This window comes from Calonectris borealis, chromosome 2, assembly GCF_964195595.1.
Source record: "Calonectris borealis chromosome 2, bCalBor7.hap1.2, whole genome shotgun sequence".
NCBI lineage: Eukaryota > Metazoa > Chordata > Aves > Procellariiformes > Procellariidae > Calonectris > Calonectris borealis.
In genome coordinates this window covers 92269497-92530372 of record NC_134313.1, presented here as the reverse complement: position 1 = coordinate 92530372, position 260876 = coordinate 92269497, and the positions used below count along the sequence as shown (strand labels likewise).

At 42.1% G+C, this 260876-nt stretch overlaps 1 protein-coding gene across 1 annotated transcript; it reads right to left on the bottom strand.

The window, feature by feature from the left end:
- Positions 1-26947: 26947 nt before the first annotated feature.
- Positions 26948-146348, bottom strand: CDH20 (cadherin 20). The gene is made up of 12 exons (XM_075142517.1): positions 146312-146348; positions 64350-64717; positions 57310-57604; positions 55481-55600; positions 51645-51812; positions 49580-49767; positions 44711-44964; positions 41098-41234; positions 38461-38582; positions 36472-36589; positions 29789-30040; positions 26948-28310 (listed from the first exon to the last, which is right to left on the bottom strand). Exons 2-12 carry the CDS (start codon positions 64590-64592, stop codon positions 27811-27813), a joined length of 2397 nt encoding a protein of 798 aa, XP_074998618.1. The 5' UTR covers positions 64593-64717; positions 146312-146348; the 3' UTR covers positions 26948-27810.
- Positions 146349-260876: the final 114528 nt, after the last annotated feature.

The following is a 260876-nucleotide window of genomic DNA, read 5'->3' as shown; positions in this document are numbered from 1 at the left end:
AGAATACAAGTTGGTACAATTTTTCTTGGCAGAGAGCCAGAAGAAATTGTCACATTAAATTAGGAGGATCTATTTTAATTTTCTCCTTCTGACATCCTCCTATTGATTTGGTCCAAGTGCCTTTATTCAATAATTCTACTAAATGAATACCAAGCAGTCTAGTTGCTTAAATAAAATTATTTATCAATACAATTTTTAAAAAGTGTGTAATTAAAAAAAACCCAAACAACCCAACACAAAAGTGTATTTTAGCACGTAACCTGGCTGGGAATTAGTGGAAACACTCTGTTCTCAGGAGCAGCCAGACTGCAGCTTTTCAGCAATAGTACTGTCAGATATACATTGTCTTTCAGACAGGATCTAGCTCCTTGATTATTTAGTGTAATAGAAATCAAGTAAATAGATGTTATATGGCAGGAGGGGACTGTTACCCTATGACAACATTCTAGTCTGATGAGATTATCACTTAACCACAGAAATAATTGGAAATGAAGAGGTAATTTGTGAAGTTGTTTGGAGGCACCACCTCAAAAAAAATGTGTGATGTGAATATTTTCTGAGTGGGGTGACATCATATCTAAATCTTTTGTGATGAAGAAAAGGTTTATATGCTATCTCCTCATGAGGACTGATTACAATATCAGCAAAGCTTTAGTATGTCTATTTTATTGCACTATACACATTTGGAAAATGTAGGTCATGACTGTAATATCTTCTCTGGAGGAGAAACAAAACCGAAGTCTTGGTACTTTGTGCCGCTGAATTTGTGGGGAAAGTAAGAATGGGACGTTGGTTTTCCTCCCAACCTGGTCAATTCTATTTTGTGAAATAACGTTTCAACACCTCCAGCAGAACCAGTTGGCAATGGCACTTTTGTTCACTTCCTTGTCTTAACAGCTATGTTTCGTTATTTCTCTCTGCTCCTACAATTTCTAAAAACAGTGACAGCATTTCAGGGGTTGTTGTGTCTGTGTTTGCATGTGTATGTGAACGTAACTATTAATAATATTGTAGGGTTTTGCAGAATTAATGAGAAATTCATTCATGTGCTCACTGTGTATCACTTTTCCTGGCCGAGTTTCTCTACCGCTGTAGAGAAGAACTGGTGTGAATATGCATTGCTCACATGTGAATGTGTAATAATTAGTTAGGTCCCAAATTTGTGGAACCTCATCCAGTCCATGAACGACTATAATGGTTCAGTATTGATAATATCCAGAAAGTTGGTCATTAAATATTAATCAGTAGGCTGCCTAGTATGCAGGACTGTGTGTGAGGAAGGGAATATTTGGATGAAGACGTGGAACAATAAAGAGAAACTTTAGCAGAGTTCAAAGAAATGTGGTCTTTCTTGTGTAATTCGCACACTTTCTCACATATGCATTATTGTGCCCAACCAACATCAGAAGGAAACCTCTAGCTCAGCCTGCTAGACACCAGAAGACGCTATATGAAGAAGTTAACTACAAAGTTTAAGACTAATTAGCTCTTCTGTTACCTTAGTAGTGCTAATTCATTTAAATGGATTTGATGGAGTACAATTTGATCAAACAAGGATCAAGAGAGAGGCAGTCATTGACGGCGGCTGATGGGAGGAACAGACGTCAGGAGATTTGTTCCTTTCTTCCCCCATCCCGTTGGCTCTCTGAGAATTACTGTTTGCAATGATAGCAGGCTTCGGAAGAGGCTTGCTGCAGTAGCTAACTTATGATCCTGATTAATTTTCTATAACTCAGTAAACTGTAAATAAATGGATTAAAGAGCCATTTGATCTTCAAGAAGAGGTTTAAAGTGCCTTTGATGACTAAGTACCTGGGGGAATACAACGGATTATCATGGATAATTGATTAAAGAAGAGAGGACATGAAATTGGTGTATATGTGAATACATATAATCTACAGTTTGTGCATGTGAGTTCTGTGTGTCTGCGTGTATGTGTAAATGCAGACACATATGTGAAAGAGCAGAGTGGGTGTATAGAAGTATACATGTTACTATTAATTTACTTTGTCTTCTTTCTAGTTAGGAAATGAGAGGTGAGACATTACTCCGTTAAACCGTAATTGCATTTGGAGATACAGCATGCTACTAAACTTCAGGTGAAGTTCAGGCATCAGGCAAATTTCTATCAGACATGCTGTCCATTAGTAAAACTGTCTGAATGTAAAGGGCAGCACCATAACTATAAGCTTCTGTGAGCTGAAACATTCAATGATGATTAAGAAGGTAGACGGGTAGTGTAAACACTGAAATACACTAGAAGTCATCTCCCCATAAATAAGAGCACAAAAAAGAATGCTTGCTCTTGCCGTCTTCCCCAGTGTGTCTTAGCTTGGATACCAACACCTCTTTCTACTATGGGTATGTGCTCAAAAAGAGGACTCCGAGGAAAGCTTAAAAACATGTAGGACAAATAATAAGGGGATGAAAAGATGAAGGAGCTTCCCCCTCTGACTTTCTTAATGGAAGAACGTAAAGACTTGTCTCAGCTTTCAAAAGACTGAATTTTAAAGTCCCACGTGGCCAGAAATGAAAATAATGTAAGGTAACCCTGAGACTAGTTTTGTGACCTCTTCAGATTAAACAATTGGCTTTCCTGCTTTGTAAACTGGATTTCAGTCTGCAGTATAGTAAGTCAGCAGAGCTGTATAAACCTGCTAAAAATAAGAAGTGAAATGGAAACAAGTCAGTCTTGACCTTAGTCCTGTGAAGGACTACAGGAACCGAAGCAGATATATATATTGTTTGCTCTCAATTTCTTTCTTTCTCTTGGGTGAAATATGCTTAATTTTACAGATTCATTTTTATTTCCCTTCCTTTTAGTAAAGATTTTGTGGAATAGGGAAGGGCGAATATAGCTTGGGGAAGGGAAGAGGGAGGTGATGTTTGTACCTTGTGGCAGTTACTCTCTTGCACCCGTTGATGGTACTTTTAGTTTTGTCAGTTTTGTGGTTTAAATGATAACTTTACAGATAATACAAAAGCAAAATGATATAAACCAAATCATTCCTTGCTTTTGCTCCTCTCCCACATATATTCCCTGCCCAGCCGTCGTTGCTCTTTAAAATTAAGTGGAGAGAGAAGGATTTATTTTGCACCAGGGCTTTGGGAAATCTAGAAAGCAGCTGTTCACTTCCACTAGAGCAACAGAGACGGCACAGGCTGTCCTCTGGGAACTGACATCGAGTATAGTACTGCATTATAAATACCGTTTCCTAAATACAGACTAGGCTCCCCGTGGCTGATGAATAGACCCATGCTGTCTTAGTACAGGGAGTTAAAGAACAACATTTTCCTCACTTTCAGAGCAGGGGGAGGCATCTCACAGCATTTCTTTTACTCCACTGATTGTGTGTGTGCTTGGATAGACCTTTAACTATCATTTACGGACTGACCTTCACACTGGCTCTGGCATCATCATCTCCCACTGAGGTGAGCTGCGATTAGGGGTGCCGATCCTTCCCAGCAGAGTGAGAAGACAGCTGTGAGTTTGGACCCTTCCGCACCTCTGGGCTCAGGCACTGGTTTGACACGTAGTCCGTGATAAATGGCTTCACAGCATCTTTGCATCGCATTGCTGGTTTGTGAACTGGAGCCTAAAAGTCCTCATAGTACTGTGGGGATATAATAAGCCACACTAAATGACTGTCAGCTTCACTGAGTGCCTCTCTTTTCTTACTCATCTGAAATAACTTTCCAGTCTCACTTGGAGAGTTAAAACTCTTCTTGCATGGTAGGAAGGAATTAACTTTGTACAACCAATGCAAACAAAAAGAGACAGCAAGTAACTGGATAAGGTCCCACTAATAATAACTGCTGGAAATGCTCCTCATTAGCAAATGCTCATCTCTTTGGGTGCTTTCTTCCCCTTTTGTGTTCCCTTTTCTGCAGGAAGATACGACTCTTCCTGTATTTCATATTCTCATGCACCTGTTCGCCACGAGGTATTGTCTGAGGAGGTAAGAAAGTGAAGCAGAAGGCCCTTTACAGCTCCGTGCATCAGCTGTGAAAAGCCTCTTGTGACTTACAGTTGAACTGACATGTCCTCTCTTCCTTGGAGAAAGCAACCTAAGACAAGACTGTGCTGTTAGGAAACAAACAAGCTGCAGGGAGGGTTGATTTTTTTGGTGAGTCTTTACTACTCTAAGGGCTTCTTAATTAATCACCAGAATGCAAATGATTGTCAGCATTCAATATGCTCAGCTGCATGATCATTTTCTGAAAATTTGAAATTGCAGTAGCTGGTAATATCTTAGCCCTCATTAGAGCTAAATTGCAATTGAAACTTAAGAACCTCCTGTCAAGGTCACCTCCTCGCTGCAATGCCAGCCCAAGAGCCAGAGTTTGCCACACGCAGCAGCGATACAAGTAGTAATGCAAGAAATAAGAAACAATCCTGATTTTGCCCTCTCTGTGAGGAAAAAATGAAGCCAGAATAGGTAAATACAATTTTTCACAGGGAGGACCGGGGTTGAGTTATAACTTCAAGGAAGACATTGTTTTGGGAATGGAAGAAGACTTTTATGTTCTCTTGATACACCCCCTTGGTTAAAGCTTAAGTGAATTCTCGAAGTTTGTTCTTTCCATCTTATTTTTCAGGGAGTTGGCTGGTTGTCAGAAAGACAGCACCTACCAGCTGCTATTGAAGTCAATAAAAGCAACCATAATGTTTGCTTTTTATTAATTGCTTCTGTGCTCCCCTGTGAATCTGTCCCTTCGTTTTTGATTAGAAAAACAGATATTTAGAGCAGTGCTATTTGCACATACTGTAAGAACCAATCAACCAAATTAAACTTGTGTTTAAAAACTGATTCCCAACATTGAAGAAACTGTAGTGTAGATGAAACATTAGGAGGAACCAGCTGGAAACTGGGTGAGGTTTTTCTCATGAAGAATTTAAATAATTTTCAATAATTTGTCAAAATGTTCAGCAGATGACCTCGGTTTTTCATTGAAAAAGTGAATAGTTCATTTTTTCCTATCAAGACAGACCAGTATTCAAGGAAAGAATACACTTTATGTAATGACAACATTATTGTAATAATAATAATAATATTAATAATAATAATAATAATAATAATAATAAGGCAAGAAGTTTGAGTTGACGGAAAGGATGCTGGAACAGAATGAGTGGGATGGAAATGAGGCTGGAATGATAGTCAAGGCAAAACTGATGGGTAGCTCTGTGGAGGACCTGTGTCACCAAATAGCATTGCAAGCAGCAATTAAAATTAAAAAATGAAAATTAAAAAGAATCACAGAACTCTTCCCATTCGTCTTTCATTTGCAGATGTTGCCCCTTCTCGCTGTGTACAACCAGGCATCTTAAGCTTTCTGATTAGCAAAGAAGTTATTTTAGTTATTTATATTTTATATTTAGATTTAGTTATTTTAGATAGCTACCCTCTTTTCCTTTTGACTGCAGCCAGCTGAGCTGCTGTGACACAGAACTGACTGCATCAGTACACCCGGTAAGGTCACTTTAACTGTTACTGAACATGAATTTTTCAGGTTACTGTACTATCCATGTTCCCTGTCTGAGTGTGCTGTTTAATGCATCGTAGCCATTTCCCTTGGAAATAAAACCAGAAATGATGATTCAAGTCATGTTTAAAAAACGCTGATCTTGTGTTTGCGGCTTTGCTACTTCCCTTGAGTGCAGGTAGAGCAGAGCTCTTAACCGGCGCACGGTGGTACAGCCCGTAACACACAGCAGAAACGGTGCCTTGCCCCAAGGCAAATTCAGGACAAGGAAGCCCGAGTGCTGCCTTTCCTTTCTTGTGTGTGTCCTGTCTCTTTGGAGCAAAAGTATTTCTGGTGTAATGATGACACTAAATGAAAATAAACAGGGCTGATGGGCAACTTGCAACGAGTTTAGCTCAGCTAAGCATTCCGGTGTTATTTCTTATTAATTATTGAGAGCGGCTGTGTGCTGGAAGTGGTGGAGTACACGGAGGATAACATGAACTAGAGAACACACAGTGTAACTGAGTCACTATATTGCTTTTCCGCCAAATGCAGTTTACTGGGGAAGGGCGAGAAGGGGAACAGTTTTAGAGTCGTCATGCCTGTGGGTCAGGCATGTGTAGACACGGTGACTTTCTGGAGCATCCAGAGCACATGCTTAGGATGAATTCTTACATCAGAAAGCCTCTGCTTTCTTGCCCTTGCTAATACCTGGCTGTCAGGTGGCATGGAGAAGCACAGGCTCACGCCGGCTCCTTCTAGCCTGGTCCTCGTGGTGTTGGGAGTGATGGTGTCAGTCTGCTTAAGGAAAACCTTGTTCTGGATTCTATTTTGCCCAGTCCATTCCAGCACATAGCCCTGACTGCAAGAAATTCATTCAGGACTGAACCATGCTATCCTCTCAAGCTGAATGGGATTCAAGCTGATGACTTAAAAGGGGAAAAACATATAGGTTATTGGCAGTGTCATGTGCCTTCAAGCTCTCTACACACCCGTGAGAATGAGTCTTCTAAATTTTTCTCCTTGGAAAAGTAGTGGATGAAGTTAATAATTCTTCCATAGTAGAGTCAAAAGATCTTTTCACAGGACTGTTTCATCTGGACTAAAAATTGCCGTAGGACAAAATCACAGCAGATAGAACCATTATAATTAAAGTGATGCAGTCAGAGAGTGCATGATGTGAATCACACATACAGCAGCAAGTGAATGTGCTCTGAGTAAATTGCATTTGAAAGGAGGTTTAAAAGATGGGGAATGGGACCCAGTTTTCAAAACCAAGGTGTCATAGTGCCCTCTCAGATGCCCTCCATCTCCTACACTCTAGCTGCTTCTCCAGAAGGTTGTGGATTTGCAGTCTCATGTCACGTGTGTCCGCTCCACGTGGATGTCTCATGTACTTAAGAGCACCTAAAATGACACCTAAAATTCATGCCTATGTTCAGGCAGCTGAAACACCTCTAAATGACTATTCCAGAAAGTGCTTGGGTGGAGCTGTGGGGCCTGATCTATTTTTGCAATGTATTGCAAGTCTTGTTGACATTTGGTTGTTCTGCATCACTGTTGAGACTGAAAATGAAGTAAAAGCAGGCTTTATCACAGGGTATTGCTCATTTATTTCTGCCTCACTGAAGGGCAGAGGTAGAAGCAGTAACATCTCCTAACTGAGGTTTGGAAAGTGAGTGACTTTTATTGCCACATCAGGAGTGGGAGTTTTAAATCTCTGCTTGAACCACAGATTAGAACCTTTGACCAAGTCAAAGGGAAACATCATTTATTTTGCTAAATTAGCTTTCAAAAAGATCCCAAAAGTGAATGTTCCAGATCATATAAAACTGAACATAGTATTTTCAGTCATTAAAATCTTTTCCAGACAGTTAAAAGAAGGGCTGTATTAACCAGCTGTGTACTCATCAACGGCTACTTAGGACAGTGATTAACATTACCATAAACCCTTGATAGTTCTTGGACTTGAATTTGAATACTTGAGTTTGAAACATTTACGTGCCATATTTGTATGGTCTCATTCTCTCTTTTTCTCTTTCTCTCTTTTTCTTTTCCTAACAAGACAATAAATGCAATTCTTCAACAACTGTTCTGACTCTTTTCTTCCCAAACTGTTCAGGTTCCTGTCTGTGAATAATAATTGCTTTTTGAAGCAGTTTTGTGTGCAGTGGAGGGCAATGTGTTTGTGTTTAGACACTCCAAAGTTTTCAAATAATTAGACTGAGAGAAGGATCTTGTCTTTTTTTATGTCCATGAAGCACTGTTATTCTATTCTGTTCAGGGCCATACGTCATTCTAGCATCTGAGTTCCTTCTGGCACTGCAGTAAGCAGTGTGATTAGTGTTTTGCGGTCCCTCAATTCCTCTAGACCAAAAGCAGAGCCAGAGATTGCATTTCCTTTGTTTTTCCAGCCACGCTAGGGAGCAGTGAGCACACATTGTATTTGATATTTCTACCTGACCTTGGAAACACCAGAGTTATAAAACCTTCTTTACATTGGCTTTACAGTACTGTGTGTTTCCTTGGAGCTCAGACAATCCCAGTTTTGCAAATGATTTGGACATCCTCTGAGATTTTAATGCAATTTAGCTTTCCCTGGAACAAAATAATGATATCTTTGGGTGTTTTAAGGACTGCTACTTCCAGCTAGATGAGTTAATCTGATAATAACTATATGCCTAGGGTTTGTTGGTGATCCAAAATTTGCAGGTTTACGTACAGAACTATTTTTTGCTGAGGAAGCAATGTATAACAAGCTCTGAGAGCTGCCAGCTGGTGTCTGCAGCTTTCACTTGTGTAGCTAAAAAATAAATTCCTCCCTGTAAATTGTGAACAGCTCCATGGGAATCTTTTTAATATGTGTAAAGTTGGGTGTGCATAGCAATAGCGAATGCACTGATACCACCGTGCAAACACTTTGGAGCTGGAAAACAATGTTTTTCACACTGGTTTATTTGTTTCAACTATTTGATGTGCAGCATCAAAAATTATATCCAAGACTTCTTGAAAAGTCCCTGTACTGTGTTAAACTGCAGCAGTGGGATGATGAAGCCGTGTGAGAGCGAAGGAAATATGGCCCTGTGCATTACACTTTGCTGTGCTGTGTGTAAGGTAGGCCTTTGAGACTTGTCATGGGTTATTGACTATTTGGGGAGAACAAAGAGGTTCTGCAATGCTTGCTTGCACTAGTAAGTTGTCATACCGATGTTCTTATCAGGGCACGTTGCCAAGGCAGGAAGGCACTTCAGAGACTGCTAACTAAGAAGTTACCATGCTTGGGTAGCAAATTACCCAGTTTTACTGGTCCTCCTTGTGAAAAAGTTTCAGTGAAGCAGCTCTCGTGTTTTGCCTGCAGTTCGTCGGCCAGCCAGCTGCAGCACGGCGTACCTGCTGGTGGGACGCTAGCTGCCTCTCCTCTGTCAGTGCCCGCAGGACACTGCACGTCCTGGAGAAAGCTGTAGGTCGGAACTGCCGAGACCGGAACATGACACTTCCCAAAAATGCGTCATTGCGAATGTATCTTTGATATCAAACATTGAGATACATTTGCAATCTTTCTTTTCCAGTTAAGCTTTGGGCAATGACGACTCTTTAAAGCTTTTAGTTGCTAAGGTTGTACAAAAGCCCAGCCTTTCGATGGCTGCCATGTTGCCTCCTGGCACTTGTGGACTCTGTGCCTTCTTTATTTTGTTTACTTTATTGCTTCTGGTGTTTTCTCATAGAATTTTGTAGGCAAGCACTGTACTGGCTGAATAATTTTTATATATGTGGTGTATCTTCTATGATATCCTAGTTCTTCAAAAACATCCTGGTAAACTTCCAACAGTTTTTCTTCAGGTGTTCTTGCACTGTGAGCAGACTTAGATAGATGCTTTTCAATATTCTTAGTTTCTTATTCCACTTACCTGCAAGACGTGATTGCCTCCTGGCATGCTGATCAGTCTTTAAGCAGAAAAAGAAGAAAAGAGAAGACAGTGTAACATCCAGGCTTTTTACTCTTTCTGCCCATATATTACTCTCTGTTACTAAGTGAAGCAGAACTCTCTTAGTTTGTAGGCATAGCATTCCCTCTATACAAGAGCTCTTTTTCTCACCTGGATTGTGTTAATTTTTCACCATTCTCTAAACACAAACTATGAAAATTGTTCTTTTTCTTCCTCTCTACCTTGTGAATCCCAATTATAAATCGTGGGAGGGTCACGATCAAGATGTACATAATACAAGATGTTGCATTATAAAGGTTTTACTGACAGTCATTTGGGATGACCTACATAAGTCACTGGTCATGTTAATGCTTTAGAAAATTAGAAGGAATTAATTTGTAAATTAAATTAATGGAAAAAATGACCATGAATTTTAATAGAAGTGTAATATTAACAGTAATGGAACTCATTAAACTTTGAAATATGAGGCAGCCTCTTCATCCACTAGTCTCCACAGCTGTGATTATAACTGATGGGGATTCAAAGGTATTAAATTGGCTGCATGAAGGCTTTCGAACTGGCCCATGAATAGCATAAGAGTAAGGGGAAAGGAGAGAGAGAGTTGCAGGGGAATAGCAAAGAAAATCAAGAGTGAGGGCAAAAAATATTGAGCTTATACGATGCCTGTTCTCCAGTCCATGGTGAGTTACAATGTTCATCACCTGCACTGCCTGAGGGTTTGGTTTCCCCAGTAAGAAAGCTGGAAGAGTTTTTCTCGCCTCTTGCATCCTTGCAACCCCAGTGAGAAGTATTTTTCTGCTGTGAGCATGCATGCTTTTTTTCTCTCCTGCCCCATAAGGAGCAGCCTTTGTGCAACCTGATGCTCCCCTCTGACTACAAATGCTTCACACCACTGAGAGGGGATACAGAAGCAGCACCTTTTTCTGTTTGGCTTGCTTCAGACTGAGCCACAGCTCTGTACCTTGTACCTCTTGATTTCTCTTGGTTTCTTTCCTGCCAGGTGATGCTAAGGTGTCCTATGAATACCTGATTATAAGTTTTCAAAAATGTTTTCCTAGGTAAAAAGCATTCCTCTGTAGGCTGATGCTACCTGACACATGCAACTGAAATGTATGTGCGTGTGCGTCTGTCTGCCCATCTAGCTACTAATAATTATGTTTTTTTTTTTTTTAAATTAAAGCTCATCTATGCTTTGCTAATTTCTTCAACTTGATATCTGAAGTTAGTTTCTTTTCTGCTTGTGCTTTTCTTGTATGTCTGATTGGTGCTTAGTTCTGGTTCACTTAACATGCATTTATACACCTTACTTTTCAATTGAACTTTTACCCGTCACGGGCTGAGAGGCAAGTTTTATTGCCAGGCCTCAGTTAATTACCAGTGCCATTATTTTTTTATTTGCGGTGCCTGAGGGAGCAGGAGAAGAGCAGGTTAAGTCGTATTTGCAAAGAGATCATGACTCAATTAGTGCTTATGAGTAAAAAAGAAAAAAAGGAATAATTAAGGGTGTGGCAGTAACAGCATTATATGACTGCCTAAGCGCTAAGGAACCTGCTCAAAATAGAAACCCAATAAAAGAATGAAGGATTAGAAAGGATGTGTATAAAGCCTCAATGCAACAGGGAATTTGTGAGAGACTCTTTACACGGAGGAATTAGAGGAGCTTGTTAGAGCAGGGCTAAAAGTCTTGGCTCTGGTTTTGCAAAGTCAATGGACCCAAATGCCTTGGTTTTGGAGGGTTTGCTGCATGGCTAGTTTAATTTTGGTTGTGAAAGCAAAAATAAAAAGCACCAGATATTCAAGATCATCCCCGTCTACTGCAATCAGAAAGGCCCAAAACTGTTGATGTTTTGCTTATAAGATCTGCTGTCTCTCACTAGGAAAACTGTTTTTCCCTTTAGGTTCAGCTATGCTTCTGCTACCTCCAGCAATTTATAGTTATACTAATTGACATTATTGTTAACTATGTGCCTCAAAAAGTGCCGAAATGCAAACTCAAGGACTGGATGGATCGCTGCATGGGATTGGAAGGGCTGTCTGTAATTTTGTTCTTCACTGGATGTATTTATAACCTGGTGGTGGTTACAGTCTGGACTCTGATGTAAAGCTAGCTACGGGCAAAGAGGTGCAGCTTCCCTCGAAGTAGGAGAGCTACGGCAGCTGGAGCCAGCTGAAGGGCTAGCTTTTTGGGTTACAGGTCCTTTCCTGAAAACTAACTTGAGGAACATCACATACGTGCTGTTTGTGAGCTTGGTGAAATCTATCTGAATGAAGTGGCAGTTAAAGGATTTTTAAAGCAATTCCGGGGAAGAAATTGTTGTACCCTGTAACGGGGATATGCCATGAAAAGTTCTCTAGCTTTTAAAATGTAAGGTCCAGGCGTGTGCCCTTGAAAGCAGCGTGCTGATTTCAGTGAAAGCAGGCGCTCTCACCATCACCATGTCACCACATCTAGCCAGTGCCTGGAGCTGCAGACATGGAGCCACAAGCTCCATGCCCTGAAAAATTCTCCAAGGATCACCGGAAATGACAAAACATGTAAGACCACAGTGTACAAAAAAAAGAAATAACCCCCCAAAAACTGTAGACCTCCTTTTCCACTGAGGAGGCTGCTCTGGCTTGTCCTTGGCTTCCAGGCTGAGAGGAAACAGCCCCTTGGCTGTGGTCGGCTCCTCCTCACACTGCGTATTTGTCTTCCAGGTTTGTCAGCTTGCGCACTCACTGGGGCAATCTGTCTCCTTGTGCAATATACAGCTGCTTGCCTTTCCTAAAGGCTGCGGGCTGGGAAGATAAGACATCCTTCATGAAGGATGTGTCTCTTAAACCAACCACTCTTAAACCTGGGTGCCTTTGGCTCACTTTGTGGCACTGTTTTACCCTTCCTTCTTAGTTTTTTAAAAACATCTGTACGGCCCCTGTGATGTGAGTCTGAGTAATCGGACTGGCAGCAATACACAGTTGGATAGGCAAGCTGAGCTGCACATCTAGTGCAGAGAAATGTAATGCTGGCACCACTCCAGTCTGCGGCAATGACTGGATGGTGATTTCTTTTAAGCATGGATACATTGCAGTGACAGAGGTTGGTTTGGGATTTTTTTTTTCTCCTCTGTGTATGTGTGTACAGATCGTCACAAAAGGCAGATGATGGTGAATGTGATTTTTTTTCCCGAGTGACAGATCCATCCCATGATAAGACCCTAGAGGAGGAGGTTGATTCTGCAGTGGAGAATGGCCACTCTGCTGTTGCCATTTGAATATACAAGTGCCAAGATGTTTATACTCCACAATGCCATGTAGCATACATAGGGAGTATGCTTCTCCTACTGGGAGAAGTACAGTTTAGTATTGTGTTCTGCCCTAGCACTGCTATGAAGCAGGGGTTACTATTTTGAGAAGAATGAAATTTTTGTGCAGCCAAATTGCAGCTAATTAACATGTGAACTTTTTCTATGGGACAGGAGTATCCAGTAACCCATGGGGCCTCTGAAAGCTCGTGCAAGGGAAGGATTGTCAAATTTTTTTTTTCTTTTTGGGGTTTGTGTGTGTGTGTTTAAAATTGCATGTGTGTCTTTGCAAATGTTTGCAAATATTTTCTGGAGCTGGAAAACAGATTAGGAAGCACTTTCCTTCACAGAGCCTGCGACCCTTCGGCAGGTGAGCTCAGTGCAACCTTAACCAGCTGAGGGCTGCAGTGGCTGCACTTAGTGCAGACTTTTCATGTGGATCTGAACAGGCCTGAGGGTTTGATTACATTTGCTTTTCTTATAGAAACATTGGCACCGATCTCTTCCCTTGATGGATAAAACAGAAGTGGACTAACCATACACAGAATTAGCCATTGCTCAATGTAGGACTTGGAGCAGAGGGTAAATTATTTTCTAAAAGAACATCGTCCCAAGTCAGTGGGTGCTGAGTGTGATCTTTCCTCTGATACATATTTTAGTGGATGAGGATAAAGAGTTTTGCTTACTGTGTGTAGGAATAAAGCAGAGAGTTGTCTAGCAAGAGTGCTGAAAAGTGCATTTCCTCGTTGTCTGTTTCTTTAAATGAGCAGCAGGGTGCTCTTATGCCTCCTAGCTGGCCTTGGGTAGAGGTGAAGTATTAATACCAAAGAGCAAAGGAGGAATATCAGTGTCCCGGAGTCACGGTACGCATGATAGAGAGCCCTGTCAGAAACGTTTGCTAGTGGAAATCCAGGTAATGAGATGGGAGACGCTGCGTTTCCCACTGCTCCAGAAGAGCAGGAGCCTGTTGACCTTCAGGGGCAGGCTGCCAGGTTAGTTACGCTCCTTTGCCCTTGAGCTGCAGATTAAGAGCTGGAGATTAACGGCTTCGAGGGAGTGGGTAGCTCAGCTGGCTTTTGTTACTTGTATGAGGGGTTGTGCTAAGGGTTTGTTCATGACGAGAGAATTAGGGGGTAATAGGGCACTGAAAGATGTTTTAATATATGGTTAATTAGTTATCATGCAGGCTGATTGATTGCCTATCTATTAAATCTTCTGTTGATGGACTTATAAAATGTATTACTCATCTGTAAAATGGTTATAACAGCTATAAATCATTTAAGAAACCTTATAATTAATTTATGAACCTATTCTTTAGAGTAAAGCGGGAGTGATCTTCATCTTCATGCCCTGTATTTTTAAATTACACATGATGACAGAACCTCATGAGAGCATGTCTGTCAGTCTGGGCAATTGAATAGAAAGGATCCCATGTGTTTCATAGTGACTGCTTATTTTCCCCTCCAAGTTTTGGTCCTTGTCTTTGTGAAAGTTATCACACTGCCTTTAAAGATGCTCCGCAGGGTCTGTTGCCAAACCCCGTATGGCTATTGGAGCTGACTGGAACACAGCCATTTGCTCAGTCTGGGGGAAGCACTGCCTTTTGGGCCGTTACACCACCGTGAGAACCGAAACGTGTCTGCCAAATGCCCGGTGGCCCTTTCCCGTGGAAGCTGGTGGGGTTCTCGGTGGCTTACAAGGAATCACATAAGCCAACATTTTGGACAACATTGTTTTGGTTTGACCGAGTTGTGGGTAGCCTGGTTTAACCTGGTTGTCCTTCAGAGCATTTCTGGGGTTGTGCTCACTTATGCCTATTTGTGGTGCTGAGGGATGATTCCAGGGACCGTGGAAACCTGGGAGTGAAACACGTTCCCAAACCCTGTTTTTGCAGTAAGACCCTCTCTGTCTGAAAGGGCGAGGGTTGTGCCAGCTTTGGGCCATGCTGCCATTTCCCTGCTTTTGGAGAGACCCTGTGGAGGACTTGCAGACCCTTTTGCCTGACTTGGAAGCTGTGTGGCCAGGCTGACGGTATAATTCTGGCTATTTTTATGCCACAGTTTCTGGCACGATTTAGTTCTTTGTTCCTGCACCAGGACTTGCAATCTCTAAGAGATGTCACCCTCTGAAGGCGGCGGCTGCCGCTGCTGGGTGCCAGCGCGTCTCGGCAGGACCCACCCGGCAGCCGGCGCACCGGCAGGGACCTCCGCTGGGGGTGCGGAGGGCTCTGTGGCGGGAGTGCTGCTGGGGAAACTCGACGAGGACTTCTGTGTCTTTTTTCTTTTTTTTCCCCTCGTTCACCTACAAATGTGTCATCCAGCCCCACCGCTGCTGCTGGGAAGAGACTTCCAGGGCATTTTTTAAAATGAAATTCTCAAATGCTTCCCTCTCACCCCTTTAATTTTTATATTAACCTCTTGGAAATCGGAAATTGAAATCTGTTTCCTCTCTTACGTGTTCTTTTTCTTTTTTTTTTCTTTTCTCCCTTACATTGCTTGAGCATTTGATGGCTGCTTTTTAAAGGCAGCCTGTAAGTTCATGAAAACAAACAAGCCAAGAAACAAGCTGTTCTATATTGAGATGGGGAGGATGTTAATACATTTTGCAGAAAGGTTTTGCAGACGTCAAACACAGACGGGAAAACAAGGACACTGTCGGTAATATTAGCATGGACTGCATCCCATAAATACCTCTGTGCTGCTCTAGCACAGATGTGGGTTGCCAATAAGCAGCTGGTGCCAGACAATGAAGTCTATAGACTATGTTATTCCATGCAAGTGTCTGTGATGTGTGATGAAGATGTTTATATCTGCTGGAGTGCCTCATGTCTGATACATCTTTCAGGAGGTTACTCACATAGGTCTGTCCTATGTCCTGGAGAGCTCGCTCACTTGCAGAACAATTAAGAGTCCCAAATGAAATGTGTCTCATTATGGCATATACTACATTATGCTTCAGGACATGTTGTCATGAAGGCTGGATGTCAGAACGCTGGTCCAACAAACGATGCCAATTTCTGCCTGCGTGCTGCTAGTGCAGTGGGATGTGATGTCATGCAGCTGTCTGGAGGTGACGCTGGCTCAGCCTGGGCTTCCTGGCACCGTGCCCCTGAAACCCATTGCCCCCCGGGATGCATCAGCACCACAAAGCGGGCGATGAGCTTGTGCTTGTCATATTTCTCTTTCCATGTGCCCTTCCCTCCTGTCAAGGGATTAACTTTAGATATGAGATAGTAAGAAAATCAGTCCCTTCTTTTATAATAAAAACCCTGACTCCAGGAGTCCTGGTCAGTGTTGCTGGCTTTGGGGATTTCATCACAAAATCCAAGCAATTTGTGTGTTTTCATTAAAAAAACAGCCTCCTAAAAAAGCAGCTCAGCTTTTCAATTATTTAGAAAGGCAAGATTTTCATGACTGGGAGCTCTGGGACGTGAGCTCCAAAGTTGCCAGTGTTAGTGGCAAATTGTTAAAAACAAAATGCAATTTTTTCTTAAAAGAAAAACATATTACGATGAAGCAAAAAAAGTTTAATAACTTGGGAATAGCTGACTTGTGTTTTTTTGAATGCTTGTAACTGATATAATTGTTCCCCCCCAACAAAAGCAAGCACAGGGGTACAGCAGGATTAACTGTCCTCCATGTCTCCTAATTCCGGTATAATTTACCCTTCATCTGGATATTTGGTATTAATGACACTAAACATATAAATCAATGATTTTTTTGTTGTTGTTGTGCAACCTTTAGCTTTGTTATTGAACACTTACCAGGGAAGAGCTTCTGGAAATATTCAAATTAGCAAGCACAGGTATAACGATTGGGGGTCCTTTTCCTCTCGGCCCATGGCTTTGCATGACTGTGTAACCTCCTCACCTGCATCATGAAGTAGCTGCTGCAGCCATCACCTTCTGTTCATCCTCAGATCTTTGTTCAGGCATTTCTAACATGGTCCTTACTTCACTGTCTGCCCCTTTTCCTCCTCAGCCAAAAGGATATGAAGTGGGATCAATACTTTCCTATTATGTTGTCCTGTCCTCATGTTCTTAATGTGCTCTTTTCAGGGATAAACTGAACATCCTCACAGCCAAATACCTCCAGCTTCTCTCCTCTAGCTGATTCCTAGCCCTTTTAAGCAGTGCTTTCTGTCTGATGTGCCCCAAATCTCATGATCACCCAGCAGCTTCCCTCTTGCCTCCTGCTGCTCTTGGATCTGCACACTCCCCAGCCCTGAGATGCTACGTCCTCCCTTTTCACGTGAGCTGTGCTGCCCCTTCATACGAGTCCACTTGCACCCATTGCGTGGGTCCCACGGGCCTGCGGGAAACAACAGGGAGAGGCCGGTTACACCCGATGACAATCTGGGATACGTGCAGCCTCCACAGGGTCTGGGTTCACGATCAGCTGCATTTTGACCCCCTCTGACGTTGGCATTTCTAGATGGAGCCCACCCACTCCAGTGCAAGCCTCAGGAATTGATTACCCTTTGCCAGGGCTATCACGAATGCAAAGTAGTCATTATTCACCGTGAACTCTGTCTTGCCCGTCCCCTGCACAACATGACCCCCTTATCAGCCATGCTTGAAGCAGCTTAGCACTGAGAGAAATCCTGAGCACAGTTAAACCAAACAAATGAGCCCTGAAGGCACGAGCTTCCAGCCATGAAAGATTTTGGTTATAAACTCAGCTCATTCAAACACCTTAAAAATGTCACCAGGCTCCACAAACGCTGCTGCAGTGTGTCAACCCCGATTGTTGTTGCAGGGAAAACACAGCTTTTCTCGTTTTGAGTGATGCCGTTAGAGCCGAAGTAGGGTCAGGGTGGGCTTCGTTAGCTACGTGGAGCACCAGGGGAGTCAAAAGGGATGAGGGGAGGCAGGAGGCCAGCAGGTGCAATGCTGCAGTTAGCTCGCAAGAAGTTGCATTAGAGTCCGACCACACTGCGGCTCCTGATCCCTTGCCTCATTTTCAGCAAAGGGAGACACTCCAGCTTTTATAATGTATTGATTAACAGGGAAAATAAGGTGTGTGGCGATGCTGTCTGTAGGCTCTCTGCGAAACTTTCCAGCCAAAACTAGGTCAGGTTTAAAAGCCTAACATGTGCACTGAAGTGCAGAGGCAGTGAGAGAGATGACTTGTTCCCAGTAATGATGTTTTAAACAAAAGGAAAGAGCTGGCATTCTGTTTGTTTAATGGCTGCAAGCTGATCGGATATTTCACTACAGCTGTGTTTTGCTTTTAGACGCTATCACAGTATTTACTTGCCGAGGCAGGACAATGAGTTGCAGGCAGAGGCGGACAGGGAGGATGCTACAGCAAAAGTAGCTAAATAGCATAATTTTTCTTGTTATCTTCTGATACATTGCAGTAGCCATTATCCACACACAAAATGAGAGATGCTCCCCTGGCCTTACAGGCAGAGTAGCTAAGGTAGTGGAGACCATTATCTCTGTTTTGTGGACAGGGATCTGATACTAATAGAATAAATGACTTGCTACGCATCTAAAGAAAGTCTTTACCACAACTATGTACGAATCCAGTGCCATGTTCTTGCATCTTGTCTTCATTAAATGTCTTTTATTTAAAAGAGAGGTTGGCCAACTAGTTTTTGCTACATGTCAGTTTGAGCAGCAGAGCTGGTGGTAATTGGTGCTGAGAGCGGGTATATCCACTGGCAGTGGCAGGTCTCACTCGCCTCCTTTCTGGGCTGTACACCCTTGTGAAGCAGCATGTGCAGCCCTGCAGGTACCCAACCTGGCAAGTTGGGTTCCCCTGAGATTTTACTCTTCGCTAGTGTCTCTTGCACTAACGTCTCAGTGGAACCCCTCTTCATCCCCGTTGGAGATGTGCAGTCAGAAGTCAGGATGCCCTCAGCAGTCCCCTGGGCACCTCCGGCCCATGTGAACACTCCTGTGGGGCCAGCAGCCGATGGCCTGGGGAGAGAGAAACACTCTTCCAGGGGCCAACTCTTCCACTCCTGAGAAGGGTGTCTAAGATAATATGGTTTTCTTGCTGGGGAATCTGCCTCTGTCTCTGTCTATAGAAAGAGCTTAGACATTTAATTTTTAGATCTGTTCTACATTTTTCTGGAAAAATGAGATCTGCTCTATTATTGGTCTCAATTCCTGCTGGGCTGCACCAAGACACTCAGCTGATTTTCTTTAGCAATTGTATTAACATGTAAAACTCTCGAAGGGCTACTGATAACAGAGTCGCCATACACATCAAGGATGCTGTGCTGCTTCAGTAATTCATATTTGCTGTGTGCTTTGATGTTTTTGGAGAGAAGGTCTGACACAGAAGCAAAATATTGTGACTACAGCTGATAAAGGGAGACAAAGGGAACGGATTAGGATCTGGCTTGCTACAGCATTTTGCTCAAGTCTATTCCAGGTAGGCTTTAAGGGAGCCTGCATCACTACAATCTCTGAGTGCCTTCCAGTAGTGCATTAAGAGATGCTACCAACATCTGCTACTTGTGAGTCATCCTTATTTTCCTCATTTCCCAGAGCTAGAAGAGTATGTGCTTTTTGAAAAGAAATATGCAGCTTTATATCCTATCTAGCATGTGCCTGGGGCCCTAAAATGCTTAGCAGTCTGCTTAAGTAAATACTAAAACACTTCACATTGTTATGCTACTTTAGAGTGGGTAGCAAAGGTGGTTATCCCTGTGGTATGCTAGGTGGAAAGCCACAGCACAGAGAGACCTTGAAAATTCGTCATACTTGCATGTAGCATTAACATCAGTGTCAAAACCAGACCCCAGGTCTCATAGTGCCTTGGTGTTGCTTGTTAGGGATGACCTGGGAAAGCCCATTTGGCAATGTATAGCTTATACAGGGTTATAGCTGTTCATCAAAGTGTTGGTGGGAGATGCCTTGCTTTCTGTGAGCCCAGCTATGAAGATATGATACTGGGATCATTGGGGAAGGTTTCCAGCCTTCCCTTCTCCTTCACCAGACACGTTATTGGGGTGGCTGCTGCGCTGGTTTATACAGTCTAACTCTATCTGTGGGATGGAGCCGTTTTCCTTACTGACATTAGTTTCTCTTGCGCCAACCTGCAAATGAAGTCAGGGCTGGCAAGGTACTGAGCCTACCCCCCATCAGAAAATGCTGACAGAAAATGCTTGTTTTATTTGGTCTTGTTCTAAGCAAAGCCAACAGTTTACCACATCTTTGAATGTGCTGTTCATTTATCAAGCAAACCCATGAGATGGCTGAAATTTTTCAGGGAAGATGAAAGAGGCTCAGTATCTTATAAATAGGTCAGTTTGGAGCTCTTATGGTGAGTGATGTTTCTAAAATGCTAATATCATCTCTCATTTCTCAAAATTACACATAATATATGTTGTTGTTGTTGTTCACTACTCTAACAGTTTAGGAAAACACTTTACAATTAACTCTGGATGATAAGCTTTAATAAGAGCTTCCACACATTTTTATCTTACTCATCTGTTTTGAGTTGTAAATGCAACATTGACTCTTCATTTCTTTAGTGGTTGGACAGCTGGCTGAATAGTAGTTGAGAGTTTCAAATATACAGGAATCATGAAATGAAGTTTCCTTGGTTTAGTAGCAGAGACAATTTTCTGTTGTGGGACTATATTTCTCATTTAACCTATAGACGTGTTTATATTATCAGTAAAAAATAACTTTGTACCTGAGCTGTAGCTCAAAATACCATTGCCCACCTGCCACCTATGCCATCTCCTTGTAAGAGGAGATCTGCTTAGATCAACATACTGTTGGGACAGGTTATCATTTCTACAATGATTTCCTCTGAAACCTTTTTATTTTTTTTTTAACTTCTCTGTGCTTCCATTTATTTGTCTATAAAAAACTTATGACTATTCTGTACCAGATACGAGGGCCTTACCTAACTGAGGTTTGCAAAACACTTTGCAATCTCAGGACAAGAGCATACAGTCTAAAGGCAGAGTGTGCAAGTTTTTCCTTACTTCTAGTGGACATCTTAAATGCAAGACTGTGAACAGTAGGCACAAGATTGACGCTATTGAAAGTACATACTTCAACTAGTTAGTTTTCTTTTTGAGAACCTGGCTTCAAGCTGAAAGTAAACAAGAGTATTCTAAACCAAAAGGATGCCCCAAGGTTGGAAGAGGTCATATGCAGGCTGGAGCTCTGTTTCTGTTGCCATTAAAAAGTCACTTGATTGCTTTGTACCTCTTCTTTTTTTTTCTACCTTTCCCATCCATGTTACCTATGACCTTACAGAATAGTTGGTTGAGGTCTTTCAAAAAGAAGTGGCCATGCTGGGCAGGTTGTTTCCCTTACTGCTCCAAAAAGAATCCATGCAAAAAGAAAAACAAATAAGCCCAAACAACTCATCCTGTATTAGCACTACTGCTTGGGAGAAGAGCAGATTTTCTCCTCTGAGCTTGGAAACATTTTTCGTGTAAGTTCATGGTGATATATGTTATATCAACAGGTAGGGAACATGAAGGTTATGAAGCTGTAAAAATTCTCTTGTTCTGAACTACATCCCAGGCTACCCAGGGGCAAATACCTCCACACCTGAGGGAAAAAGGGGATTCTTGAGTTCCCTGACTTCTCCCTCATAACTGATTTGAATGAAGACCAGGTTAAGACAATCTGGGGTGCTTAGAGACCCACTGGGGACCAGCAGTGGCTCTGATGCTCTGCAGTGATCATGGCAGTGAACCCTCTTCCCATTGTAAAGGGGGAGCAAGAGGTGCAGGGAGGTTTCCCTGTACCCATAACAGTGGCAGCAAGGAGAGTGGGAGCAAAAGGGAGGGCAGGTTCCCTTGCCGTGAGCTATCTTCACTACTGGTTTCAAGAGGATCCCTCTTTCCCTTCCTCCGTCCTTCCTACCTGGGATGGGTGGCCCTTGTGCTGAAGGACTGGTGTCAGTGGAGCGCAAGAGCATTAAGCAGGGCTGTGAGGAACAGGGCACTGCACACTGCTCCAGGCCCTCTGCGTGCTCCAAAAAGCATCCAAATGAGATTTCCCAGGTTTTTCTTTTTCTAGACTTGGTGGAAGAGGCAAATCTCCTATTTTACACTCATCACGGTACTCTGATGCTGAGGAGGAACATGTTGTACTCTGACTTACGCATGTTTGCTTGGCAGGAAGAATGTCTGGAAATAATAAGCCTTTAACTAGGGGTTCAGCTTCCTGAGTCCCATGATGAGTCTGGGAACTTTCACCCTTCCCACTAAACAGGACTCCCGCGTTGTGACAGACGTTTTCATTATTATTATTTTTTGTTATATAGCATGGCAAGCACTTCTGCCTCTGGTGTTAAATGTTGTAGCTCATGCACCTTTCAGAAAAAATTATAGGATCAGTCTTCGTGGGACTGGCCTTATAGATATTAAGATGGTAGCTTGAAAACTCATATTCCCCAAGAGGCCCATTCCTTAATAGTGGGCTTAATAACAAATGAGGTCTGAAAATGGTATTCAGACAGTGCACTGTCTTCTACATCAGCTCTTAAAAAAATCACATGTTTTTTTAAAGTAATTGTAAAGTGGCTGTCTTCCACCTCCTCCACAATATTACTCTAATATCTCTTGGGAAATACAGTATCAGCATTGCACTGCTGCTTCTGCTCAGAGCCAGTGATGCAGGTGACCTGGTTTGCCACCTCTGGGGCCAACAGTAAAATATCTTGCATGTCTGTGGGGGCAGGACCTTTAGAAGGTTGATATAGGAAAGCAAAACTGAAAATTTGTCCCTAAAGCTTTGGTTTGGCAGTGAGACTCCCCAGCCCCTATTGCTTTCCTTGGATGGTAGCTCTGACTCCACCTCAGGTCATTGCTGTCCCTGCTAATTTTCCTCTGTCTGTTTAAAGAGGATGCACTGATACAGATTATTACTGCATTACAGTCCAAATGAGAGGCAAATCACTGACCTCTATGCATGAGAACGAATCCCTTAGGTGATACAGCTGTTTTGTAGCCGTGGCTATCTTGGAGCACTCTGATGGCATATGCATTGCCCTGAGAGAGACAGGGCACTACTGAGTGAAAGGCAGCTCCTCCTCTTCTGAGTGCCGCAGATCTCAGCAGGCACTAATTAGGATGTCTTGGACACTCCTTGATTACACCAGGTGCATGTGAAGAGAATACATTAAGGGCTATTTCTTGAGCAGGATGCAATGGGCTGTCTCATCCTGACAGACAGGAGGAGACCAGCAGCATATTTAGCTTAAAACAGTATGGATTTCCTCACATGCCGTCCTTGCTTGTTATTGAACCCACCTTCTCTCCTGGGGAGCAGCAGCCTCTCCTGGGTTTGGTCTAACTGATGGCTAAGCTAGCATAAACCAAAGTGATCACATCTGACAGCACCTTAGTAATAAGAAGCACAAAGGCAAAAGCAACTGAATCTGCTCAACTTTGAATTTGACCAAGTCAGGACTTTTCTGGACTCTGTCAGGCATCATTTGTGCCTCTTTTACGTGCCTCATTTCTCTTACTCATGACCAGGACAGGTAAGATGTGGTGCATAAGCAGGGCAGATCTCTGGGACTCATCTGTCCCTCCAGTTTGATGGTTCCTGGGAGCTGTGGTCAGGCAGCAGGCAATGAAGCAGGTTCTAGTTTGTGCTATATGACAGTTGCACCAAGCAAAACCCAGGCACAGGTTAGTAAATCATATTTCAAGGTGACCAAAATATAGCTTTTGGATCCCCCAAGGATCTGTGTCACTACTGGTTTTAATGAATGATCTAAAAGGGGATCGTAGGCCGCAAATGTGATGGTGGCATAAAATGATTAAAAGCAATAAAAGTTGGAGGAGAAATGACAAAATCGAGAGGGACCTAATAAAGCTGGATAAGTGGGCAATGCAGCAGCAAATGAAATGCAGCGTTGCAAGAAAATTTACACCAGAAAGAATGATGTTTACCTTTTTTATGCATTCTTGAGTTCTGCATTTTGCTCTGAAGAGATCTGGGCTCTTGACAGACAGCTTAAAGAGAGCTGCTACTGAGAGCTTAGATGTGACGACCAATGCAGTGTAAGAGATGGCAGGTCATGACCTTGTCTAGGTCATCTACCTAGACAAGACAGAGATGGGTGGTAGGAAGGGAAAAGGAAAACATCAGAGACTGTAGCGTTTGCCTATGGTCACTCATAAAACCAAACGTAGAGGACAGGGCTTGAGAATGTCATGCCTAGGGCCAGACTCTGAACCACGTGAATGAATCCCCAGAAGCCAGGCCATTAACTGAGAGAGAAGCACCTCCAGAGGGCCACAGCATCATACAGATGGCCAAGATGGGGGCAATGAATCACTTTGTCCAGCCCTGTTAGTTAGAGAGACAGCTTAGATGGGTTGCTTGGCCCATATGCTCAATTTTTAAGTGGCTGGAATTAGTAAAATGACTTGCACCCTCTGTTATTTTTTCCTCTGAACCATTTATTTTCAGCCACAGCTGAGACTAGGGGATTGTTCCTGGATGGTAAGTCCTTTTGTTTTTTCCTGAGAACTGGCAGCTGTGGAAAAAAAATGTCATCAGAGGAACCAAATGAAATGAATAGTGATAAAAGCTCTATGCGCTCAGACTGGCCTTGGAGCACAGGGGAACTGGGGACACTGGTGAAGGCGTATGGGATCTTGTCCTGGCCCTCCGACATTTCTGCCCTTACACCGGGGCAGTGGGTAGAGTGTGGGTCCCACGCAGGACTGGGGCTGTCACTTGGAGGTGTCTGCTGGTGTGGTGAAGCCCAGTCCCTCCACCATGGCAGGCTGAGCTCCCTGGCTGTAAACCGCTAGCAGGTTTTACGTAGTGCTGCAAATGTTCATGCACGCTGCCAGGCCTGGCCTTGAGGAGCCCCAGGGCAGGAGGCTGAGGACCTGTGTGATCAGCACGCTTGCTTTGCTGCCAGCCTGTGGCACCATACATTTCCTTTGGGCTTAGCGTCTTTTCTACTTTGGGCCAGGCCTGCTGAGCCCTGATGTCTCTGTAAATGGATCCTTTTTATATCTCATCTGTAAAAACAGTGTGTTCTTCAGTTTTGTTTGTAGGAGGGTGATAGATACAAGTGTTGGTTGTTTGCATAGAGATTTCACACACAGCAAAAACGCTGTCACCTGTTCTATAAAATGGAAAAAATAGAAGCCAGGCTGCCAAGTGCCTACTAAACACCAGCTGGTAAGTGTCACAGCATCAAGCTGTCCGACTATTGACTGGGCTCACAAGCTGGGCCAAACTTGGGGATAATCAGGTAGCCTAACAGTGACATGCAGCTTAGGAAGGTGGGTTCAGAGCCCGCTCTCCCTGCAGGCTTCCCTGAGGTGCGAGGGCAAGCACCTAACACAGTACCGTTGGTCCTTCCCCGCTGGGTGATACACAACCCTGGAAGCTGGTCCTAGCTGCTGCATAGCCTGTCTTGCAGAGGCCGCTGCTGGGGGCTTCTATCGAGTAAAACTAGACCTTGGAGCAGCTTGTCCTGGGAAAACCCTCAGTAAATGCAGTGGGTATCTTCAAATTGAAGGCAATACGATGCTGGACTGCATTTCTACCCACTCTGCCTAGAATGGGAGAACTAAACTGTTATGGTATCAGGACATGAAGAACGTTTTGTTACTGTAGACTGTGACTTAAAGGGAAAGACAGTAACAGTCTGAAAATACCAAACCGTAGCTCTACAGAGGGACAAAGTCATCTATGTGCATTGCAGGCTTGTATGGCAGCAAGGGATACTTGCCTTATACTTCCCAGGGAAGGCTTTCAACGCTGAATATATTGATGCAGTGGAAGATTGCCTAGAAAGGTTACCGAGCCTTAACAGTTGGGGGTTTTAAGAATAAACAGGCATTTGCTTAGAATATTTAAAACTGATAATTAATTCAGGCAGGGAAGCGGTGGAATAGATGTCCTCTCTATCTTCATTCCTGCCCTATGTTCTGTGATTCTTGTTGCATTAGGAGGTGAGGAAGCTCTCAGAAGTCTCAACACCAGTTTTGTGTGCTGTACACCACTTCCTTGATCATGGTGGTTGCAGTTCTTTGCCTAGTGTCATAAAATCAATACAATATGTGAGGGTAAGTGCTATGGGATGAGTAAAAGAATCATTATCACATAATTTTCAGTGCTCTTTCTGCAATGGTGTGCAGCAGGTTCAAGTGATAAGCAGAACCCATGGCATATTATGTTTGTGAAGGCACAGATTTTCATCGTGTCAGATGAGCAAGTGTTTGAGAAGTCACTAGAACTTTTTTTCCTTGCTGGCTGCCTAGCTCTCCAGGGGTGCATGATTTTTTACGAGTCTGTGGAAACAAGGCTCCTGTCTTAAATTGGTACAGCCTAAGGTTAGGCAAAGTAGAGACAGCAGTGTTTTGTGCACATCTGCAACAGAAACTGCGCACAGTATGCACACGGTAAAAGGGTGGTAACTGGGTGGTTATGTCTGCACATCTATTTTCTGGGCAATTTGAGATGGAGAGAGTCCAGAAAAGAAACCTGCAAATGTCATTGCAGACTGTTCTGCTTTCAGAAGCCTTTAGCCACCTTCCATGAAACTTGTGTAGTGTAATTTCCCTGGCCCTTCCCATTTACACATCCAGGCTCAAAACTTTGATTGCAGAGTAAGAATGACCATCAATTGATATTGCATATTATAGTCTGTCATGTCTCTGAAGGCATGAGATTCTGTCAGGGCTGTGTAACTGGTTTCCAAGCTTCTCAATGCCCCAGCCATAATGTTTCAAAAAAATCAGCCAAGACTTTCTTTTGACTTCAGCATGGTTGGAATAGAAAAGTAACTAGTCCGGTGGGCTGCGCTTGGGCTGATTCACTGCTAAGGACAATGTCCAAGTGAACATCGATAAAAGAAGCAGGCAATCTGCTCGAACCTGCAAACTGAAGGCTTGTCTCCTTGACACGATGCTGATGAACCATTTTTTCCTGAAGCTCAAGGCATGTAAAGCCACAGATAAGCACTGTGTAAAATGCAAGTTATCTGCACAGATAACTTCTGTGTGCAAAGTAGTCAATAAATTGCCATCAGACTTTCCCTTCTGTTTAACTTTTATTAAAAGAGGTGCTAAGGTACTGTACTGTATGCAGTACATCATATTTATTACCAAAATTAACAAATATACAAAACTTATACATGTAATTTTCTTACATCCATTTATTGGTCTATAATACTGCATTTGTTCAAGTAGGTTATCTACAGTATGTAAACATCCCTTGGATTGACCTCACACAGATTAGGAAAGCCCATCTAACCCATGTAGTTACCAAATATAGCTTTTTCTTTTTTTAAAATTTATTTGGCTTTCATTGGTAGAATCTAATCTTCACATTTGGCACATGGAAGAGACATCTACAGTGCAAAAGAGGCAGATTTTCTGGTTTTGTTCTGAGCAGTTTAGCGGAGTCATGGTTTTAAAGAGCCGAGAATAAATTTACACAAAATTGATAGATGGATTAGTGTTAACGCTCATAGATCAGCCATTAAACTAGAGCAGAAATTCAAAGCCTCTTCCCTAGCCCGCTTGGCCAGGTGGAAAAAAGAACTCAGCCTTGTTTCTAAAGGATTAAAAAAGGACTCTGTTAGCAACAGAGAGAGGAGGTTTAGTTTACAAAGAGCCCTCTGAGATTCCAGTTTCAATTTTCTGCTTTGTGGGAATTTTTTTTTCCCTCTTGTTAGCAAGCAATTTTTTTTCCTTTCTAATGGGGGAAAAATAACCGTTGGGGAACCACTTTTCTATGCTGGCAATTTCTCAGTCAGTCAGAGATTATGGTTGGAGTTTACAGATCTTTGAACCCAGATGTATATAGCTCAGTAAGCTGCCGTGTACCAGGGAGAGAGAGAGAAAGAGGGAGGGAGAGAGAAAGAGAGTAACGTCATTATATTCCAGTTGTGGAGCTTTCCAATTTTGCTGTAAAAAACAGGAAAAAACTTTCTTCCTTCTGCTTCTCACTGTTTCAAAAACGTGACTTAGTTTAACTGAGTAAAGCTGATCCAGAGAGACCTTCATTCACACCCTTCTTCCCATTCTCACCCAAGCACCGTATTGCTATTTTTTAGGAGGCCTCACACATGTCCATGGAAGCATCTGATGAGAATGGACCTAACCGGACGCTTGTTTCGCATGGAAACCCCTCTGCCATTCCTCGTCCGTTACCACAGAGCCCCGCTGCTGTCCGTGGCACCGTACATCTCGGCCAGCTTTTTGAAGCGCGGCCCCCAGTCCGTCAGGTAGTCGTAGCTCTGGTCTGAGTCTGTCGTCACCGACTGTAGGGAGCTGAGCGACTCCGCCACCGAGCCGTTCCCTTCAAACATGTACGTCTGGAGGGAGTCGAAGGGAGGCGCCCACAGGTCCATGTCAGCTTCGTACAGCTTGGCGAGCACGTAGTTGTGGACGTTGTTGTCCATGACGCACGCCTGAGGCACGTATCGGGAGAGGCTCTCTATTTCAGGGAGCATGTCCTGCCGGTTTTTCACCACCAGCTGGGCCTCCCGCGGGTTCCACATGGCAGCGATATCGAAGGCCTCCGTGTCCTCCTCCCCACCGCCCTCGTCGTCGTACCTGACGATGTTCTCGTGGATGTTCTCCTCCTCGTCGATGATGTACGGCTGCTTCCGCTGGCGCCGCATGGAGAGGATGAGGAGCACCAGCACTGCGGGAGGCAACCGAGACATAGGGCCGTCAGCGAGGGGGCAGATCTTGCAAGGGCTTCCGACTCTCTGCTGCCCTGTTTTCCCCTCAGTGAGCCCAGCCAGTCCCTTGGATTCAAAGACCTCTGGTGCTTGTGGGTGGAGGGGTGCAGAAATCCCCTCCCCTGGTCAAAATTAGTAGCTTGATGTCCTGCTAATCTGTCCCTTTTCTCACCGTAATTCTTAACTCTCGGTGACACTTAGGACATGTCTATCCAGCGGTGCTTGCCAATGCACTGTAGCAACACTTGAGCTACTTTTAAGCTAGCCAGATCTGGTATCAGTAACGGTTTATTTGCAGCGGCACACAGCTCCACAGAGATAATTTTCTCCTGCTGTGTAGCTGGGTTTTGCAGCCTGCTTTGGGGATGCCTCTTGGGCTGGGCGCTGCACATGAATAGATGGCTGGTGCCGAGGCACCCTGGTGATACGTCTGCCTGCACGGCAAAATGCAGAGCTAGCCCCTTGGTCTGCTCCAAAGCATTTTTGTCTTTCTCTGCAAGGCACTGCCTTGGGCTGGGTAGAACTACTGTCAGCTGCTCTGCGCTAATGAGGTGCAGGTGCTGCTTAGCATGGGGAGAAGTGGTCGTACAGGCACCAGAGGCCTTTACTATTGAAAATGTGCCGTCACCTGGTGATGGTATTTCCAGGGCTAGAACTCAGCAAAGGTTTTGGATGCTGAAATTTTGGACTGAGGTATCTAGGCTCCTTTGCAGGGCCAGAATTGAGGAACTTTTAAAGAATTTTTCCTGTACTCTACTCCACTGCTCCTCAAACTGGTTCCTCTGAAATTTCAGGGAATGTGTGTTTTGAACTAATATCTCATGACTCAAGAGAGTGAATGAGGGAACTGAAGTTCTTTTGATACCAACAGCTAACAGGGGACATAGAAGGCCTGGGCAAGGAAAGGATGAAATTTATTTGTGGAGACAGAACACATGTAAGATGCGCAGCCCCTTTATAGCAGCACAGGCACCATTTAAATGCAGTGTCTCAAGGAAAAAGAATGGAGGTGGGGATATCTCCTGCCAAAAGACAAGAGCTTACCGCTCCTGTTTCCTGTGAGAGCATATGACCAGAAACTTCTGAGGATGAGAAAGTAACTTGTCCCCAGCCACAGCTCTCAGTACTTCCTCCCGGCATACCCCTTCCAGGAAAGCAGGGCCATACCAGACACCCCTGCACTTTGGGGATCTGGCAGAAGTATTTGCAGGCCATATTTTTCTCCCATTCCTACACCCCAGGGTCTGAAGCCATATGCAGCTGACTACACCATCTGGTCTTTGATTTGGCCCTTTAAGTATGTGTGTGTCTACATATAATATATACATATACATAGATGTGTGTGGGTGTGTTTGTGTCCTTCACCTTCAGTGGATCAGCAACCCCCTGGCCAGAACCGAAGAGTTTGTCCCGTCCCAAGAAGAAGCCAAGGGTTTACCTAGCAGGACAAAGATGCAGGCGAGGATCGCAATGAGTGCCCCTCTGCTCAGGCTGACGGGGAGGACATAGGCCTCCGCGTTGCAGGACATCACCATGCCGTCATCATCGCAGCTGCACACGTGCACGGTCAGCGTACCCGTGCTGCTCAGCACGGGGCGGCCGTTGTCGCTAATCAGGATGGGGAGGTAAAAGACGTTCTGCTCATGTTGTCTGAAGCCAGAGCGCCTTGTCAAAATCCACGCTGTATTGTCTAGGGGTAGAAGATAAATGGAGAGAAGACCTTATATGCAGAGCAAATATATTCAGCAGAGAAGGAAGGTTAAAAGAAATCAGCCCTAGACCCACATCCTTTTGTCTTCTCTCTTTTTTTCTTTGGTTTCTATCAGTTTGTCATTAATCAGCATTTTGCCTCTGCCTCCCCTATTCCTGTATCTTCTCAGGCCATGGCTCCAAACCTGCAAGGCATACACACCTTATGAGTTGCCTTTACCCCTTATGAAATAAAGTGCCCCGAGCAAACTCGCAGCCTTCAGATTTAGCTAAAAGAGCTTTCAGAAGGCAAGACAGAAACAAACAGTTGAAGGCAACTTGTAGTCCCCATTTGTTCATGCTCAGCAGCTTTTCTAGACCTCGCTCTTAAACGCTGCCACCATTTTGGAGATGCTAGTGTATAACCCTTGTGGACATGTTAAGGTTCTTTTTTTTTTTTTTTTTGGATACATGGCATGGCCATCTGCTTCAGGCAACAAGGAAACAAAGGAAAAAACCAGCTTGCTATCCTAGAGCAGCAGCAACTTGAAAATTTGCAACTAAACATTTTTCAGTGAAATACATGCAATTTCATTGGCACTTTTGCCATTGGAAGAAGTGGGAATGCTTCATGTCATCATTGTCAGAATTATTCTGCTTTGATTTGGCTGTTCTGCTTCATTTAGTCTGAGCACCTGTTTTTTATAAGAACTTGAATCAAAATGAATCAAAATGATGCCGCTGAAACAAAATAGTAAGAGAGTGGCCTAACAGCCAGTTGCTGTTGGTAATTTCAAGGGAAATTCCTTCCTTTGGGGCTTTTTCCTCCATATTCAGCATGTTTTTTAAAATGTCGGAATTCCCAGTGACATTTGAATTCCTGTCTACCCCCTCCCTCAAATTCCTCAGACTGTGCACCAAGTTTCCTAATCAGAAAGAAATTGGATTCAGGAATTTATTCTTCTCAATTCTCATCTCAGGAATGCCAAGGCAAAATCTTTGGAGATCAGTGATGATTTTGTCAGTGCTGACTTTCAAGCTTTTTGGCCTTGGAGACTTCTAGAAAGTGCAAGACTGAATGTCTCCAGTGTGATCTGGGCCACCAGGGGGTCTAAAGGAACCTGCAGGAAAATTGGCCCTTCTTACAAACATGTCTGCAAATCTTGGGCCAGCTAAGATAAATGGGGAACACAGGTACTTTTTCTCTTTGGCAGACCTACAAGCCCTGACCCCATGCAGTGATGCTGTGGGATTTTTGGGAGCTGAGCTTGATGCAGTTTCTTTTACTACTTAGTTTTGGTTCCTGTTCCCTTGGTTCAAAAGAGGTCACATCTGCATCTCCAGGTTGTTACCAATGTACATTTGCTATGCTTGGAAAGGCAGGATGCCAATCAGCTGTTCCCAGGTGGATGGCACAATGGAGCTGCTGCCTGGAAATGGCAAGAAACTTTCTGATCACAAATAGACTGTGAAAAAAATCAAAATATCAACAAAGGATTGTTCCATTTCCTTATTAGTTCCCTGTGAATTCATTGCTAAAATTTAAATCTCCGGTGATTTTCTTCAGTGCAGAGACTCAGGCTGCATGCAGGTAAATCAGCTGTATTATCTGCTGTAGTCTGAACATCAGAAATGATTTGATGGCTTTTAGGAGTGAAATCAGGAATGTTATATAGAGCCAGCTATGGAGTATATCCAAACTCAAGCTAGACTTGCTAGACTTGCCTGCTAGACTTAAATGATACTCTGAGTTCCATACTTTGTGCTGCAAATCTTATGGCATCAGACAGTACTGTCGCACATAAGTATTGAGACGTCGGGCTACACAGTTCATGAGATTAGTTTGGATTTGTGACACGTTTTTAAAAAGAATCTCAGTTTTTTTTTATTTCTTGCACGTCAATGACATTTCAAGCTTTTACTCTGAAAGTGTAAAATTCTGAAGCGTGCATGCATGTCTGTATGTGAATATATAGTGAAATGGTAGTGTCTTGTTAAATCATGTGATCCTAAGAGCTGGAGCTTTGAGGAAAAACCACCAGGTGCAACATGAAATCCCCAAAGTTGCTTAAAACTGATTATGTGTCACTGTTTACTGATTTCACCACCCTTTGATATGCCATGCAGCTCTGAATCTGTGCAGCGGGTGTGGACAGACATGACGATTTTCAGGAATGTGTCCCAAAATCCAGCAGAGAGCAGCACCCTGCGACTACCACGGCTCCTGGGCAAGGGGTGTGCTGTGGATGGGAGCCCTCGCCTCCTGCGAACCTCCCCCTCCTCTCTCCTGTGGCACATGCAAGTGCTTTCTCTCCCTCGGGCTGTTTATGTGCCCTCTAGTATGTGCTCCCAGCTATTAATACCACGTCTTTTCAACACTGAGCCTGTTTTAGCCTGAGAAAAAGCAGCCCAAAGGGCAGAAAATGGCAAAGTGCCTGGATTTATACTGTGTCAATGGAAATGTGAGTCATCTTAACAGTGTAGTAATTTGGTTGCATTTCTCTTTCGTGAGTGAAAGACACACTCTCTTTAAACTGACTTATAAGTCACAAATTCTATTCATGTGACAGCAAACCTTCATTTTATGTAAAATTGCTCTTTGTGAGGGAAAAAGACTTCATTTTTCTGAGCTAGTCATACTTTGCCTGTAAAAGAAGTCACAGGCAGTGAACCTGACTGAACCTGTGCAAAATCAGCTAGTGAAAGATCTCAAGTGCTTTTAACCATAATTCCTTTTTCAGGCCAAAACCAAGTTTCTGTAAGCAGATATTGAAAGATATATATGTATATTTTTTTTTTTTTGCTGTGATGTGCTGACCGTATCATCCAGGTCTTAAATGTTCTTTGTGATAAAATTCTCTTGGTGACTCTTGGAATTACATTTTGGCTCTTTAGTTTTGTTTTGCTTTGTACTAGGCAGGCATCCAAATCATCCCTAAAGAGTCACTCTACCTGTTACTCTGCAACTGCAATATGTTGGTGCCAAAGCTTGTTGTGTGACTCATTAAAAGCCAATGCGATTTGACGTGCTACTGCAGTGCGAAGGACATGCTGGATTGTGATGCAGCATGGCAGAAACCGGAATGCACAATTTTCTTCCAAATTTGATATGTGCTAAGCCCCAGCCATCAAGAGAAGAGGGCTTGTGAGGACATGAAAGCTCCATTATATTAAAAAAAAAAAAAAAAGCAAGCATGATAAGAATGCACAATATTTTTGCATCGCAGCTTCCAACACAGCGTCTTTGGCTCGCAGAGGGCTGGATGGTAGCACGTAGCTACAGCGCTGAGCAGAGATGCTGAAGATTGCAGCATGGCGGGTCCCGCGCCTGTGTGATCAGCAGGAGGTGAAAGCTGTACTTCCCGCGGGCAGGCAGGGTGGTGTCTTCATGTGGTTGTGAGAAGAAGCCATGGAGAATCTCCTGCCTGCAGTTTTCTGCCCCACTGGAAGTGATGTACCTCCCTGGAGAGGTCAGGGGAATTAACCGCTGTGTAGGTCCAAACTGAGATCAGAGCTAACCACCGCTCTTCTCACAAGAAAGGCTTGGTTTCTTTCTGCATGCGTCTGTACAAGAACTGGGGATTATTAGCCCAGAACTTCTGTTAGTTTTTAAAAACTAATTGTAATAATTATAAATAGTTAGGAATAACATAAAGAAATATTTCACCAGGATTGGGAGAAAGAGCACAAGGAAGTGGGCATTACAGACACCACCGGCTTGAGGAAGCGGTCACATTTTTTCTTGGGGATTTTCAGCTCACTGCTTTTGTGCTCTGCCAAAGCGTGAGGTAGGCCACAGTTTTAGGGAAAGAAGAAATAGCTAAAAATTTTCCTAGGACAAACTTAAACGCAATGGGGAGGACTACTGCCAAGGCTTCCAATGACAGGCCCGGCGGTGGTATGACACTGATGCCTCCACCCATTAAAATGGCTACTCTCTTCATCAGTTCCTGGTACCCAAAGATGGAGGGCAGCAGTTAAGGGGCCACAGAAGATCAGCTCAGAGGTTCATCTGGAAATACAGTAAGCTTATTTTGTTGTTCATCCCATTCTTACAGCAAGCCTCTTTTGCCAACTTTTTCCCAGCGTAATCTCACCTGGATTTAGAAGCAGGGGAAGATGGATTGCCAGTGCCCTACATCAGTAACCGAAGAGATGTGAGACCCCACCTCAACTCCCTACTTCATCATATATATCCTATACAGCCTTGGGAAGTCATGTAGGCCCAGAACTTTGCAGATACTTACATGTCTATCTCCCACTGATTTTACTGCACTCAAAGGAAACCAGGAGTGTAAGTAGCTTAATTTCTCCTTGCCCTGGATCCCCATCTATAAAGTGGAGAACAATAGGATTTCTCTGTCTGCCAGACATATATAGAGAATGAATAGACTGAAGAAGTTCTCAGAGACTAAAATGACAAGGGCCAAAGAAATATGTAAAACAGCTCATCAGAATGCAAACTGTGATCTATCTGTTGCTCGGTATAAATCAAGGTTTTAACTGTTGCCAGGAAGGCTGTATGTCTTGCAGTTTCTCTTACTGCTGTATTGGACAACCGGTAATCAGCACAACTGGTAATCTTAACAACGCCTTCCCACAGCCTGGGAAGCGTTGCTGTCTCGTATTTAGGTGCACAGGTTGTGACTAGCAAGGTGGGTTCTGTTTCTTGTCTTGCCACTCTGTGACATAGAGTATAGCTACCCCCTCTGTGACTAAGTCATATAATTTATATAGTCCTTAGTGGTCCCTAGATGAAAATATAAATATAAATTATTGTTACTGAAATGACTACTGCACTCCAAATTGCTGAGGCAGTAAATCAATTCTTATTGTGTATATTTCAAATAGTCAGTGGTTTGACACTTAACATTTTTATTTCAAATTTGTAACCAATAGTACCCAAAGCTTCTTGTGATATATATCTCTGGAAAACTGGTATTTTACGGAGAGTGGGAGGCACAGCTATTCAGTCACTGCTGTCACTACAAATTATAGCAAGTATGGCCTTGGACAGAAAAAGTGCATCTGATGCTGGGAATTTTGTGAGTTTCTTTTTTTAGAACAATGCCTTGAGGATGAAATGAACCTAGTTTGCCAAATGTTTTAGCAATAGTTGTGTTTTATTTGTTCACTTATTTTGGCAATATATATCAAAAAATAAAAAAGAGGGAGACAATGGGAGAGAGAAGGGGGTAAAAATGCAAGAAATTATGAAAGGAGGCTTCAGGGACACTATAGAAAAAAATTTGCTTTTGGGATGAAAAAGCATTAGCACGCTGTGGAGGAGGGCTCCAGACTCTGCAAGTAGCATGTTTTAAGACATGTTTGGTTAGTGAAGGCAGGGGTTTCTTTATTAGCCTCTATGTTGCTCTTTCATATGCCTGCAGAGGCACAGATAGGGGCTTATGGAAGTAAGTGTGACAAATAGGCATGTGTGGGAGCAGGGGCAGGCACTCTGCTTGGAGACTGGCCATGGACGCTGCAGGTGGCCAGTCCTTCTCCCCGTTTATTCTGAAATTGCTTGCTGATTGGTAGTACTTTGCGCACTGAACTCCTGCTGAAATCCAGCCTCTTCATACTGACTTTCAAAGCTCTGCACCGGGTCACTCAAGGTCGTCCCTCTTTCCCGATGAAGGCTGATGTGGACCTGACCTCAGCACCCCTGTCTGCCCACGGAGATCCTCTATCAGCAGCAGTAATGCGAAGGCCTGCCACGGCGGGGCTTTCCTGCAGGCTCCAAAACCACCAAAGCTTCCCCAAAAGAGGCAAATTCCACTGGTGAGGATACTCAAATGCCAGCGCTTTGCCATGAGTCTTCCCACTGGTGTTTCAGTTTCTACTTAGCATCTTACACGGACTTTTAGCTGTATGCCAAGTTACCCCCCCAAGGCTCTGTATCTCCTCCCTGCCTCCCTCCCTTTCCTAGGGAAATGAGGATGTGCAAAGAGGAAGAAAAAAAGTGCTTGGGGGAAAAGACTGGAACAGTACAAGAACCCTCCCTTTCTGTGCCTGGGAGAAAACATGAAGAGTACAAAAAAAGAGCAATGTAATTCCCTTCAGATTTGTCTCCTAGTTCCAATTGCTATCCTACCTTTAAGCATCTCCTTTTGAATGAATGCGGTTTCCACTCCGGTAATCCGAGCTGCCTGCAGCCTGACCACAAGACCTGAATTTGCACAAAACACTGGCACATTTCCTTGAAGAAGAAAAAGGGGCCTATTGCTAGAGAATATTTATAGAGGAGAAAATATCATATAACCTTCAAGTGTATTAAGTAATATGTCATTTTATCACTGCCTTTAAGGAGCAGGTGTCACTTGGTATTATTTGAAATGGCAGTCTTATCACACACTGTAAGTCACAACCTCTCAAGTCCAACTCAGGCATTAGAAATTAGAGTAGCTAACTGTCTGTGTCCACTCTGATTACCTTGATTGTCCCTTAGAGTAAAGTTGGGGTTGTTGGCTGCCTCCGGAGCCAGGCTGTAGTAGAAGTGCTGACCCTCCTGTGGGTCATCCCTGTCGATAGCGCTCACTGTTTGGATCAGCTACAGAATACGAGAACAAAACAGAAATGGGTGAGAAGCAAAATATATATAATATAAATAAACAGATAACATATATATTTTATATATATAAATGTAAGCAACTGGAGTATCTGAATAAAACTGTCTTGCAGAGGTACGATAGATAAATCAAGAAGAGACTCAAAACCTTGCAGGCTTCATTTATTTTGCTATGATCATGCGAATCACTTTTAAACAAAGGAGGAGATAGTCAGTTTGCTTCAAATAACAGACACTTTTCTCTCACGCATCCCTATCTTCTGTTGCACGTTTCTTTTTTCTTTTGAGGGCCCAGGATGTTCAGAAGATTCATCGTGCATTAGAGAGCTTGTAAGAAAGCCCATACTTATTTTCAGCTTCATTTTGCAGGTAGGAAAGGTTGATTATTTTATCACTCTTTTAATTTTAAATCAATTAATTTCTTCCCAAGATGTCAGTGGAAAAGAAAGAGAGAAAAGGCAACCATGCAGACACTCCGCATATGCAATAAATAACACCATGGAAAGAAACTAAGACAATGCTAAATCCAGAGATTTGTCACCTCACCTATAGAGGCTTAGTAAAGTAGGTCTAACAGCTTGAAGCACAGTGAGCTATAGCTCTGTCTGAATAAACATTCTGACATCCTTTTAGAGAAGGAATAAATCACCTGGGTTTTTGCATTCAAAAGTTATTTTTGGATTCAAAGGCAAATGACAGACCCATAAAATCTTATTCACCACCTTATTCTGATTTCAGAATTTTTCAAAATGTGGCAACAGAATTTGGCTTTCTCCACTGAAGGAAGTAGTCCAAATTAGCATGCATTTCTCGGAAAGCTTATTATTTAGGACACTCACCCTTCAAAACCAGGCAAAAGGCTAGGCAATGATTTCTATTCCCTATATTATTAAGGACCTCTGTAAATTAGTGAGATGAAATTATCCTGTATGTGATAGTTGTGAGGATAGTTATCCCAGCAATGAGTAGCTATTTCATTCTGCTTCACAGCAAGCTGGAAGAAGCTTCAGAGAACACAGAGTGATATTATTAGCATAATTTTTCCCTCATAAATGATGAGTGGTGCATCTATGTGTTTAAACTATGCTAGTCAGCTTTGCAATAGGAGACACAAGTCCCCACTGTGGACCCAGGGTGGTGAAGCACCAGGTCGCCTCCCCACAGCAGTAGAGCTTGCACCAACTCCAGCGAGGGAGAGCTCATGTCCATCTGTGACACAGGCAGACCTTGTTCAAGGGTTTTGATGGGGTTTTGGAAGGGAAAGGAGCAAAGAGGCTTCACTGCTTGCTTGGAGGTGCTGGTTTGCAGTGTGCGGGACGGGAAGTCCTGTGTTGTCTATGACTCTCTGTCATCTCCAGTTCACAGCAGAACAGATTCAGTTTGGCACCCCTTTGAAGCTGATGTAGTATGTTATGTCCAGCTCCCGTAAGTCCAGGGGTGCTTAAGGCTCTTATAAATAGGGTCTTGTAACAGTAAACCTTGTTTGTCACACGTGGGCTGGGCTGACTCCATGGCACTTCTCGTAACACTTCTCCTCTCTTTGTTGCTGCTACAGGACACACCAGGTGTTTGCCTGCTGGCACCTGCCCAAGGGAAGGCTTTATTTCATCCATGAAGTGTATTGCACAGTGAGCCTGGAAACTACTGCGGGAGAAAAAGAGGTGCTATATGCGATGCTAATCCCGGTGCGATGTGCTTGCTTTTAGAAAGCAGCACAGACAGCTGCTGACGAGAGTTCAGATGAAACGTGTGGTTAGCGGAGCCCTCTTTCCAACGCTCACCCTTTCCGGCACGCTGTCTCTGAGTAAGACAGCATCCCCTCCCCAATCCCTGGCGTTACTAGCATTTCTCACCTGCCCCGCTTTGGCGTTTTCACAAACAAAAGCTTCGTAAAATCTTGCAAACTCTGGCGCGTTGTCGTTCACGTCCAGGACTTTCACCGTCACGGAGACGCTGCCCACCTGCGAGGGGTTGTCTGGAAGGAGGAGGCACAACGTAAAGAAAGGCAATATATGGGAAGGGGAAGGGGCTGCTCCTCACTCTGCTCGAGAGGTAAAGCAGCTGTTTTGCTACTGACTCTCATTAAATGACATTTTCCCATCAGGAACTCCCGTCGCTTGCGAGTTGTGTGACTTGGAGTGAAGTGGCAAATACTGCTCTCTGTCTATCCTGGCTTCCCATCTAATCACATCTTTTTCAAACAAATTCTGCGTAAAGACTTCAACCTGGTTCAGTCCAATGGGACTATTTCTATAACAAAAGTTTTAGACAATGCCCCGTATTTTTTTTTATTGCCCTTTGACTGGGCAATGCTGTTTGTTGAGCCTCGGTACTGGTGGCACGAATTAGGAAGGGACTCAAGGATAGGCTTATTATTTAGAGCTTGTTGAAAGTGGTAATTCTGCAGTTCAGATATGTTTTTGCTCAGAATTTATGTTCCTTGAACTCAAAAATAGTGTCAAGTCTTTGATACTTTGCACAGGGGGTTTTAAAATGTAATAACACATGAAATTGTACAGAAAAGCTTTCACTGAAGCTTAAAATTGCAATGAAAATTTTACATTCTGCATGACATCATTTGTGATATTTCTGTCCCACTGGTTCATTAGCGTTCTTTGCCAGTAAATCCAGACATCATTTCACATATCTTCACAACTTCCAAACTAAGTGGCCACAGAATAATTTTTTTTTCTTACTATGTTTTTCTGCCCCAAAACATCTTTTTTCCCTTATTTAATGATAAAATGAAACTCTAAGCAGAAAAAAAAAAAAGAAATTCATTATTAAGAGGTCAGAAAAGGTGCAAAAATCCAGAAAATTCTTAAAAATCAGTACTCTCATCTTCTTTTTAGCCATACCACTTCACGCATTTACCTTCAAATATATCTCCCTTTATAGCAAGAAATGATATGTTCATATAAACAATAGAGAATTTTCTTACACTCTGGAATTTTCTTAGATGTTCAATGTACTGTATCCATAACGTGTCACATTATATCATTGAGATAATACTTTTAAACTATATTGTTTCTCCCTAATTTAATCCTTCAGCTTCCCACATATCCATACATAACTTACTAACACACCTGTCATTGTGGCAGATGAATGTCTGCATTTACACTCTTAGTAATATTGATCTAACTTTTAAAACTAGGATCTTTATTCAGGAGCGCACAACTACGGCATTTTTGAAACTCTTCACTAAATTAAAATATTGTGCTGCACAGGTACAGAGCAAAACTGACAGGGTTGACGGAGGATGAGTCAAAGGAAGACATGCCTTCATATTGCTCTCGCCCTCGAGTGCTGCTACAAGGGCAGCTTTTACAGACTCGTGTGTATGTATGTGGATTTACATGGAATTGCAATGGCCGTTGGGGGCTGAAAATAAAGCTAGCGTCAAAATAGATGGGGTGAGATCCTATCATGTCACCAACCCCCCTCACTACTTAAAAAGGGGACAGGAAGGCATCGTGTGCTGGAACAGCCTACAGATTTGTGGCAGAGTCACCTCGACTCTTGTGAAATATTCCTTCTGCTAACTTCAAGTTGGCAAGCTTCTCAAAACTTTTTTCCTCTCAAACAGCCCCGTATCTCTGGTACAGCCTGGATGTGCAGGAAGCTCTCTCAGACATGAGGAATGGCTCAGCTATTGGCAGCAAGCTTTTGAAAAGCTGCTGCCCCTCAGCAGATGAACTGAGAACCTGAGCAAAGCTATGTGCACCGAAGACACTTCAGGTGAAGATTGGGTGAACCTTTTACTTTATTGCTTATATATCCCGAGCTTCTTTATGAAGCTCACATCTCTTAGTATTTCAAATTCAGCTAAATTTTTCATACTGACACTATGCAATGATCAGCATCTCCTTGTTCTCATAGCCTTGGTAAATACCTGGCACGGATGAATCCTGAGCTGAGTTTTAGCTCATCGTAAAATCCAAAAGCATAACGAGTTCAGCATACTAGAAGATCCCAAAGCACTGTGGCCCAAATTATTTATGCAGCAAGCAGATGGTGATGACATTTACTTGCTGCTGAACCAGACCAGATTTCAACCAGTGACCTAGCAGTGTGAGATCATTGCTGCCTACCAGTCCCTGCACCAGGCAATCCTCCCAGGTAGGACTGGCAGCTCTGGCAGCTGTGCAGCCTTCGCAGCGTCTGCTTTAGCTGCCTAGCCCTTCTGGAGAGATAGAGCTCTTGCAGAAACACATCAGGAAGAGTTTTAAATAAATCCGTGGAATACTAATGAATTGAAAAAGCAGCACTCTGCATTTAATTGCCAGCCTCTACTCTTCCCACCACCCTGTGAAAAGGAGCATAAAAAATAAATAAAATGCAGTATTCGCTTGTTGATGTCAGAAGAGTAATTCAGTTAATACGGCTTCCCACTCAGTGCATAAGAACATGTGAATTGCTGAATTCAGGTCTCTCAGCCTGCTTTGTCTATTGTATCTCTTTAATCTATGTACAGTCTGCATTCTCCTTACTCAGCTCCACAGCCAGCACAGTGATGTTGTGCCAAGAAATGTCCTCCCGGTCAAGAGGTCTTGCAGTCATCAGTGCTCCTGATGTAATGTCGACGTAAAAGAACCGCCCCGGATCACTGCTTCTGTCAATCGAGTATCTGCAAGAGTACATATTAAAAATATTATGCAACCCTTGTGAAAACTGTGCGTTATAGCCAACAAAGTACCCCAACAGTGGGAATACTGTCATGCACAGCAGATCCACATTCTTCCACAACCTAGTTATGTGCTCCATTAACTTGTATAGGTACAGAGTGAGATGCTCGAAAAACTAGGAGTTCATGTGGCTAATGACATTTAACGGTGAATACTACTTGGACGGAGCTGGAAGAAAGGAAGATTTAGAGGAAGAAGCCTCAAAGCAAGGCACAGCTCAGCACAGGAACATCTGCTTTACAGAGAAAATCTGTCAGTGAGGAGTGTGATTTCTTTTTCTAAGCAAAATAATTATGTCCTTTCCTTGGGCACAATTCAGACAGGATGAAAATGACTTTACATCAGTTCATTCTCTGGGCACTTAGGATGACGAGGAGGAACCATTCCTTTCCTTGTGCTTTTGTATTCTCTCCTCTTTCAGGGGAATAAAACTCCACAGGCATCCTGGGCCATCCCACTGATTGAGCCATGTCAACGCAAGGGGGATGATGACTAGCTTTCTCATAGCATCTAGCCAGAAAAACAGCTCCCTCTGTGAGGTTGATTCATCATAATTACTGAACCTGCCTGGCCAACATGTCAGTTTAATGCTGGGAACAAGCTTCTCAGGCCCGTGAGCAGCGGAGTGTGGTGGTACCTGCAGGCCAGAAAACTTGGGCAGGGAGGCACCTGATTGACAGCTGTCACTGCTGTACGTGGTCAGAGGGACCGTTTCGCAGGGTGTGTAAAATACTCAATACCCTTCGTATGCATCACCTTGCTCTAACAGCCGTTTGCACGAGTTGCCTTCCCAGCTAGCTATTTGAGCATGGTAAGAGATCCTTCGGCAAAAGCCACACATGTGCCTATGTAAATGCCGCAGCCTAGAACAGAGCCCAGATTTATTCTCATTTTTGTTGGTTCTTTCTTCAAAGTTGATGGGAATTGAAAGCATTAGTCATAACGGATGCTGAACGGGGCTCGTTCTTCTGAATTTTCTCCTTTCAGCACAAATGCATTCCCTGGAACAAGCATGCCAGCCTGATCTTTACATAGGCACGTACTAAACTGGGATATAAAATACTATTGAGCTATGTTGTTGGGAAATTCTTTTACACTTTTTTCCAGCAAAATCAAAGAGGGTGGATGGCAGGTTTGCTTCCCTCTCCTTCCCAGTCCTTCCCACCTCTTCTTAAATAAAGAGATTTCTGAGGCATTTGATTTATTTAGAAAATAAATATGAGTGTTGCTATAATTTGCTATAATAATTATTCTTTTATGAGGGCTATAAAAAGAATTTCTGACAGTTTAAGGCCAACGAGTATCTGAAATTGAATATGGCCTTGTGATTAGTGGTGCGGTATTAATCACCGGTGTCAAGAGGCACAGGTGGAGTCTTTGTCTGGATTCTCCACATAAATTCTCTTGTTAATAATACCTGCTCCTTCACACTCATTTCCACTGTACTCTTTAGATAACCTTCCTGAATTGCTTAACAACAATCATGGCATATTTCCAGCAATCAGAATTTCACAGTGGGGGAGTCCAGGTACTAGATGCTGGGAAAATGAGGATTTGAGAGTTCCCCTGTGTTTAGCGAGCCCTTCCGAAATGTGTCCTGGCTTTTCTATACTTGAAAAAATGGCAAAAGGAGGGGTCAGATCACAGTTTTAATTTCAGTTGGATTTCATCTTGTGTAACAAAATATGCATCTGGGATTTTGTTTTTCTTATCTTGCCTTGCCCTGTGCAAAATGCATTGCCAGACTGATACTGCACAGAGCTGGCATGGATGGAGGATACCACGTAAGAGGCAAGGAGAACTAATTCTTAACATTTGCATTTTAGATAGTATTGCAAATGGTATTTATTCTTTTTTTTCCTTTTTCTCTACCCCAATCATTTACGTTTGTATGTACAAGGTGTACGGGAGGAAGGAGGGAAGGAAGGAGGAAAGAAAGGAAAGTGGGAAGGGAGGAAGATGGGAAGAAAAAGAGGAAGAAAGTTGGGAAGGAACAGTTACAAAGGAGTCTGCGCATATTTGCAACTTTTTTTTTTTAATATATCTTTGGTGATGCATTCTGTGCTTTATAGAGTTCTGTTTCATCAAGGGTAGTCACTGGAAAGCTCTAAAGAAAACTAAGAAAAACCTCATTAAAAATAACAATGAACACTTCTACCCTCTGATAGTCCGCAGAATTATTCTTATACTGTTTTAAGCAGATTAGCACAAAGCTGTTTGCACTGCAGTGTTTGGATAATGCTAAACAGTAATCAGCAAAATAGGATGCGAGTGGAAAAAAGTTTAGGGTAATGAAATTGTGATGCAGACAGTATAATACTTAGTTTTATTGAAGAATTTGAGACAATGTCATGAAAAGTATGATAACCTTATAATGTAGGTAGAAAAGATAGGTATATTAAGGTAGCAGAGATGAAAAAAATAATTAGAGCAGCCACACAGAAAGCAATATCGTTAAGACCAACAGTCTTTGTGTCTGCTCAGTTCTCCCAGCTGAAGCCCACAGAGCTGCTCATATAGATTTCACTTTCTTCAAAAACTCCAAATACTCAGTGTGTCGACTCCTCCCTGTATTTCCCAGGACTGGTCCTGAACGCAGACAATTCAGAAGCTGGACTGACACAAGGTTAGGCAAAGAGCAGCCCAACACCCAAAGCGTTTCTCAGATGAGAGAAGCAGCCGACCTGCTGGGATTATTAACTTGCAGTCACCCGGAGCTTCTGCAGGTTGTGAAAATTAGTATGTGGGCTGGCCTCGGAGAAAAACAGTCTTCTCTGATAAACTGGGCTGACTTGGCAGCCCCTATGGAAAAGAGTGCTGTGATCACACAAATCTGCTCCTTTGGCTCCTTGCTGAGTTGCAGCTACGAAGCTCCCATGGCTGTAAATACATCTTTACCTTTCTTAACTCCTTATGGGAATATCTAGCTCTGCAGCTTTGACCAGACACTGTATAATTTAGTGGTTCATGAATATTTATTAGTATGTATTCAATCTACTCCAAAAGTATTTCAGCTGTTGACAAAGGCAGGCTTTGAAACAGAAGGGGAGAAAGGAGAAGCGAGTTGATTACCTTCCCCTCGGTATGGCAGCAGATTCTCAGCGATGCTGTCAGGTTTTGTGCCAGCAAAGGCACGAGAGTCTGGGGTTTGTGTTTAATGTATGCTCTCAGGAGATGCCTGACCAGTTCATTGCAATGCTAGATGCAGACGTTCTCCATGCCACAGAAAAGGCAAGGGTGAGCTCCTGCATTGCTTTGACAGTTGTAGGAGAGCCCCTCAGTGTGTGAGAGTTTGACAACTACTACTGGCTAAAAAGAGAGAGTCCCTCCCACCAGTGCTCCTTCAGCCCCATCACCGCCCCACCAACTGGACCTACCGGGGAGCGCTCCTGGGGGAACACGCAAAGACAGGACAGACCTGATGGAGTTGTTGGTCACATCCGGGTCCTTGGCAGAAATGATCTGTATGGTGGTTCCAATCTCCACGTCCTCGGGCACTTCCACAAAGTAGAAGCTGGGCTCGAACACGGGAGGTTCATCCACATCCTCCACGCTGATGTGGACGGTGGTGGTGTCTCGGAAGGGACCCAGGTTCAGGAACCGCATTTCCAAGTGGGGGTTGGCACCCTCTACTTTCAAGGTGTAGCTTTTCTTGCTCTCGAAACTTAAAGGCTGAGGAGAAAAAGTATATCTAGCATTAGGCACACTGAGCCATACGATCTAGGCCATAGAATTCTAATTTGCAGAAGTAAAAGATGCCCTCTAATATAAACTGATGCTTCTTTTTTTAAAAGAAATCTTTACTGTGATTTTTAATCATAAGAGTAACAAAGATAAATATTTGCAGATGGAGACAAAGCATCACGTGACAGTATTATTAGGAATGACACTGTCTACATCTTTTTTTTTTTATTTGACGGTTGAACTGAAAAAGCTAGGACAGATATTTGCAGATCACTTCAGAATATATATTCTTTCATTCTTCGTGCTGCAATGAAAATAAAATCGGCTGCGTCACCATTGTGTTGTGATTCACACAGTGTGTTTCATTCCACTGAAAAAAGGCAGAAAACAGACAGCATGGGAGCACCTGAAAATAAGGTAAAGATACGAAGAGTCGGTTCCTCAAAAATGGGTCCTGGTGGATGCTCACACATGAGGTGGAGGTCCCAGCTAGGATCCTCTTTTCTCCCTGGTGAGAGCAGACTCTTGTCTCCAGAGCGCTTGTCTGCCAAGCTGCTAAAGGGCTCCCGTGGGAGCAGGGCACACGGTCAGCCTCTCTTGCGGGATCCTGCTCCAGTTTGTATCAGTAATCCATCCTTTCTAGAACTGGGGTTTTTCACCTCCTCAGTAAGCGTCCTAAACATAGGTTCACAGGCCAAGTGTGCTGAGTGCGGGATTTGAATCTCCTCCCTGCCTAGAGAATAGTTTAATTTCAAAGCACTATGAGCTACCCTGACCTCTTCCTGCGGGACCCCTTCCACTTTGTATTAAATACTCAAGTATTATTTGAAACAGGGAGTGGCAATGGCTCTTTTTTTTTCCTTTTCTTTCCTGGGATAATGGATAAAAGGCAGGCAGCTTCCTCTGTTAGTCATTTCATGAATTGGATTTCCTTTCTAGGTAAAACTACTTATTTGGTGAACTTGGCTACAGAAATAATTGATGCTGGTGCTGAGCTTTTCAATAAATAATTTTTTCATCTCCCTTCCCCCTTCTTTTCACAGATCTCTGAAGAAAATGGGGCCTTTCCAAAACCTGCTTAGACCTAAATGGAGAATTCCATATTTAACATGCCATTTACCAGTCTCGATAAGAGATGACTAAAAGCATCTGACAATGACAGCATGGAAGGATCATTCCAAAACATACAAAAAAAATTCACCAGATGAAGTGCACCTTACAGAGGACACAGTCATACTTCCCAAGATGCAGTTAGAAGTTACAAGCGATCCCGCAGTGGTTAAATGGTCACAACCCTTTACTTGTATCATCTGGGGAGTTTTAATGCTGAAAACCAGCATAACTGGATCCCCTTAGCTGGCACAGATCCTGAGCAAGACCAGGAAAACCCTCAATTCTCAGGGTCGCCCAGTGGGACATACTCCTTTTTGTTACATGAATGGCTTTCAAAACGCGTGGCTTTATTCATGCATAGGGGTTTGAGCATCATGTGTGGAAGTACCACGCACAGCCTCGGTTCATTCAGACTCCAGTAAGATCACTGCTGTTCCCATCCAATACCTTTGTTTTTCCTATTCAGCTCTTTCTTTCTGAAGACCTACCACCAGACTGGGGCATGGACATGGGTAGGAACACAGAGGAGGAGGATGCCAAAGCAACCGGAAGACCGAGGTAGAAGGATCATTACTGTAGCAGTGAAGCCCTCCTTGGCCAGTCATAACCCATCACTTTTCTGCCCTGCTCAATAGTGCAGCAGGGAAATTCTGCAGCCATGAGATGTGTATTAGTTTAAGCAATATCAGGAGAAGTTTCACATGCTCAGGCATGGCAGGAGTATATATTATAGGCCTCAAAATATACCCTGAATTCAGTGGAGGCTTCAGTGCTTGCCTGCTGCCACAACAGCTTCTGTCTTCAGAAGTAGAAACATTGCAGCGACATACAAAAGCTCACGCTTTCACAGCAAAATTACCAGTATGGAGGTCTTGCATAGGAATGCCTGATGAAAGACTGGAGTTCTTGAAATTATAAAAACTAGAGCTCACTCAGCATTTAGTACATGGGGTTAAGGAATGAAGACTGGAATGGGAACTGTTTTTTTTGTGCTGGGGGAGATGATGGCCCAGTATTACTGGAGATGCTGTCCAGCGATACAGTAAGAACTGTGCAACCTGTAGCGGCAGGTACAGACGATCTGAAACTTGCTCCTGCTGCCCTTAGTTCCACCTGGTAAATTAGCAACTACTGCAGGCATAGCACTTGTCAGCAAGGATTTACCTAGGTCTACAAACATACTACCCATTACCGCAGAGTCATTATGGTCTACCAGTTGCATATTTATGCATTGTAAAAGTAGCGATAAAATATATTCACATGAGCAAGCAACACTTACTGTCCATCTGTCAAGGAACGTGCAATGCAGAGCTGCCTAGAAATATACTAAGAAAGAGGCCATTATATTTCATGGTTTCTCATGCGAAGAACACTGCATGAGAAACATTGCATGTACACTAAAAACCTAAGTTATAAAAAGAGCAGTTAAATCACAGAAACACTTAATAGCTATAAAACCCAACTACATTAGGAAAAGACATAATCACCTAGAATGATCAAGTTAGAAAAATTAAACAAATGTGCTGGGCCATCACATTTTTGATGCTCCTGGGTGCAGACCCCCTTAGTTTGCCTTGGAATCCTTCATCGTTAGCCGTGGCTTTCCCTCCTGATCTTCTCACATGCCAATGCCTCAACACGCTCCCCCCCTCATCAGCTTTGTCTTCCACGGGTGCTTTCAAACCTCCTTCCAACACTGGTCCCATGGGGAGGGCAAGCAGGTTGCCTTCTCCTGCGAACCGAGCCTGCTGCAAAACACAGCCGAGAGGAACGCCGAGACAGGCATGGAGAGCCGTGCCACGCCGGCGGGATTTAGCGGGAGCCGCTGTGAGAACGTGATTGACCGGGCAGCGGCTGGGGAGGAGGGCAGCGCGGGGCTCCCCGGGTGCTGGGCTCCGTGCTGGCTGGGTAACCCACCACCCTGCCTCCCACGGGCAGCGCGAAAGCGAAGGCGGGGAGAAGGGAGAGGCTGTCGCTGGGGTGAGTATCAGCCCCACGGGCGGGGAGCTTGAAGGGACTGTAACTCTTCAGGAGGCACTCAACATTTTGTGGGAGTAGTGGGGTGAGATAAATGGCCACAAGACCGCAAGCAGTGGTCTTGTCTGTAACCCTAAATTCTGACTTTTTGATGCCCGTTATAGAAGTACTAGTTATTTTGTTTGGGAAATCTGTCTAGAAAAATTAAAAGGAAAGTTTTGCTTTCTCTCTGGTTTTAGAAATTCCCTCTCTCTCTCTCCTTCCCCCCATTTTGATATCCTTTTCTATTAACACCAGTTGATTTTTTTTCTTTTTTTTTGGTTCCATAGGACAACTTTCCTAGTGTTTGACTATTGATAATCATAACATTACAAAAAGCTACAGGCATATATAGAATTTTACAAACATTTATGTACAGTAGATGGATTGAGCAGTATGTACCTGATGCCAATACATACCTGGTATGATTGATGCCATAAATTTTTATAACTCCAACTCCTGACATACATGAACATCTAGTAAAACTGTATTCATAATAACAAAAGTCAAGCTTATTGGCACATTTAGTCCAAAGAAACTATTTTCTCTCACCAGTGAGTGAAAAATTACATTAGAGTTTGCATTTAACATCTATTTCATCCCAGCAAAGCACTTAAGCACATGCTTAACTTTAGGGACTACTGGGCATAAACAAGAGTTGGAGAAAAGTGGCCATAAATACATGTTTAAATGCTTTGCTGTAGGGCATAGAGGCTTGCTGGGTCAAATCTCTCCCATGTTTTGTTCCATTTTAGTGCACAATTTACTCCCAGGCTATTTAAATGGAGACCATACTTCCTTATTAGTACACTATATATGCTTAGGCAGAAATACGGTTCAATTTCATAACCTAGAAACAGAGTTGAACTTCTAGCATTTATGTAAGATTGTAGAATAAATATCCTATAGCAGGGAGTCTAAGCAAAACACTCTATTCCTTTCTGCATAGCCTGAGGTACAGAGTACTAGCAGTTTCACAGCTGCCATTTTAGAGACAGCTTCTTCTAGCCTAATTAGCATTTATGGATCTTCAAGCAGCAATTAAAAAAAAACCTGCCTGGGTTTTATTGGTTTATAAATAATTCTAAGGCATGCTTTACTATTGTTTGTGGGACACCGGAGTGAAAAATGTGTACAGTTCAAATGCAAATATTGATCTAATTTCTTGCATTGTAGGATAATTAAGCTACAGAGAATATTTAAATAGATAAATAGTGAATCAGAACACTCCTTCAGTGGGAAAAGACATGTTTATGCTAATGCTGTCCCCAGTTTTTAAAGGTTTCTCCTAGGAACACAGTCTGCTTTCATTTTTTAGCAACGAATGTTAAAGAAATTGTGTTTTATAGCAGGAAAGGGGCTACTGTCATGTAATGGGAACCAAGTTACTACAGGCATAAGGGAATATTGCACACATAAAATGTAACCAGGACAGCCAGCCATATAAATTACTATAAAAAGGAAACTTTACTACCTTTCTCACAGTTATGATGCCAACTTGGTAATTAGGATCAGTATTAATATCAAAGACATCCAGTCCATCTCCATCCACAAGGCTATATTTCATCTCCGCGTTAATGCCTTCGTCCAGGTCTTTAGCAACCACGCGGCCCACAGTGGAGCTGACGGGAGCGGACTCCAGCACACTCATCTGATAATGCTCTGGCACAAGCAGCAGAGAGAGAGGGGGGAGCAAAAAAACAAGCTGTGAAAAGGAACCGAAAACTGCACAGCAATGCAAAGAGTAGATCAGGGCAGGCCACAACACTGCATAGCCTGCAGGGAATCCCTAGTACCTTTCCCAAAGCTGCAACAGCGGTGTGATTTCCTTTAAAAAGCCACAGCTAGACTGAATTGCCTGGGAAAGTTTTATTTAGGTGTCTGTCATATCAACAGGTTTGTTCAACGGGTACTTTTCAAAACAGCAATATACCTGAAAATGGGAACTTCAACTAGAAAAATAGGGCAATTAACACCAGTGCTGTTGCAGCCATGATATAAAGCAGGATATGAAACAGATTTAATAGGACAGGTATACTTTTTTAGATCAGCTTGTACAGCAGGAATAAACACACAAGTTTCGAGCACCACAAATGCTTTCTGAAGTCCGTATAAACTTCTTTTCCATCCTGAACAAGGTTTTGAGGGCTCAGAAGCTTGCCTGTTTCTTCCAAATTTACCAGTTACTCTATTAAAATATACTACCTCTCCCTACAAATCCTGTCTTGAGCACATTTGGTGCATCACTAATTTGCTTAGCAGCAAGCCTGGGGAAAGAGAGCGCTGCTATTTTAAAAACGTGTTTTAAAAATATAAATGTTTTTGTACCTAAAATACTTCTCTGCCATCATACTTTATGTTCAAACCTTCCTTGCCACACTCTCTCTGTTAACTCCACCAATTTTTGACCTTTACAAGGTAGAATAACACCAAGGGTGGTGTTTGATCTATTCTCATTTTTCTTAATCAAGAGTTTGATATCAAACAGTTAAAATTCATGCCACTTTCAAAACAGGACAGGCAATGGTGTGTTCAACAAGTTGCTCTGATAGAAGAAGAAAAAAATGTTGATGCTTCTTGCTGCTCTTAGTGGAGTCCTTTGATTTGGCAGTGCAACATGTAGAAACATATGGAGAAGAAGAATAGCAAGAAAAAGAAGTTTTCATTTCTCAGCTAGATGAGAAAAATGGCAAACCCAAAATGGCTTGAGACTGATCTATACTACCAAAAGAATCAGCTTTCTTTAAAAAAAAAAAGAAGCAGGTCCCTTGAAAGATTTAGTTCAATCAAACCTGAAAAGTTTCTTTCAAATTTTTAACACTAATATAGAATTATGTAGGTAAATTTGCTCTAAAAGAATTTTAAAAAGAAAGAGCAAAATACTGCAAATCTTGCTTTGAGATTCACTTCTGTAAATACAAAGTAACATTTCTGATAAGAGCAGAGTTGCCTTTTTTTTGCATTCCATTAACTGTGGCTGTTACATATCTTAGGGTTTAACTGTATATTGCTAAGGTTTAGAGGAACCTTTACTGGAAAGTAGCCTGCACGACAACGCACTCTACACTGGCAGCACAGCTACCAGACGCTCCCCTGCAGCGGCCTGGCTGGAGTGTTGAATGAATTATCTTTCAACTTCCAGCACCGCCACATGTCCCTGATTTGACAGACATCCTTTTGGAGATAGGGTGAAAAGAGAATCAGGGCAGCAATTAGCAGCCAAAGGCAATGGCCATGAGCAGCCTCGGAACACAAAAGATGTCCTTCTTTCCTTTTTCTGTAAATTAATTTCCCACCCTTTAAAAGAAGTGTTGGTTTTGATGATTTGGAGGACAGAAACCTCTTCTGAAAGACAAGCTGGTGAATGCTCCATTTTGACATTTTCTGAAGGAAGGAAAGTAAGTTCCTTCTTCAATATCAAATTCTGCCCATCTTTATTTGTCACTGTCCTGAGTTTGAAAATGGCTGTAATGAGAGCAAACAGCAGCCGTGTAACTCAGCCACCCCTTTTTGCCCGTCCTGACGCAGCGGGTACTCACTCTGTGGAAATCTGGGTGGATTATCATTGACATCAGAGAGGGTGATGTTGACTGTGGTTGTTCCAGCTAATCCTCCCAGCTGTCCACCCATATCCTTGGCCTGGATAATCACTTCATAATATTCTTTTGCTTCTCTGTCCATGTTCATTAGAGCTGTCCTAATTAAGCCTGAGATTGAAGGGGGAAAGGGGTTTCAGGAACAAAAGAAAAAGCAGTTAAAGAGTATACAAACAAGGTGGGATGCTCTTGCTCTTGCATCGTGCTCCCTATGTCAAGAATAAGACCAGACTCTGCATTCAGTCTCACCTTTTCTGGCAGAGTAAAACTCACCCAAATTAAATCTAGGTTAACAGAAGGTGTGAATTTTAAAGAAGCCCAGTTAAAATGCATCAGCTGTGGGGCAGGCTGTCTGTTCAAAATTAAAATGTTGTCTTCCAAGGGAGATGGAAAAGCATTTCGGGAATAGAGTGCGCTATGCTGAATTAAGGCCCTGCTCAGGCTAAATACGTCCGCACAAAAGGTGGAAGTGATGTGATTAGTTAGAAGATATGTATATATAAAAGATATATAAAAAAGATATATATAAAAAAGATATATCAAGTTTTCCAGAGTGTCCCTACACACGCAGTCGTGGAGGCACCCTGACATAAACCCACGGGCTTTGCTCGGGTCCTTCGGGACCCACGCAGGGGGCCAAGGAGCAGAATTTGGGGAGATGCCGCTGGTTCGGGCAGGTCGCTCCTGCACCGGGGAGGGGCGGCGGGAGGCGGCAGGCGGGAGGCGGTCACCCTGCTCCCCCCACCCCGCAGAGCCTCCCTTTCCGTCGGGGTAACACTACTGCGGGAGGACATGAGGTGGCAGCAACACTTCTCTGATGGAGGCTGCGAGCAGCCGGCCCGGGCAGCGCTGCCGGAGCCGGCTGGGGAAGCGGCTCCCGCCGCCGGGGCTGCGCGCTCCTGCCGGCTCCTGCTGCCGCCTCCGCGATGCCGGCCTCGCCTCACCCCAGCGGGTAGGGTGTCTGCCTCAGGGTTTGGATGCTCCGCTTTCTTTTCCCTTGGGCGTCAGGTCTGGTGGCGAGCGCACTCCTCTCCTTTTCACCCGGCGGCCCCCCCTGAATCCTGCCCGTCCCCGTGTCTGTCCGCCCGGAGGGAGGCGCGCAGGGCTGCGTTTCAGAGCTGTCAGACCTCCAGTCCTCCCAGCGCGACCCGTTCCTCACGCCTTCAGCGCCTCCTTGCCCACAGCGTGCCGGCAGCTTGCTCCTTCGCAACACGCCTGCCCGGCATGACGGGGCAGCTCAAGAGGCTGCTCGGCCCCACGAGGGTCCCCGAGCAGGAGAGAAGCGGTGGCTGGGGATGGAGCCCAGGGGGATGTACTGCCAGGGGGCACTTCCTAGGGCACTAACGGCCCTTGCTAGACATGGGCTGTGACACATTTGGGGTGCCCTCCCGTGTGGGGGCAAATGTGTGTCCGCTCCCAGTGGCACCATCCCAGTGGCATGGCTCAACATGCAGTACTTGCACATCAGGACACCATTAACTTGAGTGAGCTGCATTTGGTCTTTATTTTTAGCAGAAAGACAATGTATGGGTTTAATAAAAAAGCAGTAAAAAAGATACTGCATTGGCAATTATCACTGTATATAGAAGGGAAGAAATAGTGACCAGTACTGAACAATTCACAGTGTGCTATTTTATTCTTGCAACATGGAGTCTTTAAGAGTCTCATCCTGCAAAGTTGAGTGACTCCCGTGAAGTGCTGTAGCTCCTCAACTCCCATGGATATAAATAAGATATGAAAATGCTTAGCATTTTGGGAAGTATTTTCTCCATATATGAATACTTTGTAGGGAATATCCACTCTTGGCTTGTCCTTAATACAGAACAGGCTAGATCTAAAAAAAGACATCAGTGCCTAAAAGCCAGGCTCTGCCATGCCTATGTTTGGGCCCTCTGGTCCCTAGAGGAGGGCCAGTCCAGGACAACAGGACTCAGAGCCAGGTCGGGGTTCATGCTCCTCCAACTGGGACCCAGAGGAGCAGCCATGCTGAGCAGGGAGCCTCCAACGCTACTGCACACAACTGGTCAGCAAGGAAATGCTGAGGATGGTGATGAACCTTAAAAGGTTCTTTAGGGCTATGGGAAAGGCTCAGATCATCAGATCTTCCAAAATAAAGGTGCTGTACCATTTCTTTCACCAAACTGAGTGAGGGTCGCTCTCTTAATAAAAGTAGTAAAGAGCAGAGGTGATGTCCTCCTTTTGTATAACAGCCAGATGGTTTCTTGGGAAGCGGGAGACTCGTGGGGCCTTTGCCTACTCCGCCTGAGGCGATTTAAATCCACGTTTTTTTACCTTCTAGGGGAATATGATCATGGACAGGCTGTAAAAGTATTCTGGAAAAAGGGAGGAGGAGGCTCTCAGCTTTCCTTTGGGGTTGTGCCTTCACATATACATTCGTTCAACACCCGTGAGGCCAGTGACAGAACAGGAAGAGGAGCACGCTTCTGGAACCAAGAGGTTGTGTCAGGAGGTGAAGGATAAGGACTCCAAATGCTTCTAGCAGAGGAGTGTATGGAAATTGATTACCCACTATCGGGTGCTTTAATCACTACACTTCAATATAAAGGATCTGGTGGTCGTTTATGCTCTAGCTCTGTTTCAGAAGAACGTGAGAGCTGCAATTGCATTTTGTGGGTTACCGAACCCTGCAGGTGGGTTTGCACTGGGGAAGCCAGTTAAGAGTCCAGTGCCTGTGATGGGGAAACAGTCTCTGGCTCACAACTGCACTTAGCCGAAATGGGTGCCCTGTTGCCCACTTGTGAAGGCTGAGACTGCTCTGGACATGTCCAGAGATGCAGGTCTAAATGACTGGGAAATTAATAAGTGGAGGAAAAGACCTCTTCGGGGTTAAATACCAATCAAGTACATGATTTTCAACTTAAGGGGCTATCTTCTAAGTTGCATTCTAGTGGTTAAATCTGTACAGGATCTGACCCTGAATATTGCTGCTTTGCTTTCTTAGAAATCATTCAGTACTTAGCAAATCTATGATTATGCCCTTATTTGTCTGTGGTTGATAACCTGACTATAAAATGAACATTACTGTTTTATTTAATATTGTAAAGAGCTGAGGAAATAACATGCCACATACAAGTTTGTCTTTGGCTAGAGCACCTACTCCATAAACTACTAACTTTCAGAAGTAGATTATGCAGCGTTTTTTCTATTTTGTCGCCTAGGGCTCAGCAGTGACTATTGTCTCATGAGTTTCTGACCTTAGCACTGCGGATGCCCTTTAGAAACTGTCAAAACCTGTCAGATTCCTCTTTTGGATATAAACCTTGGATATACACAGAAAAAGAGAGAGAGCAAGCAAGGAAAACAGAGAGGGTGTCTTATAGATAATTTTAAGGTTATTAACAAGAATGCCCCTAGGTAAAACTACTCCAGGTAACCGCATCCTTTAGCCTGCACTTTCCAGTCCTTGTTGGTTCATAGATTGCTTTTTTTCCACTAAGCCTTGTTACCAACTAGATGTGCTGAAGACATTGTTGCAGTGATAGAGGCCAACAAGAACATTTACAGCACCAAACCCACCCAGCTCCCGAGCTGCAGAATATGGTCATTCAGGTGAATATATCACTGCAGAAAGCATGTCCTTCTTCTGGAGCTCATTACCACAGCCTTGCTTTACCCCTCACACAGTGCTGCTCTATCTTGGTTCCGAGCCGGAGAAATATGTTTCTCTGACCACAGTCATGATGCACTGCCTTTTCTTGCTGCTTGAAACTTTTTCTTTTGGTTTTCACGCTGCCTCATTCCCTGATGAAATAACGTACCTGTCCGAGAGTCCACAGAGAAATATGGTTGTCCTTGGAGAATACTGTACACTACTCTTGCGCTGTTCCCATAGGTTGGGTCATCAGCATCTGTTGCTGTCACCTGGATAACAGAGGTGCCTGACAAAAAAACCCATTAGGTAAGACCTTGTGGGATAAAGAGCTGGCATGAAAAGTACACAGTTCAAAATAAATTGAAATGCCTAACAAGAGCTTTCCCACACTGAACTTCATTATTTGATGCTCATAGTGCTTGTACTTATTGCTCATACTTGTATCTCATTAGCACTAAAGGAATTAATAGGCATAAATTCATCATGCGTCTATAAGAAGATATAAAAGAGCAAGTACTCTATGGACCACAGTTGCAGAATTGCTGATCTAACAGTACTTTGTTATGATTTGCAGAGAGCTGGTAGTTATATACTGCTTGCTTCTTCTCCCCTTTTCTTGATTTTAAATGTTATTTAAAGGCAGCTCAACCTTAAATTTATCTATAGCTATGCTGACATAAATCACGAACTGCTGCAGTGGGGCCATGGATGCTGTATGTTGACTAAGGGATGGAAATTGTACACAAATAGTGAGTGTGAAGGGATGTATCTCTGAGATAATCTCTCTGTGGGACTGCAGTTTACATTGCATGGCCTAGAGATTATACCCTGCTGAAGTGCCTTTTGGAACCCGCACAGATGCATATGAATTTCTTTTCTTCAATCGGGTTTCAAGGTCTGCTTCCTCTGCAGCTAATAATGGCTTGCAGGTCATGCAATTTATCAAGAACAAGGAGAAGGTAAGGCATAACTGTTTGAAATACATGTGAGTTTTGACTCCTTAAAATGTCAGACAATGCCTTTATGAATGTATCTAGCCTTCTACATAATGATTTGTGTTAGAAACAAATCCAGTGTTACTAGATACGCACTGGAAAATAAATTCGAATTCAAGCTAGCCGTTACCATTAAGAAACATTATTTCTGAATGGAACTTTTGTATTTGATGCTTTTCTCTAGCTTTATGTCAACATAATATTGAAGAATGAGAAGTTGAAGCGTATCTGTAAGTTCAGGACATGTGATTTATATGGTATTATCTCTGTAATGACATCAGAGAGCCAAAAAGCAATAAGCATCTCCAAAAGAAAGAAAAAGTCCAGAAAAACAGTATTTTATGTGACTATTGGATTTGTTATATGGAAGTGGTTTCTCCTGACTTGTGGAGGTAGGGAGGCTGCTGTTTGTCTTCTGGCTGCATTGCAATAACAGGACTGTCTTTGACATGATCCCACTCTCTAAAAGGGGAGAGCAAATGGTACCAGAACTTTGGGATCCACTGAACTGTGTTTAACGCAGGCTGACAGGGATTAGAAGGAGCAAAGCTGCTAATAATTGTTGTCATGTCTCCATGATTCCAAGGGCTCCTGGACAGTATTTCAGCTCTCAGTACAAACTAGAATAGGTTCCTAAAATTGTGTTATTTTCTGGATGGTAATGGATGCCTAATGGTCATTACTATTGCTACCATTTGATGGCAGGGGAGAAGGGGCACTATGTTACTGCAAGTTGCCTGAGGATGGCATGCTGAAATGACACCCTTTTTCAGCTCTGCTGCTTCCCTTGGCATGTTTTCTTTCAGAGGGCCCAGCTGTCGGTGGTGTAAAGCCTGCTATCCCTCTTCTGCGGCAGCCAGGCACCCCGGGGGAGGCTCTCCTGCCCTGCAGCTCCTGCGCAAGAGGCAAAAGCTGAGTCCAAGGAGTCAGGGAATTTACGCTTTAGTGACCATCTCCAGTTCGCTTATGGGGGGAAGAGACTCCACAAAAGCTGCCTTACCCACAGGTGACATTTCTGGAACAGAGGCTACGTAAGGTCCATCCAGGAACTTGGGTTCATTGTCATTGATGTCTTGGATTTTGATGATGAACTCCGACTCCGGTTCCATCGGCCGGCCCGTTCGCCTGTCCAGAGCCTGCGCCCTCAGGGTGTACTGCGACCTTTCTTCCCGGTCCAGTCGCTGAATGGCATGAATGTCTCCTGTGGTGTCATCAATTGTAAACACAATGCCAGCTCCCTCTCCTGAGAGGATGTATTTGATCGAACCATCGCCCCTGTCCATGTCAGAGTGGAGCTGCGGAAAGGAAGAGGACTCAATTAGACCACAAGCTGGGCAAGCAGCTGCTGAGAAACACTAAGCACGTGAGCATCCTGAGTATTTTGGTCTCACTGTTGGAACTCACAAGCTGGTTTTAATAAACTTGTTTTGCTGAAAGAGGCAAATACTCAGTAAAGTCTGTATCACAGAGTTGCAATTAAAAACCCCCTCCTGTCTTCCCATTTCTGCACCCACAACTGTGCCAGAAGAAAAGGCAGAGACGCCCAAACAGGGACAGGCTCTGTGCCTTTTTGAAATCTCACTCAACACAATAACAATCTTTTGCTTGGTTGCAATGGCCGTTGAGAAGGTCTCACTGCTTGGCTTGGGATAAGGTGAGGTGAGCAAAGCCACAGAATGTGCTTGCTCACATGGCTTAAGAGGAGTCAGATATTCCAGGGGTAGCATAATGTTGGGGCAGATAAGGCAAATGTGTTTGGGATCAAGGGGAAAGCAGGATGGGAGAGCTACTCAGTAACTGTCATGATTCAGAAATATTTTCATTTTTTTTTCCATGAAAATTTTTGCAATAAAAATTAGGCTGGATCCTTATATGTTCAGGAAAGAATTATTGTCGAACAGTAGGTAAGGTAAGCAGTGAGGAACATTTGATTGTGTCCATGGCAGGCTACAGAGATGAGAGGCATCCCAAATTTTCTAGGGAATTAGCAAACGGATTTATTGCATGACTGCTAATTAGTTCTGAACAGCCACAGATAGCTGTGAATGCAACAGAACAGAAGAAAAGTAAATGCAGTGCTAATTATCATCTAAAACAGAGAAATAAATCATCCTGGGGACTACCATTCTGTTAAACACCTGGTTCCCATGAAATACTTGGAATAACTATCAAAAGACAAACAAATCACTTAATTTCACTCACACTATGAAGATGCTTAACAGTATGCTTATACTTCCACGCTTTTGAGGAATAGAGCATAAAGACCAATGCCCAGAGATCGTATTGGTTCAGTCCCAAAAGACAGGAAGGCAATAGACTTGAGGTGCAATAATCAAAATGGGATTTTCAAGAATGGCTGAGGTGTGAATACCATTTTCCAGTGTGATTATCATTTTGAGAGATGAATAAAGGATAGATAAATAATAAAAAAAAAGTGGTCAAAATGGGCTGGATTCAGTTAAGCACATTTTAAAATGCATGTGTGAGCTAATTATCTCAAGAAATATGGTCAGAATTAAGTGTGTGTTTAATGCTTTGGTGAGCTCAAAGGACATATGGGAATAATTGTGGAGGATGGGGCCAAAAATAGGTAAATATTTGTACTGGAGAGAAAGATCTTGGAATAATAAACTGAATATATGAACACAGGATTGGTAGGATTTGAAGAAAGAATCCAGATAGAAATGGATAATTTGTGTGGAAAAGCAGAAGTCAAACTTGATGCATTTGATTACAGGCTATTCTCTCAAGAAAGAAAGAAAAAATCTCATCTCTGAGCTATTTAAAAACACACTGAAAACTATACAATAACTTATCACATAGGAAAGTTTTATAGGGTTGTGGACAAATTGGCTTATTTGACCTAAACATTTTTAATGCCAGTGGACCAGCTCCTCAGCTGTTTTAGGGTACATGGTCCCATCGACTTGGGAGCTGAAAGACCATTTCCCCCAGTGAAGTGTCTGGTTGGAAGATGCTCATTCTCTGGAGGTTGTTTTCCTTACTAGTCTCCCAGAGTGCTGCACGACCTACACAAAACGTGGGCCTACTCCTGATTTTAGGGTAAGACTGATTTCACCTGAGGTGGGATCTATATGGTTTTTTGTGGCACATCCCACTCTGCAGACAGGTCTGTATGTAGGTGGCCCATCAACTCTTAATGACTGCTGGGACAATGAGTGTTGATGGCAGGTATCCATCTGCCGCAGCAGCACTGCAAAGTGGCTGCAAGAGCTAAAGCTGCAGATTGTGACAACTGCCGTGTCAGGTCATGGATATTTCATTTCGTCTCTTTGCCGCTGGCCTCTGCAGTGGCTACTGCCTCTGAGAGACAGCAGTCCTTCGGAGGAATGCTGGCAGCTCTCAGGTGATGTATCAGCTAAATGGAAGAAGAGCAAGCCCAGAAAAATTTGGCAGCGGCAAACAGTTAAATTTAGATGACTGCCATGTGTATTAATTCACACGCAGGCGCCAGGACTGCAAATTGGCGTATCTTCAGGAAACATCATCTTGTGATTAATTTTAAAAAAGACAGTGGTTGTCATTATTTACCCTAAACACCCATAACTCAGAGATTATCACTGCAGGAGCTAGTAAACAGGATGCTTCCAGAAGGAGGACACTATTACCGCTTTTTGAATCGGTTCAGAATCACTAAGCTACATCTTGGGCATTTGTTTTAGTGCCTCAGTGCGTCAGTGAGAGAATGCAGCTGCTGAGACAGATACAGATGTTAGACCTGATTAGGGAACTAGAACAGGGCCTGATGGAAGAAAATATGTTTTGGAATATCAACAAGTCCTCATTAAATAGGAAAAAGGAAAGAAAAAGGAAGAAGAAGTCAAAGTCAAATTCAAAGTCAAAGAAAAGGCAAAGGAAAAAAAATTATAAAAGAAAGAGGCAAAGGCAAAGAAAATTGAAAAAGAAAAAGAAAAAGAAAAAGAAAAAGAAAAGGAAAAGGAAAAAGAAAATGAAAAAGAAAAAAGAAAAAAAGAAAAAGAAAAGAGAAAAAGAAAGAAAAAGAAAAAAAGAAAAAGAAAAAGAGAAAAAGAAAAGAGAAAGAGAAAAACAAAAAGGGAAAAAAGGAAAAAGAAAAAAAAGAAAGAAGAAAGCATTTTTTAAAATAGCAGAAGGTGTTCTGGAAAGTTCAAAAGACTTAGAAGAAGATACTGAATCAAACTCATGGGTTAAATTACACCTTCTGTCCAAAGCCTTATTTGGAATCAATGCAGTTGTGTAGGGAGCAAACAAGGAATGAACATGGCACGCTAATAAGAATTTGGGAGTACAAGAGGATCTCTGTCTAACAGTGATTTGTTAAGTGTTGGGTCTCAACCAAGGCTAGGCAGTAAGAAATGCACTTTTGCCACTTCTCATATAACCTGCTTTTTCTAGACAAAGCAAAAAAGAGCATAAAAGACTTAATACTTCCAGAATGCAATAAATCTGAAAGAATTTGGTGTCTGAAGGGACTGAAGCTCACATCATTGCAATGACAAACCCAGTATCAGGATGCTGCGGTTTGGGGTATATGTAGAAGTCACTGTGTTGGAAAGGTGATCAAGATTTCAGTTGGCTCTGTTTTATGGGTAGTGCAATAAACTGTGCTGCCATGTGGCTGGCGTGGAAGTAGAAGGAATTCATTTGTACTTTCTTCTCCATATTAAAGAATGGACTATGGGAGGAATGAAGCCGATAACTCCTGAGAAATTGTTAACTGTGTCAAACTGGGTTGCTTCTTTTGATAAAGATAGTATAAAAGATTAAGGAGGCTATATCTGCATCTGAACATTTCTGGCAAAGGGCATGTGGAAGAGAGTGGTGCTGCTGGGGGCATCTCGGGAGAGGACTCGCGCAGCTCTGCTAACCGCGCTGTGACCCCATCCTCGACGTGCTCTCCTTTCTCTGCCTCCAGGGAGGGAGCACCTGCAGGGGATTTTTATGAGGATGTGTGAGTGAGTTTGGTTGATCTGCAGTGATACTCTGTAGGAAGGACACATTTTATTCACTCATTCAGCTGCTGTGGTTCAAATGCCGCTTTCCTTCGAAACAGGGTTAGGGAGTCTCTGACATGGCAAAGTGGTGAAGTCTGTCCCCCAGTTCAATTATTGATGCAGTTTTGACTGCTGGATGAATGTGGAAAATACCTGCTGCAGCAAACGTGGGGGTTTTGCTTTCCCTGGTTCATCCTATTAGCCCATAATGGCTACCTCTAGGAAAGTTGAAGCCTCATATTTATCTGTGATGGGACCAGGAACCCTCTGAAGCTAAAATACTTCAAATCAGGATCATGAGCACTGGAGAAAAGCAAAAATTGCACAGACTTCACCTCAGGAAGTTTCTTTTCATTTCCCTGTCCAGAAGATATTTTGCCCCTTGCCTTACAGTTACGTAGGGAAGTACATTTTTCATAGCAGGCTTGAAAATCATATTAAACAAGGTTGGATCCGTGGTTCAAGTCAAGGTGCTTTTTGGGTTGCTCCAGTCATACACAGCTAGCCAGAAACAGCTGTACAAGAGCACCAGAGAAGCCCCTCTCTTATGGGAAGCCTTTAGAGTATAAAGTAAATACAATTGGATCTATGCTGCGCGCTCCTTCTCCTTCTGACACGGGCTGGGAGAGAGGAGATGGGTAGAAGCAAGGCCTGGCTAGCAGGATGTTCCAGGGTGTCGTGGGTGGTATCGGTTAGAAGAGGCTCTGCCTGGCCAGGCGTGGGACCAGGGCTGTTTGGAGGGCGGGTGCTAGCAGCGAGCAGTGGGCTGGGAGCCATTCTGCACCGCCGCCCCGCGCCGCGCAAGCCCTTCCAGAGCTGTTTCCCAGTCAGCCTGGGGTGACTCGGCCTGAAAAATTTCTGGCCTGCCAGAACAATTAATTCAGCCCACAGTCTATGCCCTGCTGACCCCTTTCCTGAGGATCCCTAAGACGAACGCAGGCGGGGTGACGAATTGTGGTGGGCTGCAGCTTCTTCCGAGAGCCTGTGCCTTTGGCTGTGTGAGACGAGGGGAAGCCTTTCCCTCATGGCAGCCCCCACTGCATTCATCCCACTGCTTGGCTGGCTGCTCTGCAGCCGGTGGAGGGGTGGGAGAAGATGAAATGTTTGACGCCCAGAGGCCCATTTTGGCAGCAGAGTTCCCTGGTGTCTGGTCTACACCGAGCAGCGCAGAGCTAGGAGGCCTTCAGAGTGATCCAGCCATGTCAGCTCAGCCCTGCGTGGGGCTAATTGGCCCTGATAACAGTGGGAGCTAATCAGCCCTTGCGCCTCCCTACGCTAACACAGCCGTGGGGCAGGCGGTCCCAGAGAGAGCTCAGTCACGGCAGCTTGGGCCTTTGCGTGGTGGACACAGACCATGGAGAGTCGTCTCTGCTTTCCCCCATTCAGCGGAGCTCAGCGGCAGCAAGCTCAAGAGCACTGCCGGCCGCGCCAAGTTTTTGTGCTCCTAATGACACAATCAAGTCTAAAACAAGGATGAGTCGGTTTCTTCTAGTACTTGTTTTAGCTGAAATTCAGCTCACAGTGCAAGTCTGGAATCGTTTCAGATGAAACAGAGTATGTGAAATAATATGTCTGGCCCTCGTTCCAAAGCTGGGAATTGCATGAAACCAAATATTAATTTCTTTAATCAATAGAGATATCAAGAGCTGAAAAGCTAGGTGCAGAGATGAATGAAGACTAATGAGGTCTCATTTGGCGGCAATCACTAGTAATGCCATTGCTATGGGAGGAAGGAGAGCACATCTTGCTGTCAGTCACACAGGGATAAATCAGGAGGAGGTCTTCTGAAGCCCGTTGATTCATTTTGATTTATACTGGTGTGACTGAGGGCACAGTTTAGCTCCATGAGGTTGTAGAATGATAAATACAAGTCCAAAATGGGCCGCCTTTTTTTTTTTTCTTTCTGCAGATGGATAGCTTGGAAGGAAAGAAGGAGCCTTGATCATGTAAAAATAAGCAACGAAATCTGAAGGAATTGTTTTCTGACATCCTTTCTTAGTTCTTAATTTTTCACATCTACCTATATGTAGTCTGCACTCATCGTAGCGGTATCTGATATTCTAGGCATGTAAAATCTTAATTATATTGTTCAAACACTTAAGCACACTAACTCTCCCCCTCCCCACTTTTTCCAGATTTGTCACCTTGGTGTAGAGTAGAAGCAAACTTGGTGTTGGCCATAACCCTTTGAATAACAGGGTCAATAGTTCAAACAATTCAGAGTCTTTGAAAACAGTCAGAAAACAGAAAAAGCAGGATGGTTATAGTGAGGCAGATTGTGATGGCAGACATCACTGGTCTGATTTCCATCAGCTTGTTCCTCAAGGAGCTACAGAAAAGTGAATGCAAAATACTACCAAGCAGATGGGGTGAGCTTAGGGATCCATTTTACACTTATCTGTACTCATGTGTATGTTCCTGGGGTATAAGAGATCCAGAAATAGGACCCTTCATGGGGTTGGATTTAATGGCTGTCCCTCTACCCTTCTAGATCTGGAGCAACTTCTCTGTAGTCCACAGAATTAACTTGTGGTCAAGCTGTGGTAAGCAGGAAGATACTCTGACCCTAGAGATTTGCGAAAACAAAAATGGAAATGTCAGTTTTCAAGAGAAACTGACTATTTAATTTGATTGTGAATTTCAGCTTCCAGCTGACTTGATCACAGACAGAAGCATGATCACAAACTCTTCCTTTCTTTCCTAATTCCTCGTATGTCAATATAACCTTGCTCTGCCTTGACATTGTAGGAGTCCCTAGAAAGATCACTGCAGATTTTCTAACACTATCTCAATTACAGATGATGATTGGTGCAGCAGATCTCTTTGAAATAGGCAAATATATTGACAGCCCCTTGAAACAGAAACTCTTCCCAAACGAATGTGACATTGGTCAAAAGCTTTTGGGAGCAGAAGTGAAATTAATGTGGATAAATTCACTGCCAGAAAGAAGGTAAAGGCACTTAGGGAAACTTCCCGTGTTTCACCACGGTCCACAGATACACAGATGTATACACTCTGCCAGGTATGCTCCTGGTGCAGGTCTTACCTTCCCGACGTAGAGGGGGTCAGTTCCCGTGTACTCCTCCAGAACAAAGAACTGGTTCCACACCCAGCTCCGCTTCATACGCTGATGCAGCTTGTCCGACAGGTTGTCTTCTTGCCCTTCGGTGAAGGGCCTGGCACTTCCTGACAGCACAGTTGTAGTAAGGTCCATCAGTCCCCAAAAATACAAGGAGATGCCAAGTCCAAGCAAGTTCTTTGCATTGCTCATTCTACCTGAAGTCCACATCCGTATACTAGGGTTGATTTAAAAGTCAAAACACAGTATCTTAGGTCCCTTGAGAAGCAAGTAGGTCCTGCGTGTAGTCCTTTGAAATGTCCAAGAGAGATCCTGCTTCTGAGAATGGCAGTCTCCTGTAAAGTTAAAGGAAATTCATAGGAGGATGTTTTTTTCCCCAAGGTAAAAGAGTTTCCTCAATAGGCAAATATGCTATAAAATATTTAATCTTCTATCTAAAAATATAATATCAGGATGCACACCTTCTGAAACTAGGAATACTATTACCATATAAGCTGCAGAACTGAAGCCTTAGATACAAGAATCGTCAGGGTTTAGTCAATAAGTAGAGTTCTCTACTTTGCTAACTTAGCTGTAGTGCTGCTTTATGGTATTGATTGGCATGAGTTAAGTGCATACTCTTTAGAAATATTTATGACCAGAGCTCCTTAGAGAATATTTAAAAACAGTTCACTCTGAAAAATTATAATAGCTGGTGAACACTTTTTGGCAACCGTCTTTCTCTGTTTGGAAACTATGTCATTGTCGTTACACACACGTGCACGCACACACGTCTACATAGATACAGGTATTATTGCTATATTGCAAAACTTGAATATGATTTCTAGCAGCTCCAATTTATTTCTAATTTTAATTATTCTTTCAACCTCCCCGTTGCTTAAATTCAGGTTTCACACTCTACTGCCTCCTCTCTGAGGAGCCGATTGCTGCTACAAATGCAACATTTCTAGAATTTGAATGGTCAGTTAATCATTTTATAACCCACAGAAGGTTTCACAGTGCTGACGGTCACATGCTATTGTGTGATATGTCCAAGCAAGTCAAGCTAACACATTTTTTCCTCCACAAGCCTGAAAGACCCGTTTAGGCAGAGGAATGCTGACCTCTATCAGAGGACACTTTCTCATCAGTCTAGGATCTTTTGTTGTCATGAAGTCAGTTTAGTTGGTGACCTCACTCCAGGCTATGGATTGCAGCAAACCTTTCCTTCACCATTTTGCTGAGTTTAATGATGTGGTGCTGCACTCAAGTTACTCTGTCAAAACCCTCCATACATCCTCTATGGGCCTAGTATTTTTGCTGTTCTTTTTAGGAACTCTTCTTTCTCTTTTCAGGACAAACAGACTCATTAAGAAAGGCATATGGGGCTCTGAGGCTTAAGCAAGTAGTTCACTCTTCATTTTACTGTTGTTCTCTACTTAAGTCTTTAGGCTTAATTAATTGTTTTATCCTGTGGAAATAAAATGTAGCAGGAGATGCCTGTCAAATAGTTCTAACTGAAATTCTTGAAAGACTTCAAAATCATAAAAAATATTTTGAAGAGTTGCATGATAATATTTTGAAGTGAAGACTGAGACAATGCAATGTTTTCAACACAGAAGAAGAGAGTGTTTGAAAATTCCCCAGCATGCAAGCTGGTAAAACTGGAGGACTGGATACACTTAGAAATCTACTGAAAGAGAAATTCAGAATTTAATCCAAAAGTTGGCTGAAATCCGAAAAAGGCAGCTTAAGTCTGGAATAGATGTCCACAGGAGAAGTAAAGACAAAATAACTACCTATCTTAGACTAATTTCTACACAAAGTGATGTTTCCAAGTATAAAGCCCAGAAGGAATATGACTACACAGTGCTGCTAGTCTATACAGTTATGAAGTATATCAAACAACTAACAGATCCTTTACCTTGAAAAGTTTACAACCTAAGGCTCAATAGATACAACAAAGAAAGGACAAACTATAAGCACAGAACATAGTAAATCTCTTCTAAGCAGAGCAATGTGCAGAACTGCTGGTTGTTTAGACATTGGCTACATAATGTACTAGGGCTTGTTGTCTGCAAAGCCAAAGAATGGGGTTTTTTCTACGCAGGATAAGCCCAGAAGCACCACAGTAATCTCTGTGTGTCTGTCACTTCATGAAGAAGCTGGCAGCTGTTTGTGAGAGGCAGGGACGAGGCTCAGCTTGCTGGATACCCACAGTCAAAGGAGTCCAAGAGCTGTGTGTGCAGTGCTTGCCTCTCCCTGTCCCATGAGTCCTTAGCTCCCACTAGCCACTATACATTTACACTGGGGAACGGAGACTGAAGTCCTCTTCACACAAGGTACATCTGCCTTGCTCTGGACATGAGCCAGCAATGTGCGCTCGCAGCCCAGAAGGCCAACCGTATCCTGGGCTGCATCAAAAGAAGCGTGGCCGGCAGGTCGAGGGAGGTGATTCTGCCCCTCTGCTCTGCTCTGGTGAGACCCCACCTGCGTCCACTCTGGAGTTCCCAGCACAAGACAGACATGGACCTGTTGGAGCGGGTCCAGAGGAGGGCCACGAAAATCGTCAGAGAGATGGAACACCTCTCCTATAAAGAAAGGCTAAGAGAGTTGGGGTTATTCAGCCTGCAGAAGGGAAGGCTTTGGGGAGACCTTATTGCAGCCTTTCAGTACTTAAAGGGGACTTATAAGAAAGATGGGGACAAACTTTTTAGTAGGGCCTGTTGCGACAGGACAAGTGGTAATGATTTTAAACTAAAAGAGGGTAGATTTAGACTAGCTATAAGGAAGAAATTTTTTACAATGAGGATGGTGAAACACTGGAACAGGTTGCCCAGGGAGGTGGTAGATGCCCCATCCCTGGAAACATTCAAGGTCAGGCTGGATGGGGCTCTGAGCAACCTGATCTAGTTGAAGGTGTCTCTTGTCATTGCAGGGGGGTTGGACTAGATGACCTTTAAAGGTCCCTTCCAGCCCAAACTATTCTATGATTCTGTGATTCTATGTTGTCAACAGCAAGTTTTTCTCAGCAAAGTCAGGGGGACATTATTGACAACCTGTGTTTTGCTGGTGAGTAAACATGGGGAAGGGCCTCCCACCATCCCTCAGCTAAGAGGGAACCCAGCACTGCCTCTGCCATGCAACAGGAAGGGAAAGCAGAGGCAGGAAGCTGCTAAGGTCCCACCTGGAGATTTTACTTTAAGAAATTCCATCTACTGTACAAGTCGGTTACATTTTTGTCCACATGACAAAAGAGGTGATGCAACATGATGGACCAATTCCTGTGGCAATGAGAATTGTGTTTGTAGGTGAACTCCCAAACCACAAATTCAAAACTAATGGTGCCAAATGTCTCCTGCAATTAAGTTCAGCCAACAAGGATCAACAGTGCTCAGGCAAGGTAGTATGAAGACATGGTTAAATAAACTTGCAGAGTTACCAGTACCCCTGTAATGAGTCAATAGCAAAAGAAATCTGAGCATCAGGATGCTCTTTCTGCACATGTGCATTATATCGACAGAAAGCAAAGTAAGTAGAACTAGTGAAATAAAGGTCAAGAATAGGGACATACATGCTTCAGTCTCTCTGTGATAACAGCTTTTGTCATTTGAATGTCACTCGGCATTGCAGTGCAGTTCCATGAGGAACCTTTCTTGAAAATAGTGTGCAACTCAGTGGCCCCCAGGAGCAACATCCCTAAAAGCATTTCCTATTCCCAATGCAATCTCGTTTTGTGGTATAGCAACTATCAGGAAACCTGCCAGTAAGCAATGTAAAGTCTTGTAAAAGGATGTTCCTTTCCTGAATACCAGTAATTTCTCCATTTAAGGCCAGCCCATGGTGACACGGTCATATATTTTTGTAGGAATAGAAGAAAGCAATAGTGGTGAGGTGGCACACAATTTTTTTATGTTAATACCAGGGTTTCTGGTGTCTCATGCCTTTTGAAAACTGTGAGCAAGCAGGCTCAAACTTGTCATATTTTGCTTCTTGCCTAAAGGAAAATTACTACTGTTAATAACAGTGTTTAATCAAGAATGGTTCCTCTGTCTCTGAGGCTGAAGGAGAATGAAATTCTTTTTTCTGTCTCAGGTCCTCGGCTGGTATTAAAAGAACGAAAACCACCTTTGTTAACTTCTGGCCTGTGGTGCTGCTGATCTCTCTGGGGCTCCTTTCCTGCAGCTTCACCAACCCCAGATGTGTACTAATGGCCTCTGGATCTGCAAGACCTACTGGTCAAGCAAGGTATTTCTCAGCAGTATAGAAGGCACTCATCTACATTTAGGGTTTGAATTGTGTGGTAGCACAAGTGACGGCTGAGCTACAGCTAAGGTCATGGACAACTGAGTTTTTCAGAGGATTCATGCAGATGGCTTCTTCACCAGCTGAGTGTGATGGATGAGTATGGGGTCACTTAGTCTGTAGACACAACAGTTGGTTAGGATGACAGTCATATGCTTTGACTGTGCTAGCTTGGTGGGATATCTAGCATCAAGTGGACCTCAGTGGTTTTTGCCGCAGATGGATGACACAGGCTTTGAGGCAAACCTTCTGCCTTAGGTTGGGTAGTTCCTTGCAGGGAGATCAGGGGACTAGTCATACAGGAGGGCACTTGTTGGCATGACTGAGTGAGGCAGAACTGAACCTTTAATGTTCTCTTAATGCAAGTTGTTTCTTGGAGCCCTCCAAAACGGTTTCTTAAGGACATCTGCAAAGATGAAATTGATGAGTCTTTGCTTTTCATATGAAATACATTATAGAAACACGTTTCATGGCTCAGCATGGGGATGTGCAAAGGATTTGAAGGCAGTAAAGGGAGGGAAATCTTGTTTTCTTTGCTCACACAAAAAAATTACTGAGCCCAGGAAGATTGCATGACCAAAACCTGTGGGATTTCTGCGGAGGGTATTTTATTTTTCAAGAACAATTTAAATGTTTCAGAACCTAGCTTGTTATCCACAGTTGAGTACCTCATTGTAATAGGCTTAGCTGCATCTGTGCAGTTTAGATCCCTGACCCAAAGTGAATGCCTTTCTTGCTCCTGCTTTTGTGATGAATATTTGATTACCAGCTCAGTTGTTTAGGTTACTTTCTCTGTTCTTGCCTTGCAGACATTGCTGAAAATCCTTTTCCTTGTCACTCAACAGTTACAAATATGGCTTTTGGCTTCATAAAGACCCGTGAAGATCTGACTGAACTCTGTGCAACTGGTGGTCTATGCATGGTACAAATGAACTACCTAATTGTTCTACACAAAAGAGTCACAATAAACACTTTCCACCATTGCAAATACAAATTTCTCTTTTAGCCCATATTATGAATTACAGTAGGTGTATTTCAAGTGTGAGCTACTCTTCATGCTCCAATTTCAAAGACCACCCCAACACATATTTGTACTGTAATTAAACTATTCTTAACTGAATATCTAATCCTGGGCAAAGACGAAAAGGAAAATGAAATATCTGCCAGAACCAATTTCTAGCATTTCTCGCAAGTAATCCATTTATCTTGTTAATTCTGAAGAGAACAGCACTTCCAAAGAAAGGATAAAAATATTAGTAGTTTGGATGACCATATGGGCATCCAGAGAGTTCCACTGGGATTGAAATGTATTGTGCTCAAGACGTATTTTTATAAACACCAAGGATTTTATAGTTGAAAAGCTCAGACTTCAAAAGGTTTATACACATGCTTAGTGTATTTGTCATGTTGAACAAGTGGTCTCCCAGAAGTGGACTATTTGCATTCATAAAATTAATTACATGCTCACATCTTTTATGCCTGGTCCTTCCAATGGATTTTTGCTGTGTGGACCCAGCACCCATGCAGAATACTACAGCCCTTAGTGGATCCCATGCAAGAACATCACCTGAGCAGAGGCAATTCATTTGCAGGAGATATATTACACTGAGGAAGTGGGGAAGAAAGAGGCAATCACTTTTAAACTCCCCCCTCCACTTTCTGTGTACATAAATACATGTGATATTTCTAATATATATATGTAAATGTTTCTTAGCAGCACATACACTGCACTAGGAATATGTTAATGGAAAATTATTTCTGTGTGTAATGACACATTTAAAGAGTTTTTCCCCACTGTTTTGCCCAAAGAAACCAAACAACTCAGTAATGAACATAGTAGCAAGAAATTAAATTTGAATGAAAAGAATTCTCCAAATGAGCTATTTACTTTGTTCCTTGAATTTCTTGTGATATTTTAAACCCAAGGTGGTGGTGTGAGTATTGCACAGTTTTTTACCCCTCATTAAATGGATTATTGTTTTATGTTCTCACAGATTACTTCTTAGGTTTCCCATACTCTTAGTTGCTCACAGCTTTGTCACAAAATGCCTTTGCAATAACCCCACAGGAGCACCAGTCCTGTAAGAAAGGGTAGGCTGTATTCTGCACTAGGCAGATCACCCACAATAGGTGCCCAACACCAGCCTCCAGGGATGGAGGCTCCACTGAGCCAGGATCTAAAATCTCTTAAGCAGTTTATGCAATTCTTGTCTCGTTTTAGAAATTCTAATGCTTTCAGTACCTAAGTTAGGTACCTCTAAACAGGCTGTCTGATTATAGTCCTAAATGTTTTTGTACTACTTCCAGAACTTCATATGTTTTATCTCTGGCCCAGGCCAGTCCTACTGTTATTATTATCTATTGTTATACTTACAGGGCAAGTTTAAATTAAGAGGAAAAACCTAGAGGCATTTGTTACTGTTCTTGAAAATAGACTGGGCCTGAACATGTATTTTTATTTTTACTTTACTTTTACTTATTGAGCTCTTCATAAATACAATGAAACTTGACATCATACCATATGGTGCATAAACATTAACTCCGAATACAATCCATTGTCATAAAATTACATCTACAGACCAGTCAACAATCTCTCCTGGGACACATCAGTGAACTCACTTTACTCAAGATTTGAAGTCCTTCAAAGTCACAGAGTGCCCGCAGAGCAAAAAATCCCACAGAATGACAGAGTGAATCCGATCATATAAATCCCAGCCCTATGGTTATAGATGCATGAAAAGATCAAAAAGAATGATACACAATCCCAAAGCAAACATTTCCAAATAAAATGATGCTGATAATCTACATCAGGGGAGGATCTGATCCCCAGCTTTTACTCAGTGTGAGGTACTGTAAATACTACTGTAAAAGAGCAGGACAGAAGGACAAAAGGGGTTCAAAAGCTCCATGCTGGTCTACCTAACTCTGCTGAAGTCAGCCTCCATACGAACTAAGTGAGGCATTGCAAATACATTGGAAAATCCAAATAAATGCCAGGTAAAACAAACCCTATCCAATCAAGGATGTGCAAAAATATATAATAAATATAAACATCATACTAATTAAGCTTTTGTTATTACAGAAAAAGGCCTTTTAGTTCTCAGTCTTCTGACTACTTTTGCCACCCTGTCAAGAAAAAACCTGTAAAAGTGACTCTAAATTGTGATTTGATGTTCATGTAAACTGTGACAACCCTCTCAAGCACGTATCTTTTTTTTAAAACATAAACTCCCTGCTCTCCCCCAGCGTGTGACCTTTCCTGCTTGCTTTGCAGCTGTACCAGGAGCCTTTGCTCAGATCTGTCTCAAGGCTTCTATGCAGTACAGGCAAAATCTGTAGTTTCCTGCCAAGAATGAGAGGGCTGGGTGGGGAGGGTGAAATTTCCTATGCTATAAAAAAGGAAGAAGGATGAGTCAGGTGTGGGGTGAAGCACTGATGCCTGTCAGAGAACCAGGGTTTCTGCGAAGGCAATGAGAAGATGAGATGGTGAATACTGCTGTGACCACCTAAGCTCTGCAAGCTGAGAGGCCAGCAGGGATAAAGCTCAGGGATGCAGCCTGCTGCGCTAGGCAGTGGCGTACTTATGCCCTGAACGGGACCTACTCACAACTGTTACAATCCTCTTTGAGAAAAATGTCCTAATGCCTTCCTTCTATTTTTCATTTGCTTCCTTCTGCCCATTTCCCTCCCCTCTTCCAGATCCTGAGCAGATGCCTTGCCTGATCTGCCATTCCCCTGCAATGGGACAAAACCTGTTCCTGTTGCACACACCTGGAATGCATTTTGAACCTGAGGTGTGTGCTGCATGGTGGCTCTGGTGGCAAATCACATTCTTTAGCTACTAAACATTGCATTTCGGGTATGCTAGTCCCCAGAGTGTGACATATTTCCATGTAGCAGTGAAAACTGGACTCTTTTTTGTCCCACGGCTGCTAGATAGATGATAAGGCTCTCCGATACCCCCTAAATGCCAACGATGGAAAAAGTGTTATCTCCTATCTGGAGACAGATATGAGAAGCAGCTGTCTGCCTGGAGCAGATAGAGGTAATATTTCTTCCCATGCATGAAGATCAAAAATAATGATAGGTAAGGGCCTATGTGCTGTTGCCGGTGAAGACAACTTCCCAGTTTCGTTATGACTGTGTTCCTGGTTAACTTGGCATTTCATACAGCATTTTGACATATTAGAAATGGACCCAAAACAACCCATTTCCAAAAGCAGCTGTTGAAGACAAAGAAATGAATGGGTAATTTCTTTTTCCAACCAGAAAACAATGTTTGTTTTCTCATAATAATTGTATGCACCCAGTGGCACATAGTGGTTTGGTTTTTTTTTTTTTTTTGGTTAAAATTGTGTCTGTATTCATAGAGAAAGGATTGTCTTTAACCTACAAAATAGCTGTAGGTGCTCTAAGAGGTGAAAATCTTTCCTCTAATTCTTATTTCTTGAGTCTGACATTGATTCAGCTGTACAACACTGTACCTTGTCTTGACCTCACCGATTGCCTTGTCTGAGCATGAAGACATGCTACTAACCAACAGGATGAACATTTTCAAGCCAGCTTCAAACTGCTGTCTATGAAATTCAATCAGCAAAAGAAACAGAAGTCTTACAGACCTCTTTATCTGAACTATTAGAGTCTACCTTGTTCTTATCACCTAGCTTCAAAGTGTTTCTAGAAATACAGAATATGAGTGCCTGGCCTTCACAGGACACTTTCAAGCTGGAAGAATAAAGTAAGAAGGAATAAAGACGTGCTGACCTCATTTGTCCCAGAACTGTTCTAATACAGCAAGAATAAGGTTCGTAAAGCCTAAAAAACAACCTCAGATGCTTTGCATGCCAGCCTCTAGATTTTGGTCTTCAAACTCAATTGTTGCAGTCTCCACAGGGAGTGTATGTGAGGTATTATCTGATTGTCTTCTATAAACGTGACATGCACTAACAATACCCCTCATGAAGAGGACTCCATTATCTATTTTCCGTCTTCTTCATAATCCACTGCTGGGACATGTTCTCAGCTTTCCCAGCCCCCTCCCATTTCAGAAGGTGAGTATTCTAGATGAAGCAGTTCCTCTGCCTGGATTACTTAATGGCTAAGAAGAACTAGCATTTACTAGAATATAAAAGATTTCTTAGGCTTCGTCTTGCTGGCAAACTCTTGGCTTGGCAATTTGTTACAGGTGACTCTTTCAGAGGGGACTCCAAAACCCAGTGCACCATCTGTCTGAGTATTCAATATGTAACGGTGATGTAATAGCAACTTTTGTAAGAGCTGAGGTATTCTTGGCCAAAATTCCCATCCTTCCATTATCTGCTGTGAGCCATCTGGTTGCTGTCCTTCTTCACAGGGGAGGATCTTTTGCAGCTGTTTTGAGTCTGATTTCCCAAGGAAATGAGTTTATGCAGTGATATAATTGCACTGATATTCCATTAATATTGTGAAAGAGAGATAGAGACCCCAAGGATTACTGTATTTCTATCTGCTCCCTGGGAATTAGCAGGTACTGTAGGGAAGAGAGACCCAGATTAATGTCCCCACTGAGAAAGGATGGGCAGTTATACAGTCTCTTTGGCCAAGTGATCATCTTGCATGCAGTTCCAGAGTAGTAACTGAGATGTTTTAGCTGGTATGCTAAGGGAGCTGGAACGAGCTAGAATTATCGTGTGTATGAAGAAAGAGTTACGGGGAAAAGACATAACCATAATAAACCAGGCTTTGTAGTTCTGCTCCTCTTTGCTTGTTTGTTAATAGCCTTATAGGAAAATTTTATCCATATATAAATCCCAGGGACCACCCCACTGCTGAAAGCCTTCTTAGTGATCCAGTGGTGCACACCAGTGCAAACTCTGAGTATGGACCCGAGAGTAAGGTATGGCTTCCATTCACTGTTCTTCACTGGTGGCCACCAGCAGGTCATTTGGGGCCCCTTTAATGTCTAAGCATACCTCCTCTTTAGGTAGGGAGACATCAGCCAGTGCACGAAGAATTAATAACCCTGACCACAGCACATAAACACAGGAAGACCCTACTGACAGCAACTGCATGGGACATCAAGGCCCATTTCTCCTACTGTCAGTAGTCACTTCATGTAATCCCTCAAATGGTTTGAAGATCCTTTCTTAATTCTCAAGAATTCAGACACAGAATTGCAAATATGCAATCAAAAGAGAGCAAGGAAATGCAGAAAATGCAGGAGAGGTTAAAGGAAAGCAAATTAAAATACATTGCAGAGGAACTTCTCAAATGAGATTGCAGCTTTGCTGGTAGCCCATCTGTGTGTGCATTGCAGCAAAAAGATTTTCCTTACGTACCTGCTAAATCTATTCTTTCTTACTTGTGGATCTGCAGTTTTATTAGCAAGTTCTGCACTGTATCTTTTCGAGATATTAGGATTTTCCTGCCAAACTAGATCTCTGCTCTAATGTTGAGATTTTTACCTTTGGAAATTGCCAGTAACTGGTACTTCCAAATAGTTAAACTCCCTCTCAGTATGCTTTGGAGGTGATAGTTCAGAAATGAAGGAAATTCTGACAAAAGAAACTTGACATCAGAATAGCTGTGATTAATAGCAGCAAAGAGGATTATACCAAGAAGCTGGAAAGATAGTACTTCCCAAGTGGAAATGGAGTGGGCTTCTAGTCTGACACATGTGAAATCCTAACCAGAGAAGGTGTAAGAAAAGGAGAAAAAGTGGTATTTTTCTAAGATATTGAGCTATGGGTTGCTGGGAAGATGTATGGGACTTGAAAGGCATGTGCATGCAAACTTAAAAAATTTGCCTGAAAGACAGTTGCTCAAGGAAACTTTGCTTCCAGGTGAGGCTGAAAAATCCAGCCCTAATGTAATTTTGTTTCTTTCTCTTTGTGGGAGAAATTTGATTAATTAAGTATTTTGTATTTGAAGTTTCAGAAAAGGGAAAGAGAAGTGGAAAATAAAGAACAATAGGAATAAGCACCAGTGCTCAATGTTGAGGTCAATAATGTGATACTGCTTGATATATAATCTTTAGTTGAGCATAAAAAAGAAGATTGTACTGTTATGAGATGCTGGAAATGGTGAGAAGAATTCCTTGCTGACCCTTGTGATCGGTTTATGCACTGAAGAATGAGTTTTGATTTCTTCTTTTTGTCTGAAGAATCATTTTGTCTCTTTAAAAAAACTAGCAATATAAATATCACCATCAGTTTCTCCCAGATTTTCTACATCTTCTCTTTTTAAATTTGGGGGAAGCATGAAGAAATAGGATGGATCCATTTTTACTTCATCAACTTAGCTTGACCTCAGCCAAAAGCCTGATCTAGTGCCCAGTGAAAATTTCTGGGATGTTTAGATATTATGTTCTGTCTTCTCTCAAGCCGTATAACCTCCATTTTTGAAATCTCTTGCCAAATTAATCAGTCCGCACAGAATTTACCCTCAGGTACTTCAGAAACCCGCTAAAGCAATAGCCAAAACATTAGTGATTATCTTCACGAGCTTAGGGAATATGAGTGAGTTCCTAGAGGACTAGCAGAGGAAAACCATTATACCTATATTTAAAGGGAGAGGGGGCAGTGGGGAAGAGGAACCAGTGAGTTATAGAGCCTTCATTCCAACTTCAATACATGGAAACTTACTGGAACAAACAACCAATTTTTCAGCATCTAGGGTATAATGAGGTGCTAAGGAATAGCCAACATGGATTTGTGAAGAACAAGTTGACAACAAAACAGCCTGGTTTTCCTCTCTTTGGTAAGATCTGGCCTAGCAGATGTGAGATGAGAAAAATGCAATACATCTTGACGTTTGTAAAATGTTTCACACAACTCCAAAACTCATTGTCAAAGGCAACATAAGGCAATATGGCCCAGGTGAAATGACAGTAAGACAGACTGGAGAACAACTCAAAGAACCACTATCAGTAGCTCCGTGTCAAACTGGGAGTCGATATCAAGTGGTCCTGCAGGATTTTGCTTCATGACCAGTACTATTCAGTGTTTACACTAACAGTTTGGATGATGCAGTATACAGTTACAAAATGTGAGGATGACATCAGGCTGAGAGACATTGTAAGCACTTGGGAAGATGGGGTTAGATCATTTATCAATGATCTTGATAATTGGAGAAATGGTAGGAAATCAATACCAGAAAATTCAATAAGGACAAGCGGAAAGCACAAGCCTTGGAACAGCAAAATCAAATGCCCAGGCATAGAGAGGTGAATAGCGGCCTAGGAGTCAGCATTGTAGGAAAGGAGCTGACCACAGACTGAATAGGAGCCAACACTTTGATGCATGGGTTGTTGCAAAGGAGGAAAATGCCGCTCTGGGCTGTGTCAACAGGATGTTGGGTAAGTTACTCATGTGGCGTATGTGAAGCACTTTTACTGGCATCCTCAGCACAGAAAGGCAAGCACATCACAGCTTAAAGGAGATATGGACAGACTCCCAAACTGCTGCCAAGAAGACAGCAAGAAATTTGAGCAGAGGTCTGGAAAAGCAGGACTTGTGAAAAGATTAAAAAAATTGTATTTGCTGAGTCTGGAAAAATGAGATTTGGGGGAGGGCATAAAAGCAGACTTTAAAAAAGTGTAATATATACTAACAGGTATAGTAGGAAGAGTGGTGATCTACTTTTCTTCTTAGTTTTCAGGGACAGGTGAAGGTGCAATAAACCTAATTTGAAGCAAGAGGAATTTAGGTTACAAGCAAATCGAACCTCTCAGGATAAGGTGGGTGAAGTATTGGAACAGATGACTGAGAGAAACTGTGAAATCTCATTTTTTTTGGCTTTTAAGAAAAGGCTAGAGAGTAGTCTATTGGAAGTTGTTTAGGTGACCTCTGGTCTTGTATCAGAAGCAAAAGACAGAAGGAATTTAGAAAATATATAACCCCGAAATGCATATAAAATCACATCTTATAATGTAAAAAAAAAAGGTTTGAGCGCTCATTATGTCTAGTCTTCCTCTATCATTTCTTTGGGTCTTTTCAACTCTTCCCCTCCTCCTCTCTTAGGCTGAATCCACACATGCTGTGAATTGCCTCTACTGTGTAAATACTCAAATAAACCCATCAATTTTACTAAGTGGTAGAGAGAAACCTTATCAGGCACGGATAATATTTTTAAGCTTATGTGAACATACCAAATGAACCCTAGAATGATCAGTGCTTCTCATGATAATTAGGAAAAAACACGAAGGAAAAAACTCATGCTTTTCTTGATCATCATAAGAAATTGGTCTTCCCAGGAAAGAGATGATCAGAAGGTGCTTGGCTGTGATTGCCATACTGTGGGGCTAACTGGGAATAAAGCATTCACTCCAGCTGCACTTTGATTGCCCTCACGGGTCCCCACTTCTATAACAGCAATAATTTCATGACAGGTAAATCAGATCCAGAGCCCTGTATGCTTAAATGGCGTTCTTTTAGATTATCCCTTCAAGCAGGAGGCTGTACCCTTGATACCAGCATAAGGACTTTTGTGGTGCAAACTACTCTGTAATCTCCCTAACCGTACTGAACTGTCACCTTACTTCATAAAATGACCATCAAACAATGTTCTATTGATTCAGAAGGGGCTTCTGTTTCTGCATGTGCTAATTATTACTTTATTAAAGTCTAAGTTAGCATACAAAAGTGCTAACTAGGCCAAACTCCCTGCAGCTTTGTAAAAGACCATTATTCCCCATTACTTTTCAAATCCCTATATAAGAAGATAAGGACTACCTACCCACTCTTCTCATTGATTCCTGCCCCAGAGTATAGGTTCACAGTTTATGTATCCAAGCAAAAAATAATTAACTGACCCTTCCCGTTAAGTACAACATATTTTCAATAAAACAAAGTTTGAACCCCGGTGACTCCATCATAGCTTGCTGTACCACATCATGCGGCACAGCAAGACACTTCTCTTTGCATTAGTCTGTTAAGATACAAAAGAGACCCTAGCTATTTCTGTCTTTTAAAAATTGATCGACACTGTAAGAGTAGAAGTATTCTTTTTCATGTCCTGTAAACTCCCTTTTCTGTTTATCTAAATCCACTTAAAACTGGCATTGATTCTCTCACTTTTGGCCTACGCAGTCTTACAGCAATGCTCTATGTTATTGCATTTGATCTTGGATTTGCCATGTTTCAATGTGAAGCAAAGTGTTTTGATGTGCATAAGACCGAATTTTTCCCAAAAAAGCTTCTGGCCTAGTCTCTAGATTTGTACAGATTTTGCACAGGGCAAATCTTACTTGCTTTGCTCATTTGCACCTTCCAGTTGACTTCAGTAAGAATATTCAGGTGAACAGAGCCATGAAGGTATGACCTGCAGTTCTGCAGAGGCACGTAAGACACATAAAAGAATTACAACACCTAACTCTATACTTTGTAGGTACAAATGTAGCTTTGGCATTCACATGGCAGAGTTAAATGCCTATATTATATCCTTTGTGCCCATTAGCCTATTAATTGTCTCATTAACAACAATGAATAAATGCAGGCACAAAATATGTCTGAAGAAACTAAAATTTTATTCAGATACTATTTATATTACTGTGACATTCCTTGGGATGGAAGTGCAATATAAATTCATAGTATTACCTGTCAAAAATCTATAACCTTTTCTACAGCCACTAGAATATCTTTCCTTCAAGAAATATTTTTCCTGCCAATCACATGATAATAAGCAAAATACAGCTTAAATGAAATTTTCTACTTTTTAATGTCAGAATGATCTCCACTTGCATAATATAAGGGGACTGGGTTTCTTAATCAGTATTTCACTGACCGAAAATAAAATAGTATAATATAATGTAATATAATATACTATAAAGTGATATAATATAGTGCAATATAATATGACACATATGGAGAGCACGGTGTCCATTTTCCCTAGAAGATGTGACATGCTCATGAATATGCATCATTTGATAATACCAGGAAGGGCAAACCCAACACACATGCAGCTCACGTCCATAAGTACTTGGACAGCTCTAAGGCAGGGGGAGTATGAGCCACCTTTAAGTCCATGGTTTGAGATGCACTGAAGAAATGATCAGGTTTGATTAAAGTCAGTTGCTGCTAATTTCTAGTTAAATATCGAAGGTAGAGTAATAAACCAGTGAATGTGACTGACTCAGGAAGCCCCAGCAAACAGTTGCATTTTTCAGGAGGATTTCAATAGGGAAGTGGTATCTTGCAAAACTCACGTATGGAGAGCATTGCAGGCTGCTGGAGTGACATGGAGACGTGAAGGGCTGGGCTGTCCCGGTTCTGCGCAGAGGCAGCCTCAAGCCCCAGTGGCCAAGGCTGGAACAAGGTCTTCCTCTTGTCCTGTGTTCGTCCACTACACTCGCTCTGCCCACCTGCATCTCCCACCTGCCCCAGTTAGCAGAGACAGCACCTGGGACCCCGGCCTTGAGAGGCACCTACAAATGGCCGTGGGCAATCAGTGGGTGCCTGGGTCACCCCCTTCTCCAGCCATTTTGAAATGGAGATGAAAGACCCTCTTGTGGCTGCCCTGGGCAGAAGCTGGGCACCCTGAGGAGGTTGTACACTTAAAAATTCAGGCAGAGGAAAGCCTTCCTCTCCAGGAGCTGCCCCAAGGGCTGCAAGTCCCTACCCTCAGAGCCCCCCTGGGATAGTGCCACCCCACCGCGTGGGCCATGTAGCTGGCTGGGAAACTGGAGGGATGGCCCCGACAGAGCAGCAAAATAATCACTGCTCCTCGTCCTGGGTCAGAGGCAGGAGGAGGAAAGCAAACATTACCCCGCGTGCAGGAGCCGGACTGCTCCGCTTGCGGGGGGTTTTAACAGGTATTCATCTGTCTCTGCAGCTTACATTAAAAAATGCAGGAGTTTTTTCTTTAATGATAATCCCCACAAACCATTAATTTCAGAGAGCGGACTCTGTAGCAGTAGTTCCTAGTCATTTTGCTATGAAGAAAAACTGAATAAACTAGAAAAATGTGAACCGTGAATTGGAAAGAAGTATGTCAAGGACAATAAAACTTTTGATTTCTGGCTTAACATTCATTCACTATTTCAAGAAAAGCTGTAGTGTCTGTCCAGCGTTATTAATTAGCATGAGCTTCATTCACTGCAACTCTCCTTTCTCTTCAAAGAAACACATCTATTGTTATATATTCCCCATTTTGTTTTCCCACAAGGCACATTTCAAAACAACATGTGCTCTTTCTGATGCAATACCATATCAATCTGATTATATCGTACATAATAAGATATGCCCTAAGATAGAGCACTGCACAGATATTTATTTAGAAGGACACCTTTGATGTTGCGCAACCTAGAGAAATCTTTAAATTCTACTGAAATAAAAGTGAAATTCTGTGTCACTGTAATCAATCTTGATCCATTGTAGAAGTCCGGGCTCTGCACAAGTGCCATTCTAATCTACTTCCAGATACAAGCTTCCAACTAGACAGTTAAGACATGCGGATTAGCTCTCTGAACTGGAATTTTCTGAAAGCACAAATAGAAATGTATGTGCCTAACACCTATTTTGCAAATCAACTTTTCGATTAGAAGAGTTTTACAACTTGTTTAAGAATAACATGTCCACGTCACTGCCACTCTCAAGTAATGCATGGGTTCAAACTTACAGCCTCCTTGAACAGACCTTGAGGAGCAAATAATGGAATTATTCCTGAGTCTTTTATATGGATACCAATGATTGCAACAGACAGCTACCTGTTTCTGAAGCACTGTTTCAGACAGATTGTCCACTTCTTAGAGAACACAGCATATTCATTTGTTTCTTACCAACACAAAAATACAATGCCTTCTAAATCTTTCCTGTTTTCCAGCAATCCACTGTATTCAGCAAGAAGCAATATAGAAAATATACTTTATACCACTGAGGAAAAAAATAGTAGCATTACAACATACCTTTCACTACGTTTGCACTTCTCTGTTCTCCTGTCATTTGCTACAGCAGCTCAGTTTACATACTGCTTTTCTCTTGTGCGCTTCTGGGTAGTATGTGCAACAGGCGCATCAGCAGCTCTGTCCTCTTTTTAACACAACCCGCTCTAAAGAAAAAGTTTCGTTTGTATTATGCGGCAAATTTCAGGAAAAAAAAAAGACATCATCCCAAACCAATCAGAACACTCTTTGTCTGATGACCTAGCCTCTTTCTCAGCTGATGCACCAGTATGTGAATGGGTCCAGTAATCCATGAGGTGAGGTATACAGATGCCGTTCACTAGAAATGAACATAAGCTACATGGGTGGATGGTGGGAACAATAGCAAACGTTTCATGTTGAGGTGGCTGGGAATGAATAATGCATGTGTTGGGGAAACAGTTGCCCCATTCTGGTGTGGAGGGGGTGGAAAAGTGGGCGTGGGAGGTACTTTCCTGATCAAGTTAGCATTTCTAATTAATATCATCGTCTGCAGAGACCCAGAAGACCGTATGACCGTATGACGAGAAAACAATGTGCAAATATCCAAGGGGGAACCAGTTACCGTTATGTGGACCCACAAAAAAAGCAGCTTGGATGCAAAAATAATATTTCATGTAGGCAGGCAGGCAGGCAGACATACACAAATGAAACTCAAGGACCAAGAGAAATGTTAGCAGGCTATGTGTTCTTTTGATCCGGTATTGTTTAGATATGCCGTATAAATGAATGCTTCATCTCAGCTGAACCACCCTTTCAAATTATTGTTAATTAAATAATAATCCCTGAGAAATCTGTCATTACCAACAGTTAGGAACTGGTTTATTATGTTTGCCCCAGGCTATTAATGCTCAAACACAATGGCCACTAATTGCAATAAGAACTAATTTCCCTGGAATTACACATGCATTTTCTAACTATCTGGCAGCATATTTTTTGTTTTTAAACTTTAGTTTTTAACTTGTCTAACTAGAGCATTGGTCAGTCAGAAAAACTATTCTCTAATCATCCTGCACAGAAACCACCATTAATAAAAAGAAAGCTGATTTTTGTTAGCTTTGTAAATTATTAAATTTTTCTTGCAGACAACAACAGCAGAGGTTATAATCCCTACAAACTATGCATCAGCTCCAAATTCAGAAAAGCTAGCAAAAGCATTCTCAATCAATGCAATGAGCTTTGGATCAGACCTGAAAGTTTCTTTAAAAACAAGGCGGGGCGGGGGGGCGGGGGGGAGTCTGCTGTTTTCTAAGTTTACATTACGACTCTTCTTCTGTAACATGTTATTAATGTAATGAGAAATCATTTCTGGGATGTCAATGTCCAAACTTTGACATTTATTCCTGTCATCTGTTTTCAGTGTAGACAAGTTAGGTGGCCATAAGAATTATTATTAAGTATTGTTAAAGGGATAAATTGAGAAAATTAATCCAGAGGCAGGGAAAAAAAATCTACCTGGAATTTAAAGTGATTTGCTCCACAAACACCTTTTCCCTCAGCTCAGGAGCAGAGTATAAGGAAAAAGCCTTAAAGAATAGCTGCCATTGTCACTGCATTTTAAAAGCATCCACATGAAAATTTAAAAAGAACTGCCATTTCAGCTATTTCTTAAATAACCTCTTTCTTCCTCCATAATCATGTAATATATTTCTTTCACCTTTTGACTAGCACTTTGTTTTTTTTAATAATCTTACACACTCATTTTGCAGGAAATTATATTTTAAAATGCTTCTCAGAGGTGTTTTATCCTAACAGTTTCATTTGGGCTGAATTAATGTTGAATCCTGATTTGCAGAAATAGAGGGAGAGGAAGAGAGGGAGAGAAAGAGGAAAAAAAAAGAAGCTTAGCTTGTACCCCAGCTCCAAAACACACTTATCTTCAATTCACATTTCCAAATCAATCTTACAGTAATCTTTATCTGTAACAACAGAATTATTCTGATACTTCTAAAACACATACAGCAGCAGTGTAGTTATCTACTGGACTAGATAGTCAAAAGAGTTTCCTCCCCCCCTCTTCACCAGTGCACAGTTTGTTTTCAAGCCTTCAATACCAGTTCTCACTTGATCGTTTTTATTCTTTTCTTTTTTCTTTTTAGGTCCTCGTCTCTCTTTTTTCTCCATTAAGATGCGAATGGGCTGGTACCTCAACCAATATATCTATACATGCCTCAATAGACTTGCAGAAAAGAGGGGTCTCCTTTTGTCTGGGCCCGTATGGCTGTATGTCATTCCGCACCGATAGGCAAGGGCTCCTCTCTCTGCGGGAGATTTCCAATAATTGCCAGAACAAATTAAACTGGGGCTTATCTGTTCCTCTCTCTTTTCAGCGTGAAAATGGAGGAACAAGACCAATTTTAACTGGTGACAATGCAGCATAGAAATAGATTGGATACAGCTTGTGTGAAGTCATGTTGTAGACAGCAGCGGCAGGACACTGCTTTGAGGAGCGAGGTGATGTTGTGCTACATGGACTCGACCGATCCTTCTGATCCGACAAAGAATAAAAAATGAGTTGGGAGGTTAAGAGCAGTCCATCTAGTCACCATCGTCACAGGGGGAGATGAATAAAGGAGTATTTCTGATCACACTGGAGTGGACTGGGCAGCCCAGAAAAGCAGAGTGGACTGCAGTGTGTAAAAAGGACAGACGTGGCATATTTTGAAAAATAGAAATGAAGTGTACAATGAATTTTGGATATTCGCCCCACACATACACAGCTCCTTCCCCCTCCTCGTCCCCTGCCATGTACACTTTGTGCCTTGGTCTATGGGCAAGCATCACAAAGTACAGTCTTAACCCCTGACAGGGCAATGGGGAGAGTCCTGCCCTGTCTCTGTGGTGAGTGTTTGGCAGTCTGGGGCTGAAAAGAGTGTATTAAGAGATAATATAGTTATCAGACACATACTTTCTATAGCAAAGAGCTGTCATCTTCCTTTGCAGATGAGATAAAGTGAGTTCAAAGTGCTTTCTCCAGGCAAAGACAGACTCGAAACCATGTAAAGGAAATGAATTCTTTGACAGTGTCTGACAGACAGAAATGTGAACCATCAGATTTGAAAGGGACCCTTAATTCTTGGGGCTGCTGAATGCCAATGAGAAATATTAGGATCTTCTCTTGACCAACATGATTACTGCTATCAAACAAGAATATGTCAAACACCTTTCAACATACTGTTGTCAGTCAAACTTTAAAAAGCCATCATTCACTGTAAACTATCTTCTCAACTACCACTCTGCTTCAGTCAGGCTCTTCCAGCCCCATAGCCAGTGAGCAACGAATAGTGAAAAGAAGTCCAGCAGTACTTAGTGCTGTCAGCTTTCCTTCTCTTTTTCTCTCAAGCTCTCATGTTCCTGCTCCATGTCAGAAAACCAAGAAGGAATCTGTGCTACCGTCATTAATGAAGACAGAGGATGTAACTTCAGGTTACTGCAACTGGATGCAACATCTATTGATAAGGTCACCCTATCACGGGACACCGGAGAGAAGAGATCACCACCTCCCTCTCCACTCCCCCTCATGAGGAAGTTGTAGACAGCAATGAGGTCACCCCCCAGTCTCCTCTTCTCTAAGCTGAACAAACCTAGTATCCTCAGCCGCTCCTCATAAGTCTTGCCCTCTAGTCCTCTCACCACCTTTGCTGTCCTCCTTTGGACACATTCTAATATTTTTATATCCTTATATTGTGGAGCCCAAAACTACACGCTGCACTGGAGGTGAGGCCACGCCAACATCGAGGTGTAGAATATTTCGTGTAGAACTTGCTGCAAATGTTTGCCTACCACAATAAAGTACTAGGATCTTGCTTTTGTCTTTTATACAGATGAGTTCATTTTAACATCACATACAAAAAGTAAAAACGTGGTAAAAAAGGTGAAAACATCAGGGAAAAAACAGTCGGGTTGAAAAAAGTAAAATGCAAAGTCACATTTTCAATTTGTAATGTCAATCCTGAGAGCACCCCTTTGACCTTAATAATTTCTGTAACTTGTGCATCTTAAATAAGCAATTGTGTTTCTTAAACAGCCCGTAGCTGAACTAATTACCTAAAGAGATGGTATAATTTTAGATAATTTTTAAATGTCTCTGGAGGAAGCTATGCAAAATTCATAATAGGTTCATTTTCCATTAGGTACTCAAGAAAAAAATTAGCAAAGTGCAAGTTTTACAGTGTGATCTTCAGTTCTAAAAATTGTGAACACTCAGCAAAACGGGAATGGCAAATCCATCTTGAATTGACTTTTTTATAGTCATAAGCCTGTGAATTCAACTTTTTCAGAAGAATGCACTTCAGAGACTCTGCAGTATTTTAGTCCCATACATTCTCATTACTAGCTATTCTTTTTGACTGGGGCAGATATAGGCTAGTCACCATCCAATGGACAAATGCTCACATTCGAAAGGGGTATTTTTAGAGCCCAGATAGAACTCAGCTTCTCTGTTTCCGACTTGAAAACACAGCAAAGTCAATAAAACCTACATTCCTGCAAAGAAAATACGATCAATTTCAGTCATTATTTATAGTCTAGAAACCTTCCTTACTTAGCAGGAGTCAGTAAAGGGGATTCCATGTCTATAAAACAGGCTAGATTGCCGTTGGCCTTAATTAGTGCCATGCTGGAGAAATCTGAATATGGAATAAAATTGTCCTTTCTTTTTATAAATAGACAAGTGCAGAAATAAACTTTTGCAGAAAGATAAAGATAGAAGAGTAATTGCATGTCAGGATGAAGTTCCGGATGACCTCTGAAGCGATTGCCAACACAAAGCGAAGAAGAGGCAGTGCTCACGGGAGGAATTAGCACCCATCTGCTCGCCCACTGGTGACCCCTCTGCAGAGCCCTGGGAAGAGAGGACTGACTTTGCTCGTTGTGGCACTGGATCTGCCCGGCCTGCTACTTTGAACAGGAACAAAACCCGCTTCAAAAGGCGCGGGGTGCCTTGCCAACCGGCCACGTGGCTGGGCAGAGAACAAAACTTTCCCAAAGCAGTCATGGCAGAATTGACGTCTGTCAGTCCTTTATTGTCTCACTGTGGCTGTCGTTAAAGGCTTAAAAAGCCCTGCTGCATTCATAGTGAGCGCAGCAGTAGCCAAAAAGAGGTTTGTGCCAGTGGGGCTCCCCATCCTTGGAGGGGGACAGTCCTACAGGAGGGCTCTCGGGCCAGGGGCCTCCCTCCATCCTGGCAGTCCTGGGAGGAGGTGCGGGGTGCCCCTGCAACGAGGCAGCATCGCCAGCCACGCCACAGCAGATGAGGGGGAGAGGAGCCAGTGCCTGGCTCACCCCTTTCCCCCTTCCCCTCGTTACTGATGGCCCAGATCATTTCTTGCACAGTCTCTCCCTTCAAAAACTGGAGGCAGCGGCAAATGCACAGGTAAAGGGGCCTCCACTTAGACTGGAACAGGGGATCCTGGCTGGATGGAGAGCCCCAACCTCCAGTGCAAGAGTGCCTAAGGGTGGGAGCTCTCCTGCTCCTGCGACCGTGCCGCTTGTCGCAGTCAGCTGCTCCAGGCAACTACTTAACTTAACCGAGGCCACTTTGGGCTGGCCTCAGTTGCAAATGAATCCAAAATCTCCTTCCCCTCTGCAGATCTAAATTAATTATTTTTGAACATCAGGCCAAAGAGGCTTGGCTTTCCCTTGATGGGACAACCTAATCCCCTCTCCCGTCTGTTGAGGACCGCCTGTTTTGCTGTTTGATGTACTGAGGCAGAAATGACACCTGGTTGATCTCGACAGCCTTTGTGGCTGTTAACTTCGTCCTCAGAGCACTGAGCTCTCCGAAGGCCACTGCGGCTGCTCAGGTTTTCTCTTCATACACTCATAACAATTTTTTTCCTGATTCAGCAAACCTACAGTGCCCGAATAGAAATAGTCCCCTTCCTAGATGCATCCTGCAGTAGCTTTTAAGCACTCATGTCACTCTGCATTATGATTCCCAGGGCTTTTAAAAGCTAGGGAAGGGCTGGAAAATGTCGTGAGTGGGAAATCCCTCAGGAACGCCCACTTGCCACAGGTACTTCTTGCTGATTCTGCAGAAGGCATGTTCTTTCTTCTGAACAGGACATTAAAATAAGCGCTTGCTTACGTGAGGCTATTAAAAGATGCAGTAGTCCTTTCAACAAGGGCAATGGTGAAGTCTTCTGTGTCCTTTCCAAATTCCAATTCAGTTAATTACATGTGTAAGGTACTGTGCAAAGCTCCATCACTAGATGCTTGATTCCTGCTAATACTTTCTGCCTAACTAAATTCCCTCTGTTATTTCATCTGTGTATAGCAGTCATCTTCAGTTCCTACCCTGGACTATTTGAGAGTGTACATCCTCTTTCATTGCTGCTCTGTTTTATTCCAGATGTGATCTGGGGAAAAATGAAATGATTCTTGCACATATAAAATCCATAAAGATGAAAGGTGTTATAACTGTATGTTAATTATTCATCACTAGTAGTATTACACATACTAATGTTTTCCTCAAATTATAGTGTACCCCACTGAGCCGTAAACATGTTAAAGAGCTGTAGTTTTTTGTATAAATATGGCACAGAACTCAAATGAATTTCACCAAAGAGGTAGGATCAAGATCAGATTTTGTGAATATAAAATCCCTTTCTTACCTAGGGATGAGTTTAGAGAAGGAAGCAACGCAACAAAGAGTTAAAAAATATGCATTGTTGATAGCTTATAGTGCGTCATGAAGTCTTTGCATCAGATAGAGCACAATTCAAAGCCAGCCACTAAAGCACATCACCATATGCACAGCAAGGATGCTGAGATCTCTACTGAGCACAGAACTACTTAATGCCGGCTTCACAATTACCCCGTAGGCTGTCCAGCCTGATTAACTACTGACGTCAACAAAAATAGTGACTGGAAATTCCTGCAGCTAAATATATTTTTGCCCTATAAAGCTGTTTTGGGTCTAAATACAAAGATCTCTGCACAACTGTGTGAAACAATCAACTACCAGCAGTAACACTTAATGGCTCTGTTCAATGTAAACTGTGCACGTAGGAGTGATCATGGTATAATTATAGAAAAATGCATTAACAAAAAAGCTTTAAAGAAAAAAAGTACTCAAAATCAGATAGTAAGTCGGAAATGATGTTGTGAATCTTAGGTAAATTCAATACAAACTGCAGTCATTTTAAATAGGGATAGCAATAAAAAAGCATTGGCATTAGGTTGTTACGAATGTGTTGGTGAGCGTTCTGCTGTTGTTTCACTTTTTCTGAATTCTACCAACAGATGCTATTAAAAGGAAATAAGATGAAGTTGTAAAAAGGAATCTTCTGCAGTGGTAATCACAACAGACTAAACGACTGCCTGTTCCCAGTTTCAAACGGGAGGCAGCTAGGAGCTTTCCACTCAATAAAAGGGTATTAAAGCTGGAATTTTCTTTCCTTGCAAGCCTGACAAAGCCCAAGGTTGAAGTGAAACGATGGACTCCAGGCTGTGAGCAGTGAGGTGAGAAAGGGTGTTGGATGTGATCCTATTGCTAGACGGAAATGTGTGTGTGTATATGCATGTGTATGCTTGTGTACCCAGATGTACACAGGTATATATTTTTAGCTACCCTAACATCTTTGTATCAAAGAGGAAACCGCAGTTTCCCAAACACGTGTGGCAGAAAAGGCAGAGCAGGAAGCTGCTGCCGGCCAGCGGGAAAGCCTTACCTGTAGTGCCCTGTATAAATCCAACATTTATGTTGCTGGCCTTTTCATTAACAGTGACTGGAAAACACAATGATCACTGCAAGCGGGAGATGAGTGCGGTAAATTCAAAACCATGTTTTGGATGTGGCACTGCATTAACATACATGAAGAAAATCAGAAGAGCTCATGCTCAATTATTTAAATTTGTCTCATCTGTCCAGACTGAAGAACTATGCAGGGTCGCAGAGCTGTTATCTCATGCCTTTTATGTCAACAGATGACAGGATTTTTGTTACACAGGAAAATTGTAGATATGTACATCTTCTGGGGTTTGATCACTACAGAGCCTGCCTGCACTCTCCAGTAGTACATGAAATATGCAGCCCATGTCAGCTTCTCAAAAGGCACGTCCCTGGCACTTCTTGTGAGCTCCAGTCTCATCAGGAGATAAGACGCTATATATCATTAAATCAGCACCAATCAGCCACCTATTACTGGTGCAGGAGAAAGGCCCATTCAACAAGCGTTCCCAGTAGGGAATAATCACTAATAATGAACACTGCACTAATTTCCACATTATTTATTGAAACATAGACTACAGTAGCAAAAAAACATTTCCAATGCTACTGAAACTTGGGCACAAGCACTAGAATAACATACCAAAAGCTGTTTGTAATTAGATATTTGGATTAATAATCGTGCACTTATTTAAGGGCCCTCAGCACAGTCAGCTCCCAAATGAAGCATCCAGAGACACATTCACTGACCATGTTTCAGGCTGTGACATGCTTAGGATGGTACACTAGCAGACAACTTGGTTGTGAAAAAGTTAGCATGCATCTTAGGACATTTTACTCTCCAGTTAATGTGACTGGAAAACATAATTTTCCCATAGTATAACATATATTTGCAGGAGTAATTTTCAGTTGAAACAAACACTTTCCTCCAGGCTTCCCATTACAAATGAAATCTTCAAACATTTTTTCTTTTTTTTTGTTTTTTTTTTTTTTTTTCCCCTTACTGTTGGCTATTGGGGAGGTAGGCAGGATAAACAGAGGGCAAGAAGAAGAAAAGGTTGAAGAACAGCAGGTTTCTCAGGATGTCTTGCAAACACTAGACGCAGCCTACATTGGTCTGTGCAAGCACAAAGTAGCTGTTCTGAAGAGCTACCATATGGAAAATTTTCTCTTTGACCAAGGAAAGAAGGAAGCTCTGTGCTAATCTTCCACCCTCTGGGGCCACTTCTGCCCTGCCTACCATCTCACTAAGGTGGGCTCTTGCATCTCCCCTTAATTCTCACTGCAAGCAAGACGAGGTTTTATGCAGCTTTTCTGCACCTTCGTCTGGACTCCCAAACCTTCAGCACCTCTTCAATGCAGACATAAATGTTCCTTTCTTTTGCCTTTTGTGAGTCTCAGAGTTCACTTGACTTACAGTGCAACGGGGGAACTGATGTCTGACTGTAAGCATGCGATGTTTGCTGGCACCTATTGTGCCCATATACAACCTCCCTAGGCTCTGCAGATGTTCAAAGGGCTCAGGGATGCCCAGGACTTACTCAGCCAGCAGGAGAGCAGCCTCTGATAGACAGCATCTGTGTAGCCTGCCATTTTTTGCAGCCTCAAAATACAGCTGCATATCACATTGCTGGGAGTAATATGATGTATCCTCAACCTTGAGAATAAAGGATTTTTAGCTGGATTTCCCAAAGAAATGGGTGTACAGTAGTTTCTTTCTGCCTGTCAGTCCTCATCTAATAAAATTGGAATCCATTTAGCCAATTTCAACCCTATTTGACAGAGAAGATGTTATAGTGTGTAAGGAAGAGGATTATGTGCGATATATCCAAAGGACTTATTTTTCACAGAAACTTTGTATATGCATATATTTGGGTTGAGAGCAAGCTCTTCAAGTATATCTGCTTCTTTAATGTGCCACATATATGCTGCTTGCATGGTTGTGTAATGGATGTCATCTTTTTAATGTGTATTTACAGAGAGTTTAAAATATGCACTGGGATCTTAATTTGGAATGAGAATGATAGTATGCAATTAAAATCTGAAATGAAATATATCAAGAACATTGTAGGTTGTAATGGCAATTATTACCAGTAAAAAGATGACGTGCCTGAGATATGGTCTGTCTATCATTTTGTGAGTGAAAGTTCTTCAGGGAAAGAACTGCTATTTGTTATGAGGTTGTACACTGCCAGTCACAACGGTCACCTTGATCCTCTCCACTAACATAATAAAGATGAGTTGAGTTGAGTTGTTGAGTTAAGTGAAGGGAAGATAAAACCGGGCAGTATCACAGATGACCATGGGTGACACTAGAGTACTTCCTCTAGTTTTAGAAGATGGTGCCAACACTGCATCTTCAGCAATCCCTGTGTGGTAAAAGTTAGTGACCTTTTAATGGTGACAGTTATATGAAGTGGTTTGAATAATTACCCATGAAAAGATCCTTTTATATATCTTTACAGACATCCTGCAATGAGGTGCTCTTTTGTGGCATTTTCATTTCCATTCTAAACCATATTAATGATTCACTGAGTTGAAGAATCAGATGGGGAAAAAAAAAACCCCAAACAATTTGCTGCTTCCAGTGCTATTGCCTGGAGGCTCTGCCTCACAAGCAGCCGAGCACCCTCCGCAGCCGTGGTGGGTGAGGGCTCCTCCGATGGAGCAGGGAATTCGGGGCGCTCCACCTCTCACAAGACCATCTCACTCCTCTGCAACCGTTCCCAGGCAGATGATGGGGAAAGATCATCTGAAACAGCTGCAAACAGCAGTAAACAAGCTGCAAACAAATCTACTTAGGGAAATTCCCATTTGGTGTTGCTGGCTTTATCACCTGCATCTATAAGTTTGCAAATAATTGCTTTTATTTAATTCAGCATATAGCATACCGCAACAGAAAAACAAAATGGGGGAGGAGGGAGGAGATGAAAATTGGAGAAAAGGAGGCTATGTAACAAGCAAAAGGAGAGACCTTAAAGCTATAAAGCAGTTTGAAACATCAGGGTTTTTTTTTGTTACAGCTGTTTTCTTTTTTCTCACAGATGTTCAAGAAAATATCTAGAGAGTAAGAAATATCCTGCCTGTATAGGAGAGGAATATGAGCTTAATTATATCTGTGTGCTTTTGCAGGAAATCACTGAGGTGATGGACCCACTTGTATTAATTTCATCAAACTCTTCTGCATTATTATCATCCTGCAGGAAAGTTAAGCCTACATAGATCTAAACCTCTGACATTCAAAAGACAGATTCCAAATCAGTATTTCTTTTCTGTTTTGCATTTTCAACATGATAGACAGAATAAAAAACATGTTTAAAGAATGGAAGCAGGCTCCACAATGCCCACACAGACCTGTACAGGATATGAAATGGAATTTAGAAGCATTTTATGCCAGGTTCTTTTAGCCTGTCAGTGAAGCTTAAAAAAGCAGTGATGACAAATGATAACAAATATCAATATTCATCTTTTCAGGGAAAACTAACCTCAGACCATTCTGAGGCTGAAACTCTGTTTTGTGAGATTCAGAGGTGGCATCCTCAGAAGACAGAAGGAGTCTCAATCAACCCTAATTTTTCTCTGCAATTTGTTCATGGCTACATATTATCAGACAAGTTCTCTAAGCTCTGTTGCAGGTGGAGACGGTTCCACTGCCTTGAGGGTCCTTACATAAAGCGGTAGAGCACCTCAAAAAATAAACCTAAGTAGCAATCAGATGATCATAGCTTTTCTGAGAGTTGAAAAACTCTTTTAAAAAACACCCCGAGTGAGAACAGTACTTCAACATCAACTTCCTCATATTTCAGTTGGCTCATTCTTGTGAGGAACAAACAGGTGGGGTAGAAGGAAGGAAGGTAGATTTTTTTCCAAGGTCTAAGCAGCTGTTGCAGAAAATGTGAGAAGCACGGAGTGTAGGACCTCATAAGGAAATGAACACCATGAGGTTCTTTCCTGATTTTTTTTGCCCACAGTCAATATTTTCACAAATTCACTTGATCTGATACCTTCTGTCTTTAATTAAGATGTTGGCAAGTATGGTTTGCTTGAATTTATGCCAGAGGATTTATTCTAATCTCCTCCTTCTATGATATACTCACCCGGAGGAGCAGTGTCCTGGTTTAAGCTGGGATAGAGTTAATTTTCCTCCTAGTAGCTGGTATAGTGCTGTGTTTTGGATTTAGTATGAGAATAATGTTGATAACACACCGATGTTTTAGTTGTTGCCAAGTAGTGTTACACTAGTCAAGGACTTTTCAGCTTCCCATGCTCTGCCAGGTGCACAAGAAACTGGGAGAGAGCATAGCCAGGACAGCTGACCCAACTGGCCAATGGGATATTCCATACCATATGATGTCATGCTCAGCATGTAAAGCTGGGGGAAGAAGAAGGAAGGGGGGGATGTTCGGCGTGATGGCGTTTGTCTTCCCAAGTAACCGTTACGCATGATGGAGCCCTGCTTTCCTGGAGATGGCTGAACACCTGCCTGCCGATGGGAAGTGGTGAATGAATTCCTTGTTTTGCTTTGCTTGCGTGCGTGGCTTTTGCTTTCCCTGTTAAACTGTCTTTATCTCAACCCACGAGTTTTCTCACTTTTACCCTTCCAATTCTCTCCCCCATCCCACCTGGGGGGAGTGACCGAGCAGCTGTGTGGGGCTTAGTTGTCGGCTGGGGTTAAACCACGACAAGCAGAAAAAATGATTCACCAGTTCTTGTGAAGGGGACTCACATACTCCCACAATTGTGTTGGAAATCCCTGTGAATCTCAGCAGAAGAGAAACATCACTCAGACAAGTGACCTCAAAAATAATCTGTACTTGCTGCTTGCTGCACGCTCTGACTGCCTGGCTTGCAGCGAGCGGGAGTGAAGTCAATGTGCGGTCCCTTGGAAGTCTGTGTTGAGATAGCTGGAGCCGAGGGAGATCACTTTGGAAGGTCTGAGGCAAGAGAGCAGAATTTGTCTATAAGTCATAGGCCATATTCATCAGAAAGTCAGAAGTGGGAAAAAAGCACCAGTCTAGACCGTTCCTAACACAGCTACTCAACCAGGACCAAATTTGCCATTGATGTGTATTAAGAAAGTACTTCATGAATAGCTCACACAATAAGGTAGCCCTCAGCATGAATACATGTATTGCAAACTGGCCACAAGCAGGGAAAAGTGGTGCTTGAACAATATCCAGTGAATATGCTATTCAGCTGATCTGTATGGTTGTTGTTTAAAAAAAATCAACAAAACTTCCCCCTCTCTTCCCACTGTTCATATTGCTCTGTTTGCCAGAAGTGGTACAATATGTCCCTGCCTTTGTAAGCAATCAGCAGCTCAACCCACGCCGACAGCACGTCTGGGGCACAGCGCATCCTGTAATGATGGGTTCCCAGTGTCCACGTACTCCCTTTCAATGCTCTCTGTACCTGCTATTGATACAAAGGACTCGGAGGAGATGCCCCTCTCCCTCACCCACCTCTCCATCCTTCATGTCCTGCTCCCCACTGCCCCTTTGACCAGATCACAGAGTCGTTCAGGATTTTTCTTTCACATTTTGTCTGCTGCAGCATTTTTCTGCCCTCCTCTCCTTTGCTCCAGCTCTATAGGCTATTCCTTAGCAGCCTGGTTTATCTTTGCAAGCTACACAGAAGGCGCTGTTGGGGCATTCAGATGGGGATGGCCAGAAAGAGCCAGCCACAGCCTAACAGCACCAGCATTGTGCAGGAAGCCAGTCCATGGTCTCGTCACCCCCAAATAGTCTCAGGACTGAAATACCTGCCTTCATCAGAAGCTGTGAACATTTGGCTTTAATTAAGTCCAAGAAAGATACATTGGGGCTCAGTAGGCTTGTGTTTTAGATGCTAAGGTAAGAAGATAAGGCATCGCTCCATTCTGTGCATTAAAATGAGGATTCGGCATGAACGGCGTAATTAAGGACTGAAAGGAGAAAAAAATGCAATTGAATTAAACCTGACAGCATAATGCAAAGAATCAATAGCTTTATTTGCTATTTAATGATGATAATACTGTTTTCATTTCATTATATGTGAGTCACAACCAGCTTTGTGTTGGCTTAATCGTATTCCTTAGCAAGTAAACTGAGGCATGCAATTCACAGCAGCAACACGCGTTAAAGAAAGCTTATTTAAGACTATCATAAATTGGTCCTGAGCAATGAAATGAATTTGCTTCCAATCCAGCACACTAGATTATTAAGACAAAACATTCTATTTGATTTTTTTTTTAAATTAACAATAACATAATAAGGATTTCTTTTGACTGACAGGACAGAAAACCCAAACAGCCTGTGGCAATGCATCTTGTGATCTGAGCCCCACAATGACCTGTTTCAGTTTTCACATGTTCGGGATTACACAGTAAACCCTAGATCCCTCTGTCTCTGTGAAGTGACTCCAGCTTTTGGCAATGGTTGAACACACTGTATTTATTGCCTTTCCTTTTCATGGCCTCTCTACCAAAAATATCACATAAAAGAAGCAGAAAGGGGAACAGAAGTGGGTGAGAAAAGAACTCAAAGGAGCCAGCTGAGGAAGGAATGACTGTCACAAGACTGAAGTCATTGTAGGTGGTTTTTTTAAGCAAAGTAGCGATGGGGAACACTCTACTCATTCATTTTTTTTCTGAAGTCTTACAGAGTGGTTCAGCCTTAAAGAAGTTTAGCTATGGTGTATCTGGGAAGGGACAGAGCTGCAAATGAGTTTCAGTAGACTGCAGATGCAAGGAGGCACTGGCAAAATGAGAAACAGGTCTGGGGTAGCCACCCATGACCAGTTCCTTTGTCTTTATTTCTCCTCTTCTCCCAGTCTGATTTGTCCATGGTTGCTCTTTCTCCTCACTGCCTGCCCCTCTGTTGGTCTGGGTCTTTTTAGGAGCCTCCCTTTTTCCCCAGCATCCTGGTGAGCTCTGGGGCGGTGGGGGGGCTGTGTTTGTCACAGCCCGGGTGTGCAAGTTCAGTGGCGTAGAGCCCTCCAGGTACCTGGGGTGCTCCGTGACCCCTCCAGGACCCAGATGAATGCCCAGAGGGGGGTGAAGGTGCAGGCACAGCCACGTCCATCCCGGGCTGAGCTGAGCCCTGAAGTGCAGGTAAAACAGGCAGGTGCCGGGGACCATTCTGGAATGCATCCTGCCGCGAGGACAAGGGATGCCAAGTGCTGTTTCTGCTCCTCAGCTTTGGCCTGAAGTGGCAGCTCTCTCTGATTGAAATAGATTTAGTTTGCTTTTGCCCAAATGTTCTCCTTTCTATCCCTCTTCTGCATCCTGCAGTGCCTGTGCCACTGCTGGACATTCAGTAGTTCATCTTTCGGGGAAGCAGAGGGACTCATAATTATTATTGCCATTCCCAAGTTGCCTTTGCTTTACAGGTCTGCCCTTAATTCTGGTCTCAATTACCAGGGATTGCACATTTTAATATTACTTTGAATTGCCGAAGTGAGGAGCTTTAAACAGCTCAACGGCCACATCACAGCTGAGGCCCAATATTGTTTTCCTCTAATCAAGGGATGTTAGCTGTGGAGAGGTGTTGAGGTGGACCTGACAATAGGGTGTCTGCATGAAAAAGGCAGATTTTCAAGGCTTTGTGTAGAACCTGCAGATTTCCTTGGGGACCTAATGAATTAAACATCAAGCCTATGTATACTATGGTAGATATAATTCCATGATTAAATTCAGAAAAAAAAAGTAAAAAGGCATCTAAGTGTGAAGACCTCCAAGACCTCTATGTCCCACAGCGTAATCAGGAGGGTTAGAATGCAGTGTTATCCTAGGAAGTTCTGCTACAGCAAAAATCACATTGTCGGTGTCTATATTTATTATTTCATGTTGATTTGCTGCATAAAATACATTCAGCTTGAGAGTAAAGTGCATATTTGTTTCCTGACTGCAGACTTTGCAAACCGTATGAAGATCTGGACCGGCAATGTCTTCTACACAGCTACCAAGCATGAATGGCTAATTGGCCAAACTGTGCCGCTGTTGAACTTCATGCAGTTCTATTGGCCTCATTGCAATTAGGCAAGTTGTGACTAATTAGCTCTCTGTAAACACTTCTGAGGATGATGCATATGATAGAATAGAAACCGCAGCTTCTGTCTGCCTATCTGCATTGAGTATGCAGGGCAAAATAAAGGCAAAAGCAGCAGAAGAAACTCAGAGTTTTGTTAGCCCCCCTGAGCAAGAAGATGCTCTTTTTATGTGGTAATTTTTCAGAGTAAAGTTGCATACAAACGGAAAAAAATCCCCCTCTTCCTCTGCCTTTGGGCTACTGAATGCCTTATTAGATGCTTTTCTCCCAGTGTAAGAGGAATCCCTGACAGAGGACCGTCAGCTCTTGGAATGATAATTCAGGATCTTCATTCCAAGTTCACAAGCCCTTTTCTCATACACAAGGCCAGGAAGGGTTTTAAGGGAACTGCGGATTAAAATGCGTTGCCTGGTTCTTCTCATGATAGCTTTTGGGAGTAACCAAGGAAAGCGCTTTGTGAGCAATTGGCATCCATCCCCTTCCATTCCCATGCATTCAGAGAATCACATACAGCCTGAAGATACGAACAAAACATGGTCACGGAGACCTTTGGAAAATAACCTCCTCTTCAAGTTGCTTATAGTTAACATTTGCTACTTTCCTTATATGAAGGCAGTAAATGTGGGTAAGGGCATCATTTGTATTCCTAAGGAGGCTGTGAAGATAAATACATCCAAGCTTGTCAACAGCTTGGATAACAGGAGACCAGAGAGGTGGAGACCACGGACCTCTGTGCTATTTACTCAGAGTTGATATTTCAGTGCTGGCACATGCCAATCTTTTTCCGCCTAGAGGGGCATCTGACTCTTTAACAGCCAGGATGTATTACTTCTGAAGGCCTGTCTAGCCCAAAGAATTACAGATATTCTCTTTAAGTGGAGGCCTAACATCAGACTAATATGCCAGGACTGGTTTTGCAGGGATTTCTGTTTTGCAAGTTATATTGCTTTAAATACAAAGGAAAGTAAAGGTTAGTTTTGTTTTGTTTTGTTTTTCTTCTTTTGAACTTTAAATAAACAAAGAAGGAATTGCAGAATTAGAAAGAACCTTTATGTTCAAAACAAAAGACTTGACTCACTTTGAATAAATAATAACGCTTTCCTGTGCTTAAAGATCCATTAAGGAAAATCAAGTTGCAAGGTCCTGATTGTGATCAGATAGCTGTGGTATGTTAATAGCCTTCATCTGTACGTGAGTGGGCGTATGGAGAGGGAAAATGCTTTCATAGAAAATAAAGCAAACAGCACTGTTGTGTTTGCAAGGGTATTAGGAGTCTGCAGATGAGCAAGGTAAACAATTGCTTTTATTAATAGCAGCAGATCAATGCCACTAGATAGCAGAAACTGAGAATAAAGCAGAAAAAGAGAAGAACAGCTCTGTCTAGTCACACCTCCACTGCTGAGCACGATCCCTAGTTATGAACGGTAGCAGCAACATACCCTGCCAAGTATGGGCTCAAATTTTAAGACCTGATAAAAAATTTCCCCAAATTTAAAACCTAAATGGAAATGTAGCCATCTGCCTGCACTGAGGAAGGGCATGTTATCTGTGCTGATCTAAGAGCAGATGAACGAGTGAATGACTCGGAAAGGGGTATGGCTCCTCTTTGGCTCTCCACTTTTCTTTCTGGGAGGAGTAAGCTAATCCAGCCCGAGAGAGGTTGGCTCTCTGTCCTGTCTTGGCCAGGGAATAGCTGCCCAACTCCAGCTGTTCACCCCTACCCGTGGCGGGAGGCAGGAGCTCCTGCTCTTCCTCCCAGGCTGGAGCCAGAAAATGATCAGAGCCGACCGAGAAGCAAAGGCACGGAGGCAAGACTGGGGCTGGGAGCTTTGAAGGGGTCCTGGGAGCTAATTACCAGGCTGATTAGCTGACTGAAAGTCAGTGAGTGCGTGGGTTATCTTTGGGCTTGTCTCTGCGCTGGGGCTGGAGAGCTTTAACTCTCACCGGCTGTATGAACCCCTGTCCTTCTGCCGGCATGTCTGTATAAAAGCTTCCACATAAAAAGGAAAACAAGTTACTTGCGTAGGCAGTTTAATGTGAATGCAGCGGCAGCTATGCCAGAAATTTTGCCAGTGTATCTACCTAAGAAAGTCTCACACTCTTCATGGCTTACACAATTGTGTCATTTGAAAAGCAAAGGTGCAATTTAAGCATCTCTTCTTTACAGATATTTGAAAACTGCTCTCTATAGAATTAGCAAAAAGAATCAAATTTGGAAATTATAGAAAAATAAATGCATGGTGCAACTTCTGAAAATTTTAGTTCAAGACATTAAACTAATAATTACCAAATTATTCTCTTGATAGTCCCTTCATCGCATTTTGAATATTTGTTTTTTAATCTCAGTATGTATCATGAGATTAACGTATCTGAGAATTTCCATTTATTGGTCTATACATCACTGTAATATCAATGACAAAACCTTTGCTCATATTTGGGTCAAAACACTCACTTATGATTTGATACATTTCTGTAGTTTATCTTTCCTGGAAGATCAATAATCATCAACTCCTGAGGGAAGTTAACTAGTCAACTAGTTAACTATTTCCATAAGACTATTGCCGACTCCTGTGAAAACTGCAGAAGGGTTTCTGTTTTGCAAATCCACACATGACCATATTTTTCAATATTGCTAAACGTTGTCATAAGATTCTCAGTCACAGAGAATTCAGGCTTCGGCACAGGATGTTGCAGGTAAATAATTTGCTATTGTAATAAATAATGAAAGCTAAATTACACTTAGCAAATGAACTAGAGCTCTTTAAGTGACCCATTATCCTCTTCGCATTATCCTGTTCACGTGGTATATTACAATATTTAGCCATTCAAAATGGGGTACCCATTCTTATTTTACACTGGACGTAATCTGAAGGGGAAAAGTAAGGTATATACTTTCTTTGGGTTAATCACCTGTACATGTCCAGGGGGAAATAATTCGCAACTTGCAATTCTAGGGAAAAAACTCAGAGGTTGTAACGGATCACACACCGAACAAGACTCAAAAAAGTCCTGCACGTACAAGAAAAGGAAATGTCATAATGGGATGTATGAACAGGGAAAAAGCAGACATCTGAAACAGCCCTTCTCATTACACTCAGCACTGAGAAGGCTTCACGTGGGGTTGGATCCAGGTTTGGGCACTACGCTTCAACCAGTGTGTGGTTCAACCGGAGAGCGGGCAGAGGCAAGCACCGAGGCAGATAGATGTCTGGGAAATGTGACTTCAGAGGAAAGCCTGCAGCTAATTAGCCTGAAGAAGAAAGAACTAAGGAGGCAGCATCGTAACAGTCATCAAACACATAAAAGCGCGTTGTGAAGAAGAAAGCTACAACCCGCTCTCGGCGCCCACGGTGGACAGCTGACACAGGAGGCCTCCCTGCCAGAGAGGAAGAATCAGGTCAGACGTGAGGAAGACCTTGCAAGGACAAAGCTCATCAAGCATTGCAGCAGGTTGCATGGGGAGGCTCTTGTACCTCTATTCCCAAACATCTTTAAAACCAGGCTAAACTGGAGGTATAATTGATCCTGTGTTCGGGCAGGGGTGGCCTCTTGACCCTGCAGCCCTGCTTTATTTCCATTTTAGAGACGTACAAACGCTGCTAAGCCAGCGCAGAGCACTGGCACCCCTCTCCCAGGCTCCCGCCTCTGCCAGGGGCTGGAATAGAGGTTTCAGAGGATGTGCAAAAAACTCTGTAACACACAATAGCGGAACAAACTGGATTTCAAAAACATGTTAGTATTTGGCTTCCTCTTGGAAGAATACGGCTTTACGATCTGCTATATTTTTAAGCTGACCCAGAGTAACAATAGACAGTCTCAATGTACATATACATTTCTAACCTTTTAACATTTTTTACTAGACTCTTGGCCTCGGTGATAGCTAGTGGCAATGAATATCACATTTAACTGTGCTTTTGGGTAAAATGTATCTCATCTTAGCAGTTATTTATATGTTATACAGAAAAGGTAATTAGGAGTTCCCAAGTTGCCTCCTCTATAGTATTCGTTACTTGGTGTACCTCTATCATGCTCCATGTTATTTGTTTAATCTCCAGACTAAATAGCTTCAAAATTTTCACTATCTCTTCATATGGAAGTCTTTTTGTGTCTGTAGTAATTTTCATCACTGGTCCCTGAATCATCTCTGCTGGACGAAACAGCATATGCAAATATCTTTTTTCCGACTGAAGCAAGGGAAGCAAATGAATGGGTGGGGTTTTTTTTGGGGGGGAGGGAGAATTTTATGTTCATGTTTGTTTTGGCTGATTTTCCACAGCTTTCAAAATATATGGCTACAGTGGAGGAATTACAGACAGTTCTGAGAGTTTGTTCTGAACTTAGGAAACAGTGCATGCAAGGCATTTTGATTTCTTTGTCTGTATTGATCCTTCTTCATTACTTAACTCTCAAGCCCATAAAATCTGATGGTTAGAAAAAATCCTGATAACTTATTATTAGCTTACTAGAATTTCTATTACAGGTGGTATGTGTTCTTCCATTTTAAAAGAGGAGCAAAAAACTGAATTCAAGATTATTCTTTTCTCTCACAGAAATAAAAGTTAATCTAAATAAACATAAAGAAATAAGGAACAGCATCCAAAGTACTGGACACTGTACTATATATTAATAGAAGCCTTGTATTTCTTGTCCTTGCTCTGTCTTTTTAAGAACTGCGTAGATTTTTCAACCAGTGTGTGGTGCATGGTGATAATTTGCACGTGTGCTTCAACGCTGCACTTCTGCTCCAAAGCAAATTGCTAGCATAAGCAGAGTCTTGACTCCTAACACAGACAGACAGAGGCTGAGAAGACATGACTGCATCCCAAACTCTACACCACCTCCATACCCTTGCTAGAGGAGTTGACTGGCAATGTAAGAAGTACAAAACTGCCCCCATCAGCAGAAGTAATAGTGGCAGGAGGGTTTGATAATGTCAAGGAGGTGAGGAAGGTTCCCACAGGGCAGAACATCCCAAGGCCATCTTCAGGGGGAAAGTGCATCTCAAGCTTTCTTAGTGCATGGATGTGTCTCCGAGAGGTATCAAACCCTGCCTTATGAGGTAACAAATCACGGCATTTAAAAAATATTTCAATGACAATGTTACCATTGTGAAAAGTGATCAGCTGGGCATACTCACTTTGTCTGCCTTCAGGTCCTTTTGTCACAGAATTACAGCATAAAAGATGACATTTTGTTGGAACTTTTTACTGATTTGCATTATGGCTAGAGGTAGACACAGAATTCTAAAATCATCTATGGGTTGCCTGGCATTTGAGGGCTTATGTCAGATCTTTTGGGTTATATGAATATTTCCTTTGATGTAATGATATTCTTTATTCTAACAAGAGCTATTTAAAAGACAAAGAAAAATCTCATTTCAAAACGTGTAGTTAATGAAATAGCAGCCCATATCACCTAGTACATTGTGCATTTCATAAATATATATTGCAAGTTAGGGCAGACGGCTTTTAACATTTCCCACGCTCATCTCAGTCTAATTCTTTGAGATCTTCTGGGTCACGGTAGCTTTCTTTGAGAAATATGGACATAGTGTTGCAGCTGAGCTGCCTTTTGGATATGACATCAACGCAGATAACCCATAAAGAGAGTACATGGACTGGGAGCTCCCAACCTTTGAGTACTGGAAGTATACAAGTATACATTTTATTTACTTGATAATTCATGTATCAAACTACAGTTTAGAACAGATTCATGTATCACTGGCTACTCCTTCTACACCTCTATAGACCCATTATGACCCATTATGACTGTGTGCATGTTGGATTGCAACTTGTGAATATTCAATTCTGGCAGGGCTGTTTTTCTTCACTTTATGGTCTTTTAAACAGTTGTTGAGCGGCTGTGAGTAAGAAATTACTTTTTCTAAAGTAATATGAATCCAATTCAGCCTGTTGCACAAAACTGACCATAAGAGTCAGCAAAAGTCATGGAGAACAATGAGGCGTCCAGCTGATAAGACTGGGAACTCTGCTGAAGTCTGAGCAACAGGCATGAGAAAATAAGACCAGAAATCAATGGTATAAAACCAGTGTGCTGGGAAATAAGCTAACAAAATAAAGAGTGGACATGCTACTCCACCTACCATTTCCTTTGGGAGGGCTATATTTGGAAAGCTGATTGGAAGGAAGTATAATTAGTATAATACAAGTAAGCAGATAGTAGTGTGTGTGATGGGGACACCTCCTCCGTTCACAGGATGCTCCCTGACACTGTAGGACCTTACTATCCCTGATCCTGGAAAATGATGAGATTGAACCAAGGAAGCATCGGAAGGATCTAGAGGACATCAACCGCTCTTTTGCCTCAGGACAACTTCTGGCGAAGATCTATTGTGTAATGAATATTTGTTCTTTTTCCATACTCTTTTTTTTGCTTTTTGTGTGATTTGGATGTTCTTATATATGTTTGTGTGCTTTTTGATGTGCCTGTGTCTTTTTGTGTGAATCTGATGTGCTTGGCTAAGATGGCAGCTTTTGTTGCTACGTTGAGCATCCCATCAAAAAGGGAGCTACCAGCAAGTCAGCCCAATGCCAGTCCAAAGACACTGGCTCTTGAAAGGGCCAAGAAGAGTGTGTGCAGTGCCTGCCATTCTCTAGAAACACCGTTGCAAGTAAGAGCCAGTCTCAGACACCAAAGCCAATTTTTTCAGTCCTTGCTGCTCTTTGCTCCTTCTTTGATGCACATTTTGTCCTTTTTTTCTTGTTGTCAGGGAACCAAGATGTGGCAAAACAGCTCCAACCCAGCTCAGATGACATTTTGTCTTTTCTTTAACAAGAACAATTACTATCATCTCTAATATCAGCCAAATGGTTGCCAAATGGTATCTCTACAGCTAAAGTCTAAGGAAATGTGGTATATTGCTAAAAAGAAGTTACTTTGCTGTTTAGATGTCAGATGCATTAATCTTTTTATTTTCTCATTCTGCATCTTTAATAAAGGATGATAGATTTTTAAGCTAGTTGTTTACCATGGTATTAAGCAGACTGAGATTTCTCTGTCAAAACCATGAATGTATTTAATTGTCTAATGTTCTGCAGTGACAAGGTCATGTTAACACCATTGAGCCTCTAGACCCGTTAACCCATTGAAACCAACACAGATTTCAGTTGTTTTTCCCTTCATGCCAGGCTGCGTCCCAGGAGGAACAGAGGGTATTTTACATAAAATCAGACAGTGATTTGTTAGCAAATTTTCCATTTCCTAATTTCTCACAGTGCTCACACCCAGATAACTTCCCCCATCTCCCCTCAGATTGCATCTTAATTACGTTTTCCCACTGGTGGACTGAGTATCGCCATTCTTCTCTCCAGCAAAGCAGACTTTGGGCATGACACTAAGGCTACTCCTCCTCACCAGGTCCCAGGCAGGGCTTCCAATGGCTGCCTGTTCTGCCAGAGGGACAGAGGTCCCGTCTTTAGAAGTCCAGCCCACCCACTCATTCCTGGACCATGCTCTGCTCCTCCTTTTCCTGGCTGCACCTGGGAAGCCGCCTTTGAAACTGTAGAGCTGGCTCCCCACCAGCCTCCAAGATGTGGAACTGAAACTCAGAACCGAGGCCATGCCTGCACCCTGGACGAGCTGAGCTGCTCCCGCGCGAGAGGCCCAGGAGAGCTGGGGCGCCGGCTGGCGCAGGGCAGGGACTCCGGGCACAGTCCAGCCGCAACCAGGGGTGGCACTGCCCCATCCACTGGGAAAGGAGCTGCAGGGGAGCGGCAGCTACCCATCCAAGAGCCTTTATATTGCTTCTGGAAACAAGCAGGTAGGTCTGCACAGCACCACGTGCTACCGTCGGAGTTTTGGGTATGCCCTGAGACAGTTAGCTCTGGATGTGAGCTGTTAAGCTATCTTTACCTTAGTAAATTAAAAACACTCAGCAGTACCTGAACTGACCATAAGTTACAAACGGATAGAAAGAAATATGCAAATATGACACAGTAACTTGCTCATTCAGTAGGAGCGTGGGTGTGTATGTGCGTGTCTGTGTGTAGTGTCTTCTGAAACCCCCTAAGCTCTTCATAAACCCATGCAATCTACCTATGGTTTTGTAAAGTATAACTTTACATAAAATGTGTCTGATATGGTAAACCTGAGTTTATGCAAATTTAGAAAGTTATGCAAATGTGAAACCTACTTCTTGTTTTTACAGATGGTGTTGGCAGGTATATATAACCTATGAGTTCTTAACGTGAAGCCGTTGTGGTGATAATACTTCTGTGAGTATTAAATGGTCCTGAAATGAAAGCAGCTAATATGTGTGCTCTAGCCAACATTCAGACGTTCACAACTCAGAAATTTTAATTTGAAGAGAACAAAAAGAAAGAGCTCATCTGCATCATTAACTGTTACACAACATTTCGTTTTGAAGAACAAAACTATTTTTAAATTATAGGAGTCTTGAAAAATAGCCAAAACTCTAACTAATTTCTACTTTCACACATTAAAACCAACCTGAGAAGTAATTTACCTGAGTTTTTTTGCTTTGGATTGCAATGTATTAACAGTATGTGCAAAACTAGCACTCTCTGAAGGACAGGAAATAACTGCTGCAAGGAGAGGTCTTACTAAAAAGCATCAACAACGTTGCAAGCAGTCGTCTGACAATAACCTAACCTTTTTTCTTTTAATACTCATTAAAAAAACCAGATCAATAACAACAGAAGCAGAGCACCTCTGGTCATTTATACAAACCAGACAGCAAAAAAAAAGTCTTTCCCCATCTACCATAAAAATGCATCACCTGTGCACCAAATTGCTACCATTCAGTACTTTTTCTCCCTTATAAGATTACAAAGAAAGTATGCCAGCTGAAAACCTGGAGATTTTGTTCTTCTACTTTTACATCAAAAAAACAGCTACAAAACATTAAGTCTTCCTAAGAGGGTTTTTCTCAACAGCCAAACCAAAACAGAAACAGAACTACTTCAAGCCACATTTATTTTTTTGCTCCTCACCACTGAAATGGACCAAAATCAATCAAAACATCCCACTTCACTCTTCCTCCTCCCATCCTCTTCACTTTCACTGAAGAGAGATTTCAGTGCCACTTGAGCATTTTGGGGAAAAAAAAAATCAATAAAAATTAAAGCTCTAATAACACACTTTGGAGCATTCTACGTGTACTTGAAGAAGTGGGAAAACAGGCTTCAAATCTCAGCTTTGAAACAGGGAAAGACTGGACTTCCAAAGCCAGAGGGTCATAAGAAATTTGGTTATGCATCGCCTTTAATCTCTCATGTTTATTTTATACCACTTTGCATAAATGATTAAGCATCCATGAGTCCAAAAGAGAAATGAGAGGGACTTTATAGCTCTGTGGTTAGGATACTCACCTGAGAGTCTGGAAACCTGCTTACAAGCTCCACTCCAAATAATATTTGTCTATTCTACACAGTGGAGCAACAGTGCTAGGATGCAGAGTAAAGACACTGCTTCCTGAAATACCCTGTACCCTCTTCCAGGGTTCAGAGTATGCAAGTCTTCACACGGAAGAGAGAGTTGACTGAGATTGTGGGGATCCTCTCACTGGACACCAGTGGTGATTGCAGACTCCCTTCCCTTTTAGCTAACACACCGCCACATGTCAACATCTCATTTCTGTCTGTCCAAGCTGTTCCACAAATACAATCTAGATTCAGAGTTACGTTTAGAAACCGCATGTTTTGGAAAGGAGGACATTATTTTATGTATTTAAATATATAGACGGGCAGACAGGTTTTCATCCTAACTTTCAACAAACATTTTTGAAGACAGGCAAAAATGTGTTTCTGAGGTTAGCTGGACTATATACCATATTCAGCACAGGGTAACCATTTGCCATTTTCTAAGTTATGTAGTAGACTTGGTTAAACTTTAGGCAAGTTATGAATAGTCGTTTGCACAGAGACGTGCTTTCAAACTGCTGACGCACTGTGAACTGCAAAAGCACCAGTTAAAAAAATTATCATTTCTCAATACAGGTCTCTAAAACACACACATAGTTTAAAATAAATTGACTGAACATTTAAACCTGCTTAATTTTGGAATCAATTCCACGTTTGAAATAATCTACAAGTTGAAGCAGCTGAAGCATAAAATGTGTTTGAACCTGAACAAGTTTAAATATTGAATCAATTTTGACATAAATGTGTTTGCATATTAAGGCATTAAAAATGAATCCAGTTTAAATATTAAGCTGATGAGAGAAAGAGCTGTGCTGGGGAAAAAAGATTAAGGATGACCACTAAAATTACAACACACTCAAATATTAGAAAATCCTGGAGTTTGTTATTTAATCTTAGTGAAACAGCTATGGCTCAAGGAAAAAGAAAAATCCTGTAAGCATCGGTATGTAGAAGAGTTAGTAAGGCATGTGAAAGCACAGAATGATGATGGGTGAAGTTTCTTACTCAGATTTTACTCTGAGTGTTTATCTGATTTCATGCGCCATCCTACAGAATCCTCTTCCACTCACAGCTCTAGTCTTGTTTTTCCCCTTTAGCTTTCCTCGGGAGCAAAGGAAGAGCCCACAAACCTCACCCTTCCACCCCACACATACTCTCTTGAGCCTTTCTGCCCCTTTCCTTCCCCGCAATGCCACTGCACTCACAAGCCATAATCTTTCGAAATGAGGTAGCTGGAATTGATTTGGAATCAAAACAAGGTTTTTGTCATATATTCAAACATGCCACATAACCCTCTCCACAGTCTGCTGCAGTCTGAGGGGGACTTGCCTGCCCCTTCCACCCCCCTTTCCAAGTAGAGAATAAACTGCAGGTCATAGCACGGTCTTGGTCATCCCTTGCCTATGCCCGCAGATGCAGGATGCATGCTGGGGCAGACAGGATGGGAAGGGAAGGGAAGCAACAGCGAGGTACAAAGTTTCGCATGTAAAAGCAAAATAAAGTTCAGGCAGTGAGGCAAATGTGCTCAGGCAAAAAAAATCACATGCTGCCATAAGCAATTTCCTAACAGGGAAAGCGCGTTACGGCTTCTCAGCTTAGTGCTGCTGCTGGGAGCAGCAGGTTCAGTAACTCAGCCTACATTTATCACCTGAATTCAGATGACTGAGTATTGCCAGATTTCATGCTATTTAGCCAATTACTCACTTGGGCTGCTCATCCTCTGTTGGGAAAGTTGCACCCACCTTGCTCTGCGTCTTGTTCCGAAAGTCCACATGGCTGGAGACACTCCTTGCCCTCGCAGAGCATTCTAGCTGCATGTGACTGTGAGCCACTGATGTTTCCCAGCAGCAACCTACACACACCTGAAGCCTAAGCCTTCCTTCACGACCCTTCCAACAAGGGTCTCTATGTCAAGGTTCATCAACTAGTTTTTTTTCTGCCTCCAATATTACTTCCACAGCCAGAGGGAGATGATTATTGCTTAACCATTTTAACTGTGAAATTGTCCCTTTCTCCACCTCACTACCCGGCACTGTTCCTGCTGCAGAGGAGAGCAGAGCTTAAATAGCACGGGTGCTCCAGGTACGCTAAACAGGCAGCGACACAGCCTCTGGGAAAACACCCTGTAATCATTAGCCAATAGCACTAAACCGTCACTGTTGTGAGTTTTGGTACTCACAACGAAAATTACAGAAGGATTGGTCTCTCGAGACCTGGTTGGCATTTCTGCTAGACTTCACAGTGCTGACATTTACTGTGTCGTCGTTTAACCTGGCAGGCAGCCAAACACCATGTAGCCGCTCGCTCACTCCCTGCCCTACCCCCAGTGGGACGGGGAGAGAATCGGAAGGGTAAGAGTGAGAAAAACTTGTGGGTTGAGATAAAGACAGTTTAATAGAACAGAAAAGGAAGGGATAATAATAATAATAATAATAATAATGATGATGATGATGATGATGATGATGATGATGATAGAATATACAAAATGAGTGATGCACAATGCAATTGCTCACCACCCACGCTGACTGATAATCAAGTAGCAATCACTACTTCCTGGAACACGCCTACCATTCATATACTGAGCATGACGTCACATGGTATGGAATACCCCGTTGGCCAGCTGGGCCAGTTGTCCCGGCTATGCTCCCTCCCAGCCTCTTGTGCGTTTGGTAGAGCATGGAAGCTGTCCTTGACTAGCAGGGTACTTAGCAACAACTGAAAACATCAGTGTGTTATCAACATTCTTCTCATACGAAATCCAAAACACAGCACTAGGAAGAAATTTAACCCTATCCCAGCTGAAACCAGGACATACTAACCTCAGTAGCAAAGCCCATACACCACCTCAACATCTCTCCCTGCCATGCGCAGTACAAGAAGGTGGCACTTTTGTAAGAACGAATGAAACCTAGGTCTGAAGCCCTGAATACCTGGAACGCTCAGGTCCATATTCACCAAAATAACCATTACTGCAAATACTAACAGTCCATGGGCTAAATCGTTCCTTAAGAAGAACATCAAACACTTAGACCTCTGGAATGGAGTCTGCTTGCTGCTGAAGTTTCAAAGAGGATGGCAATTTTAGCTCTTTGTACACTCTTTGTGGAAATCTCAAAGAAGTTACTTTTCACTAGAATTTTATGTTAATAATAGAAAAGTTTATGTGTGACAAGAACGATTGTCTGACTATGTGAATTTGAAGACCATTAAGCTGTGGTTATCAAAAGATAATGTTGAAGAAGTGTTGCCTGTATTTGTGCAGTGTGCATTAAAAATGTAGGCTTCAGGGAAAAGCAAACAGCGATGCTTGATGGTAGGAGGTACAGAATCAGCCTCCTGCCCCACAGTTGTGGAATTCCTCACTGTAAGAGCAAGGCACACTGATGCTATCACACCCATTTTTTTTTTTATATTTGCCTGCATCTTTTAAAAAACAAATAATGGAACCTGAATGCACCGTATCTCCCACTCCTCTTCTTTTTTTCTTATATAGATTCTCCTCTTGCTCGTGAGGATGGCAGGCAGTTTTTATTCTGTGACATGTTGCATGTCCCTTCAACACGCTGACTGGAGTTTATTCATTCAGTTTTATTGGTTTCAGGGTAACAACTTAGAGAGATAAATATTAAGGAGTGTGAATAGGAGCTCAATAATTTTATCACCTGCTTGTTAGTCTTTTTTGTTTAAATGACCCGTGATCCATGAAAATGGATGATCCATGAAGTTGTTCCCAAAGTCTTATGAATGCATTTGCATCACTTGACACGACCGCAACTCACTGAAGTGCTCCACGGCCCTGGGTGCACAGGGGCACAGGGAGTCCAGTGGGCAGCGAGACTGTGCTGTTTTGCACAGCAGATAGCAGATGTGGATGCTTTGCACATGCTGAAGAAAACTCCTCCAGCGTACTCTATTGTTTCCTTCTGAGACAAAGGAAACCAGGACATCCTTCTGAACCACACGCCGGTGAGCTGTATCTCTCCATATGCTTCTGTGAGAGAAGTCCCTCACAGAGCTCATCTTGGTGATGTAAAGTGAAATCCTTTCTTCTTTCAAATTGGGGGCGGGGTTATCATTAACTTTATTGGGGGTAAAATTTAACGCAGCATTTTTGTCAGCCCTAGCTGCGAGGACTGGCTGAGTCGGACACCTCCCCAGCAGCTCTGGCGCACAGGACAGCCCCCTGCCGCATGGATTTTATTTCATTTCCTTTATTCATTCGCTGACAACCTTTCCTTCATCCTTTATCGTACATGAAGCACTTTCTGTATAAAAGGACCGAAGGAACTCGATCCTGCTTCTTCCTATCTCAGCCTGAATAGGTTAAATTGCCATGGTTACCTCTCCTGTGCTGCTAGACCTTGAAATACATCTCTATTTCACTTCAGCTTTCCAAGCTCAAAGCTGAGCTCTAGACAAATTTAGGAAGACTTTTCATCAGGATATTAGCTCCCCTCCCAGAAGTCCCCTTTTGGGTTTTGTTCATGCCTCCAGCTTCCTTCTGTGCCTGTTTAAACCAACAGTTGCAGCAAACCTCCAAATCAACAGCCTTGTCAGGATGAATAATCTAAAATTAATGTGCACTTGTCGACACGCATTACTGTTCCTGACAGAGATGCGTTGCCTGCGCTGGCTACAAACCGACAATCCTTCAGAAGAAGTTTGCTCACTGCAGTCCAAGGGCTGATGGAGAGCAGGGATAAGGCTGGGAGTCAGATTTCAGATGATAAGTAGAATGGTTCCTGACACAGAAGACTCAGAGTGAATTCACCAAAGACCAGGCTGCTTACTTTTTTTTCCTGCTGTTTGCTTTATTCTCACTGGTGATGGTTATCGCATTTATACAGCACCCCCTGAGAAATCATCTAGATCGGTTTTGAACATCTTGTTTTTACCACCCTCAATTTCAAGTTGTGGAGCGGGAGCGTGAACAATCCAGCGCACCACCGATACATTACAATGCACACTTGAACTCTTAACTTTGTGCCTGGCACTCCCACTCCCACCTTGGTTTTTTTCCTAGCCTTAGCCCTTGCAAGCCTTTCTTGGCAAACAAGTGTGCTCTTTTGCGGTGTTGTGGGCAAACTGTGGAGAGAGACGGGGGCTTTGGAGCCAGAGAAATGTAGTTCATGGGAGGAGTATAGGGTTACAGCTGTTAGCACTGCGCCCGCTGAAGTAATGAAATCAACTTGGAATGAAAATAACAGAATAAAATACTGCTCTGATTTTTTTTTTTTTTGCCCTTTTTTACACAGCTCGGTAATCAGCATTCAGCATATTGCTGCGTTTTTAAAGTTAACTGTTATGGAATTCATGAATTCTTCTTCATGAATACCAAAGGACTCGGTCTTTTGCAATTTAATAGGTAACAGAGTCGCTTTAAATAAACTGTCGCTAAGCCTTCATATGTCAACACAGTTACATGAAAATTGAAAGAAGCTTTTATTTTTGGTTTTGCTTAAACTTTGTCACTCCCTCACCCTCTCTGCTCAGCCACAGCTCGGGCTGGACCCCTCCATCTCCGAATCATTCCGTTCCGGATGACCCGGCAATAGCGGGGTATCACCCTGCACAAGGATGCCCTCACGGGGGGATCCAGAGCGCTTCTGGAAACTCGGAGGCAAGCGGTGTCTCCCGGCGGGGGGATGTATTCGGGGAGAGAACACACGCACTGCCCGTACCGAAGGCAGCTGCAGCCTGGCTGCTTCGCTCCCTTCGAGCAAAGGACAGCCACGAGTGCCCAGGCTCACCCCATCAGCACCCTGCCTCACCCAAACTGGGGCTCATCCCACACCCTTTGAGAAAGAGGTGACTCGTGGGGGCCTGAGCACGGCAACCCTCATCTCCACACCTTACACCGGCTCCCACCCAGCTCTGGTCCCCTGCCAAGGCCACCACGGGGAGGAAAACAGCCTTTTCCTCCTCCGTGCCAGCGTGCATCAGGGAGGCGACACAGCTGCTGACATTTTAGTGTCCAACTTCCTGGCTGCTCGAGGCACCGAGGCTTTCGCCCTGGGAAATACCGGCCAACTGCCCTGATCTGGCCGGATGAATCCTCGGCTGGGAAAAGCCTGCCCCCAGGAAAGGCTGCTCTCCTCTCCTGATGCAGCCCCTGAAATGATGTGGCAGGCTGCCTGCCCGCTCCTGCGCCTGTCCAGCCACCGGCAGGCTGGAAGCGCATCTCTCCGGGCAGCTGATCCGGGGGCGGCAGCAGGGGCAAGGCTGCTTCTGGCCGTCAGAGAGGAGCAGCCCGCTCCTCGGGAAAGCACAGCCTGCGTGCGGGGAGAGACGTGACTGAAGGACGAAGGGAGAGACTGAGCAGAGAGGGAGGCTGCAGAGGTTGGAGCAAAGGGTGAAAACGCCACGAGGCAGCGGCGGCATGTGAACAGCTTTGCAGGCAGGAGAGGAAAGAGCATCTCCTGATGCATCCCCCGATGCTCTTCCTAAGGAAAGATTCTGGGGAATTTCTGGGGAATTGTAGATTATTTTTCTTTATTGTTTTCCCCTACTCTCTTTCCACTTTTCTAAGAAGAAAATTACCTAGAATTTCCTAAGCTGCACAAAGAGCTAGTTGGCAGCTTTCAGCATATTTGGAAAAACATTTCCCTGGCAGAACAGCATACAGGTTTGTAACTCTGGGATGATATTGTCATAATACGTCACGGGGCTCAGACTAGCATCCCAGCAGATTAAACATAAAAGAGTTACCAGAAGTGTTTTCTCACGAGGGACTTATTGCCTTAGATATACACATCCCTGGCTGGTGTTGAAGAACAAACACCTCAGCAGCCCATGGCTCATGCTGCGTGGCCTATTTATTCATCCCTTGCCGACTGCAAACAAAACTGAGGTCTGGATGTGAGGCATGCCTTTATTTCTTGCTCTTGCTTTTGGACTCTTGTCTAGCCAGGGAGGAGATGTGAATTTGAGCTAAACGAGTTTCAGGGGTTGGAGGAAGGAGAGATCATGTGTGGGCAAAATGGGAGCAAGAAATTAAACTGCAGGAATTAGTCCTGGTATAAAGTGGAGTTTCACGGCTAGGCACGCTCGTTTCTACTGCGGAAGTTCCTACAAAAGTGCTGGAAAGTAAAAAGGTACCTGCATTTTAACAATGAAAATGGCCAACTTGTGGGTTGTTTTCAGCAGAGGATTGACACACAGGGAACAAGGTTCAGGGAACCCTGTTTATGTAAAAAGGGAAAAGAGTCAATTTAAACCCAGGTGGAGTTTGAGTGCTGGCTTTAGGGGGCTTCCGAGCCTCCAAATCATTGATTGCCTCCAGCAGCCACTTAACACTCGCTGCTCTGGAAACAGGCTCTGGGTGGGCTGTAGGCTCAGATGTTGCCCTGTGCTGTCTATCTGTTCACTGTCCTGCAGGTCCTGGGGACATGCTAAAGGGGATTAACAAAGCAAAAGTGGTCTCTGACAATTATTTTCCATAGAGAGCATCAGGCTCTTAATGACAAACACCTCACCGGTTTTGCGTGCCTTTCTGTAGGAGCTAGGTGGGCCAACCTGCCCTTTTTCTCTTTTTTATCCTTTTGCAAGGCTCTCTGAAGACAGGCTGCTGGGAGGCATCGTCAGCGTGCTGACTCCCCGCTGCCTATTAGAGTACAGGTTACATCTCATCAGGTTATGCTACGGCACGTGTCTATGAAGACAACATGAGGTGAGATCATGCCACAGAAATTAACAATGCAGAAAGACATTTTCTTCATTCACAGCATGGCATCAACTTATACATCTGAGTAGTGGATTAAGGGCTTCCAGCAGTGAGGTGGGGAGGAAGTAAGAGAACAAGCTGCCAACTGGTAAATATCCACACTAATTTTGCAAATGCAGGTATTTCATGTCTTTCCTAATCTAATCGTGAATGCAAACTGGATTACTGCATCTGACATGACAAGAATAAAACAGCACCAACAGACTCTCGAAATTAGCAGTGTGAGTTTGCTGGAGGAATTACATTGCTGATACAAGTCACTCTCGTAATAAAGGGCATTCCTAAAAGGGGGAAAAAAGAAAGGGGGAAGGGTAGAAAAAAAGCAGAAGTAGGCAGCCTTTATCCCTAAATCAGAAGCATAATTAAAAAGCTAACTCTTTTTGCACTAAGAACAGAAGATTTTCCCTTCTGATGCTCACTGCTCACTAATGGAAATTAGTGAGACCATCTATACTCACCTAACAGGAGAATTTAGGGAAGGATATGGCAAATACCAGGGGCAGTGGCAACACTTTCACCGCAATTGGCAAAGATGGGCCATTGGAGATGCCTGGAGATTCAGGGGAGAAATCTGTGAAAGTGCAGAGGGTAAGGAGAAGAGCTGTAACCAGGCGCACCTCCTCAGAGAGGTACTAAAAGGGCTCTCACCTGCCTTTCCAGTGTCATTTGCTTTGGGCAGCCGTTTAAATTACTACAAAGTTACTGTAAAGAGAAAGCAAAACTGGTTTTCTTTCTGATATCATGTACTATACAGAGTGCAGAGCAGTAGAGAGTTTTGGTCTGAAATCTGCTTCTTTTCTGTGTCATTTTCGGGTTATTATTACCAGAGTCCTTATAACTAGTAAAGCTGCACTGTTTCTCCAAGCTACTATCTTCTGTACGTAGCACTGCTGAGGTGGTCTCCAAACAACCTAAATCTCGTGTCTGGAAGAAGAGGAGTTGCACTCACCCTAAGCTGCAGGCTGTTTCCTGGCTGCTGCAAGTGTAAAAGATGACAAAAGAGCGAAAACATGCTAAGAGAATGGTTGCAAAAAGAAAAGCTTTACATGAGAGAGGGAACAAGAAAAAAAACAAGCGGGTCAAGGAAAGTTAAGGTAATAATAAAAAAATAATCTCCTTTTACAGGTGTCTTCTGTGGAGAAACTGGGCTGAAAGCCAAAATGAAAAAGCTGCGACAGCAAGGAGGAGCAGATTCCACAGAGACAAAATGGGAGAGGAGACTGTCTCTGCAGGAGCGGTGAGAAGAACAAACCATTAACATTGCTATGGAAAAGACCAAAATAAAGTGAAGAATTAAAGGAGCAGAAGTTATTTTTCATAGCCATTGGAGTTAATGGGTCTCACAATCCCTTTCCTCCTCTCCCCGGCCCCAAAGAAGGAAGCTTTGCCTTTGCTGATACATGAGCACGGCTGGGATGGAGGGGCTGCTTTCAGGGAGCTTTGTGCACCACCAGGACTTCCTAGAGAAAAGCCAGTCTCCTCCCCTGTGGCAGGCAGCAGGAGGGCACTGCCTATGAGCCCTTCCAGCGGGAAGCTGGGACCAGCTGCTATAGGACGGCAAAAGAAAATGGTACTGAGCACAGTCTGGGGAGGTGAGGAACGGGGAGCAGCAGCGATGGAGGACTTGAGGATGGGAAGCAGACAGTGGCAAACACTGTGAAATCACCACCCCCAACCTGTGCACGGCACCCGAGTGTCTGGAAAACCTGCCTTCAGGAATGAAGTGTTAAAGAAAACGTTGACAGAAAAACTAGTCAGGCTTGAAACAAAGAGAAAAGAAAAAGCCAGAGTCAAAGAGAAGGAGATGGAAAAGATCAAGCCTCAAGCCAGAAATGAATAAAAATTAAGGCAGGAATTCTGTGCAGTAAAGCACAGAATATAATGAAAGAGAGCCAAGTGACCATGGAGGCAGGCTAATCTCTGTCCATCTTAGCTGGTCTTCTGCAATAAAGTTTACCAGGAGGCCCAGCAGGACACTTCAGTGCTAAGAACTCTTTCTGGAATTAAAAAGGAAAGGTGTTTTGAGAGGAAAGCCAAAGCGTTAATGCTGGTTGTCTCACTACACCCAAGAGGTTTTGGCTACCTCCCGTGTTATCCCTAATCAAGGATTTAATTCTGTGGCGTCTGTCTCTGCCTCTCTGCACCAGACCACAACAGCACCGAGGTAGAGCAGGTATTCTCATGTTCAGGTACCACGAGGGCTAATTTGCCTTGGCTGAAAATGTTACTGCTTACTTCTGGCAATTGCTTAAGTAACCACATTTTTAGCTTGGCTGCAGCAAGCCTCTAGTTACAAACTTCTCATCCTAATATGTCATTGGCATTAATAATGTCTCTGTCTACCGCTGTGATGGGGAAAGATTATACTTTGGGGCATTTTTTCTCAGGAATAAAGCCTTAACACATTTCATTTCAGTCATACAATTGATTCTTAAATCTCCCTCCTCTGATGCCTTCTATCAAGCGGATATGTTGTTTTGGGGAGACGTAAGGGAAGCCGAGGCTGACCTTTTAGTCCCCCATTTTCCCATCAAGAAAGGTCTGACTTAACTAACGAGAGGACTGAAGGAACCAAAGTACAAGGAAATAAAGCAATAACAGCCACGAATGTAAAGCAACCTGGGTTTAGCTCAGTTTAATGAGAACAAAACTTGCCCCTAAGCTTTCAAGGTATTGCATAGGCTCAAAACACAACTCTTCCCTAGGTTTTTCCAGACATTAACGGAGCTGGGATTTTGCCCTACTTAAAAATTGTAGAGGCCAGAGACAGGAGTTTGCTTCAGCAGTAACAGACCTTCAATTCCTGGAAATCAAATGCTGGTTTTGTTGGTATTCAAATAATACCCAAAGGCAATGTCTTATTTAAATCCTAGGAGCCCAGAAGAGCAACAACAAAATGACTTTGTCTATATATGAAGAAAATAATTCCTAGTCCATGCCTGCTGCCCCAGAATTGGTCTGAAGAATTACTGAATGCTCTGCAGAGCAAATCTTCCCAAATGGTGGCATGAGGAGGCATCAAGAAAATCCCATTCCTGCTTTTGTCCTCTCGTACGTCACACTCCCAATCACAGAGAACGAGCCATGCCTTTCCTTTTGACCTTTTCCTTCTGGACTGATGAGGAGCTAGACTTGGCCAGGATCACTGATAAGCTGGCAAGTGGGTCTTGGGTTCTGTCCTAGAGACTGATGTTTTCCATGACTCCACAAAAGATGGTTGTGCTCATCTATGTGGTCCTGCCAGCACCCTTCATTCTCACCGTAACTAAGAAGGTAGTTTGGCCAGTAGATTTCACCAGTTAACTCTTCACTAATGAAAAAACTAATGACAAAACACATCACACAAAGGCTACTACAATTTTCTGACCTTTGTGTAGCCTGTGTTTGAACGCCTGGCCATTAGGTAAAAGGCTTTATGTTTTCTAACAATCTCTAAAATAATTTAGTTACCCATATAGATGTACTGGACACTTGGTCTTATAGGGGAAAAAAAGGAAAATATAAGAGAAGGGGAGGGGAGGGAAGGGGAAAAGGTAAAAAGAGAAGGAGAGAGGGAAGGGGAGCAATTAAATCAAGACTAACCAAGTTAAAGTTTGCTGGATGGAGTCTGCACTCTTCAGATATAGATGCTGCAATACGATGAGTTCATGCTATCATCTTAGTGTGAATTTACAATACTGTTCTAGAAAAGCCCTAGCTCAGGGCTTAGTGCCCATCCTGGTACCAGAACTGCATCCATCTCCAGTGAAATCCATCTCTCTGCCCTGGCAGCCCATCCGTAAGGAAGGGGAAGGAGAAGGACAATCCTTTGTCTTTCCAACTGGCTGCTCCTGCCCATGGCACGCTGGGTTTGTAACACCGAGGCATTTCGCAAAGCGGTATTGCCTGATGATGCCAGATGGAAGCATTACGAGGGGAGGATGTAGCTCAGGTTGGGGTTGTCTAATAGTGTTGGCCGCAATTCAAATGCAAGCACCGTCCAGCTAACTCACTCATCCCAATTAAAGGTCAAGGCCTTACATGGCACTGCCCCCACTGATACGTACGTCGCACGGTCACCAGGGGAGGACAGTCAGCTCACACAACAGTCCTTGAAGAAGCGCTGGTGCAGAAGAATCTCCTCTGATAAAACTTACAGGAGACTGAGGAACACAGTCTGATTGGACAAAGCAAGTTAATAGAACTGATTTAAAACATTCTTAATTGTATTATTCCTGGCTAATTATTTTTTCCAGTAGGAAAGAGGAAAAACAACAAGTCGACCAGCCAGCACTAATGAAGAAATATTTTATGGTAACTGTTTGCATTAATAATAATATGGAGTGTTATGATTAATCAGAAGGGTACAAACACAGCGAGTTAATTACAGGTTGCTGATTACAGATTCTGAGACAGACTAATGCGCTACGTGGACCTAGAGCCGAATTTAAATATGAAGTAGCATTACTGATTACCCTGAAGTTTTCAGCAGTGTAACACAGATCCAAATCTGACCGTGGTCATCTTTTTCTACTTGGTTTGCCCTGTTTGGACAGGTAATTAGATCAGCTGAATACCCTATTCTTTGACTTTAGTGCATAAATGGAAAAGCTTTCTTCGCCAGCCCATTGTGAGCCTCACCCCACCGAAGCAAGGGCGCATTCAGTCATTGACTCCAAGAAGTTAATGACCCAGCCCTATGTTTTCTGGAGACAGAAGGTGGCTGTTCATTTGAGGGGCAAGGCAAGTTCCTAAAAAGAAGGAAAGCGATGGTCACTAAAAGGGGCAAGCTAAGGTGAGAAGTCTGAAAAATCTTCTGTTGGTTTTGGATTATGGGCATTATGTGGGTTGCGTCATTTCTAGGACACAAAAGCAATTGCTATTTAAACAAGCATTAAATCCAAGTCAGGGACTTTGGGTTTCATCTCTGGGCCAAACAACTAATAACTGCAAGGTTTAGAAAGAATTTCTCCTTGTCCTCCTCCCGCACCTCCTCCACAGTATTTCATAATTGAATGAGCCCATTGGAGAGGTTTTGCTTTCCTGTTTACTATTTTGCCAGTTTTTGGAAGACGGTAACAGACTATAGGATTGTTCAATTTTTGGCAATGCACACATTTCATTACAAAAGCTTTTGCAGCAGCACCAACGTACAGCACAACCCCAATCAACATAGATTTTAATTGCAGGTAAGCATTAGTTATATTGTTATCCAATAGCTATTAATAAATTTTTAAAAAATAGTCTATTACCCTGTTAACTGCATAACAATTAAACCTCCTAAATACCTGTAATGAAATGAACAGTTCAATGCACGTTCATTTCTAGGCAGATGTCTTTGTATTTGAGATGATCATCTGCTTCAGGAGTGGATTACAGCAGGTACTCAGGGACTTTCTGAAAGTTAAGCAGGTACTTAACTGCTGTCCTGCAGTGGGATGGACTTCAGCACCATTAAATTCACCAAGGCAGAAACGTGCATCTTTTCTTAAGCATGTCCTTAACCGAATAAAGACAGTGCCAGAGGATGGGGTGCTACTGAAAAACAGGGTCAGGCTTATGTCTCAGTTTTACTGCATAGGAGAGAGTTGCATCGCATTCATTTTTAAACCGGTCAGTCCCGAATTCACTCCATTTTACAACAGAAAAGAGGAATATTCATCTGCAGTTGAGGCAGGGTTTTTCCTGCCTTGCCGATGACTGCCTGCTCTCTCGTCCTTCTGGCAATATAATCCCTTTCAGTGACTGCACCACTTCAAGCAGGGTCTCATAAAGAAATGACACAATTCTGCCATCCCTCCGTCTGTGGCAGAGCCACCATATGAACGCTGAAGGACAGTGCGGGCTGGGGACCTCGGCGATTCTGGATAAATAGGTGTTCCATGAGGAGAATGCCTCCCTGGTGCCTGTGGGCAGGGTCTGGGCAGGCACGCTGCCCGTGGGAGGTACAGCCTCCTGCAGCGCAGCCCAGGACATCAGATTTACAGCCCACGTCCGACTTATCTGCAAGCACACAGCAGTCGGTTTCTGGACGCGCAGCAGCCCGGGGTGCTGAGCATCTTGTTGCCACAAAAATATAGAAAATAATACCTGTCCCCTCAAAAGGTTTTCCCATCTGAGAGCTGGGATCGGATCCTCTGTACAGGACTGCATAATACAGGATCATCTCTATTACCAAGCACAATCCCAGCACCGACTGCTGGGTCTCCAGGGCCTTTTCAAAGCTGGGGCCCTGGCAGCTCACGCACTCACAGCCCGCTCCTTAAGACAGGGCTCTCTGCCTAGGCCTGTCCATCCAGGCTGCCCATAATTAGTTTGCAACCTTTTGGCTGATTTCAGTCAGTTATTGCCGCCAGTTTCAGCTGGCTTAATTCAGAGCTGACAGCACCAGAAATCATTAGGGCCCTACACATACTATATAAAATTGCAACAAAGAGAAGAAAGACCCAAATGAACGTCCCACGGAGAGAAAACCTATAGCAAGTTCTACCCAATTAATTGTGGTTTTGGGCTTGGCCTCTGCTGGGCAGCCTGCGGATGTGGCTGGCCAGCTGGCCCATGGGTGGCTTGGACCTTGTCATGCAGCAGATCCCTGGGGCCTTCAGAGAGTCTGGAGTTTTGTGTAGACACTTATGGGGCACAGGGAGGCAAACTGGAGATGTTGTCGGGGTGGCTCAGACTATAGGAGCCAGAACAGAGGCAATAAGGTTACTCCAGAGAAGGGACAGGCATCCATGGGTATAGAAAACAAATCTATAGGACCCTGGGCTTTTTTAATTGCACTGCTCCTGGAGAACTTGTTAAATTTCATGATAACGACTGTTTCTCTCCTTACTTCTCACTTGGAAATTATATGAAACAAATCCCTGATGAGCTCTTACATCTCACTATGGGATAGACCTCAGCATCTAAGAGTCAGGAATTTATTTCACCTTTGCAGTCCCTAGTGACTCCATTCAGGTTTCTTGTAAGCCTGATCCCTACTGCCTAAAATATTCCATGGTAATTTGTCACCATTATCTATTGCTTTGCTAATGTTACTTAGGTAAATTATTATAATCTCAGCAAAAATATTTTAGTATTTCCTTTAAAACTTTGTTCAAAGTAGTCTAACCAGAATTAGATTAATAAAACATCTGTCTTCCAATACAGTTCAAAGTAGCCTAGCAAGATATTTGCATGCCCATTAATTCTGCAGTAACAAACAGAGCGTATAAAGGCTGATTTTAGCTATCAGGACAAGTAGCCACATCTTCTATTTTTCTTGAAAATCTGCCTCTAATGTAGAGGGTTCAGTTCATCCCCAAAATCAAACATTCTTGTCTCAGTTAACAACATATTTCACCAGGCAAAAGGACCAACAGTCAGGTATGTTGGGATCAAGACTCATCTTTTGCTTTAAAGATCCTAAACAACTGTTCTGCTTTCCTATATAACTTCCCATTTTCTGCATCTGCAGTGCTCCTATTTCTCTGCTAGCCTGGAACTGCACATGCTCTGGTCCCACAAAGCTGTCTCCATGGCCTGTAGAAGAAATGCCTTCCTAAGATATCCGCTAGTTTACAGTCAGATAACTCCTGAAGGCTCACTTCTAATTGCTCATTGCCATCTAATAACGCTGAGGTTAATGGGCAAATAACTGTAATCTATTTATTCTCTGGTGCCTACCTTCAAGAGAAAAGCCATTATGTTATCAAGAACTACATTACCAATATTACAATACCATTACCATGACCTATTGCTGCCTTAACTCTTCTCTTTCCAGTATACCGTGTCTGAACATAGCATCTACTCGGGTTCTCAAGTCACAGAACATCAACCTTGCTTTTTTTGTTTGCTTCTCCAGCACCCACAACAGTCTGAATGCTATCTGAATTTAATAACAACAGTAATACAGCACTGCAATGGAAAACTAAGTGAAGACACAAGAATAAGATTGTGCCCTCTGCAGCAATTCAAAAGCAGTGTTATTTTAAATTGATCCATAATGCTTATTAAGAACAGTTCCTATGTCTTTATTAAAAACAAAATATTATAATGCACAATACTTTAATGACACTTTAAATAAAATTTACTGTCAATAGTGTAAAAAATAATAAGAAAAAAATACTGAGAAAAAAATACTACATTTTGTCTACTCTATATGTGCGATATGGAGCTTTTGGGAAAAAGAATGCACCACATCCACCCCGTGACATACAGAACCTGACAAAAGGATCTGTGACTATTTGTTGGCCAGGTCAAATATAAGGGGAAAAAAAAAAGCTCATAATTCTTTGAAAAGGCTTTCCCTGGGGACCTAGACCTGGTGCTTTAGAGTTTGAAGCTCTCTGCTACAGGGCTTGAGTCTTCCTACATGTTTCTGTGGAGTGTGTCATCCCAGTACCCAGCACTCCTTGGGAGATGGCCCTTAATAATAAATAATAGTAGTGTAGGATGTAGGGTAGCTCGTTTTCCTCCAGGGTCTACTGATACTGTCTACCCTTTCCTATATACATTAGCGAGCCTGATATTTCAATGGAATTCAGTGCTAAAATTCTCATTAAACTCAATGGAGTTGGATTCAGACCTGCTGCTTAAGATACATTTGATGATTTTCAATTCTACCTTCATAAGCAAATATTTCATGTTTGAAGACTGGCATCAGCAATGCCTGAAGTCTGCTGTCAGAAGAGACATTTCTGCACTTCCACTACCACAGTCTTTCCCCATAACCTTTTCAAGACGTTCCCAGTCCAGAGCAGGGGAGAAGCAAAGGGCACTGAGAAGAAGAAACACAATCGCTACAGGCTCCCGCTGTTACCCTTCTGCAGCAAACATTGCCCATTGGTCTGAACTGCAATACCTGTGCTGGTACAATGAACAAGTTAGGGTATCTAACTATCTCACTTAGCCAGATGAGAAAGGACTTTCTTTTCCTTGCAGTCTACCAGTCACTTTCATGAAATAATTGGTTTTACTAGCATCCACTGCAATGCACTCCATAAATTGGGAAGAAATACTCCTGAAGGCTTGAAGCAAGACTGAACACAATTTTAGAGACCTTTATCATAAGGGAAATCATCAATCCATGCTAAGCTATTATTAAAAGTTCAAGGTGGAATTTCTATCCTGGAAAAAAATGATTTCGAACACCCTAGATTCAAAGTCTGCAATTGCTGTTGGAAGGGAAAAAGGACCACATCACTTAAAAAAGCCCTATTGCTGCTCTGCCTTCCTAACCCTGACATATCTGTACCAGCTCCCCAGAGAGGGATTTCAGTGTTGTTGCAGGAACTGGTCAGAAGAGTGCAGTGTATAGTAAGAGAGAGTCGTACTGGTGTCATGCAACGAGTCTTGTGAGCAGAATTAATATCCTTCATTAGATGGGCTGATATAGCTGAATCAAAGTTATGGGTCCACAAGCTTGCCCAGTTTTATCATCTGGCCCAACAACGCTTACTACCTCTTCTTACAAAGGTCCCTTTGCTCGTCAGAGGTGCCGTAAGCACCTTCCAGTAAGAGGCTGGACTAGGTGTCCTCTGCAATGCACGGTCTGCAGACTGCCTACTGTGCTCGATGAGATGACACCACATAAAATCACCTCCACCTCAAGAACGCAGTGGAAGTTTTACAGCAGAGAACTTCTAATGGATGCCAGTAAAAACAAACTCCACTTATTTTGTCACAAGACGTAGATAGGGTGAGAACATCTCCTACTATATTTAGGTACTTACATTCTGCTCTAATTCTAAACTAATGTACTTAGTACATAATTTTGCAACCAAGAAGTGTAATAGAATCTAATGTACTAATGCATAACACTTTTCATCCTGTGTACTGTAGCCAGACAGCTTTTTTACTACTTTTTTTTTTTGAAGTAATACATGTATAGTCATTAAGAACTGCAATGTAATACACAGCATGTCCATGCTTTTCCTCCTCCTTTATCTTCTGCATGAAGAAAAAGGAAAGAAGAAAAGATCACCTAATGTGACTAGAAGACACATGCACAGATAAGAACAAATACAGACTGTGTGCTCAAAAAGAAGCATTAAAGCATTAGGGCAGGCATTAGTAATCCCACGCTATGTACTTTAGAACAACTCACTGCCAGAAAGAAAGATAGTGAGGACAAAAATAAAATAAAACAAACCAGCAAGCAAAACAAAAAAAAGGAATTTTAGGATTTCTTCATACAAGCTAACTGGAATATTTGTAGCAACAATATGGGGATGTTTCAGTCAGTCACAAAACAGCCTGATTGAATGATAATCAAATTAATTATCTACATTAACTGAACAGTTGAGAGCCCAGGTTGAAATTTAATAAACCACACTGCGTGAGGATGCTTAAAGATAAATCATAGCTTGTGACTCTGTGAGCATCATTTATTTTAAAACACTGCACTGTTTCTGCAAATTGCATTTATTAAAGCTATGCAAAAGCTTCAAGTCTTTTCAAAGTTGAGTACATTTTGATTGTGCTGGTTCCTGTTATTTAAGATGTACTTATCCAGTTACTCACTTTTTTGCATCCTCCCCAGTAATTCTTGGTCAAACGTGTTTGGCACGGACATGCTGCGGGGAAAAACATGGGTCCAGCTCTTTGCCCAAGCTTGATCCTGCCTTTCTCTATCTTCCCTCTTCAGCTCACGGCCCCATGCGCATTTGCACCATTTATTCCCCCAACGCCAATGTGCCAGACACATGACCCTCTGTGTATACGGCTACTCCTCATTTTTATTTGCCTTCCCTACGCTAAGATGTCCAGGGCACAGTCAGCGTGGTTTCAGCTGCCCATGGGGCTGGAGAGAAGTGGCCACAGGATTGTGTCTTATGCAGAGACACCCAGCTCCTGCCCCAAATACGGGAAGGAGGGTGCCAAAACCCTGCAATAAGCCGGGTCCTACCAGCCCTTTAATAATAGCCCGGGCCACGAGGAGAAGCGAGGCTGAGCAGACTGCGGCACAGCTTCCCCCTCCTCTCCCAGCTGGCGAGACCCCGGGCACCGGGATGGTGCCAGGGCGAGGGGGTGCGAGAAAGCAACCTCCCAGCTGCTTTTTCAACAGGGTTTGCAGGAGAGCACAGTGCTACCTGACAGCATGGCCTCAGATTTGGGGGGCCCCACGCCCTGCCCTAGGCGGCCACCCTCCACCTCGGCCACCGGGTGTGTGGGGGACATGGGAGAACGCTGCCGCCGCCGGCTCCGCGGTGGGGAAGGGTGGCCCTGGGGCCCCGTGGCAGCCTCACCCCCTGCCTGGGACCAGCCCCGAGACCCTGGGGCAGCCGGGTGGCTCCCGGTGGTCCTGGTGTGGGAACCATGCTCCTGTCCCACACCGGGATGTGGCACGCGTGCACGCTTGACTGACGTGTGTGCTCAGGACCCACAAGGTTAATTATAATGCCACCTGTAGGAGGTACTTTCCCGCAAATATTAACCTTCTGGTTTTTCCATATGCTCCCATATGGTCCAATTTTTTCTTCGTAAGCAGAGCTGTACTAGAGCTAAGAAGTGACAGCTAAGCTTTACTTTTGTTCCTGTAATCTCAAAACCGTAAGTCACCTCACTTTGATAAATCCAGGTTTTTTTAAAAAAAATTAATTTTAATTTAAATAAATTTCACCTTTTCCTCCCATATCGTAACTTCTTAGGAATAATTTGCATTCACAAGATAAATGCAATTTGATAGACTTTGTCATGAAACATTTTCATCTGTGCCTGGCAGGAGTTCAGTGAGAAGACTCAGATTGCCTTATCTCAGCGTCCTTTCTGCAGCCTTCTCACTCTGCATCCTTGTTGCAGTCCAAATATGCCCAGTTCTACAAATGTAGAAAACATTACAGAAATCAGATACAATCTCTGTTAATCTTGGGAGGAGCAGAAGAATCAGCTGTATTGTGATGTAATGCAAAACATAGTATTAATCGCTGAAATAATAGGTGAGATAAGCACACATATTCTTAATCAATTGCTATTAATTCTTATCAAGAATAAAAATAAAACCAGACAATAAAAACGCTTGAAGCTTCTCAGGTTTCTCTACATGGTGTCTGAAAACAGACTTCGTTAGCAGATTGACTGAAACCTTGCTGGTCTTAGAGATGTGCAAACGGTTGCGAGAGGAATGCCCGAAACAAATCACTTCTAGAGGAGGTTTGAACAATAAAGGGCCTCTGTTCGCCAGTGAATTGTGCGTATGCACACAAATGCTCATCCATAATGTGAATTTAAAATAATCCTGATGGGAGTGAGGGAAGGGGAGGGAAGGGACACGTGGAAATAACGAGGCAGACTTTGACCCTTTGTGTCAGAAAACAAAGCCTTCTAGTTCGAATGCGAGATAGCTGTTCCCGTTTGACATGGTTTCAACAGACATACGCGCATTCTGGCTTAAGCCTGTCCCTAAAGGATACTAAGACCAAGCAAAGCTTGCTTACAAGTCACCCAAGCGCAACATGATGGTTTTAAGTGGAAACAAATGAATGGAATAGATGTAATTAAAAATCCAAACTGAATTAGGCAAAATCGCTACAGCTTCACTTTACAAAGTCAGTGAAGGGCAGGAGTGGAGCATCTGAAATAGCTATTTGGCATAGGGTCACTATGAAGATGAATTAGGGTTAATTTTCTACTAGAGTGTAGGTCAGGCGCTGTGCTGTGGCAGAATGCTCATTTTACTGGGTATGTTTTGGCCTACTTACAACTTTAGAAAATAAATATTACAATGTTAAATTAAATATGCTCTGTGACAAGAACTTGCAAGATTGGGAGAATGTGATTTATATGCAATTGGCTCATATATACCATCTAATATGATATGCACAGCGTAACGAAAGCTCAGGGGTCTGATCTGCAGTGCAGAAATGTTTTACAATCCTCTTTCAGGTTGCATGTTGTTTTTCCTTCCTCTTCTTCTTCTTCTTTTTTTTTTTTTTTTTAAATGACTACATGAGTTAATTAGTGGTTATGTACTCTGTCTCTTTGCCTGCCCTAGCTTATCCCTACTGCAATAAATCTCTTTTCTTTCCCTCTCCCAAGGATCATTACAACATTAACCAGCACTGTCAACAAAACTAATTGAAAGCCACCTGCTTTTAGGATCACCCTAATGAAAAACAACGAAGTTAGTTAAGAAACAAAATTCAATCAACTTTCTAATAGCCTGTAATTTCCTATTAATTCACACAAATGCAGACGTAGAAAAAAACCACACAAGATTCTTTTTTTTCCACTGCTGGCCTTACCGTCCACTGCTCCTTAAATCTGTATAATTAGAAATGATTATTTTTGTAACCTAAATCTCTCATCACTCCTTAAAGTGGAACTAATAGTATTACGTTTCATCTTTTCAGCTGCAGCTGTATAAAAAAGGAAAGCACTTGCAAATAGCCTTCCTATTATAAATCGATCTGTCCTTTTTGCTAAACGTTTGGGTCCTTTTAATCAGGTAGGCCCAGACTCAGCAGAACTTTTAAAGATGTCAAAGTCCACTTAAGCGTTTGCACAAATGATCTAACCCTTTGATGAAATTCAAGCACCTGCAGAAACCTGGGGAAAGGCTGAGCGTGCAGGACTGAATAGGTATGGATTTCCTGAGGGGGCCCTTGGTCCCCAAACATGCAAAGCCCTTCAGCACATGCTGAACCTCAGGCAAGTGATTAAGTACTATTGAAGTCGATAGGAAATAAGCATGTGCTTCAAGATAAGTACTTTGCTACCATTGCACAGGAGCACACAATTTAGTCAAGTGAGCATGAGTAAAGAAAACATTCTTGAGATAGCTAGAGATGCCTAAACTGTTTCCTGTAAGTAGTTTCCCAGCTCGTCCTTAATTATGGAGAAATAAGCCTGGAAAAGGATAAAAGTGGCTGATTTATTTCTGTTAGGCCAACTGAAGTAAAATACTGAGAAAACAAAAAAAACAAAACAAAAAAAAAAGAAAACCACGAGACAGACGGTACTAATGACTATTTGTGTTACAGCAGGGCTTAGATGTGCCAGTAAAGCCCGAGATCCCACTGCGCTAGACGCTGTGCAAACATGTCAGTGAGGGTGTTCAGTAAAGGAGAGCTGCCTGTAAACACGACATGTGGAAGTCCCTTTGAAGTCAGCCAGAACCCAAGCGTGCAAACGGTTTGTACTATCGGGCCATACGTTTCAAACTATATGATTAATTGCTACCAAGTGTGCTGAAGCAGAAGACAGGGTCTCTCATACTATGGCCGCCAAAGATATAATGAGTTGAGGAAAAAAACCATAAGGTCACAGATAATATATTGGTTGTATTTAATAGTCCGCCACTTACTTCCTGGGAGTGTAAACATATCATTATTTTTCCTACTTCAAAAGAATAAAAACTCTATTTAGATGAAATACATTTAAAACAATGCAGGTGACACGCAATATGGGATAAATGCTACCTTCATCCAAATGTATGCATCTCTCACCGATTATAGTAATGAAATATGCAAAGAAAGATCAGAGGAATATAATTTGATCCTTTTTGGAAGCTACTCTGAAATTCATGTTGGATGTAGTGTGTGTGCATGCACAGAAGAGGAAGAAGAGTGAGGAGTCGTAGTATTGCAGAGCCTTCCCAAGGAAGGCAAATTCCTGCTGCTTCAGAAGCAGACTGATGCCTACAGAAGGTCAGGGGACCTAGAAGCAAGGTGAGCCCCCAGTTCGTGAATCCGCAGTTTCACTGATGCAATCGTTACTACAACACACAGAAAAGGCTTAAAAATAAAGGCATACAGAAGAACGAAAGGAAGGAAAAAACACCAGTCAGGAATAATTATCACAGTGTATAAAACCTTCCACTCCTTTATTATCATAAATTGCAAAGTTTTATTGATGCATATTTTATCACAGCACTCTTGCCATATGTGATCTGAAGATTCAGAGCCTGTCCCCGGGGACAACGGTACTGATATAGATAATCAAGAATTCCTTTTATGCTCCTCTCAACACAGCCACAGCTCAGATTGAAATTAACATCTTTTACAATGAAACACCAGTTTGCTGCCACAACTAGACATGACAGCTGGAGAGAGAGGCCTGCTTATCCAGTTATTCCTTCAAGTCTCAGTTTCATTACAGCCTGTGAAGATGTAAACTATGTACAAAGCAATGTGGATGGTCACTGAATACCAGAAAAAAGAATCTGCATGCAACCTGCCACATGAAGAAAGGGTGAGAAAAGCTTCCAAATAAATCCAGGGATGAAAAGTAGAGATCAGAGGCAGCCCCTAAAAAAGCAATGAAGAGGAATCCAAGAGCTTTGAACTTTTGCAGTGTACACTGCCTGGCTTAGACGGGGCGATGCTGGGGCACACGCACGTGACTGTAGACACACGCACACAGGAGCGGAACCCACGCCCAAAAATAAACCCAGCCCAGGGCTCTGTCCCACTTAAATCCTCCAAAGCAGGGATTTTACCTAGTGGAAATACTAAGGCTGCTTAGTGTTGGCACTTGTTCCTGGTCATCTTTTTAGGCTGACTGCTTCCACCCGTACATGGGCCCCGTTTCTCACGCTGCTGAGAAGGGGGGCACGGAAGTTGCTTTGCTCTGCTCCCCGTGGGGTCACGCCTCACTGTAGCATCAGAGTGCCTTCCTGCAGAGCATTAAACGACCAACATCTGCCATGTGTGGTTCATTCTCCCTCTCATCCTACTCCCAAGGGAGAACTGGGTACGCAGAGCAGTATTTTGTTTTGGCAGGGCTTTGTTTTTGTTGTTTTAAATCTACATGTTGCCATATGTTAGGAAGAAAAAAAAAACAGCACCTTGCTTGTGAAGGAGAAGGTGGCGGGGTTTGCGACGGTCATTAGTTTCCGAGGGAGCTCTAGTGCCAAGGTCTCAGCCTGGCTTCCCAGAAGGCGCAGCTTCCCGCTGGCTGCTAGGAAGGTGCAAACTTCGCAGACTGTCAGAGGGAGCTGGAGACGATAATGCGCTAGAATCGCATCTCTTTCATGTGTGAAAGTGTTTCAAGTCCAGCTTTGAGCACATGCCTACCTACCACAACATTTCGAAAGAGCCCGATGCTTTGGTATATTACGTGCTGGGACAATATACAGTAAAACCTACTCTATCGATCATGGGCTTTTTTCCTTTTCTTTTCTGATTAATGTCATGTCATCTAGAGGTTATCTCCAAACAGTCACAAGGGAAATATAGAAAAGAGGATATCAATGTAAGTTTTGAAACATGTAAGTGGGCAAATGCGCTGTTAGAGATGCAAGCATGTTCAGGAAACATTTAAAGCATATTGCATGCCTTTGGTATAGATCAGGAGAAGGAACACAAACACAAAGCCTTGTTTCTTTGTCCTTCTACAGGCTGCACAAAAACTTCTTGCACGAAGGACGAGAGGAAATGGCCTCAAGTTGCGCCAAGGGAGGTTTAGGCTGGACATTAGGAGAAATTTCTTTCCTGAAAGAGTGGTCAGGCCTTGGAACAGGCTGCCCAGGGAAGTGGTTGAGTCACCATCCCTGGAAGTATTTAAAAGACGTGTAGATGAGGCGCTTAGGGACATGGTGTAGTGGGCATGGTGGTGTTGGGTTGACGGTTGGACTCGATGACCTTAGAGGTCTTTTCCAACCTTAATGATTCTATGATTCTATGATTCTACAGTTCAACACTGTGGATGAGCTCAGGCTAAAAACACGCGTAATAGCAAGCCCACTTTAGGGTCACTATCAATTGAGACAGGGAAACAGAAGGTTATGAAAAGAAGATGGGTATATGGCAGAACTGCAGTGTAAGGATCTAATTTATATCATCAGCAGAAAAAATAGCACTAACACATTAGTCAGATGGGTCTTCAGTGGATAAAAAGGACAGGGCAGGACCTCTCACCCTGCATTAAGAGACTGTCACTTTTGCTTTCCTGAAGCCAAGGAATTTTTGGAATTTCCTGCTCCTCACCCCACTGGAAGGGCTCATCTCACTGGGAAGGGCTGATTCCCAAACCTCAAAACTTTTTGCATTAATGAAGGAGATTCTCTTGGGGGTTACTCATTCTCTCTTCCATTATATTTTTAATTGACACATTTCCCAGAGTTCACTTTTATAGGATGTTGATATTGGAGGGATTTAATATTGAAGATATTCTTCTGCATGAAGGAAACATAGGTTCAGATGACCAGGATTTCTCCAGTCTTGCACACACACAGAGTGATGGCTGCAACCTCACTCCAACGATGAAGTCTAGATTAGCTACGGATCATTTGAAAAGAAATGTAGCAGTACCTATTATTTTTCCTTTTACAAGAGATTTGAGATAGAATATTTACTATGATCATACAATTTTTATATCAGATTGAAAAACAAAATTTCCATCTTGCAAGGAGTTATAGTATTTGGCATTTCTCCCGAGTCAGGCTAAAAAGCCAAAATAATGCAACTTATCTCTCCATAAAGTTTTTAAAAACATTTTAAAAAATGTTAATTTCTAAGTTATGAAATGAGTCATCCTGAAGTTTCAGAAACAAAATGTTTAGTGTTGGGGGGCAGGAGGGATGTGGTGACATTGCTCCTTGACTCCACCTAAATGGCCACAACTGGGAGCTGATATTCTTGGCCCACTTGTCTCTATCTACCCCATGAATCCTTCTCCCCAGTCAGGCTTAGAGCCTCACCAGGCATGACAGTCTCACGGTGCTGCTGTTCTCAAGATGCTTCACACCACTGCAAAATCTCATCCCAAATACAAAATATATATGTCAGCCAGATTTTCCTCTGTGGGGCATTTTGCCAAAAGATCTATTTTCCCTATGAATATTTTCAAATGTAATGAACTCCCTTTTCCAACAGGAAAATACTTAATTTGACACTTTTGTGATCAAACCTAGTTGTTTTATTACAGCTTGCCTTTTGAATCCTTTGAGTGGGACTATCAAGGCAGAATACCAGGTGAGAACACTAGTATCAAGCTAGAGTCTCAGTGTGATGTGTAGATAAAGCAGGACTTTGAAAAGCATTTCAGATTAATCTTTCTTCACAACTGCAAGTTTTGAAAGTACTATTTATAAGCAACCCTTTTCGCCATTCTTTTCATAGTAACGTTGGGTTTAAAAATTATTTTACACCTGGGAATCAAGATGCACACTGGAAATAAACACTTCTCTATAAAACTCTCAGTAAGGTAGAGACCTCGTCAGGAATCTGTACAAGGTCTACCATGATGGACAGAATGACCAAGCCAAAGGGGGGGGGATCATCACTGCAACAAAACAATAACAATAAATTAATTAAAAAAAATCAGAGACCATCAAGCAATCAAAAATCAGTTGCTTACTATCAACAAAACTCAGACCCTCTTTGAGTGAAATCTCATTCTAATTTCACCAGCATAACCCCAGGGAAACCAGTGAGCTCGCACTACTGTATTAAAGAGCAGAATAACATAGAGACATGCCATGTTGTAAAGATTTTTTACATCTTTCTTTGAAATATTGACATGGGTCATTTTCACAGACACCAGTCTGTCCTGAAATAGTAAATCCTGGATCTTTAAGATAGATAGGGTGTAATTAAAGCTAGAATATGGCCTATGGGGAAAGATCTCTCCCCATTTAAATCACATTGTTTTCATTGCTGTACTGGTGTAAATGGTATTTTTATGTATGTGTCCAGAAGAGAACTCAATTGCAATATTTCTTTTCTACTGCTGAAATATTAGCATTAAAAAAGCAGTATTTTACAAAAGTCTTATGAATATAGTGCCTGTAACACAATCAATTTTGTTGGAATTATTTTACACCAGCCTTCATCCTTGAAATGATATCCCTTCCTTTGTGGAATGTTTTAAAACTTAAAAATGTTATTTGAAGTAAGATTCGACAGTACATTAACTGGTAGAAATCAAAGGACTCCTTTTTTTCCCCAAGCCCAGAAGAATTAATTTTGTTGCCACTAAAGAAGAACAGACACACAACTTTTGAACAGGAACTGACCTAATATTTCTGAAAACCCTGCACGCAGTTACCTTCTTGTAAGAGCCATCTTTCAAGCAGTCGTCTTCTGCCTCTGAACTCCGAAAGCTGCTCATCAGATCCAGCAAAATTAGGATATTAATAGAGAACCATTTATCAAGCTCGATAGGTTTGTTAGAGGCACACTTGTCTAGTTAACCAACACTGTCAGAGTATCTTTTAAAGCAGAAAGATATTGTTAAGGCCGTCCTGAAGCATTTATTTCTACTCCAGGCTTTCCACACCAGTGTTTCTCCAGCGGTGGGCTGGAAGCAGTGCTGCCCTAGGAAGTGGTGCTCAGATGGCAGCGGGTCCCCCCCAGAAAGGGAGCCCTCCTTGGCTTATGGGGTGGTGCCACGGCCTCGTCCCAAGATGTCAAGATGACAAAAGGGACGCCTGTTACAGCAGGGTTTACGCTGGCACCCTTAGTGCTTTGCACACATGGCGTTACTGGTGGGTGTCAAAAGCAAAGAGCGCTGTTGTCCTCCCAACCCCAGGGCTTGCAACCCATGGCTCAGAAACTCCGGCCTAGGTTGAAAAGAGGAAAACATCTGGTGAACTGGGATGGCAAATTGGTGGTACGGGATTGGGAAGCAGGGGGCTGGCTCCAGTGTTTGACTTCTCCTCCACCTTGCTCCTTGATGGCCCATGCTGTTCTCTGGGCTTGTCCTACCTTCACTCTGCCTTGTGTTTTTAGTCCACTGGTCAGAGCTTGTTCAGAAACATTTTAATTTTCTAGATACATTCTTCAAGTAAAAAAAAGCATTTTTTTTTTTTTTTACCAGAAACATATGAACTTTAACATTTTCCAGGGAAAGATTTCTCGGATCAGGGCTCTTTCTTGTGACTTTCTGAGAGACACAAATCAAAATCTTGACCTATTCATTCCTAAATGTGAACGCTCTGACAGCTCTTTTGTCTGAGCATTTTCTAAAGGCTTTGGTTTCCTTCTAAAACATGATGATTTCAAAATCTAAGCTTTGGCAAAACAGAACTGTGATTTCCCAGCTCTGGTATCTGGCTTGCAAGCACTTCGAGGCAGCGCTGTGTCCTACGTGTTTGTACAGCACAGGGGTCTGCATCATACCTAGCACCTGCAGGCACCTTTAAAACACAAATTATAACTACTAATAGAAGTTTTACCTTTGCCTGGCGCTTCGGTCTCAGAAACCTAAACCTCAAGCACCCAGATCCACTGTGTGGACAAAAGCAACAAAATCCCTGTTGTATCAGGAGATTTGGAGCCAAACTCAAACACCACCCTTATCTAGACATCTAATCCCATCAGATCGTGAACCTTTGTCAATAGGGTGCCTGGCAGCGGCAGAAGTTGTGCTAAGGCTGGACCCTTCTCCCACCCCATCGCTGCCTCCTTTTTCACCCAGCCTCACCTGGCTGTGCCTGCGGCTCTCGTTTATGGGCACCAGTATTGTACAAGCTTCAAATAAAGCAGCACCATTCTTTCCTCTCCTTTTCCTTAAACATTTAACATGTCACATCTGTGATTTTTCTAGTTCCAGGGTTTTTTGAGACAGGAATATTGAGGTTATCTTACTGATGTTGACAATACCCCACACATGGCAGAGGACAAAAGGATAAAACACTGGGAATGCTGCCTCTTCCCCCTCTCCCTCTTTTTTTACTTCCTGTAGACATTACTGGGGAAGATTTTACTGCAAAGTCATAAATAAAGTATACTTGTCAGAAGATACAGTCTTAAAATATTCTAATGGTTTGTTTGTGTTCTCTCCATAAATTGTTTATTGGTCAATATGGCCAGAACTTTCAAACATATCCTCCTTTGCAGTTTGCTGATATTATCTCTGTTCTAAATACTTACATCTAGCGTTGAGCTTTCAAAAAAAACCACATTCTACCTTTCTTTCATTGATGAGAGATTTTTCTAATGCTGAACATTCAGATTATGCAGCATTACACTACCCTGTGTTTCTTATCCGTATGGAGATTGCTAGTATTAAAGGAGAACTGTATGATTGTTACTAAAGTTACTACCGGCAGTGGGGTTATGCAGCAGGGGGATGCTTTTTGAGTGGTCTCTATGCAGTAAAGCGAATCAGAAAAGAAAAATCTCTGTATAAAATATTCCTCTAATTTGTATTCTACTTCACTTTGTCGTGTAAATGTTCTTCAAGTAACAGACTGACATTGCGAAATGGTACCCTGATGAGTGAAGTATCACAGAAAGAAGTTCATCAAAGCAATGATTTCAGAGATGTCTTGGAATAGCCCGTGAGCATATAGAGCCGAAGATATCTCTTTAGCCAGAGATGACACCAATCATTAACATAGAAAACAGACTTTCTTCTAATTCTCCTGGAGCCCTGCAATGCAGGGGGTCTCCCAATAAAACAATCATCCTGCATAGGATAATATTTTAAATCAGAAGCTAAGTGGTTCAGTCCCCTCTTGATAGTTCCTAAAGAGGCTAAAGAAAAACCAATGGTCTTAAAACCACTTTTAAATGCACGTAATGGTTGATGATAGATTGGATATTTACAGCTAGTAAGTCAAATATGTTATGACATTTGGTAATTGCTTCTTCAATAAATAACTTGATAAGTTCCTGGAGAAGATAAGGTAATTTATCTCAGAATAAAAACAGTTTTGGTCCACCAACTCTTTGAAGACAATTTGGTAGGTAACTGTTAACTACATGGGGAATTTGAATGCTCAGCAATCATTAAAAATAATGGGAACTTAAGTGTCCAGATCCTACAGTAGCTTCAAAAATCTTAGCCATGCATTCCCGGGACAATTGCTTTTTGCCCACTGCAAAGGTATTAACACTGAAGCACTCATATCTTAGAAAAGAAAGAGAACAAATTGCCTAAAAACTATTTCAAATGGTTATCTATGAGCATTTTACTGATGTTTTACAAAATTGACATATGAAGAAGAAAACAAATAGAACACCCTACAAGTTATTTTTGATACTATAATTATTGATGTTTCAACAAAACAAGGACCTCGTAGTCAAAGGGTTGATTGGCAACAGGATTAAAGTGGCAACAGATTTTAATCAAAATGCATTTTTCGAGGCTAGGAATTTGTAGTAAAAAATAAACACCTACCTGCCACACATCATTATATATGTTTATTCTGCAAAAACACCTATACAACCCAGTAAGAGATTATGGAGGTAATGCAATGGAGCGCCTTCTCCCAAAGGTGAGAAACAAATGAATGGGATGGAGATAGCAAATAGTTAGTACGGAACAGTTAATAGCTGTACCAGGTATCACTGCTGTTAGCCATGGCTCATTCATTGCCTCACTAATAGTCACAAATTTAGCAGTCATCATAACACAAATGAGTCTTAACGGGAGCTCCTTCCATTGCCCCAGAGCAGCATGACAGCAAGCAAGAGGGCACCTGAAGAGCTATACGGGGCAAATAGGTAAGGAAAAGAAACAGGCAAGGAAAAGAAACAGGCAGAGACTGACAACTCAGTGTTGAGCTGCTCTTTTTTCTTTTTCCTTTTTTTTTTTTGCCATTATCTCTTCTACACATTTCAGTATAACACCCAGTTCCTTAGTCCTTGACTTCGTGTTGAGATGTACCATGCGCACGAGTCAGCACAACTAGCCCACCTAAAACAGTGGATCCTCAACCACAGCGTGTTTAACACAGTGCCCTTAGCAACGCCCCTGAACTAACCCTAATGAGGATTAACCTTTCCAAAGTCTGTACTACACAAGAAAGGTTTAGCCATGATTCAGTCCAGCACTTCTATATAACGGTTCCATTATGTATATAACCCTAATATCTATGACACATTGCTGACAGACGCCTTTCTCTTGGCATATTGATGAGCTATAACCTGAAACTCCACACACAAATCTAGGAATCTGATTTTTTTACAAAACCCCTCCAGTATCCTGTACTCACCCCCGAGACTTCTTGTGGGATCCAGATGCTATTATTCCAATCTCTATTTGTTACCACAAACTGCTCTGCTTTCTGCCATGCTCATTCACAAGCCCGTGAAACGGTTGTCTTCTTTTTCTATTAGTCCCTCTCCAAGTCAGAGCCAAATTCTACACCTGCCACTGATCAGATCTGTCCTTTTTTGTCTCTGTTATTTTATGAAGACATTTGTCATTTCTTTCTCTCTGCCTCACTATACAAATCCTCTGTTTTCTTGCCCTCCTGCAGGTTCTTCCTCTGTTCAGTCTCTGCAAGGTTTTGTTGCTATTATCATTGTTTTCTCTCAACATGGTCTCTGTCCTCTTGAAGGCTGGTTTGACAGATCCTCTCTTGTCATCTGCTTGAAGGCTGATTTCAGCTCTTCCTTACCACACCGTGCCTATCCGCCTCCTCCGCTACAAGTACTGAGCTTGGAGCTTGTCCTACCAGGGCAACGCGCCTGCTCCTCGCGGCCCTTCCTCCCGAGGAGGGCCACAGGGATGTAAGGTGTGCAGGGCTGTGGGTCACAGGCGCTAGTCTGATAACGTCAATAGTTGACTGCTGCCTTTCCAATAGGTTTGGTAGCTCTTCCCCTTGTCATTATCAAGGACGTGCACTAGTCATTTGACGGGATCTCCCCTGCGTGTCCATGGGGTGCTCAGAGAAGAGGATGTTTAGGCTTGCTATCAAAATAAATTTACCAGGCTGTGCTCCTGTGCTCACTCCCCCTTGCCTTAGAGAGAGATGTTCATGAGGAGCAGGCACCCCGAATAGTTTTCATGGTGCCCACCTCCATATCACTTTCTGAAGGAGACACAAGACTACAGCAAATCCATATGGGAAGCATGAACCAAACAAACAGGCAACGGCAGTGGTTCCTCTCACGAGACGTGGTAGTTGGCTGACCCATGCAGCCCTCCTCTGACAGTGGAAAAACTGAATGCCCAACTAAAATGGACACGCCCCACCGATACACACTCTGCCCAAACTTCCCTTTCTGGGGAGGCATTCGTCTGCTCTTCACACATCCTTCATGAGGCATGCTGATTTCCTTCTCATTTCTTCACTCTGTTGCTTAAAAACATATTTTTGCTGTGAAGCCTTAATATATTATACCTGCAGGTCAAGCAATACCTGATATATACTTGAATGGTTAATGCCCTCCAGATTATGTGTGGACTGGAGGACGCTTGGGGCAAAACTTAATTTTTTTTTTCAGGGAAATGCTTCTTTTCATTTAGGAAGCTCCCCTTTCCAGAAGTCAGTCTCCTAATTCTCACTGAGAGTCAGAAGAACTTCACCTGTTAAATCACTTCTCTCCTCTTCAAAAGTCTCTTAAAATTAAAAAATAGACTAATTTCAGCAATGGGCTAAGCACACAGAAGGCACTCCATATATAATAATCTAGTGAGGTACCTATATTATTCTTAAGAGATTTGCCAACCAGTGATCTACTACTGCTATTTTAATTTACGTTACATCATGATTGCAATTCTAAATTAAACTCATACAAGCAAGGAAATCTATAGTTAAGCCTTTCAGTCAATCCTTAACTTTCTTTGCTGTAACTAAGTTACATATTGCAAGGGTTCTTAACTGTGTCTCACAATACCTAGGCATGTAGAAAGGTTAATTACTGTACTGGGTTTGCGTGGCAAGGTTTTGGTAGCGGGAGGGCTACAGGGGTGGCTTCTGTGAGAAGCTGCTAGAAGCTTCCCCGATGTCCCATAGAGCCAATGCCAGCCGGCTCCAAGACGGATCCACCGCTGGCCAAGGCCGAGCCCATCAGGGTGGTAGATGGAGGTAGCGCCTCGGTGATAACATAGTTAAGAAGGGGGAGAAGTTGCTGCGCAACAGCAATTGCAGTTGGAGAGAGGAGCAAGAACATGTGAGAGAAACAGCCCTGCAGACACCAAGGTCAGTGAAGACGGAGGGGGAGGAGGTGCTCCAGGCGCCGGAGCAGAGATTCCCCTGCAGCCCCTGGGGAAGACCATGGTGAGGCAGGCTGTGCCCCTGCAGCCCATGGAGGTCCACGGTGGAGCAGATAGCCACCTGCAGCTCATGGAGGACCCCACGCCAGAGCAGCTGGATGCCCGAAGGAGGCTGTGACCCCGTGGGGGACGCACGCTGGAGCAGGCTCCTGGCAGGACCTGTGGCCCCATGGAGAGAGGAGCCCACGCTGGAGCAGGTTTGCTGGCAGGACTCGTGACCCCGCGGGGGACCCACGCTGGAGCAGTCTGTTCCTGAAGGACTGCACCCCATGGAAGGGACCCACACTGGAGCAGTTTGTGAAGAACTGCAGCCTGTGGGAAGGACCCATGTTGGAGAAGTTCGTGGAGGACTGTCTCCCGTGGGAGGGAAGGACCCACGCTGGAGCAGGGGAAGAGTGTGAGGAGTCCTCCCCCTGAGGAGGAAGGAGCAGCAGAGACAACGTATGAAGAACTGACCGTAACCCCCATTCCCTGTACCCCTGTGCCACTGGCGGGGGAGGAGGTAGAGAAAATCAGGAGTAAAGTCAAGCCCGGGAAGAAGGGAGGGGTGGGGGGAAAGGTTTTTTTAAGATTTAGTTTTTTATTTCTCATTATCCTACTCTGATTTGATTGGTAGCAAATTAAATTAATTTTCCCCAAGTCGAGTCTGTTTTGCCTGTGATGGTAATCGGTGAGTGATCTCTCCCTGTCCTTATCTCGACCCACGAGCCTTTCGTTATATTTTCTCTCCCCTGTCCAGCTGAGGGGGGAGTCATAGTGCAGCTTCGGTGGGCACCTGGCGTCCAGCCCGGGTCAACCCACCACAATTACATAGGCTCATTTTTTACCTTTGATTTGCTTTTGTAGTAGGCTAAAAGGAATCACGTAGAAGAATTCAGCCCCGGCATGCTCTCAACTTGAAAACTGTTAGCACCTCTCGGGCTACGTTGTCGGGTGCTGCATAGTCCAGCAGGGCAAACCCTACACAGTTTGGTGAGCGCTTGCTCCATTGGGTATCTACACAGAAGGGCTTCCGTCCTTCTGAAAAAAGTGAAATAACTTACAGAAAGGCCCTACAGAGAAACAAATCCACATGTTCTCCCCAGGGGCCCCACGGCAGCCCTAACCAGCCCTATTCCTTCCCTCTTTGGTGAGGACATGGACACGAACTAATGGCATGGGCCCATGAGAGCACCTCAATGCTGTCACTGTTAGAAAAACCAGAAGATGACACAAATGGCAAAAATGAGAAAATCAAGAGAGAAACTCAGAAGGCAGCCCTGTAACCTGAACACCTCGGTGTTTCACTGATTACAGCTTAAGCTTGGACTGGTTACGCTTTGGGGTATCGACGCCTGCATGCTCAGGCTTTTGAAGAGCTCTTACAAAAACAAGAGACAAACATTTTAAACATACAGAATGCATTTGACAGCGTACCTTCACCTTGAGTATCTGAAATCCCTTTAATTTATTTCTTAGCATATGAACTATATGTATGCTTTTCAAAGCAAAACAAGTAGTTTAAAAATTGGAACCTCCTGTGACTGCATGAAATGCTCCTTTCATCCATTCATTCTTGAAAGGAGCACCCGCGTCAACTCTTCACAATAGTTATGGTTTCTCAAGACTGCAAACACTTTTCAAAGGTGGGCTCTATCTTTTGGAATACCATCATGACATGCTTGGTAGCGTGGTAGTTGGTGAATTTTAAGTGTCTAACTTTCAGAGGAAATGTATGTAACTATGTTAAAAATTCCTGTGAAAAAGTAGGTCTTATACATGCGTTGCAGTCAGTTTTCAGAGTTCTATCCTTTTTTAATTACCCAAGGCATTCTGATTACAGAGCTACAAAGTAATCTATTTAAAACTGGGTTCTTCAGTGATTTAATGGGCACAAAAAGCATATGGAATTAGGAAACATTTACTTCTCTTCCCCTTCTTCTTATATTGCCAAATACATTTAAATCAAACTTGTTTTAAAAACAAATATTCCCAGGGTAAGGACTTTCATATCAACTTCTAGTTAAGTTGTTGCTGCTGAATTAGAAACCTCTGGCAATTTTTTCCCAATGAAATGTAAATGATGACATATCGTTAACTAGCAGCATTACACCACTAAAATAGCAAGACGTGTCTCGCTTGCCTCAAACTTCCCCTTCCTTAAGTGCAATGCCTTAGAGGCAGCAGTGTTTAAATGGTACAAAGTACTCTACTACCACCAGCCTGAATCTTTATTTAGGAGAACAAGCTTCACATTCTTCCCTGCTAATGCGGTATATGGGCATGTTCGGCTCCTCCATAAAACACACTCATACACTATTACTGTCTAAAACAAGGTACAGTACTGACATGACAGATTCATGTTCCCAGCTGTGACATAAGGGCTCTTTGACAATACCACAGTGAAAGCCCTATTAAGAAAACATGTGCCGGACAGTGCATCTGATGCAGTTAAATGCTATAAAAGATTTTCCAGGTGTTAATGAGTTACATGAGTAGAATGAAAATGAGATGGATCCATGCGCTTGGAAATTCTCAAGAAGCAGGACTCGGGCTCTCAGAGAGACAGACAAACAGCGCTTTATAAGCATCACTGGCCACGCTCTGCACCTGACCACGCGAGGTGATGAGCGACCCTGACTATTCACTGGGGGAACTGTTCATTGAGGATCGCTCGCATGGGAAAAGACAGACTTTCATGTCTTCCTGCAGTTTACTGCATCCTTTTTACTTTGCTCTATTTGTGAAAAAGCAGTAGCTATTTTCCCCTTTTTATGCTTTTTTTTTCCCCCCCTAAAGAGAAGGAAAACATTATGCCTGTTACTTCATTTCTCATTCTTAGTTTTATGAGGGATTCAGCTTGACCCAGTGCAGATAAACTGTCATTTAACCCTTGTTAAAGTACCACTACTTACAGTTTATGCTTTTAAAGGACAGAAATACACTCTTTCGCATACTTTGAAACAGCAGTGGTTGAAATTTTTCAAGGCAATGTTGGGCCTTAAGATGTATTCCCTTAAGCTATGTATAAAATAATATATGAGCTGCCCTGAAGATTTCAACCACTGATATTTCAGAGTATGTGTATACATTATCTTGTACATTAGGTATCTACAGTAGAATTGTTTATTCATATCATCTGTTGACTTGATAAAAGATTGTGTCATTTCTTTAGCATGTGTGAATGTTGTGGTTACAATGTTGTGTGAATGTTGTGGTTAGCTCCTTGAGGAGCTAAGTTTTGTTTTATCTACTATGACAGGTACAGTGTGGGAAGGCTGCAATGCAGATTTTTCCATGCTGTTGTGGCCACAACCTCAGTCTTAATCCTGGCATACAATTGTATCTAGGAAAAAGAGATAATTTTGTCTTCATGCTAATTCCAGCCTGATTTTCCTTAAAGGGGAAGCTCCCAGTAATACAAGAACCAATGGAGAGTCTCCTCTCAGAAATTAATTTAGACCCACCTATTTTATTTCCCACAATGACAAGTCAGTACTATTTTATCTTTCATTTCCAATCTAATATCCCAAGTCCTCTTCCCACTCGTCCCCCACCCGAAGAGAGTTACTTAAATTAACTTGGAGAACTAAATTTTCTTAAATGCGTAAGAAGACTAGGTGGAGAGAATGAGCAAACCAGACTAATAGCACGTTGACACAGATTCTTGAAATTCATGTCTTAAGGGTTAAAATTCCTCTGGCTTGCCAGGTGTTCTGTGCAAATGTTGCATTCATACAATGTAGTATCTGACCATTTAACCATATGTCAAACAATCTCTGCTATGACAACCAGATGTAGACATTGCCATGGAATGAAATTATCATTTTATTAATTACCCTTTAATTAGTTGATACAGCCGCGAACATGCAGTAATTTAGTCATAATTGGCCTGACTGAGACTCGATACTTACAGGGATGGAATCTGTTTGTGAGACTACTTGTTATGAATAACAATTATGTCTGTGACAATGCAATTTTATTATGAAGATGTACTGTGCATTTCAAACAACTTTTAGGTATAAGATAGTATTCAGGATTTAACCACAATTTGATGGCCAATGTTTTCCTTGAATAGAAGTATAATCCTCTGCATATTTTGCTAAACATGTTATAACAATGCAAGACAGACCTCTTCCCAAACTTACTGTGATGGCCAAAGTGTGCTTTCGATGCATTTTATTATAGAAATGAGGAGCCACTTGGTAAATTTTGTATTTGAACATGGAGGAAGAAACACTTCAGACTTCTCTCAAAATCTTGTTACTGGTCTTCAAATTATTCTAGAGTTTAATGTGGTATTTATGTAAGGGGTACACTATGCAGATTTTTATAAACATTCTCTGTCAGAATATCGCAGTGTCTCTTACGAGATCACTTGATCACTACACTTTTTGGATTGCTGTAAGAAGAGTAGAACATCCTTAGGTTTCTTGGACTGGATAGGTGTAATTAAAGTTAACAACATCCCCCTCTAGACTGTACCAGCAAGTAAAATGCCTTGAAGACATCCTTTCGCTACAGCTTGCCATTAAATCAGGAATACTCTTCATAGGCAGAACACTGAGTATCGCTGGTAGGACAAAGCACATTCAACAGCTTAATAAAAATGCTTGTGAAGTAGATCTTAACGCTGGCCCTTACATACTCAGTTGTTACAAGTTTTTTTTACCATCACTTTGGACAAAACTCTGGAGTCATCATTCTGTCCTTGCTCTTCTAAACCTTGTGACCTGAGCGAAGGCTGCAGTGTTTTACATTGGTTAGATAGACAATATGCCTCCTGTTTTCTCCACGTATCTTTCCACAAAAATCTACAAAGTGCAGGTCAAAACCATCAACAAACTCAACTCCAACACAGTATAACAAATTGCTTTACTTTTCAGCATTGAATGAAAGCTCCCTTTTTGTTTGTTCTGTAATGGGTAGCTCCTAGCTTTCTGCATGTGCAGTGACAGAAAATTATACTTAACTGAATTTCTTTTTAAACGTTGCTCGACTCCAGCACATTTATTTATTTATTTCTGATGGACGGGCAGGCTACATAGATGTCTTCAAGCCAAATGAATCTTTCATATAACTACTCTAAAGTCAAGGAAGTTATATGAAGGATGAGTCTGTTTCCTTTACAATTAGACTTTGAGTAATTATTTCACTTTGCTCAAATGACTATGGACCTCTTTGTAAGTTTTTTTTGTTTTAAACATAACATCCTTCCATCCTTTCTGATAATTAATCCGGTATTATGCTTCTTTATCACAAAAGTATATATATGGAAAAACATGCTGTATAGGAAAGAAAAACATTTTTTGCCGATGGTGCCATCTTCCAGTTAATATCAGTAAGTCATATTCTATTCCTTGTAAGTGGATCTTGCTCGACAACTTATAACCACCTCCAGTACAAATACACACAGGTTGTATTTTCCTGCTGTGTCACAGGGAATAGCTAACACAGTGTAACAAGAGATTATTTCATTAGATTATCACGAAAGAGTCACCGCTGCAAGGAACTCGAGTTAAACGGGGACACAATCACAGTGTTAAAAACTCGAAACAGTTTACCATTAAAACCTTGTGTGCCTGCTTGAAAAATGTCTTAGAGCAGCACAAAAGCTGGCACCATTAGCTTTCATCCCTGCTGAGTTGGCAATAAAGTGCACACATAAGTAAAATGCATTAATTGGTATTAGTCAATCTAGTTAAGATGTTCATTCTCCAGGCATCTTCAGATTTCATTTCCATAAAACAGGATTTCTTTAAGTCTCATAATTTGGTTTTGTCCAGCCCGAAATGATGTTGACACAGTGGCAGAAAAAGCACAATTAAACCCCAGCTTTGCAAAGGTGTTCTCTACCTAAATAGACCAGGACCCACGTGCTCCCAGTCTCACAAAAAAAAAAAAAAAGAAAAAAAAAAGGAAAACCTGCAGAAGAGGAAAAAGTGATACATTTTCCTATCATTTTCCTATTGCTATTTTTCCTCTCTTTCCCCCCGTATTTTTCCTACTGTGCACTACTGATTACTGCACTTTAAGATCAGAATGAACAATTAACTGCCTAATTATTCCAGTCACACCAAGCCACAATGAAATCTTTATTCAGTGTTTACAGCAATCTTTGGCAGAGACTGTCTTGCTGTTTTTAAACCAAGAAGAACTGCTCCCTTTGGCTCCCCTCAGCATCAGCTGCCTGGGTTTCAGAGCTGGATGCCAATAATCAGCCTCCTTTTTCTCTTCCAAAGTGGCTATTTTTTTTTTTAAGGGTGAAAAGACCTATTCTCATCAACTCCCCATATATTCTGCCTGATTTATGTCCCAGCCACTGGGTCTCTTCCTTCCGTATCTTTTACCATTTGCGTCCCCCCCGCACCCCCTCCGCGCCGCTCCCGCAGCGCCCGCCGAGCCCCGGAGCCCCCGGAGCCCCGGCGGTGGGCGGGGGAGGGGGGCTTCTTCTTCCTCGGGAGCCCCGGCGAGGCGAGGGGGCGGGAGGGGGTTAGTTTCCAGCTCCTGCTGTGCAGCCCCCCCTCCCGCACGCACACCTTTTTCTACAGGTTTTCTGCTTTCTGCAGAAAGCCCCCGCGGAGGCTCCCCGCCGCCTGCGCCCCGGGAAAGTTGGAGGGAGCCGCTCCGTGCCCCGGGCGGCTCCTTCTGCCCCCGCTCCGCCTCTCCGACCTGCTCCCGGGACCCGACGGCGAGCCGGGCCGCCGGGACACCCCCCGCCCTGCCCAGCCCGGCCCTGCCCGCCGCGGCAGTGCACCTGCAGGGGGGGAAGGCTGTCCCAGGCAAACTCCAGAGCGACCCGGTGTGGGCTTGCTCCGTCCCCCACCGCCGCCTCCTCGCCCTCTGATTGCGGCTGGGCAGCTAAGGGGCCGGGGAGAGGAGGACAAAAAAAAAAGGAACAAATAACAAAAAAAAAAGAAAAAAGGGGAAAAAAAAGAAGAAAAAGAAGAAGAAATGAAGAAAAAAGAAAAGGGGGGAAAGAAAAAAGAAATAAACAAAAATAAAGAAAAAGACAAGCGAAAAGAAAAAGGGGGGAAAAGGAGGGGAAAAAAGGAAAAAACAGAAGAAAAAGTCCCCGAAGGCTAGGACGGGTTACCTTGCAGTGTGGAGGAGCTGCCGGCTGCCTTCCTGTCGATGGGACTTCCCTCCTCCACCGGGCGCGTCCCTCACATCACCGCGCCCCCCGCCGCTCCTTCCGCAGGGGCCGCGCCGGCCGCCTTCGCACAGCGCTGCCGCTCGCTCCTGCCTCCGGCTGCCGAGGGAGGCTGGGGTGTGCGTGTGGAGGAGCAGCCGCCGGGGCTGCGCGGGGCTCCGCAGGCGCTGCGCGGCGGCGGGCGGAGGAGGAGGAGAAGGAGGAGGAGGGAGCCCCGCAGCCGCCCCGCTCCCCGGAGCTGTCCCCGCTGGAGGTGGCGGCCGCTGCCCCTGGCTCCGCTGCCCGTGAATATCGCGGCGGGGCTAACGCTACCGCGGGGACCTGCGGGAGGCGATTGGTGCCGGGGAGCTGCGCCCTCCTCCGCGGCCCCCCCTCCCGGGGAAACCCCCCCGGCTGCTGCCCCCGGGCCCCACGCAGCTCCCCGGCTGTGGGAAAAGCAGCCCCGCGTCTCCCCTCTGCGGGGCTTTTTACATCTCGGGAGGGGTTCACAACGCACCGCACGGGCTGTGAGAAAATGGGCTGCCGAGGTAGACCAAAAGTAATGCTGGAGTAATGAAGCATTGCTTTATTTAACAGAAAGGGTAGAGAGATGAAAGCTGAATTTCTTTAGAAGGCTCAATTTTAGTTAATAAACAACCTGAGTCTTATGTCAGAGCTACTTTTATGGGGTAAACAGTACAGTTTCCTGGAGGGTTTGTGTAAGACTTTGGAAAAACAACCAGGTAATAAAGGGGTTTTACATCCACTTTTAAAGATCATTTCAGTGTTCATAAAAGCCGCCAGACTTGCTGAAATACTCCCTACCCACAGAACGACAGCAGCAAAGGCAGCAGCACAAGGCTCTGCCTACCAGCTTGCCTCAATCTCGACCTGAAGTAACTAGGAGGGCAGATATTTCTTATACCATCCCTGTGCTAGCCTTCATCCTTCTGCACAGGGAGAAGGTGGGAAGGTAGCAAACGTCAGTGGGAAGATAGCAAACTTGTACCAACTTTGGTGACATGTACGTGTGAAAGAGAGAGGGAAACTTGTCCACTTGGGTCTGAGAAGGTTACTTCCTCTGTAATACTCCCTGTAGTAACAACTTCTTTTTGCTGCCAGTGCAGAGCCCATTCCCTGACTCAGTGAAACTGGTAAATCTCAAGCAACTCCGCTAAGCTCGGAGCAGAGCTGTGCCCCGGCAGTCTGTGGCCAAGCCAGTGACTGGCAGTAGGAGACTCTAAATCTCATAATCAATTCCTTGGGATGCTGCCAGTCCCTCAACAATTAGATCTTGAGATGAAGATTCAGATTATACAGTCAAGATTTGGGCTTTTTGTCTCTCCAGATTTGCACTAACGATTATTTGCAGAACTAAGGTCACACTGGCTAGTTTTCTGGCCCCGCATTTTTCATATTGATCATAACAAAGTCATTTCGGCATTACAAAAGAAAAAGGGCAGTCAAATCTCTGGAGAGAAGTTGTTGGAAGTTTGTATGTTGGCAAAGTGCCCAAACAAATGATGGATTACCACTATGATAAATGAATACTTTGATGTGTTGGGAAGCAATATGATGTTCTCCCAGTTTCCTCTATTCCATGTTCATTTTTGGACTCCTCAGGCTGATTGAACAGTTCTAGTGTAACAGTCCAAGGAGGCAGAAATGGCTCTCGTCAGCATCGCCGGTCAGCGTCAGAGACTCGGTGCACGTAATGGAAAGCCAAAACACGCCCCCCAGTACCACTTTTCCCCAATATTGGGACAGAATACTTGTAATAACATCCTGGAAAGTTACCGGTATACCATCACTGGTAGGAGTCTGATTACAAGAGCAATGATCTCTGCTAGAATTGAACTGGTTATTGAGTGAACGTGTAATTTTTTCCAGACTAGGATTTTATTCACAATGCTTACTCCTTGCAGCATATACACACATCTCTATTTCTCTGCTTCAACATAGTATACTCAGAATATGCCTAATTATAATTTAAAAGGCTAAACAGATGCCACTTGAAAAGTTTGCATCTCAGTTTCAGTGTAGTCTGTGAGTTTGGGTTTTTCCCCCAAGTTGGGCTGCAATAAGGGAAAAAAAAAGAGAATAAAATACATACGACAACTTCAATGGAATGGCGGCTGCAGTGGATGCTTTTTGATTTTTGTATATAGCACAGCACTGTGAAAATAAAATGCAGATACTGTCAATTGTTTAAGGTTATAATTTAGGATTAATATATAGTACCTAATGCAGCACTCATATATGACACAGAAAACCCAAGAGAATTCTATGATATACAGAGTGAGCACCAGAAAAAATCCACACATTTGATACACAAGCTCCCCTGTTTCACATATGCAGCCGAATGGGTTATCCAAACATGGTGTTTACTAAAGCAGATGTGGCTGCATACTCTAATTTCTGCCTCATGTGTTGTCTTCCTTCACAGGGACACATTTCAGTAATGTGCCTGTGACTTATCTTTTCTAAGAGCTATTATGTAATGTACGGTAAAATAGGGGAACTTACATTTTCAGAGTGTCTCATGCTCCCCCCCTAGTACAGGGTTGAATCATGCAGTCTGAAGAGTGCTCTCCTGTGCCTCTGAAATCAGAGTTGAGAGTACATTGCGAAGAAAGTGTCCATGAACTCACCTGTCTCAACATTACATGGTTTCAACCACCAGGCTTTTTCAGGAAAAATGAGAGAAGGTTTCAAACATTCACATGCAGAATGCACATATTATGTACAGAACAGGTGGGTGAAGGTCTATCTCACCTCCTTCCTCAAAAACAAAAAATAAAATTACAGTTTTAAATGAAATAAACTGACCCTAACTCTGAAACCTTACATGAACCACAAAAATCAATTCTTGAATATAGAGCATTTTATTAAGCACAGTTGTGATTAAATGTCCTTACCGGAAAGGATTGAATCTTTTCTCTCCGATACTTGATGTTCTCCCTGCCACCATACTATACGTAATGCTAAAACCATGCAAAACAGAGTAAAAATACTAAAGAATGCAGCATGCTGAGTAGTTTTAAAGTTTAGAGGCTTTCCGAGAGATGAAAGAAACATTTTGCTATCACTGTTTGAACAAGAGAATTTTGTATGCTGCAAGCTATTTACACTGTTCTCCTACAAGGAAAACTTGGAAGAAGCAGCATTATATATGGATATTGCTTATGTGTTCCTATAGTTTTCTGTCTTGCAGGACTGAAACGAGGAATGAGTTACAAGTTACCTAAATGACAGAGGTGAAAGAACAAGAGAGGAGAAAGCTGAAAAACAACTATTTTCCACTTTTGCCATGTCATACAGCAGCTGTTATGTTTCTGTCTTATACCCCTGCCTCACTTTAGCTAGCTCTGTTCATGCTTCTTTCAACAAAAATAAAAAGTTTTTGGATTTTGCAGATGTGGGCTGTGTTGTGGTATCACTTTCCAGGTGGCTAACGTGAAACACTCATTCTTTACAAATACTAGAACTGGGTATTTGCACCAGTGTTGGAGGAATTGATATGATGTGGATTTTGTAGCACCTTCATGGCTTTTTTGAATACTGGGTGCTCCTTTAACCATCGATTTGCTTTTGCAGTTAATCATGACCTAAAATGCATTGGTTTTTATTGTGCAATAAATCATGGCTTTTCAAAATGCAACAATTTTTAAGGGTGCTACAGAGTGTATTTGAGGAAGGGAAAAGGTGAGTAGTAACTAAAAAGAATTCCATATCCCAAATGATAAAATGAGGCCATCACCCAAAAGCAAGAATCTTCCAAAGCAATAAAACAAATGCACATTGCTGAAGAAGTGACATATAGACAATGCATATATAACAACAAGAATGGTGAAAGGAATATGTACGGTCATAAAAATCACATCCACCTTTGTAAAATGTTACCAAACCAGTAATAGGAATAGCTTTCAAGTTGTCATGTCCACAGGCAAGAATACCAGCTCTACTTGTATCCAAGAAAGCCCAAAATGTCACATGCTACAATGGTGAAACTCCTGAATGCTACACAGTCTGTTTAAAAGTGTGCGTGCACACGAAATCCAGTGAAGAACTTAAAATGACAACAGCACAGCAGAAACAAAGACATCTAATATATGGATGTACCTTGGAACCTGTCATTCAACGGGCTCCAAGACACTACCTTCTCAGTCACATGCCTTCCTTTTTGCCTCCACTCTCCCTTTCTTCCAAGTAACCAGTGATGAGTCCCCAGGCTTTCCTCAGGACTAGGGCCCGAGTTTTCATCCTTCTCAGGGGGTTACCTGAGCTTACCACTGTCAGGCAAACTTTTTAAAGGTCTCCTCCCTCAGAACTGTGTGTCTTTGCTCTGCTTCCTTCCTTGTTTTGCGTTACTGAGTCACTTAATACAGTGAGTTATTATCTATGTTGCTTATGTAGGGTAGGGAAAGGCCAATCCAATAAGGCTTTCTTCTTACCTTAGTTAAAGAAAACCTTATTCAAACCTACTGGCCATTTGGCAGCATAGCCTTATTTTGGAGTATCTCCTGCTCTTTAAAATAAAGCCTTTGTTTGTCTCTTACAGCTGTTCTTAAACCTAATTCTCAGTTTATCATTTTAGTCTTGTTTTAATCTATTGTCTCTTTGATGGGATGTAGGATTCAGCATCTTCTTTCTCAATGGCTGTCCTTAGGGAAGACACTGAATTGAACATGGACTTCTATTTCTGCCTTTTGCAAAAAGACCATCACCATGGTCTACTCCATCAGTATCTTCAGGAGAGTAATTTGCTACCCCCATTTGTCTGGAGCCTCTGAGGAAAACACTGCCTTTTCTCCTGCTGACAGATGCATTAGCTTTTCCTTCACACTGAGGCTTTAAAACTCCACGGCAGTGCCAGGGAATCCCAAGAGCAGGAGTCAACTTTAAAGCTCTGGACTTCATTAGTTTAGTTTGAAACCTGATTTGGTTTCAAGACAGCAGCAAAAAAGTTCACAGAGTCCTACCCACATCCAAAAATTTCACCCCCGACAGAGAGCATGATGAGGCTTACATGGCTGAAAGTCTCAGAGGCAGCTGCCAAGGAATTGCCATGGCACCTTGGCCTTGTCCTGGCCTCTCCCTGACTGCACCATTTCAGTTTGCTTACCTTTATCGTATGGCATGTGGAATTTCCAAATGCAAAATACACGCAACTGTATTATTACAATTTTATTTACTTTTAAAAATTTTTCTCCAACAACATTTCTTATGGAATGCTGACGAGCAGCTTTTCTAAATTGCTCTTCCAGCCATTTAGTAAAACACTTCTGAATATCTCTAACTGCACCAGTTAGGCAAAAGGAGTGAATCGTTTTCTGTGGTATATCTACCACAGGATATGGTGCGTGTACTATGGGCAAACCACAGGTAGTATGCTGGCTGGTATACAAGCAATTCTCAAATTGCTAGCTACACCCTTGTCTGCAGTGAGAGAACCGTAGGTAATGAAGGATTGTCTTCCCCCCGTGCATGCTGACAGGGGCTAATGGGAAAAGAATAAGGTGAAGAAGGAAAAACACCTCAGATCTCTCTCTATAAATATTAAAAGGAACAGGCTTCTATTGTCAGAACTTAAGTCAGTGACGTCTGGCTTGGGCTGCTTTTCCTGATTGCACTGAATGTCACAATACAAAATGCAGCATTACTCTGATTGCCCAGCACTGTTCATGTTCTCTCTATGAGAAGTGGGCAGGGATTTTTCTCTGAATACATCATTTACAGCTTGCTACAGTGATTCTGCAAAGTCAATACATATCCTTAGCACAAAGCAAAGAATGAAGGGCATTATGGAGAAAGAAAGAAAGATACTACAGTGACAGAGAAAGATGAATTCCATTGCACAAGCACATTACAGGTTCTATTCATAGGAATAAAATTACTTTTTTTTCCAAACGCAAAGTATTTTTCAAAATACATGTAACATGGTTATATTTAAAAAGATCTACCTGTCACTACTGACATAAACTCTCTGGCAGTGAATTATCATATGATTATCTATTGTGCAAAGAAGATCTATTTATTGATTCAAGTCACATATATTTCCAAGGCAAGGTTTGTAGACACAGGTAATATTTTTTATTAGACCAACTGATTAGAATGGAAAGATGGATCAGGCACACAAGCCCTTCCCAGAGCAAAAACTGCTCTGTTTTTTTCCCTAGGTACTCAAGCTGGCTTCATAAAAGACGTTGTTTCTCCTCACAAACTTAGCTTCTGTTACAGCCTTAGATCACGATGACTGTTACAATGCTGCTACTTATGTAATTATAAAATACCTATCTGGGAACCTGGTTACTCCTCTGCATTATTAATAGTGTCTGACATGTTTTCACTACTGTATTGGGAATACACTTAGACAAAATCTTCTACTGACCACCTGGAGTAATCAAATTGCAGTCTACAAGTGTTGGGGAAGTTTATGGAAAGCAATTTTCAGCCACAGGGTATTAAGCTGTGCCAGAAGTAGTTTGCTAGAAAGCAGTTACATCTCTTGGACTTCCAGTAGGTATACCCTGTCGCTCCTGTGTCTTACTTCCACAGGTAACAAAAGCAGGTGATCTACCAGCCTTATATTTGCCTCTTCCTTGAGATCACTGCTGTTGCAGGGAATGGCTTGGAGACCGCGTTTTCTAAGGGGACTTTAGGACTAAATAGGGAATAAATGAAAGATAAGCCAGACAGCCTCTTGTCCTGACTCAGGTAAGACTTAGGATTTTCAATGGGTGCTTGGCTTGAGCTTCAGAAATCCACCTCATTTTTGGAGAAACAGAGCATCTTTTTCCTCTTGAAATCTACATAATAACCTCTAAGTAATTTCGTTGCAGTTTAGAGGGATCTCATTAACTGTGCTCCTTCCCTGTTTTTCATGTGTGCTGCCCGTGGACTTTGGTTCTGCTGGGGGCCAGAGCCGAAGAGCTCAGGGATCTTCTGAACAGTCACCTGCAAGTCCTGTCCAGCTGAGGGCAAGAGGTCTCACAGTGGGGGTACATTTCGGTGAAGAGTGCAGACATCCCTCGGTGCCCCTGGAGCCTCAGCGGTGGCTCTGAGGGCAAAGCTCTGCACCAGAGCTGGTCATTTTTCTCTGAGCAGGGAACAGAGCATGGGGATGGATCGCTGGGGGACAAAAATGGGTGCGTTGGACTTCTCTGCAGAAATCCCCCTCGGTGGTTTAAAGAACGCTCACTGACCTGCTGCAAGCAGTGCAGTGCGAACAATGCCAAACTGTCAACTACGTGAACAAGAAGTTTTAGTGTCATCTCACCCCTTCACAATCCCCACTGACAGGCAAAATTGAAAACGTCCGAAACACTAGAAGAGAGGAATCTGTTTAGCAGTGTACTACAGGCATGATCTAGACAAATTGCGCCTATATTTTATTTGAACCCATCACAATATACAACATGACAAGGCATTTCAATTACCTCAACAAGCTACCAGTACAACTTTATAATTTCAATTTTTCATCCCTTTTCTCCAACTCGGCGTTTCTTCTATACATCACTGTAAATCTCATCAGTCCCAGCCCAGTTTAGGCTAATAAATTTCAGTCACCATCTGAAGCTTAATGAAAAGGGGAAGCTTGCAGTCAAGAAAGCCAAGGGCCCCAGTTATTGCCTTGGGCCTCGAGCTCACCCCTCTGAAGGGGGAAGTGGACGGGCTCATCCACCCCCCCCTTGCTCAGAGACGGGTATGGCGCAAAGAGAGGCAGAGCTGTTGAGTCCCGTTGCAGTAAGCAGGGCTGCAGGGTTCGGCCACCCCCAGGAACAGACCCATACGTCCCCCTAAAGCAAATTTCAGGCAGTGGTTTGAAACACGCCATGCCAGAGCACAGTCTTAGCTGGCATACGTAGGGCCCAAAGACGGACCAGAGCTGTGCATGCAGGTCTGGGGCAACGTGTTTAACCACAATAACTTTTATGGTCTCCTGGCATGCTATTCCTGTCTTCAAGGAGGGGGACAAGTTAAGCAGGAAAACAGTTATTTACATATTAGCGGGAAATGCACTGAGATCCCAACAGACAGAGCGAGAAAAAACTAATTTTGTACCATAATTATGTTTTTTCTAAAAGACCGTGATAAAGCTTAAGGTTTTCAAAGATTTTATGGATACACAGAAGAGGCAAACAAGTTAAAATAATACTGCAAATCAACATACTTATATGTTTATTAATTCTGACTAAAATTTGCCATCTGTGACTGAGCATTTTGCTAAATAAACCTCACAAATTATAGATTATTGTAGCTAAGAATCTTCATGGCACTGTTTCTTAAGCTCTGGTACTGAAATAGCTCTGCTGTAAATGAATATTTACAATAAAAGTATGCTCATAAAAGTTCCAGAGCATTTTCTAGTGACAGTCTTTTCAACTATTTAGTGATTTGAAAGAAAACTCTCCAAGAAAAGCTCCATATCAGTGCAGTACATAAAATATAGAAATGGATGAAAAATGACAAAGGCAGTATGTTACTGTTGAGGTGCCTCTAACTTGATTGCTAAGCTGGTTGAAGTACCTTTTCATAAATGAAATATATCCTCAGTTTTCCTAGAATAGATAGACTAAGAGCAAAGTCAACAAAAATTCTCTTCTTTATTTTTCTTTGAAGACGTTACTTTCCCTGGAATATAGTAAAAATCTGTGTTCAGGGCACGTTAGCTAATTCTGAGGCATGTGTTCACAAGCAGACACATAAGAGGCTAATTTACATGCTTAAAGGCAACTGAAACTTTGTTTTGCATATGTAAATGTACCTGCCCAGCGTCAGGAGTGGGCTTTCCAGTATGCCCATGTGTGAGCTGAGTTTACAGGCTTAAAAAAAGAAAAGTCTGATCCGCTACTGCTGTCACTGTAGCTGTCATCACAGCACAATTCAGGCAGAAAACCTCAAGACACCTATCAGACCAAATCCTGTGGACCTTACTCAAGCAAAAAATCTTGTTGATGTCAACAAACATTTTCCCCAAAGAATTTGTACACAACTGAGCCTTGTTTATACATTCATATTTTAGTATCATTGAATATCTGCAACAAAAACAAAATAGGTTTTCTTCTTTAACTCAGGGATCAAGGCATTGGGGAACGAAAATGAAAAAATGCTCTCCTCTAAATCCAGATAGGGACATTTTAGAATTTTAGGATACCTTGGAAGGACCTGAGTTTTTAGGTGAGTGTAGACAGCTGTTTGAAGAGGAAGTTCCTTTAAACACACGTCAGATACAGGAGTATTAACCACTCAGAATATGTTTTTTCCTATGAAGCAATAATCTTAATATGCGAAGCATGCACTTAAAGTCCAAATGGTTCAAAATAGTAACTGTTAGTCAACAAACCTGCATCTTGGGTGCTTTTTTTAGTATTTCTTAGGACCATACCCAGACCAGGGCCCATTCTGTCAAAGATAATATGTCCTTAGGCTGAAATTCCAGCTGGGGTCTGTTTGCTGGAAATGACACACACTTCAGTTTCCACGGACTCCAAGTTTAGAGTTTTAAGATAAACAAACCGTGATAAACTGTCAATGTCAATTTGCCCTCAATAGCACCTTTGGGTCCAAGAGCTGGAGAGAAGACCCCAGTCACCTTCTGTGGAGGAAGTATATCTGCTAGAGATAAATCTAAGAGGAGCAAAGAGAACATTTTCAGGAAGCACCTTACTGGTTGTCACAGTCAGAACCTAGATGAAAAATCATAAAAAAGAAAGAGGTTCCAGAGAGCTCAACCTACTTTCAAATTCAGCAGACATTTTTAGCGACAATTAAGAGGATACAGGTCTGGACATTTTCAAATGGTTTCAGAAATGCTGAAATAGTCCCCAGTCCAAAACAGCACTGCACATTTGAAGGTAAGATTAGTGTTTGTTTGAAAATGGAAGACTATTAAGAACGAAAATTAAAAGATAAAAGATTAAAAAATGCCCAATGACTTATAAATTAAATGAGACATTTATTTTTAAAATATCTGTAGAAGAGACATCACTGTCTACTAAACTCTACCAGCTATTAATTTATCGTAATATAAATGGTTTAATTAATGTTTAATGATACAGCACTTTCCACAGGAACTGATCTCTAAATACACTGCTTTAGAAAAGGGATTTGGTACCCTAAGAAAGACATTTACGTGAGATGGGACAAATGCGTGGTTCATGTAAATCATTTTAGCTCCAACAAAGTCAAGAGAATGATGTTGATTTCCAGAAGTTTACTACCTGCAATTGATATTACAAATAACATATATTATGTTAGTGCTTATCTCATACATCTGTGTGTGTATATGTCTTTGTAGCTCTTCATATTTTCTGATGATACAAACAGACTTTGTGAAAACACTGAATTACATTGCTTGAGATAAGTACTTGTAAACTACAATTTTTGCAGTGCTACCCTCTAATGCTATGTACTCTGATGGCAAATGTCACCAGTCTACTAGTTGCTAAGTTATGTAGCAACACTCACACTAGATAAAATGAAGAGACTATAAGAAAACTCACAGTATTCAATAATGTTACTTAATAAGGTAACTTACTAAAATAATCACAAAACCCCAACTGCTAAACTCCCTGTAGACATACTAAGAGAAAATTCAAAATGATGCAAAAGGTTCTTATCAAGACACATCTCCTCTAATCGTACAGTACTGTAAACATTGAGTGTATCATGGAAATTAAATGAAAGTTTTCAGTAGCATTTACAGCTTTTCTTGCTTGATTTAGTATTTTTTGTTCTCTCAGATGATTTTTCAATTTTCCTTCTTCCACACAATAAGGAAACAAAACAAAAGACATCTTCTAAAGTTCTCCAAAGTGTGGAGTTTCAAACAGATGCAATTTTCTAAGTGCTTTGGAGACTGTGTCAGTCACAGGGCTATTCTTGATATAGCCACTGGCAATCCAAGAGCAAAGCAGAATGAATTCTGGAGCAAGACAAAGACCAAATACCTCCAAGTCAAATTCTAAGTAGGTGGAATTATCTGTAGAAAAGAATTACTAAATCAAACTATAATGTTGTTTGACACAGGACTGTCTGGCAAGTGGAGAGATACAAGTTAATCGGGGTGCTAGGATTTTATTTTCTTGAGGTGTATCTTTAAATACCAAAAGTTTCTGGCTTTTTACATTGCTCTTTTTCATTTGTTAGCTTTTGGAAATGTAGGGATGTTGTTTTCAGCTATAGTAAATTTGCTCTTCCTACAGCTTTGGCTCAACCCTTACCTATACTGGCACTATCACAATTCAACAAAACACTAAAGTTCAACATCTGAATTAGTTACCGACAAGCAAATTTATAATTTGCTTTCAATTTCTTCACTAGTTCCATCACATGGTACATGTACTCCAGACAATTTAAGCTAACTCAGCCAGTTTGTCTCCTGCAATGAAGGGCCCATTTCCTTCAGTGACAATTTATGTTAATGATAATCAGATGCTTTTTTAATTAACAATGACCTACAAGCATCCTAATATATTTCTCTCTCTCCCTGATGGTAGTTTTTTACAAGACTGTGTCACTCCATTTCATTTGAAACTTGGGGGCTCTTGTATTTGTTCAGACAGCATAGGTCCCACAGCCCTCTCATCTTTGCTTTCGCAGCATTTATGTTTGTATTTCCCTGTCAGTGTGTATAGCTCTAGAAACGGTAGCACGGTGGGGAGCTGGGGGGGAGCTGTGTTGCTCCAGCAGCGCAGAATTGATCTTCATATGTGCAACAGCTCTGAAATTGCCCAGATTCGCTAGACTTCCTACACATACCTAGAGTGGCTCCATATTACACATACAGAGTTGCCTTGGACACACTACCAAAATGGCAAGGTTATATGCTATCAGTAATAGCCATGATGTAGAAGACAATCAGTAAAAGTAGGCAGTAGAGAAAGCAGACATATATATACAAAGGCCTGCAATATAAAACATAATTCCTTTTATTCTATGTCATATGTATTTCTAAGAAATAATACGATTTCTAAATTGCTTCAATGAAGAAGGATATAGTTCCTAATCTTGCCTCTTCCACAGGAAAAAACCCAGCTAGGCTTATAGTTCAGAATTGTTGTAGTTTCTTTTCCAGAGCCTTTTGCTGCACTTCTTGTCTGTCAGGGCTATTGCTACCCAAGACACAGCGCCTAGGGCAGCAGACTGCAGAGGGCAGCAAAAATGTGCCCATATCTCAGCTGTCCCATGTCACGCTCTGGCACATTAATACAAATCTGCTTTCCTCTTTGACTTCTGCTAATAATGCAGGAGTGTGACCTGTGATGGCTGAGGCGCTTGTTCATGTTGTGCTCCCTGCCTTCCCTTCTACAAATGCAACATCCTCCTGCAGAGAGCAGGACACACGTCTGGCTAATGCAAGCGGGATTTGGACGTCTGCTGCAGGTCAGGAGTATCTAGCTGGTGTCAGCATCTTTTTATGCTGTCTGATTATATCCTGATCACGTATCTAGAAGTCTGGATCTGAAGTCTCTTGAAAACAGTTTTTCCAGTCGATGCTACTTCCAAGCCATGGCTATGTGGATGCAACAGTTTTCCTTCAGCAGTGTGGGAAGGGATGTGAGCTCATTCATGTCCTAATACACGTTTTAACAGGAGAAAGGGAGACACAGCTGGATGCTATGGTATGCTGATGACTCAAATTTGGGAGAGTCAAACCTCTTCTCAGATCCACGTATCCTTACTCTAGCCTCACTACTGGTTTTAGGGTTTTGGATTGCTGTTTAGATAACCGGGGCTCTTTCAATACAATTCCTGTAAATTAATCTACAATAAGGAAGGTCCCAGTTGATGTCATACAATCCTTGCCATGGTCACTATAATAGAAAAACTTTACTTAGCAAAGAGATTTTGGAATATTTCCAGACAGTGACCAGGCTCTGGAGGCAGCAGAAAGATGACTTTTGTGGCTGCTGGAGCTGAGGCACTGTGTTAGGTACAGGGAATTTTGTTAACCCAGTCAGGAGCTGATAAATACCTGATCTGGATCACAAGAACCAGAGACACACTCAGGAGAAAGGATCAGCATTTCCTTGAATTCTGAAGCTGAAATACAGTGTGTGGGTGTGGAGGGGGAGTGTTTTGTTTTGTAATCATTGGCACTAGATGGTCATCCAAGCTTAGTTGATGATTCAGATAGCACCCCAAGGTTTTATCCCATTTTGACAAATTCAGCAGTATCCTTCACAGACTGGTGGTGTACATTATACTGTTTTTTCTTTTAATTTGCCTTGGCGATCATGGACAAACTTGCATAATTTGTGAATTTGCAAGTAAGTCTTCTTTGTGTTTTTTTAAAGGAAGGGTACACAAACACAGACTTAATGTACCAGTCTGACAATGACTTTATATGAAGCATATCAGAATCTCAGATTATGGACAATTGGCTGTAATTGAAACAGAATTACTGCAGATAATTCCTGGTACTAGGACTCAGGAAGAAGTATTAAGAATCAGAGAAGGGGCAATCAGAGAACCATAAGGACTGAAGATTAAGGACTTCACTGTCAAATGGATGCACTAGCTGAAACATTATCATTTATTCTGAGTGTCGGGGCTGTTACATGACATGAGTAGACCACAGAGTTTTATTTTATCTTAAATTCATCCAAGAAATACTTTACATTTTGCCAAATCAGAATAAATTATTCAGATTTCACTTGTTTTCTGCCAAATCTGTTACCTGAAACCTGTATAAAATAAAGCCATTCCTGAAGAAAGAGCTGGCTGCTAGACAGCTGCCAGGAACTTCGGTGTTTCTTTCCTGGCACCACATTTGCCTGCCAGCCTACAGGATAGGCGTTGCTGATGGGGAAGGAAAAGGAAGGAGACTATGGACAGGCAGTCCTCAGAAGCAGAAAAGGAAATTCATCAAATTGCACTGTAGATTTTTGCCTGAGCTCCAACCGAGACATGACAGCACGCTGGCTAGTAATGGACATGCCTACTCTCTTCAGCATATTGGCAACCTCTATTTGCCTATGTTTAGCCCTACTGAGGTAAGTAGAGAGGAAGACATGGGGATGGAGGCTGCCAGAAGCTTGGCTTTGTCTTTGTATTTTTTTCTTGAATTGGGCAACATTGGGAGGCTTACATGGGCCTGGAGTATTTATGCACTCAAATGTATTCTCTAAACTTCCCTCAAGCTCATCTTTCATCCTACACAATATTCAAACTTTCACTTCAGCTCCATTAACAGACAAACACCTGTTTTGGCTGACATATGAGTGTTTGAGTTCTGTTTTGACAAAAGGTGCCAGACTGAATGCACTAGATAAAAATGTCCTTCACGCATTTACAGTCCTGCAGTTGCAAACAGATCTGGTACAGACATCAAAACCATGTTTCAGTTCAAATGCATGAGAACCAGTCCGTAGGAGTAGCGGTATTTATTCACTCCTCATGTTCTTTCATGCCTCAAATTACCCAGGACTTAACATAACCTAACTACAGGTTTAATTGATTTCCTGAACAATAGCACTTCATTGAGCTGAGATGTCAATTCACAGCCATCAGGAGTCTATGACATTGGCAGTTGTTGTTTTTGTTGCAATAATAAAGTTTATTAAGGATACTAAAACCAGCAAATTAAATCCAGCTAGGCAGTAAATATTACACATGAATGTGAAGACACATGAATGTGAAGCAAATTTAAATAATTGACTTGATACAGCAAAGTGAATGCAAGATTCCAAGTTTCTGCCCTCCTTCCTTTCTTCCTCCCTCCCTTCCTTCCTTTCTGCCTACCTTCTGTCCTGCCTGACTGCCTTCCTTCTTGCCTGCCTTCCTTCCTTCCTGCCTGGCATCCTACTTTCCTGCCTGCCTTCCTGCCTTACTAAGCAGCCAGCTAAGCCAAGTGGCTTGTACCATTTATGATCTTGTCTTTCACAAAGAAATTAACTGAAACATCCAACTTTTTTCATAACTGCAACACAGAATTTCTTCTTCACCTGATCTGCTACACACACTCTAATGAGAAGCTTCTTTGACCTGGAAACTGGAAAAGTTTCTTTCCCTTCCTCATGACAAACAAAAATAAATCACACCAGTATATACATCAGCCTTTTTCCTTCCATACTTGCAGAAATTTTTGCAAATTAGGCCTTCTAGAAAGTGTTACTGCCCCCTTCCTTTAAAAGAGTAAGCAGCAGAGTAGCATTCTTTTGTAGAGATCAATTTGCAGGTAGATGCCAATTGTAGGATCTGATCCTCAGTAGGCATTGGAAAATATCCTTTTCCCTTTTGCACAGCTAAGAAAAATGTAGTTTTCAAAAACTTATCAAAATAATTTTATTTGGTATTGGGGTTGTTTTTGGTTTTGTTTTTTTTTTTTCTTCTTAAATCTAGCAGGCATCACTCGATGTTTCCCAAGTGCCCTTACCAGGGAGTATTTCCCTATTCACAAATAACAAATGGGTTTACAAGACTGAGGAAACCAGAAGGAGAAGGGGACATGCACAAGGCAGAAAAATTGGGTATTATTATTCCTGCCTTAATGATCAGTGAATCTCACTCCCAGAGTAACTTTATTTGTAGTCCATTGCCTTTTTTTTCATGCCCTGGTATGAACATGCAAAAGGCAAGGGTAATTTACTGTATGCCAATTCCCATGCAGTAAACATTATTCATGGTTTGGGGGCACCCTCTTCCCTTGGGAAATAATATCTAGTTTTGCTTTGAGGCTCCTGCAATTAACACATCTCTGATGATTTCTGTTTTGTTGCAAGAATAGGCAGGAGGAACACCATAAGAATTCACTAAGGTCTGCTCTCATCCTCTGTGGTTTGCAATGTGTCTCACTAGGAGGACAATTTAAGTCATCCTTGACTGAGGAATTGTCCTTGGTCATCTTACACTGAACAGTGATCCCAGCTCTTCAGGGACACTCTGCCAGGAACACTGGAGAATAAAAGTCTCTTTCTTGCGCTCATTTTAGCTTGATTCCTCAGCCAATTCTACTTATGTTTGTAGCTATGGTGGCTGCCATAATACCGTCAGTGGAAACTCAGAAGAAAGTTGATATAGAGGAGATACTTTCTGTACTGAGTTTTCTAATCTCTGAATAGGAATAAGTAAAGAGTTCCTCCATTCCTGAATTTTCTGCTCATTTCAAGTTCTGGGTAAATAAGCTGAGAAACTGGCTCTCTGCACGTTCTTTCACCTGCCCAACAAGACATAGAAGCAGAGAGATCGCTATCCTCCACATCACATTTATACCTGACATCCTGAGGATCACAGGGCTAGAAGCAAGCAAGTCACCTAGAAATATAGCTTCCAATTTTGAAGGTCTTATGGGTCTAAGAGTTGCCCATAGATTAACATGTGTGACTTAAGGTGCAGTGCCCATTTCCATGGTTTTACTATGTTTTTTCCCTCCTCTCTTCTGGTTATCTTGTTATGAACTCTGTCACTTCCACAGTATGAGCCTTCTATTACCTCTCCCCAGCCTTCCTGTCTATGATGGTTTTAATTTATTTCATCCCAAATATCACAGACTCAAAAGCCTATCAACTGAAAGGAAGAATTCTCTATATTTTGACCAGTTACCCTTACCAGGCTAGCACAAAATGAAGAAGAGAGGAACTTCCATTCTTAGCACAGAGTTTAGTGAACATCAAGGTCTGTGGGGTCTGAATGTGGTTCAGTAGATAGTACGAGTGTATGAAAGACTGAGTCACTTCACCAGTAGAGTTCCCAGGTACCTGTGGAAGAACATTGTGTTTCCTCACACTTCCCCCTTGAGTTTGGGTACTGAGAGGACTGAAAATGTGGGACAACTGAGCCAAGGACACCAGCAGATGTTACAGTTTATTCTCAAAGTCATTGAGATTTAGCTGCCTGTTTCTGAGTGAAGCCCCTGTCTCTACTCCTGCAGCAAGCAGGTGGTGGTGGGCACCTCTGCTCTCATGGAGGCCATGGGCTCACGTGGGATGCCACAGAGATGTCTTGTTGCACACTTCTGAAGGCAGGATAAAGCCCTCTGGAAAGTGCTTCAGGTTAATATTTTTTGAGGGAACTCCTTTAAAGAGTATAAAAATATGAAACAGGAGAGTCTAAATCAGAGTGTTTACTGTGTTTCAAGATGCAAGGTTTTTATATTATTATTAGTATTCACAAACATCGCTACAACTAAGTTGATACTGTCCACATCCAGATTGTTTTGAAATAAAGTACCAGAAAATTAAATGGCAGAATTTACATAACTGGAGCATTTATCACACTACATTATTATGCCCTTCAATTGCCAAATACATGCCACTTGTCTGAGACAGTTTAATGTGACCTGGAATAGTTTTGCATTAATATCCTCTTAGGGTAGGTCTACATTAGCAAATAGTGCTGCACGATAGGAGGGGATCTGTAGAGTGAAACAACTGATACAGAGATCTGACATGAACACTGTACACATTTTGGAAGGGTTTACTTTGGACTAGATCTAATCTGATCCTGTGAACTGAATGCCTGTTAGTGTTTGGAGCATATCAGTGTGCACCCAGAGTGTATCTTTTGATTTATTTTCATCCAGAAGTTAGCTTGTTTTCAATACAAATATGAAACAGAGCAGAGTAAGGGTGACAACCGAGAAATTTGCTTAAAAAACTCATTCCTTATCTCAATGAAAACTCTTATGTAGAAACACCTTAGAGACCAATTGTTTTTTCATGTAAGGCATCAAAAGATTCTTAAAGTCAGAGAATTCATACTATGAGGCCTTAGCTGATTAATGCTCAAAACAACTGACAGGATCCCATGCAAATTTTAGTCAGGTCTCAAGTGGCTATGTCTACACTCAGCTCTGGCATCCAGATGTGCACCTTCTGGAAGGAAAGGGGATGTGGTCAGATAGTGTGGATGCTGGGGAGATGGGGCCCATACAGTGCAAGACAGAGCACACCTGCACCTCGCAGCTTATCTCAGAGAGGGCAGATCTGGTCAAGGCCAAGGCATTTCATGAGGAAGAGAGAAATCGGGACTTAACACTGATCACGTCAGCTTCATAGGCTGTAAATAAGGACAGGCTGCGACCCTCTGTCGAAGTGAGCTATACTAACATACACTTCTGAATAGGCGGGAGCTGCCTGAAATATTCCAGCTTGTGAAACATTTGGAATTTGGCTGATAGACTGCAGGAAATAAAACTTTTAAAAAATGTGGCACAAAAAGAGGAGAAAATAAAAATGCTCTTAGTCATTCCCTGGAGCACAACCAGCTGTTCAAACAATATTCTGAGTAAAGATGAGATTTAAAACTCAGTACATGGGTCAGACATGTAAAAAATCATGGAGAAATTCCCATTTCCATCTATTTCTGTTGCTAGAGCCTTGCTGTTGACTGGCGTAAAATCTCATGAGCAGAGGATAGCTGAGGCTTCTGGAGTCTCTGACATAAATAAACTTTAATAGATGTAATAAAACATGTCACTATTATAGCAACATTGGAACTCACATACTTGGTCAGATAATTTCTGAGGGGGAGACCACCAGAACCAGAGATAATACTGAGGGTGAAGGCATGCTACCAATATCTACAACAGTAAAGTATTTTCAGGTTTATTACCCTGACATTTCTTAATGCGGTTAGTTTTGGTTTTATGCTTTTTTTTTCTTTTTTTATCTTGTGTGCTTACTTTTTGGCTGAAGTTTTTCACTCAGCAGATGTTTTCACTGAGCTATCTTTCACTATGACACATAGGTTTTCTAGGATTCATCTATCTAGAGTCCAGCAGAGGCTATGTTGTATGAATTACATCCTTTCCATCTGTTTTCATCAGACAACACGTTATTACCCAAATGTTTATCTCTGGCTTGGATTAGTTTATTCAAATTTGTATTGAGATCTCTACAAAGAACCTTTCCTTCTGGATTCTCATGTCCAGTTATCCTGAAGGACTCTGTTGTTGCATGAGTGTAAAGGGCAACATGGGGGCCTGATTCAGAGACAGTGGGGCTCTTTATATTGACTTCAACAGCCTTTGGATCATAAACCAAGCAATAAATTCCTGCAGCGTCTAAACTGTGTCAAGCACATCATGTAAGCCTGATGTAAGCACACCGAGCTGCACCCCAGTCCCCAGGCAGACTTCCTTAACCCATGTGATATAAAGACATAGTCAAACAGACACAAAATAAAGCAGCCAAATACAGGTTTCCTCACTCTCCAGTGATAGAAAGAAAGAAAAAGAGCTATAAAAAACAGTAACTGGCTGCATCACATAAACCACTGGACACTATCATACTCCAGAAGTGAGATACTGTGAGGCTGAATGTAGCCTTGCCGAGGATAAGAGGGAGAGGAAACCTGCATAATATTGTCCACAACACCAGAATCAGAGCATTCTCCTCTGCAGCAGTGCTAATGACATTAGCACCTTATTCCTCTATCTAAAGCCAATGGTAAGCAGAAGGCAAACTAAAACTGATTGGACCTTGCACTGATTGGACTAAAACTGGGACCTTGCACAGCCAGAAGGCTACTCATTGCAGATGCTCCTGCCATTCCCACCAACAGGTGAAAACACAACCAAGTGCAACACGCTGCTATCACCTGTGCTGGAGCTAACCCCAGATTAGCTCTTGCATGTCAGTATAGTTACTTCAGATGTGTATCAACTTGGCTGAGAACAATATCTGACCAGTACTTTATGTTAAAAAGAATGCAGCTGTAGTAATTACGGTTACCTGGATATACTGAAAAGGGTAGGTTTCTAACAGACCACCATGCTGCCAGTGTTGCTGGTGGCTCAAACCCTTACTTTTTAATCTAAATGGCAAAACTTTCAATTACTCCCTGTCTGAATCTCACAAAGTTAAGCTGATTTTCTACTCACTGAAAATGTCATACTCTCAACCTTCTGTTTCACTGAATTTGCACCTTCGTTACATCTCTTCCCCATTATTAACTCACTTCACAGACATGGCAGTCTTGATCTTGGCCTTTTCATCACTGAACCTCAGGGTTGCTGCGTTATTTGTAAAAATCAGCTGGTGACTTATGTTAAACAAAACAGAAACTAACAAACAGGCAAAACTGCTGGTAGATACCTTTGAGAACCCAGAACAACTTTCTCATCTTTTTCTGCACCATCCAGTGACTTAAGGGCAAGTTTGAAGAAAATAGGTGAGAGACAGTGTCTAAAATGATATGCCTTGTTATATAGCACCTGCTTTACTGAAGTCCTGCTCCTTGGCCTTTGCCATTTGCAAATGCCTTTGTATCTTCTTAGTCAAGGCAACTCGTTTCCCTTTGGCTCCTGATTCATGTTCAGTATCTTTAAAATCTGGTGGTCAGGTATATTTGCACACTTTTTTCATTTCAGTCCCTAAACAGCAGTCGAAGGAATCTCCTTATGTATGTGTTTATATGCTGCTCTTCCTTTCTCCCCTCCATCCCCGCACTCATCAGGGCCCCCAACATCTGAGTGCTGCCTAGCGTGCTTGCTCCCTGCTCTGCAGAGGTGGAGGGGGCACTCTGGTCTGGCACCTGCTAGCAGGGTGCTATGTTTGTTAGACATTCAGGACTTAAGACTCCTGAGAGAGCTGACTCCTGGGTCTGTGGCCAGAATCTGCATAAACAGCTCTGCATAACTTCATCAGATCCTCAGTACTCTGCACAAGCTCTGTCTTGGGAGCTGAGCACACTCCCCAGCTTTTCTTCCTTTACAACAAAAGGGCTTACCATTAAAATGCGCAGCTATAATACTTTTAACATCCAGCTCTACACAATTGCAGCCAGACTAACACCTACACCAGGGGCTCAGACAGTGCACCGCACTGTTGCTCAAGCTCACAGACTTCTCCTCGAACCTCAATGTCACTTGCCTAGGGAGGCAGTAAACCTAACAATATGACTGACATCTGTGCCCTGGAAGTCCCCTCTGTCTCAGCCTGCTGGGCTCACTGCCTGGCTGAGGACCCCTCAGAGGGAGCTGGCTGGCCTCAGGCAGCCCCAGCCTCTTTCCTCTCTGAGAAGGTGACACTCCTCTCTGGGTTGACAATTTCAGGCAACTGCAGATAACCACTACCTCTGGTGATACCATGGCAATTCACAGCCAGCACTTACTGACATGGGTAGGTACAGCTTCTTTTTGTGAAGTAGCGGTGGTCCTGGGGCCCCCAACTCACATCAATCAGGGGGGCTATTTTGCCTTAACTGTCACTTCACATATATGTAATTCCCCAGAGACTCTGGCATCTGTTCCTAACAGCCCAGGCATTCTTGTTTTCAGCAGAACAAAATGTTACGCCTACGGATTAGCCACTGTCAAAACCAGTTACCTTCTGAATGTCTCCCTTCTTAATGCACCTGTGGATGCTGTTTGCAGACAGAGTCAAAAGCCATCTCACTTTCTTCTTCTTGTTTTCTACAATTCCAGGCAATTTCAGGACTCTCATTTTTGCTTCCTCAGTTTCTTCCACTCAGCACAACTTATATTTTGATTGCCTTTTACTTCTGGAACTATGGGGCTCTCAGAGCTCACTTAGTGCTCAAACTGCTTCAGGATGATTGGTTCCAGCCTTTGCTATTTAGGTTGCTCATTATATCAGCAAGAGTTTATGAGTTCCTGGCTCAGGCTTACTGGATTCATCCTGCTTAGCTGAAACACCTTCAGGAGGAACTTGGTCTCTTCACACTTCTTATAGCTAATGGGGAAGGAGAGGAGGATGGGAGCTGTTCTCTGGAATTGCCTCTCCCTCATTTTCCCCCCTTCATTAGCTGCAGGAGGAGATAATGAATGTAATGAGATAGGGTCCTCCTGGAGGTGTCTCAGAGAAATGAGATGGAGCTGGGCCTGTGAGCAAGCCAGATTTTGAAGTGTGGTGGTTTTTTTTTTTTTAGAACTTCTCTTCAATTGAGCAAATGTAACTGGAAACAAGTTAAGCCTGACTGACACAGTTAAACACCTTGCTGCATCAACCCTTTATAAAAAAACTTCATTAGGCAATTGAATTACTTAGGGTTGGGGGAGAAGAAGTGTTTTTTCAGTTTCTTAGGAGCAGTCAGATCTTTCCCAATGAAAAAGTTATAAATCACAATGAGCAGAAGGTACGCAGGGTCTGTTATCTTAGCAAGCATATTGCTACCTTCAGTTAGACTAGCCAACACATCAGACCTCGCTTTTAAAAAAACCAAAAAAACCACCACCAACAAAAAAAGATAAATTCAAAGAACTTGGGTGGAGATAAATTCAAAGAGCTGTGTGTTCCCTGTAGCAGAGAGGACTAAGACTCAATTACACTGTAATTCTTCTTTTATCCCTGATGTCTTAAGAGAGCAGGAATCTGGCATATGGAACCTCCTCTCGCCTTCACAATATAGAAGAACAATTGGAGAGGATAGAGATACATCCCACTAGCTGTGTGCACATCAGGACACTGCAAAACCAGAACACTGATTGCTTGTAAATCCTCGTATTTTCTAAAAATAAAATAACAAACCTAACAAGTACTTCCTGGTAGCATCCCTGCCTTGTCAGAGAAGCATGTTCTTCGTTCCCAATGGATGTACACTGGACTCTGCAGCCTGCTGGGCAAGAAGCACTGCTTTTTTGTAGCTGTCTTCTTGTGGACTCTCACACAGGGACAAGAGCAAGTCTTTACCTGACACCTCTCACTCCAGGTTGAGAAAACTGCCTCCTCAGAGCAGTGCCTCTGTGACAATGTCAGGCAGGACCTTCCTGTTTTCTCCCATGTTATTCAGCAGGTTTAAGAAGAGCTCCCTTTTCAGAGAGCTGTTGATATTCTGCAACTGATGCCTCTCCAGCTCATAAATGCTGAATGTTGTACCATAATCAAATTCTTATGGGTAATTTGAAACAATAAGCAGCTTTTTCTTCTGTGATTAAATACTACAGTCAACAAGGTACACACTGGGGCCCTGGCAATTCATTTGCTGATGTAAGATCATGGTGGGTTGACCTTGGCTGGCTGCCAGACACCCACCCAGCTGCTCTCTCACTATCCCTCCTCAACAGGACAAGGGGAGAAAATAAGACGGAAAAGCTTGTGGGTCAAGGTAAAGACAGGGGGTTCCCTTACCAGTTATTGTCATGGGCAAAACAGACTTGACTTAGGAAAATTTAATTTGTTGCCAATTAAGATAAAGTTGGGTTGAGAAACAAAGACAAAAACTAAAGCACCCTCCCCCTTTTCCCAGGCTCACCTTCACTCCTTCACTCCCGACTCCTCTACCTCCTCCCCCCGAGGGGCGCAGGGGGATGGGGACGGGGGGCTGCGGCCAGTCCATAACAGCCCCTCCCTGCCGCTCCCTCCTCCTCACGCGTTTCCCTGCTCCAGGCTGGGGCCTTCCCACGGGCTGCAGAGAAACCCCTGCCCCAGCGGGGTCTCTCCCGGGGCCGCAGGGGCGTCTCTGCTGGGGCGTCTCTGCTGGGGCGCCCGGAGCCCCCCCTCCCCTCCTCCCGCTCTCCCCGCGGGGCTCGCAGGGCTGGTTCTCACACGGGTTCCTCAGCCCTGGCTGCCGGGCAGCGTTTTGCCCTTCCTTACCCGGGCTCTCCCCGAGGCGCCCGCCCGCGGCTGAGGGGCTCAGCTGTGCCCTGCGCTGGGGCCGTTGGAGCCGGCTGGAACCGGCTGTGCCCGGCCCGGGGCAGCCCCGGCCGCGCCTCGCAGGGCCGCCCTGCAGCCCGCGCTGCTCCTGCTGCTGCTGCCGGCACCCGGTATAGAGATTTCCAAATGTTTTGCCTTAGACATTAAATATATGTACGCAGTGTTCACGTATATTATACATACGTGTAATTCAAATACACAGGTAAATACATACATATGGCTTAATTATGTGGTACAGAAAAGCTGCTCGTTTCTGTAAACCCTTTGTTTGCTTAGGGAGCTAAGAGGCGTCATTTCTCTCTTCCACACCAGCCCTCCTTTAAGCGATCGGCCAGACGCCCAGCTCTCACAGACCGGGCACCAACGCAATCATCGCATGCATTTCGCTGCGCAATCGCCACGAAAGCGGCCTCTACAAGTAGCGCTTAAGCTAGCAGCTCCATCAGGATGAAGTACCCTTCTTCTTTTTACTGACTGCTTAGGTGGCTTGTCTAAGGATTAGTTGATCCTCTAGACATTCACTTAAATCTTTTATTTTGGGATATCAGTTGTTATTTAAGACTGTATGATCTCTGGAAACTGTGAGTGGAATATTGGTATTTCTATACTAACTCTCCTATCAACACCCCGTATTCCCAGATTGTTGTTTTTATCTACGGTTTAGCTCCATGCAATTTAGAGACGGAAAAAATATGTTAGCTAATCCAGTATTTCCTATAAATGTTCCATTGCTCCCTGAAGTGCCTTGTATAGACTTTTTTTGTCTTTAAACACACACAACACAGAAGCATTTTTAATGGGGAAAATTGAGGAGCTTTCAGACTGTTTAATATTTTTGGTGAGATGTTTCTTTTCCTGGGGCACATGGCTCAAAACTGCTTTGTGCCTGATGTCCGTTTGATCTGGGCAACACCTGAATTGCAGGTGAGATGCTGTCTACATGAAGCTCCAGGTTCCTGCTTTTCTCATTGCCTATACTGGGACCAGTTTAGAGAAGACAGCAGCTCTCTGCATACCTGGGTTTTCTTCCTAGCGTGGTTCACATCAGGTCCCATTCTTCTGGCATCAAGGCACAGCAGCAAAGTGCCACAGAAAATGAAGCATCACAGGGTCCGGAGCTTAGAGTTAGCCCTAGTGGGCTTAGGATCCAGGCCTTTACATCCCATTTAAAAGCATTTATCTGATAAACTTTTTGGTGCCAAAATCTACCCCTTTTCAGGTTGCTTCATCCTGAAGGATGAAGGGGGCATCTGAATGTAGAAAAATACTGTGTTTTTATTATGCACAAATAAGACGACCCTTTTTTCCTTAAAATCATCATTTATCTTTCTTTTTCAGTTGAAAAATGCAGCCAGAATTAAGGTTCACAATATCTGCTTGAGAACTGAGAGTGCTGATGTGCAGCATACTCTTATTTTTCATGCTTAAACTGCTGTAATTCTCTTTTACCTGGTCTTCCCACTAGGCAAATTTAATGCCTTCAAGCTGCACAAAACTATGCAACTCATCTTCCCACTGGGAGTAAGCCAAATCTACGTATTTTTCCTTCATGGCAGTAAAGTTCTGCAGTGATTTCAAAATGTTATCACTCACATTTTTTAAAACTCTCTGTGGTCTGTCTCCAGGACCTGCTGACAGCATATTCCCAACAGTTCAAGCAAGAAGAATCTCTCAAGTACCCTCAGACTTAATCAGAAAGACTTGTCAAAGATTCCTCATTTGATTCACAGACACAGGAATATTATTTAAACCATATAATATTTGATTTCCTCTTTGCATTCCACACTTAGATGAAAGGACTTTTTAATTATTGTTATTTAGCCTTGAGTATTTTAACTTATAAGTGGCCTAACACATATTTTTAATGTGGTTTAAAATATACTTCAGGGCTGAGAACGTCTGTGCCAACATTTAGCCCGGATTAAATTTTTCTGGCTTGATGGGGTTTGTAAGGGAGACACTGGCACAATCTTAACTTGGTAGCACAAATAACCCTTTTATATCTTTTCCCCCTCAAAAGTGAATTTGGGGCTTGCGAAAAGATGCTGGATCAAAAACATATGAAAATTCTGCCCTCTCTTTATTCACGGGAAGGCGCAAACTGCAAGCACTAGCAGTTCAGTATTCCTCAAACTGCCTGAATAATCTGTTTTATCTCTGTTTTGGAAGGACCAACTATAGTCCTTTCATAAGAGATTAATTCCACCTCTGTGCCCAGTCTGTCTTTGGCTTCTACATTGAGGCTTATGTGAAGAATGCCAAATGTAATGATGGGATTTTTTTTTGATGGCACAGACATCTGTCAACTAGAAATTAGGCTAGAACCACCATTCATTTTACATAGGCCACCCAAAGGTAATAACTCTCAGTTAGTATTGATTTGGAACACATCTGAACCCTTGACCTCTGAGATAAGAGTCCTCATACCAAATCCCAACCCACTTAGGTGTCTATTCAATCATCTGCAAAATGAGACAGCTTGACTATTTTTAACCATGATATTGGTATCATGTGTAGTATCGGGGTATATTTTATGTGTAAACAGTGTATACAGACGTCTTGGAAATAATGGAAGCTTAGACTACAGTCAGGAGCATTCAGAGTTTAAGCAACTTCATTGTTACATTCAGTGCAAAGATAAATCAGTACAGCAGATGAAATGACTCCATTAATGCCTGTGTGTACCGAATGCAATTATCTCGTTTTAAACAAGTTGGTCAAAATAAGTAAAGACCAGGTCACCCCATGGCTCATCCTTGTGGACAGATCTGAACCTTTGCAGAAGTTTACAATGTGTTTTCTGTAGTATTGAGGCTGGCAGAAGGGTTGTCTCTGTTCCTCATTGCTTTCGCTCCTGCTTACCCACTACCACTGGTCTCTGCCTCTCCTGCAGGGACTGGTGGCTTGCACTGACACCTTTTTTACGGTTATGTTACAAGCATAATCATCAAAATGATCTGCATTAAAAAACACTACTTTAAAGAAATAGGTTTAACCCCCCCCCAAAAAAAACAAAAAACCTTTTTTTGTGTTCTGATTAAACCTCCAAATTACTTTTATGCTCTGATTTAGGTTACAAGGGGCAGGTGGGAAAGGTGCAGGGATGGAGGATCAATGAGAAAAGAAGGGGAGGAAATCTCTTAAATGAAGAAGTTTCAGTTTGAAAGATGAACCTTTGAAAGAAAAAAAATACACATCATCTTTGGTCTCCTTTATGTCATCTCTTGAGACAAGTGTGAAACCACCTAAAGTAAATAATGGGGCAAAAGATATGAACAGATGTTAAGTAAAGCCCCACAAAATTTGAAACTTCACTCCTTTAAGAATTATAAGAGGAGACATTTTTGTCCTAAATTATAACATAATTTTCCAAAATGTAATTTTGAAGACAAAGAAAGAGAAATAAAATAAGATTTAAAAAATGCTTTTAGAAAGGCTGGAATGACCCATTTTATAGTGCTTGAATGTTTATTCCAGTCTTCACTTTTAAATCAGACTATAAAATTATTATAATTAAAAGAAACACCATACTGATAATGTTCAGAAACACTTCAAAATAGAATATTTTGATACCACTAAAAGGGTCCATTTACTGTCCCTCCCCCCCCATTTTGTCATAATTGACATATTCCTGCAGAGGTTGTTTTGTTCTGATGAAATACCATTTTGTGACAGGAAATGTTGCAGTAAAATGTTTCTGACCAGCTCTAGCACTGAGAGGAAAAACTCCATGAATATTTAAGTTTCACTTTTAATTTTCAGTCCACCTGATCTATCTTTTTTTATCCATTTGTTGTCCATAGTTATTTTTAAATAACTCATTTAATATTAATCAAGTACTTCAAGAAATAAAAAGTGCTGCAATTTAATTTAATTAGCTTTGCCTTTTTTCCCAGCCCATTACTGACTTTCAGAATGTTGTATTTAAAAGTAATTTTTAAAAGTACCTGAATGCCCAACTTCTTAATTTTTTAATGAGAAATACCACAGCACCAAGTGATATGTTCCAGTATCTCATGCAGGGTTCCCTGAGATGACTTGTTCTTATGCAAATGGGTTAGTTAAGTTTTGGCTTGAGCTGGTGTGATAAGACTATTGACTAGACAGGAGGCAAAACTTTGTGACACATAATGATGTAACAGATCAGATATTGCCCACAGTTTTTCTCCTTACTGTGTAACTTGTAAAAGATACCAGAAAACAATGTTAAGTGCCTCCATTGTGGAACTGTGTGCAGACCTGCATTAACAGGGATGAGCAAAGTGTTGCACACATTAGCTCCATACGCACAAACCTTTGCCCCTGCTTGCTGCCTTGTTGGCCTTCCTGGAATTTTACATAGTCATGGGCTTCCTTCTTACATTCTCTTTGGCCACCTGCCCTATCCTACCAGGAGTCTTCTTACTCCTAGATAGAAAAGGCTACATAGCCATCAGCAAAAACTGACCTTCGGCTCCATGAATCAAAGGTCTTTTCCTCACTTGAGCTGAGGACAACATCCACTGACTGTGTACCTGACTAGAGCATCTTAATTAGGGTCTGCTGGGCCACTCCCCAGAAAAAAGAGATGACATTTTGCAGGCAGGTTAAACAGGTCTAGTTCTAAACCATGTATAGCTCTATGTTCATCAAGGCTGTTTGAGATGTGATTAAGAGGAAGAAATCAAATGAAGCCGTTTGCCCAAGCCCTGTTTTGAAATGTGAGGAATGGTCCAGATGTGTGATGTACATATAGAGAGATTTGTCCTCCCAGTAGCCCTGAGAAAGCTCTGAGAGCTCTTCCGTGCACATGGCTGGGTATGGCCAGAACTGGTACAGTATTTCTAGTGCTACATTTCCCACGTGATGGGCAGAGATCCCAGACTTGATGGAGGAAGATCATAGAGGACTGCCACATTCTGGACACAAAATCAGAAAACACTATTTGCAGTGGCGGGGGGAAGGAAAGGAGAAGAACATCGATGGTGCTGTTTCCTTAGAAGAGAAGCACAAAGTGAATTGATGAGATGTTGCTTTTGTGTACCACTTGGTCCTGAGTATGGACTCGCAAAATCACTGTTCTGCTGCGAGATCGAAGTAAACAGAGGGTAACTATTATTTCAATATCATGGGGTTTATTTTCCAGAATAAAAAGTCAAGTTGTTTCATACAAATGTTACAATGGAGTGCTTCATCTTTGCCCTGGAGGAAACATTCTTTGATTTGCCCAAATAGTATAACAGAATCATAGAATCATAGAATCATTAAGGTTGGAAAAGACCTCTAAGATTATCGAGTCCAACCATCAACTCAACACCAGCATGCCCACTAAACCATGTCCCTAAGCGCCTCATCTACACGTCTTTGAAATACCTCCAGGGATGGTGACTCAACCACTTCCCTGGGCAGCCTGTTCCAAGGCCTGACCACTCTTTCAGTAAAGAAATTTCTCCTAATGTCCAGTCTAAACCTCCCTTGGTGCAACTTAAGGCCATTTCCTCTTGTCCTATCACTTGTTACTTGGGAGAAGAGACCGACCCCTACCTCACTACAACCTCCTTTCAGGTAGCTGTAGAGCGCGATGAGGTCTCCCCTCAGCCTCCTCTTCTCCAGACTAAACAGTCCCAGTTCCCTCAGCCGCTCCTCATAAGACTTGTGCTCCAGACCCTTCACCAGCTTCGTTGCCCTTCTCTGGACACGCTCCAGCACCTCAATGTCCTTCTTGTAGTGAGGGGCCCAAAAGTGAACACAGTATTCGAGGTGCGGCCTCACCAGTGCCGAGTACAGGGGCATGATCACCTCCCTACTCCTGCTGGCCACACAACTTCTGATACAGGCCAGGATGCCGTTGGCCTTCTTGGCCACCTGGGCACACTGCCGGCTCATGTTCAGCCGGCTGTCAACCAGCACCCCCAGGTCCTTTTCCTCCGGGCAGCTTTCCAGCCACTCTTCCCCAAGCCTGTAGCGTTGCATGGGGTTGTTGTGACCCAAGTGCAGGACCCGGCACTTGGCCGTGTTGAATCGCATAGAGTTGGCCTTAGCCCATCAATCCAGCCTATCCAGGTCCCTCTGCAGAACCTTCCTACCCTCAAGCAGATCAACACTCCTGCCCAACTTGGTGTCGTTTGCAAACTTACTGTCCAGCATCTGGTAGTTCTTCTGTGGCATCTGAAGGCATCTGAGGTAACGCTTCACTATTCAGGCTAATGTGGGAGGGAAAATGGGAGTGTGTTAACTTGGATAAAGCAAAACCCCGGACAATTTTAGTGTAATGAGGTTTCAGAGGTATACAGTGAAGTAACAAGAGAAACAAGAAAGGATAGCGATGTTGCTGCCATGGAGGATAGTCACTTTTAGGCTAGCAATGACTTAAGCAGGTTAGTCCACTTAGTCTGCCTAATACTACTTCCAGACCTAGCCTGCTGGGTGGAGACAGCTAGGGCTTATAGACCACATATCTGCAATGTGAATAACCTCTCCTTAGACAATTGGACAGACCAAATGACTCTTTTTCTTTTTTTTTTTATCTTTAGACAACACCCCCAAATCCACCTATCTGGAAGCTTTTGAAAGATCTGTGGGACATTTTGTACTGCTAATCAGCATGGGCTAATATCATAATAATCTTTACCTTTCCTCTTACCTCTTGAGGCTGATTTTATCACAGATCATTAGATTTTAGCTCCTTGCACTGGCCTCATGTCTATGGAAAGACATAGGAATGACAGACTGTAAGGCATGTAAACGTAGAGAAAACTTGCAGATGGGCCTCATTTTCTGAATGGCCTTTAAATGGTAGGCATAAATAAGGATAATAGTTATCTATGTGATTTGTGGATGCAAAGAAGAACTGTGTTGACAAATCAGATGTTTAAATCAGACATTTGCTCCCGCAACTTACTGTGTCTGCATAATTGAGGTCCATTTAAAAATCTGCTTCAAGAGCTACATTAATAAAGGAGGTACATTAATAAAGAAGGTACATTAATAAAGAAGGTACATTGGAAATTTATTGTAATACTTTTTTGCTCATTTAAAAATATTTTTCAATAGATCTGTCTTTAAATGGGTTCCGTGTAATATAGTTTTCTTGGGCTAACTAGCTCTAAGAAGACTGCTAATAAACAAAATCCTGACTCTTGCGATTTGTATCACATACACTGGTATTGGTGAGGACTCGTGCATTCTTCCTTTTTTAAAATGCCAGGTATCTCTGCAGATAAAATCTACGGCTTTTGTAGATGTTGACTGAAGATAAGCAATACACAGACATGTTTCTGTGGGGCTCATTTCAGAAATGCTCCCAAAGGACTGAATCAAGAATACCTGTAATCAACAAGATTTGGTTCAATGAGACTAGGAATCTTTTCATCAGCTTCCTATGCTCATTTAAGTACTTCTGCTAAGAACTGCAATTTGTGACGATATTTGCATTGTAATAGTATACATATGGCTTTTCATATAGAAGGTACTCATCAGAGTTTACTCAAATTCTTGTGACTTGATTGTACTTGTACCTATGTTTTCTTTCTCACCAGGTCCAAATGATTTGCCATCTAGCCACAGAAATCACTTAAACCCTTCTGCCTTACAATATGGAAAGACAGCGTTCTCTAATGCAAAACCTTGGATGAATCCCAGCTCCTAAAATAAAGGAACAAATACTTCCTTGCCTACCTCTATAAGCCTTACAAAAAATTCTGGAGAGTACTCAGCTGAACTTGGAAAAGCTCAAGCCCTCTTACAACCTTCTGTTTTAAACAATTATCTAGACACTAAAGGTAAATGTCTGCAGACAACTTTCTTTTAAAATTATGCTATTAAGCAACAAGCATAATATCAATAGCTGACTGATTTATGTAGTGCCATTTCCTGACTTCCTGGTGCATCATTGATTTCAAATTACAACACACACTGCATCCTTTAACAAAAATGCAGCCCTTTCTGGAGAGAAAACTGGTCCCTCCCTAGCTGGCTGCAGAGCACTAGAAAAAAAATGTTGGGGCAGGAAACTGGAGGGGAATATCAGTGAGCAGAATTATTTGTCTGTTGAGAGCTCAAGTGTGACTGTCACCAGCCCTGTGCAAAACAGAAACAAACTGGAGTAAGCTTGAGTCACAGAGAGACAGAAGCAGCGTTCATTCTTCCTGGCTCCCACCCGCTGTGTTTCGGCATTAATGTGTGCCACTCACCCCTCTCCCAGCGCTGCCCATCTCCTCGCCGGGCAGCTGGCGGGCAAAGCCTAAACTCCCTCACTTCCCGAAGCTGTCTTGTCCCTTCACTTCCCTGCCCAGGCACATCGGGTGCATCGCTGCTCAGCCTGCAGCCACGGCAAGGTCGCGGAGGCATCCCCAACCTGTCTGCGTCCTGCTGGAAAGAGCCCCAAGGAAAATGCCTCGCCCGTGCCCACATACAGAGACCAGGAGCTCCCCATGTTTTGGCCATCCATGGCATTGCAGTCTTTTATTTGCCTTTTCTAACCTTAATACTGGTTTCCTGTTGCTAATCAACGCTATATTAGGTTACTTTACCAGTAACTTTCACTGAATGACATCTCACCTGAGACAGAGTCCGTTTTTGCTGGGCTTAGAAGAAGCAAATACAGGGGGACTCACACCAGACCCTGGCTGGTCATCAGGAATGCAAACCCCTGGCTCTCTTACGGCTCTTCAAGATATGGTACCCTCTGCACAAACCAGTAAATGAAGTCTGGTGTGCTAGTCCTCAGCTTGTGACCCTGTAGTTACTGACATTGCTGCAGTCTTTGCCCTATAGGCATCTTGCATTCAATAAATAATACGTGGAGAGGTGATTAGCGTTAATTTTATATTGTTATCAGTTTATTTAACAAATGACTGAAAGTCTGCCTTGGAGAAAGGTTAGGAAAACAGGCTCCTGTTCAATATTACCTGCCACACTGTAATTCACCTTTCTAACAAAAAAGGCAGAGCTTTCACATTAAAAACACATTGATAATTCTGTAATTTCACATAGAAGACAAATGGGCATAAAATCATGACAGAAGCAAGAAATATAGAAAACACAAGTAGTTTGATGGCAAATATTCCTGAGAAGGAGGGTGAGCTGGAAGAAGAAAGCCCAGAAGGGGAAATCTGTTCAGATAATACTCCCTTTCACCTTGCTCTTCCTCAGACTCCTGATTTTCTCGAATTTGTCACTAACAGGCAAGTGCTGTTATTATAGGAGGTGATGCTGATCACTTTAATAAATTGTCTCTTTAAGGCTGAAGGCACAACTGGTATGTTCCTTTTACAGCAAACAGTAGTTAGCTTTTGACCAAGTGTTGCCTGAGAACATCAAACCGTCTGCCTGCCTTTGCCATGCCTAGTTAGCTTGAACCAGATAATCGGAAAGTTACTAATAACATCTAATGAATAGTCTTCAGTTAATTTTTGTCATATCTGTCAAAAGGGAAGATGATCAGAATAAATTTATAATGTATATACTTATAAGAAACATTCTATGCATGTGTGTGAGAGTGTGTGTGTGCATGTGTGTGTGTGCACCTCTCTAACACAGATTTGCATTTTGGCATACTTGTAGTCCAGGAAAATGAAAAAGATACAATTTGCTTTTGTTTGTGACAGTATTTATTCAATTATTAGCTGATTTATGGAGATAATTCAATAAGTATGTTAAAAAAAAAATAAAATCAATGCCTGCATTTCGTGCCTGAATAAAGAAAAGTCAGGGATAAATAATTACACACTGATTTGCAGGAAAAGCCAAATACTAGAGCAAACCAGACCAAGTTAGAATGATCCAGATCACTGCTTTCCCTTAAAATGAACAACAAAAATTTTAACACACAGCATTGTGCTCTGCTATAATTAATATGAGACTAATCAAAGCCAATATTGCACTTGTTTCAATATTGGATTGCTTTTTACGGAGCATGATTAAAAGGTTCCTTCTAATGCACACACTCTTCACTCCAAACGATTGTCTAAGATCGGTAAAATGATCTCCACCAATGTTGGTATCACTTTTTCTCTGCTTTGAGTATATCTGACAGATGACGTTTTGTTTGCAACACCCATTGTACTGTGAGAGAAACAAGAGGTAGGAGAAAGCTGTTAATTCCACCTCATCTCAAATCCTGTACGTGCAAATTGTATGGCAAATGAGTCAAATATGGCTGTGACTTGTCAAATGCAGCAACATCTTTCAAACTGCAGAAGAAAGCATGGTACTTACTCTGTTTTTTTGCTTTATCTGTAGACAGTGTTCATAAAAGAATGCCCTAATTTACCGTACTAGAAGGTATAACTACTGTGCATTACTTTATCAGGAGGCACAGATACCTTTCTGGCTGTCAGTATTTGTAAGAGGCCAGAACCTCTGTAAACCATCATTTGCAGGGATCGGAGCAGCCTAAATTGACAAAACTACCTAAACACCAAAAAAAGTCTTTGTAAGAAAATTCTGCTAGGAAGAATGGCTGTTTTTACTGTATTAGGCAGCACTTGTTTAGGCTTCCATCCTCATCAGTCTGACTACTGATGTATGTAAGCTGTGGCACATGCTTTACTCTTTTCAGCCTCAGAGAAACTGGGTTAGAAGGTAAGATTAAATATATAGAAGAGCTTCAGTCTGGAAACTCCAGGGCCTACTCTGCAAGACACTTGGGCTTAAATAGCAACAAGGGAGATTCAAGTTAGATGTTACAAAAATATTTCTAGCAGCAAGGATTGGAACTGATTTTCCTGGGGGAGGAATTGTCAACACTGGAGGTTTTCAAGAAGGGAGATTTCTGCCAGGGATGGCTGAGGCATCACTGTTCTTGTCTCAGGACGGACAGATGTACGAGAGAACTTCTTGAGGTTTCTTTCAGCCCAATTTGCTCCAGTTCTGTTGCATTAAAGCAGAAACACGTCAACAGAAAAAATCCCACAGAAGAGTGATAAACATTAAGGGGAAGCATCTCATAGGAGTTCATTATGCACCTCACTAGCCACTTTAATTATGCGTTAATTTATTATTGGTGAAAAAATTGGTATTATATCTCAGCATCTTTTCTGACAGAGAGGGCTATATAAAATGCCTCCAAGCCTAAAATAAATGGTATAGCTAGAGCTTTTTTTTTCCTCAGCAAAGATAAAGCATCTCATCATTATCAATTAAAGAACTAGGGAAGTCTTTGAAAAGAGGACTTGTTTGCTTAAAGTACGTGAAGGTCATATTCACCCTGTAATAGTCGATGAAGAGTAGTCATTTGTTATTTTTAAGCAGGCTGTCATTTAGCCATTATGAAGATGAATAACATTTGTTATTACCTAATAATCCTCCTGTTGATTACAGAGGAAAGACACTTGCAGACACCTTATGTGCCTTGCTTAGATTTTGTAGATTATTAATGTATTTTGATTAAACTTTGTAAACAAAAAATTACGATCCCGGTTCTCTGGATATAGTGACTGGTGTCCTATGCAGGATACAAGAACATGTCCAATCCCTAACATTTTGCTCTGCATATGTTATTGGCCTAATACTCATGTAACATAGTAAAAACAAAGTTCATTTTTTAATATCAAACAGATTGTCAATGGATCATATGCTGCTCTATTAAGGTTAGTTTTTGGACGCCTGCCTTCCCGAGGAGAGTTAATGAAGCTATAAGTTACCTGTGTGGCTTCATTTGGAGTCAGGCCTAATTATCTGGATCATGGCCACATTTTGGAAAGTCCGAGCCTCATTTCCAAAGCAGATGGAGTCACTCAGGAATGACTTCATTTGTATTAATTTGTTATATTGTCTTCTGCTGTTCATCTCAGGGAATGTTGCTGCCTTTGCAGTCTAGCAGGAATGGAATTTAAAAGTTTTAGTTTGGGAATTTTTACTTTATTTTTAAAAATAAATCCATTATCTTCCTCCACAATTACCAATGGTGAAGCACAAAGGCAATTAAGTGGGGTCTAACCCGTGGCCATCACATGCTGCAAGATGGTGATTATGTCACCAAAGATTTATGAGCCTTTCGCTTCTTGGAACACGTGAAATGACCAAAACAGTGACCCAGCAGCTTTATCAAGATAACCTATGGAGCACTTCAGATTGGGCTTCGTAAGTGGAAGGTTTCTGATGTTAGCCTTACCGCAGCAAGAAAATCAAAAGAGGAAAAAAAGAGAGATGGATAAGGACATAGGAACGAGGGTAGTTTTACTGACGTTTTAATATATTTATCTAAGAGAAAGGTTAAATTACTCCAGTAGGGCAACTATACCAGGATTTCTGATTTGATACAGTTGTTTATGCATTGAGCAGTGGAATTATATGAAATAGAGATTGGGTGACTCCAAAGTCATTGCACTACATTTCTAAGGTTAGGAGCATAATGCAAACTAAAACCAGGGGAGTTTAAAGGTGTCTGTGGCACAATTACTGTGCTGTATCATAGCTGACATGTCCTGGCCTGTCCCCTTATTAAATGAGGGCAATACTCAGCACCATTAATCCTTGAAATACTTTACCAATGAGCATTACTATTACCATTTTGTGCAATTTGTGAAGAGCAAAAGGAGCAAGGACAAATGAAAACAGTGTCAAAGGGAAAAATAAAGAGACACTGTTTTTGTATCCCATCATCATCACATCTTCATCACAGCACCTCTATCTAATCAAATTATTACTTGCTGATTATTTTCTGCAGAGAACACGAGTGCTAGTCTACTTTCCTTAAGCTCAGAAAGTGGACAGGTGTATTCATATGTTGTAAACTGCAGCCAAATAATTCATTTTGGGTTTCCTCTTATTCTGGCCTTGTGGCAGCAACTTTTAGTGATTATGTGTGATTGAAGACCCAGTGGTGTCTGGGATGCTCCCAGGCTACCACAGGCTACTGCTACCAGCTCAGGAGCCATCTGAGTGATTCACACGCAGTGCTCTGCTAGATGCCAGGCAGTGCTACTTCAGTGGCTGTGCTGAGAAGTGAAGGAAAAACCCACCCAAGCAAAATATCCAAATATCCAAGGCTTCCAAGTTTGTCACTTCCAGGCTCTTTTGAAGTTCATGAACACTCTGGGAGCAGGGGGAGGGATGGTAGGACTGAGCCTGCCCTAAGCATGCTCACTTGCATAGCACTGATATCTGAGGGAAAGGAAAGGCAGGAGCAGAGGAAGAACATCTTATTCGTCAGAAGGATTGTTGGTAGAAAGAAAAGGTAAGGTTTCTCATGGGAGGCTAAAAATTTCAGTGATTAAAATGTACACTCTGACTATGGCACAGTAATAGGAAGCAAGGGATCCAAAAGGGTGGAATCATGTGGGGTGGGAAGATGAAAGAAGTACTTGCAGGGAAATTGAGCCCCAAAGTTGTTGCAGGCTCATTTATGACTCCAGGAAAGGTCAGTTGTCATTTCTACTCCCTTATATCATAAACATCCTGTGCCTATTGGCACTAAGTACCTCCTGCAGGTTTTTAATCACACAGGAACAGAGTTATAAGCCTCCAGCTCTTTGTGTTTGCACATCAATAATATTATTCATGTCTCCTGACTATCAAGGCAACAAGCAGAGGGCATTCCTTTGGTCTGGCATCTTCTTTCTGAAATGAAATATTAAAGCTTTGATTTCCATAGAAAGAAAAAATCAACCATATGTCTCTCCCTGTTTCTGACACTATTAATTAACACATACACTTCAAATTTTTGACTGTTGGAAGTACAAGCAATAACATGTTTCAAAGTGTTCAGAAATGCCCTAGTGTGTCGGAGAACAAAAAAACCTCTGTCCTGAACAGTAGCCAGTCCAAACTGTAGAAAATGCTAGTGCGTATAATTAATTATCTTCCCTATCTGTGGCAATAAAGGCCAGATTCCTCAGCTGAAATCAACAGGTTAAATATTACTCTGAGGGGAATCAGCTACCAAAATGCTTTTTGTGAGCCAGGCCCTAGACTCTAATTTAAGGATGTGGAAGGAATAAAAGAAACAAAAGAAATATTGTGTGGTTAAATGGGAAAAGGATTACTACAAGAATAAGATCATACATCCTGAAGACTGCTAAAAATAAACACTGTTCCCAAGTATTCCTGGACTGTCCATCAGAAGGAGTATGAACTTTGACAGAAACAAACCCAGGATGAAATTAGGTAAGCTCCGTTTTGAGTATTTGAATGAGACTCACACAGGAAAAGAAGTTAGCTTCACCAAAGAAACTAATTCTACCTTTCTAAAGTACCGGAATTTACTTTGTGCTCTTTGAGGTCACTTTCTCAGTGTTCCTTTTATTTTATGAATTGATATGTTGAAGTCTCAGATGCTTCCCGAAGAACAACAACTTCATTTTACTGAGTACTATACAACCTATCACAGTACTTACACTACACAGCCACTACTTATTTATAGGCCGAGACCTTGATCTTGCAAAGGATTTATAAAGTATTTGTAAAGTATTTCTGCCATATGAATAGACCCACTGGCCAAGGGACTGATGTCTAAATAAGCATAAGATGATATTTGAAGAGAGTTTAGAGTCTACTTGATTATGGCAACAATGGAAGAAGATGACAGTAATAGCAATGTGAAGACATAAGTTTCAGCAGGTTTTAGTGAAATGAATAAAGTAAATGTCTACAATTTTTTAATTTTTTTTTTAATTGGTTCAAAATGAAAGATTCATAGTGGGAGACATAAGACAGAGGAATTAAAAAACTTCTATGTGTTGGATTTTTTTTTCCAATACGGGGGTGATATCCCAGCCTTAGGGTTTTTATATAGCCAGGTTTGTGAAACTTAAGTTTTGCATTTCAGAGTTCCTCAACAACTATGAACAGGTCAATCAGTATCTGAGTTGGAACTTCAAACTTATTTATACATTAGTTACCTCATCTAGAGCCTTTCAATACAGAGCTTTTCAATGAAAAAGTTTGTTGACTCACTTCAAATTTTTCAGAGCCAAAGCAAGTAAGTGAATGAATGAGTGAATTGGCCATTTAATTTAATATCTGTTTCAACATTGTCTAACCAACCTAAACATTTCACAACATTAAAACAAAAAATTTTAATTTAATTTACAAATTTTATTGGACATTTTAGTTATTCATGTTGTCAGTTTTTGACACATTGTAGAAATTCAAGGGAAGAAACATTTCCTCAACATAGAAAAACTGCTTCACTGAGTTCAATCTTCAGGAGACAGTCATTCTGCCACTGGACAAAGCGGGTGTCTATTTCATGTGGACATGAAGTCATTCAATATTTTGTCTTTTCCAAATGAATAATGGAATACAGTTCTTGAGGGGTGTGAGAACAGATTTTATTAGCTAACACTTTTTATTTGGAGACAAAAATAATCTAATCTGAACCTAGACATTAGGCATTCCTTTTAATACATTTTCTCCGCGTCTCTCAAAGCAGAATTGAGAAATGTGGATCAGGTAAAAGGAGAGTTGGAGTAAAATCTTTCATAAATGTGACCTTTGGTGTCAAGGAAGACTGCGGATGGTAGTATTTCAGCTATTATATTATGCTGTAATACTAAACTCCTCATATTGCTGTATTGGTTGTGTATTGATTTTAAAGGAAGATTGCTTATTAAAGTTATGAAGTTCAGCAGAAATTGGGCTAACTCTCTTTTGGATAGGCTTGTTTCCTCCTATATGGGAAAAGTGGAGTCTGGAGAACTTATTTTGGACTTGCCTTTTTTTCTTTTTCCCTTTGTTGGGTAACGCTTGACTGCTTTTTTAATTCTAATACCCAGTACAAACTTAACTTGAATTTAGGACTTGGTAACTGGTTTATTACAGCTTTTTATTAAAGGCTTGGTGTTCCTTCTCGCAGTCCCAGTACACTGTCCCTCAAAGGATGACTGCATAAACAGTTGTTAGATGTTTAGCACTGTAAGGAACTGAAACATTTGTCAGTGAGTCCTGGCATTTGTCTCAAGGATTGCTTATCTAAGAAGAGCCGCTGCAAAGTGGGAGAAACTGAACTATAAAACATTTGTGTGCTTACCTAAGAACTATAATACATCTGCCTCAAGGGTAAGAGCAGCTGCAAGGCCACGGAGGCCTCCGGTTTGCAGGGGCTGCGCTCTGAGCAAGACTCCGTGTTGTCTAGGAATGAGGCAACGTACCGTTGCCATGGAAACTGCAGCCCCCGAACAGGAATAAAGGGGACTGACAAGACGACCCCCGTGTCGATCGGCCACCGCCGACCCCAGAGAGATCACCCACCGCAGACCCCGGAGTGACCGCTCACTACCGAAGCACTAAAAGATTTGGACTCTGAGACGTTGCGGATCCATGGTGGTGACTATTCTTGCAAGTCTATCCCAAATGCTTGCTTGATTTCTATCTTTATTCTGATCTATCTTATCGCTACTAACTTTTACTTTTGATAGTAGAATTTATTTAGGACATACAATATCGCTACTAACTTTTACTTTTGATAATAGAATTTATTTAGGACATATAGTATCACTACTAACTTTTACTTTTGATAATAAAAGTATTTGAAGACATACGGCATTTGACCTCGTTTGTGTCTTAGTCTAGCTCTTGGGATCACCTTGAAACCTCCCCCGATATTGGATCGGGACAAGCACGACAGAAGAAGTGAGATGAAAGGGGTAAGAAGAAGGGAGATGTCAGGACCTTCCTAAAGCACATGTGTTGATGCTGGAGTAGAAACTTCCTCCTTTGTTACAGCTTGACTATTGGCAGTTCCCTCCCTCCCTCCCTCCACCGGTGACACTTCCAGCTGCCCTTTTGCACCCACTGCAGTTTCTGCCAGGGGAGATCTCCACCTCCTTACGCGGCAAATGCCAGATCAGCTGCTGGTGCATGGAGACGCTCTAAGTGGGCAACAATTTCCTGCAGGGGCTGGTTGGGAATTACGACCTTACTACATTTTTCTTTCTTTCCAAATCAGTGACTGGTTGCACTCACAAGGCAAAATTAACATCTGTACTCGTATCATCACAAGTAATCTTAGAGCATTAATTTCATCAATGTTCAGACAGAGGGTAGATTTACACAGGTGCAGACCAGCTGTGTGTTTGCTCCAGGCACGGCAGAAGTGAGCTATTTCCATCTGGAAGTCACATATCTATCTAAGCATGGTGTTGAGTTCAACCCTAGTGACCAAATTTAGATCCAGTGTCTTGTTAACATAGTTATATGAGTCTTGAACTGACTTGGAGTAGAGCTGGACATTTCTTCCAGCTCTTAGGTGTCTGTGAAAATATGACGTAGGTTCTTACATGCTTTTGAAGAGATCTCTTTCTGCAGTACATGGATAATGTCACAGATTTTGGACACTTGCACAGGTGACTGGTTACTTTACTGTCACGTTTGTAGAAAACCAGTATAGCCCAGACCCATTTTAATTTTTGCTTATCTGTTAACCTCAACAGGTGAACAGAAATAGAGTTGGAGGCAGAAAGCACAGATTGTGAAAAAATCCTATAATCTTAGAAGCTACTCCAGGGAAAAAGAAATTGATTCCCCTAATTTTGTCTGAAATGAGTGTTCTATAGAAATCAAGACAGATAATATGTGCTAAATAGCCTTTTAGCTGTTTTTGAATTGTGGAGCTCTTTCTTATGTGTTGTATCACCAACGGGCAAAAACCACATTACATTCAAGGAATATTGCCTGAATGATATACATATGTAGATGTACACAGCTCATGTACATTATTACAGCAGAAACTGTAGGAGAAATCCAGTGCTATAGTGTATGGCAAGGCCCTTCCAAACAACTGGACATAAAAAGATCCTCATTCGTACTTATTTGGAAGTCCTTTGTTTGTCTTTCTTCATGCTACTTTCATGCACAAAGCTATTTGGGCATTCATGATCAATGAAGATCAAAATGATTTTGTACAGCACCTTTTTGGGCATATTCTAATTACCTAGGGACATGGATTAGCCTTGCAATAGCTGTAAGTGCCCAATGTTGTATTTACTGTGGGAGCACTCAAATACACAGTAGTTTGTCAACACATCACTACATGGCTTTTTCTTGAAACTGCTTACATGATTATTTCTTATGTTGCATTTTTATCAGAGTATAGTATAATTGTTTACATGGTTCTACATAACATATAAGAAGTCAAGAAACGGCAAAAAGATCTAGTCTAGCATCATAAGGCTAGTCTAAAAACGATGAGAAAAGCAGCTATTGGAGCAGACTTAATCTCTCTCATCCAGCCTCCTGTCTCGGACAACACCCAGTACTAGGTATTTCAGGAGAAGGTATGCGATATTTATGGCTTAACATGCTCACAGCTCAGCTTGCTTCCTGCCTACCTGTTTTGGCTTTAAGTTGGCACATGCCCTGATTGTATTTCCCTAATTTAATGTTATCCTGTCTAATATTGGATTATCAGTTTTTAAAACCCCAGGGGAAATTCTGGCTCGCAGAGCTCTACTGCAAATAGTTGACTTGGTTCAGCAAATATTAGGCACCACAGAAAGCAAATGGTGTTTGGGATTCAGGCAGGTGAACTCCGGCAGACTGAGCTGGAGTGGTTTGCAGGGTTATTACCCAGACTGCCTCTTCTAGCTGCATCGGATGTGTACTGGTGTGCCAGCTGCACCCCTTCACTAACTGCTTTCTCAGCCCAAACCTCCTTAACAACACCTTGGTCTTCTGAGCTGTTAGGTTAGACTGTGATGTGAAGCCTCCTGCTGATTCCTCTTCCAGGCTTGTGATGCGTCGTGGGAGGAGGGTGGGAAACGGGTGGGTAACATCTCACGCTACCCCCCTGGAGCTTGCCTCTAGGAGCTCTTCAGCTTCTGTAACTCAGCGTGCTTAACAAGGAAGATCCCAACCCAAAACCTAATTTGAGATAATTGTTAGAGTTTGTAAGTCACGCCTAAGCAAAAGACTGGCAAATTGTGGCTATTGTATTGCCTGTATGGCACAGACGTGCAGGGAACAGCTGTGCTTATGGATGTGTTTTGTCCCAGATATAGCAAGACTGGAATAGGAACAGCAGGGAAATGTTGTCCCCTGCTCACCCAACAGCCAGCGCCCTCTCCACCAGCTCCATTTTTACAGCCCAGCTCTTGGGCCCCGCGTTGCCTGGCACACTTGTGTCTCCCGCACGTGGGAGCTGCTGCCCCTTGTTGCTCTGTGGTTGCACAGTGCCCTGCTGGGGTGGTTCTCGGAGGCAACGCCGGCTCAGCAGTGCTCCTGCAGTGCAAGTCCTAAGAGCACTCCTAACTGCTGACAGAGCGTTGCCTGCATAAGCAAGACAGGTTTTGAGATATTTGCAGGAAAAGCTTTGTAACAGTGTTCCATTTTTTAAATAATGATTTTCTTTTTTTTTTCTACTCCAGTAAATCTAGGGCTTACACAAGTCACTAAATATAACTTCTGCCTTATTAATTAACTGCTCCATTCCTTCTCTATTTTACGCATCTTTAGCCTCTGTTAATGCCATATGATTACTGGTAATGCCATCGACAGAGATCCACTTGCAGTGTTTTGGGTGTTCTCTGTCAGTGATCTAGGCTGGAATTTTCTCCAGCTGGCTATTGCACACAGACTGTCTGCCAAGTAGGCTTGGATCACTTGAAAGCCATATTGATTTTAATATAGACAAAACCTGTTGATTATCATGTTCTCCATCAACTAGAGGCAGGCACCTTCTGAATTTGCCTCCTAGAGAGGAAAGTGAATTTTGAGGCCCCATCCTGTTGGAGCTACAAGCATCAATCTGCCAAACCATCCCCTAGTACAGCTGTGATGGTTATACTGTCTGTGGTTACTTCTTCTGACACGTACGTTTTACCAGTGGTTTCCTTGACTCAGAATTAAGGAATTTTGCAATATGGGAAGTAAAATAGGTGGCCCTGGAGAATGCAGTATCTTTACTCTCTTATTACTCTCTTTTTTGTATTGCTCAAAAGTATATTAGTCACACTGCAGGAAGCACGTGGAAGATATGCCCTTCCTTGGGGAACTTATAACTTAACTGAAGAACAGAACAAATACATATAGGCAAAGGAAGAAGTGGAATACAAGAGGAAGGATACAGTCTAGGTAGACAGACCGATAAATATTTAATAACATAAGCATAGGCTGGAACTTCTCCTGCTATAAGCTGGTGGAGATTTATAGATAAGATTATAAAAACATAAGGAATATCTTACTGGGTCAGATCAATGGTCCATTTAGCCCAGGATTCTGTTTCAGTGGTGGGAATACAAGATGTTACTTAAAGAAAGGACATAAGCTTGGACACTTTCTACAGTCTATATATAAAATGACAGTACTCATCCAGTCTGACCTACATGACATAAAACTACAGAGCCTCACTGAATTAATTTCTCTTTGAACTTGAAGAAGACGTCATGCACCTCAGTGACACTCTGCTGCTTAACACCAGCTGCGGATTTACCCAGACATCTTTGTGGCTTTGTTTTCCCTTCGTTTAATGTGTTTGAAATGTTAATATGCTTCCTTTTTTTTTAATAAGTTATCATCACCAACATCAGCACTTTTTTTTTTTTTTTTGCCTTGGTAGCTTTTACAGCCCAGCAATAGAAAGAAGAAAAAGAGCTACCATAAAACTCCATGTATCAAATGATAGAGGCTAGTTCCCTGATAGCAAAAGTTGGGAGAGGGAAGGGCACAGATTCCCTGCACCTGGAACATTTTCTGTTTACAGACCGATGTCCATCATACTCCTATTATCATAGGATAAAGTCACTCTTATCTTCAGTTTGGAGGAGGGGTGTTTCACCCGTGTTTCTGTATGCCCAGGCTTTATATATTTTATATTTCAGTTTTTTGAATCTGTGTGTATGTCTGTGCCTGTATATCTGTTTTTTTGTTGTTGTTGTTATTGTTTTTTTTTAATTAATGTTTTATGCCAAAGGTTACTTAAATACTTATGTGGTGGTTTGCCAACAAAAGTACATAACGTTACATCCTTAGGGAAGTTTTCTGCTTCTACTAACCTCACAGAAAAAGGCTATGCATTTCTTAAACAACTCTGAGAATTGTGTGCCAGATCCTTGTCTGATGTAAACTGGCTTAGCTCTGCTGAGGTAAATGAAGCCTGCTGAATGATGGCAGCTGAGGCACTTAAGACATATCAAATGAAGTGTTACACAGAAATGCACAGTGCACAAAAGCATTGCAATCCCCGTACAAAAGGGTAATAAACATCTGAAAGGGTTTTCTGCAGATATCTCTGATTATCTCGGGGAAATTCGTCACCCTGCGGTTTGCAGAACTTCTCTAAGTTTTCCCTCTTTCTTTTTTGTTTTTATACTCCAATACTGAATATAGCCACTAGACAGAAGGAGGGCCATTTTGAACAAATTCCTCATCAAACTGTTACTGAAAGGTAACATAACCTTTGCTCTCTCAGTGACTTTCCAAAACAGCTGCCTAGCATAAACAACTTGGGAAATATTATTTTGTCCCCAATAAAGTAAATCATGACCAGAGAAACTGTTATAATGTTTCAGCTCTGTCATGATTTACTAGATGCAAACCCCAAATATTTATAGTTTCCTTGATGGGTTTACATTTCTTTTCTTGATGCTAGGGAAAAAACTTCCTGTAAATAATATAATTTAAACTGCTGTTCAGCTATATCTGAACATCATTGCTCAGAATTTCCAGTAGTCTTTGCACTTTGCATAGATGCTTTTATTTATATTTTGACATGAAGGGATATCTTTCCAAATTTATGCAGTATATTAGGTTCACTGTTGTTACACTTTTACTTTGCAGATTTTCAACATTTACAGTAAAAATATCTATGTATTTATTTTAATTATGGAAGTGCTTAGAGGCCATGCAAAGCATAAAGCTATTGTGTAATTACTTGTACACAAAACTGTCAGAGTTTCCAAACTTCACTTTGAACAGATACTTAACTAATGTCCTAAGAGATGGCAGGGCCCTTTCCCTCAAGCCAGGCAGAGGCGGGTAGAGGGGTCGCTGCATGGACTGCTCTACAGGACAGCTGGGGAAGGGGGGACCCCAAATGGGGCACACGTGCCCCAAGCACTGAGGGCGGCTGCCCTCCTCCCCCTACCAAGGAGAGCATCTCAAAGCCCCGGCAGCAGCCCAGCTGGAAGGAGGAGGTTCAAGTGCCAAAATGTCTTTCTATGGCTCCGGCAACCCAGGCTGCCTTTCTTCTTTCTCTTCTGGATGGTTTAATTAGAAACGTGTGTGGATATGGAGGAGATTTGTTGTTGTTGTTGTTGTTGTTATTTTACAAGGTAGCAACACTCGTATGAGGTCCTGCTATAATTTTATTGTTCATGTCATCCCTGTATTTATGGTTGCTGAATCTGGAACATTTCAACATTCAGATTTTAGCCTTCTGTTCAAAATAAAATAGATGTTGGGGGCTTTGGCTCAGGGTTTACATAATCTCCGCTAACTGTGGAAAAGCTGCTATGACTTCAGGGTTTGGATCTTTGCAGCTGTCTCCCTCACGGGGAGGGTGTACCCAATTATTAGCTCCTGCCTGCTGCAAGGCTGCAATGTATCATCCGGGATGCAGTGCCATGGTCCCTTGGAGTTCAGCGTTACATGTCGAGTCCTTGTGGAAACCCATTAATAAGCAGGAGGGCCCTCCGCTTAGTTACGAGCCAGGCTGGCGCTGAGTTTTAACTCGGTTTTTCTCATGAGGTGGCTGTAGAGACATTCCAGTCACACAATTAACATACAAAGAGAAAGGCTGTAAAAAGCAGTTGGGCTGCAAACTCCAAACGAGAACACTGCAATCTGTTGTTCACTGGTAGGACTACACATGGGTGGCATCCTAAGGCAGGACCCCACTGCACGCAGCAGTGTGGCATGAGGATGAGAAGGAAACCATGAGAAAGAGTCCTTCAGTCTTCCCTCTCCCTGGGAATGGGTCCGGGGCAGGCTCGAGACACGTCTGGTGAAGGCCACAGCAACCTCGGGGTGCTTAATGGCACCCAGCAGGGGTGGGGGACCGCTGGTCACATCCCCGACACCAGCTGGAAAGCAGGTGTGACATGGTGGCTCACATGCTGCCTCTTGGCTCCGGTGGTTCGCCCAGGGTTGGTGATGGCGGGTTTCTCGGCAGAAACTGCTGGCAGTGCAGTGGGAAACAGCCACCTTGGCCGCTGGAGCGGGTCCTGCTTTTAAACTGACTGCTATCTGTGGCCAAATGTCTTCTCTGTTGACCGGAGCACGATAAAATTTCTCTAATGAGAATATATTAATGTTAGCAAATTCCCATCTAGTCAGCCATGCTCAGAAATTGGCTATTAGCTTTTTATTTAGATTTCTTTTTAAAAAAATGAAAATGCAATATCCCTGTCTAAAACTTGGGGCATGAACAAACAAGACATTTTAATAAGTGTGCTAATGTTCTTATTACAAGCCTCTTGGTGCACCAAAATGAAAATCTTTCCTCACAACTCAATTATTTCCATTCACTCCATCTGCACAGAAAGCCCAGCAAAATACATGAGCTTAAGCACATTTGGAAAATCAGCGATTTTGAGTACTGTCAGATCAGGGTTGGGGCAGTGAATCTCCAAAGACATTTCGTAGATTATGCCCTCCACGGTCTGTCCCAGCTTTCTTTCTAAACCTTGGGCTGTTAGTTAAAGCAGCTCTGCCGATTTTCTTTCCAATAGCGGTAGACAGAAGAAGAGAGAGGGAAGGTCTCTGCGACATCCAAGACTCAGGCAAGCCATAACTGTATATGCACTTATTTGCTGTACGGACGACTGCTCAGCCCAGAAACAAAATGGAAGGCAAAGCAAGATCCACGTCTCATGACAGCTTTATTGCTTTTCTCCCCTGGAGGCATTACGACACTTATTGTAGCATTTTTGGGAGACTTTGAAGTTCCTTTACTTCTAATTGCAGAACTCATGTCATTTGGGGAATTTGAAAATAGCCTCCTTTCATCTTTTCCAACAGTCAAATGTTACATGTTAACGTTTTATTCCGCACATTATGAATTCAGAGATATAGAAATGACTGGCATTTCGCTCCACATCTTGCCGTGATTTTCTCAGCTGAAAAAAGCCTATTCGAACCCAGCCACCGCCGCTCTGCCAGGAGATGTCTATTAGAGAAGCGCCCTTCGGAGTCAAACTCCTGCCCCACCGGCGGCAGCCTCGCTGCCCCCAGACGCAGCGCAGCGTTTGGACCTGCTCCTCCAGACCTCTGCACTTGTGTGTGGTCCTCACGCCAGGCACTCCCAGGAACAGGCTGGGAGAAGATGCCTGGAGCTGCCGTCCCTGTGCAAGGTTTGCCACTGAACAAAGCGTGGACTGGGTCGTGATAGCTGGTGTGGGCTCCCTGGAGCAGGGATGTGCCTCTTCTGCTGAGTTTGGGCCATAGCAGAGCAAAACGTGGGTATCAGTAGAATGTAAATAATAAAAGGAATAATAAATTGCAAAATCAAGCCCTGTAATGAAGAAATAAATAATCTAGATAGAATGTCTTAGAGTGTCTAAGCCTGATTTATTAGCAATTCTGGCTGACCGTTATTATTATCAGGTGAGGAACTTGCAGTGATTTTTCACCTGATGCTCTGCAAATTAACTATGCTACAGGATGAGTGCAGGAGATTTGTGTTTATTGTTTTATGAAATTATACTATGTAAAAATTCACTTGGAACATCACCACCATCACTTTGCAATTTTATGACCTGTAGCGCATCTGACACACAGTAGTACTGCTGCTCAGCACAGATGAACAACATCAGTATCGCTGGTCATCTGGAGCAGTGAATAACAGCGACAGGAGCAGAGCCAACACTTATTTCAGGCTGGCAGAGAAATCCACTCACCTGCAGGTTATTCTCATGTTTACTCCATGTGAAAAAGCAGAGGGAGGCTTTAGCTTTTCTGACACATTATACGCTAATGTTTTCCAGGGCAAAATTCTGTGCCAGGTATCCTAATTACATACAAATTCCCTCCCATCCACCCCCATTGCAGTGACAGGTGAATCACTGGCTGTGTTTATTTGCCCTCCTCAAACAGGATGCAACTATGACCCTGAGGAAAAAAATGCATTTGCATATGCAGAAGAATCTGGTGGCAATTTGTATTCTAGTTTAGCTCCTATTGTAGTAAATGACGTTACCGTAGAGCCCAAATATTTCTTTTATGTCAGATTCTACTTACTAGTTTCCATTTCCTAGAGTCAATACAGAAATCAATCATGTCAAAAGGAAAATTCAATAAGAAAATCCTTTATGGCACAAGCTTAATTATAGATATGTTTTCTTTTGTAAAAATAGAAGAAATTCAAGTACCAGAGCCCTCTACAGATCTTTCTACACAATATGAAGTAGCTGTATTTATATATAAAAAATTATAAGTGAACTTTTATTATTCCTTACATAAAAAAACCCATGGGGAAAGGCCTGAAAACATTTTGTTCTTGACTAAATCACTGCACAATATCATCTTAACTGTTCTGACAGAAAAGGAAAAGCTTTGCAAATTAAGTATGATACAGCAATATTTTAAAATCTTGATGTCCTTCCTGCGACACATTGATTCGGTCATTAAAGCCCATATATTGAAAATGGTTGAGAAAAATATTGGGAAATAAGCTGTCCCTGGTGTCCTCAGATCTATAGGAACTATGTTTTCAGTCTCTTAATTATCCAGCTAACGAACTGGACTTGAGAATAATGTTTCATGTGAGTTTTGCTGGAACATACTGCAAGTGTTGGTGGCTTTTGTGCAAGGAGGGATGAGGGGCTCACTTTGAGCTGGATTCTAATATCTTATTATTTTATGATGTTTTTTGTGTTTCTTGGTGAACTAAGTGCATATGAACAGTTACTGGCACGAAGCAGAGCATCAGAATCTAGCCGAACATGAGATACATATTTTATATGATACTAAGACAGTTTCCCTAGGAGAATTTAAATCTCAAGAAAAATAAACAAAAAATGATGCAACTCAATATACCGTATAAGAGTGGAATGATAGATTTTGAGGGCTGCAACCAAAATCTTTACAACAGATCTAGATTCAAACCTCATACATGCATGTTTTTAGAAGTTAGAGTAATCTTTGCTCTTGAAAATATCAGAAAGTTCAGATTTAATTTAATCTCAAGAACAACACCTACTATATGAATTCCTCTACACCCTTTTCCCTCCTTTTTGTGTAATTTCCCCTGCCTTTTACCAGGGTTATAATGTTAAGAATTCCCCTTAACATTCTCAAAGCAGTAACCCAACACTAAATAGTTTCCTCCTCATAGCATGTGGATAGCAGTGACGAAATAGGAACTTACATCTCCACTCTTTTGCATTGTTCTTTGTAGGATTTTATGTGGGATGGCTAGTTCAGTGCAAAAGCATGCTTTCCTTATTCATTGTGAAGATACAATGCAGGATTTTAATATCTTAATTTCAAAACTGCACATCCGTCCTAGAAAAAGTACAGAACGAGCTCTGTGCCCGCTGTGTGCAGATCTATGCTAGAAGTAGTAAGTTAGACTCAGTAGAATAGGCTCTTAAAATTATAGCTTGTTCCCAAACCAGTGCTTAATTTTCCCCTCCAGCAAGCTCTGTCACTGATGCTCAGCTGTGCTACAGCGTCTGCCTCTTCCCTCCTCTACTTGCCCAGACTCGGGGCATGGGATTCCCACCCCCCCTCACCCCAAGTTACTAGCTGCTGTTCAATCAGCACAGCCCTGGCTATGATGATAAGCAAATTTATCCCAGATTTATTTGGCTAAACCTGCTCGTGACAGAGGGAGCAGAAAGAAGGCAAATGTGGTAGCCCTTTGTTATCTTCTCTACAAAATTACTGTCAGTAAGGAACAGAGCAAAAATCAATGATTTTTCTTAACGGAAATTGGAGGAACTCAATACCTAATTAATTTGTGCCTTTCAGTTCCTGTAACTGCTAACAATGCTGGATGCAACATTGCCAGCGTTTGGTACTGTGCTTTTTTTCTATGTCTATCGTCTCCTACATCACACCACTTACACCATCTTTTTGATATTTCCTTTTTATACTTACGCTTTCCCATCGGTACCTTTCTCATGAACCTCCAGAGATAATTCCCAGAGGACAAAACACTGCCAAACTTTATGTCGACTCATCACCACCATGACTTCATGCAAACTATGAAACTATCAGCCACATCTGTGCCCAGATGCAGATTAGCCACTACTATCTGAGAGAACCTTCATTACAGCATTTTCAAAAAGCCAAACTTGATGTCTCTTAGATCAAAACATGAAAGTGTACCCTATGGGGTATTATCACTAGTGGTTTTTTTCTCCTATTTCCATTTTGGTACTGTATTGATACATAATGTACTATTTAAAACTGTTGCACTGCATCTAAATACACTGCATTTTCAGCTCAAAAGTGCTGACAGTCATACAATTTCAGTAATTCACCTACTGAATTCCAGAGGGTAATCTCTGAGGATCTATTGAAAACCCATTAACTTCATCAGTGCCCTTTTGGGTCCTGTACTGTGAGCTGGTGAGCTACAACACTGTTTCATGGCTCTATTGAAAAAAAAAATCACTTTTATTCCGATTTTGAAACACAATAGTAAACATTTTATTCCTTGACATGGATAGGATCAGTTTTCTTTGCACTAAAATCAGTGAAGTAACTTCCTCTAAGAGGCTTTGATTGCGTGTGGCTTAGTTTTTAATACTTGAAGTGTACTAGATAGGTTACTTAATCAGTTTTTCTGATGAACTATATTGGCCAGTGTTTCTAGATTATTAGAGAGGTGCTTGAAAAAAAAAATTTATACACATGCACACTGAAAACAAGACTGAATTTGTGCATCTGCATATTACTGAATAAGACACTACCTTGACAACAAATTTAAGGGCTCTGAAGAAAGTTTGATCTCATCAAAATCCAATAAAGAACCATCCCGAAACTGGAAAAAAAAAGGAACTTTGTCTGATGGAAGAAGCAAATACTACTCTTTCAAAAATGATAAACCACAAATGAAAAGAAAAATAATAAGGTCTAGAAGTAAATTCTTGGCTTGACAACCTGTCTGCTAACATTCACACAGCTCTGACAACATCTGCTAAAGCAAGTTAGAATGTGACAACAGTCCTGAACAGTACTGCTAACACATGCCACATGCCTTTACTAAAGATAATGCGTATGCAGAATACATCATTAATCTTCTTTTAAGGCCTCTTTGAGAGCAAATATAAAGTAACATAAAGTATTTAACAGAAACCACTGAATTATCACTTTTAGACATTCAGTTAAGTGGGAAAGGACTTGGTTATTAGCACTCTGGGCTACTCATTGCCCAAGCTGCAGCTGCTCTAGCGCCGTGTAGGAGAGCAGGCAGTAGGGAGGCTGGAATATGAGCCTTTCCTGCAGGCCACTCCAATGCTTGGACACCGTTTCCATCCTGAATTTCAATGAAATGTCAAAATAGAGGCTAAAAATGGAAGTGAGGAACTCTGCAATTTTTCTTTCATTTAAGTATGTCTAGGAACTCGGCTTTTGCGTGGAGTGACAACTTAACTCTGCTCCTCTGAGTTGTCACAGAGGTTTGTGCAAGTTGTAATTCTAAATCATGCAATCCTATTCTCTTGGATGTGTTGGACTCTCCGGCTTGACTACATGTCCTGGGCTACATTTTGGTCAGGAGTTACACTGACTCATTATAGTGGGGAAATGGAATAGAGCAGAGGGAACCGTAGCTGTTCAGTGCACTGAATGTATTAATTTGGCTTAAGCGTATGGTAGTGTCAGGTAACTGCAACTCAATCTCTTTGATTTACAAAAACTGTTCAGAGCCCTGTTTACCATTAGGGTGATTGGGTAAGTCACCCCTCAAGAGACCGTTCACGCTTCTGAGCAACTCTCAGGTCACATTGCAGCCAAAAGAAATTCTGTAGATTTTTTTCCTTGGACTTCTGTCACTAGACTGTGTTCAGGGAGGTGTTTTCCTCCTTCCATGCACCTGCCTCTGTGATGGTGCCTTAGTGCAGCTCTTTCACTTCCTTTCTCCTGCTTTACACGTTCAATTCCTCTCTGCCCACGCCGGCACGCATCCCCCTATCTACACGTGATTCCTTCTTGGATGCTAACACGGTGTCTCTCTGCCTTTCTGGAGCTGAGCTATTTCTTTCGACTATGTCAAGAGAAGAAACATCCACTGTGGATGTTTTGTCTGAGTCATAAACACTTAAAAAATGTCAATATGTCATCCACAATATTATGTATTTTTGTAAAAATGCTTTGAAAGAAAGGGGGAAAAAAAGTAGAAGAGGAAAAAAGAGGTGAATATACAGTGAGGTGAAGTAGTTTGGGAGCTGGCTGTATATGCTCACAGAAAACTATAATGGCACCTAAAAAGCTCGTTGTTGTCACTGTGGCAGCAGGAGGCTGAGCTGTGCAACCCCAGCACTGCTACAGTGGCACCTGATGCACAATTGGTCCCTTCCTAATTCGAACGATCAGGCTTCAGAGAGGATGGAGCAACCCCCTTCAAAGCCACTCCACATGTGCCGTTGCAGAAGCAACAAGGGAGCCACGGTCGGTGCGGAGAAGGAAACAGAAGGGAGAGCTTGGAGGCTGTATGGACAGGGTATGGACGGGGTGTGGGGAAGGGGGAAGCGGGATGGCGGGAACCAGGAAGTGGGCGAGATGGAGAGCTGTCCAGAACTCAAAGGCCATAAAGAGCTTGAAATTTTCCAGACAGGCTCGTTTTTTCTTTTTTTATTTTTAGGAGGAAAGGCTGAGAAAGAGATGAGCTGACATAAAAATATGTTTTGTAAAAAGCAGCGCATTTCCCTTATTTCTAAATCACAGGAGTCCTTTTTTACTGTTATGGAGATAGGAATAAAGCCTATTATGGCAAGTGGTATGATTTCTGTTACATCTTACCAGGGTTTATTTTGTTTGGCATAAGTTTATTGATTTGTGCTTCATTCCAAGTAGCGTGGGCCTTACTCACCTTTTTCAACCATGGAAGAAAAGTTATTTATTTCTCAATTACTTCTGTTGTATGAATACAGAGCTTGAGTTCCATATAATTGCACAGGGCAGGCATGAATGGCTGTGCCTACTAGTAAATTAAACATGCCCAGGATTGTGCCTGGCCACTGAATCCAGCTACATGACATGTCACAGATTTATGCTACTAAATTCTTTTCATCTCTGAGATGTAATGACCACAAATTACCTGTTAGGAATAGCTTCTGGTAAATTCCAACTCCCAAATCTTGGCTGGGAATGGTTTGGGAGGACTGGATATGGCAAAAGCATATAAGGTGATGTCCTAACCATTCAAGAGTACAGATGATTGCTTTCCAGTGCTCAGAAACATCCCTGGGCAGTATTTTACTAATGTAAACGTAGTCTGTGATTAGTTGTCTTCCAGGTCAATGAAGCAGACTCCACCACTACTGCATCTTTGGCCATTTACACAGATTTAAGTCTATTCAACACAGGACAAGAATCTGTTATATTCCTTGCACTCTTATCATGCTAATCCCTTCACAGTATGGTTCTTATTGTTGGTGTCCTAAAATAAGGAGATGACATATTGTTTATTTAATGTGTATATTAAAATAGCAATAGAAAGTAAATCCTTTCCATTTTATCAGTAAGCGTAAATATAAGTAATCTTATGGGACCCCACTGCAGTGAGTACTGTGCAAACAAGCAGTGTGAGACAGTCTCCTGGAGATTACACAGAGCTCTCACTTCTCATTGACAGAGACCCTGAAGCAGCAGGGATGAGGGGCACGTGCAAATAGAATTAATGACTTGAGAAAGAGCAAGCAACAAGTTAGTAGCAGAGAGATGGGACAAAGACGATGACTTGGGGGCTATGGTGGATGTCAAGCTGCGGATGAGCCCATGAAGTACTGTCACTGCAAACCAGGCACTGGGCTCCTTTAGGAGGAGGGTGGCCAGCAGTCTGAGGAAAGCTTTCACCTGCCTCTGCTCAGCATTGGTGAGGTTGTGCTGGCATGCTGCATCCAGTCCTGGGCCTCCCAGCTTGAAAAGGATGTGGAGAAACTGGAGAGAGTCCTGCAGAGAACTACCATGGTGGGCAGGGGCCATGGGCATGTGCCCTACAAGGAGGGGTGGAGGGAGCTGGTACAAAGGCTGGTGAAGAAGAGGGTAAGAAGCAATATGGTAGGAGCCTACGTGTACTTGAAGAGAAGGTACAAAGATGTCTGACCCAAACTTCTCTCTTTGTCAGCAGGTGGTGTAACAAGAGGTGGCAGTCACAGATTGTGGCTGGGAGGGTTGGATTAGGGCAATTTAGGAAAAAAACCTTTCTTCACAAGGAGTGTAGTGCAGCAGAGGAACAGACTAGCAGGAGAGATTGCTGAATCTCTGCCCCTGTAGGTTTGCAAGGCTTAGCTCGACAAAGCAACAGCTGACCTGATCTAGCGCTGGCAGTTGTCTGGCTTTGAGTGGAAGTGAGCTGGATGGACTCGGTTATCTGCAGCCAGCGCTGCTGTTTCTGTGGGGAGAACCCACGTGCACTGATGCTGGGCGTGAGCCTCGTCCAGAAAACAATCATGTTGACCACAAATTGTGCAGGAGCTTCTACTGTATTCTAGTTCAGTGTATGATATTTTTGATAAACAAAGGTAACTATTCTCATAATTACTTTCTCTCCTTTGTTTTATCCCCTGCCCTGGCAGACCAGCAGTGGTGTTTACAATTTGGAGAAGTATATTCTGGTTATCAGTAGAGATTATTTCCTTCATGTGCTGGGAAATTTACTTTATCTGCAGTCTAGATACTGAAGGTCATCGCATATTTCAGCTATTTCTTCTTTCTAATAAGTGGTATGCAATTGCAGTTTTCATCTTTATGGGCTTTTTTAACATTCCTATTATGAAATGTGAATATGACCTCAAGGAGATCCAAATTTTGCCTATGTGCACAGAAAATACTTGAATCTGCTGACAAATATACGTCAGTACTTTATGAGAACTTGGTATGCACTGATGGTAGGATATACTTGACAAGATTAATCAAGAGACCAGCTCATGGAGATATTAGCCAGACTGCACAAGAATGAGTGAAAAGCACTCAAACCCAAATTAACTTAACAGAAACACTGTTGCTAACACAGCACACTGCACTAAAGATAAAATACAGGGACTGGTCAAAGAGGAGAGCACAGCTAAGCATTTAGTCCATTAACGATGCAACTTCCAGTCTGGTCGCACAGTGTGACAGACAAGAGTGGTTTGTATTTATGAAGCAACTGTACAACAGCATGGCCCACTACTAAAACCACAGTCCTGTTTTGCTGAAGACTTGTGCACCCAGTGTTGAGTACACAACGAGGCATGCAAAAACTGCTTGGTATTATCCAAATGGAAAGGCACACCATAAAACCATTGACCTCTTTCACGCCCCCCACGCACGATGTCCCCCGTTATACTCATGCAAACTCCTAGTCTGTGAACATCATCTTACTACACGGCATACCAGCTTTGCCGATACGGCCATTCTAGAAAATCCTAAACTGCATTTAGGGCCATTTTAAAATGTGCTCAGATTCAGTTTCTGCTCCCATTTGAATCAATATTACAGTTAGAATTTACTGGGAGTTATTTTACGTACTTGTGAAAATGCTCTCATTTTCTCTCAAACCTTTTGCTTTTTAATTAATAATTTTAAAAGTTCTTCAAACTGAAAAATTCTCTCCCCTTCAGCTTTTGGCCGCTGAAAAAAGCCTCAGTGTTTGGGGACTCTCAAAACCTAGTTTGAACTGGTTAACACGTTGTTGACACAGCCTTCGCTTTTCCCTTTAAAAAAAGAAAAGAACAAAATACACATTTCATAAAGAAACAAATTAGAAAAACAACAAAAACATGCTGGTGGAAACTATTTCACGAGCCCTAAAACTTTCATTTGCTTAAAAAAATGCAGTGCTAGGCCAACCCTGAGCAGTTCTGTAAAAAGAGGAGAAAGATTTTGTTTCATTTGTGTTGCATGGTGTTCTGCATGTTTGTTTCATTCTGCCTTATATGAGCTTATGCCTTTGTTTTGGTAAATGATAATCTTGTTTTTGTAAGAGTGCTGCTTCGCTTGGTTCCCCATGGAAGCAGAGGTTATGCATTCACCTAAGTGTGTGCTCTGTGTCTGTCTCCCCAGTACTTCCTGAAACCACTGGTCTGTCAAATCAAGTAGAAACCGCTCTCAAAGATATTAAGCTCATGCACGTTACACGAAAACAGGTGGCTGGGACAAGAATGATCCTATTAGCACCCCCACAGAGCGGAAAGTTGCAAGAGAACTTCACCTTTTATTCAACACTGGAATTCAACAAGGCAGAAACATTTGATTGAAAAATGGCTCCTTCCATTGAAGAGACATCTTCAAGTGGCACCCACGCCTTATTAGACGCTGAGGAACCTGACCATGAGGTCTGACACCATGAGAGAGTAGGCTCCACTTTGTTAAGGGACACATTTCTTCCACGGGGTTGCTCTTTGTTTAACCTCTCCCTGCATGTTGAGAAAGTCTGACACACGGAGCAGTGCGACTGCAGCTGTGCCTTGAAGAGCTTTTGGAAGAAAAATCACAACCAAATACCTAAAACTCTAGATACATTTGGCTGTGAGGAGACAACTGTAAAGGAAAGAAGGCAGTCTTGGCAGAAACCATGCAGATATGACACAGGATCTGCCTGCGGAGTGGGCTGAGCAGGCAATTGCCCAGCAGTAAAACACCCTTGGTGAGAGTGGGCATCACTGCGTTGGAAAATAGGCTTGTCCTGCTGTGACAGCCGGGGGCATTGGTGGACATGGGGCAGCTCCTCTCAGAAACCCATTCTCTCCGCACCCATGGTGGGACCAATAAGCCCTGCTCCTGCCCCAGCTCTCCAAACCGTTGCTGTTTTCCCCACCCTCACTTCTTGTGGAAGCAGCAGCTTAACCCTAACTACCTCCCCAGCTCCCCCCCCCCCACTTTCCAGCAGCTGATCTTCCTCACACCTCTGAAAAACCTTGAGCTGGCTCAGGACACAGTGCAACAGAGGTAACCCAGTTTCGATGGGAGGAGTACAGCACACTGGGAATGCCAGGAGCTGTCTCTTCTCTTGACAAGTTACACTAAAATGCTTACATGCCATTTTTAACAATCCTAAAGTCGTGCTAGTGCTGCAGCAGTATTAAAACATGGGACCTGATCCTATACCTCTGACATCAAAGAAAGTTTTGCCACTGCATTGAATGGGGATGGTTTAAAAGCATATGCATTTAAGACAGATTACGCTTTGCAACTTTAGACTGTAAATACATAAACTCTGTAGATATTTAAGTTTATTTCTTACACCTGTTGTAATATTAAGGCTTCAGTAGTTGAAGCTATTATTATTATTTATCTTTGTTGCTAGACTGTTTCAAGCCTCATGGCCTGATATTTGTGCAAAAGTTGAGCAGAGGTATTGCCTGTTAAGTGAAGGAATCATCCTGATTGCACTTAAAAATCCATTCTCATCCTAGAGACGTTACTGGTCCTCCTGGCACTCCAATTTTATGCACCGGTACCTTCAGCAGAATCAGTCATCTCTCTGAAACCGGAACAAGCTACACAAGTAAACCCCATGGGAGAACTATGCAGTAACGTGGCCTTGGGGAAAAACTGCAGAGATGAACTGGCCAGGCTTCATTCAGTATAAGCAGTTTGCAAAACAGGAGCCTCCTCCTCAAAAAGGCAGGAATAAAACAAGGTCCCTCGAAAGGAGCCTCCCCTTCTCCTCTGCCTCCCCAGGTGTGCACAGAAGAGCCCTCCCTTACGGCGAGAGGGTCTTTCTCCTGCCGAACACAAGCGTCGGGGGGATGAAGCTGGGGAGAGGAGCTGGCTGGACTCCAGCTGTGAGGAGCAGCTGCAGAACCCACCCGAGCACTCCTGGAGCTTCCCACCGCCCCGGCCAGCCTCCCGCTGCCCCGAGCCCTCTGCCTCTGCTCCCAAACTCACCCTCCCTGCGCTGGGGCTGCTCAGAGGTGCTCAGACGTGTTACCTCATATTGCCTCTTTGACTAAGAGCTGGACTCACAGGTGAATTCACTTCTGCACAAGAAGAACATGCTTGATGCGGAAAAGTGAGTTTTCTCTGAGAGGAGAGGGCTTTTTGGCCAAAAGTCAGAACAGTTACATTTTTACTTCTTCAGTGAAGTATTTTGGGGTGAGGGGGACAGTGGGAGCGTGCTAGTGTGGGGGAAAGGACTGCTTCTTCACCAGCATGTGAGATTTGGAATATAATCCTTCGTTTCAAACCCCAGGAAGAGAGACATGTTTTAAATATAGAAAGACTGATTGTCTTTCCTAATTACGGTATGCACCAGAATCACTACAGTGTTAAAATTCGATTTATGAAGTGTGAAAAATTGATAGAATTAGGCGATCTGTTTTCCACTGAGTCTTGCCTTTATGCTTAGCTGCATATGAGATATACGCAAGGTATATATTATCAAATAATGCTTGTAAGACTGGTTATCGACAGCTAATAACACACTTATTTAATGATCCCAAGCAAATTCAGAGTGTGCTAATGTGTTAATGTGACATCAAATCAGGCATTAAATGCTGTAATGACCACTTTTGTGCAGTTTACTGGTACCATACTAAAACCCATATTTAATGGTTTAACAGTTTTATTTTTTACAGGAAAAAGCTTCTGCTGTCTACTTGCTACAGAAGAGCAATCGAAATTTAGTTTCCTTTTCTGTATGAAATACAGGCTTTTACTTTTCTCAAAAAAGTTATAATCTACAATATATAATTTCCTATCAGCTCATTTGCATCAGCATACAGACAGGATGTGGGTAGGCACTTAGTAGCTCATGATTAACACTCATGGAGCTACAAATTTTCATTTACTAATAAAAAGAGAGAAAAAGAAAAATACATCCCCTGCTGTAACTTAAGTGAAGCCAAATTTTATTATTAATTTAATAACATAGCTTATTCATTCACACACAGAGAGAATTACAGAATGCATGATGGCTGAGAGCTGTAAAGACGTTTACATTCATCTTCACGAGTGATAACTCATAACTGGTACAGCCAAGAGTGAGTTATTAGATCACTCCTCACAGATAAAGGGTTAGAGCAGATTGCAGCCATCAGATCTTTTAATGTCTCTGTGTATGTTCAACAGTGAGTATGAAAAGATAGACCATTTTTTTGCTTCATGCTCTAGCAAACCGCTCTGCAACTTTTCCACAATTGCCCTTGGTTCTCCCTATATTTTCCACCCAAGTTGTGCTGACTTTGCCGCTCGGAGTTTTGTCTTCTACATCTCGACATCTGTATGAACTAGTTATTCAACTGAGTAGAAGATCAACAGCTGTTTTTTTCAGAGACAGATTAATAGCTTGATTTTTAGTGGCACCAAAGAACACACATCTAGGGAAACTTCTTACTGGCTTAAGCCTGTTGTTCAGGGAAAGGGTAATTTACATGTGCATTTAGCCTGAACCCTGTCACTTTAACGTGACCTTTTTATTCCAACTGCACGGTGGCTCTTGAATAAAGACAGCAAGCAAAGCTTGTTTTGTCACATAGCACGGTGGCTGTGAGCACTCACTGGACTCGGGGCACTTAGGCAGGACCAAACAGCCTGGCAGGGTATAGATTTGCAGAATCTATATTAAACTGCTAAACTCATTTGCTATTCTGCTTAAAATCATAGGTTTGATTATAGATGTCCAAAGATAACATCAATGATGCAGACATTTGCAGTAGTTGTTATTTTGGCTGGCCTGCCACAGGCTGACTAAAGGGGAAAGCAAAATCTGCTGCCACTGAAGCTAAAGAAACGCACCTTTCTCGTAGGCATTGCAGAGAACTCCACTGAGCTCTCCTGGAGCTCAAGTGCTGACAGGGATCTGATGCACTCATAAGTGCATCGCACAATCAAGAAATCATCTAGCTTTTTATTACTCTGTAATAAATCAGTTGTTTACAGGTATTTCTTTATCATATTTTTAAGTTACAGAATGTATTACTGCAGCATGTACAATGCTGCCTGTAAGTGCAGCCCTGTTATTTGCAAGTGTGGTATTTATGGTACTTATTAATAAAACCCAGGTGAAACTGTTATCTCAACTGGAGTGTGTATATAAAGACACACAAGTTACCTTCTTATGTCATTAACTTTGATTAATATAAGGAAGATTTCCCAGGGTTTAAAGAAGGGGATTGAGAACATGGACTCCTGATTTACATCTAATGATAATTAACATTGTTGGATTGATTGCAGCTATATTGATTTCTGCTAGTAGACTTTCTAAACCACAGAATGTAATCCTCCAACTTGTCAGGACACATGCTGGCTGTGTCCTGAGCAGCAGTTAGACAAAATTGGGTGCATCTGTTCTTTATTAAAAGAAACAATCTGCTTTTGAAAACATTTGTGTATCTATGACAAATACGCTTTGGTTTCCACTTGTGAAAACAGGGCAATGCTTTACAGTAAAGCTTTCCTGGAAAAAAAAAAGTATGTACTGTAAATTAAAAAAATACTGGTAGAAGCACATTTCACCTTTCTGCAAGTGATGCATGTGTATACATTTCCCATCAAGGGCTTTCAGTCATAAAGTTAAAAATACAGGCAGAGTGAGAGAGGAGAGAACAGACGAGATTAAAAACTAAACCGAAACACACTGTAAGATGTGATTAGAAGAACAAGGCAGGGTTGACAAGGTTTATTAACTATCAGCCTTCCTGCAACAATACTTCAGCCCCAGAGGCTTTTACCAAAAATTCTTATAAAAAGGTGGGGGAGGGAGCATCATTTTCAGAAATTGCCAACATGCACAACTTCAACGGTAGCTGCAGGTCCTCAGAAAATGAAGTTCATGGTCTAACAGGTTCCAGTTGCCTCTGTTCCTGTCTGCAGGTCATGCTGTAAAATTACAGCATTCATGCACAGCAGGTATAACGCTCAGAGGAACTGACAGTGGAGCACAAAAGCTGTCCAAGATTAGGGACCCAAACAGGTTTCTGTAAAGCACCAGATTATCTGCTATTCACAGTGAAAAATGAACGGAGAGAGGAAATCTTATCTCCAGGATTTGGCATCAGTCAATAAGAAATCTTAAGTTGGAATACAAAGACTCAAGGGTGAATAAATGGTTAGCAACCTTATTACATGTATCCATTCTGGGTAGATTTTTCATAGAGGACCAAAGCAACCTATTTCTTCTACTGTGCTCTTCTATAATGCACTATATTAGACCTAAACCCTGCAAGAGAACTAGGGGGCTTTCAAATAAATTTGTTTCAAAATCTCTGGGAGGATTTACTGTTTTTTCTACCATGATGTTCTGCACAGTGGCCACACACCTGGTTATAGGTCTATTCATCTGAGACTGGTGTTTGGTATAAAGAACTTAACCTACAACTGAAAGAAATTAAAAATATTCTACCCCAGAAGAAAATATAACAGAGCCTGAGCAATGCAAGACAACCTGGTATTACCTCTGGTTTTGGGAGAGGATTGTTCAGACCTTACCCCTCCTGGATATCACAGAATCATAGAATAGTTTGGATTGGAAGGGACCTTTAAAGGTCCTCTAGTCCAACTCCCCTGCCATGGGCAGGGACATCTTCAGCTAGATCAACTAGATTATGTGCGTTTTGAGTGGAGCAGAACCAGCTGGGAAATTTCCGATTAAAAAAAAACCCCAAACTGTAAATTTATTCTTTTTAAGTGTTATAATTTTTAAAATTTTCAAAAACATAAAAAAAAATCACTGATTTTTTTAAGTGTTGAGAGGACTGATTTTTCAGACCAAATATAGAACTTCTTGTCAATGAAGGATGTCATTTTTTGTTTTTTTTTTTTTTTCAAAACCAGACAGTAACTTGGTGGCTAACGAATACACTTAGGAGCCAGAACAAATCATTGTCCTTTCTGGGTCAGGCCAGAGGTTTGACCTGAAGTCACCGACCTCCAAGATGAATGCCCAAGTCATTGGGTTATGGTGCTCTAGTCCTCTGCCCCAGGTGCCCGCATCTGAACTTCTCATGGGACGGCCACCCCACTTTCAACCGCACAGAAGCCTAACACCTTGGCTTTCCACACCCCATGTGCACAGCATAAGTGCTGGGCTGAGGAGCCTGGCTCTGCTTCGCTGAGCATTTCAGTAATACAAAACAAAAGAACCTTGACAGTGACAAGCAAGAGCTCTTCACTGCTCAACAGTCAATAGCCTGATTGCTATCAGCATCAGCGAGTGATGGATCACCTAAGAAAGAGTATATTTTTCTTCTCCCACCTGAGAAATAGAAATAATAGAGTTTCTTTTCCTGGTATTCAGAGTATTAGGATAAATGCAGTCAGGTTGGGAAGATGCTTAGGAAGGTGGCTAGCCACACACGCAATTAAAATGACTTTTGAAGCAGCAGCGTCACCAAGATGCAGCTATAAAGCAGTATGCTGGCCAAGAGCTAGCCAAAAATCTATGGTAGCAGTTGCATTGTGCATAAACAAGAACCTGCTGATCAATTGACAGAGAATCAAGGAAGAATTGTTGTAATCAGACTCCAAGGTCACAGAACATGAAATCTAATCTCTAAGTTATCCTTTTTTAAAGACCATATTTACCAATATTTCTAAATGATAAAAAGAATATAGACATTCATCCAGGTGTCTAAAGTGAGAGTAGAGCTCCAGTTTTTCCCTCTGTAACAATTTTTTGCCAACGTAAAACCAATGACTTCAATAATGTTACTCCTGATTTACCCTGGTGCAAAGATGATCAGGGCTCTAAAAGAGGAAATTGTCGTATTACCACAGTTGTCAAGAAGAAAATGGAAAAGCAGCTGGGAATTTTCCAATGAGACATGCTTGCGTCAGAAGTTGTCAATTCTTTGAAACAGAAATATCTCTCAGAAATACCATTTAATGAGCTGCCAATGAGCCACAGAAAGGATTTCTGTCAGAAATCTGCCTGACTTTCTGCCAGCTCATCTAAACAGTTGCTGGGAGGCCTGGGTTTCTTGGGTTTGCAAATGTAGGATGGCCCTTCTATGCAGCATCATAAATGTATGGCCGTTGGGCTTTCTGCACAGAGCTTGAAAGCCCTGACAAGACCGCCTCTAGCTTCTCTTGAAGCTCACAGCTTCTGTAGAAGGTGTGTTGCTGCACATTTTTTCTGCAAACGATGGGAAACTGAAACCCTAGAATACCTTGTTACTGCAGCAAAAGAAAAGATCCTACTAGCTCTGGCTGCCAGACTCTTAAGTTTTGACATTTTCTGAAGTAAGAGTACTTTCTGCTCCCAGCCCCGATGACAGTTTAAAGTTTAAAAACAGCAAGTTTTTGCTTCTTGCTCCATAAAAAAACCCATTTCTCCCCTCTTTGCCATATTTTCCCTTGATTTCTGGCAAGAAAATGGACCGGCAATGCCAAACTCAAACACTTGAGTACCTCACTCAGTGTAGAGTACTTAAATGTACCTCCCTTGCAGGGCAAAATATATACCAAATCACTCATATATTTTATATATATATATAAAAATATATATATATAAAAAAATATATATACGTATGTGTATCTATATTTATATGATGTATATGAGTATGCATATGTGTATATATGTCCATATACTCTACACATATACCTCACAGTATCTTGTATATACTTCTATTTGTAAGTTTTCCGTGAAATGTAGCTTACTGCTGGATTTAGAGGAAGTAATCAAAGAAGGAAAAATTAAATCTAAGGTAGCACAATTTTTCCATCTTTACAGTCTTACTATTGAAAGAAGATGGCACTTTTCAGAAAGGAGACTTTAGGTAACCAATTGGTGGGTGGATCTGGGGTCTAGTCATCCACCAAAGATAAGAGGTTATTTTTTCCGTATATTTCACACACCTACACAGACTGAGGCTTTGTCTCCCACACATTTCACATGCCTACACATAGGGGTTTCTGTCTTCCGTGGGTCCTTTCTCCCCCACACAGTTGACTTACAAGAATTCTTGGCTGAGGCTGTTGCTAAATGAACCAGACAATGCTGCAGTGCAAGAGTTAATTTCCTCATTTGTAGCTATAGTCCATCATTCAGGGATTTAAATGTGCATTGTTCAATATCTGTGATGTGCTATTTAATTTCTGAAGTAGGTGCATATCAGTGTTAGGTAAATTGATCCCTTTATCACCTAATTTGCAGTACCTCAATGAGATATTTTGAGACTTAATTGATAAATGCTTGAAAATACATTCACGTCCTTTGGAAAGGATAGAGTGGATGATAATATATGATCAGGATGAGTATTTACGAGGACTCAGAATGGCAACTTGGGTTTTGTTGATGCTCAGCTGTAATTCACATGTGACCTCTGCAAGGTCTCCGCTGAGAAAGATCCCAGGCCACGGACTCTCATGGAGGTTGTATTGTGGGTAAGAGGCAGAATAACTGAGCTGCAGCTACGTAGCACTGACATGAGAAAATGCAGCAGTTGAAAACAGCACCCCAAAGCAGCATATTTAAAGCTGTTAAACAGCATGGGGCCAAAGAATAGATGCTCACCCCAAAGAGTTTAAATAACTACAGTGACAACATTTCCAAATGTGCAAACCTTTAGACAAAACCATGACTGAGAAGGCTGACATTCAAAACCCTTCACGAGCAGCACCAGATCTGCATGAGTCACCCAATGATCAGAGCGAAGTTGCCCAGCGCCCGTGTCAAAAGCAGCGGAGGAGTCCAGGAGAATTACAGGTGAGAGGTAGTTGTGGCTTTCCAGCAGGGAGGAAACAGCTGGCGAAGCAGTTTTGGAGCTGGGAAAGGTTTCCAAAGCCCTCTGTGAAATGGATTGAAACTGGCATTCCCACTGAGGTGTGACTGCAGCCAAAGTGCAATTTTCCAGGATCGTGGACAGAAACAGTAAATTAGACTTAAGGTTACATTTTAAAGACCTTTTGGGAGTGGGGGGCTTGCTGTTCCTCAAAGCTGGAGTGATAGTGTTGTGTAAGAAGAGGTAGAGAATCTCCCTGACGTGCAAGAGCATTGCATTAAAATAATGCGAAGTGGAAAAGAGAAATGCTGAAAACAGCTTTAGTATGCCAGAAATAAGATCACCAGCTGCTGGCCCAGGGGAGATTTTCCTTGTCTGATTTGGATGAGCAGGGTTCTGCAGGAAAAACAGCAGGCAATCCTGCATTGAAAGATCATCTCAAAGTCCCTGCTCACAGCTGAGCTGAAATCAGGGGGAGCAAGCAAACTTTACCTCGTTGTGGAAGATCTTGATTTGAGTGTATGGCCCAGTGACCTCAATTTGGGTGGTGGCTGGTGGCTTTTTAACACATGCCTTTCTTCTCGTGTACTTCATTACGTGAAAATGAAAAGAGAGTAACACAAAAAGGCTTTGATACCTGCAAACCTGCGTAAGCATACCAGTTAGGATAATAAGAAGGTATCTTTTCTTTCCGCAGCCTTAGTCATGAAAGCCCCAGGATATAGACTAGAAAAAAGCAGCACAGCTATTAATACTCTAATATTCATAAACTAGCATAGGTTGCTGATACCTACAATCCTACACACCTTCATAAGACTTTTCCTTTTCTTTATCATAAATAAATACTAGAGACTGTATCAGCTGCTCTGCTAATGTGCAGGACTGTCCTTTGTCCCAAAATCTAGGACTTTGCACCATGTAGACCAGGCAATTTTCTGCTGTGGCTCAGTGGTTTGAGAAAAGCTCAGGGTGGAAAAGGCATGGAAATCCCTTATGTTAGTTAACAACTGAGGAACTCCAGGGGGAAGATATCTTTTATTTCTTTTGGGACAAAAGGGATTATTTTAATGAACAATAATGCTCTATAGTAAAACTCTAATGGAGACCTACCAATTGTGATTTCAGCCCATGTCACTTGGCTGATAGCAGCACACGGTCACAGTGGGATGCCACTGAGCAGAGTCTCTTGTTAATGCCAATGGAGAAGTTTATTTTCTAGTTCAGGCCTGAGACAGCAGCATCTTGCATTTCCTCCAGTCTGGAGATGATTAACTTCAGACCTCTGACGTTCTTCATACTCCACCTGTGAGACAGTGCTGTGTGCCAGGGACTTGTCTGGCAAGTCCAGTTACCTGATGGGACAGCAGCTGACTGCAGCTGGAGACTTTGACTTCAGTGGAGGAGTCCTCAAGCATAAGGCCTCCCTCAGTGGCACCCTTCCCCAGTGGAGATCTCCTTCCTGCTGTGTGGCCGCATATGCCAAGCTCAGCTGGATGGTGGATCAGATGAAGTTGGGCCGGCCCGTTACAGCGGGCGCACTGGGGTGGGCAGCCAGGTGCAGGCTGTGATGCTGCAATGCCTGAGGTACCAACCTAACCAGAGAAGTGAGCACAAGCTGTCAGAGAGCTGTGCGGATTTCAGACAAGTGTGTGACATTTACAGGTTTCTTGGCCAGAATGGCAGGATAAACTTTAGTTTGGAGTAATAGATATTTTTTAAAAATATTGGAAATTTCATGTGCTTAGAAACAGCAATTGAAAAATGAATAGGCCTATTCACACAGGAGGGAAGATGTATCTTTTTCCCCAACAATGAAATTCTTTTGGCGGAGGTTCTCATTTCTATATATGCCTATGGTATGTCTCCCATAGAAGACATGACTGAGAGTAAAAATAACTCATGAGTGCCTCCTGCAAATGTCCCAGTGCCCACAGTCTGTCCCTTAGCTGGGTAGGGAAAAGAAAAGAAAGAAGAAAAAATTATCATGCTTTACAGCACTTGCAAACTTCTAGGTCTGGGCTGGACAGCATAGAGTAAACAAAGCCTGAGCCATACCTTATAATCTATTTTGTTTCTGTCCATAACACCTGAAAGATAAGGACAGAAAAAAGCATGTGATAGTTGCCTCACTCAATAAGTCCCATCTGTCGCTTGCACTGGGTGAGATAAAGAACCAGGGAAGAGGCGGCCGGTGCCTGTCCGGTGAGGAACAACATCTCTGCAGGACATATTTTGTCATGGCAGATGACCCCATAGTGCTTTGATAGCAGCTGCTTGTGTCCAGCTGCAGCCCAGCATCACCTTGCCATTATGGTGATGGGCAGGTGAGCTTGATGAGAGCTTGCACAAGCTTGTTCCAAAGCTGCATCAGTTTACAGGGAAAGGTCTGCTGAGAAATATGAACTTGGCAATGGAGGAGGTGACCATGGGGAACTACAGATGTAATGGTCACTCTGAGGGATTGGTGCTGAGGAAGACAGGAGGAAGGACAACTGCCAAGGATAGCCACCAGCAATGATAACAGTGAGGATCAGCACAAAGCCTGAGGAGAGGGTGGCAGCTGTGAAAAAATTCTGCCCAAGTGAAGATAAGAAGGGAAGACAATCTTGAAGGGACAACTGCTGGGAGCAATACTGAGGGAGCAAAGAGAGGAAGAGGATGTCTGTTATGGTGGACACCAGCAAGGGAAGTTAACTTGAAGGGTTTCTTCAAGGGAAGGTTTCCTCTTGGAGGGCAACTAAGGAAGAACGTGAGGTCACAAGAAAGAAGATAAAGCAAGGATAAGAATGACTCATCCCTCATCAAGGGATGAGAATAATTGAGTACACAGAAATGGTGAAGATAAGGCAAAATTTCCAAACAAATGACTACAGTTACTGAACACACCTTCCCAAGAGGCACATGTGGCTTTCTCCCCCTTTGTGTATCAGATGAAGTCCTTTGGACTTCATGGGAAGAAAGAAGAAGAAAGCTTATTCCTTGTATTCCTCGTCATGGATGTCACAGCTGGTGGGAGCAATGACCCTTTCTATGTGTGGGAGCCAGGGACACTGCCTGTGCTCTTCCCTTGCCAGCCTGGGACATTACTTTGCACTAGTGTGCAAATACAAGCACTCTGTTAAACTCTCTTATCCTTCAAAACAGAATAACCACACACTGACTGCCTGCTAGGGATGGGCCCTGGCCCATGTAATTGTTCGGGAAGAGTGCTAATTGGCTCAGGCCAAAGTCATGCCAATAAATATTTTTACAGTTTTATGACACAGACAATAACATTTTAGTGTCTGGGAACATTCCTGGCAGCTGCTTAATTTATTAGCATAGGACCATATGCAGCCCCAAATTACAATTCCTTTAAGACAACATTCCACATTATGCAGTTTAAAGCTGAAGGATATATTGTTTATATTTTCCCTGAGAAACAATTGAAAAATGTTGAAGTAATGGATATTTTCTCATAGAGAACACTGATTCTGCAGATGCTGTACTTTTGCTCTGAAAATCATGAATGAGCAACTCGTACTTAACGAGACCCAAATTTTAATTGAACAATGAATTCTTTAGGCCTTTTTCTATGTCAGCTTTGCTATAGCTTTTTTTTTTAGTGTTTCATAAATAATAATTCTCAACACTTCTGTGAGTACCGAGTAGTATTTCATAAGTGAGAGAATGAGTTTCAACGAGATCAAAGTAAGAAGCATGCAGTATTGTGGAGGCTAACTCCTACTTAGCCAGATAGCAACTCTTCTACTGATAAGATTCCAGGACCAAAATTTAAAACAACGCCATCCCCCAAAAATGAGGAGCATATCAAGAGAGACAAATATTTCTGGTGACTTGCCAAATATCATGCTGGGACTCTGGGTAGAAATGGGACTATATTAAAATCTCTAGGTGCCCTTCAGCTTCCTTAATCACAAGACTATCTCATCTTTCTTTGGTCCCCTATTTCATTCAGCTCATACCTCTGATTTCCCACAACAAATGAGCAAGGGTGCTGGGAGAAAAGAGGCAATTCCACGATGGAGTTCCAGCTCATTTCCAGGGCACACTGCAGCTTATATGCAAGTGGAGCAGGAGTCCTATGGAAGCTCCACTTGGTGATAATGTTGTGAAAGGATACCACTACACATAGCAGTTAATTCACAAGACAAAATAAAGTTGAGGGTAACGTAATTTTTGGTACCTTCTCAATTCTGAGTGAGTGACTTTGCAACACTAACATTCCTTTAGCATAATTTTATGCCTGTAAAATAATTTGTATTGGGGTATGACTGTGTAAGAAGCATTTGGCGTACCAGCTCAGATTTCTTTGTTAGGAAGATGTGATTACTTACAAATAAACTATGTGGCTAAAGGTTCTAAACAAAGTCAAGCATATAAAATATAAATATATAAGCGTATATAAAAAAAAAAAAAGAAAAAGAATAAGACTAAAGTAAGGTAAGGGAAACCTTACCTTATCAAATTGGGATATTGTGTGAACACACACTGGAGCAGACAGCTAATGATTCAAAGGTTACTGGAGCAGGGATCTCTCAACTAGATTTGTGATGTAATGATAGTATGCATTTCATGTTTGAACTCTGAAGAGCAGAGTTGATCATATAGCCCAAAATATCACTGACTTCCTGTGAAGAATCTGAATCTTTGTCACAGCCTTTACCAGGACAAAACACTTGTTTCTCTTCTATTGCAAGTTGGTTGTAGCACTCAGAAATATCCATTTAGTGCTTAGAAAGAATTTTTCAGATTTGAGAGGTATATGAAGGTTGCTAAAATATTGCTGGGATTTTTGCAGGCTTTTTAAAGTTTTATTTCTATTTACATGGCTTTTGCATTATACTGCCCAAAGGGGAGAAGAGGAGGGAAAAATCTGATGTGAATGAACTTTGCCTGATGCTAGTGCATGGGAGAGCTCTGAATGCTCCATCTATTTTCAGAACCCAATAAATACAGATTGAGCAAACCAGGATTGGTTTTGTCAGTACAATTTTCTTGTCTGTTTGGATTTTTTTCTTGGTAGAACCAAAATGAAAGGTGACCTGAATATGGATACTATTCTTTTCTCCAAACTCCCTATGTTCTGTAAAGGGGCTCAAAGTTGGTGATAGTTCCAAGTAGGAACTATTTGTCCATAAGTAATCTACCTCAATTGCACACCATCTGTAGACATCTAGCAGTGATCTAATTTACATACTGAGGATATGGAGAGAGAAGAAACCCTCCCTGGAGGCTGTCAGAGCCAGTTATCCCTACATAGTGTGGAGTGGTTTGCACTGGCACACACACATGGAATATCCAGAAGCTCAAATGGTCGTGCAACTCTGCCAAAACTATAATCAGAAATAAAAGATGTTGAATAGCAGGGAGAGGTAAAAGGATGGAGTCAGCCGTGAAGTGTCTATTCTATATAGTTTTCCTTACCATCTATAGCCCTAAAAGGGGGACCCTGACCATGGAGGAAATCTGTCAAAGACAGGGAATGCCTTATTTTATTTAACACACACATGCACATACACAAGTGTATAAGTAAAATAATTTATATTTGCCATTCAGCTGTATCAGAAATACATGTAGTCATCTTGTTTTCCTCATTTTTATCCTTTCAGTTTCTTACACGCTCTCCCTGCCATGCATCAGTGAGAGCTTTTCAATCTCATTTCCTCTTCTCACTTTCCGTTCTACTTCTTGCTGCCCTGAGTAGGTTTAACTACCTTCCTGCTTCCCAAATTCTCATTATCTTTCCATCTCTCTCCTTTCCACTGTGATTCCTCTTCCTTATTCCAATGCTTTCATTAGGCTCCCAAAACATCTCTTTCCACTCACAATACTCCAGCCTCTCTTCCCCCAATACCTTCCCCAACTCATCACCCTTTATGGTCTCTTGTCTATTACTAGTTACTACTATACACAGCTGCACATTTATTTAAGATTGTAAATAGCTCCACTCCTTGCTCTTCCCAGTACTTAAAAAAAAAAAAAGGAAAAACCCTCAATCCCTTCCCACTCTCCCCCCTCCTGTCTCATCCTAGAGAAGAAATAAATAGCTTTAATAGTTTTTTGTTTGTTTGTTGGGTGGGTTTTTTTTTTTGTTTTGTTTTTGTTTTTTTTTAAGATCTAGTTTAGCAGTTAGCATGTGAGAATCACTGTATATTGCTTGAGGGAAAGTGATATTGAAGAAATGTTTTGTAGAAATGTTGTGTGTTCACCTCTGACAGGAGCCAGCCCTGCTCTGCGTTCTCCTTCCTGGGAGCAGGAGTATATGCATCCACCGTGGTGAAAGCTCTGCCATTACACAAGTCTCATCTGCTTCATGTTTTAGCAGGGGAAATTGGGAGCTGGGGAAAGGAAAGATCTCTGTGACCATCAGGGCAGTCTCACGGGTTTTCTTGACTGCTGACAGTGAGTGCAGAGCATGTGGAGAGCCGAGGCAGAGCAGCGGGCTGGTGTGACCACCATAGCCAGGGGCTACTGACTTCACACAGGTGAGACTAACCAGGCTGAGGGCTTCTTTGTGCAGTGGATCCTGATCTTTGCTCAGCCTGGCACTCTGGGTTACTGTTCATACCAATTTGGCTTCCACTGGCATAAATATTTACTACAAAATTCATGAAGTTGCTCTACTAAAACTCCTTCCTCATTATTTAATATAATAAGCTTTCCTGATCATGATATTTGGTGACTGACATATGCAGCTAAATACTATTTGGCTCTGTTTGGCCTCCTATTTTGCAGTACTGCAGTTCAGGAAAATGTACTTTATTCCTCATGGTAGGGGATAGAATGAAGAGGCAAGACTGATTAGTTTTTACAGGAACCTTATTAATTTTCAATACTTCAGCCAAGGCTTCTATCTCTTTTTCCTTCTCTGGCAGGATAATCTGAGCCTATTTCTCATCACATGGAAATCCCACCAACTCTCTGGAGACAACTCATGGAAAGCACAACAGCATCACTTTTGTGCCAATCCAAACCTTTTCCCAGAAGGGCTGAATGTATTTTTTGGCAGATCAGCACTAGTTGTTGTGCAGCTTTGCATTCTGTTGTCCTGTCCCTCTTCCTTGCCTTTTGACAGGTTGTCAGATATCATTAAGATGATCTTAGTGATGTAGCATTGTACATTTAGTTTTGTTTGTTCTTTGCTTAGGAATAAAGTTGCAGCAGGACAGAAGTTGTGCATGGAAGGGGCTGAAGAGCATTAGCCTTTTCTTCTTCATTCAATTAAATGGTATTTTCATGTGTGTACCTGTGACGTACAAACTTGCATGAATGTATGTCTCAGCACCAAGGTGGAAAGACCCAGGGAATCCTAAGGTACCACTTGATCCTCCTGAATCTTTGGCTTTTTGTGCTAGGAAAGTCCAGAGAAATCTGTTAGCAAGCTAGAGAGATCACAATTTCAAGTAAAAACTAATCAATTTTGTATGATACTAGTTTTGTGGGAAAGTAACTCTACTTCTGCAGGGCTTACCTTCTTCAGAAACAGAAACGGATGAAACTTCACATAGCATTAAGTATGCAATCTGACAGACCAGTCAAGATGGTTAGGAATGTTTCAAGTGAGAGCTATAGCTACTGGCTACTGTAATTAATTGTAGTAAATACATTTGCAGATTATTGAAATCATGTTTCTTTAATTTAAATAATTTGCTTAAGCATGTGATTGGGAATTTTACAATTTAAATTAATTTTTGGCAAATAGAAGAGCTCAAAAATATTCAGATGAAAGGAAAGATTTAATTTTGAGGCAATACATTCCTTTCACTCTTGTATATTACACTATTTAAAACATACATGAAAGTTTTCTAATGGAACTGAAAGAAAATATGACAAAAGCATTTTAAAATATGAAACTATTTGTTCAGAAAGTGTCAGATGAAAATGCTCCTTTGTTTTCTGCCATACTTTTAAAGTATTCTTCACCCTATTGAACAATGAAAAAACCAAACTTGTATGGCTTCATGAAAGGTTTTAGGATCACAAAATCTGTATTGTTTTGCCCTCAACTCTCTAGTATGACCATATTTGCAAAAGTCTGCCTCTTACTAGACAGAAGACTTCAGTTCTCTCCTGTCTAACCCACATCATTTTCCTCTGTAGAGGAGCTCAGACTGTGCAAACTTTTTTTTGACTGCTAGTTAATTAGATACACATTTACAAACTTTTTGCTAGTCCCTGAATTTCATTACCCACATTACACTACAAGACCTTTATAATAGCCTCAGTTCAAGGAGCTATACTCGTTGTCACCTCACATACAGCACAACATCACTGGCTCCTCATCAGCCTTCAAGTTTATTGGCAAACGAAGTGACCCTTACAATTAAACCATGACATTACAAAATGCTTTTGTCAAAGGGGATCTCTACCCCACCCCTGTGCTCCCATGAAGGTCACAGACTCTGTTGTGTGGGTAGCTTCAAACATGACCTGAATATGGTTAAAGGACAATCCTTTCTACTGTGTATAAAGCCTCAATCATATTCCCAAACCGTGCTATAACCTTGAATAAAGAGGCTTTAGCATGGTTGAAGGCAGAATTTAGGTCCCTTCTACACTGCAGAAATGGAGTCATGATTTAATTGTATTGCAGGGATAAAGACATTGTAATTGGGTTCCCTGGAATATATTTTTCTTTAGATATAGCTAAACGTAAGACCTTAAATCTTTCAAGGACATGAGATATCATTCTATATTTTTCAATACTGGTATGAGACCAAAGAATTGTGAAAAATGAAGGGGGAAGGCACAAGAACGACTTCCACAGAAGTATGTTGATTTATACAAGTTGAAAAATTGACCCCAGCCTAGACAGTAAGATCATTTTATCCAACCAAACAGAATAAAGTGGGTTTTGGTAAAATAATTTTTCCTTAAGCTTTAAGATTCATGTTTGTCTTTTCTCTTCAGACAACTAGAGAAACAAACATATGTAAATATGTATATATATACACACAAAACCAAAAGATTTAACTTAGGCTATATCCTAGCTCTGTTAGTTCCCAGTAGAGAGGATTTGTCATCTTTGGACTCTGAGGAATCTGTTTTAATAAGGGTGGTTTTTTTCAGGTTTCCATAGTGTCTCCAGCTGGTCTTCCCACCTCAGGCTTTCACTCTCTAGCATAGTGGAATCTCTCTTGACAGTTCTTGCTGGTGCCTCTGCACCTCAACACGAAGACCACCCAGGACTTCTCAATGGCATCCACCACCTCAGCATCTGACTCAGCTGAGACATAGACTCCAAGATTTTTATTCTTCCCTTGTACAAAAGATACTGAAACAAAAATTAAAGGACTGTCGATGTGTCTATTTCAGAAGTCTTCACTCTTTCATAAGAACATTTTTGCCAACTACCTACCCAACAGAAAAAAAAAATCCAGGGAGCTATAAATCAAGTTATGCTCTATGCTTCCGGCTAATGATGGGATTTGTCTCACCTAATCTTAGCCGTCTAGTAACTAAACATTTAGTTTAAACTTGTTGTCAGACCTCCTGTTTTCGCTAGAGGACAGATATAGGTACTTTCTGGAAATTAGTCATCTTGCTGAGACATTTATCTTAAGGTGGGAAGAAATGCCTTTTGGAGATGCCTTTCTCTCTGAAGCAACCACAAAGGGAGCTTGGATAACTAGCTTATACTAGATGCATTTTTTTAAGGCACCTCAACTAGGCAAGAGGAATCCTACCCTCAAGTCTGCAACCAGGCCCTTACTCTGAAACAAACTTTCTCAGTCCTATCTCCATTAAAAACTGAGCCCTAATCAAGAACAAGAGCCTTCTGACAGAAGCCAGAGCCTTGCTGCTGTTTGTTTTGTGTCAGGAAAGCCACTTCCAGAGAGCTAAAAATAGGAATGAACTTCCCAATGTCTTCCCCTCCACCAACACAGCAATGAACAAAAAGATAGGTCAGTAAAAAGAACAGGTAGAGCTTGAAAATCAAGAGATAGGATCTTCAGGAAGTCATGTTTTTAAAGAGTCACTTTTTTACTGGTAAATGTATCCAATCCTTCATTTTTCTAAGATGTTTTTTAACCTGATTCTTTGTGTTATTTCCCTACTTGCTACAAGGGTAATGGACTATCCCTTTTTCCTCTTTTCCATTTCACTTCTGACTTTTATTTTGATGTTGCAGACAAGTCACAGCTTTGTGAATCTCTGCGATCCTGAAGTGGCTTTTTACTCCTTCCTTCAGGCAGCAAAATGCCTGGCAACTGTTTGTGTTCAGCCCCAAACTGTGAGGGATGCATACTCTCCAGTTTGCCTAGAGTATAAACATGAAGCGAAATGTACTGGAGCCAATGCTATCAAATAAAACCAATTGGGTCATAACCAGCTCTACTGTGCATTTCTACAGCAGGACCATGGAAAGACTTGAAATGGGCAGAGCGTGATGGGGACATGCTCTTGCATGATTTTCCCCCCTCCTCTAACTCAAACTAGTTAAGCTCTGAGGTGGTTGGCAAAAGTTTCCTATCTACTCTCCAGACTACAAAGTTGTCACATACGTTTCCTGAGAACATTATAGGAAGATTTCTGGCAAGCAATCCAAAGACTCCCATGCATGCCAGCAGTCCAGATACCAACAGTACTACACCTCAAGTGCCAAGAGAGAATCCATTCATCCGGCAGTGACTGTATCTGTTTGCAAATTAATTTCCTTGAATATATTCCCATTACTGAAAGAAAACAAATTCACTGAGAAATGTGCACCCTGTAGATAATCCAAACAAAGCATGTTTTACAGATGGGAGATTAGCTAACAAAATCTGAGATAATGCTGTCTCAGCTCAGTGCTAGATTACTTGTGTGCATCCCCTTCTTACAAATTAACACAAGAAACAATTACAAGATTTAAAGCAAGCCTTCTTTTTTCCTACTCTGTCCTTGACAGATTTTGTAAACCTGCTCTTTGGTTGGCATAAATCTGTGCATCTGCACTGAGAGCATTATCCTTACTTGTACTCTTTCAGAAGCTGAGTATAAGTTTTTTAGTCAAGTCTTCATTGTAGAGCTACTTATAGTATTGTAGAGCTACTTATAGTATTATAAAGCTCTTCACAAAAGGATACCTAGTCTAGCCATCAAAACACTAAGCTGACTGTCAGGAAGGCTTGTCTCCATCCGAACACAAACTTGGATGCATCACTTGATCTTCTTGTGCCTCTGTTTCCTTCCTGAGAACTGAAACTAATTTTACCTCTTAGTACTTGTTTCACTGATTTTTAAAGTCAAAAAAGCTCTGACAGAAGTCAAAGAATCTCTTTGCTGTCACACAAGGAAGTCTGCATTAAAAAACCCTACATCGAATATTTAACTGCCAGTTGAGTAACATTGCATCTTTTTCAAAAATGTCCAGTCTTGATTTTAAAATTTAATGGAAGATTCAATATGTTAATAAGTTAGTAATTTCATTGTTTAGTTATGCCCCCAAAAGCCCCATACCTCTTTTGTGATCCGAATTTCACTTATATCAACTTCCTATCATCAGACCTTATCAAGTCCTTGGAAATATATTTCTGTTCTTTACTATATCATACAGGCATGTGTATAAAGCATGAATAAATACTTCTTTTTTATGAGTAAATAGGTTAAGTATCTTAGAGTAGGATTGGAAAGAAAAATTCAATTGCATATTTGCTCACACGCCATCTGCTTTACCTGATGAGAAAAAGGGTATGATAGCTCTGACTCGGTGTCTTCATTACAAGACTACTATAATATGCCCATCTGACTGGTAGTAAATACCACAGGTCACAATCCTGTCAAGAATATAAGCACAGGCATACAACATCAGACCAATGGTCCACCCAACCCACTGTATTTGCCACACTGGCCAAAAGAAAATGCTCAGAGTATAAAAATAAGGAACCTATACATGCTACTCTCTGAAATACTGTTTCAGCCTTCAACAGCTTGCAGCTACAAATTACCTGAGAAAAATGTAGTTTTATACATTTGCAAAGTTTCTCCTTCCGTAAGCTTATCCTCTTCTTGAATCCATGCCGAATTTTAGCTACCATAACTGCTGAGGCAAAGAATTGCCCCGCTAACCTCGTATGTTGAGAAGAACCACCTTCTTGTGTTTGTTTTGTACTAGCCACTTGGTGTTTTCATTTGATGCCCCCTAGGTCATGTGTTGGAAGATACTGGCCAACCAACCGTACTCAAACAGTCTGCGATTTTACAGACATTTACTCTCACATCAATCAGCTGTCTCAGGCTGAACCAGCTGTCCTATTTTCCAGGCTGAAGAATCCTAAGCTACTAAGTAGTTCCTTGTGTGGAAGCCACTTGATGCTTTTGATCACAGAGAAAGCCTCAATGACTTGTCATCTAACTTTTAGATGGCAAAAGTTAGGGGAGCCGAATACCACCTTTCGTGTTTAGAGTTTCCAGCCCAGGTCAGTGCCTCATTACATTGCGGAGGGAGAGTTGCTGAACAACAAAGTTTGAGCTTTAAATGGGCAAGGCACATACAAATAGACAACATGAGGGTTTGTTCATTGAGAAAGTTTTAAGGTATGCATCGGCAAAATCTTCGGGAATAGATATGGGAACTGATTCTATTCGTATTCATGCCAATGTGCATCTGTTTTTCCCCTAAGATGTTAGCAGTGGTGCAGTGCCATAAATGACAGCAGAATCAAGCTTATAAAGTTTATATTTTATAACCCTGTAAGAACATGCACGCAAGTCCCAATGCATTTCTAGAAAGCATGCTTTAAAAAGTGATCTCCCTAACTCCTTCCCTCCAGCAGATAGCACTGCATGAGGCATACCTACAAAGTCCCATCAGCCAAGCCGTTCCTTCTCTGGTGAAGATTTATCCACCAGTTGCCAGACAGGGATCCAGAAACTATTTTCTTTAAACACAAATACCAGACGCAAAGAAGAAAGCAGCTATTTTTTCTTGATTTTCCTTTGAAATGAATGGGAGGAAAGAAACAAAGATAATTAGACTGCTTAACTTATTTAAATAGAAATTTTGCATTTCTACAGTAAGTGACATATAAACAAAATCAGGCAAAAGATAAAAACTAGGATTACGCTATGGCAAAGCCAGAAGGTTATTATATATACAGGCATTGTATATTCTAAAGATGCTGAATGTTCGTCAATGTACCAAGTGATTTAATCTGTTCCTCTGGCTTCCAGCCACCACTCTCTTATCTGGACATGACTAAAGGAAAGAATTAAAAGCAGGCAAAGAAGGAGCTCAAAGAAGTAGAAACATTTTGGAATATCACCTTCCCAAATGAAATGGCTGTAGAAATGGCCAAAGACACAGCTATATACAATCTACTGGTTTGAGTCAGCTAGCTCCTAAAAAATAGGTCTGATCAGTCCTGCTTTAACTACACATTCTGGATGTAAACAAGCATAGTTATATTAGTATTCATCCCTTTAGGAAATCCTCACTCACTGTATCTGTGGCCAAAAAAGCCCCCCAAAGCCATTACCTGGGTGCAGAATTTCTTTCTGCTACTTATTTCGCCCCTGTTTTCTTGCACATTAATCAAATCTTAGAACTGACAGCGTGACAACTGGTATAAAAGATGACAAGGTCTTTGAGAAGGAAAGTATCTGGTGCACAATGCCCTACACAAACGTGTTTTGGTAGACAGACTTTTTTTTTTAAAAAAAAAGATGTACGCTATTTGATTACTGTAATCTAGTAAATGTGTGTCTTGGCCATGTTAAAAGATACAATTAATGTCTCTCTCTTCTTTTCTTTTCAATGGCCTAAAGCAGGCAGCTGCAGCAATATTTACTGAAACTCAGGGGATAAATCGCACTGAAATTTTACCCAAGTGAATTCTGTTGTCAGATGCTATAGGTAAATAAACATTTTATTTCAATAGATTGCTGTATTAGTGCTTTGTTAAATGGTGCAAGATTTTTATTCTTGAGAGATCTTGCAGATATTATGTGATTGAAAATTTATTAAAAACAAGTTTTAAAAAATAAATAATGTGGGGAAAAACTATCAACGCTGGCAATTTTTTAGCAAAAAAAATATTTTTAATTTAAAAAAAAAAAAAATTTCCTTTTCCAAAATGCATTAGAAATAATTTACTGAGCCTTTCCCCCTGCCTCTAAGTCCTTCAAATGAAATATCACTCTAGAATTTAATTGTGTTTTTTTTTTTTAAATAAACCAGAGATAGTCTCTTAGTCTCTGCATTTTCCATACTGTTGAATTTCTAAGCAAGCCTTTATTCGCCAGACATTTATGATACTGGAAATCACATATGCAAAAATGCATTGGTTCAGATGGAAGGCTTGGAATTTTCCAGGGACAAAATTCTCCAGTTGCTGTTTTATTTTCATGCTAAGTGCACGTTCTCCCAATATAATCCTCTGATTAGGCCACATAAAATGGCCTTTAGTTTCAACTGCTTGTTGTCTCCTTGCCCTACTAACAGCATTAGGTTTGCAGAGAAAAAGGCCTCAAGCTAATATAAATCAGTAAATTTCATTTCAAGCCATTGTCCTTTATCTTTCCGCACCGGGCATACACAACGAGGACAACTCAAAAGGCTGTTTAATTGCCTTAGGAGTTGCAAGTTCAAAGTCAGGCTTAGAGAACACAGCATTTCAGGAAAAAGAAAATCTGTATTGAAAGACAAGACTTACAAACCCTTGACTACCTTGGGCTGAGATTGCTGTTACGATCTTTCTTCGGTTTACTGTTGCTGGTGCACCGCTACTGCTGCTACTGAGAGGTGAAATTCTAATGTCATGCAGGGGTCTTATCCCAGTGCCATGTACATTATTCTCTGCAGGTCCAGAAAATGGAGACTTAAAAATGTCAAGAACTTGCTTAAATTGGACACTCACAAAATCATAGAAAAATTGAGGTTGGAAGAGACACCTGGAATCCTCTAGTCCAACCCTCTGCTCAAAGCAGGGATAATTTCAAAACCTAAATCAGGTTCCCCATGGCCTTTGGCAGCTGAGTTATAAAGATCTCCAAGGATGGAGATCTCATGACCTCTCTGGACACTTGATTAAATGCTTGACCAGCTTCAGCAGGATTTGTTTTTTTTTTTCCTCCATTTTATGCAGTTGGAGTTTCCAATGCTGTAGCTTTTGAGCATTGCTTCTTGTCCTTTTGCTGTGTCCCTCTGAGGGAAACATGGCTCGGTCTTCTCTACGATGTCCCTTCTGGTAGTAGAAGATTGAAATTAGATTCCCCAGTGGTTTTCTCTTTAAGGGTAAACAAATCCATCTAGGGGCCCAAAACTGGGCACAGTGCTCCAGCTGTGGCCTCACAAGTGCCTCGTAAAGGAGAATGACCCCTTTGCTGGGCCTGCAGGTTGTGCACTTGCTGGGGCTGCCCAGGATGTCATTAGCCACCGGTTCTGCCAGGGCACTCTGCAGGCCTGGGCTCTTAAAGTGCGAAGCTGCTCCATAACCAGTCTGCACCCAGCCTGTACTGCTGGGGATCCTTCTGTCCTCCGTGCGGCACTTGGCTTTCGGCGCTTTTGAAAACCTTGAGGTACTAGAACTGGGACCTGAAGCTTCTCATGATTCTTCTAACAAGCACCTGGCATCTACTACCAAAACTCGGAACAAAGCCTTCTTTGCCTTTCACATTCAAAGTCAATCCAAATATACAGAGAATAATGTTGTTAATATTCATTAAGAGCACATAATCCACACACAGGCAAACTTTATATATATGCAGTGACTTGGAAGTTCAAATAAGCAAATCAAAAGCTCAGCCTGCTCTGTACCCATGAAAAAAGGTGTTAACTAAAGCTTTAATATTTTTCTTGTCATCAGCAACAAACTGCATAAATCCAGTTAATGAACTCATCAGGTTTATGCCTGACATTAATAGGAAGTGAAAATTACCTCTAGACCTATCAACGTTTACAACAGAGCACTATGAATCTTAAGTATTGTTAATGATCATTTCTTTAAACAGAACAGTGTAAGCATCAGCTTTATAGCTGGCACCACGAAACAGCTGAGTCTCGCAGACAAGAGTCAGCAACGATAAGCAAACATCATTCCACAAAGCAGGTGGTGGGCACCTCTCTGCACTTCCCGAGACCAAGCCAGCATCTGCATGAATATTAACATTATTGATATTCACAGTCATATTACAAAGTCCATTCAGCTCACTCAGGGCTTGGGCAAGATTCCCAGGGTCAACACAGCATTGCTACGAGAAGACAATGGAAATATATGGTAGTAAGTGCAATAAGATCTCAAGTATAGAGCAGGTGGAAATGCGCAGTGCTGCAAAAGAAATTATAGTGGAGCACTGAGATTGTGAAAGTCTTTGGCAAACCAACCATTTCAAGGAAGTTGCAAGGTGGGAAAGGAGTTTTTTATAGAGTCATTGCAGCACCAAGTCCCTTTTGGGTAATCCCGTTTCTGTTTCTCGAATACAAAGCAAAGGAACCTCATGTTCGTAGACACATTTAAGGCAGATCACTGGTGCATCCTGGCACTAGTAATCCTCTCTCCAACCACACAGAGATAACAGTTAGTTATCGCTGCACTGTTTGCAGAAATCACTTTTTTTCCTTAATGTACAGCTGATAACTATTCTGTGGAGCCTCCATGAATAAAAATGTGCTCTTGGGCATATGTCTTTTTTTACAACATGGAAGCATAATTTAGAAGTAAGAAAGAATTGCAACTATTCCCTCTCATCAAGGTGTTGTAGTCATAACTATAGCCTACTCTGGCAGAAAGCAGGTGGGGCCAGCTCCTCAATGAATGGGACTCAGGTAAGCTTCATGCTGGAATTAAGTCAGCGGTCACCAGCTACAGCTGAAGGCTTGGTTTAAGGAATCTTTGTGGGAAGCAGAGCAATGGTCATCCCGTAATGATTCATACATGCAAACCAAAGTAGTGAGGTCTGTTACTGAGTAAATAAAGGTTAAATGCTCCCAGCCATCAGAGCACGTTTGCAACAAGAAGCAGTCTTCAGGAGAATGAAAGTGAGAGATATTCAAGCAATCGTACTGCAGTACAGGATATGAGCTTGTATCTTAAGCTCAGTGTTGTAAACCTTCTCAGATGGCTGAACTCCAGGCTGAGCAGCAAGCCCTTAGGCCTTATTAGCCCTTTCTATATAATCTTATTTATGCAGACTGTGAGCTTTTTTCATGACCTTTGAGTTACGGCAAACAAGTAAGATATCTCAGCTTTTGTGAGCTCACAGAGGGGGTAACCAAGAACACGGATTTCAATCTTCATTCATTGCATGACCGTAAAAATGTCTATACAATTGTGGGTAGCTGAATAGTAAATATAACCCTACCAAGAGGCTCTTTGGAAGAGCAGCACAAGTGGAAAGCTGGTCAAATGTCTCCTAAGGCGCTGGAATCCACCTTGCCTGCTGAAACATGCTTACAACAATTTTCAGAAGTCAAACCTTTCCAAGGCAACATGAAATCTTAGACAAAGCTATGACTGAGGTTATGCACCCACAAGTAGATTTGTGGTACTCAAGCTAGCTGGCCATCACAAAGCAGAATGGGCACACGGGGAAGCACAGAAAGGTGGTGCCACACGTTCAAGAGCTCTCCAAGCATCAGTTCCAGCAGCAGCAGCCCTGGCAGCAGGCTGTTCACACAGTGCTGCTTCAGCAGCTTGCCTATAGTGTTTACGTTTGCAAATTCCTGGCTGCAAGCAGCAGGCTGCTTTTGTGATTAAAAAGGTAAACATTAGCATGAATGGCATATTGCATCTTATATGTATGCTTCCAAGAAAGAGGATTTTCTGTTAAAAAATTAATTTATCTTCTAAATCTCCTTCTCCTCCCCTCCAACCTCACTCTTACCGTCATGGGATTCCCAAGAAATGCATCCCAACAGGCCTCAGAGGGGGGTTTTTTAATAGTTGGTGGATGTTTTGACTTTTTGGCACCATGGGAACCGCTTTCCTCTTCCTGTGGATAACCTCCTGAGAAGACCTTGTGTGAAGAATGTTTCTCATAGCAGCAGGAGCATGGCAAATGGTCCCACTCTGAGAGATAAGTGACTCTTTTGGTTTGCTTTCCCAAAACACTTGTTTTATCTCGGAACTCTCTCCCTTTATAGTCTAGGTGCAGCCTTGACATCTTAAACACAAGCATTTGTAGGGGGAACAACGCAATGAAATGAGATCTTCAGATGCTCAATTTAATTGTAATGTGGTTAAAGTGATCAGTTGCTTGAGCTTTCTCACAAGGCTCTTGTTCAGCTGGAATTCTCCCAGAAAACAGAAAGCACAATTAAAAGGCATTTGCAACCTTAAACAGTTTTTCTTAGTTCTTCAGAGACATTTAATTGGAATTATGCTGCTCTCTGAAAGAGATTGGGAAGATGGAGTTTTACTTCAGGTCTTGATTTCACAGAATTGTTAATACTATTTTTCATCTCATACACTTGGGACCAAATTTCCCAGTCAAAAAGGTCAATAGCCTATAAATCAGGGCCATAACTCAACTGGAATTAGCGGCCTTTTTGACAGTTTTCACTACTTTAGGATCCAGCCCAAAGTCACAAACATAGGAAGTGCTCACCATCTTCCAGAGGAGAACAATGGCTATGGAAACACCAAACCAGAACATGAGTGGAGTAGCAAGACTTCCTTTTGTCAGCAGGGTAGGTTTGCTCTTGGTTATATTTATATAATGCATTGATGACAGGACGAGGCTTAATGGGTTAGTTAAGGACAGAATTGGCACGCACTCCCATAATAGCATTTTGAATTCAACGCTTTTGTAGAAAGCAGCCAGGATAATGCAGAGGATTTTAATATCTATTTCTCAGCATGAATAAACTATGCTTAGAGTAGTTCTGACCCAAATTTGCTAATGTGGGTTTGGATTTAGGGCACTTCACTGAAGCTTACAGCATGACTTTTTCAAAGGTTTTAGCCTTCCTGACCTAGCCCATCCTGTGCCAGTTACTCCAAAAAATCAGAGCGTCTGTTTCTAAAGCCATCCACCAGTAATTAGAAGATAAGATTTGAAAATTGGGCACAATCCAAATTAACTAAGATGCTGCAATGAGCTCATAGCTCCTTAACCTCTGTGTTTCCAGCACTGCAATAATAGGAAGCAAACGGAAACAATTAAGGTGGGAAGAGGACATAAATTAATAGTATTGAGATGCAGTCAAAAACGCTACATTTAAGTAGGAAAAGGAGCAGGATCCATTAAGATAGGAGTTATTTCCCAGAGGAAATGGTGGAAATTCCATGGCTTGAGAAAGTAAAAATTTAGAATAGGTGAAGTTTTAGAAAAGCCCCTACAGAGACCATCTTCCACTGTACTGAGGAGGGCTGCAGTGTACACAAACAATTTTAAAGTCTTTTCTGTGTACAGCTATAATGCTTGTGCATGAATGATTTTTTTACCATTAGACTAGGCAACAGTACATCTTACGTATTTTTCCCCAAAAAGAAGACAGGCACTTCTTGCTGGACAGGTCACTATTCACAGATTTTTTGGAGGAAAGGGAGGATGGAAAAACAGGCCAGCAAGGAATAATGAAAACATTTCATTGTTAGTTCAGTTGAAAGACGTTCAGGAAGATTTTGCTAGCAGCTGTAGGTAGGAAAAATAGTGGGAAGTAGAAGAACAGAAAACAGCATAGTAAGGCAGGAGGATAAAGGTGCCCACTTAACTGATCTTATCATTACACTGGCAGCCCAAAAAGAGATGGAAACCATCTGCAGCACTTCTTTCAGGGGTTGTGAGATTGTGCCCTCTCTTCAAGGGGAAAAAACCCAACAAAAAACCCTCATCTTTTTTTTTTTTTTTTTTTTTTTACAGCAATACAGTTGATATATAAGCTATATCTGGCAGTAAAAGTCCCAGTCAAAGTAACATAATGGCAGTTTTTTTCTGCAACATAATCTAAGCAAGATAAACCTAGAAGGGAAGGGTATATAATTCTGCATTGAACTCGTGGTAGAAATTATGGAGGTCTTGTTTGCGCAGGATTTTACGGCCGGATAGCTAATACAAACTTGTTATCTTGGGAAAAGTACACACTATTTCTTCCCCTCCTTTTCCTGGCACTGAAGACAAAGCCTCAGTCTGACTTTGCCCTCAGCTCGAGCAGCTCTTCTAGATGTGAAATTCAAGCCCTTGGCTCCATTCCACTTTGCTACCTTGCAGCTGCTCCTCAAACACCCCGCTCAACTCTCTTCCTCCAACTCCATGTGCCAGGCTGGAAGCATGGAATTCAGCAGCCTCGCAAGCTCCTGTCCTCTGCGTGCATGCCAAGAGTGCCCCAAAGCCATTTCCCACCCAGCCTTCTGGTGTGCCCTGCCCAGGGATCCCATACTTAATGTGGTCAACGGGAGGACTCCCACTGATGGAAAAAATACTGGCTGTCACAGTGGCTTTCTATTTTCAAACCACCACACAAAGAGGGCTAGAGAGGGGGCTGGTTTCAGACGTTTGGGATTACTGTGCAGAGATAGGGTGAAAATGTGTGTAAAGCAAGAACTGATCCTTGCATCAAACCTCATTTCTACATTACAAACAAAGCCTAACTCATTAGTCGTATTCATATGGAGTCGTATCTGTTACAATTCCTTTACGTTGAGTAAAATCCTCTACGTGGATCATACCCTAATTCCACATTAAGATGAAAAGCTTACTTATGTAAAATGATCATAATCTAACTCCAGACTATCACGAAGAACTACTTTCTGATTTCTCTGCTTTGGAGGCAGAAATGAGGCATTTCAAAGAAATATATAGATGCCATACATTCTGCTAATGCAGAACTCTTGTATTATAAAAGTACATTTATAATGATTGCAATGTTGTGATCGTATTTGTGGCTCTAACATTTGGTTATTGTACCTCTACTGACTTATGAACTCTTCCGTGCTCACATCTCTAGAAATCTGGGGTAGGTTGCACTTTTGCTTAAGATGTGGGTTTTACAAGAACAGTTTGCAAATGTTCATTGACAAAAAAGGAAAAAAAAAAATCCTCCAGTATTTGCATTCTTTCCGTACAGATGCAATTTGTAAAACAAGAAAGAAAAAGAACAGGTTTAGGAAAAAAACCCCACAATATCTATATTCTATAAGTAGATGGTGGGGGTTCATGGCATCATTCAAAACAAAAACCCAAAAAGGATTGGCCTGAATATTCAAGTTTCTACCTGAACTGGGTATAACATAAACAGCTGAAAATTCCGTTACTGTCTTTCTTCCTCTCTGGAAGAACCTATATTTAAACACTATCACGCAAGTCACCTCTGTTGTTTGGCATTACTGTGAGAAGAAAAGGGAACACGTTCTCCTATGTTTTAGTGATCAATAGAGATGACTGCATATTTCCAAAGAAACCTTAGTATTAAAGCTAAACAGTAATAAAGGAAATTGAAAAATGAGCTTAGCCCCATCTGGAACTAGTTTGTGTTATAATAACACACATCCACATTTACTTTTTTTTTTTTCCTTTAAAGGGCAACATGTATTTTCAACATAGTTTTAATCAAGCTGCAATGGATGTCTCAAAATACATCCATAATGCAGCGTTTTGGAATTATGTCATCCATTCAAACTGTTTCCTTTGGAAGAAGAGCAGGTAACTCAGATACTCCTGCCTTTTATATAGTTCCTTCTCTTCCTGCATGTACACCAGTATAAATCATAGCTTCCTGGACTAGATCTTACAGTACTCTTGCTCTCCAAACCACAGGAGTTAAAGGAAAATGTCACACTAATTTCAACCAATATTAGACCAATCTATGGTAAGCAGCTCTATTTATAACCTTTGCCAGAAACAGCTGCATAGTATAATCTCCGTGCCAGGCTTGTAAAGCTCTTCTTCCTTCTCCATCCATGACAATAAACTTTATTTTTGACCAGCAACGGAAGTATCACTGGGGCTTTGTTTTCCCATTTCTGAACGGCTTCAGGAAAGGTAAGAGGAGAAGAAAAATGAACGCTACCTTTTCCTGCTAGCCCTGCACAGATTGCTGCAGCTTGCTTATGTGGTTTAGAGTTTACTCAGAGGACAGAAATAGAAGCCGTTCTGAAACGTTCATTCAATAAAGTCAGACAGCCTCGTGCAAAATATGTGTCTGTGGTACAGGGCTGAGGAGGATTACCCACCTTCCTGGGAAAAATCTCTTCTTGCTTTTTTTCCACACACATCTTAAACACGTTTCCTTGGCATTTGAAGTTCTCCCATCCACCACAACTAAACAAAGCAAACCCTGATGTTTTTCTGCCACTTCTTCCTCCTCCTCTGTTGGAGTCAGCTGTGGAAAGGCCCATATGCTCGCCGCTCCACGGAAGATACGGGACTCCCCGAGCAGCACGCAGACCAGCAATTGGCTGGAGCCGCAGGCAGCTGTGTGGATGGCTTGTGTCCAGTCCGTCCAAAGTGGCCGGCTTGTTCTCTGGGAAGTCATTTCCTCTGGATCCATTTTTAATTTTAGGGAACTAGCACACAAGCCCTCTGTTTAAAAGTTAAACTCCAAGAAGAATCGGTTGTCACACTGATGCAAGACCTATTTGCCACAAGTTTGTCTTCTTACTTCTCTATCTCCTCCCCGACAATGCTACTTTGTTTTCTGAGGGTTATTGGAAAATGCTGTCTACAAGGTAGTCCCTAGGTCTTTAGAATGCAATTCTTAGTTAAAAAAAAAAAAAGCAGTACATTTTATCGCCAAGTTGCTCTGTAAAATTAAGTTATTAGAAGCTGCTGCTGGTAAAAATAAAGTCCTCAGGCTTCCTTCCTCTTCAGTTAACTCAGTCTTTAGGCAGCACCTGAATCTTCCTTAAGCTGCTGTCTTCCCTTTCAAAACTTACTGACGCTGGTCCTTAACTGGCTCGCAGAGACACTCAGTCTTAAAAGACAGTCTCCTTCTTCTAAAACCTCATCAATTTGTGAAGATTTTACAAGAACTGCAGTGTACCTGCAGCTTCATTTATGAAAAATTGAACATGAGAGCTAGCCACATGCACAATTACTAATTAACACACAGAACTTACTGAAAAATAGGGGAGAAAAATAGAATCAATGGGTAGTGTGTGCATATGTGTGTGTGTGTGCACCTGTGAGAGACAGGGAGGTGGGAGTGGGAAGGGATGCTGAGAGGTTTTTTTGCTCTATTACCTGTGGCCATTTTCCATGAAAGTTGTTTGTTACCTGTTCATGCTAGTATCAGGAAAAAAAAAAAAAATCAGGAACTTTTCCACTCAGTTGATTCATTGAACTAGGGAGGAAAAGAATTTGGACTGAATTTTTGTATTGACTTTGTAAGAACTGTGGTTATGCCAAGGGCAATGTACCGCATGTAAGTTTATAGTTTGAAACCAGTGGATGGTTTCTTTCTGTTCATGCACTTTTCCCTATTCATACCAATGTTGTTCAAATAAACAAGGTAAAACTTTCCCGATAATGAAATAGAATGGAAAACTTATATCATTATTCTTACTGCAACAGCTTGGAAATTGACTTTATTATACATACTCATTGAGTGATATCTGGGAGACTATAGAGGACTAGAATGCCTGATAAAAATCTTGTCAACACTGAAACGTTTGATTTATGTGGCTCTTTCCATAACAATTACATGATTTTAAAATTAAACCACATTTCCCCAGCAAGTAGACTGCAATCTTTTTTAGTCTTCTTCCATATCATTTTTCTCCAAAGTGTCTGTCTTTGTAATGTGTCGATCATTAGAATAATGCATATTTGATGAAAACTTGCAATAAATAACATTTTGGACACTGTTTCCAGTCACTGATTGATGTGCATATTATTTTGTCTGCTGTATTTAACTGACATGTCTCAATTTTTCCAATATCCGAGGGGCACGTACAGTATAGTAATGGAGAATTCAGATGACCTATTTTCAGTTTCTCTTGCGGAAATAAAAGATTCACTAAGTTATAATTCTATACAAGGAAAAACAGTGTGATTCTCCTGAAAATCCAAGCTCACCAATTTTTACACATGCTCACGCAGACGAGAATATACAGTATATCAAACAAGAATCTGGCCGTTTTTCATCTTTTTGCAAACACTGCCATTTATGGGAACACATAAGAGAAATCGAAAACAGCATCACTTCATTTGCAATGGTAGATACATAATTGCATGTGATGACTTTGAGATTTATTGGTCACCAAGAGGTTTGTCTCCAACCTAGAGTTGTCAGATGCCTCACCAGCAGAACCAGCTTTGTTTGTCTGTAAAGTGACAGACTGAAGTTAAATATACAGGGTGGTGGATATTTTAACTTCTGTTGTACCATTGAGATGACTTTAATTATGTTTCCTCCTAAGTTAGTTAGGGCACCTTTTGCCCATCTTCCTGTGAAAATCACCTTCAATTTTCTCCGAGTTAATGCTGATAAGATGATATCTTGAAAAGTGACAGGTAACTGAGTGAAATGGGCTCCTCCCTTGAGGGCACAGAAAGATTATTGGTAGAGCTTTGAAATTAACTCTTGTGTTTTGCAGAAGAAAATTGCAAAGAGAGGGGAAAGGAAGAACTGGGGGGGGGGATGAGGAAAGTATGGTAAGGACTTCTACAACTCTGCATACTTTGCATCCGCTGTCAAGAGTTGCCTAAAGCATTGACTGCTTGCAGCCTCTCCCCAGTCCAGTTCATTTCAAAATCGCGACTCTATTTAGGACAGAAGCTTTTATAATTCAGGCTGTTATGCATGGGATAAAAGGGATTTAAACAAAAAAAATGTCCGATTTACCCTTTTACCTACCATCTAGAGCAGCTATTGTACCTGACTGATCTTCCAGATCTTTCCCAGACAACTCTTGTAACAAAAAATAAACTGCAAGCTGCATATTGCTTTTTTTTTGCCGTCTGTCTAATATTTTATACCTGATCGTTTTTGTAGGGGCTTTTAGTGAAAGTAAATCAATACTGACAAACTTTTGAGAACATGCATTAAATGATTCAGCTGAGCACTGAACATATCAGCCCTTCTTCTGCTACAGCTTCTCTCACTCGACAGGATGAAGAGTGCCTGGATTAAAAGCATGACTAAGTGACATTTATTTTGTTATACCAAGAACTGGCTCTGTAGCACAATATCAAAGACTTAATGGACATGCTTCATTTTTTTTGGAACATGTATATTAAAAAATCTAATACTTCTGGATATTATATTATCTTTGCAACTTGCAAATGAACAAGTAGTATAGTCCTTAAAAAGGTTTGCATCCCTAAAAAGCTCCATTTACCCAGGCACTCTGCAAGTATGAATCAGAGCAACTCTTCAGTAATAGAACACAGGGGAAAGCAGGGGCAGAGGAATGCTTTGTTTGAAAGTGAAAGAGAAAAATGGTGTGTGTTTTCTCATTAGAAAGAAGTAAAATTGTCTGTTTTGGAGTAGAAAGCCTATATCGTCTGAACTTCATGCTACAGATGCTCAGGCAAGTCTCAGGCCTGATCCTATAGCTGAAGAACTGTAGAAAGAACCAGTAGTACTTACCCTGTTGAAGTAACAGCTTAAGGAGGCTTATTAGGTGACCTTGATTGAAAGATGATTTCAGTTGTTTTATTTTGTTGCTGGTGTTTTTTTTTTCTTCCCCCTCAAATGAACGTGAAGTGTAGAGGGCAAGAAAAGTTAATGCCCAACATGAGACTGGAGCTAGGGATCAATATATTAGCAGGATCTCACAGACCTACTCAATGCAGAATAAAACAGATGATTTGTCTAGGACTCCCCTGAAAAAAAAGCTTGAGAATTCATGTGTCCAAGTGGGAGATCTTCATGTCATTATAACATGGTTTAGTAACAACATTCTCCTAGCCTCTCTAACCTTAAATCAATTTTATTAGGTCATTGATTGATGACTGTCCGGAAAGCTTCCAATTTCTTGCTTACTTCAACTAAGGCACTGTCAAAAAAAAAAAAAAAATCTTTTTTAGTTTAGTCTATTTAATTTCAGTGCACACACATGCAGAGTAAGTCCCTAAAACCAGGCCACAGAAATTGAGTCGTTGATGTGTCTTTATGGAATATTTTGCAAAAGTGATGGCAATCATATCTTCAACGCTTGTACCAGTCCAAACAGCTAAATAGTTTTGGGGAAAATACTGTGAGAAAGACTAATTTTGAACAAATTCAATCACTGCCCCCAGTTACAAAGGTCTTAAAGTAAACCATAACTTTCAGGTTTGGCCATAATGAAACATCATGCCTCAGGCCATCATGAGCCATAAAACCTCAGATGAAGTTATGATACTCTAGGGTGTGCCTACAGAGTACAGATTTGTTAACTCATATTACAATAACCATTACTTGGAAGAATTTTATTTCTAGTGATGAGAGACTTTATAGAAGATGGAAAAGAGAGATAGGTATGTATATACTTATGTGAAGAAAAATTAAAAACTAAGTTAGCTAAGACTTCTGTTGACTAATGAACATTATGAAGAAATAGACTCATATTCCCTATGTAAGCGCTCTGTTGATAGGAAGAGGTTTGTTTCTCCATTACTGCACAATAATGTCTACGTTACCCAACTAAACAAAAAACGCTTAGCCTGTGATTTCAGAAATTCCACAGAAGTGCTGAACATCCATGCCAGATATTAATTCCTTGCACCCACCAGCAAATCAGGATTAAATATTTCTTCCAAGCTGTTTATCGAATGCCTAATCATCTGAATAGGGAAGAAAAAGAAAGCAAAGACACTTCCAAGATAAACATCTGTGATAAGCACCTTTCTCAGTGCCCCTGAAGGTATGTTTTATGTGACCTTGCCTCTATCCTGCAAAACTAAGTGCTCAAGTCAAAGCACCAGGCCTAAAACCTTCAAGCAGAACCTAATCAATGAAACACTGGGTTCCCTTTATGCAAAAGAAATGAACTTCATTGGTCATAGCCAGCACAGGTTCACGAGGGGAAAGTCCTGCTTAACTAATTTAATTTCCTTTTATAACAAGGTTACCCACCTAGTCAAGCAAGGGAAGCCAGTAGATGTTTTTTTTTTGGATTTGAGCAAAGGTTTTGATACAGTTTCTCACAGTATCCTTCTGAATAAAATGTCGAGCACACAGCTAGACAAGTTCATAATACATTGGGTGAACAACTGGCTGATGGATTGGGCTCAAAGAGTTATAGTAAATGGGGTTACATCAGGCTGGTGGCCAGGCACCAGTGGGATTCCCCAGGACTCAATTTTAGGGCCAGTGCTCTTTAATGTTTTTATAAATGATTTGGATGCAGGAATTCAATGTACATTAATGCGCTGTTTTTTGGCTGGGATAGAGTTAATTTTCTTCACAGTAGCTGGTATGGGGCTGTGTTTGGGATTTGTGCTGGAAACTGTGTGGATAACACAGGGATGTTTTCGTTACTGCTGAGCAGGGCTTACACAGAGTCAAGGCCTCTTCTGCTTCTCATCCCACCCCACCAGCGAGCAGGCTGGGGGTGCACAAGAAGTTGGGAGGGGACACAGCTGGGACAGCGGACCCCAACTGACCAAAGGGATATTCCATACCATATGACGTCATGCTCAGCATATAAAGCTGGGGGAAGAAGGAGGAAGGGGGGACGTTTGGAGTGATGGCGTTTGTCTTCCCAAGTAACCGTTACGCGTGATGGAGGCCTGCTTTCCTGGAGATGGCTGAGCACCTGCCTGCCGATGGGAAGTGGTGAATGAATTCCGTGTTTTGCTTTGCTTGCGTGCGCAGCTTTTGCTTTACCTGTTAAACTGTCTTTATCTCAACCCACGGGTTTTCTCACTTTTACCCTTCAAATTCTCTCCCCCATCCCATTGTGGGGGCAGTGAGCGAGAAGCTCTGTGGTGCTTAGTTGGCGGCTGGGATTAAACCATGGCAATTAAGTGAGTTTGCTGATGATACTAAACTAGGAGGAGCTGTGGACTCTCTCAAGGGTAGAGGGGCCTTACAGAGAGATCCAGATAGACTAGAGAGCTGGCAATCACCAACCATATGAAATTTAACAAGACCAAGTGCTGGATTCTCTACCTGGGACAGGGTAATCCTGGTTATAGGTACAAATTGCGGGATGAGAGGCTGGAGAGCAGCCCTGTGGAAAGAGATCTGGGGGTTTGAGTTGATGGCAAGTTGAATATGAGTCAACAGTGTGCCCTGGCAGCCAAAAAGACCAACAGTGTCCTGGGGTGCATCAAGCACAGCAGAGCTAGCCAGTCGAGGGAGGTGATTGTCCCACTCTACACTGCACTGGTGCGGCCCCACCTCGAGTACTGTGTGCAGTTTTGGGCGCCTCAATATAAGAAGGACATCAAACTATGAGAGTGTGTCCAGAGGAAGGCAACCAAGATGGTGAAAGGCCTCGAGGGCAAGATTTATAAGGAGTAGCTGAGGTCACTTGGTTTGTTAGCTTGGAGAAGAGAAGGCTGAGGGGTGACCTCATTGCAGTCCAAACTTCCTCAAGGCGGGGGGGCAGTGTAGGGGGAGGTGCTGATCTCCTCTCTCTGGTGACCAGCGATAGGACACAAGAAAAGGGAATGAAGCTGCATCAGGGGAAGTTCAGACTGGACATTAGGAAAAGATTCTTCATTGAGAGGGTGGTCGCTCACTGGAACAGGCTGCCCAGGGAAGTGGTCACAGCACCAAGCCTGTCAGAGTTCAGGGAACATCTGGATGATGCTCTTAGTCATATGGTTTAGTTTTAGGTAGTCCTGCTAGGAGCAGGGAGTTGGACTCGATGGTTCTTATGGGTCCCTTCCAAATATCCCCTTGAGATATTCTATGATTCTATGACTCTGTTGCTAAGACACAGCAGCAAGGTTTTCTATCTTGAATAAGAGAGATACCTGGTGGAGAGCAATGACAAAAGGTAGGGGTGGGGGGAGATTGGCAACAGAGAGGTTGATTTCCCACCAAAATCCAGATGGCCTGCTTGGTTTAAATGGCTTGTTGTTTCCTGCACTCCAAGTAGGTGCTTTGACTACCCTGCCATTGGTGTAGCTGGGGGCAAGGATAACATTGCAACATTCCTCCTCTCTGTGTGAGGAGCTTAAAGAAACATTTTTGAAAATCCTGAAAGAGTTTCCCAGGACAGAGACACTGCTTCCAGCACTAGTCTACAGTTCAATTCAACATTTGTTGTTTAATCTCACTGCAACCAAGGCTCAAGGAAATAAAGCAGACATTTTACTTCACCACCAAAGGAAATTTAGAAATAATTGGGCTATTGAAATTGCTGTTTGTTAGAGTTCTTTTTTTTTTTTTTGGACTAGTTTGAGTTTGTGTGTACATCTTCAATTTGTGTAATTTATTCAAGAGCTATGTGAAAAATAAGGATTTGTTCAGGATAAAAATGTTTTCCTCTAGGAAATTTAGAAGATCTGATATTTTGTAATGATGGATTTTTGCTCAGAATTATGCAAAAAAAGGAAGAATAGTTTTTTAGCACATTTCAACGTATATTAGAAATGGAGCAGTGGTTGTCTTTGATTATGTAAAGAAAGATGACAACGGAGGGGATGAAGAACAACTGTCAGAACCATAGTAAAAGTACCTACCATATAGAAATATTTAATCATAAATGAAGGAGGTCTTGCATTACATTTAATGCACAGCATTTGGGAAGCGTATCAGCCATGATTTTGTTCCAAGCGTTAAGCACCAGAACAAAACAAATGCATACTTCCAAATCCTTTTGTTTTTTTTTTTTTTGAGGAGGTGGGCACCTTACTACAGATGATGCATCAAAATGTCTTCTGGGCTAGACTTGCACCAGTTCTTTTCCTTTAGTCTTTAAGGAGCAGCTAAGACATTAGTAGATACGACTTTTGCAGGTTAAGCATTGCATATATACTGTCAGAGAGCTGAAGACTGTCAAAAAATGCTTAAGACAAATTTATTAGCCTTGTCCAATAACATAATATTTTCTTCAGCAGAGAATGCCAAATCTATTTCTGAGACTACTTGAGACATCATACATTTGTCATAGTTCTACTCTGTTTTCTGTTTAATGAATCATTTTTAGCCTCCCCTTCTAGATGGAAACAAGCAACAAAAATCTAACATAGCTTTGTAGGCTTTCAGTTCATGGGATGTGTACTACTTCCTATGTTCAAGTTCCCCCTGCAGAACAATGAACCATAAAACAAAGTAATGCCTTTCCTTCTCCCTCAAGGTACTGCCTATCCTGCTGTTTCAACTAGAAGTGAAATAAAATATTTAAACAAACAAATGAACAGAGAAGGAGGAAGCACAACAAAGCTAAACAAAAGAGCTCCTCTTACAGGAATTTCAAGGTTACCAAATGGTCCAAGCTTCCCCCATACATCAGAGTTCTCCACTGCATATCTGCCTATGTGCATGCACATATGAAACCAGAAGGCATTGCCTTTTTAGCAATGAAAGCTCGTCTCTCAGCCCATGGGGCAGAAGTATACAACAATGCTGGTACTCAGCAGAAAAATGACTGGAAGCAGGCAAAGTGTACTCTATACATCAAAATTCCTTTTGAGGAGTGCAGAAAGCACTAGATAAATAACATTGTAATGGCATTGTAATTCCCATTTTAAAATAGGGTGGGAATGTAGGTACAAAAGACTACAGGATCTTCTCTGTGTAGAAGCTGATCTAAATAAATATCTGTATGAAAATAAGCATGTATTCATGTATAAAGTGCCAGCAGTGAGGGACTCATGGAAGAGAGTGCTTCAAAGACACCCCAGGTCCTACGTAATGTCAGCGCTTGCTACACCTGCCTGGGTGCAAGTCAATGGCAGCAGGCACAGTCCACTTCCCCTAGTGAGCCCTACAGTTACTCTAAATCCATACAATTTCTTTGGCTTGAGGTTTTAAACCGAAAGCATTATCACCAAATGACTTTGTTACTTCCCAAGTCATGAAGATGCAAGAACTAGAGGGAGGAAGAAAAACATTTCTTCTCAAATTTCCGGTTCAGTCAACATGTCCTTTATAAACCTCTGCTGTTGGAACCTTTTTTAGTTTATGTTTTATCTCGGCACGTATTTTCTCCAACATTTTTGGATGATTTCTCTATGTTAGATAGCAAATACAAACATTTGCCTGTCAAAGTTGATCTCCATCCTTCTAAGCCTCCATTGTTCAGCTAGAAAACAGGCAGTTTCTTACAGCCCACCTAAGGCTAGTGAGCTGACTCAAGGGGTAGAAAAAAAAATAGCATGAAGCACCAGACTTTAGTACACGTCAGTGCAACAAACATTTAAATAGTGGGAAGAGACAGGATGAGAGAACAACGTACCCAGCACTGTGAACTTCTTTGCTGACATTTGTGTTTTGCAGTGATCAGAGAGCTTCATGATAAAGGACAATTTCTTTTAGCACTTTCAGTTTCCCACTGAATACTTCAAAGCCTAGGCTTGATGATGCCTGCACCATGCATTTTCTCCTGGAGAGACACAGTTCTCAAACTGGAGATACAGCTAGCATGACCCCTTCAGAACAGCAATGTTACTGCCATGTTGGCAGTGTCCAAGCCAGAAAGACCTGAAAGGGAGATGCAATTCTCCACCTGCCAAAAACTCAAACTGATGTGGCATCCGTGGGTGGATCTGATTTTTCTATCTTGAAACCAGTGAATTAAGAGCATTTCAGGAGCTTAAAAAGAGAAAAGATTTAAGGACCAGATGCATGAGTACATCGGGAACAGTACTCAAAGGCTTTCACCCCCACTTAGGTCAGTCTGCTGCTGGCCTGGAAAATACTTTATGTATTTTGACTTCACATAGAACATCGGTTTTGGCTAAACCCGCAGTTGAACCTCCTGCCCAGCTGATATTTGCCTTTTGCACATTCTGCCAGCAATACATTTGCGCGTTCTGCCATTGCAGTGCTATGTGAGCTTGCTGTACCTTTGCTATCTCTTGCCTATGCTAAAGTCACCTTAAAAGATTAATAGGGATCCATTCTTCAGCACTGTCATTTCAGCACCTTTTATAAAGGTCATTCGCACTTAAAAATGAGGCAGTTAGAAAACAGTTAAGTATCTCTGGCAGAATGACTTTTAGGTCACAGGATACAGAGGGCCTCAGCTCCGGTGTGCGTCACTCCCATAAAAAAAAAAAAAAAGTAATTTACTGATAACCAAAATTGGTATAATAATTCATGCATGCAAATTAAATAGAAAACAGAAGTATTTTAGGAGGATAACATCCATTATTACCACACTGTATATGCCTGAGACAAAGCTGACAAGTTTCATGGTCATTTTCACCATAGTCATGGTGAAAATATTACATTTTATGGTTTGTCGCAGATTAATGAGAAACTACTTTTAAGTGCAGTTTTAATATTAAGAAATTAGCAAAGATTTAACGGTCCTTATTTAGTTGAGTTAAGCAAAAGAAAAAAGCCCTTGAACAACTACAAATATCAGCTTGTGATCTGTGCCTCATTAATTCCTTTCACACAGCTAGAAAGTGGATGAAGCAAAGACAGCATCCAGCAACAAGTGCCTTTGTGTGAAGATTGATTTTTTCTTTTTTGTTTTGTTCTTAATGCAGAATGTGAATAGAATCCACAGAACCAGAATCCTAATAATCTGCATTGACCCAACCTAGGTTTTATTCCGGGAAAAAAAAAATAAGCCTGCCACCCAAAGTGAAACGCAGGGGTGCAATGCAGAGTGCGCAGAAAGCAGACAAGCCCCAATTCATTGTGGTAACTGTTAACACTTTTTCCATCTTCAGAAGATCATGTTGGTGTCATTCACAAGGAAACAGTAGAAAATTGTTGAGGTGAAATATAAATTTTGCCTCCCTCAACGCTGAAGTGTCATTTACAACTATAAACTTGACAGTGCAGCATTCCTACCTGTCAGCTGAAAGAGTTATGCCAAGTCGCAGCGTCAGGGTTTCGCTTCACCTACCAACAATCCAGTGAAAAAGTATGTGGCTCCTCTCCAGAAGGGATAGCAAAATATCCCCCACAGACTGTAATACCTCAAAGGCCACAGGATTTCTGAAGGCAGCAACTTCACTGTGACTGCATGGACCAGCCATCAAATTAGTAACTGCCTGCATAACTATCACGTTTAGGATTTCCGGAAATTTGGCAGCTCTGTTTGGAGACATGGAAACCAGGGCATTTTCCTGGAAACCATAGGAAACCATATCCTTTGAGCACCATTGTAGCTGTGAGAATCATACAGAATGGGTGTTTGCAAGTCCTAAATCTGCATAGGAAAACCCTTGCACCTTCCCCTATAGCCTCTGAAAGCACGACACCCCCAAAATAACATGAACTTAGATCTTTCAACAGCCTTATGTATTAAGACAATCTCTATGTTTCTGGATAAATGAAGGCAGGAGGAGATTCAGGTCATTCAAATCTGTGTCTTACCCATCCCAGTTATGACAAACCATGTTAGAGTTTACCTTAAGTGTCTATTTTAATGCTGCTGCTTTTGATTCAGCACCAAAGAAGTGCTTGATAGCGCCTGAATTCTTCCATCATTAGGAAATATTGATTTGCTGAGGAGGGAGGAGGATAACGAAGACATTTCCTTTGGGTCAGGCTTCCAACAAGGAGGAGTCTACAGCAGGAACCGTGAAGGGCTCAGAAAGGTTCCTCACTCTGCAGGTGGATTTTTACAGCAAAGCTGTAGAAGCAAAACAACCAGCTTGACATCCTTGACTGACTCTAAGCAAGGGGCTGAACCTGATCCTCCCACAAACTTACTGCCTGCTTTAGCAGCAGGATCTTGGTTGCTTATGTAGAAACTTGTAGAGAGACAAGTGCAGCAGTTAAGCAGTTCCACATCTGAGTTGCAGGACAGTGATTACAGGTGGATTTATATGTCCCAAATGATTAACACAACCCATACACGAACAGCTATTCTAGCACGTCTTCTCTGTGCCCATCATCCCTGTTTTACAGGCTTTAGGATTTTAGGAATTCTGCTCACAGGAGCCAGTTTTACTGTAACAATTTAAAATTCTAACTAAATATTTGCATGTATGTGTTGCCACTGTATTATGGAAGTGATTAATATGAAGATCTATGCACTTGGGTATTGTAGTATGCATCCTTCATAAGGTGCTTTCATCCTGCCTAAGCGCTCCGGATAAGATTGAGTCTAGTGGGACACATTATAATTAAACAAATCTATCATTTTTGCAGTTATACTTATGTTCTTAAGCTAGATTAAAACACAGTTCAACAGATTCTTATCGTGGACATCACTGGTTTGAAGTACAGCCAGGTCAGTTCCCTGCTGCTGTACTTTTCCCCATCATTGATTTTTTCCCAGAGAAGTGAGAAATATTAAAATACAGTACTTGAACAGAGCTTTTAGTCTGAGTGAGCACAGGGAGGGACTGGATGGAGGGAAGCAAAGGAAGGCCAGTTTGAAAGTTAAGGAAAAGGGACATGTAACGAGTAACAGGCAAGGCCACAAATTATTTTGTTATGTACTGAGTTAAGCCACCCTAAACAAGCACTTCCAGTTCTGAAATTCACTTCTTATGTACAGCACTACTAGTTAACAAAATAATTCAAATGTTTGCACAAAAGGGATGTGCAAAAGGATTGAAGGCATCAGCAGTCATAAATCCAGGTATTCTAATGCACAGACAAATAATATCTCCCCCTGCACACACTGTTTGCTCACTCCAGACAGGAACATGACACCCGGTCTGTGAGAAAGCTCTACACCAGCCCCTGTATTTCAAGGCAAATGCTGTGGGTCAGCCAGTGAGCAGTTAAAGCGCTGTAAATCCTCAAATGATTCAATAATAATTTATCTTCTCTATTCACATAGAAGATGATTCAGAAGTTACTAAGATTAAAGGCTAAGGTTTCAAAAGCTTTTCCTTTTTTTGAAAAAAAAGGGGAAAAAAAACCACCCCACAAACTGAAGAGCCAAATTGATACACTAAAAATTGAATCCCAATTTTCAGAGGCTGAATGCTCAGGACTTTTGGAAGATTCAGCTCACTTATGAGACTCAAGCTGGGTGTTTTGAAGCGGCTAAAGTCGCTAGCTATTTTGGAATTTTTATGCTCAGAAGCTGCAATCAGCATGGCTGTGCCACAGCCTCCTGAGTTTGGTCAGGTCAAAGCATCAACTGAAGTCACAGCTGGTTCTCGAATTGCCCCTATCGCTGCTTCCAAGAAATCCTGATATGCAAAGGCCCCCTGCCTGCTACCCTGGCTCCCTCCTCAGTCCCACAATGACTGTGTTCATCTTTGCAGAAAGGGTTTCTCACTCCACGTCATAGAATCGTAGAATAGTTTGGGTTGGAAGGGACCTTTAAAGGTCATCTAGTCCAACCCCCCTGCAATGACAAGGGACATCTTCAACTAGATCAGGTTGCTCAGAGCCCCGTCCAACCTGACCTTCAATGTTTCCAGGGATGGGGCATCTACCACCTCTCTGGGCAACCTGTGCCAGTGTTTCACCACCCTCATTGTAAAAAATTTCTTCCTCATATCCAGTCTGAATCTACCCTCTTTCAGTTTAAAACCATTCCCCCCTTGTCCTGTCACAACAGGCCCTGCTAAAAAGTCTGTCCCCATCTTTCTCATAAGCCCCCTTTAAGTACTGAAAGGCTGCAATAAGGTCTCCCCAAAGCCTTCTCTTCTCCAGGCTGAATAACCCCAACTCTCTCAGCCTTTCCTCATAGGAGAGGTGTTCCACTCCCCTGATCATTTTTGTGGCCCTCCTCTGGACCCGCTCCAAGAGGTCCATGTCTGTTTTGTGCTGAGGACTCCAAAGCTGGACGCAGTACTGCAGGTGGGGTCTCACCAGAGCAGAGCAGAGGGGCAGAATCACCTCCCTCGACCTGCTGGCCACGCTTCTTTTGATGCAGCCCAGGATACGGTTGGCCTTCTGGGCTGCGAGCGCACATTGTAGGCCCATGTCCAGCTTTTCATCCACCCGTACCCCCAAGTCCTTCTCTGCAGGGCTGCTCTCAATCCCTTCATCCCCCAGCCTGTATTGATACCGGGGGTTGCCTCCACCCACGTGCAGGACCTTGCACTTGGCCTTGTTGAACCTCATGAGGTTCACATGGGCCCACTTCTTGAGCTTGTCCAGGTCCCTCTGAATGGCATCCCATCCCTCAGGCATGTCAACCACATCACTCAGCTTTGTGACATCTGCAAACTTGCTGAGGGTGCACTCGATCCTACTGTCTATGTCATTGATGAAGGTATTAAACAGTATCCGTCCCAATATGGAACCCTGAGGGATACCTTGTCACCGATCTCCACCTGACATTGAGCTGTTGACCACTACTCTCTGCATGTGACCACCCAACCAACTCCTCATCCACCAAACAGTCCATCCATCAAATCCATTCAGACCCAGCAGTCTGCACCCAGACATCCCACTCTTTTTTCTTCTGCTTGCTCCTAACTTGGAGGATTTTGACAGGATAAGACAGCCCTGGGTGCCAGTCTCATGCTTATTGGAAAAATGCAGATGCTGCTACCAAGGTCTTGAAGATTATCTGTGAATGCCTTTGTAAACACAGCATGCTGAGGTAGAAATGAATGCCCTGATAACTTGAAGAGAGAGAACACCACCAACTGCAGAAATATTACAGCACCACATTATTTAGGTTATATCAATCATAATTTGATTGAATAAAATATTCAAAGTAATTTAAAAAAAAAAAAAAGTAAGAGAGTTTCCACATGTCACTTAACAGACAACCAGCTGCTTCTCCAGTTCATACTCCCAAAAGACCAAGCAGAACAGGTTATCAGTTTCAGCTTCAGCTATCTCTGCCAGGCTGTAGTAGCTCACTGAGACTGTTCGACACTCAGCACTTTGCTAGGAACTGCGGGGGATTTTATGTGGAGCAAGTCTAATGTACCCATGTGCTGCAGATAACAAACATGCCTCTACCTGTCCCTCATTCATATGAAAACCCGAGAAGGTTTGGCAGATGAACCACTAGCACAGATTGTGTCCGACTTATCAGGCACATGCTAAGATCTCTTTCAAACAACTATAATAGGGGGTCTTCCATCATATACCCAGACCAGCCACTGAAATGCAGTATCCCTCCATGAAACAGATGCAGAGTTGCGTTACATATATCTCATTCTGAGAAAATCGTTCTTTCTGCCCTCTCATCTCTTCTTCAAGACAGGAAGACTTCAGTAGTCTTAGTCCTCTTTACCTGCCCTTTTCCTCCTTTACAAGGTCTTCCACATATACTTTTAGTTAAAAGACAGGACACATTACTGATTAAAAAAACTCCAGAGTGCTATCTCGTTGAGCAGAAAACATACCCATGTAATTGACCCATGGTCAATTATGAAAAAAATAAGCAATAGCCAAATCCAGCTAAAGCACTTACCACAAACATGAAGAATCCCAGACTGCTGGGTTTTGCTGCTTTCCTCAAAAGTGTTATTACTCCTTGACACTCATAGAGGTCTACAGTACCTCTCAGTTAGTCTTTCTTAGCATCTACTGCATCAGGAATAATACAGCATAGAAGCAGGGGAGTGGTTTCATTGTGATTATAAACAGCTGCCTTTAGCAGAGAGGTGTGGCAAAGTACCAGCTTTCTGGAATTGAAGGAGCAATAATAACACCTCAGTGTATGGTTTGCATTGATTAACACAAGTCTACCTGTTTTGGGGATGAGGAGGAGATGAATATGGTGTCCCTTTCATGTGCAGGAAACAAGGGTTGACTTAAACATAGCACACATACCCTCTTCCATAGCATCAAGAGGCAAGACATGAAAGTTGTGTTGTGCTTCTTAGGGGTCTTGCAGTGAACAGGTAGGACAACCCAAGTATGACAGCAGGGTCAAACAATACCAGCATTATAGATCCGAAATTAGGTGTTTGAGCTATCGGGGTAATACATTTCTGCCTTAGATTCCGATCTTGTAAAGAGTTATGCAGGTACTTAGCTTTAAGTACAAAGTGCCACTGCTTTCAATAGAGCTATTCATGTGTTTAAAGGCCTGGAGCTTTAGAGTGCTGATTCCTTGGGTCTGGGATTAGCTAAAATTTATAGCACCAGTTATTCTCAAGAAAGGCACAATCACTTGTCTGGTCTTATTTATACTAACATTTCCTCCAGTTGGAGGGAATTCCTTTAGAACAGAAATTACCTATACTGAAAAGCCAAATGATCTTTTTGTAATACTGTGATAGCCTGCAACTAAAATAAGACTTTTAAGCTGACAAAAGATCAAGACCACTGACATAAAATTGGATTAACATGAAAGAATATTGGTGCTGTTTCATTTCCCCATTTCTTCCCACAATGACCCATTATAACTAATATTTAAAAGGATGGTTAGCATTCCAAAATGCTAACAGAAAAAACACGCAACAAATAAAATACAGAAACATTTATTTCCAACACGGTAAGAAGGACTCCGATGACAAGATTACTTCAGTAGTTTTCTCCTTTATTATGTTGTCTACATCTGCATTGACAGTTGTTGCTGGGGATCTAGGAGGTAGGATGCAAATCAATCTATTTTTGCTTTTTTGCTTCACTTTATTGAGTTTAAAATTCACAGGAAGTTCTTCCATCTACTGGTTTTCTTGAAAATGAACAATTTTTTTCTGAAGCAAACTCCTCTAATTTTTGGGGAACATTTGGGAGGCAGTTCCCATTAACCAGGTTTGCTGCCTGTTTTCCTTCTGCCTTCAGGATGTAAGTAATTTGGGGAGGGTGGACGATAAGGGGTTGATTTTGCAACTCTCTGCACTGTTACTCCATCCCCACAGCTAAAAGCCATGCCTTATTTCAGCCAACTCCATATCCCAAGTGGTTGCCTACTCAAACTTCATAGTGTAAGCCAGACTGTGGAAACATATATGTTGTTGGGTATCACACCATGTTTTACTCTTTCAGGACTGACTGCAGGAATTGCTGAATCCAGTAAAAATTTTGTCTGCGTAAGGTCTACAGTATTCCTGTCTCAGACTCATATGCGCCAATTCGTGTGGATACATCAAAAAAATGTGGCAGCTAGTATTTTACCCCAGCTGCAGCAAAAAAACCAAATTACATTAACAATTTCAACGGATAATCCATTTTTCATCTGTTGTTCTAGTAGAAATATATCCTATAACTGGAAAGAAGACAATCTCTTCTGCCCATTGTATTTTCCAATAACTTTAATATTTCTATTAAAAAGAAACTGGAGGTAAGAATTACTTTATAAGCAAATGCCAAGCCACACAAACCAACAATACTGCATAATTTGTGCTGATAAAGTCTGGCAGTAGTTTATTGACTCCAGAAGGCTTCATCATGAAAATTAACATTTAATTCTCAGAAGACAAAATATTTCTCATTTCTTAAAATATCTCCTTTTACACTTTAACTTGAAGAAACCAATCCCCAAACTCTGTTCTCAGCAACTTTTGTGTCAGAGACAGAGTGATAGCCGTTGAAAGCTCTGTTCCTCGCTCTAACAAGGTTAATCACTTTAACAACTTCCATGACATTTGCCAGTGCTAGTACTTTCCCGCATGAAGCTTTTTGATACCTCATTCGTTGAAAAGGTAGGAAGTTCACTCCATATTTCTTTTTAAGTAAACCAATAAAACTGTTGACTCCCCCCCCACGCAGCTGGAGAACCGTCAGTCACGACAGCTGTTATTTTGTCAAAGCCACCAAAGCAGTTCACAGTGCCCTTCACAGGATTAAAAATAAAATCTTTTTTATGGTGCCGTGCAGGGATAACAGCCTCAGCAATTCCTCATGAACCTTAAAATCCCTGTTAATCATACAAAAAATATCAACAGTTGGTTTAAAGTACACCAGTTACCTCTGCACTTTTCACCAAGTGCCAAAGAATAAACAACTCCATTATCCATTTCCAGTTTCAGATTTTCAGTCAAAATCACACATATAGCTAACTCAGGTGACATTTGTCATGAAAGGGACACAGATTCAATTTCTGTTGTTGTTACTAGTACTTTCTCATCTTCAGGCGCTGTGACAGATGCTGCAGCATTGCTATATGACAAATTCTGCATCAGCTAAATCTATTCTTTGGCTATGCAACTGATACATTTTACAACATTAGATGCACTAGTTTTCTGGCATGGAATCCTGGCTTCATTGAAGTCAAAGGCAAAAATCCCATATCCTTCAAATCTTGAACAGAGCCAGGGTTTCACCTCTGTCTTATGCCACCCCCATGTTGTTGAACCCCCCACTCCAAAGTAAGAGCATCTCTGTCGCTGACAAACAAGCTCTGCTTCCTCTACCTTCATTAGATTTCTCCAGTCTTAATGAAAATAACCTGGCACAGTGTGCTGGGGACCTTCTGTGTGTAACAGGTCCAGTAGATCTGTGCTGTAACAGTTTAAGATGTATGTATGTTTTTTCCTCTCTCGATGCTACAACTGTCTAAAAGCTCTTATTTTACTTTATGCTTTCGATAGCTGTGACTCACTCCACCCTGTCTATTATAACTTCGCTCTCTTGTAAAGCAATGATGGCCATTCAGCTGTTAAATGACCTTGCCCACAGCTAGTCTCTATTGGGTTATTGGAAACCAACCTTAGGAGCAAACCCACATTTCCCTTAGATTTGACTGGGAGAATGATGGCCGAGTTATCAGACTGTCTAAAATCTTACTGCAACCCAGAAAATGCCTTCTTAGCATATATCATATCCATAGATGTCTTAGTGAGTAAGGAAATGAGCTCTAGAGTAAACACTCTTGCTGAAGCTTGCCCACCCCTGTCAACGTTTGTTTAAAAATATGTCGACGTTTTGGACAAGGTTATAAAGATTTCCCCTATGAACAGAAAAAATGTGCTGGATGAAACTGTGAGTGCCAATTCTGTTTCCATTTCCATCCTCCCCCATTTTTTTGGCCTGTGGCTCACTTCTGAGAAAGCTGGAGAAGAAAAGGAAAGGTCACCAGAATGGCAATAGGTTACATAAAGAGGGAAGCAGCGTGATGCACTGCACACCAGCAGCCAGAAAAGGATGTAAAAGGGAGCAAGGACTTTATTTGAGACTGGACCTGTACTGTGAATCCTTGAACTTTGGCTGAGGAATGCCCAGGCAGGATAGTTTAAAGAAAGAGAGGGGACAAAGCTCTCCTCCCCCTTCCAAGTATCCGGTATTTTTTTGTAACTTAAACACAAGACTTGATAAAATAGAAATATCTCAGTGCAGTCTTTTTTATTATTATTTTAGTGGTGATTAAAGTCAATAAACAAATATGCTGCACCCTTGCCTGTAGCACTTAAAATTCAAACCCTGCCAGTATATGAAAAGCTAGAGCTAGAAATGATAGAGAATCATACGCAGTAAATTCATCAATCCTGATTGGCCAGCATAAATTAAAGAAAAATAACTAAACCAGAAAACACAGAAATGAATTTAAATTTTTTCTTATAATTATCTAAGCAATCTAAGGTTTTCATAGTAACATAAGTAAGAACATTTTATTTTTAACAATGTGATTTTTTTAAACCCAAGACTGTAAGTCTTTTTCCTCAGAACAGTACTTTGAAATAGCAAAAGATGAGAGGGACACCTTTCAGCATTAATAAACTAAGGAATATTTATGAGAATTAGCCTGGCATCTTCTTTGAAGCACCAGACCCCTGAGATGAATACGATGGGTACAAGGCATACCTATCACCGGTGTGAGAGATGCTTCAGAATTTGCGATGTGGCATCACTCCAAGGGCATGCAGGCACACAGGAACGCACTGACTCACTGCGATTCGAGACACACCTTGAGATTAATCCTCACGACAAGAGTAGCCCAAACGAGGATGCCAAAATCGGGACAGGCTTCTAGGGTGGGCGCCTGTGTCTGTGCAGGCGCATTGGCTTTGGAAGCCACATATTGTTATTTGATGGCTTTATAGTGCTCCAAAAAAGGAAGCAGAATGAAACAAAGACTCACCTTTTTAGCAAGTGGAGGAGATAAAGAATGAGAATAAAGTATATAATTAAACCTGATTAAAAATGATTACATTTCCATTGCATTATCCATGGTAATAAGAAAGAAAACAGAAAGTAGAGGAAGTGCTATGAATACTGCCTGTGATCAAAAAGAAAAATGGACTGTCCTTGTCTGACTTCCATTTAGTATGAGAGATGAGCTGTTTGGCTTGTAGTATATTGGGCTCTTTTTCTGTACCACATCACGGAGTGCTGAGAACACCAAGAAGAAATCTAAATAACCTGTTCATAAGAAAAAGAAAAAAAATGCTGATGACCTTTCAGTATTTGTTGGGAATGAACTGTAAGCAGTTTGAAGATGAAAAGTAATTGGCATTGAGCCGCCTTAATTATTTTTCCAGTTTCGGGGCTTTAATATAGTTCTGGCTCTTGCTGACACACCTAAATGAGGTTTACAGAACCCAGAGCATGAAGTTTGTGCTCATTAATGGAGAGGCAGCAGGACAAAGGCGGCAGGTATTATTTTCTTTTTTTTCACATGGTTTAAATCACCACCCACCCATGATTCAGCCTTCATGCATGCTGGTGGGCCACTGAAATGGAAATCCTTTAACGCAGCTCCAGACAAACATGGTGTTGGCAGAGAGGAGGCAGGCAAGATGACCCCTCTGAAACATCCTGATTAACTAATATGTAAAAGAGTGCAATCTCAACGTCCATCAGAGCATGACAAAATAAACAACATGACCAGAAGAAAACAAATGATGCAGTTTCCAGGTAAAAAAACATAAACAAAGCTGAAATCACAAAACCAGGCCAGTCCTCTGAGCACTGTGTTTACAAACCTGCACCATCTTTGTGTGGAACAGAAAAAAGATATCTTGGCTGAAAAAACAACTGCTGGAAAACAAACTGGCTTATTTAGGACAGGAACAGTAATGACGAACAGGGGAGCAGTGGAAGGACTTCTACCTATTATGTAAAGACATTGGAGGTCAATAATCACCTTCTGCATTTCTGATGTGCCATTGGAGACCTTAGAGTGCCCAGTTGGCCTCCAAAGATGCTCCTGCCGCTGGAAAAGGAGTTAGAGTCCTCTTCCAAAGCCGTCACCTCTGGGAGGTACTCATACTGCCTCGGCATGGGAGAACGCCATGCATCTGCTGCAACACTAGCCTGATGGCTGTGAGATCTTCCTGCTCAGAAGCACCCTTTAAGAGAAACTTCTCCCCATGGGCTACATAGGGGACCCAGGGGAATTAGCCTCAACTGGGTAACTAAACTATCTCCATTACTTGAGCTGGGTGCCTAAAATTAGACTGTGCAGATACCAGCCTCTCTCTTTTCTTTGTGTAAGTAGTTATAGGTGCTATTGCAGCATGTGCAGTCATATCCAGATTACTGTCAGTTTATTTGGTTTCAGTGCCAGTGACAATGTACCTAGGGCAACAAAGACTCGAATTACATCAAATAAAATTCCCACCACCTTTTCTGGTGACTTGCTTGTGAATGTAGTGTTGGTGAGGAAGGGAAGAATGATCTGCTGTTGAAGTTCTGTTGTAATTTTTTCCCCTCGGTTACTTCCAGTATCATAGGGTTAGTAGGTAAAAGGTTTTGCTGTCTTTACTGCACTGGGATTGAATTTTATACAGGTACAAACAAAACTAGCACAAGAGTGGCACACTGTTGTATCAAGTCCTGTTGGCATTCCTTTCTTGGCTGGGTGAATGATGCGATCGATCAGCAGTTGTGATATTGTTAGATAGATGCATCACAAAAATAATCTTATGAATAGCTTATTTTCTAAACATCAGGGCCCGACTGTGTAGTTAACACTGAAGTATCTGACTGCTAATAGCTACTGGCTATTGAGAGCAACAGTGAAAACCATGATATGTAATCCAGTGGTCAGCTTGAGACAGGGCTCGATTGCCCTAGTTTCATTTCGATTTGCCCAGTAGATTGCTGGACTACACCTTGCTCAGCTCTGCTGGAATATGAGGCCCTCATACCTTCAATTACAGTATAGATGGACCATAGCTGCTTTTCATGAGTACTCAGCGATGGGCTGCAAGCAGCTCTGAACCCACCCAGAAGCAACAACAACTTAGTAGTGATGGAAGCGAGGAGGAGAGCAGAACGGGGCTGTCAGCAGTGGCAACAGGAACAAGTAGGATGTCTTGGTGTAGCAAGTGTGTGGGAGGTGTTATCCAACTTTTCCCACCTTTATCAAACTTCTCTTGACCTTTCCGTTCCTTTCTGAGGAAGCAACAGATGAAGGCTTAGTGCCATTCGCTCTCCAGGGAGGTCAGGGCAGACCGCACCCTTCCTTGATGGAGTGCCCAGCTCTGGTCAGGGAAAGCAGGAAGAAAGCTGCATCTAAACAGGTGGGTAGGTGTCTCATGATAAAACCAAATAGGGCTAAGACAGGGCTACAGTAGTTAAAACATAAGTGCTTAAACCCAATTTTTCATCATCCCTCCAAATACTTGGATGACATATAAGTAGTGCCTGGAAAATAGTAATACATTACCGTCGCAACATACAACAAGACTCTAGTAGATTAAATGCTAGAAGAAATAATATAGCTGGGAGATATAGAAAAGAAAAAAATGGTTTCATATCACCTGCCTTTTCTGATGGGTAACAGGTTTGAATACCTTTCAATTTTTGTTCTTATTCTATTTGTTAATGGGGAGGTGAGGGAAAGAAGGCAAGAGTACCACATGCAGCAGGCAGCCTTCAAAAGTTTCTTGCATTTGAATAACCGCTGGTTAAGAAAATGCTAGAAAAAAAACTCATAAGAGATTGCATGATCAACTGAACTCTTTCATTGCACTTTTGACAAAATATGGTGTAGGTACCATAAGGAAATAATGTTGAATGTACTCTACTTGGTTGAGTGCTCCAGTATATTCTCGTTCACAGAAAATGACAGGGAACAACCGGCATCTCACTGCATCTTGCCAAAAGCCTGAAGGGAGCTTCTCTAATGAACTCCCTGCCTTTAGCTTTCCTTAGCATTGAAATGTCGGTGCTGAAAGTGCTACTGTGAACAGCACATGTAGGAATAGCATCATCCAAGACGATGGCAGGCATTATTTGGAAGGAGATTATGTCATATGAAAAAATAAACCTAAACAAATAGCCAGTCTGCTGATGCCTGAACATTCCTGTGCTCTGAAATGCAAACCTGTCATTGCCCAAATGTGTTTGGGCTGAATCAAGAATGGTTTTGCCCCTGAGCCAAAGCAGTTTTGTAGAGTGAGCTGGCGCAATGGAGATTCGTTCTTTTATCCCCCTCCTTCATGTGTGGAAAACTAGAGAAGAGGGAAAGCAAAGATAATGAATGATAAACACTGGTTTTTTTTGCTTCTTATCATTACTTGTTTGGCTACATGAATGTAGCGTGATCCAGTTGTGGGAGGCAGGTAGAGCAAAGCTGACCATGTGGTTAGATGCCAGGAGCTGGCTGGTCGTGCTCTGGTTTTGGGTCGTTGTTGTTCCCAAGGTGGGTAGAATACAGGCAACATGGTATTCATGCTGCACACACTGCAGAGCACCGCATCCTTAAAGGCTCAGTGGCTGAGGGGCAGTCTTCAGCCTTAAAACAGCAGATGCTGGTGGACCTGTGAAGAAAGCGCTTTTCAGTGTGACCCACAGAAAGAATGAGGATATGAGCTGTGGCAGCCCAGTAGGGGAGAGGGCTCAGGGAACTGTGAATACTCTTCTCCTACTTGAGTCCAAGAGAGTAAATATTTATTCTAAAAATCTGAATCTGACTTAGCTGGCCCAGGGCTTCTTTGGTTGCCTTCCTTGTCCTACTTTTGTAGACATTATTGCCAGGAAGAATTCAACTGAATTAAATAGATTGTTTTGGTATACATTGGTAACATTCCTGGAAGAAAAAAAATCTTGTACTGTGGCAAAGACCATACATTTATTTTTCTTGTATTTAATGTCTACTGTAGTGCTACATCTTAAAAAGCATGCTGCTAAACTGTGCAGCCTGTAAAACAGACATCAGGAGTTATGGGCACAGTGTGAAATATCCCACGATTTAATTTGAATTTGCACCATTACTGAGACACTTGTGCAATTATGTGCTGCATTACATTTCTAGCTGGAGACCAGAGATAAGAGGGATGGTGTTTCAGAAATACCTATAGACCAACCAGAGTCTTTAAAAATGGATTAGTGATTGGAGGTCCTTGACTTCAGAGCCTTGAAAGGGCTCTGTTCAAGGGGAGGCAGGGAAAGAGGGCAAAAGAAAGATGTGTTCAGCACCTTCTGAGAGCCAGCCCTTCTAACTTATCTCAAGCTGGGCATCCTGATGTAACAGGCACTTCTGAGAGTTTGGGTCCACAGAAGAATAAGCACCTCAGTCTGACTGCAGACCTTGCAACGATGCCTGCACGAGGGGCAGCGTATGCCTGCACTGCTGCCAGAGCTGACTGTAAAGCAGACACAGACCCACCTCCAGCCCTGTCCAGCTCTTTGGGAGGGCAGGGGACACGGAGGAGATATGGAGGCTGCTATCCTCCTCAGGCTGTCATCCAGCACTTCTGCAGGTGACACAGAGGAACAAGAGGAGGATCTAGCATTTTGGTCTCTTGTACCCCCTTGCAAACCGTATTGCAGAATGGCCCTTACTTAGAGGTCATCCTCTTCTTGTGATTTCCTATTTTCCCTTAGTAGCAACTTTTTCTTTTTTTTTTTTTTTTTTTTTTTAATATTACAGAGACCATGTCATTTATCCTGTGTGGAGAAAAGAAAGGTTTAGGTGCAAAGGAAAGACATTTAATAACTCTCATGACTTGGACAGCCTCTTCTATTATGGCATCTTTTTGTTTGAACTGTAGGGCCAAAGTGCAGCAAAAAGATGTCTGCTGCTTGGCTGACAAACGGCTGGCATAAAAAACATCCAGTGCAACGTGAACGATCATTCCTTCTAAGGGCAATGTGGACTCTTTCCCTCTGACTCAGTTTTATCTCTGAAGGTGAATGCCTGCTCACCTGCAATATATTCTGCCTGCAAAGTGGCAAATGCCGTTGTAATGGTTCTCATTTTATCTTTTTCTATTAAGCTTGAGGAAAGCAGTTATGAGGAAGAGAGAGAGAGATTTTTGTTTTCTTTTCAGAATCTCCTATATAAGCAAAACTTATCAAAGGGCACTGTTTATCATTTGATTTGGAAATAATTTTGCCTTTCAACATTCCCTGCGTATGTCAAGAGGAATAGAGGCTTGCAAGAAAAGGAGATGAAGTATCCTTTTGTGGTTATTTATTGATTTTGTACAGCTCAGCATGGAAACTTCATATAACAAAAACAGCAGCTTAAGAAAGATGACCAAGTCATCAAGACCCACTTAGGTACACAACCGCTGAAACAAAAAAACGCACAAAGTTATTGCCTGTGAGAGGAATACATTCCTGCATGCACACCAACACCCTTGTACACACGTGTGTGGTTCTGTGGAAGGGATGAGCACCCTCGGGGAACTGAAGTTTACCCCTGTGATGTGACAGGCAGCTAGGCAGCCTGCGGGGGCTTTGCCCAGGCCTCAGCAGTGGCAGAAATCACAGATACCCATCCCCACATAAGCACAGTGAGTATTGCCTCCCACAGTTTATACACAGATCCCCCCGAGTTGTACCAGCCCCAGGTACTCACCACAGTGTGCAGAGAGTGGCGAGTAACCTCTGCGGTCACAGTGCATGTCCGCACTGGCTGATCCCACGCTAAGCCTTAGCTGGTACTGTTTCGCTTTTTAATATTAAAATCCGAACCTGGCATAAACCCACAATGAGGCAAACCAAAAACAAACCAAAAGGAGTTCAGTCCAGCAGTGCATTGCTTTGCAGGCCATATTCTTTAACGTTGCCTGCCTACACATGACATTCAAACACATTTCCATTAGATGCTTGTATTGCCTACAAGTATCTTTTCCTTGCGAGCTATTTTAAACACATGATGAGATTAAACCCAAATCCATAGGGGTTTTAATTTAGTTTCGGTAGGTGCATAAAGGCACATTGAAAGACTTAAAAAACCCCACAAACCACACCATAAAACAAAAAATCCCTACTCCAAGCAGAGAAAAGTGACGATAGTACCATCATGCTGTTTTACTCGGCGATAATATAGTTCCCTCATCAAGACAAACTACTCAGCCTTCAGCCTTGTAGTTTATCTGTTCAGGCACTGGATTACTGCCTCATAAAACAGTGCAATGGTGCAATTATCACTTCAGTGTTAGATAGGTACTGCAAGGTGCTCTCGTTCTGTGTTAGGTGGGACACTTTATGGTAGCCATAAAGTCGATGTGGCTTCAAGTATTTGCTGTAATGATAAATTAATGAATTATACTGTGGGCTCTGTCTTTAACAAAGTGGAATAGCTTATTTTCTTGCAACAGGCACTGGAGGTATGTGGGGTTGTATGCAAGAGGCACGGATGTCAAACTGGAGGGAGAGGGTTGAGATGAAGATGTACGATGCTGAGACAGAGGCATATTTTGAGACTTCACTAATATGCATTTCTACTGAACTCTACATCTCAAAATATTTTCACTACGTTTCCCCTACCCCTTCATTTGGGAATGATCAAGTGCTAACTTTTGTACAAGACCATGTGGGGATCTTTGGACAAGGTAGAACCTTCCAGTTTCTTTCATTAGATGCTCGCAGGCCGTAGGAGCAGATCTGCGAGGAGAGCAAGAGAGTGCTCTCACATCCTGGGATGTAGCTGGGCTGAGAACAAACACCAACATGTTCCAGTTTTGATGCTAGAATTGCTTGTGGGGAAAAAGGAGTGGTACCCACTGCAAAAAACCCTGTGTCGTTCCTTGCAGACTGGGTGGATGCAGAGGGATGGGGATGCGCAAGGAAAATGGCACACAATATACAGTATTTTCAAAGTCTGGAAGGAATGGTGGTATAGACCTTTTCTGTACACAAGTTGCCTAGTTGCTGCAGTGGAAAGAATAGTTCTGCAGACGAAAGCGTTTCTGGGTTGAAATGTAACAACATCACATGCTGAAAGGAGAGGTAAAATATATTTGAAGCAGGTAAATGGAAAACAGACTGAGGTAAGCTAGAAACCTCCCTACTATGTTTGGTTTGGTTGTCAAGGATATCAGCTGCTTTCATGGACATGCAGAAAGTGATTATTTAGGGTTCTCCTTCACATTTTACTCCCACACAGTTTTGAAATGTTCTGGAAACAATTTTGTTTTTTTCAAAATGAAATTTCAGATTAAAATATTGACACAATCATCCATTTTAAAAATCTCCTTAAGAATTAGCTTTTAATCTCACACTATCTGAACGGACATTGAAACACCATTTATCAAAACCTGAAGTTTGTTTCAGGGTAAATTGAAAATACAATCAAATAAACTGGGAATCATTTTAAGAATTTTGCTGATTAAAAAAAAATTGAGAGAAAGTGATTAAAAACACCC

What these genes read in the sequence shown, in the direction of transcription:
- CDH20 (XM_075142517.1), bottom strand. Translation starts at nt 64,592, where the DNA reads ATGTGGACTTCAGGTAGAATGAGCAATGCAAAGAACTTGCTTGGACTT. An exon ending in GCATCATAACTGTGAGAAAG is followed by an intron (nt 44,965 to 49,579) that starts GTAGTAAAGTTT and finishes TTTTCTCCTCAG; the next exon opens with CCTTTAAGTTTCGAGAGCAA. An exon ending in CTGCATCTTTGTCCTGCTAG is followed by an intron (nt 28,311 to 29,788) that starts GTAAACCCTTGG and finishes TGCCTCCCGCAG; the next exon opens with TGCTGGTGCTCCTCATCCTC.